Source organism: Melanotaenia boesemani, chromosome 9 (genome assembly GCF_017639745.1).
Source record: "Melanotaenia boesemani isolate fMelBoe1 chromosome 9, fMelBoe1.pri, whole genome shotgun sequence".
NCBI lineage: Eukaryota > Metazoa > Chordata > Actinopteri > Atheriniformes > Melanotaeniidae > Melanotaenia > Melanotaenia boesemani.
In genome coordinates, this window is record NC_055690.1 from 25139304 (window position 1) to 25427661 (window position 288358).

Genomic DNA, 288358 nt, shown 5'->3' on the forward strand with positions numbered 1-288358 from the left:
CAACAGAGCCAGTCTAGCTGCACTTATTTCTGTTGGCTTCTCTTAACCTGCAGCATGGAGACTTGGTTTGACTGGTACAGCAGTGAAGTTAGAGGACAGTCACTATCCGTCAGTACTTTCAGAATCCACCTGCTGTGGTCTTATTTCGTAGAAAAAGAAACAGCTTTTCTCTACACTTTGCGATAGTGAAGTGCTCACATGTACAGTAGTAATATCACCTCACAATCACCTTAAAATTTAATCCATATGTGCTGGAAATTAGCACACTTTTAGGTGCTAGGAAATATCACACATTTAAAATTTGAATAACAGCTTCACTGTAACGCTCATATAAGCAATGTAAAGTGTAATGTTACATGATACCAGAAAATGTCATCATACAGTGAGAATGCAACGTTGTCCTAGTGAGGATGCACCAAGGGAGGAAGATGAGAGGCATAGACTAAGAAACAAAGCAACAGCTTTTACCTCACTTCTCTTATTTCATTCTCAAGCTTGTTCCTAAAGTTTAGCCATCATGAGTACTTGGTTATGGTTAGGCAACAGCTTCTTGGTTAGGTTGAGGAAAGATCCATGTTTTGGACTGAATCATATCACAATAAGCTGAAGGTTGTTTTGATGATGTATCAACAGGAAGGTGGACATACACACACACAACTGCTAAAAGTTGCCTATTTGAACGAATGACTTATGATGCCGTCTTTTGTCATTTCACAGAACCTGAATAGAAACCACAAAGTTTCTGAAGGTTTATTTAGTATAATAAAAACTGTAATTCAAATCTGACAGGAAAATCCTCTTACAACTACCATTTTTGGGAAAAGTCTGTGCTAATCATTGTGTGTCTGTCGCTTATAGGACTGAGGGGGAAATAGTTTCAAGGGAAAAGTGCAGCAGAGCTTAGCTGTGCATAGTTAGCTCCTTGGAAAGTTTACTATGTATGGAAGGATAAACTATGTATGGAAGGATAAACACTTGTACAAGAGTCACAGCAGACCACATGAAGAAACATCTGGGGGTAATGTGTGCATACATGGTATATTTGTTTCTGTGCTTTTGGGTATGGGGACTCTATGAACTATGACCTCTTCATCATGAGTAGGTAATGCCCAGCCCTTTAATCCATCACACATACAAATATAAAACGTCATCAACTAAAGATAAAAATAAGAACGGTAAGGTTACAGAGGGGAGTTTTTAGATTTCAGACATGCTACCCAACACAAGTTAGTGCCACTGATAGTGAAATGGCAATTTGAGCTGAGTTTGATTTGCTGAGAGATGCCCTATAGTGCTTCCTAAATTAGCCTGTCTGTTAAAGTAAGAGAGTTTGCAGCGACCAGAAAACCATCTTTACATCTGGGAGCTAATAATGGAGATCTTTTCTTTCATAAAAACACAGAGTTTTGAGGTTATTTGGATTAAAACCATTTAGTTTTAGTTAACATTTCACTGTACTTCTTATTTAATGCTGCAGTGGAAGCATATACTATTGTCATAAGTTGTTCCTTTTTTAACACTGTATAAAGAAATACCTTGTTTTTGTCACACACAAAAAAAACCTACAAAATTGCAGATTTACAAAATGGAAATTTAAATAAAAGAGACAGAAACTCACAATATGGAACCAAAGTCCTAAACCCTGATAAAATACCCATAATCATATACCATACAAACAGCTTATAACATGTGATCATATTTCTATCATATTAAACTGCTAACAAAGCAGGCATAGATAGAGGCATCACACAGTTTCCCACTTCTTTCTCCTATTGTTTCTACCATTAAAAAATCTCATTGAAGCATTACTTTTTCATTTTAATGTCTTTGAAAACATCCAGGTTGGATTATTGGTAGTGCATCCCAGCAGGAACCAATAGTAGCTCAGGAAGGCAGATGTAGGTCAGGAGGCAGGGAGGCTGTGTTTGAATCCTAAATTAATTCAAATGAAACTATCATATCTGTTGTTTGTTCATACCTTTAGATACAATGCACTAAACAGATTGTCAGTTTCACATACTTCCAACTCAGTCTCCTGTATGCAAGCTGGACAATCTTCAGTCCTCTGGAGGAAGCTGACATCTCTATGATGATTGAAAATGGGCCCAAATACCCATTTTTATGATCTGGCATTTGATCAAGCATGAGACTTTTGCTTTCTTGTTTGTATTGTTTTATTGTTTTTAGTGTTTTATTGTTTTACCATTTTACTGCTATTGTTTCTGTTTTTACTTTGCTTTTTATTTTACTTTTAAATTTATTGCTTCTACGCTGAGTTCAGCACTTTGTTCAGCTGACACTGTGTTAAAGTGCTCTATAAATATAGTTGAGTTGAGAAAAAGGAAATAAAGTGCTTTGCTTTAGTTGTGTAAACTTTTGAACAGAAATGTGAATATACCTCTATACCTTCCACAGTCATGCCTGAGAGGTAATTTCACAGTTTGTTTGTAGTATGATGAGTTATCTTTTTTCAGCATTCTTCACATAAACGGACTTGATGCTTCAAGAGAAACCACAGATCCTCAAATTTTCTTTTTTATCCATCAGCAGCAACAGCACACCCCAGATGACCAAACACACACACCTAGTGATACTGACAGATTGCAAAAAGGGGGGGGGGGGGGGGGGGGGTACAGAGTCTAGGAACACACACTAAGCATAATTGGACTTGGCCTGAGGCCAGACTGCCCCTGCGCCAACTGTCAGTCATATTACACTGCTAACAAAGAATGCAATAAATGCCAGTTAATCAAATCAAACAGGATACACTCTTAGAAACTAATACCACCTCACAGCTTATATTTCTGTTTTTGTGTCACAGTCATCCAACACTGGGGAATGGATTGCTTGTGTACCTTTTCCTAAGTACCTCTTTCACACATAAGCATACACACACACACACACACACACACACACGCAAAAGCACTCAGAGCAGTTTAAAAAAACATAAATGCCAAAAACCTGTCCGGCCTGTGACCCCCGAGCCAGCATAGTGTTTAATGCAATTAAAGTACATTAACACATGCAGCACAACTGTTTTTTTGTGAAGATGAAGAGTTGTAAAGTGTTTCCTTCTTTACAGTATTCTGTATCATCATAACCCCCACCTCTTCGTTTGATGTGCTTATTCTCAGTCATCCTGCTGTGGTGGGGTGAGGAACATCAGAGAGCTTTATACTTTTCCCAACTCCAGTTTCAGGATGTTGTAACTTTTTGAACTTTAAGCTCTGTTCCTGGGACTTTCCTCTGATAGGGGACCACTTTATTCCTGGCGACAGGTGACCGGAGAAATGTTGACAGAGAGCGTTTACAGGAATGAGTGAACTATGAAAGTTAAGACGATGGATAACAGTTTAAAGAGTTTGGTGTGGTCCCAGCTAAAAGTAATAAGTAAAGAGTTGAAACAGCTTAAATGACTGTATAAACAGCTAAGAAAATGGGTTTAGGTTTATTTAAACTTTATTCTGTACAGTGGAATGAAAATAAAAGGCATGAAGATAAAGAAAAATAAAAAAATTGAAGTTTTAGCAAGTAGATTGCTGGAAAAAAAAAAGATTTTGGGCTCTTTTGGCCAACTTTATTTCTTATAAATTGACTTGTGAATCAGTATAATGTAATATTAACACTTGGACACCATTTTGCACAAGTCTCCTTTAAATGACCAGGGCCAAAGCGGAATAAAGGCATGTTTGAACTTTGGGTTTCATAGACCAAATCCAAATTTATATACAATCAGTTGATATGAAGCAAACTCGTGGCTTCTAGGACTTCAGGGTATCTCATGTACAGGAGAATGTGCCTGTTTTTCCATTTATGAAGGAAAATATGTCTTAAACTATTTGCATCAGTAACTTAGGCCTGAAAATCAAGTGACAATAATGTTTGTTAATAGAAAGTTTTGAGCTTATTTTTATTTCAACAAATACAAATCAGATTGTTTATTAACTCTTTGCCAACATTTAGTCTTTATCAGACTGAAAGGGTTTTATTTTCCCTCAAAAGACAATTCTTCTCTGTCTACTGTTAACTATTTTCTTTCCTATCCAAAATACTCATGAAGACAACCACACAAGTACACAGACAGCGGTCAAATTTTTCATGCTGATACTTTTAGAAACATGCAGACAAATAAGTATGAACTTAAAAATGCGGATACACACTTACAGCCAATGAAGTGGGAAGCATGAATATGAGTGGTGTGATACCATCCTAAGGATGCCAAGGCAGAACTGAAGTGTGCCACATGGCTTTGATGTGAATCCAGAGCAGGGGCATGTAACAAACGTAGATACCAAATTACACCCTGTCCTGCTTTGATCTCTAAAACCCCACGCCTGCCTCTACAGAGGTAACAAGATTGTCTGTGTGTGTGTCAGAGTGTGTATAAAAGAGCTCTGTAGCTTTGTATGTTTTTCTGCTTAAGCATGCACATATGCATATCTGCGTCCATGAGTGCAAATGTGTGACAATGCACGCAGCGTATGTTTGTGGCAGACTTGTTCAAGCTGCTGCATTGCAGCGTCTGGCTGTGGGGAACTAAACCCTAGCAGCAGCTTGTACACGCCTGGTAAAAACATGTTCCTGGAGACCTTCTGCTCAGTTTGTCTTGTCGTCACATCGTCTGCAGTGGACTCCCCTACCCAGCCATCACAGCCGATGATGATCGGATTGCGTCTTGGATTTCCATCTGAACCACGCTCTAATCTCATGACTGTCAAGCGTGAATGGAACCACTTCTCAGGCCTGTAAGGTCACCCCTTGCAGGAATTAGCACAACACATGTTAATGTGTCCACCATTACTTAAGTGTGTCTGAGTCTTTGGTATAATGAGTGATATAAGAAATTTGTAAATCAAACTGAGATGACATCATGTTGAAACTATTAACACAATGTGTTTATGGTTTAAAGACTCACTTCCTGCTTTTCAGGCTGGACCTCTTTTCATGTTAACCTGCAACTTTATATGTAAAAACTGAAACCCACTTCTAAGCAGAAATCATCTGTAGTGAAATTGATCCTTTTTTTATTTGAGTTAAGCTTTTGAGAGTTCAGCTTTAATGTCCACCACATTTTGTAACAGAATTCTTACATTTCATTCATTTTAAATGCAGAACTTGTACAATTAAAGAAAAAAGAAAAATACACATTCAAATAGAAAATCTTTAGAACATAGAATATGTCCTAAAATATAAGAATCCTATAAAAACTTAATTTTATAAATAGCAAAATATGATTTGGCACTGAATGAAACTTCAGAGATTAAATTAATCTTTATTTAAGAATAAAGTGAGTCACTGAGTCATCCTGAGACTAAGGTGAAAAAAATTGTATGTTTTGCAACATCCTTGGTTTACGTTTCCCTAGTTTTGCATGTTAAGTCTGTCATATCTCTTCTCATTTCGTCTTTATATATGTATAAAAACAAGCAAACAAACAAAAACAAGAATTAAGAAATAGAAAAAACTGTTTGAAATGACCAGTTTTAAAGCTGAAGCTATAAACAAACAATATGGGCAGACAAATGACATAACTGTTGGCTAATGATAACAGTTGTGGTTGGTATACTAAGCAGCAGTGTGAATATACAGGAGTATAAATTCACTAACTAAAATAAATTGTTTTAACCATAAAGCTAAAATCAAGCTCCGAAACAGAGATAACTTTACCAAATGCCTGAAAGATGGAAGTTATTCAGAATTTTAAGATCACAATTTTAAGATTTTTAAATCACAAACCTTCAGTAAGTGCTTGGTAACAGTTTGGATCATGTCATGGAAAAAGAGCAGATCGAAGTACCTCAAGTCCAAAAAGACATAATATCACTGCAGTGCTCACTTCATGTATTAAAACGTCTTATCTCATGTCGTAAGACTTCGTTCTTAAACTACAGAGAATACCAATATATGCATCTAAGGATTTTCCTATGCACATGTAAAAATTAAACCAGTGAGCATTAAATGAGGAGAAAATTATGAAATGACTGACTAAATTTATAGATAAATGTTTCAATTTGGTAAATGTAATAAAAAGCTGTGGAATTGGGTAGTAGTGATGGAAGTGGGGTAATGTGGTTTGACATATAAGATAATATTTAAACAATAAAAACATTTGATTAACTATAGTTGTTGAAATTGCAAACAATCCCTGGAACATGATCCAGACCTGTCCATGAGTCCATCCGTCAGGCCTGTGGGCTTTTAGTCGGATGATAGTTAGAACCTCTAATTTAGTTAAACAATACTTGTACTCAACATTATGTTATCCTGTGTTGCTGGGACATCCTCTAAGGACTGCTCTCCCTTTACATCTGCTGTTACTATTACCTGGTTACCTTTCTTCCTTTTCTTTCTTTTTTTTATTTTATTGGCTAAAAACAGTAAAAATCTGGAGGAGACAGAAAAAGACGGAGAATGGAAAATGAAAAGTGGGAATGGACCTGACCTAGACAAATTTAATAACAGTCTAAATGAAGTGACAGTGAGTTTTATAATACACTACAATGATAACAGGACTGTGTAATATTTGTAAAGCTTTTTAAACTTTCATTAGACAGACATGTTTACCATTTGGCTATGATGACTAGAGAAGGATGATTTTAGAATGTAACCTAGCCTTGAGGGTTTATAAAGGAAAAGGGTTATAAAGTAGATTAACATTAGCTTTTTACAGCTAATCCCTCCCCTGTTTTTTTAGTGGAAAAACAGTGTGGGAGACTATGTCTGTGCATACATTGGTAAAGGAACTGAATGCTTGTAAATACCTGAGCAACACTGTCAGGATAATAGAGACGGTGAGGTTGAATGCACTTCATGTGTATCTGGCGGCACTTAGTGGCAAATGTCTGCTACTGAAACGCTTTGCATCAGTGAGGCTTCATGAAACCTCTCACTTTTATGATTATAAGGCATTAATGTTATTTCTGACACTTCTGTCATCTTAAGAATTACAGTATATCATTGGAAATACTGATATAATAGTGTTGCTGGTCAGTGATGCTAAACCAGTATGCTAGCTGTTTACAAACACATATAAACAATTGCCTGCCAAAATAGCTGAATGATGTAATGGAAACTATGAAGAGACTGGGACCTGATGTCTAACTAGGAACACAGGGCAAAGTATGAAGGAGCAGCATAAGTTTGCTTAAATGTTGTGGTTTTGCTTCACTGGTGTGACTGTTGTTATGTGTGACAGCATAAAACTGTTAACTAATTTTGATGGGATCATTACCAGGATAATTAAGGCAGAAAAATACCAAGGTTAAAAAAAGGAAAGTGTAAACATAAGCCGCTTAATTTTACATTTTAACCAGGCACTTCAAACAACCTTTTTAAGTATTTAAAATTCCAGCTCTACATGCTGATCAGATGAGAGAATGTTTACAAAATTATGCACATCTTGGATTTCCACACGCTCTCAGAGAGAAGTTTGTTCATTTCAGAGTTGTTCAGTTCATCAAACACGCCGCTGCCAATTATTTCCTTCTGCCATTGGATTGAGACTGCACCTGTACTAAACTCTTTGAAGAATTTCTCATCCTTGGCATCAAGTTTGACATCCATGACCTCAGTGTTGTCCCGAAACTCATCAATGTCTTTGGCATAGACCACATTAGGGTTTGGCACCCAGGGAGGCTCCACCAGCCCTGCCTCCAGACGGTAATAATTTATATTCTTGAAAAACACATGGTTTCGTGGGTCATCACTTTTACTCCTGGCAAAGACAAAAAGAGGTTACATAAGTAAAAGAAAAAAATTTAATAAAAGACTAATGATTAGGTTTAAGTGATTCAATGTTCTATGTTGCTGATATGGGAACTTGTTGTTGGTTAGGTAGGCTAATTATTATTAATTAATTACATAAGTTTCACTAGAGAGTACTAGATGTAAAAATCAGTAAAGTGAATAGTTCTACATTTTTAATGGCACCTTCCTTGCTCAATGTTTAAAAAACAAACAAACAGACCAAGTTTCCAGAAAAGATGGGAAGATTTCTAAAAATGCAGCAAAACTTGTCAAATCAGCTGCAAACACATACTGTACAAAGGAAACTTTTTGTATGATCTCTGCTAACCAGAGATCATACAAAAAAAAAAGAAGAGAGAGAGAGAGAGAGAGACAGGGGCAAAAAACAAACAAACAAAAAAAAAGACAAAAAAGATAGCAATATGCAAGAAACACTAGTGAGGGTGTCATGGTTAGATATAAAAAGAAAATCCACCAAAGGCTTAGTCTTCCCATGCTAGGATGCATTGTGACTCAATACTTCTCAACCATTTTTGCTTAACTTGGTGTACTGCTGCATCCAGACATATAATCTCAAAATGAAATAAAATACATTTATCAGCTCTGCACAGAAACATACGACTATTGTAAAGCACTTCTTGTCTTGTACATGAAATGTGCTATACAAATAGATTTGCCTTGCCTTGCCTATGGTGTCTATTCAGAGACAACATAGTCATATGGTGCCAGCCATGGATGTGGACCTGTGGTGATGTAATATAAATGCCTCATTCTAAGACAGGGGTGGCCAACGTGGGTCCTCAAGAGCCACAATCCTGCAGGTTTTCCATGCATCCCCGCACCAACACAAATTTTACAACGCAGTGACGTGCGATGAAGTTTATGGCTGGTGAGGCACTGAAAAGAGCATCTTATTTCAATATTCATTCAACAGCATGCAATTGGTAATGCTTCAAATCCTATCAGCATTCCTCTTTCAATTACACTCACACACCCACTGTTGCGAACTCTTCAGTGAGAAAAGTAGCTACTGGCTGTCCTAAAAGTCACTAGAAATCGCTAAATGACATCATCTAATGTGTATAGTAGCCTGGTACATGGAGGCTGCTGTGGAGAGGAATGTCATGGAAAAGGCGAAAAATGGACAAAAAGACAAGCTAAAAATTTTTAAAATGGCAAAACTAATAAAAATAAAACTAATTCTTTGGTTAATATTTTCTTTTATTCTAGTTTAATTTTATTAAGTGTAGGTTTTCTAATTAGGAGGCTGCAACATTTCACAACACTTGTTTTCCTTTACACTCTTCATTAATAGACATTAATATCTGACGGTAAGCCAGCTGAGATCATCCTGCACCAGCTTTGAAAGTTTCATTTTCAGCCTGGTCATGAAACAGGTGATCATCTCCTGCTCTGAATGCAGCTACTGCTGTTGCCAGAAGCCTCTTCTGAATGCTTTTGGACAGGAGAGGGGCCTGCGCAGCAGCACCCACTCCTCATTGAGAAGAATAAACTACTTTCATATACGTCAGTCTACAAAAGTCTCCAATACTGAAAAAGTCGCCAGATTTGTCGCTAGTCGCTTAAAAAAAACAAACAAACAAAAAAAAGGTTGCTAAACTGGCAACATGCACACGCTGGTGTGTGAGTGCGCCCCCTTGAGGTGAGGCAGAGTACTGTTTGCCTCACCTGCTGACTTTTCTCTGCACTTTATTGTACGATAAATGGGAATATTTCTATCTACACAGACTGTAGATAGTCATCGTGTATAACAAATATTTCTGTAAAGTTCATATTGGCAATATGCTGAGGAACAGAAAACGGCACGTGTCATGCAACACAGTTTGTGTTGGATGGTACAGTCAGAGCTGAGGCACAACTCGCCCGTGCCTCCACCAGGGTTTCTGCACTGGATTTGATAGGGAAATACTCAAATTTGGCAATTTTTACTTAATAAACTGTCAAAAAAGTGTCAGAGTCATACTGAAAATGCATTTTTAACACAGATCAGTGGAAAATATTAATATTTATTGTATGTTTTTTCTTTATCATGACAGGTGAGGCACTGCTTCACCTGCCTCCTCTTACCGCACGTCACTGGACATTGGCCACCCCTGTTCTAAGAAAATGAAAAACATAACAATTATATTTTGTATAGCATTTGAATGCCAATAGAAACAAAGATTTTGATAATAAATTAAATTGTTTTGTCAGATCCCTTTGTTTTTATTATACCCGGCTCTTTTTAATCCTGTTAAGCATATAGAGGACCATGACGAGGATGCTCAAACCACAAAAACCAGCAGACAGTTGATCATCTAAAATCTTGTATACAGCAAAAACTGATACAAATTCCAACAGAACTGCAAAAAACAATAACAAAAAAGCTTCCTCAGTTTCCAAACAATTAATGTCTTTGTTTCCTAACAAATGTGGTCACTGACACAAACACTGCTTAAATAAACTTAAGTGACAGACAATTCTTACCGGCTTCCAAGGCGATGTATAACCTTCTTCTTGAGAAATTGCTTGATAATATCCTTTGTGGGAGCATCAAAGAGTTTGTTTTCAAACTTGCACTCATCCTCCAGCGTACGTCGAGTCACCTCAGAATTCTGCACCTTTTCCCTGAAGTCTTTAAAAGGCAAGCGAGCAGCCACCATCTCGTAAATACTGCAGCCCACAGCCCACCAGTCCACAGATGTACGATAATACTCCTGCTTCAGAACCTCAGGAGCCATGTAGCCGGTCGTGCCAGCCTACGACACACAGAAGACAGAGGGAAAGAAGAGTAAACGCAGACTGGTGTGGAAAAATTATCCACAGAATTGGTGAGTTAAATTTTTATCCAAACTGACCACAACTGCCAGTGTCATTATGACAAGTCCTAAGTGAAATACTATAGCAAGACAGAAGTTTCTAGCTTTGTTGTGTTATTTTTGTCAGTTGGAAGGAAAATTAATCTGATCAAGAAATCAAAAATATTTAAATGATATGGAAAGAACATAGCGAATGACAGGCACTACCCATCGTTTTGTTCATAGGGCCATATACAATATCTTCTTCTGGAAAGCTCGGGGTAGTTTATCGGAATTATATCTGATACCACAAGAGAAACCCATTAAGCCTCATAAACATTTGTACATTAGATTTAAACATAACATTTCAGAACACAGAATATATTTTTAAGTAAAATAACTGAGAAAGAGTTCATTGCAATAAGTCAGTAAAAACAGCTTTTGGTCTATTCGGAAACATTCCTTTTACATCTTAGTTTTGCTTTCTGGTTCAAGTGTTTTCCACCTGTAAACACTAACCTTGACCCTCATCTGTCCATTACTACAGCATGTTTTTATTTTATTGTATTTTATTTAAATTTAAGGAGTTTCAGTAACTGAGTTATAAGAAAACTCAGAAAACAACTATATGAAAAAACATATATTCACAGATTTGTTATGATTTCCACATCAAAATTTTGTGCTCTGGGATTTGATCAATATTTTTCAGCTTTTTAGTTTTTTTCCCTCCAAAAATAGGATTATTTATTATCCAGAAGTCTCTATGAGCTAAAACAAGAAAAAGACCTCAAAACTGCCAAAAAAAAACTATTAATTTTTTTTAAAAAAGAAAAGAAAAAGGTTCAAGTGTACATACATTTATGCATGTAGAGGCCTAGTATCATCAATTTAAGGTCCTCTGCATTAGTCTCCTAGTATGGCTGCTAGTCCAAGTTAATCAGTTTAACTGGTTAACTGATGATTAGAAAAACCTTTTGCAATTGTGTTGCACAGTTGAAAACCATACCAATAAGGAAGCATGGCATCCTTTATGTTTATTATCTGAAACATCATCAGTTGTTTGTTTGTTTACAGATTCAAAATGGTTTAGACACCTGCCAGTCTGTTGAGCTGCTTAGAAGGGAAGACTTATTCAATGCGAGAAATTGCAAGGAAACGTAAAATCTTTTACGATGCTGTTAATTAGTCCCTTCAGAGAGCAGCACAAACTGGCTCTAACCAGGACAGAAAAGGGAGTGGAAGGTCTCGATGCCCAGCTGTGCAAAAAGACATTTTAAGAGAAAGTGTGCAGTTTATGAAAAAGATGTATCACATGTCCATAACTGGCACCTGCACTAAAAAGTACCCATCAAACACCAGTGTCAGTATCAACAGCAAAGAGGCTAATTCAGGATGCTGGACTTTGTGGTAGAATTACAAAGAAAAAGCTAAATCTCAGACAGGCCAATAAAAAAAAAAAAAACAAACAAACAAAAAAAAACAAAACAAAACTGAGAAGGGTCAAAAAGAGCACAAACATTGGACACTGAACAAGTGGATGAAGGTGTTGTGGACAGATGAGTCCAGGTTTAAGGTGTTTGGATCAAACAGAAGAAGATTTCTGAGACACAGAACAAATGAAAAGATGCAAGAATACTGCTTAATACCACCAGTCAAACACGGTGGAGGCAGCATGATGGTCTGCGGGTGCTTTGGAAGTGGTAAAATATGACATGTGTACCAAGTACCTTGAATTTTTTTTTTAACTCAGACAATATTGGCATGTCCTGTTCATTTGTTATATTAAACATTCAGACTAATTTCTTGTGTTTCCTTGGAAAGTGAGAGAATTTCCAAGTGATCACAAGTGTTTGAGCAGTAGTGTATAACATTGGATGTTTCGTAGTGTGTTAAAGGATATTTAAAAAATATATATACATAAAGGAGATTTGGGGGTTTTTGGTTGTTAGTCCTGTAGATGAGGTTTGATTGAGCAGGGAATTCAGAAATTACCTTCATTTGGTTTGGTTTGCTTTCATAATACACTTAAGAGGACCAAACTGCCCCAACAATGACAAGCAGTTATAACATCTGTCCATTATGAGCAGCAGGAGAGGCAGTGAGATTTCAGACATGTTGCAGTATGTTGCATCATACATCACTTTCTCTCTTTTGTCTGCTGGATGGTCAGTTTGCTTTCCCACTGTCAGCGCACTAGACCAGAATTCACAAGCACACCGAAAGCCCCTGGTATTCAAGAGCACCAGAGTCCAAATACACGTTCCCACTGCTCCGAACGGTCTGGGCTATCCGTGGAAGTGGACCAGGTATTGGTTAAAGCAGACCAAGCAGGTACCAGAGCCAGTGTGACTGCGCCCGGTCAGTGGTCGTTTTGTGGAACACCTCCCCCTAGCAATTATTATTTTAACTGTTTGACATGGTTGAAGTGGCTGGTCGGCTTGAGAAAAATGAAGTGAAAGAAAACCTAACCAAAGGAAGATGCAAAAACCACTAGAATTCCCCGTTCAATAAAATCGAGTCCCTCTGACTATCCTGGTGTGAATGCGTGCTAACTTTTGAGCTGAAGTTGCAGTTAATCAGTTAAAGTCACTCTGCAGTTAAAGCCATATTAGGCATTAGTACAGCAAATGTGTCAGGTCATTTCAACAAGCCCTGGACACACTACCATACAAATTTCTCAGTCAGCATAGTGGCCAAGGAAGCATGAGGTCAAGCACTTTTTAATTGGATTTATTTGTGTTCCACCAGGTCAAGCTCTGCGCTGTTAGATGAGTCATTACATCTATTCTTGATAAGCTACTTGCGGCGTGTAGTGAACTGTGTAAAGGCATTAATGAGTGAAAGTAGTGTTTGTATCTACAAAATAAATCAAAAATAATTTTGCAATAATTACATGTCTGAGTAAAAGCCATGGAGAATAGTAGCAAGTTCTGTTCTAGTGCATACAAAATACCATGCACTTGCACAAACCACATGTAAATGTCTGACAGTGACACAGGTTTATCTGCAGGGACAGGTCACACTACTAACCCTCTGGCAGATCATTTTTCCTTTTGGCAGCTCCACAGCCAATCCGAGGTCTGACAGTCGACACTGGCCTTTACTATCCAAAAGCACGTTCTCTGGCTTCATATCACGGTACACGATGTCCATAGAGTGCAGGTGGAGGATGCCAGTGATTATCTGGGCTGTGTAATAAACAACTCGCTCCATACGGATACCCCTCTCCCCTAATTCGTAGATATGAAACTTGAGGTCTCCCCCCGACATCAAGTCCATGACCAGGCACAAGTGGGTTTTGTTTTCATAAGCATAAGCCAGGTTTACAATGAAGAGGCTGTTGACCTTTTCCAGGATCTGCTTCTCCAGAAGGGCCAGCCTCTCGCCGCCTTTCTTCTTCAGACGACTCTTGCTCAGCTTCTTGCAGGCGTACATGTGGCCTGTGTATTTCACCTGCACTGCACACACCTGTTGGACAGAGCAATAATATATAAAACTTATAGTAACTTACTGTTTTTTTTTTCTTCTATTATCTTTATAAAACTGTATATTATAAATATGTATATTTACGCAACAGCCCATGAGTTGGGAGTTAGGAGTCACTTGAACTAAAGATTCGTTTAATAGCTCATTCATTCAATGCTTCATTTGAGAATTTTCAGGCTTCTTCAAAGCTCAATAAGTTCAGCTTCATGTAATACTTGAATCCATTAAGCAGTTGATTTGTGCACTATTACATGGTTGCAAAGGGTTTTGGTACCTACCTCACCAAACCCACCCCTTCCCAAGGTCCTAAACTCATAGAAGTATTTGTCAGTGATCCTTTGCTTTTCCACCTCTTTCCACTGCAGGAATCTGTAAAAGAAGGGGCTTTTCTGGTACTCCAAGAAAGGTTTTCTCTTTAAGAAGTTTCTTGTGGCATCTCTTATTTGGTCCATCTTTTCCTCATCAAAGTTATTATCTGATAAAGCCCCGCACATCTTAGCATCTTTGCCTGTAAGGTAAGAGAGGAAAGTCTGAGACTCTGGTTGGCAGAACTTTGCAAGTATCCTCTGTTTGACCTTTTCTTTAGTTCCATCCTCAGCAAAGCTCCAGTCACTCAGCTCCTCCAGGAACTCAGCAGCAGCTACGCACTGCAGGTTAGAGGTCAGGAGAAACTGCTGAAACAATTTCCTCCCAATAGGTTGTTCCTCGCAAAGTGACTCATAGGTCTTCTCTGCTGCTTCCTGATGAGCTGAGGACTTCTTTGGCTCGGGCAGTGTCAGGGACACTCGCTGCAGTCTCAGCTCTTTCCAGTCACTCTGTTTATCCTTCTGGTAGGCCGTGTTGGCCACCAAGTTGCCCAGCCCTGCCAGATCAACCATTTTGGATGTATCCTGTGGCATACTGGTAGGTGGCAGATAAACTAAGAACACTTGTTCCTGGCATAACTGAGCACCTCAAGCTCCTGCATCCTGAACAATCTACCTCCTTCATTCCACGCCTGACTGAACCCTGAAGGATTTGCTGGTAACTAAGTGCCTTCGCCTGTATATGTGAGGACGGCAGATAGGCAAAGCAACTTATGTGGTTTGAACTTAAGAGGATTTAGGCTGGGCTATTCTTAGTAGATACTTGCCTGTGTGCAGTGAGTGAGCTGCCATTGTGACATGATAAGGTAAAAGGTCCTATCCCTACCTTATTTCAACTTTTATTTAAATGAACAGGTGACAGAGTACACAATAAACCACATCTTAACAGAAACCAGTTAATACCAGTTAGAAGTGCAGCCAGTAGTGATTTGATCTTAGACCATCAAGAGATCATTTTAATACCAGTTTCATGAGAAAATAAATGATGAAATATTTAGCATGCAATTGAATCAATATAAATGACTGTTATTAACAAAAACATAATAAACACCAGTGTGATTGATAAATATGGGCTTTAAAACAACACTGAAAGCACTTCTTGTTGACTTCCCCCACATGTAAAAAGGCTGATACCACCTTCAAGTCATTAGATTGATGTCTTAGTCAATTACCCACGAAATTCCACTTGCAATATCCTTTGGCAAGGAATCAAAGTTACATTTTGTGAGCTGGTTGAGACAAGACAGCAGAAAATCCTTATACACATGCTAAAGAAAAATCCAATTATTTAAGTAACTTTCATGAGATTATGTAAATTATCAACAAGGTAACATTTAGCTGCAGAATGCCAGACTTAGCACACATGTAATCAAGGTAGCAGGGCTGTCAACCACTTAGTTCAGTTTTCTAACTGAAGCAGATCAAGAAGTCCAAACCACAACTAGTCATCTTTTTCATCAATGGACCTCATTAACAGACCTCTGGCTTATGGACTAGATACAAAACATATCTGAAAAGACAAAAAATTAGTCTACAGATCATTATCTGAATGTAAAAAAGTGCAATCCATTAGAATTTAAAGGTATTTATTTAGGTATTTGCAGTTTTAGATTATTGTTATAGTTTGAAACCAAGTCGCCTCATGGGAGGTCAGTGTGCACTTCCCTACAAAATTAAATACAGTTGTTGTATAACTACACACAATATCACTCTCCACAGTGGCACTTGTTTATAGGAATTATATACCAAGGATATCTGGATTACAGCTATTCACAATTCTTTATTTTTTTTAAAAAGAAACTCACATATTCAAGATGTGCTAAACACTACAACAGACAATAATGTAAAGCCAACATGTGACCGAAACACTGCAATACGTTTCATTGGTCTCTTCATGACTTGTTCCTTTCAGCGACCAAGCTGTGCAGGTTTAACTTTGTCCATCGTCCTCCTATACCAGGACTACTGGAGACATGCAATCGTTACTAGGAGGACCACAAAGGACGCTGCCGGCATCACTGGCAAATCTGTCACCACTTGAGTGCAAACATGAAGTCCACCTGGATGTGATGCTCATTTTCCAATCCTCTGAACCACCCAGTCCTGTTGGCAGAGGGGGCAGCGATTGTTCTGCTTCACCCAAAGGGACATGCAGCAGTTATGGAAGGAGTGGTTGCACTCTCCCCACACAACTGAAAGACAGAGGCAATACATGAACAATGTGATACACTGCAAACAAAACTGTATGACATCAGTGTTTAAAATGTGGATTATTTTCTGGTCTTTGGCTAACTAACTTGAACCATGTAATAATCTTAATGTCAGTTTATCCATGTGCAATACTCTGCCTAACACAGTGAAATTAATACCTTGTGAGATCATTAATGGAGAAAAAAAAGATTATACAGTTATTATTATTAAGATTATACAATAGATTTGCTTTTATATTAATTTGATTCATGTATAGTACCTGGATAACTAAGAACAATAAGGATCCCTTTAAGTGCTATCACAAGGCTAGTTATTTACTCTGCAAGTCAACCCAGGTTTTACAAATCTGCATACATGTTCAAATAAAAAGAGAGGACTACTATGTAAAAAAAATAAGGAACTCTGCATGAAAAGTAAATTTGTGTTTGGTGAATTATTGCTGTATTGTACTAATGCATCTTTGCATTTCTCTTTATTTATTGCCCTTTTAAATATCACTGCATTTTTAAGGAAAACACATATGAGCAGCAAAGTTGAGTACCCATTAAAAAAACTTGCATATTTTCACAGGCTTTTCTTGCTGGGCTACTTCATTAATTTAATCTCAAACCTAACCTAATGAACACTGGCATGTGAGGAAATTTAAAAGCTATGAATAAACGTTTCAACATAACCTGATCCTTAATGTTTTATCATTGAATTGTTACTTTTTTTTTAGTGGAGATGAGAAAGATCAAGATCACAATAACTTCTTGGGAGTGCCTTAACCACTGTTTTCTCTTGCAATGCAGCATTTAGTCTTTCTCTAAAAGTACAAATATTGCGAAGCTATTGCTTGTGCTCAGGCCTTTCTCAATTGTTTATTTTTCAGTAAATTCTAAAAAATGTCTAGTCAGGTTCTGTTGTGGGTTAATATTAAGAGATAATGTCAACTGGCATCTGCTTGATGAGTCAGTCCTATTTTCTGGCAAGTCATTATTTTGAAGAAGTTGGCTGCATGTTCATAATTTAAAATAACTTATTACAGATAATAAATTAGTTTCTTGAGTAGCTACCAATATTAGCAATTTTACTCAAATAACAGTTTTCCATTTAACTTCTTCAGTGGAACAATTATTTTACTGTTGATTTGTACTGAAAATCATTTCAGTGCTATATAAGGTAATCAGTTTGATTTTTGCTTTAGCTCTCCCAAATATATGCTGGTTGTGCCTCTTATTCTAAATGATCATAAAATTATATTATGTATGAAGTATGCTATATAAGTGTACTTAGCTTTGATTTATTTAGAGTTGTGTCACATGGATAGTAATAGATAACACAAAGTGCCTCTTACATGTCCAACATTAACACTCCGAAGTAGGTCACGCATCCTCTGCAATTAGCTGGTTTAGTGGCTAATGTATGAGAGCTTCAACAAAGTAGCTAATGCTAGCTTGTTGGAATAATCTGCCCACTGTTCATGTTTTAGTGTCATATTCGTCTTACCAACACAGTCCTCTTGTTTATTTTCCGCCTGGCATCGGAGGCAGGCATCTGTTAAAACGTCAATTAAATTCGTTACAGTACCACAATACCTGGCATTCAGGCATAAATTTAAACAAACACGCTAGCTTCATTAGCGGAGCATCTGCTAGCTGTGTAAAAGTTCATCCGGCTTACCCATCACTTGTACCCGACAAATGGCACAAGTATCGCACTCCACGTCCCAGCTCCACATTGCTACTGCATTCCACTTCTTCAGGGAAAACATCTTGTCACCACCTGACTTTGACCCTGAAGAAGTATTATGTGAGAGGACTAAACCCGGCTCGTCACCGTCGTCCATCTCTGCTGGGGAACAAGCTAACGTTAGCTTAGAAAAGGTAAACAAGATGGACGGCACAGGCTAGCAATAGTAGTAGTGCTAATGCTAATTATGTTAGCAAGCGTGTTGTCTCTATTAAGACGGAGGAGGGAGCTGTTTTTCAGGATTTGGTGACGATAACATAAATACATCACACTTGTCGAAATACACAAAGCAGCACACACAAATGTCTTGGCGTTAAAAGTAATACCACCATCGAGCGAAATGCATTCTTTGTTGAATTGTTGCATTTCCATTATCACGTTTCAGCATGTAGCTAAATCAAGGATTGCTACAATATTTTTGTACCAGTTGACATTTTGAAGTACTATTTTAGAAAATTAATATTACTTTATCAAGAAACCACGAGATACTAGAATTCAACTCAATATTTTTACATTTTGTACCTCATATTTATCATATGTACCCTCAATTGTTTACATTCATTTGTTTTAATTAGCCTTTGGCAGCAGTGTGATAAAATAGGCAAATCTCAGCTGGAGGTGCAAAGAAACTCACAGTCACTGTTCCCATTTGGAAGAAAAACAAACTAATAAGATATTTGTTCAAGTGATGCTTCTAGAACATGATCATTAAAACAAGCAACTTGAGGATATTTTCTGCATGTCCCTTTTAATGATAACCTTCATGCCTTTTCCTAAACACATATTGAGAAACTCTCACTTGTGTAGCACAGTTGGAGTGCATCATCTCTGCTCTTATTATGTCTGTTCTGACTTGTTTAACTGAACTGAACATACAATACAGAACTATCGGGTTTTATGGAGCATTCCTTAAACCTGACTGCTGACTTAAACACCTAAGTTTATAGGTTAATTCAGATGGAAGTGCATTTATTGTAAAAAAAAATTTCTCTATACACTCTTCACTGAATATACCACCAATTTAAACTAAACATGCTGAAATCTGTTATATAGTTGAAATAGTAACATTATTAAATGGTAAATAGACTTGTACTTATATAGTGCTTTTCCAGTCAGCTTGACCACTCAAAGTACTTTACACTACATGTCACATTCACCGATTCTCACACACACACCCCAATAGGCACATGGCACCGTGGGGTTAAGTGTCTTTCCCAAGGACACTTCGACATGTAGTCAGGGAAAGCCTGGAATCGATCCACTGGACTTCTGGAAAACAACTGCTCTTCCTCCTGAGTCAGCCATCAATATCATCAAGATCTTTTATGCCCATTAGACTGAAGTCAACCTCCCTGTAGGAAAACCAAACAGAAAAGTAGTTTTAATGGTGGCTGAAGAGCCAAGAACTCTTCCAAACGGCTATAAACTGAGCTCATATGGCCTACAGGACCAGGGAGCTTGTTTAGTCATATTATCTGCAATATAATACATGTTATGCACCTTTGAAACCTGATCCATTTAAAACAATTTTGGAAACTTGCAGTTGGGAGACAGCACTAACCAACCAATAAAACACTGGAGACGTTAGGTTAACAGGAGCCAAGCCACTTCAGAAACATAGAAGTTGTACATTATCTACATGTAATTAATGATGCTATATACATTTTTAAATGTTAAACTATTTGAATCTGAGAGTGTAAATTATTATTGCCAAACACTGATATGAAGGATTGATGAAGTCTATACATTAGCAGAGAGCATCACTGCCATTAGCTGATATGTCTGCATGAACATGTATATTTGCTCTTGCTGATTGTTTAACCATTTTGTGTTTCTTTTCTTGTCATGCCAGTAACTGGGCCATCATGTGGTGGTTATGTGAAGGGTATGAACTGTTTCTTTGTAGCGATATTCCTGAAATTTATGACATTATATGCTTTTTTAATTTATTCATTTTATTGGGAATGGTCTATCTTAGTGAAAATGATCTTTTGATGTCAGTCTAGACAAGATATTTCTCCCACCTTGGCTGAGTTATATATTCTCAGACTGCTCTTGTTTGAAATTTGTTTGGTATTATGAGGCAGACAAATATATCATTCATGGATATGATAAAGGTGTACATATGCTACTTTAGAGAAATTCTATCTTAAGAAATATGTGTTAGAATACTTTTGAAGAATTTTTTAAATCTAGAATTTAACAATATTTATAATAAAATATGTTTTTTTTACAAGCTACAAATTAATCTCTGTTACTAAAGTAGAGTAATCCAGTCATTCTTGAAGTTAAACCCGCTCTGATGAACGTCTCCTGTGCAAGGAAGATGAGTTCAAGAACAGTATGGGGAATTTATACCTATTAGCTTGTCAACGTTCTCCTCCCCATTATCAGCTGGCCTTTACCAGCATATAAGATGCGGTTGGAATTACAGATACAGTATGCAAGTTTTTTTCAGTGAGGACTGTGATTATAGTCTCATTCACAGGACTTTAAACACAGCCAGTTCGGATCGTCTGGCAGTATTTCCTACTGTCCCTGAATGCAGCAGAGGCCGGAGCAGTACGCACAGCGCAACGTCCGTGGACCTTCAACATTTATAGTTACCCCTCTTACGTAGAGCTCAGGAGAACCAGCGGCTCAGGAGATAGAAGCTAAAACCTGTGGGTTATTTTAGGGAGTGACTTCATCATGACTGCAAGGATTCAGGGTGCAGCGGGGAAAGAACAGAAAGCAGCGCCAAGGAGGCGAACATCAGGTAATTTCACAGGAGCGCAGATAGAGGAGGTGCACTGATGAGACTGAGCTGCATGACAAGGATGTTAAAATGTCTTATTTCTCTTGTGTTATAAAGTGATTAAAAAAAACTTTATTGGTTCACATACTTCTGGATGTAGGCTTTAACATTACTGCATTAAATATTTAGGCGTATAGTCTACATATTATTTACTAAACTCTCATTTAACAGCTTTATTGTTATAGCATGTGGGAGTCAGTAATTATCTCACTAATAAGTGGCCAAATTATTTTTAAGTAGTTTTAACCAAAGTGATAAATTTCTGAAGGTTTAAAAATAATCAGTTAAAGAGGCAGGTAAAGTCTAATTTCCCTTACTTTATTCTAATAATAATAATAATAATAATAATAATAATTATTATTATTATTGTTATTATTATTGTTGTTGTTGTTTGTCTAAATCACAACTTCCCCTCCTTTTTAACACACTGTCTTTGTCCTGTGTTATCCAAATTTATTTATATTTATCTTATTGATGAGAGGCTATATTTTATTTGTTTTTGGAACAATCAAACAGTCCTTATAACAACTATAGCATCCACTGGCATTTTTGGACATCTCCTGTCCTGCATAGGTTGAATGGTTCTATTAAAGTACAGCAGCAGTTAAAAAGCATCATTAGCATCTTATGCTCATCACATAAGATTTAAAAATAAAAATTGCATAGGTATGAAGAGTCTGACTTAACTGCATGCTTGGCAGGAGCTACCCACTTGAATGGCATAATTATTTGTTCTAGCCCACAGCAATTTGTACCTAATTAAAGATTAAATGATTTCAGCTGCAGTACATTGCTTGTGCGTTTTCCAGTGATGACGTGAGCTAAACTAACCTATAAGTAGTGGTTTTTATTGTAAAGGAGGTGATTTCTTTCAGTTTCTTTTTCACAGTTTAGTGGCAAATCTCAAAGTAGCCAGAAAGCATTAAGTATAATACTATCAAACAATCACTGTATGTATTGCACTGCAATGTAATCAAAGCATTTCATGTCATAAAACAGTTAAGTTGCTTACATTTAATGCGTGAAGTCAGTATATGTTGGTGCATGTTGTGGAAAAAAATACCAACCAAGACATCTGAAGAGAATCAGGCTGGCATTGAGCAGTCTGGAGTGGTGGTTTCAACATGTACCATGTGCTGCACACTGAACTAAGTAGAACTTCATGGACAAATGCCAACTTGGACATTTTTATACTCTAAGCAGGTGTACCCAAGTCCAGTCCTCGAGAGCTATTATACTGCAACTTTTAGATGCATCCCTTCTACAACACACCTGAACCTGAATGAGGCTTGTTACCAGGCCTCTGCAGAGCTGAATGACATAAGCATGAGGGAATTCAACCATTTCATTCAAAAGTGTCGGAGAAAAGATGCATCCAAATGATGTAGTAGCTTTCAAGGACTGGACTTGGGCACCCCCGCTGTAAAGTCTAAAGCAAATCAAACTTTGTAAATGTTTTCACAGATAATCTGCAGTCATTCTGGGTTAAAGCTCAATAGAAAAAAATTAAGCTCGAGCTCTTTTGGATCTGGGAATCTGTGTGCAGGTAGTGAAATGCACAGAGGTAGAAAAAGAAAAGCCAATCTCCACTTCCATGATCAGGTCTTTTACCAGGCTTGAGACGATGTTTCCGATTTAGCTTTTTTTGCAGCAGCATTCATATTTGTGGTATTGCCTGCTGTCATGTTTTCAGCTTCTTGGCCAAATATTTTTATATTTAAGGCCTTTAATCAGATTAATTCAAAATGTAACATTTTCTTCTTTATAGAAATCACTAATGATCTATTTGGTTGTTTCATTAACATACAGGAGCAATGCCTTTCCTTATCTCAGCAAACTGAGTAAACATTTCATAGCATTTGAGCTAAACATGATGTACACGGGGGATTTGGATCACAATAAACATTAACATGCAAATAAATCAAATTAACTTTAGTTGACTTTAGAATTAAAGTATAGACGTTTGGTCTGTAGCTTGGAGTATTGTGTTTTATTCATCCTGCACTGTGCCTTGCAATATGTTCTCTTTTGTGGGTGGCAGAGGCAATGGTGAAGGTGAGGAGAGCTCTGTGGCTGGTACTGGGGATGCTCAGTTTATCCCTGCTGCTGGTGGTACTGGGAGCCTACACTACAACCCGCACAGACAGCCTGAATGTGACTGGCTACATCTCTGGAGTTATTGTAAGTAGTTTATTTAACCCTTAATATGTTATAGCCATAATTTTGGCAGAAAGATGAAAGGCTGATGAGTAATTCTGATATATTTAGTTTCAATCTCCCAGCAGGAAATTTTAAAATGCATCAGAACTTTCAGAACAACAAGCAATCCATATCCTTATTGCAACATCCAAACTCTGTTCTCATTGGGGTCCTGCTGGGATTTGATGGAGACACAGTTACACTGCAGGAAAGCCATGAAATCCTTGACTGACTGTTGAATTGCAGACGCCTGTCTTGCATTTAAGTTTTCTTCTGATTTTGGCTGTGAAAGAATGTGAAAGGTCTTTATTAAGTGTTTTCTGAAACTGAATCCTGTGAGATCAGTTACTAGATAAGTTTTTGACAGACTTGTAGCCACAGTCATGTTAAATTATAACCCTTTAACATCTAGTTAAGATCTTTAACATAAAAGAAAACTGTATGTTTTTAGATTTGGACCACTAAGGCAATTCTAATATTGCCTTTCCCTAATCATTATCTTGAGATCTTTCCTGGGATTAAAGCCAAATAAAAGTTATACAGTTTTTATGAAAATGAAGTATATTTCTTTATTATGTGCAATGCTTTCTTGTCTGTAATGTGTCCTCTGCAGCTGACCCTTGGCTCTTTCTTGGGACTTCTGGGACTCCTCCTGGAAGAGAACCGCAAGCAGCTGGTACTGTATATTCTTCTGCTGGACACGCTTGTTTTCAAACACTGACATCCTCTGTCAAGGTTTTCCCCACATGTTTTCTCTGTACACACTCTGTCCTCATAGGAACTGTGCTCTTGCCAGTAGAGATGCAGTGGGACACAGCACTGCTCAGACATCTTATAATGGTTTTGTCCCATTATGGGATTTCTGATGGAACTATTCAGGGAATAAAGTGGAGCTCGTAGAAATTGCAGAAATTAGCTAAATGTGTAAAGTATGTAAATATTAACACACAGTTAAATAGATTCAACAGTATTTGTTAATATAAAATTTTATTTATATTTGGACAATATTTCAAAGTTCCATCATTTGGGAAAAATACAATATAATATTCATAGCTATGTTTTCATTAGTGGAGAATCATCTTGCACATAAAATCAGGGTGGATTCATTACCTTATAACAAGCGATTTATATCCGAAGGTGTTGTGGTCTTCTTCCTCTCAGACCTTCAGCAAAGTGGACTGCTGTGCTCCTGTTGTAGCCTTGAAAAGACAGACAGAAACCTGCATAAAGAGCAGGCTTCTGATGCTTTTGTAATAATTTTAGTTTGTCTAACATACTCGGAAGAGGAGGATGAAACAAGGGTACCCATAAGGTTGCAGGTTGATATCACTGGACCTAGTGGGGAAAGAAGTATTTTATCATCTAATATCTGCAGTGGTAAAAATCTGTTAAATTAGCTGTATTTTAAATCGACAAACACAGAATTTACTTCTGTCATTCAGAAAGAGGACTTCAATCTTACTTTACAGTGTATAAAACAGTGCTTTGTGAGTGGTTGTGTTTAACCCTTTTACTGGCAGTAGACGTAGTTGTATCAACTGGTCATTATCAGAAAAATCAAAGTTTGAGAAGTTTGTTTCAAACAGTGTAAAGACAAAGGTGGACTGAGGTTAAGATGTGATGCTAAATGGCCGATAGTGGTGTGGAATCAGGTGTTGCAGCAAGTAGGAAAGGCAAATTGGTTGAAGAGGCAAGACATGTTCAGCGTTTTTATAGGTCTGTCCTGCTTGTACATGCTGCTCGTGGTAAATAATTATAGTAAAGGGAACAATAGACTTCAGTGTTAATCTACTGTTAAGTCATTCAATGCATATTTATTTTACTACATCTCTACATAAATCAGTCGCTCAGTGTAGTTTCAAGAGTTTCCACATTTGTGCAACGTTTTTTTCAGTCTCTCCTCAAAGCTGTTCATCCGTGACAGGACATGTTTTTGCAGTATCTTTATTAAAAACAGTGAAATCGCACTTTAATAAAACCAACTCACACAGGCCTGTGTTTAAAATATAGACAATACACCACTCATGATGTAGAGTCATGAACTTTTCTGTGGAGAATGAGACGCTCTATGTTAGAGTGCTGGTGGTCTTTTTGTTTTAGTCTTTGATGCAACTGCATTTAAAGCCACTTTTGCATCACAATATTAGATTTTCACTCCATGAGCAACCTTGGAAAAAAGAAAAACAGAAAAAAATCACACATATCATCAGAATATCAATAATAAAAACTTTAAAAATGTCCTTTTTTTTAAGCACTGAATTTTAAACAGAGAAGATTGGAGGGAAGATGTATTACTGTGTATGCCAGGTATTTCTAAAATGTCAAAAAGACTAAGTAGAGTGCAATGTGAGGTTAAGACATAAACTAAGAGAGACAAGCCCAGTTTTTGTCTCACCAACGTTGGAATTTGATTTTGTCTCAGCAAAAGCATAACAAATACAAAGTTCATTGCCAATATGGCCCTTAAATCAGAACATCAGATAGATTTAACACGGATCTAACATGAAAACCACCATATGAACCCTGTCAATGGAGGAGTACAAACCTGTACTCTCTGTTTCAGCTAGAGGATAAACACCTCCAGCCAATCAACTGTCTTTCTGCAGAGGTGATGAAGCTTCTTTAGACTCGGTCCTTTCTCATGTGAAGATGTCTTTCCCTCTAGCTTTGACAGCATGCAGTGAAGGATGACAGAAGGAGAAACAAATCAACTACAAAGAAATGTTTGTAATTTTTTTTAATTACTTGTTTAGAGACCACGCCAGAGTTACTGACTTGATGATTTGACTTTTTGTGTTTTTTTTTATGAGTTTCCTCGTTAAGAACAAGAATTATAAAGTTTAAATTGCTATCAGAATTAGCATCATGCCACACCTCGCTATGCTCGTCAGGTCCAGTTCAGTTGTAGGTGAAACACTGACATCCTCACAGCTTCTTTTTTTGACCAGTTAGATAGAAATAGTAGTATCTTTTATCCTGTATCATATCCATGCTTAGTAATTCCAGAAGTATGTGGTTGTATCTATGTATAATACTGGGTATTACACCTTACCTCTTCCTCAATCCTAGTCTGTTCTTCAAATTTCTCTATTTCAAACTAGTGATATTCTTAGAAAGAGTTAAGGCTTTGTGTATTATACTCCTGTATCACACGGGGTTCCGCTGGTTTGAACACACTCCCTATACTTCCCCTTAACTGGAGGTGTAGCTTGAGTTTTCCTTCCCCTTTCAGGTGGAACTAATCAGCTAGCACCCAGAATGTTGCATCTTATCAGAAAAGTCTTTAACTGTCACATAAAAATTATGTTTCCTAGTCTGGATATAAGGGTTATTTTCTATGGAGGAAAAGACCTGCCTAATGAGATTTTCCAGTCATTTAATGCATCACTCCCAGCTGGACTGCTTTATATGAGACTTTTCCACTGCCTTTGTTTGTCTGTGAAAATTTCTTTAAGTATTTGAACAGGTGAGTTTTCTTATCATTTCTTTTAGTAGTTTTTAGGAAAAGCAGGACCACCAAGCGTCTTGAAGGGCATTTATTTCAAAGCTCTTCTTTGGATGTTGTTTTTCTCCATTTTCTGCCTAAGATGACTGCAGTCCAGTTCTTGTGTCGTTAGGTATATCTCGGCTTTTTGTCCCTGCTTTCCTTCCTTGAGAAAGTAATTTTGACAGCCACTTTTCATGGAGACCATTTCTGATCAGATTCCAGTGAATAGCTGATGGATCAACTGAGAGTCCGGATGCATCCCTCTGGTCCCATATTAAGTCTGTGTCAAGTGTTTTTTCCCTACTTTTTAAAGATATCACTTTCAGATACTGTTCACCTGCTGTTAATAGCTTTATCTTTTAGGCCTAATACTTCTTTAGTCCTCTATTTGTCCAAAAAAATAGTCCAAAATCTTTACTCCAATTTTTAAGGACACATTGCACACCAAGCTGATATGGCAGGTTTTATGCCTGTCAAACTGTTATCTTAATCATTTTTCCCCCAAATGCAACAAAAGAAATAGAGCAAGTGACGTCTCCTTGCAACAGGGTGCTGGCACCAAAGTTCCTGAGGACACACAGAAAATGTGCTTCTTTGTTAAATGTTAGGTGATAAAACACTGGCTTATCCTTTGAGTTGGAGGCTTTATCATTGCTTGAATAATTCATATGTAACTGTTAAGTTGCCTAACAATAAAAAAAAAGGAGAAAAGTTTATACCCCTTAAAATGACCAAGTATTGTCCAAAAAAAAGAAGACTTTCAGAAATCTTGGACAATTATTGACAAGACCACTTTAAATGACTGAGTGGATTGACTGAAGACTGGATCAAGACAATTCTTTGGGTTTGTTTCACTTCAGTCACATTGGCAGGGCTAACAGATTAGACTGTGACCACTAAAATTTCGAAACACAAAAAAAACATCCTCTTCTGGGTTTTTCTCTCAGTCATTACCAGTCATGATGCTGATCCACATGTCCACATTCCCAGGTGGATTGTCATTTATAAAGGCTTTACTAGATTCCTAGATTACTACAGGTATGTTTTTATAAATCTGACGTTTTTTACACACGAATTCAGATCATCCCATCTCCCAACATCTTTTGTGAGCAAATCTTCATTAAAAGAGTTTTTGAGCAAAGCCTGTGATCATGTTTGGATTTTACATGATCAAGTTCAGGGCTGAGATATTTTTTTTTCCTTTATATAAGGCTTTAAAATGTGTGAGAAGATTAAGTGAAAAGTAATGTTTCATGGTAGAAATCCCATTTATTATATCCAGTTAATTCAAGCAACTTAGTTTCAGGATGTAGTTCAGGTTATTTTTACTGAAGAGCAGAATGAGGAAGAGACTCGGAGGTGGTTCTGATTTTCAGCTTTGTTTGCTCTGAAGCAGGCAGGAATAACAAGGACTTTGGAGAAACTCTTTTCAGGAGCACTCATACATTGCCATTGTGAGACTGAGGTGCAGTTTGAGTTTGTCCTTAAGTGTTTTTGCTTCATCTTGGCGAAATAATCCATTCTATTTAGTTTTATTATTTATTTTCCACATAAATTAATAATTTTAACATACACATTTACAAACACGTGTGCAGGGTTTTTAAATGGTAAAAATGGCTCTTTATAATATATTTTAAACACTCCCTATAGGTATGTTTTTTCAAAAAACATAATTAAAACTGCCTTCAGACCTCTGTGAACAGCCTGCTGTGAGAAGAAAAACAAATTTCCTGAGCCATAATCATCCGTTTTGGCAGGCTGTGCTGCCATCCAGATTTTTCTGCTTTGTAAAAACTTGTCTCATTTGTTTTTTCTTTTCAGCTGACGGCCGCCATTGTGTTCCTCAGCTTCGGGATCATCACCTCTTTTCTGTGCCTGGTGATTGATGGTGTCTATATCGTCTTAAACATGGTGGGTTACCGCCGCTCGCATGTGAATGCTATGACAATACAGATGGTTGTGTTTGTTGTTGAAACCATGCAGTAACAGTAGATCCTGAAGCAATAATAAATAAACCACAGCACTGGCTGGCTGTTGTCCAGCTGGACAGCCCGTTGCATGCAGTGTGTGCCAGCATCATGCTGTTGGCAATATTGACACTGTGAGCAATCTTGTCCATGAAAACAGACACCTCCGAATTAAAGTCCAGCCTTCACAAGATTTGCCAACTTTGATTTACCACCCTCTTGTGAAAGTTTGAGTTGAGAAGTTATGTTCTGTCCAAGTGTTCAGACATCACATGTTCTGAATGAGTGCTTCACTTCCTCAAACACAGAATCAAATCAAATCAAATCAAACTTTATTTATATAGCACCTTTCATACATAAAAATAGCAACTCAAGGTGCTTTACAGATAGTAAAATCTCCCAGAACCCCAACCCAATAGCAGCAAGCCCCATCAATACCATAAGATAAAAGCAAATCAGATAAATAAGGTGGGCTAAGACCATTAAGAGACTTAAAAACCAATAAGAGAATCTTAAAATCAATTCTGAAGCTGACGGGGAGCCAGTGTAGAGACTTTAAAATTGGTGTAATGTGGGCCCTCTTTCTGGTGTTTGTCAACAGACGTGCAGCTGCATTCTGTACAAGCTGCAGCTGGTTCAGGTACCTCTTTGGAAGACCAGAAAGAAGAGCATTGCAGTAATCTAATCTTGATGTGATAAAAGCATGAATAAGTGTCTCTGCACTGGCTCGAGAGAGAAACGGCCTGATGCGGGAGATGTTCTTCAGATGATAAAAAGCAGTCTTAGTTATGTTTTTAATATGTGGCTCAAAACTGAGATCTGCATCTAAAATCACTCCCAGGTTTTTTACTTGATTAAAATGGTTGAGTGCTACTGTTTTCAGTTTGGCCTCCAGTTTCTCTCTCTCAGCTTCAGGTCCAGTCATTAAAACTTCTGTTTTGTCCTGGTTGAGCTGCAACCTCTTCAAAGAGAAAATGTGCTTGAGAGAAGGTAAAAGGCCAGAGTAAATAAATAAATCTACCACAGTTTAAACAAAACACCTTAGTGTTTGTGCCTCCATGTTTTTGATGACAGCTTGGTTAGAAATGGAAATCGGATCCAGCGTGATAATGATAATCATACAGCACAAAATATAAATATTAACTTTACAATTTAAAAAAGTTGTAAAACTCTTACCTTCTATTAATAAAGTATTTAACATATTTAATTTAATTAATCTTATTATTGTGCTGTAGACTATCAGTTTATTATACATGTTGATTTAAAGCTTAAAGCAGAATAACTTATCTTTTATTGCCATCATAAAATAAACAAAGTAAGGAAATGTGTGTTGTTTTTTTTTTTTTTACATTATAAGGACTCTTATGAAATATAAACTCCATTCCCAGTATCTGGCTTGATGCTGCTGGGAGAAAGCGATATGATGGGGACCCGTCCACACCGGGAGCCATGATGGCCACAGAGGCTCCCTCACCAGAACCGCCCAGATCAGGGCCGACCGAGGTCCACACCCACTGTGCTGCAGTGCAGGGCCGCCAAACCACCCAGAACACAAAGAAATAATCCACCTAACAAAAATTTCCTCACTTTTAGTGCTAAGTCTGTTAGGGCAGGGGATTCTGTCAAGATAAACTTTGTCAGGTTTACAAAGAAGCACACAAACTTTATATGAATATCTATTTCCAACTTTATCTGTAAAAGGTTTCTCAAAGCTGACAGGACCCAGATGTAATCAGCAATGATCCAAAGAAAACACTGCATAACAGTTAATGATGGAAATCAGAACACTGCAATGTCAAGTTATTTTCATTAACCAAAATAAATCCAAAATCCCCTCTGATTTATCATGACACAAACCAGTGAAAAGCCTTTCACTGAAGCAAACTGGATTACACACTTGTTTTTTTAAGGTGTCACTTTGAATTTTGCTTCTTTTAGACTCTGTTTCCTTTAGTTAAATGTATTTTGGAAACTCAGGAGTAACCAGGAAAGTGATCCCACAGAAATCTGTGAAATGAAGGAGCCTCTTTTCACCACATCCGGAGGTGGAGGCGAGTACTGGTGTAAGTTTTACGTATTGACTACAAACAGTCAGCAGCTATCTAGTTTACTCAGCGTTCACATTAATAAAAAACCTTATAAAAAGTAATTAAACTAAAGTTGGAAGAGTTTAAAATGAACACATAATAATAAGACAACCTCGTCTATATATAATGGACCCCCATGAGACAAGAACATCAGTCTCCTGGGCTGCATCGTGCTATGTTCAGGGGTTATGTGGATTTCCGTGAGATCAGGTTCTGCTATAGGAATGTAGATTATCTTGTAGAATATTAGTTATTTTTATACTCCACATTTTTAATGTTGTTCTGGGTAAAACCTGCTAATGTTTACTCATATGAACTTTTACAGGACATGCGTCCCTTGAATGCGGGGAGGTGTCAGTATTACAGCAGCGGCAGCAGCTATATCTATGAAAATTTCTACACCACTGTGAGTAAATATGCACAAGGAGAATTTTTGTAAGATAGAATCCCATTTTCTGTAGTTCCATATTCATGTGCAGGTTTTGCATTGGACTGGTGAACTTTCCCTTTTCAGGTGACGTGTTGGAATTTGAAGGAGTCTTGTACCATGACAGTACGAAGCGGGACCTGTTACTGCTGCGACCTGTACGACTGCGCCAAGTAAGACAACACATCGCTCTCCTCTTGCATGAATATAGTTATTACTGCTGCTTTGTCATTAAACATCAACAAACTAATACTAATTTAATTGTTCTGCTCATTGCAGAACTGACATGGCTGAATTTCTGATGTGTCATTTTGATTAAACACAGCTTCTACTTTGCTCTACAGTGGAGACTACCTCAGCAACTACTACGAGTTTATTGGAATTCAAAGCTGCGAGGAAGTCTTCATGCTGTACGTTTTAATTTGGACCCTCGTCGGCCTGAACCTTGTGGCCTTCTTCACAGGGATACTGACCACTGCAGTGCTGGGCAGCATCAAGGAATTTGTAAGACATCCACAGCACCCTGCTGCACACTCATCTGGAAACATCTTCAAATGTGGACATTTGAGCTCAGTTCAAAACAGTCAACTGTGTGTACATCATGCATCCGTGACCCAGCTGTCAGTCAAAGGCCAAAAAAATCCTCACTCAAAGGCTCAGAGGAAGATTTATTAACTATAAAAGCCTTCACACATTTTTTTCTTATTAAAATATTTTGAATAGTAGATTTCAGAATTACTTTTTACTACATAAAACATCAAGTTTAAACAAGACTAGATCTGCATTTGTTTTCATATGTTTGCAATTTATTGGTTTGTGTATCCATTCATACTGCTTTTTAGTTCGACTTTACTCTAAATTCAACTCCGCACTGCGTTTGCAAGCGTCGGCTTCTGTCTTCAGCCACATATCGTGGTATGAATCTGGGCTCAGCAGTATTATGCTACTTCTCTTCCCTCTAAATGGGGTGTGTGGTCTCATGTTCCTTTGTCTGTGTCCTGGAACGTTACATTTTATGCAACTGTGAGGAAATGGTGTTAAGTATATGGCATTCAGACGGGTTTGCTGTGGAGTTTTAGGTGGTAAAAACTGAGTACAAAAACTGCAGTGTTTGTGTTTACATGTAATTTGCTGAGTATCATCCAAACATTCACCCCGAGGATCTCAGTAGCACCTTTGCTTTATTTGAAAGAAACCGATTATACTGAAATGAGGGTATGAGTATTTAGAGTTTCACCTACTGTGGTTACATGTTTGGAAAAAGAGTCACTGACAAAACAGGTTTCATGTTCACACATTCATTCAGGTCAGCATGTGTCCGGACGCTGTTATGTTGCAACAACACTCTGATTTACACCGGCGATTCTCCAGTCTCTCTTTACAGTCTCTTTTATATATACATATAAAAAATGGTCTCGTATAAAAATAAGAAATAGGGCTGTAATGTTCCAAAGCTTGCGTGTGATCCTTTTTGCCGTAAAAACACCAACAGGACAGGATGCAAAGTTGAGCGAGTGGGCTAATAAAGTAGATAAAAGGCTGGAAAGCACTCATGGTTAGATCAGCAGGGTTAGTGGGGGCCATCTGTGGTTGCTATGCTGCTGCACATCGGTGAGGTTTATCAGAAACATTCCTTCGCAGCTCCTCCCGCAGTTTCCACCTGTAAAACTATCTGTCACACAGAGTTAAAAGACACTTCTCACACAAAAAATCTACATAAAGTAATATAGGAGAAGAGTCATGTTGCTGGTTCATCTTATTGTGTTTTTTTTTTTTAGTTTGAGATTTTAGGATTTAGATGGTACATTCAGCCCTCCCACATTTACCATTATTGTGAGTTTGATGAGAGATTCCTCTAAATATAACAAAATGGAAATATATATATATATATATTTTTAACAATTTAATGATTATATAATATATAGTAGCAGTATGATCGTACCTGCCTGCAACTGGGATTTATCATTTGAGATGTTTTCTAAACAGAAATGCTAAAAATCATTTACATTTAGAGTTCATTACATATATATATTTTCAATTTAACAACACAGAAAATCTCTATTAATGATAAATAGTCAGAAAAAAAGTTGCAACTCTGTCCCTAATCTCTTTTAAAACTCCTTTCGCACATCCACTCTGTCTACTTAGAACCCTAAAGATCATTTGTTTTCAGATGTTCAATCCCTTATCTGCCAGTGATTGAACCGTAAACTGTGCAGGAGATAAAGTGTCAGCAGACCACACAACTTCTGTCATTCTTCATTTTGTGTTGCCAAAGCTGACATCTGTCTTCCTTATCACGCCTCTTTCTTCAGAGAATAAGATTATCTGCAGCAATTTATGGATTTTTCTCCCTGAACGATCATGGTTTCCTCATTTATCTCTGCACTTCAGGAATGCAATTCTTTTTTCCTCCTCATCTTCTTTGATTTGGTATAATTCAGCTCTCGAACTTTTGATCTCTGACATTCCACACATACTCTTGCGGTTTTTTTTGGTGTCTGAAGTGTTGTAAATAAATTTAAGTAAGCAAGAGAAGATGTCCAATAAATATTAGAGTAGTAAACTGTCATGTGGTGTTGCACGTCCTGCACTTACGACATACCAAAATTCATTCATGTATATTCCCCAGTTGATATTTTTTTCCTCCCTTGCTGCTGTACATTATCTAAAAAGGCAGTTTGTAAAATTTATTGGCTCAACAGCCTTTCAACAAAGACCACACAACATGAGCCCAAAACAACACTGAGGTCCAGACTGTGGATGTAGGAATTACTAACTCTGTTCAACAACACGCCAAGTGTAGTTAATAGAATATTTAAAAAATACAAAGCACTGATTTAATTAGTCTTAATGGAACAGCTGAACGCCAGAGCAACATGTAGAAAACAGGCAGAAGAAGCTCAGCATCCGTTCTGATATTCATTTGTGCTGTTTCATTTACTTGTTTTGGCTAAACTTCATCCGTAGCTGTGAGGGTGGCTTTAAGATTTTGGTATTTATTTTTCACTCGAAGGGCCACCCAAACACAGAATTCAGCCATAGTGGTATTATTTATGTTTATTTCGCATTTAGGTTTCTGTGTTTTGATGCATGAGGAGCACTCAGTGGTAAAGGGGGATTCTACATACTTTCTGTCCACCAGTTGAAATGTTGCAAAAAATGAGCAACTTTTGAACTGAAATATAATAGAAATACATAATGGTGCAAGGGGGTCATAAATCAAATCAGATTGCACCCACCCATTCCTGATAAAGCAGATTAAATCGCTGTTACATTGCTGCCTGGTCATATTGTTGTAACTTCTTTTAAAGTTTTTGTTATTTCAGTTGTGTTTGTTTCATTAACTAAACATTTGGTTCTGCTCTCTGTAGACCACCAGATCTGTTTGTGTCTGTGTCTTTGTACTTAAAATAATATGTGTGTGTGCTTTTCTTTCTGTGTCAGAGTACCAACCCTGTGACCGAACCCACTGAGGGTGCAGCATCTTCTCCTACAGCTCCCCTGCTGGTGGACTCCAGCCCACCCTCAGCATGCCAGCTCCACCCAGTCAGTTTGCAGCCACCACACACACACACACACGCACGCACACACACATCAGCACAAGACAGAATAACAAATATGACGTTTAGTTTCTCAGCCTTATCAGCAATGCAAACATAAACCTTTTCACCTCCACCCAGCATCCATCAATTCATGTAAGTTCTTTAGACAGTGGGCTCCACCTCACTTAGTCAAAACTCAGACAGGTTCCTTCCTCCCTGGACACACACTTCTTCTACATGGTTTAACCCCCCGATTCTGTGGGTGACGGAAACAGGAATAAGATTAATAGGATGAAATCCCTTTTTAGCCTCTACTGATGCTTATTTTGGCAAATTGGGAAAAAGTTGAGAACATAAAAGGCACAGAGAGGTGAAGTAAAAAACACTATTGAAATATTTTTGCTGTAGTTTATGTGAAAAACCATGAGTTTTAAATAAGCTACACTTACCTAACTTGTGTTTGAGGAGCCTCTCATGCACCTCTTGTGCTAGTTTATTTTTCTCACTCAAAAATAAAATATTTATTGTTGCCAAATTAGTTTTTTTTCACTATAAATTGAGCAAAAATTCAATTTAGCTTCAGAAAGTTCTTGGCAAGCTCAAATTCTTTAAATGTAAATTAAACCAAATATATTTTCATCGTACAGATCTGACAACTGATTAATTCTGCCTGGGGAGCAATTAGTCAAAACCTAGTCTAAAAATAAAGAAGAAATCAAACGAAAAGAAATAAATAAGTAGATTTGATCCATTCAGACTGAGCCAAAGGGAGCAGTTTGGGAAAGAGTCAGTCCTGCTGGGCTGCATGGTGGTGTGGTGGTTACCGCTTTTAGCTGGAGTTTGCATGGTCTTCCCACAGACAATAAACAAGCATGTGCAAAAATCTGCTATGTAAGTCTTACCAATTCACACATACTGCAAAAATTAACTATAAGGAAAAATCCTTTGGAAGATGCAGATTATAAGCAAGTGAAATGATCTGCCAGTGCAGTAACTTTCGCCTCATAGCAGCTGTTATGTGCTCCAGTCCCCCTTGCTACCCTGCATTGGATTAAGTGGTTGTAGGACATGGTTGGATGCTCAGCAGGTGTAAAACCAGCAGGTGTTGCAGAGGCAGGTGGTGCCAGTGTACTTAGACTCTCCTTCGATGTGGCTCCTCATGGAAGCAATCCACAGAGTTAGTGGTGGGGGATCAAGGTTGTCTTAAATACCAGCTCTGATGCGTCATTGACTCCGAAGTTCATGTCTACAAAGTTGTCAAAGATGTTTCAGCTTTTAGTGTCTTACACATTTAAAATGATTGAGAACAAATCAATGTATTTTCTCTACACAGACACTGACCAGCATTTGATGCTGTTCTCTGTATTGTACGGTGGCCGGGAAGTGCAAAACTACGGAAGCGTGGAGCTGTCACCCAAATAAAAAAAAAATCGGACCTTATCACGTTATAACGTGATACTTAATTGTAAAAACGTGATACGTATCACGTTATAACGTGAGAAGTTTATTATAAGAACATAGCCTGTACAGTATGCAGATGTTGTTACGACCTATATTGGAGCAAAATACATTTTATGGAAAATATACTCATCAAGCAGAAACTTTTCAGTTCTTTTTATAGGTAGATAGGTGTTTCACCAAAATCTGTGATCCATCAGAATCTGTGACCACAGGGGGGCGATAATGTACATTTCTCTGCCTGTACGTCTTAGAACACGAGCAAAGTCTTGAACACTTTTATTGAAAACGCATTTCTGATAGCTATCAGAATGTGTTACTTTACTGTACCTGCATTATAATGAACTCTGACTTCAATAAACGTGTTTTCAAGACTTTGCTCTTCTTCTAAGATGTATGTGCAGAGGGCTCCCTGCTGTCACAGTTCTGGCGGGTCACAGATTTTGGTGAAACACCTAACTTTGTAATTGTGTTTCAGTAAACTTGTAAAAGTGTTTTGCTGGATGTAATATTGTTTTGCACTTCCCAGCCACCGTAGCATAGCTAATGTGAAACATTACATTCATCTGTTGCCATCAATTTGTATGTTGATGTATGTTGGGTATTGCATCAGTGTGTGTTTCTAATGATAAAAGAATATCATAATCGCACTTAAGTTAAAACATTTAGTACAATTCATCACTGTCAAGAATGTCTTCTCTATTGTTGCATGTTGGTTTTAGGCTCTTTAATAGCAACACAGACAAAAGGCTTTAAGAAACAGAGGCAGCTGGTTCTGTCATGAACATGACCTGAAGTGAACCTCTCAGTACTTAATGTTCAATGAGGATCACATAAGGTCCCACTGTTTCCAGTTTCACACTCCAAGAAGAAACTTATTTTCCATGATAATTTAATTTACATGACTTGTGGTTTTGTTTCCTCTAAATCCGAAAGCAGCTCTTGTTTGTCTCTTGTCACCTTTGAAACAGAACAGTGCAGTGGTGTTTCAAAGCTTTGGTAAAGTTATCCTGTAGACCTTTTAAGCATTAATTGTGTTTTAGTGTAAAGTTTGAACAAGCAGGCTTCAGTGTTCTTAGTATCATGTCTGCATGAGTCTCAAGTTCTTATGATAACTCTTTAATGGGTAGTGGCTACAACGAGACAATAAGAAACCCCAAAGACACACACAAGTCTGATGATAGAGACAAAACGACCCCATGGAGACACAAAAGAACTAAAGAAGAAAAAACTGCAGCTTAAAAAAATGTAAAATTACAACAAAAGTAAAAGTTAAAGGGACATTGTGTAAGAATTACTTCCATTTAACGGTGTGGATTGCATTCTAACGTAAAATACATTCCAGCGTCTCACTTTTTCAAACATATTTTGCAACCATGGTTGCCACTGTGTCTCAAAAAGCCTTGATAACACAGAATAAAGCATGCCATTCGATAGTTCAAGGAGTGTTCACTCTGTGACACACAAAGAACTCACTTCTGAAGTTGACTTTATTCACCGCTGCCATATTCACAATAATGCAGCTAGCCTATTTCAGCTAACTTCACAATACCAGCAACCGGACTTCTGCCCCCTACAGAATGTTTACTGTTATACAATACAACCATGAAACAAATACAGTCAAGCCGACGTTTACTGTGACAATGAAAGTGACTGAAACCACGTAAACATGCTCTTCTGTACCAACGAGGCTGGTGTATTTTAGTTGAAACTGTAATGCTGCCATGGTAATGAGCAACACTGTCTAATAAAGCTGAATAAAAAAGTTAGCTCTAGGCTGATTTAGGCCGTACCATTGACTTACTTGTCGAAGAGAAAGTAAAATCTTTCTCCTTCTTGAGCTCCTTCCACCTGGGAAAGGTTCTCCTTTTTTGTACTGTCTGGTCACGCTGCCTTTTAAGTGCCCTTTTCCGCTTTCTAGGCGATGGTGAAAATGGATCCCGTGTGGCTGTTGCATATGCATGGTCCTGCATTTTTGTGAATAACAATTTAACAGATTTTTCCATTTGTAAGACTCTCGATTATCTTCTCCTCCCACATCTCATCACTGCGTGCTGGCCCACAGGGATTTCACGTTGGTGCTATTTGTCCCTTGCCAGCAGCTGTAGTTTCAAGATGGCAGACCGTCATGGCGCTGCCCTACCAGCTTACCCATCATGTATATGAACAAATCTAAAATTCTTCGCTTACAAGAATGTGTCAGATCATTAGTGGAGGTCATAATACACTAATGATAACACAAATATACATGCAGACATCGATTTTGGCCAGTAAACAACCAAAAATTATACACAATGTCCCTTTAAACAAGAGTTTAAAATGTATACAAAGAGAAAAAGGGATATAATATTAATTTAAAACCACAATAGGAACAAGATAAAGCTAAAGTGACTCCAGAAAGATGCTACCAACTTTATGCAAAAAATGACTACAGTGATGCAAAATAAACACAAAACATGGACCTTCCCAAGATAATGAAAATGTTCAATTAAAAATATTAAAATAAAAATGAGGTTCTCTTTGTATAACATTCAGTCAGTAACCGGTTGCCAAGCAACCTAATGAACAGCAACATCTTCTTCCAGCTTGTTTCTCCCTTCCCAGTTTTTTGAGAGATGTTGTTTCCATCAAATTCAAAATAAAATAATATTTTTCTGTGGAATTGTAAAACGTCTCACTTTCAAATATGTGATACGTTTTCTGTTTTTTTTGGGGGGGGGTTATTAGAGTTGCAAATCATTGCTGTCGGTTTTAGCTTCTATTTTACACGTTGTCCCAACAAAAATATTTCCCCAACATTTCTGATCATTTAACAACCGGAAAAAGGACTGAAAAGACATTAGTTATCCCTAAAGAAATGCTAAATAAAAATCAAGAAGGGTAAAAAAAAAAAAAACCCACAAAGAATCTAAATGGCTACAAAGAGACACAATTACAGAAATACTTTGACTCTTCAGAGATGTAAATTGGAAACAGAGACCTAAGTCAACTTCTGCCTTTCTATCAGTCTGGCCCCACATTTTACAAGATGCGGTTCCTTTGGGATCTAATAATATTTTTAATTTTCTGCCACCTTTTTCTCCAGATTTAACCCTCCGATCAGTCTGATGTTTCCAGCCGTTCCAGCTGCCATACAGTCCCCCCCCCTCTCTTTCTCTCTCATCATCAACTCTTAAAACAGATCGCCCCCCCAAGCACTATCACTTATATTATCGAAAATGTCTCAGGAATGGTAATGTGTAACTTTGTGGGGTAAATTGTGATGGATAGCTTACCCTATAGGTGATATGCAGACGTTTTCCAAAGTGCAGTGTTTATTCTGAGACTATATAGTAAATTCACAATGAGTGATGCATGTCAACGTGATTATATATCACAAACAGTCTATCATGATACAGCAGGCTGGAAACATTTAGGGGGCTCTCACTAAGGTTTAAATTCAGCTCTATTCCTTTACTATGGTCTCAAACTTGTTTGTTGCATCATTTTCACTTAACTGGGCATCCCTCTAATGCCCCCTAACCCTGTCTCTTGTGCACTCCTGAGCCATTCTCATTCCCCAAACTCCTTCAGAATATCTGCCATGGTAGATATTTTGTCCATGTCCATGAGCCTCACAAATCACATCCTTGAAGTGTCTAAGTTTCTCCAACTTTTATCTGCAATGTTAAAATCTTGTGTGAAATAAGCTTCGGCCTTATGCTTTATAAGGACAAGACAACTAGGTCCCATTGCAGGTTTTCAAAGTTAGTGTCATGATTCATGCTGAGAAAGAGATCCCAAAAGCCTAACAGACAAAGGTCCTAGGAAGAGAGAGAGGGGGGTGACATGCAGCTAAAGGCCTCAGGCCAGCTGCATCAAGAGGTATCGGTCTATGTCAGGGTACCCACTCAACCAGTTGAGTCAGTGGTGCCTCCAATGTTGAATAAGCATGATAATAAAACAACTAGAAACATCTGTGGCTAAAAGCACACAGGGCGCTACAACAGCAAACTTGGACAGTGTAAATGAGGACCTGGCACTAAATAAAGGAAACCATGGAGTATTTATACTTAGAGAGCCCTTGGCCAAGAAAATGTAGGTGGTGGTAATTTGCTAAATGCATTCAGGTGTACAAGGTGAGCAGAAAGCAAGCCTAAGTGAGAGGAAAACAGATGGAGGCAATAAAACAAATAAAAGCCAAGGAGCAGAAACTACAGAAAGAACAAGAACTGAACCAAACTAATGCAGAAAACCTGAAATCTCAATGACAGTTACACTAACAGACAAACTACAGACAATTACTGTTTACCTTAGAGAGTTTTATAAAATGAAACCAAATATTTGACTTATTTGTCATATTTGACAGTGTTTCATTATTTGAAAAGATTCCACTCTTAATAAATCAGACCCCAGTTGATCAGTGAAAAATGACAGCACTCATAAACCAAACAACATCAAATACCAGAAGGTCATTTGAATCACATGAAGTTAATTATTTATACTTTATAAGCGTGTCCTATGCTGTTTCCTTGTGCTGTGTTAAAACCCACATTGTTTTTCAAAATATTAGCCGAGGTTACATATTCAGTTTGAGGAAGTCTAAAAAACAATCCAATTTTCCTCACAAACAGAAATTATGGAAAAAGACTGTTGAGGTCTCCACACATGGCCACCCACATTAGTTCAGTTAATTGGCTTTAGCTTTTCAGTTTTGATCTGCACAATAAACATGTGTTTTTTATCATTAACAAAGGCTGTAAATTTGATTACAACAATAAAATGGTATTTATAATTCTTGACAAGGCTGTTGCGTTCTCTATTTTAAAACAGCAGTTTGACAGAAGCTGTGAGATGCAGGTGAGAGGTCCAGAAATACGTATTTTTGTGTTATTTAGCTTCTCAAATCACACTTTTGACATGAATTCAACAGTTCATTTTGTTTTTTGGTTATTGGCAAGACAATGATCCAGCTTTAACTTTGCTTCTCACAAAGACTCAACCTCACTAATCATTGTGAGATCCTGCTCTACATTTGTTTTGTATTATCACACATTGCTCAGAGAAGACATTAAGTCTGTGGTCAAAATCTTTGTTTTTTCTCTTTCTTTTCTCTCATCTGTTTGCTCTGTCCTATTAATCTAGGGTGCGTCAGTGTTTTTTCCATCAGCAGAAGAGACAGCTGGCTCGCAGAGTTTTCCTCCATCAGTGACTCCTCTCGCAGAGTCCATCCCGCCTCCCCTCACCCCTCTGACCAGCCTGCTGCCTTAATGAGTCCACATCCTCTCCCTGAGCTCCAATGACCCTCCTCAACCAGCAACTTTACACCAAAACACAACAAAAATAAAGAACAAAGGGGGACACAGACACATTATTCCTCCATCGGGGCAAAGCCAAGGAGGGGGATGTGATAGTCTGTTTAGGAAATGACATAAAAACTACCAGAACTGAATGCCATGAAACCTGGTGAAGAATTGGAGTGCAGGTAAAGTAAACACCAACTTCATTCAGAAACAGATCAGCCTCTTTCTTTGGCAAAATGCAGCTTTTGGGGAAGCACAGAACAGACAACACAAAGAAAACTTACTCATTGGGAACGAAGTGTTCTCTGCTTTGAGAATCAGATGTTTTTCTGACAGGCTAGCTACAGCCTAAAGATATCCAGAAAAGTTCATTTTTCACCCTCTAAAAGCTCAAATGCAAACTTTGATAGCAGTTCAGACAGTTAAACAGACTCAGTCTGCATAATACAGTCCACACTGCCACACAGGGCTGCAGACCGGACCATGCACGGTGTTGCTGCAGGATGTTCTGTAGGTGAGTTAGTGTAAACAAGTCTGGTGCAGAAGTGACATGGTGTAAATGTCTGCAGCATAGCTCTTATTGGAACCATTTGAATTGTTTTTTATTTTAATAGTTTAATTGTTCTTGTTAACTTTTAGTTTTGGGAATTATCAGAAAACCTTCCGATTGTCCAAACTATGAGTTCTCTGACCCTGACTACTCAGAAATTTAACACTGCTTAAAGATGAGAAATCAAATATCCCTTTGAGAATAAAATAATTGTATATTTTATAAATGTTCCTCCAGGTGTTTTAGAGGGCATATGGGCTGTAAATGACTTATGTGAAAATCAGTGATACCAAGCATAAGTGAAAACTTGTGTGTGGAAATAACTGAATCCCACAACCAAGTTTCAGTCTAAATGTTGGATCTTTGTGTGGTTTCACAGGTATTTTCATGTTTATGTAAATGTGTGTGTGTGTGTGTAAATACGGGTATTGCTCATGCGAACCTCTAAATATAGGCACTTGCCTTCCTATAGAGATTTTATTTCCCTATTAAGTAAATAATAAAGCGTTACGGTATTTAGGGTCAGATTAAAGTTAGACTTGCAAAGTAGTTAAATTTATAGTGACCATATTTGGAATATCTAATGTCCTCAGTAGTCATGAAAACCCAACTGCATGTGTGTGTTTAATTTATATCCTCTAGGCCACTCAGACATCTGATTTTCATACACACACTAGCCACCACATTAAAATCTTGTGCCTAATATTGTATGGCTCCCTCTTGACCCATAAAAACAGTTCTGACCTGTTGAGTTATGGACCCCACAAACCTCTGAGAGTGTGTTGCAGTATCAGGCAGCAGATCTGCAGAAGTCCTGTTAGTTGCGAGGTCAGGCCTCCGTAGATGGATCTTGTTTTTTTCTGCACATCCCACAAGACTAAGGTCTGGGGAATTTGGAAGCTAAAGCCAGCAGGGGTGTGCATTGGCCTATCCAAAGTAACATCCACAGGAATTCTGGGATTTGAGGTTTCCCCGCAGAAAATTGCACCGAGCATCAGTATCTTTGCTAGCTTGTCTTCTTTTCACACTGCATCCTGCTGCCATTTCTTTTTAGGTTAGATATGTCATGCGCTCTCAGCTGTCCTCATTTTCAAAAGAAAACATGACGCATCAGACCCAGACACCATGACCCTATCTCTGGTTGGTCTAGGTGTACTGGGGACGCTCTGACAAAGTTGTCTAGTCCTTACTCAGATCTCTACACTCACCTTTATATGATTGCAAGCCTGAAAAAGAAACAATATTTACACTCCACACATTCAGGTGTTTTACATCTTATCCCACATGCACACAGAATCTGTGCCTTATGTGCTTATTTAAAGTCTCTTTTAACGTTTGTAGCACATGCACCAACAGCTCTGGGGTTGGTGTAAATGTTGTTAACCTACTAACAGGGCCATATTTGGAGGTGGGCAGAATGAGGTGGCAAATGGGAGTAACACATGTGCTTTTATTTGACAGACCTCCCTTCAGCTCTAACAGGAAACTTCTCTTCTGTTTTATTACATTGGCTGACAGTGTTTCAGGCGATGGTTGAGTCTTTTACTGCTTTTAAAAAGGTTTTTTTTTGGTTTCAAATATACATCAGAGACACTTGGTTAAAGTTGGGGCATAAAATACCTGGTTAAAATACTCAAACTACTTTTCTTTTTTGCTCCCTTATGTGTTTCAATCATTTACTAGTCAATTTATAACAACCTTATAAGGGTAATGTCCCCTCAATTGTATGGACATTAATAGTGGGACTGACTGTTGTACATACAGCACGCGTAATCTTGGCTATAAAATATCCTATAAAATATAAATTACTTCATGCTGTACTCTTTTTTTATGTGTTGGTTTCACTGCATAATCAAAGAAAATTACTTTTATCATCAGAGACAGGTATTAAGCTTGTGTCTTGATGATTGATCTGATGTTTCAGCTGGCAGAAAGATAAAATGTTTTGGAGCTGAAATAAGGACGATGAATGAGATCTCACCAACACAGACATTTTTAATGCAATGAACAAATAAACAATTCATCCCAATGGATTTGTTTTGGTTCTTTAAATTGTTATACTTAGAGGATAAAGGTTATTTTGGCAAATGCGCTGTTTATTGCTAAAAATCATGTTCAGTGAAGTTAAAAAGTAAATGATTCTTCCTCCAGTAGGTGAAGGACATGTACATGACAGGTGCATGACTTCATGAACTTAAAATAATAATGCAGGGTAATTTGACAGCTTGGGAATTAAAAGGTGGATATAAAATAAGTTGTGATTGTGGTATTGAAGCAACAGGATCAACTTCAAGATATAGTTTTGATTGTAAAGAAATCTGAGCACATTTAGATGGAGGAGACTTAGAAAGGCCAGAGGTGGATGGCAGGAACAGGACAAAAATCAAGAGCTTTTGAAATTATAAAAACACGAAGCATATATTATAAAACCCTGGAGGAAAACAAAGAAAATAAAAGTTCATTTGCAAAAAGGTTCACTTCATGTTAATGTGGGAAATCATTTGAAACAAACAGCAGTCCATGGCAAAGCTGAAGGAGTGTGAGGTAGGTCTGGCAACAAGACCGACTCAGACTCTTTCGGGAAAGGTAGGGGAAAACAAATATGGGATTAACAAAGTGCCAGCTTTGTGGGGATCGCAGGATGAACACTCATGAGAACATTAGTCAAAGATGTTTAGGAATCTGGGAATTTAATGTGATTTAAAATAGTGATGTTTCTGCCTGAGTTCGATATGTGCATCCAAACAAAATTAGAACTTAAAATCTAATAGTGAAAAGTCATGAGGAACAGGCTGTGCATGTGTGTTTGGTAACAGAAGCTTTTATAGATTATGTAATGATTGATTCTCCATATGTTCATTTCATCTTTATATTTAAAAGACCAGAGTAACTGTCCAGAGTTCACAGTGTAACAGAGAAAAGAAGAAAAACATCTGGTCATCGCTCTGGGTTAGAGGTTCTGACATAAAACTATAAATCTATTTGTAAGCATATTTTCTCGTTCCTATTGCATTTTGAAACTCCTCAAATTCATCCATGTACTTTGCATCTTAACATCTAATCATTCAGTCCAGCAAATACTTAATTCATTATCGAGAGGCGTTATGTTGGATAATATTTCAATCATAAATTCATATAAACATTTGGCATATTTCTACAGTCAGCAAGATTCATCCTCTCTGAACCATGAACACCTGTACAAATATTGATGTTGTTGTTAAATATTCCACATCCACCGAGCTGCCATTTCCATTCATTAGTCGGCTTCCTGTCACCTTTTCACTGTTTCCCTTGTCTTCCTGTAGCTGTATCACCTGATCTGCCCACTGTACAAAGGCTTCAGCCGTTACACTTCATCATCCTATCCAGGTCTCTAAATGTTTCAACCATCTTCATACGAGTTTCAGTGTTCCAGCAACTTCTCCTGCTTGTTCCGACAGTTTGATCCTGACTGTCCGTTGGGACCTTTAATGCATCATCTAAAACTAAGACTGCATTTAAAAATCATAATCCCGTAATGACATGTTTGACATACTGAACATCTTTCAAAAGAAGTCTGGAGATCATCTAGAATCATCAAGAATCCGAGATGGCTACTTATTTGATTGGCTACTTAACTGCATTTTAAAGGATAAACAGCATAGCAATAACATTAATAGTACTGCACTAATAGTACTCTGAGCTTTCATTTTGTGCTGGTTAAATTCTGACTTACTTATTTTCACTCCATCACAAAGCAGATCTATGTTTACTTCATATTCTGCTTCTTTTTTTTTTCATGGCACAGGAAAACTAAAGGACCAATACAACCAAGAGCAGCCCAACAGGTTAAATGTTTGTACATATTTCTAACTACTGCACCCAGGTGGCAGCATAATGCTAAAACGCAAGGATGTGCAACAGTGGGAGGAAGCAATACACAGAGGTTTAACCAGACCTGCAAAGACTACAATGATAAAATAATCCAAACCCACTAAGATGTTTCTTCTGGAAAAAAAAACAACAACAAAAAAACCCACCTTAATAAGCAAAACAACATAAAAGCCTACAAATGCCAAGACCGACATTTCCAAAATGCAACTTTTTACATACTAAAAAATGGATTAGGTTTTGTTAACATGAAGTTTTCTCTACTTCATGTCTTCTTATGTTGTTGTCTTGTCTTTTAAAATCTTATTGTGCTCAGGAAATGCCTTTGTATGTAGCCTCTGATGGTCATATGGGAGAGAATTAGGATTTAAAGCCCAACAACTTGAACATAAACTGCTGATCCAGCAGTATATGTCAAAAAGTCGGACTTTGTTCATGTTTGGGAAGATGAGTGATACAGGCAGACAAACAGACAGACATAGTAATCGTGTGAAATGTAAAGAGTGCAGTATGACAGCTAAAATACATTTAGCTTTTTACAGTATATGTGAAAAGTGTTGACATTTCCAGACCACTGAAATGTATGACCCAGATCAGCAGCTGGGCAACACAGGACCTCTTTTGCTTGCAGTCCAAAGGCAACCAGAGAAAAAAGAAATAAAAAATGCAGATTTTAAACAAAGTTAAATCAAAAAAGGTATATTCACTCCTTTTTAAAGACCTGTTTTGGGGTGATGTTTTGACATCTAGTGATATATAGTGCAATGGTAAAAAAAAATCTTGCAGAACCTTGGGTAAGAAGGCTACCAGTAAAATGGGTGTAGAATTACTCTGCTTAAATCTAGAAGTGCAACTAACATCACTGACTCATTGTTCAAAGGATGTTTCAGAAAATTTCCCAAGAGTCTTTTAAACCCGAGAGCCCAGCGATGCTCTTGTAGACTTACAAATGTGGAGTTAGTAAGCAGAGGCGAATGGATGAGTAAACAGGCTGTAAGGACCTGCCGCAGACTTCAGGGATCACAAAGCAGCATGCGTTTGACTAATGTGTGTATCCTAGAGTCAAGTTTTCATAACCACCTGTGAATGTCTGTTTGACTTCTCTCATGAAGCTTTGCACTATTGTAACATGAAGAAATCTCATGCTGTGGTGTAAATTTGACCCTTTAAACACAAATATTTCCCTGTCATGAGATCTTTGAAACTGGATTCCCTCCTAATTCATGTGAAGGCAGTTTGTGTTACCTAATATAAAGTCAAGCCCTACCCAATTTTCAGCTGGATTTCCTTAGAAAAAAAGCCACTCTGATACTCTGATAGATGATATTCATGTCAAGCTTGAACGTTATGGACTGAAGAATCTGTAAATCCAGCGCTGTGACTGATGTAGTCCACATGTGCTATTTCAGCTTTACTGTTTGAATTCTTTATATTTGGGAATTTTGACCTTCTTTGACCCGCTTTACCAAAATCATACTAGATATTGCAGGAGTTAAAGGACTACTTTGAGCACATTTATACTTATCCCACACTCTTATAGTCAAGTAAACAGATATTTTCTCTATCTGAAATAACAAAATCCTCATCAGGACCTGTCAAGCTCACCTAATGATAAAAATGTACATAATTTGCCATCTGACTCTCCCTTCAGGTGTTTCCCCAAAATGCTGAAATGTTCCTTCAAACAGCGGACAGGAATGCCATGTGGGAAGAGAGGCTGTAATAACAGGGATTCCTCTTTGGTCCCTGTAGGAGTGTTTTGTTTCTGGGTGAAATTGTGGGGTCAGCAGCGGGACACGCAGCTGGTAAAGATCCTGTCTGCCGCTTTCTGACTTGGTGGGAACTCTTGGTGGGTCTCACTTGGAGCAGATCAGGTTCATTTGTAAGAAGAAAATTATCTAAAATGCAGGTTTTTGCAACTGTGCTGACAAGAGACAGAGAGGAGTAAAATAAAATGAAGCCACAATAAATGTGGTTCAAGCTAATCTTAATAATTTACAGCTGTACCGCATGCAGAGATCCTGCTGGGATCAGAGCGTGCCCTCTTATTGATTGTGCCACTGGGGAGACTGGCTTGGCAAACACCTTCTGAAGTGTAAAACTGATCTATTTTCTGTCCTCTTTTTTTATTGTGTCCAAGCATACAGTCCTTTGTTGTCATTTGAATGTGTTGTTCAATACAACGATGCCTGTAATAAGTCAAGCCCACTTTAGTGATGGCCATATTTCAAGGACTGGTGGAAACAGAATTACAAACGAGTCCATGCAGCCTGTCATGAGATCATATATTGTTTTAAGTTTGTGGCTCTCTGTGGAGGTGAAGCACAATGTACTTGTGAACTTTGGCTACACTAAGTGGAACAGTTTGAATTTAGGGTCATTAATCCATTTGCAACATGTATAAGTTGAGGAAAGTTTATTTATTTATTTATTTTTGGGACATTCAGTAAGTCCTAACAGTAAGCTTGGATCCAGCATCAGTACCCCCATATTCCAGGTTAAACACTTTGTCTAACAAACATCATCTAAAGAAAAACAAATCTAATCATTTTATTTTACTCAGTAGAAATAACAAATGAGCATCTTTCTAAATGAATCCTGAGCTGTAAACCTGCCATAATGCTTTACATCCCATTCACAGCTTTTTGTTCTTGAGTTTGAAAATGACCAGTTATTCTTTATTTTCGCTTGGAAAATTTAAGCAGAGTGAAACAACATAAGATTGAGTGTCCAGGGGTCTGCAAACTCTTTAGCATGACAGAACACACTCTTTGGTTTCTCTTGGGATACATTCCCATGACATTTCATTATTGTTTGGTAAAATACATACGTTTTTCTTGTACATACCATCTCACCAACATCACTGAACCAGCCAGTGGACTGAATTTACTGACACCAAATGACAACTGTTTCATATTTCATAGTTTAGTTCTTGTTGTGAGAAAAAAAAAAGCAATCTGCTTAGCAGAGATCTCTGGCTGGAAATGTACGTAACAGTGATCTCTAGGGGTAATATTCTGTTGAATGTGCTTTTAAACTAAATTTTCTGCTTGCTGTCATTGACAAGTTGTTGTTCTTTCCTCATGGAGGATGTTCCCATGTTTGCCAGAAACATTCACAAAGAGAACAAGGATCCACTGGGAGTGCACAGATTGTACTTCTTGAGTCATCTGGAAACAATTAAACTCTATGGACAGGGACGCAGGTAGCCACTAATTACTCTTATAGTTGTAACTATACAGGCAATGCTGCGTTAAATGTCATTACTAGAGAACTACCTTCTGTTACATGTTTATTATTCAAGGTATTTAGACATGTACTCTGAGCTGCATTATAAATGGAACTGGGGTTTTCTTTGTTAATATTAGAGGCTCAGTTTGTTCCATCTACAAAGAAAAAATGTAAAACTACTAACTTCTGTTTTGTTGTGTTTTGCAAGGTGTTAACTCAGATTTTATTGCCATGAAGGCAGCCCTCTGAACTTGTACATGAGATTAATTGTTCAATGTTCCAAGGAGATCTCTCAGCATTAATGACAAAAATCATATCTAAGTGTCATATGAACAGAGCAGAAATTATTCTAGTAAAACACAGTATGAACTGAGAATAAAATCAGCCTGAACAGCACTCAGTTGGGCCTTGCAGTTACTCCTGGTTTGCACCACTTTTCAATAGATTCTGCAGTATCTGATTAAGAATCAATTTTTATTTAAAGTGTAAAAATCAATGTAAAACACGTTCTCGATTCACTTCACAATTAAAAGCAAACAGAAAGAAACAGCTACATGTTGAGACCAGTAGAGTCCATCTCACATCAGTTTGTCTTAATTTAGTCTTATATCTGCACTATCAGCAATATTTCCATCCAGTATCTAGTATTTTTTAGTTTTTCATAATATGCACATTGTGTGAATTTACTTGTATTTATAAATTAGCATCTTTATCCCTTAAGGTTTTGTTTTTTAGAGGTTTATGTAACATGCATGAATTGCTGCAGCCACATTTCCTTTTCCTGAAGGTAAATTCTGTACCACAAGCTTTGTGCCTTTCAGAAAGTTTCTCGGGTTGCCATGCTGGGATACTTTGTTGTTATCTGGCTAGTCTGTCAGTCTTTTTTAAACTCAGTTCAAGTAAGGAAGTAGAGAAACTCCACAGACAGGAAATGCATCAGCAAGGTGTTTATTCGGAACAGACAGCATGGACCATAAATGCAAAATACAATGTTTCATCAAAATAAAAAAACAAAGCAACATAGTGAAGCTGAGACTGGGCTGGAGATGTGCAGATAATCTCTACCTACAGCTACTCACCGTTTGTAGGACAGACAGCAGCTTTTTTGTTTTTAAAATAATAAAATCTTGAAACCGTCTTTTACACTCACATTTTGCTTTATAACAGAACTGAAGGAAATGGCCTGTTTCACCATTGCAAGTATGCATTTTTATAACTCTCTTGATAAATTGCTGTTCAACAAAGTCACTCTGAAATCAATTTTTATGCTTGCATGAACCTTTTTCTCATTTCCATAATAATACAAAGAGGTGAGAAACTTGCATCACATGTGTGCTTTGGCCAACACCTCGACGGTTACTGACAGTTCAAAGCGAATATAAACATTTTCCTTTTAGTTTGGTAAAGTTATTATGTGAAACTGGCGCGTTATTACAGTGCTGCGAGTTTATAGTCAGAGTGCTGCATATGTTTCTACATGAATCTCACCCACATTCTGACGAGGATCTTTATTATTTTAGGACATTAGGCCAAAATGATGAAACAAATAAAGAAAATTCCCTTATGAAATACAGTTGAACAAGCAAAGTTCATGGGTAGGTGGGTGGAAATTAAAATACTCTCCTGTTTACCATCATCTACTGGCCTTATTAAAGCAGGAAATGGACTTAATGTGTAAATTAAACAAGTTCCAATACAAGTGATCAGTTAAAACCCAGATATTGTGGCTAAAATTTGGTCCAGATTATTTTCTTTTTCCAGCCTTGACCAAGTGAAAATTCTTATCCAGTGGTAAATAGTTTTACAGTTGTAACTCTGATTAGTCGGGTCATTCGTTTACTCCTCACGTGTTGTGAACACAGGCAGTTCCAGCTGCAGCTCAGCGGGACGCCACACATTCGCTTGGCTAACACATGTAAAGATTCAACAAGGGAAAACTTTTCAACTGAACACAAAAGTGATGGAAACAAAAGCAACCTTCAAGTAGCATTGCAGACCATGCACACGGGAGGTACCAGCATAGCAACACTTTAAATCAGTGTTTTAAAAAAAAAAAAAAAAAAAAAACAATCTAAATCTTCTTTTCAGGAAAAAGTTGAAAGTTCCTTGAAAATAAAACATGCATGTTAGAATTATATGATAGATCAAAGACAAAACAACTCATTTGCACACACAAAAATGTGGCTAACCCTGTTAATCAGCATCAGATGCCCAACATGTTAACACAAATTCAAGTTTTTTTTTTCCTTCATTGTTCAAATTCAATGCATAAAAGGGGGGAAAAAAAAGAAAGACTGAATCAAAGTGATTGTTCAATTTTCTCTAGTGAAAAATGATTGATCCATCTGGTCCAGTGATGGAAAAAATACTTAAAATTTGAGAAATTTGCTGGTTACAGCATCAAATTTGAGGATTTGGTTGCTTTTGAATAGAACAGTACAAGCAGAAAACCATCTGAAGCACTCAGGACAAAACTGACAGGTCACCACAAACGGCTCTCCAATAATTTGATTACAAATAATTTTTCTTAAAACCTATGAAGTCCAGTTCTATCTCTAAAATCTGAGCTGCAGAGAGCAAATTAAGAGCTAAAGCTGCAAAACAAACAAACTAACGAGCTGGAGAGTGCTGCTGGTGTGAAAGATGAAAGCACAACCAGGAGCACTTAACAGGTGCTGTGATTGTCTGGCTGACTTAGTGGTGACAGGGATGATTTGTCATTCAGATTAATTCTTCACTGCAAGTCCTCCATGATGACTGTTACAGACCACTGTAGTTATGTTTGAAGATAACACAGATCTGATGAACATCATACCAATACGATTCACAATCACAAGAAAATACGACTTCACCACAGTCGTGCGATCAGGTTTCAAAACTGAATGCATGCAAACTGCTTGCCGTAAGTCAATAAAAGGTAAAAGATATGTTAGCAAAACCGTACACACAAACTGAACATATATATATATATTTAATTTGTCTAAATTTTAAACCATTTGTATTCAAAATACATATACACATATGTCCAAGAGATTTCCTTTGGTCAAGAAAAATATTTTAAAATCTACAAGCTATAAATGTTATTGTACAGGAATGAATGAAAAAAAGAAAAAAAAAAGTATTTGAGATCATGTAACTGATCAAAATGAGGAAATCTGATACCAAGTATCTAATCATTTCCATTTGGAAAGCTCCAAATATTTAAAGTGCGTCTGCATTATTTCCTCAGCATTAAATGTTAAAGAAACATCCATCAACGTAAGGCAGATTGGTTTCATCTACATTAATGACCATATATATTTCTATTTATATGCACACACACATACACAAACACACATGCACGCTCATTTGTTCAAAAGAAGAAGGACACTACAAGAGTGGAGAAAGGTTTCAGGGACACAGAAAGAGGACGATCCTCCAGAATGATGATTGTTAATGACCTCTGGGGACAGTGTTAGAACAGAGGGGGAATCATCACAACTGATACAAAACTGAGTGAATTAAAAAAAAAAAAAAAAAAATAGCAGCCTATTCACACACTCAAAGGATGCCTCTGTCACACAGCTGTAGATACAAAAAGGGGGACATAAATTAAGACACAGAAGGAGTCTCTTTAAAAGGGACTCACAGTCCAAGAGCGATAAATGAGGCAACATATTGCTAAAACAAAACGAGTTCGTTCATAGTGGACTAACTATGTCTGGAGGTCATGGTGTATATCATTCTCCTGGTCACACAGTGGCCTTTGCTTTGCTGGACAGCTGCAGAGGGTCCTCTAGGACCACTCGGGTTCTCTGTGGTGAAATGACACTTCCTGGTATGGCTGTTTCAGGCCACACCTGCTTGCCCAGGTTAAGATGTTTTCCCAACTATGGGGTTGTCACTGAAACAGAGAGCATAACAGAGTGAGCACGGCAGGAAGAAAGTAATCATCCATGAAAACTCATCATAAATACATTAATCGCTAAAGTCACGTTAATGACTACATTTTTATCTATGAGGAATCTCTCTCATTAAACCGTATTTCATCCTGCAGCATGACCCCACACCAACAGAATCATAAAGAACCATCACAAAAAGAGTCCTGCAGCAGATGGCGTGACCCAGCAGAGCTCCGATTAACACTTCACTGAGTAATGTGCTTCTTTGAAATAGGAACAGTATGGTCACATCAGATAGTTTACTGCACTTTGTAAGAAATTAGAAGAGTAAACTATAAAAGCTGAGGCCAAGTCATACAAAAAGACACATGTAGGGAAAGTCCAGACTTACAGGCTGCCGTACTGTGCTGTGGTGTCGTTCCTGATGTTGTGCTGCCTCTGCAGCTCCTCCATGATGTTTCGAAGCTGTTTGAGTGTCTGAAAGGTCTCTTTGGGTTCCTGAATGGTGAACTTTGAGTATTCCTCCTGCTCCCGCTGAGGACCCTGGTACACAGCCATACTGGCACATGCATCTACGGGAAGGACAAACACTGTAGATTGCTGCTGGCAGTATTGAGCTGAACTAGTGAGCACCGTGTGCTGGCCTACAGCATTGGTAATTAAAATGCTTACTGGGATGTTTACAAAGTGATACACTCAGCTGTTCACATGGAATGATTTAAAGATCAAAAATGTTGATGACATCTTGCTTTTAGTTTGGTCTCTATTGATCCTGGGTGGAAGAGCTGCTTACATGTGGGAATCCAAACAAACAAAGCAAAAAACAAGCCGGTCGCCTTCGGTGAGGCGAACACCAGCTGAGCTGGATTGAAGTCAGATGACCTGACTTTGTCAGAGCTGGAATAATGAATGAAATGAAGAACAGGTGTCTCTTCTATTTTACGAGGTACACTCTAGTATGGTCACACATGTAATGTATTAATCATTATAACAGGTCACTGTGTCCAGCGGTGATGTCATGACCAAAGAACCCAACAGCCTGTTTTTATGACATATGCCAGCACATTCATCAAAACCTGCCTTGCTTGGACTTTATATTTTATGAAGAGGAACTGACCTTCCATGTTCTGGAGCTTGGTACTGTTTGAGGAGAGAAGGGAGAAAATTCTCTCCGTTTCCCGGTCACAGTCTATGTCTAGCTGGAGGTTATCCAGCATGGTGCTGAAACATAAGAGGACAAATGTGTAAGGACGTCTTCCCAGGAATAAAGAGAAGAAACAACTACTCTTATTTGTCAGAGTTAAAACACCAGTCTGGCTTGATTAAATATTTTGTATCAAACACAAAAAGAAAAGTGCAGCCCTGAACAGAACACAGCTTCAAATCTGTGCAAAGAATATTTTTGAGTAGTTTTAGATACTTAACCTTTCTTTTATTAGCCTTTTAGATCTCTCTTACAACAGCCTACTTAATTTATTTGGCAATTAAAGGTTGATATTTGCCATCTTAAGCACAAAATGATCCATTTGTTTGAAATCTGCTCCACACTTGACTATGCATCAACATAGGTGGCCAAATTTAAGACCAATGGCAGATTTTCAAAAACAGCAGTATGTTTCTTTTATTAGGTGTTTACAGGTGTCCTTACAACTGCAGCCAAGAATACTATAAAGATGAGCTCATCATGATGGTGATGATGTGGATGTGGTTGCAACACTCACGCTGTACACGGCTTGCAGCCTGGAGCGCTGCTACTCTGGCTTTTGCAGCACTGCCAGGCTCCACTGGTGTAATTTGATGGATGGAAAGTGGCCAGTCGTCCCTCGTTGCAGCGACTGACCTGGCCCAGGATCTCCAACCACTCGCTGGCTTCCACGCAGTTCCCCGCCTGAACGTACAGAGGCTTCTCCGAGTGGACCACTTGAAACATCTGACACCAAAAACAGCGATTTCAACATTCAGAGTGAATAAAAATGTCAAACTTTAAAAGTAATAGTTCTCAAAATTTCATTAACGAGTCCTCTTTCTCTCTCAAATTGTGAAATGATTTAAATTAATTTAAAAACAATGTTCTTGAATGCAATAATTCATCTTTTATTTATTTTAGCTTTGGGAGCCGACAACGGCACAAATATTTCCACATTACTGGAGGAAATCAGGCATCCGGACAGGCATCTGAGACAAACACACTTACATTTTTGCGGTTAAAGGCACTTTCATCCAATTTTTCCACTGCCTTAATATTTTTGACGTTGATGGTGCAGAGGGCCTCTTTTCCTGGCAAGCAGAGAGTATGGAACATGTTTATGCTAATAACAATAACAGAGACAGAAAGCCTGAAATCGCAACAGCATGTATTTTATTATTTCACACAATTTATATTAAAAAAATCTTTTAAAAAAGCCATAACCTAGGAGGGTGCAAGTAGATTATAGTGATGCAGTAGTAGTCATAGTAACCATGTTTGAAAGGCTGTTTCTCACTCCTGAAAACTACATGCAGAAACCAAAACGTGCTAACTGGAAACTATGAAGGATATTCATGCTGGAAATACGCAGCTCCAAGGATCAGGTTTGTTGATTTCTGGAAGAAAAACATTGGGTTGACACTGCGTTGGGTTTCAGAAACTGTCAGAACACATAGCTGCATTTGTGGAAGTCCATGACCACAGGAATGCAGCGATAACAAAACATTACAGATGGACCCTGTCCCGACGACAAAGAGAAGCAATTCATCTAATAATGCAGAAAAAACGTGTTCCATGTAGCTCGTGTTGCTTATCAGGCCTTAAACAAACACAGGATAAAGAAAAATTGCTGATCCTCGTATTAAACCATGAAATACAACTCAGCCTTGTTACCACACAGGGTGGGTCAAACTAATACACATCATTTAAATATCCATTTCTTATCGTGGCTTAAATGTAAATCTATTGATTCCTTATATTCTGTGTCCAATGAAAGCAATCAGCTGCTGACAAATATTCACACCCACACGTTGGCACCACAAGTAAAAGTCAGATAAAGACTATTACTCTAAATTATTATTAAATCTCTCTAATAAAACATCTTATCCATGTGTGATCAAAACTAAATATCATCATTCATGTAAAACCATACGCACATTTAACCAACATGTGATATGTTGGCTCTTTTTAGTAATACTTCTGGTAATTATTACATTTACTTACTACATAATATTGCTAACATCCTAACCAGATTACAAATAAATCCAATTAGGCACCTGCAATATAGCCTGAAACAGGAAACCCTTCACCTTGGAGGAGTATGCTGGGAGCTTTAAGAACAAAAACCAGAGCGTGCAGCTAGAACCTCTGAGTTTTGTCTGAATCTGTTTTCACACATGAAAAAGGGGAGAATTGGGTCTAAATTTTCTCACACGTGGCCTTCACAGCAGGAGATTCCCATGCTCTCACTACTAAAAATACTCTGATGTGACATCTAGAGTGCACAGGAGGCAGGACATGATGCCAAAGCAAACCATGGAAAGCACAAAGTTCCCATCACTGCATGTAGAGAAAAGCTTTTAACAGTGATGACGGCTGCTGATGAGCATATCTGCAATATTGATGTGATTCTTAGGGAATTTACAGGAAAGCAGAAGAGGGGGGGAAAGAAAAACAGACTGTTAGAAGAACACACACTCGCTCACTATGGAGGACATTTGCTTTGGAAACCCTGAAAGTTTTACACAGTCTGAAATATCATCATTTATTGTTTCTTTTAGGATTTGTTTAGTGTTTCGGCTGCGACTGTATTAAAAGAAATTCCACTTGAAGACCTAAGAGTGATTCCTGATGCAATATTTCACAAATGCATGGAGTTTCTGAAAAGGTTTTTCACCAATGTGGAAGATTACCTGCTGTATTCACATGTGATATTGTGGATAATTAAGCTCTTACATGCAGCCCCTCCTGTAAATATCAGGACTAAAGCATGTGTGTGAAAACAGCTCCTCTACTAAAACGATAGACACCCGTCTCACCTTTATGTTTGTGGTAGGAGAGCTCCCTGTTGGTCACTCGGAGCCACCTCTTTTGAAAGGTTTTCTTGACGAGAGGTTTTCTCTGAGTACGTTTCTGTACTTCCCTACAAGGACGCACACAAGACGGAGTTTGAGAAGCAAAATCTGTGCAAAGCCAGTACAATTTCTTTCTTTCCACTATTCACCATGTTTTGCTGATTTTAAACTTCCTGGTTGTACAAAATGATTACATAGTTTTAATTTGAGGTTAAATTAAGGCTAATTATATAACTAAGTCTGATATCCAAGTATTATTATTTAAATAAGTAAATTATTAAAAAAAAGTATTATTATTTAAATAAGTAAATTATTAAAAAAAGTATTATTTACCATCTTCAATGTTTAATTTCATGCCTAATCTTTACACGTTTAAACTTAAGAAGAGCTGAAAGGACATTCTCACTGGGATTTATTTTCTCTTGCATGGAAATGTAACAGGAATCATGGCTGTCGCTCTTTTGATGTTCACTGTGCTCGATTTCAAATGGCCGATGGAAGTGATCTTTTCTCTGTGGGTTGTAATTTATTTTCCCTTTTCTTTATTTTCAATACAACCACAACAGTGAAGTCTTACAGATGAAACTTTTAATTGAAGCATAAACCTTCAGTCACTTCTCAAACAGCTTCAGTTTTACACAATTAAAAGCTCATTCAGCCTGTAGTAGAGGCGTAGATCACAAGTTTGACCACAGTACGACATTATTTTGATTCAATCATCTCTAGTTAGAAAATAATCTTCTCGCACCTTTTCAACTTGCATTTTCAAAATTAAATGAAGAAGCCTCTATCTGACGCCGTCTTTATGCCAGATCTGACTGGATTCTGTTCAGGCACATTGTGGACACTCACCCCTCCTTGAGAACCACCGCGTCCTCCAGTCCACTGGACTCTTTGCTGACATTGGAGGAAATTTCATCAAGAAACTGGAAGCAGAAATGACAATGGCATCAACGATAAAACACAAATATACAAATACTATGAATTACATTGCATTGATTTGAGATAAACCATTATATTTTAGAATATAATAATAAAAAAAATACATACCTTTTTAACTTTTTCAATGCACTTGTCCTCTTGGAATGATTTGAAGAAGTCATACATGTAGGTTTCTTTGAAACTGGACTAAAGAGAGAAAAAGTTTAACATCAAGCTGTAAATAAAATTTCAGTCTGAAGTCATCATTGCCTTTAAAATATTGATCCATCTGATGACCTTTCCGGTCATTTTCCCTTCATTTTTAATCTTTACAGAATTATTTGTACTCCTACCAGTTTCTTTGATAAACTACCCCAGCTGCCCAAAGTCTGGATAGTTTTTGAAATAAGTGTGAGCGTGCGGGAAATCTCAGGATCCTGCAATTAAGAAGAAAAAAAGTAGAATGACAACAGTATACAGGCCAGTGGTGAGTACAATATCTGGTACATATGTTAGAGAGTCAATGCGGGGGCAAGAGGCGGACACTTACAGGGTGATGAGAACGGAGCTGGAAAGAGTGTGGAGACAAAACGGCCACGGCAAAAAAACGCAGGAACACAAAACTGCTCACAGCTGAGTACTGAACATGAGGGTCACCTACAGACAGAAGAGAACATGCCGTTCAAATAAATGCCGCTTAGCAAAGGAAAACACTGATGGCTACAATAACTGGAAATCTTCAGTTGAACTCAGTGATTTGGCGCCACCTTTTGGTGCATTTACCAAATAACATGATTGCTTTTTAGGAACTGGATCAAACTGTTTTTCCCTGTTTAATTTACCATAAGGTCCATAAATAAGCAAATGTATGGACTATGATGTCCATATATTTGCTTAGATAAAATGTTGAATTAAAAAAACAAAAACACACAAGTAGAAATAACAGTTTCCTGCTGTGTGACAAGGCATTGTCCTGGAATTTGATTCTACACCTGACAGGTTACCCGACACAAAACTTTTTTTCTGTAAAATGATGAGAAATTAGATGCATCTTTTACCTGGGAAGCGTTTGCAGGCCAAGTGTCTCAGAGACCTGAAGACATCACACATGAGTGGGGGACAGCTAGAACTGGACTGGGTGATGGAGGAGAAAACTTTCTGTACATAAACCTGAAGGTTTTCCTAAAATAAAAAAAAAAGGATTACTCCCACTGGACTTGACAGTAAAGTTCTTAAAGGCACTAAGTTACTTTTATACTGCTTGTAATATAAAACCAGAGAAGATGATTCAGTTTACCTTGTTTACCTCCACATTGTCGCCTTCCTTTAGTTTAACAGGGTCTATCTCACATGTTTTGCTGGATTCGCAAATCTATGAAAAAATAAATGAAGAAAAACAAAACAGCGAAATATTAAAACACAAGTCAAACTTAATGAACTCAGGAGAAAAATAACAGATTTTGTGTTGTGCGGAAATACAAATGTATTTATGTATTTACATTTTCTTTGAATTAGAAGTTTAACATCCAAGTACTAATTTATTTTGCTGAGATGCCTCAGTAGTTAAACTTCAGATCACAGGTATTAAAAAACAAGACTAACAAAGTATAAATACCTTTTCTACATACTTAGATGTCATTAATCATCTAGTGATCAAACTCACTTTTAATTCTATTAAAAGACTAAAAAGGTTTTAAAAAAGCTGATGGGGCACACTGCGAAAACTCCAGTCCAACCAATTACATCTGCTCGTTTGAAGCAAGAAGGCAGATGTTCAAGGGGATTTTTCCACACTGACCTCACCGATTTCTGCTTATTGCAGCATTAATAGTGTTTCATTTGTGTGTGTGTGTTTCCTCTTACTCATACCTCATCTATTACAGGCTTCAGGGTAACAGCTAAGTAACTCTTTCCCACAATCTTCATCATGTCATCAATGCAGCGTGTTGCTAGTGAGTTGCCACGAAATATAGTGTTAGCCTCCCTGCAAGGACAAGCAATTTACAATTTTTTAACACATTTCTGAGAAAAAAAAACAAAACAAAAACATTATTTCACTGTTTTATATTCTATTATTTATTAAACTATTTTCTGTGGTAGCTTTGAATTGATTCTGACCATCTTTATTAAAATACTCTTTAACTTTCATGTCCTGCTTTTAAAAAAGGAAAAAAAATGTACTTGTATAGTGTGTTCTTAAAACTTGTTTCGTCTTTCTTTAGTGACAACACCGAGTTTATCAAGTCTATCAAAGTGAAAATGAAGGAAATGTAAATAATCTAGATGTCAGATGTAATGCAAAGCTGCATCCTGTTCACCAATTTGGTGGTCACTTTATCACTGCTAGAAAATGATAGAAAAGGAAGTTAACTTCAACTCTTTCATTCATTTGTAGGGATAGTGTCAACAAATCATGTCCTTAATATACCTTTTTTGAGATCATAAAAGCATGTGAGTGACTCACTGAGTGTTTTCCAGCTCCAGCACAGCCACAGCAGAGACAAAAGGCACGAAGCGATTGTGGTAGAGCAGCAGACGAACCATGGGCAGCACAGCCTCATATCGCTCTCTGCAGATGTCCCCTAAGATGTGTGCTGCTGATGCCGAGATGGGCTGAGGGAGAAGGAAAAAAAAAGCCAATCAGAAGAGGGTAAATACAAGAGAAGAGGAGAAGTATTGTTTGCAAAAATGAAGGGTAAAAAGATGGAAATTGTGTTACCTTCACATCTGGGGATTTGAGCAGCAGGTTGCGGAGTGGTGTGTAGCAGGCAGAGGGCAGCACCGTGTCTTCAATGTAGGTCAGCTTCAAACGCAAGGATCCCAAATCATCAGACTTGGACTTGCTGCCGTTCCCTTTAGGCTGGAGGAGATACCTGAAAGGACACGGTCATATCAGTGTTATGTGAAGTGTGGAAAAACAATTTCAGTGCTGAAGTTGGCCAAAGTCATTTCAATGAGAAGTACATGATTTGATTGTAGGTTTTGTCTATGACACTGGGCCTGAACACCTCCACAAAAAACTAAGAACACATAATTATAAACAGGCCCAATTAAAAATAATGGGAAATCACAATGACTTTAATGGAGACTATATAGATAAAAACATAGAGAATAAAAATGAACAAACTGCATTGTTTTAACTTGCAGAAACTATTTATTTTACAGCCATAAGGATGAAAAAGTAAGTAAATAAGTTTATTGTTAAGGCAGACTTGTGGGCAAACTGCTGACACATCCTGCATTCAGACTGGATCGCTTACATCTTCATCTGGTGGTAACCAGGGAATGCCCCGGAAGTTTAGTGCTTATTCTGTGGTGCTCTTATTTATTTCTTGTTTAAAGCAAAACTGAGGGAAAATAGCCATCAAAATGATCAAGCATCAAATACACTTCATTTTAAAATGATGTTAAAGCCAAGAAATGTGCCAGCACCTTATAAAAGAGTGGATTAAAAACAATGAACTGCTAAATTAATATGAGAAATATTAATACAGGCTTCATGTAAACTGATAAAACTCACACAAACAAAACAAAAAAACGTTAAATACATAAATTATCATGTATTCTAAATGCGACATCAGTTTATTAAAAAAAAAACCTCAGCACAGCTAGAGGCCATTTACTGCACCAACAAGACAGCAGCTCAAGAGCTGGGTAAAGTGGCCTGTAAGTATTATCCAATAAATGTAACACCTTCCTGTCTGTTACATGCAGTAAATCATCTTTTAGCTGTATTTAAGAGGAATTTAAACAGCTTTTAGAGTGTATATCTTTTAAGACTGTTTGCTTTTTTCTTTCAAGCATGAAGGGAAATGAATGTATTTTGTACGAGCTAACTCAAAATGTTTTTAAATTTAAGTTTGTATCTGCATCAGACATAAAATAAAGTATAAGCTTACAATTTGGTCAACTTCTTCAGGTTTTAGTCTGCTCATGCTTCATTGAGACCCTGGGGCTTTAATGGGTAAAGAGAAAACTGGCTGTAATGTGCAGCATGCACATCTTCCTTCAAGTCAACAGGTGGTGCAAAACACCAAACCAGTACATGCGAAGTTGAACTGCAGAGTTTCAAAAGCTTGAAGTACTTATTCTATGTTTGTCCATAAGCTGCTTGATCTGTGATTATAGTAGACATTTACAGGGACTTTAAACAGGTCACCTGTAATGAATTTATAAAGTAAAACAGTATTTTCTGAATGCAATGTGGACTACTTCCAGCACTCACACAGGACATGAGGCCCTGCCACCATGCAAAGAGCCACCCACGCATTACACTCACAGCCCTCATGTACTAACAGATTGCTATCTGGCATAATCTCATATCACAGACTCTGATGCAAAGCTAGGACACAGCAGCACAGGAAAAACTGCTGAACACAGAAATCTGGGGAGGTTTCTCAAGTCACCTTGCAGCAGCTTAAACAACTTGGCTGTACATGTTGTCATATTAGACACACAAGATGGAAGCTCAGTGCAGTACCGATACTCAAGTAATAGGCTCAGTCTTATGAAAAGATCTGATCTAGCTTCGTACAAGGAAGGGGACAGCTTGGTTTTATTTATCAACAACAATCTAACCCATTTGGTTAAGACCAATAAACAGGAGGGACTTTTCTATCAAAGTCTGCCTTGTTTCCACATGTAAAAAATAATATATTTATTTATGTGTTTCCATTTATGCTGGACAGAAAAGCTGTAGGCAGCTGAATTTTCTGTGTGCTTTGCCTGAAAGTCAAAATCTGCTCCTATAAAATGAGACTCTAGCTTCTGGATGCTCTCTGCATTTGTACCTAGTCTTTGGAAAATAATACATTAGTGTATGTGGCCTACATTCACAGCAGAAAATTTAAATAACATAACGTATTACGAAGTAAGAGGATATTTTATATTTTTTTCAGTCTAGTCCTTACCAGGCTTTGTGGATGTGGTCATTTCGCAAGATCTTAACAGGGACTCGAGTTTCCCCCAGAAACACATCTTGAGCCAGGTTCTCGTTGTTCCACAGCTCCACTCTGCAAAGAGATATGATGCAAACTGACATGGTGCATTTTAAACACCAAAGTGCAAAATTAAACTTCATCATGTCAGACAAAACTGGAGCTGTTGTGTGCTCAACACAAAACATAAACCACTCAGTTGTAATGTGGCAAAAACGATTTAAAGGAGAGAAAAAAAAAAAGGTATAATTTCTGAGGGGTGCTTACCTGCTTGGTGCATAAGAACTAATACAAATCCGTGCAATGACACCACCTCAAATCCAAACTTCAAAACCATGCATGAGTGTTTACCTTTAAATCTGACTAGCCTTACCAAGTGAGCACGAGTCCAGTGTGACGGAAGCCCCACATATCCTTAACCAGAAACCAAAGCTCTCCATCGACGGTGAGAACACACCAGATCCAAACTTAATTTTGTCTTTTGTTTGGAGAAATAATTTTACTTCTGTTGCAGCTATATAGGGGAAATGAGACAGACTGTGTACTGTACAGATAAAATGAAACTTACTTGATCTCAAGCTTTTCAATGTCCTCCTCCTCCACTTGGAAATGAGACTTTTTTGAATAGCTGCTGGACCGTGTGATCTGAGGAAGATTATATGAAGGTTTACCAACAAGCTTCCTTAAACATACAGAATCTCTTCAATGTTTTCAGAGTAACTAAGCACTTCAAATCAAATGAGGTAGAATTTACCTCAAAGGAGAAGGTTTCTTCAAAAGACGGGTTGCTGGTTTTCTTCTTTATCTTAGTTTTCTTTTGGTCTGACCTGAGGACAAAAATATAGAAAGTGATACACTGTCAACGTCAGTTTCACTGATAATAATCGGATGAAGTAGAAGAAGTTGAGGTGAAAACGTTGATTCAAGAGAAAACCTCTGTTGGTAAATAATTACATGTAATTCCTCCAACAGAGATACTTTGCAGATGTAGTTTAATTAACTGCAACAAGAGTTCAAACAGTCATTTATTCTGAGGAGGATTCATCAGCCAGCTCTTTTATTCTGTTTAAAAAGATGCATTTAGACTTGGCCTGAAATACTGACATGTGCCTAAAGAGTAGGACATATATTCACAGGCACAAGATAAGCCGTGTGATTTATTAAATGCTTTTCAAATAAATATTAATATTATTAATATTCAATTATATAAAGGGAGGGGTAGCCAGTGGTTGTTATGACAATATCTTGACATTGTTATAGTTGAAAAGAATTAACAGTGAATAAGACAAAAATGACTCAACTGATATGTCATTTTACTAAACATTTTAGAAAAACAGATATGAAGATGTTAAAATACAGAGAATTGTCATTTTTATTTAAAAAAAAACACAATGAAGCAAAGGGACTGTGTGTATGAGGCAAGCAAAAGCTGACACACCTTACAAACGGACAGGAGGATCATTAACAGGCCTTTTTTTAAAAATGAAAACATAAACCTTGGACTAGCAACTAGCTAGCTAATTGTTCTGCCTTCATGTCAGAATTAGCAGAACTTGGGCTGTTTACGTAAATTGCACAGGAACAATGAGAACAAGAAAAACTGGATTATTGTGAAGCTGAAATCTAGCACCACTACAGACACCGGCTCAGAGAAGTTGATTTATGCTTGGTGGATAAAAAGGTTAACTTAGGTTAAATTGTACTGTACTATAATGGGACTGTATGTTCTTCCTGAAGCTCCACACTGTGGATTAATTTTGTGAAGAACCAGCAACTCACTGAGTAGGTTTGAGAGCTGCACACCCAACAGAGAGAACCAAAATTTCAGGAGGTGAAAATCACCATCAAAACTTGCCTAATTTTTCTCCTGGTAGTTTTACAAACTTTTACCAGCAAAACTTATGATTTAAGAGATTTTACTGGCTACATCCAACCAAGACTGCAGCTGCTGGACTGATTCTCCTGCTCCCCTCTTTGTCTGCTCATGCTGTGCCGATATTTCTGCCGAATCCTCAGCAGGAAAAAACTGCCATGAGCTAAGCTGCAATTTCACAATGCTGTCAACTTATACCAAAGCTGGAAGGTGACCGAAATATTTAATACATCTGCAGTTTGCATTTGTGGCTTTGCATCTAGGCAGCTTGATTCAGTTAAAAGGAGCTCTCTCTTTGTTTTCAATATTTTTTCCTCTCTCTAGTTTTCTATAGGAAAAAATGTTATTTTAAGTCTCTTTGATTGTTTTAATACATTAGTACATGTATTTAAAATTAATAAACAAAGTAAAAAAAAAAAAAAAAGAAGGAGCTCTGTCCGACCGTTTTATTTGTGCTGATGTGGAATCTATCCATCTGGGTATTGAGAGGACACGTCCTTGCTTGATTTCATTAGAATTTTTTAACCAAATTTGGTTCATCTTTCTCATTCATGCTTGGCTGAGCAGTTTAAAAACATTTGCCTGTTACGTGAAAAACTCAGGATATAGATTTTTGTCTGTTTTACTCAGGCTATAAGTAGATCAGTTTTCTATTGTCCAGGTGATGATTATTTCAATATAGCCAATAATTGAACTCACTCTACTTAAAAATAAACACGTACACATAAAGTACTACTTAAAAAAAAACATCTACATGCTCTCAAGAGAACCTTGTTTTATTTGTTGCATACAAGTGGAAATGAGTGAATTACCTGGCTGGTCCGTTGAGAGACACAGTAGCATAGGAGTCACAATTCTGGCCATTAATCGTCGGCAGTTCCTTGCACTCCATTATTCTACAGTTCACAAACAAGAGAAGCAATGAATAAAAAATACTGTAAAGAATTATATCTACACAGAATATTCACAAAACATTTAGCACAGTGCTGATTCCCCCTCAAGTTTTAAAAATAAATAAATTTAAAAAGCTATTAATTTAAATAGGTGCATGCCAGTCATTACAGTTTTCTGAATTCTGCAGAGAAGCTGATTATACAGGAAGACAACTGTAAAATTTTTTAAGTAATTACATTTAGACAGGCTTAAAGTTAACCCAGACCTTACCAAAGACGACTCACCGCTATGTCATAAGAGCATTTAAAAGGTAAATAAACTCCTGTTGGTTCAACAGATGCTCAGAGGAAATACCGTGACCAATAACCCGCAGCAACTGCACTACCAGTAAAAGACAACGCTGACAACAGGAAAAGTGCTAAACTTACTTCAAGCAATTTTAGAAATAAATGTTTTTGAAAAAAAAATAGATGTGTAAAAACACATTATCTTAAAGTATTTCAAAAGGAAAAAAATTATTTGACTTTTTACCCAAATAAATAAAGTTGCACCGGAATTCAACACAACACTGTGACCGTAATGATGCTAATGTCTGCTGTAATGTTTATGTATTCCTCTGTAGTTGATTCAGAGAACGCAAAAACACCTACTGTGTAACCTAGGGGTTGGAATTATGAAAACAATTTAACCATGACGAGAAAAAAAAGAGTCATGGGGAGTATATGAATATGAAATAGCATCAGACTTTCATGTGTGTTACAGATCCTGTTCCACAGTACTGCTCTGCCCTCATGTTTAGCCAGTCTCACACAGGGATCATTGCTTTTTTTTAACATGTGTTTCAGGTGACAACAAACACACAGCTGAAGGTACCCTAAACAGGATGTGGCTGCTAAGCAGAAGCCTCTAGAGGATAAGAATAAATTCAGCCCATCGCTAAATGAGGCCAGAGGGAGAAGTCAAGCAGCTAAATGTCAGGATGTTTGTCTATAATCTTCCTAGGTGTCATGACAATATTCCCTGTAGCCTTCTACGCTTTGGTCTTAACTCCATCTCACTCTTCTCTGACCATCTCTAGTGACTGATTACACTGCTTCAGAACGAGATGCCTGGAAGGGTGCACAAGATAAACTCAACACCTTTGATCTTAACTTTGCCATCATAGATTAAACTGATACAGGAAAACAGAAGTAAGCAGGCTTAGTGACGGTCTCCTCTGTGGTGAAAGCTGACGATGAGCAGGCTGACAGTTTAGGCAAACAATATGAGTGACATGCTGAATGACAGCAGAAGAAAACCACAGCGGTTGCAGTGTAAGAAGCAAACTTCCTGCTCAGATGCCATCACTTCCACTTCATTACAGTGCTCTTTAAGTATGAATGGGGGTGCAAAACAACATACGTAAACAACATGAGATCTGGCATCTGTGCATCTGCATGTGTGCTTTGCACGCTCAACTTTTATCTTTCAATGAGCAGCTCTCTTTGACTATCCCCTCAGGATGTTATACATTATATAAAAAGCAGCTGAGATAATTTCCTGATGTAAAATATGAAGCTCAGATGTAATGGTGGTAAATATTGTGGCACTTGTTAAATATGAAACGAGTTAGGTTAGCAAGCAATTTTAATAAGTATTTTAGACATTTCTTCTCACAAACCTCTGACGCATTAAACAGATGATTCACGTTTGCAAGCAACACAAAGAGGATATAATATTGTTATCCTGACATAATAATGATAATATTGTTTTCATCATGAGGTGTTTGAAAGTAAAGCCAATTACAAGAACCAAAACTGAAATAACTGGATGTGGCCACTGCAGCTCATAGGAAAAAACTGTTTCAAGATTTCTTTGTTTTTTTTTAGTGAGTCATTTAATGGGAAAAACTATACAAGTTCAATGCAGATTTTATTAATTTCCACAGCTTTGAGTCACAGTGAGTCATCTTTCCCTCTGAAACTGGACAAAAAAAACAAACAACAACAAAAAAAAAAAAAAAACTTTCTTATAGTCAACTTTAACTACTCCTGTTCATATGTCTAAAATTCTCTTTGATCATCTGCTTCTTTTCATGGCATTTTATTGTTTGTCATGCTTTCTGTGCATGTTGCACATGCATGTGAACATACAGCAGCATGCACCTAAGAGGCCTTGATGCTGTAAAAACTAGTACAAGATTATCTGATTCCTAAAAGACAAAGTTCAGGTTAGTATTTTTTGACTACATAAAAAATTTAAATCACTTTAATAATAATTAAATTGTCCAAAATGGCAAAAAAAGAAAAAAAAAAAGACTAAAGCAAATATTTGGGCACTTCTTCTTGCAAGTGACTGCTTGTGAAGTTCCTAAAAGTCTCTTAGTCTCTTAATTATTGTTTGTGGAACTTTCCTGCAGACGTATGGAGCCCCCCCAGGGGACACGTGAATATTTTTCCTTTTTTATTGCCACGCAATACTGTTGCATACCTCGCAAAAAAAAGGGATGATCTGAGAGCGTGCACAGCCTGTTAAAGCCGTTTTGCTCAGTTTCTTTAGGTAGTTCAGGTCTGAATTGAATTCCACGTTAGCAGAGGATGTCTGTTGTTCTAACGTAGTGCTTTAACAGACATGACATTAAGCGGCTATAGCTCAGGAGGAAGAGCAGTCGTCTTTCAACCGGAAGGTAGGGGGATCGATTCCAGGCTTCCACTGACTACATGCCGAAGTGTCCTTGGGCAAGACACTTAACCCCACGTTGCCTCCCGATGTGCCTATTGAGGTGTGAATGTGTGTGTGAATGTGATAAGCAGTGTAAAGCGCTTTGGTCAAACTGAGTGGAAAAGAGCTATACAAGTCCATTTCTTAAATATAGACCATCTTGAATAAATTATACCTTTTAAACCATAAGCCAGGATCATGTATTATTATGTCATTTTTGACACAAATCTTCTAACATCTTCCTCATTATAAGCTCCATAAGCACTGAGTAGTTAATAATTGAAAATGTGACTTTATTTAATAAATTACCAATAAATCATATCAATCTCACTTTACAGTATAAACACAAGCAGCCAAAACAGTAAAGCAGCAAGATGCTCGATACCGACGGTACTTGTAATTAATCCATTAAAGCAGTACGTTACAACATATTTCCTCTGATAACGTGGACATGCCATTGTCAGGTGTGTTATGTTGACTTAACGCTGTGAGGGACAGACGCAGATCTGAACCACTTAAAGAAACTGAGCAAAATGGCTTTAACAGGCTGTGCGCACTCTCGGATCCTCCATTTTTTGCAAGGTAAAGCAAAAAGTATTGTGTGGAAATGCAAAAGAAAGAGAGAGAGAGAAAAAAAAAAAGCAACCTTGCCCTGGGGGGCTCCGTACAAAAGGTCCAGGGAGCATTTGTTCTATGGTCAAGACCTCCCACTCAATCTTTGGCCTTTACTGAGAAGTTAATACTTCATTTATGCTCCCCCTTGCTACAGGTTGTAACACAAGTCCAAAACAAGACTGATCCACTTCTGTGCTTAAAACATATAGGGCTGGCTTCAAAGACAGGACTTTAGCCTAGTCTTAGACTACAATGCTGGTTTTAGCTGCCTTAACCCAAAGTTACTTTCAAATACTAAATAACTCAAAGTTTTAGCCTATTCTGGATAAAAATAAACCAGTTGTAAGATGAATGATTAAAGCTAATCTAAGACTAAGTTGATTCTTTATTCTTTCAAAAGGGGAAGGTTTAACTTCTGCTTAGATAATGTTTGCTGGGGACTGTGGAGTATTTGGATTATTTAAATGAAGACCAATATGCAGCCTAAGGGCCTGCAGCAGGACTGCTTGCATTCTGGAGGAATGTAATCATTTATTTTGATTAATTAACTTCTCAAGAATGCTTTCGTATGTACAAAGGAAATGCTTTAGAGCTAAAATCTACTTGGGCAATAATCAAGAAGGACTCGCACTTCGAAATGTTTAACTACTTACGTTTGGCAGGAGCATTCAGATATGTTTGTTTTTTTTATTGATTCCATTTGATTGTATTTTTTTATGTATTTAATTAAAACTGCATGACCGAAGAGGTATAGGGCTAATTTTAAATGTAGTTTGTAGTCACTGAAACACACTCATAAATATTTAAAAAGATATTTACTGTAAGACTGTGTAAAGATTAGTGTTTTTCTGCACAGCCCTCTGCTCCAAGTTAGTAATCCATTCAGCTTGCAGAATTTTTTTTTTATTTCATGTTCTTCATTCAGATATTAAAATGTTTGCTCAGGAAAACTTTTGGCTAATTTCTAATGGATGTTAATTTTTTGGGTCTCTGCCGAAAGGTGATGGTAATGTTGCAGGAGTGGAGGAAACACATTTAATATCTTATTTTTGGGGGTTACAATTAACCTGTGCTGAGTTCTCCGTCTGCACTGTGCAAATGTTTATCGTCAGGTAGACCATCAGGAGGTTCCTGGTTCTTTATTTTTCCAGACTGAAGCCAGTTCATCAGTGGTGGTTCATGTGGTCCACCACCACTTTTCTGATTTCTGCTTTTTCTTCTTTTTTAAAGAAAGTTTCCAGTTCTTCAAACAAGTCTATAAAAGGCCGATAATATAATGGAGGTGCATCATAACATAAATATGAGATGTGTGGAACATTGTTGTGGTTGCATTCTTATTTGTGTTATATTCATGACAATTTTCCAACAGTCTTACATGCAGTTTTATGGTTGTTGAATAATTGTGCAGTTTGGCACAACTTAACTATTACAGATTAAGGGCTAGTCCCAGTTTACTCTTAGCCCTGTCTTTGAAAACAGCCCTTAGAGATGGTATTCTTGATAAAGAAATTCTCATGGCAGTAAGCAGCCGCTTAGTGAAGCCCAGAGTAGCCAGTTGTTGGACAGGGTTCAAAGAGCTTTAATGATGATTTGAAACACACCAGGTTGCTAACTAGGCAATTAAGTTCTGAGAACTTGAGAAATGTTAGGAGAAATTGAGTCTCTTTGGGTGTCAAAACTCCTTTCCTTTCTTTAAATCTTACTAAATAAACAAATGGAAAAATGAATTAATCCCGTTTATAATGTTTAAATGCAAGTTTTATCTGTGATTTTAGGTCTGTTGAAGATCTAAAATCTTTTATTATATCAACTATATCAGATCAGCTACCAACAAAGGACTGTAGAAACTTACCGGACTAGTAACCGTTGAACCGAAGAGCCATTCTCTGTGATCATTTCACTCAACCGCATCTCCAAATGAACCTTACCCTGTTGACCACGAGGAAAGGAGAATTCATTTGGCAACTTACAAATCATGAGATGTTAATTTAAACTCAAGCACAAATCAAATGTTTTAACCTTAAACCAACATGTTACATATGTAAATGAAACAAAAATTAAGCTTTCAGCAGAACAGATATGGAAATAAACTTTCTTTGTACATTTTTTTGTGGCGAGTGACATATGTTTCACTGTTATATTGCTTCTTAGTCTTCTCAGTTGTTAATGAAAGACCTGTTTCCTGGCTACATGTTTGATTAATGGAGGTAAAAATGTATGACAAGAGCCACAACAGCTGTGAATTTTGTCATCACTCAGAAAGATCTTTACAGGGTCGGATGTGGTGAAGGTTACAGGTCTTGGCTTCGGAAGTGTCAGATGGAGAGAAAGAGAGCTTAGCATAACGCCCCCGCACTTGCACTTTGTCTCTGCATGTAGCTGACAGGGCAAGTACCTCTTTCTCATGCAACACGGGCCTTTAAGCCAAGATAATCATTTTTACAAGGGTCCAAATGAGTCAGGAAATTATCAGCAAATTATCACATGGCATCTACTAACCTGTATTACTGAGTAACACTTCTATCATTTTAAAACATTACAGTTTTTCTTATTAAAAAAAGGCAAGTTCACAGGGTGCATACACTGCCGCTGTTTGGCTACAAACCAAACCAGGGAGGCATTGCATCAACACCTCCATCTCTCACTGATGTAACTGTGCATTGAAAGAGTCTACTTGTGAGTGAATCAGTGCAGCAGCACGTACCCAGAATAGACCGGCGTGGGCTAATGGCAGCTAAAGTCAACATGTTAGCTTCAGTGCAGCAACACAGAAGAAGTGATATGCTGTAGTTTCACCCAACACACAAGGTAAAATTGATATGATCCACATATTAATATTCTTACAGCAACATATCTACATAACGCAAGGTTCAGTGTTACAGACACCACATCTATGATTTCTCAAAATAGATATTTTTTGCTCTCAAGCATTCTTGCTTGCATTCTGTTCATTGTTATTCTACTAAGAGAGCTTCAAAAAGGTCAGAGTCAGACAATTCAGCAAAAGCTTTTAAAGATCAGAAATAATCTAGACAGTCAAACACTGTTTCAAAGAAATTAAGAGGCAGAGAGGACTTTCCTAAGAGGTGAGACTTTTATCATTTAAAAGACAAACAGTTAAAATTGTACATAAACTAAAAATAAATTAATAATAATTCCACAAAGTATCAAGAGGTGCAGCTCTCACTTGATATTCTACACTACATTATGACAATCCCCTCAGGAGGAAAACTTCCCATGTCGAGGACATGTTTCTCTATGTATCTGCCTGTGTGACTGACACTTAATTGCTCAACTTAATGATGCACATCCAGCTGAAGTGTCTGTATCAACTGACAGCTTCTGATAGCAGGTGGTGTTTGTAGAGAAAAACCTCTTGTACAAGAACAAAAAACAAAAGAACTAAAAAAAAAAAATAAATTAAATGATCCTTTAATGTCTGAGGTTATAAAATTAACAAGAATTTAGAACTTAAATGCTAAACTTTAAAAAGACGTTTAATCTTTTTAAAAACACTGATATTTAAAAAAAAATAAATAAATAAAAATTACCTGAACTTCTGAGTTAGGATCAACTGGCTGAAGGCTAAACCAGTGCTCCTTTCCACTGTATTTACAAAGATCATCTTTCCGGATTGACACCTTGCCTGAAAAGACAGACACGCACATGGAAAATTAACTACAACAGATCAACTGAGATAAGTCAAGTATTCTTGTTTATGTCTTGAACGTGACTCACCAACAGGTAGGTCCCTTTGGAAAACGCCCTTGGCATAAACATAGAAGGATAAACACTGAAATGGGCGCGGGATCTCAAAGTAGAAGTCTTCTCCATAAAAAGGGCTGTGAACAAAGAAAGAAATTACTATGAACATCATTATCGCAGGATGACCTTTATATTCAAATTCAGGCCTTTATATTCACATAAATAAATCCTTCAGAATAAAGGAGCATTCAGAGAGAGTGTCTAATATTCTATATCTGTATCCAGCAGGTGTTCATATCATTCAGTTTATGGTACTAGTACAACTAGTACAGGTAATAATTACCAAGATACACAACTGTTGCATCCCTAGATTATGTAATAAATTCATATAAATAATCACAATGGCTTTGCGTATGAGCCTAAATGTAATGAGAATATCACATTACCATCATAAATACAGGATTTGTTCATGTTCTGAGCAATGAAGCGTCTGAGCAGAAGGTGGACATCACAGGGTGCCCTATGACTCATCGGGGTTGTGGGAAATGTTCTTGATATGTTGAGGTTTAAAATCTGTCACTATTGCCGTCTACTTTCCCAAAATCTCCCCATCATTTTCTTCATGTGCAAGACAACTGTATAAACAAGCAGCTGTGCCGTCTCACTTAAGCTGTATTCAGATACCTTCACTAAATGTTACTGAAATGAGGAATATTTATTACAAATTTCCTCACTCTGGACTTTCATAGTAATAATTTGTGATGATAAAACAAACAAACAAAAAAAAAACTATTTTAGAAATGATGGATTATATTAAGAAGAATATTGCTGAAATTTGTCACTGTCAAAGAATTTAGAAAAATCTTATATTACATTATAGTGATTTGTTGAATTAAACATTACAACACGCTTTTAGAAGCAGCTTCATATTTTTACAATGCTGCCAACTGTACAAATACATGAACATTTTCTAATCAATCACTGATCCATGACTGACATTACAAGAAGCCAGGTTCAATTCAGACAGTTTGGTATTCTAACTTGGAGCTACAACACATAGAGACCATTTACAGATAAAACAAACAAACAAAAAAACAAAAAAAAAAAAAATCATACAAAAAAGGAAACTAATATATAAACTCAATACATGCAAAGTGAGATATTTCAAGCATTTATTTGTTATAATTTTTATGATTATGGCTTACAGCTTATGAAAACCCAAAAACTGATATCTCAGTAAATTAGAATAGTGTGAAAAGGTTCAATTTTATAGCCTCTAGGTGCCACACTCTAATCAGCTAATTAATCCAAAACACATGCAAAGGACTCCTGAGCATTTAAATGGTCTCAGCCTATTTCAGTAAAATATAAAATCATGGGGAAGGTTGCTGACCTGACAGTTGTGCAGAAAACCATCACTGACATCCTCCACAAGGAGGGAAAGCCTCAAAAGGTGATTGCAAAAGAAGCTGCATTCTCCCAAATTGCTGCATCAAAGCACATCAATAAAAGGTTGAGTGGAAGGGAAAAGTGTGGAAGAAAAAGGTGGAATAACCAGCAGGGATGACTGCAGCCTGGAGAGGATGGTCAAGAAAAAGCCATTCAAAAATGTGAGGGAGCTTCACAAGGCGTGGACTGAGGCTGGAGTTAGTGCTTCCAGAGCCACCACACACAGACGGAGTCTGGACATGGACTTCAAGTGTCGTATTCCCCTTGTCAAGCCGCTCCTGAACTAAACACAACGTCAGAGGTATCTTACCTGGGCTAAAGAAAAAAATGAACTGGTCTGTTAAGCAGTGGTCCAAAGTGCTCTTTTCTGATTTTGCATCTCATTTGGAAATCAGGGTCCAGAGTCTGGAGGAAGAATGGAGACGCAACAATCCAAGACACCTAAAGTGCAGCGTGAAGTTTCCACAGTCTGTGTTGATTTACAAGCCATGTCATCTGCTGGTGTTGGTCCACTGTGCTTAAATTTAGAGTCAACGCAGCCGTCTACCAGGAGATTTTAGAGCACTTCATGCTTCATTCAGCAGAAAAGCTTGTTGGAGATGCTGACTTTATTTTCCAGCAGGACTTGGCACCTGCTCACACTGCCAAAAGAACCAAAACCTGATTTAATAACCAAGAGATTACTGTGCTTGATTGGCCAGTAAACTCTCCTGACCTGAACCCCATAGAAAATCTGTGAGACATTGCCAAGAGAAAGATGAGACACATGAGATCGAGCAATGCTGAGGTGTTGAAGGCCGCTATTGAAGCATCCTGGTCTACATTACACCCCAGCAGAGCCACAGGCTGATACCATCCATGCCACGCCACACTGAGGCAGCAATTCATGCAAAAGAGGCTCAAACCAAGTACAGAGTTCATATGCATGACTATACTCTTCAGATGGTCAACATTTCTGTTTTCAAAGCCCTTTTTTATTGATTTCATGTAATATTCAAATTTTCTGAGATTATGGTTTTTGGGTTTTCATAAGCTGTAAGTGAGTCATCAGAATTATGACAAATAAAAGCTTTAAATATCTTGCTATATAATGAGTCTATATTTTAGTTTCCCCTTTTAAATTAAGTTACCAAAATAAATTAAGTTTTGAGCGATCTAATTTTTTTTAGGTTAATCTGTATTTCATGTCAAATCCACCTCAACTTGCCTGTCTACACACTTTGGTAGTCAAATAGTTTCTTTGGTGAGTAAGATTCCTAATTGAGAAAAATCACCTAAAAGTGTCCAAGTGGATGCCAAGATAAGAAGTGATAAAATAAACTTTAATGCTTCCTTCATTATCTAATCTACAAAAGGAAATAGTGGACCTAGATATCACTGGGCCTTGCAACTACTTTAGGACACAACACACATATGATTATGTACAGTCCTACCAACTGGAATATATATAAACAAATGTAAGCTGCAGGAAAGTATGTATGCAGCATATATATATATACATACATACACACTTTTTACTTCAGCTACAGCTTCCCTCTGCAATGTGTACATCTTGGATGGTGAAATATCTTGCCTGACACTTCAACACTAGGCTTAGCCAACGCATCCAGTGTACACCTACACATCCTCCTCTACATCACAGAAATATGCGCTTGTAACCCCCACCCTGTAGACTCTTAAACATACACCTACTAAACTACCTTCTTTCTTCTGTCATCCTGTTTTCTTAACAGTGTGAGAATGACAGGTAGACACGCTTGACCCCAGCTGTTTGAACATGCCTAATTTATCCTTAGGATTAGCTGCACTAAGAGCTTCCATACAGCCTTTTTTACAATTAGAAAAGGAAGCAAATACAACAGATATGAGTCAAGGAAAATGTCAAGTAAATTGTGGTCCAAATTTGGTAGATTATGAAGATATGTTAAGTGTTGGCAAAGGTAGTTATGGATGACACATAATGACAGAAGAAGGTGTGGGTGTTCCTCAGATACTGTAAACACCTCCTGAATGGCACCTCAGGAGCAATAAAATGCAAAAAGAGTAGTTGTGAAATACCTTTAGAAGGCAGGCCCTTGTTTACAGTCAGATATGTAATGAGTTAGATGGAAACCTGAGAGGTTTCCCAATCTCCCAAACCTTTCTCTGAACTTCTTGTGAGCATGTGAGTTTTAGTTATTTCATTTCTTTCTAAATTGCTCAACGTTTATTAGCAGAAATGGCACCTACCTCATATATGCAACTGTGAGCCATCTACTGACAAGTTTTGATATATAATCAAAAAGCAGCATTTAAAACCTGACAGGTGTACAACAAAAACCACAGCTATAGAAATTAGCATTACTGTTGCCATATGGGTTTTATCAGCAGGATATTTTTTTATTTTTATTCTTTATTAACTTCAGTTGTTCAAACAAACTAATAACATGACCAGCAGCCAAATGTAAAAGTACACAACATTGTAGATCATTCCACGAGTATGCACCTCGTTAACTTACGTAATATTACACAACATCTAACACAAAACTCCAATAATGAAAATGGGACTACTGGTCAATATGTAGTAAAACCTAAAAGATCAACAGATTAAATAATGGCAAATGGCCCTTGAACTGAGAGTAATTTATCAATTTAAAATTATAAACTATATTTATGGAAGTCAAACAGATCCTCAGACTTTTATAGATATTTTAACTAGACTAAACAACGCATACACTACACATTTTAGGCCACATAAATTTGTCACAGCTGAAATCAGAGAATTACTTTGAGGAGGAAATGACACACTGAGGCTGAAACCTTTCCCTTCAAATAAACAAAATGATGCTTAGATTTCTGTATAACCAGCATTACTGACCATAAATGAGGTGTACGAAGAGCGAGAACATTTCAGATTTCATATTTCCTCTACCTTGCAATAGTTAGTGACACACTGTTGCTATGTACCTTTTATAGTTTTTCATTTTTGAAATGTGCATTTGCTAATCCTATCAAGTTTTAAATTAGTATAAAGTAGAAAACTCTCCGTGGTTAAATTTATTATCAACATTGTCTGAACATGCTAGAAAAGCTAGAAAGTCTGTGCTCAGCTTTAAAAGACGAGACTAAGGCCATGTCCACACCAACACTGATATTTTGCAAAGCAAATTTTATTGTTTTAGTGTTTGTACCTCTTATCTATATGTAAACTGTTTTATGAGTTAAAAAAATGAAGTTTTCAGAATTACTTTCCAAAGTGAAGATTTAAAATAATAAATAAAAGAAAAAACATTGTTTACAGTGCATCTGTGTGTTTCACTAAAAGAGAATCAGCTTATTGGCCGTGCTAATGACGTTCTTGTATTTTGACATATTAATGGAAATGTGATAATTACCTTCAAGAGCTGTCATAATTATCTCAGCATTAGTAGGAGTTTCTATGTTCTCATTTGAACAAAAATACAGAAAAACTAAGCTTTTGCTCATGTTAACTTTTTTTTTTAAAGAAACAGAGGTGAAAAAATGTAGTTGATGCCCAGATATGCTATATATGTTATATTTGGGCATCGTAGATTATGCTCACTAATATTTGTGAAAATCATTAAGTTTAGTGTTTCAAAGTTTACATTTTTCTGTAATGTTTTAAAGTTATAATATAGCAAAAACAAACAAAACAACAAAAAACAAACAAACAAAAAAAAAAAACCAAACAAAACAATGAATTTGTAGCTATAATCATCATAATGTTGTCCATACATGTTATGCAGCTTACCTGACACTTTTGTCAGACATCTTGGTGCGGAAAACTTCCTCCTGATCCAGACTTATGGTACAAAATGTACAAAGATCCCTTTGCCGATTTGGACCCGAAACTGGACCCAGATTCTTAGCTTCACCTGCAAAAAGACAACACGACTATTATCCTGACTATCTTTCCCTTATTAGAATTATTACAAAAACTTTAAATCAACTCATTTTAAACATTCATTTTACACAGTCTTCATTCATTCTAATAATAATAATAATGTCAAATATAATAATCAAGTTTTAGATCTAAGGTTAAAAAAAAGCGCAATGATAAATTAATAATACTGATTAGGATTTGATTGTTTAGAGATTTTTTTTGTATTTTTATATTATATATATATTTTTATATATATTTACATATATACAGAGAGAGAGAGAGAGAGAGAGAGAGGGAGTTAGAAAGAGAGGGAGCTGTTTGTTAAAATAAAAACTTCTAATACTACAAATCTGACTGTACAACCTAAATCCAATCTGTATTATTAATTCATTTACTGCATTACTCAGAACACTTGATATATATTTTGATGGTTTGACATCCCCCTGTTCATCGTGGGACAAAGCCTCCTGCCAGTTGTCAGGGCAAACTGAAGAGCGGATGTAGCTGAAGTAGACTTCAGGCTCATATGTGGTTAAAAACACGAAACATTGACTTCCTCAGCACAACCAATGGTGACAGAACAGCGCTGATTCACAAATGACAAACACCTTTGTAACATGAACCACTTCCATTGCAAAGCAGGCAGGGCCAGATAACAATCCATGGGTTTTGTGCAACACATTGAAGAAACACAGTAAAAATCAGTTCAAGATAAGCTGTCACTCCAACACAACACTATCTGTAACTTCAGACTAAATGAAATTTAGAATGCTGGATTAAGGTGGCAGTGATAGTCTAAATTAGCTGTCTAGCTTTGAATCGGTACCCTAAGCCCTGGTAAGGATCTCATTAAGAAAAGCCACCAGTGAGATCAGCTTTTTAACAGGCTATTAATAATGCAGTGTGGCTAATCTTAGGAACAGTCACTAGTTGTCATTAAGCTTGTACCAGGATGACCCGGTGAGTGAAGAGCACAGAGTACATAATACAAGTAACCACAAACACATCATTTATACTTTGGCCAACAAACCCTGCTGTCATCTCTTCTCTTCCATAAAATCCCTAAAGCAGACACAAGTCAAGCAGAGAAATCCATGACCTGAGGGTCAGAAAAAAAAAAATTAAAAATTAAATTATACGGGTCTTAGCTGGGGACTGCCTTGTTTCCTATTAACTGAAAACAAAGCACAAGCATATGAAAATGTTTGCTAAAAACTTTTAGAAATACATATATTGAAAAAATGCCATTTCCACTGATGTATGTAAAGGAAAAAGGCCAAATGTGAACGAGGAAGAATGGAGTTTCGCAAGACTGCAAAGTGAGTTACATGCCATGATAGTTCCTCAATTTTGTTCTGCTTACCGTTTTCTCATTAATTCATAGTAGTGAAACTGACATTTGCCTTCCTATTGTATGCCTATGCTTTACATAATACTTAACCTATATTCACTTTACAGTAAATACGTGATGTTAAGCCTCTTCTCATGACAGTCTATACCAACTCTGGAAACACGCAATTAGGCTTGCACCAGTAATAATGTCCTGTCAGACGTCATGCATAATTAACATAACATCAGCAACTATTATTTCTTTTTATAAATTTCATACGTTGTAGCACACTTTATATAAATTTTGATTTTTTTAACCCACTGACACTATAATAAATTACCTGAAACATAACACAAAGGTTGATGCAGCATAGTCTAATTGATAAGTGTTATCAAATCTGCAGCAACATATTCATTGCATTACCAAAACCAGTTCAGCTTGTATAACTTGAATCTGAACATGTCTGCAGTGACTCAAACTTTTCAAGAGAGCACCAAAAAACAAAATTCCAGATTTAAATAGGCACAGATTGACATGGTCTTGAAACAGCCCAGCCTGAAGGTACTGGCTGCTTAAGTATTTTCCCTTGAAGTCTATAGGTAAGATCTGAAATACAATTAATAATGTGATACTTGTGATAGTTTAATGACAACACCTAAATTGATTGTTTTATTTTTTTTGGGGGGGGGGGGGGGCAGTACCTAAAACCAATAACTTTCCCAGTGGAACTTTAATCTTTAATGTTGTGGCAAATGATAGGGCAATATAGTTTTCTTCCATAAAGAGCAGAGACCTGCTCAAAGAGTTTGTTGAGACTGGACTCAACCAACCTAATAAAGGTACTCCAGATGATATGTAGTAATTGTATGTAAAAGTAACACCAAATTCTGTCCACCATCAGATATTGTTCACTGATATTGCAAATGGTTGTTCGTGGAACTTTAAATTTTTTAGAATAGCCATTTTCAAACATGGTGGTGGCACAGCATATACACGACTCAATAGAAATATTGGTAATTACTAAAACATGGAAACACTAAAGTAAGATGAAAAACTGTGACATATTGTAAGGAGAATTCTTGTTATACATAGACCTATTAAAAAAAAGAATAATTTATCAAATTTTTTGCTAAGAATATGTGCCTATATTCAAAACACTATGGAGCAACAGTTTTTTAACCACCTATCACAGTACAGTAATGGAATATAAGAAAAAAAAATTAATACATATTCTTTTAAAAATTCGGCTATGGTAATAGAGCCTAATCGAAATCCCAAGTCTTCCGGACCCAAAATTGAATGGTATACAGAATTTGATGGCACACCTGCATAGAGTAACGTTAAGAAACTGAATGGGTTAGCTTGAAGACTCAAGTGGCTGATAGTAGCTAGCTTTACTGTCATCTACGTTAACTCAGCTTATGGAGCTTTTCTACCCTATAAAAAAGCCTAAAATTTCTTGTAACCATGTAACACTATGTGTGCTCGAAGATATATACAAACAGTTGTTAAGCTTTTAGATTAATGGAATCATTTACAACAAGCTACTAGCTTCTGCTAGCATGCTAAGTTAACTTAACGTTAGGCACCAGCAGCCAGCAGAGTGAGCAGATGAACTGCCTGTCTCTCCCCTCACACTGTCGGCTGTTGATAGCACGCCGCGCCCCTCCGGCTTCCTTTCTTGCCGCTTGGCTATTCTACCAACCCTTCTCCCCGTGGCAGACACATCGGGTCGCCAGTCAGACTTACATATTTTACTCCGCAGACTTTGTAAAATCCGAATACTAGCGTTGTCCTCTTCCGCCATGGTCAGAGCTGACTGTTGTTGCTGCTCCGATGCATTCAGCGCTGGTTTATCATATCCGTTTATGAATGCAGGCTGAGTGGAGGAAAGCCAACCCCACCACCGCGTCACGTCAGGTCTCGTACAAACTGGTGCCAAGCTTCGTCGGGAGTCGCTCTGGCTAGTACTGCAATGTGTAGGTGGAAGGAGTTTTCAAAGGGATTTAAGGTAGCTATGTGGTGTCGCTCATTATGCAATATCGCTTTCGTAGATCACTGACTTTGACTTGTTGAGCTAGCTTAGCTAGCTAATCCTAGTTACGAGTGCTTACAACCAACACTGTCGATTGAAGACATGCTTCTGTGGGCGTAAATTTGTCACCAGTTGTGAATGAGTTGACAACTGCTCGTGCAGAGTTTACTGAATGGAGTCTACCAGACACAGGTCATGTAGCCCCAAAAGTTACTTCTCTCTCCCAGATGTCAACCTGAAACTATAGGGCCAAGATTGGGACACAAAATTAGCAGAGACGCGCAAAACGACCCAAGTAGACACAAATTGATCAAATTGGGGCAGAATAAATAAATAAATAAAATGAACACAAAGAAACTGTTCAGGAGTCTTTAAAAGCTTGGATAATTAACAAAATGATGCATGATAAACCATAAAGAAATCCATAATAATGTAAAATATTATTTGCGGTTGATTTTGTGCTTTAAGTTGGTTTTGGGTCTCAGATTTGCTGACACGGATATCTGAAGGCTAGTTTAATTTAAGCATTTAAACTTTTATTTGTTATAATATCAAACTTTTTGGGGAAAAAAGTAACTCTCTTGTATAGTTAATTTTTTTAGGTGAGCTAATTAACTCTTTCCAAAGAGCTCGCATTTATATTACAAAGAGTCATATTAAAATTCATTGCAAATAATTGTATAGTACCACCCAACAACAAATAATGCTGTAATAGTTTAAAATGAACAGAAGTTTTCATATGGTTGGGTCTTACCTAACAGACCCAACCTTTGCAGTATGATTAATTGGAAAATAAAAAATAGTATGGTCACTCCTCCAAACACAGTTTGTGAAATATGTACTTATTCATACAGTATAAACATCCGTTTTAATGCTCTGTTGGTGGCATTTTGCTTAGATTCCCCAAATGCAGTGTCTATATTATAGTGTAACCCAACATTTAGAGAAAATACCATATTTATTTAATCACATCCCAATATATCCACTGGATGAACACACTAAGATTCTTTTTCCTCCCTCTCTTTCAAGGTGGTGCTTCTTTTGGCTGGGTCTAATCTTCTTTACTGATAGCAGCAGTGAACCTGAAAGAAAGTCAGGTATGCAATAAATAATGATGTGTTCTTCTTATAAAAGGTAATGCATCTTATTCTTTTTTCTTATAATGATTATCTCAAAGTTATCAAACTTTAACAGATAAGAACATGGAGTAGCTTTGCTTACATGTGACCTTGAAAAGCATCAATAACAAGACACAAACTATTGCTGTTTGTGTTAAAAAATATAATAGCCATTAAATGGCAGATTAGAATGGAATTAGGGGGGAAATGTTTCCTCTATGACACAATTGGTGAGTTGTGCAGTAACTTCTGGGTAAAATGTGTGATCCTTCTGATGCACTGCAAACGTAGTCTTAGGAAGAAGCAAAGAATTTAGAAACATCTGGAAATTGTGTGTTGAGGCTGAACGCAGATGCACTTTGTGTGGAAGGAGGGAATGAACTTTTCAGCTGGACTGCAGGTCCCTGAAGGCCCAGGAGGAGCAGGAACATGTTAGCTGTGGAACAGGTTCTGCACCAATATGAATGGTTAAGTCTTGTTATTAAGTGTTCTACTTAAAAATAGTCAGCATTTGTAATTGATGATGTTTCTACAGTTGGGTCTTTTTCAATGAGTCTCAAGAGTTTAAGCATCAGCTTGATTTGCTGGTCAGGATACTTTGAAATGATTGTTGTCTTTCAGTTGAGTGCTAAAGGGGGACAGGATTAAATTGCTCATAATATCAGCAATATTTATTTTACATGTTTTATGCATATTAAACACACAAAAGAAGTAACTTTAATTTCAGTGGTTCTGTGTATTCATTAGAAATTAACATAATATCAATGTTGCTTAGAATTTAAATTGAATGATCAAAGTATTAAAGAACAAATCAGTATAGTCTACTTATAAAGTGCAGCTCACCAAGCCCAGATTTAGAAATGTGACAACAGTAGAATCCATATTGTTTAGCTCAAACCTGTGGTAAGAAAGTGATCATGAAACCACGCTGGGCAGTTTTTCTGCTGTCTGACCCACAGCAAATGCTGATCTGATATTGCACAGCGTTTGAAGAAACTGACTCTGCTTTACATGCATAGACAAAGAACAAGTACAGTTTGTGTCAGGAGGTCCTATATTATCCAAAAAATATCCTCTATAAAGGTTAAAAACAAGAAAAGAACATCACTGAGTTGTTTGGTTCAGGAGGGAAAAAATTACACAGATGTTAAATTCTCATATTTAACGTCACTTTTCTGCAAAGATAACATTACAGATCTTGTGATTCCCCAACAAAAAAAGCAGTTTCTTGTCATTAACTTTCTTCTTTTCCCTCAGTTGGTCATAGTCTTCAGAGACCTTTAAAAAAAGGGCTCCTCTTTGCAAACCCATTTCTCGGGCTTGTGTATAGAAATGTGCATATCGTTGGGTTCAGAGTCATTTCTTCTGAAGAGTTTGCAGGATTTCTCCTGATCATTGCGACTGTTTAATCTTGGTCCTATTAAATTATTCTTGTTGCTATCAATCTCTCCATCACTGGTTTGCTTTTTTGAAATGAGATGCATAGTATGCTGTGGATTTATCCTCTTTTTAGCTACTTTCTGTTTCACCTTTGAGGATGCCAGGGGAAACATTGAGTCAGCATCGGGCAATAATGGACTTTTGATGTTAGAATATGGCATATCTTGGTAGGTGTCAATCGTATCCTCAATTTTTAGTGTGCTCCTGTTGGTGGGACAATGTTCTCCTTTCGTGCTTTCACGTTTTATGTCAGCAGCCCCTTGACTGTTACTGTCCTCTGTTTTATTGGTTTCATTTTTGTTGTCTTCACTTAGATGTGTTGGGTATTTAGAACATGGTGTGAAGGTGTCGTATTTAATACCCTCCTCATTTGTCTCCTGGTGTTTTTTCTCATGGCTTCTCTTGGTGGCAAGGTAGAGAAAACGCTGGGGACAGAAGGAGCAACGGTATTTCTTCTCTGGGTTGGGGCTCCGGGGGGTATCATCAAAGCAGGAGCCATTTTCCATGCAGCTGTTGCAGATGTAATCGCCACCAGTAGGTGCTTCACCTGGGGGACCTTGTTTACCACAGGTCCGGCAAAAATAGGGATGAGAACCAATAATATGAGCTCTCAGACCAGTCTCTGTGATAAAGGAGCTGTCACAGATGTCACAGTTATAGGCGGCCCTCGGGCTGCAGTTCCTGCTAAGACTGTGTTTTAGCCCTGCGCTGCCACCTGAGATGCTCTCTTCTGTCAGAAAACTAGATATATCAAGGTGGGCCTCACTGGCAGCAGATCTGTCTGCAAATAAATGAGGATACTGGCGAAACATAGCTTTTCTGTGTTTGTTTCTAAGCTTCTTTCTTTTCTTTTTGGCTTTATATGAATAGTAGGGACGCCAAAGCTGATCAGCCTTGTCACAGTCATTGTTGTCATTGCACGTCTCCGGTTGTTTGGAGGCAGATACTTCTGGTCGGAGGCGAAGCCTGGGACTCTCTGAGTTTGCCTTTGTTGGAGGACACTGACTTGAGCTCTGTTCCTCACCCAGTTCTCTGATCCTCTTTTTCTTCCTTGGGAAGAGCTTTGATCCTTTGAATTGGCGGCGGATGATGGCTTCATTGCCTATTTTCACTGTTATCTGACATAGCGGTATTGCATCATTGTCCACAGATGGACCCTGGCACGCAGGCTTGGCGATATACGTCTCTGTTTTCTCTCCTACTGCTTTATTGTGTACCAGGTTCTCAGTGCTCGATTGGAGTATCTTCTTGGTCATATCCTCGACTATTTTTGCAGAAGCTGACAGCTCTCCTAATTTCTTAACAGTGTTCATTGAGTTTAAGAATGGAAGGTTATGACTAATGTGCTCTGAGTTGATTTGCATTGATGGATCCTCTTTGTAACCTGCAGGAGACTCTGAGAAAATACTGTCACAGTTATCAGTGTGTGGAATTTCAGCCTCTTTTCCTTTGCTTCCACGAATTTCCAATTCACTGTTCAGACTTTGGTCTATGTTTGGCAGCTTGTCAATGCATATACGAGGCATGACAGGAGAAACCATCTTTGTCGTTGCCATGAATGTCAGGGGGAATGAAGTTGTGTCAGAATGGCTGATCAGAGCATTATGCTCAAATGGAGGGATAAGTGAATTGCTCTCCAGTGAAGATGGATCACCTCTTTCAACCCTATCTGAGTACGTATGACTGTATGTCTTGTATTGTCTCTTTCTGAACTTCATGGGGAGCAGCCTGTAAAGCTTGATTGGATAAACACTGGCTTTCACTCCTCCGTTGGCAGATTTCTTCTTAACAGCTAGACTAGGATCAATGCCGTGAAAAGACTTTTGGTGGTTCTTCAGGATATAATACGTCATGAATGTCTCCAGGCAGAAAATGCACTGATAACGGCGTTCACCTGTGTGCCAGATTTCGTGCTTAGTGCGATACTCTGCCAACGCAAACACTTTGTTACAATAATGACAGGGGTAGGCTCTCTGCCAGGAATGTACATTCTCGTGCCGTTTTAAGCTGGATAAGGTGACATAGACCCGTTTGCACATGCTGCAGTTGTATCTTCTCTGACTACCCCCTGGCCTGACTGTCTTCTCACTCTCTTGAGGCTCTGGTTGGTCCAAATGAATGGACTCTGGTGTGTAAGGACTGGAGAGGTCGGCTGAGGGAAGCTGTGTCACAGTGCTCGTGATGTCTGATCTGTCATCTGTACAGTGGTCCACCTCTTTGCCTGAAATATCCCTGGCATCTAGTTTAGGCGGGTCTCTTACAGCCTTTGGACACATCTGTTCGTGGTTCCGAAGCCGTTTGAGGTGAATGAATTTTCTGTGACAAAACTTGCAGAACAAGTGACTAACAAAGCGCTTTTTATGTAATTCTGAGTGAATGGTGAGAAGAGCTTTATTTGAAAATATCTCTGGACAGAGCTCACAGCTGTAGATTGAAATGCTGTCCTCTGGGTGAGGTGAAAGGGGCGGTGGACCTAACTCCATCTGAGAGCTGTCACTGGCTGTGGGTAACCCTGTATTCATTTTGTTCTCTGTTTCTGCCTCTGAAAAAAGTGGAGGTGGTGTCATCTTGGTTTCAGGTGCTGCAATGACATCATCGCTAATCGCAGACTTTACCATGTTTGGTTTATCTGTTTGTAGTTCTGCTGGCATAGGAAGTATACTTCTACCCAAAATGCCTCTCAGTTTATGTCGCTTTTTGAGTGGGCCTGTATTCCTGTAAATGAATTGCTTTGACTGTGACACAGCTGGCTTACAGACCTTCTTGTTATCCCCCTGACTGCTTTCTTTGCCTTCAGTGGATTTGCTTACTGCATATGAGTGTTCTGAAATGGCGTGGGTCGTCTCGTTGCTCCCTTTGAGACAGGACGTTGTGGGACAACTTGTTGGGAGTTGTCCCACATCTGGCGACTGTCTGTCCTTATCTGTTTGAACCAGAGGGGTGAAAGGATTGTTCCCAGGACATACTTCAGTGATAGAGAAGGCGTTAGTAATGCGAGGTCCTCTTGCAGTGTCTATCTCCTCAGGCCTTAAAGCTTCCCTCTTTGTTTTTTTACACACTAGGGCAGCACATGAGTCTGAAGATTTAATGCATTCATCTCGGTTCGCTTCTTCTGCAAGCCTTTCTAAAAAAGGAATTCCAAGTCTTTTGCCCGCTGCTACAAGGCCCCCTGTGTCCTCAGCACTGGGTGATGTCAGCTTTGAGCAGTATATAAAGTTGAGGATACTGGCAAAAACCTCTGACTTTAGGTCCATAAGCTCCAGTACTTGGCTGGAGCTCCATGTGTCAGAGGTAGTCAGAGCGCTCCTGAAGTACCTGCTGCAGGCTGCTAGGATGTTCTTGTGGGCCCGAAATTTTACATCCTCCACCACAATAGTAACATCACAGAAGAGGCCTTGTGAGCGCTGCTCATTGAGCTTGCTTAGTACAGTGTAAGGGTGTGTGTTATCCATCAGGTTCTAATGTACGGGAAGACCACAGTCATCTAAAAGAAAAGACAACAGATATTAGCATCAGATTATAAGGAAACAGAGAAAATCAGTTTCTTTTAGACTCCTAATTGTATGCATTTTCTCTGGAAAATAGCATTTCCCATGTTTTAACAGTAGATGGCAGTAATATCCTGACAGATCAGCTCCAAAGTCAACAGTCTGTTTATCAGCTCTGCCTCATAAACTCAAAATCATTTCATGTAAGAAGTTGCTTCATAAAGATCAGGTCACATACTGAGTTTAACTCAACCTATAAGACCATCCCAATGTAAATATGTTGTAAAGTGCTTGTGTTTTTTTTTAAAACTAGTTTAAAGTTGCGCCATTTATAACGGATGCCATTACTTAATGATCCTATTTCGCATGTAAAGGTTCATCAATCTCCTTACAAGATTAACTTAATGTATTTTTAAAAGCTCTCATCGTAATATTGTTGATATCTTGACCTGAAAACCATCTTTACCTCTACAATGTAGGGGAATGATCACTTTGAGGAAGGGATTTGTATTTGAGAGGATAATCTGTTAAATTCTAGCTATCAGTAAATATGCAGGAAGGCATGTTAGTGTCAACAATGAACTCTTGAATTCTGCATTAGAGTTGTTTAGACTGAGCACTACTATAAGAGTATGTTGCTGCTACAGAGATAATCAGGAAATGTGCTTTTTTTCTTGTGTCTGTCACAAACGGTTGTTGCTGACCTAGAATCATGTCTTGGATGTAGTGACCTAACGTATGGTGCTCAGCTTTAATGCTTTCAGTTTGTAGTTTCCTATCTGCTCCTCTGATGTCACTCTTTCCGTTGGAAATATCCTGTCATGAACAACTCAAGTTTTTTTTTCTTGCTTTAACAGATGCGCTGGCAATCTTGTAAATTATAGACTTTAATTTTCAAATTAAATAAATGATAATTTGTCCAGCTGTGCAGGAGGAGGCATACAGCTGTCAAAGCAAATCTCTTCTCAGTGCCTGGGTTTATGATGAAAATGCCAAGCTGATATTTATGTGAAGATGAGTCATCCTCTTCCTTCTTTAATTTTCTTCCAGTCTGGCAGTGAAAGCATCCTTACATTTGCAGCCCAGAAAGTTGCTGTTGACTATTAAAAACTTCAGTAATGACCGATGAGGAAAATAGTAGCCAGCAAGACCATTAATATGATGTAATATAGTAAACTATTGTGGCTTTGAAAAGCAGATACTCTCTCTGTTGACTTGTGTATCACTTTCTAGTTAATCTAAATTAAAAACATTTTGTAAATTCCCCCTGGGATGAATAAAGTATTTTTCATGTATTTACAGGGGAAAAAAAAAAAAAAAACTCCTGACAGACAAACCAGTCAGGGATTGACCAAACCAGCATTGGTAGATATGTTTGATTTTATGGTAAACTGGTGTGACCTTTAATCAGTAACTCTTAGAGGAAGTTGAGTTTCATTTATTTAAAAGAAGATGCATGATGTTTAAACTTATAACAGAGTCGTGCTATCTGAGTCTGCACTGAGTCATTTGCATCTTTGTACCGTGCTGACCGTATCTGTTATCTTACATTGGTAAGAGATGAATCATCACACCTATATCCCTGCTATTTTAAGGCTTGGCTTTAGCTACAAAGTCATGGCTTTTATGGTATTAGTAGTTCTTTTTATCTTTACAGCTTCAGTAAAAAGTCAGACAATTACTGCAGAAGATCTTTTAGCTAAATGTTGATATATTTAGTGTCTCAGCTGTAAAATAGTTCTCACTTGATGGTGAAGAGAGGAAGGATTAATTTTGTTTGGTCCAAAATCAGATTCAGGCTGTTTTGTCTAATATCATTTCATGTTTTTAGATATTTTCTTTCCTGAATGCACCACATTTACATAGTTGGCCTAAATAAACATATAATAACGTTATTGTAAAGAAATGGCTGGTAATTATCACTGATGCCATTTCATTTTCCTTCTAGTATTCAAATATTTCCTTTACTTGTTTCCATTCTGTGATCATGCAACAAATGCAATATGGCCGCCGTTCTTTAAAGCCTCAGACCACTGAAAACACAACCACCCTCCTGCCCTCTATCTCAGACGGGCCTCTGTTGTCATGGCAACATGCTATGGCGCAGCACTTATTGGGATTCAGCTGGATGGCAATTGACTGTTTTAGCAGTCCGTGTATTCGATTTCGTCTCTCTCACAAACATCCTGCCCTCTCCGGCAACCTGCAACATATAGCAGACTGCAGAGCAATCGAGGTTCGCTTTTGTCTCCAACTGAACGTGTGTGTGTGTGTGTTTGTCTGTGAGGCTTTGTCTGTAACACAAAATGGACTTTCTAATTTATCACAACATAGTCAGAGGTGCAAGAGATGTGTTGGGAACTTCTACTAATTTCTATGCTTTCGCTGTTTGCATGACACTTTTATCCTTTCTTCAAGGTTGCTATTTCACTTTACCACATTCATTTTTCACAGTTTCTATCAATTGTTGTGGTTCATTGCCGCCACATGCTGAGCGGAAATTCTGAATTTGTCATCAGCGCTCATGAATTTGCCACACCCCAACTTAGTTTACCTTCAAAGCAAATGTAAAAATATTTTCTTTTACATCTTTTACTCAAAAGTAAAAATCCCCAAATGCTAAACCACAAACCAGCAAATCATAGAGTCTACAGACAAAAAGCAAACTGTCAAAGCAAAAGCCACTTCATGTACCTCTGCAAAGTGTACTTCCGCAAGAAAAAAAAGGTTAGAAAATAAGGGTAAACATGCAAAACATACCTTAGTAAATCAGAGAAAGTGATGCATGGCGAACAGGAAACAATTTCACACAGTATCTCCTCCTCTACCGCACCGTGTATACCTAAATATACATGAATAGCGTGAGAGTTTTGTGTGAGCAAGGCGAAAGTAGCTTTTTTTTCCTATGATGGTCGCTGAACAGTAGTGTTGTCAGAAGCAGAGCTTTTTCTGACGTCTTTCTTCCTCTCCCTCCCTCTCAGTGTGCAGATGACTCCAGCTCCAGCGTCCTTTGCCTCTATCCATGCAGCCCAGGTCCTGGGCTAGAGCTGCCCTGCCCTCCTCTGACTGTCTGTTTCTTTGCTTCTACAACAGCAATTGGAGTAACTCACAATTTATGCAGCATGTCGCTAAATTCGGAGTATGGGTCTGCCTTGTACTAGCTGGGCAACTGAAGCTTTCGTTCTGGAGCCACTGAGAAGGAAACGGCAACTTTTATTAAACATGGCAGAGGACTGTAGGGAGAGCGGTGAGATGCAGGGTGCTACATCACACACCAGCTCTGTTCTTGATTCCACAGCCAGAGAAAATGCTCAGCTGCATTGCTATGAAGTGAGGGGGTCCTTTACCGTACAGCGGAAGGTGTATTAAATCTCTCCATCACAGCACAAGCTAGATCCCAGTGCAGCTCGGTGTTGACCGTGATGAGAATATGTCTTTTGCATAAAATAATATAATCACAAGCCCACTCAGAAAGAACATGCAGGTTGAATGCATAACAGCACACCATCTGTCTAAAGCTTGTGCACGCAAGTCTCTGCCTGTGCTGCAGCATATCACACCAAAGCCTTTCGTCCGTGCTTACGCAGTCACTGTGGTTAGGTAATGCAGAAGCAGAGAGGAGATGGCACTGACTGCTGTCGTATTGTGCAGCACAGGACAGATGTTCATCGGCGCTTTTTCAGGCTGAGACAAAGTCAGTCCTGCTCTCAGCGGGGACTCAGGGTATACCTATATAGAGGCTGCTGATTGATGCAAAAGCAGCAGATGCGTCAGCACTGCAGACGAGGGGGAGGGGAGAAAGCTAAACACGATATGGCTATGTAGCCTTTCACTAGCCTCTGAGGACGGATGCAACTGTTTTATTTACACAGGAGAGGAAAGTCATGACTGTGTTCTCCTCATCCTGACTAAAATCAAATTTAAAGTAATTTAATTTTATGATTGTTGACTTCAAAAGACAAAAGCAGGTACAGTATTATGCATGCACATACTTGTTGCCATGAAGAAAGAAAATGTGCTCTTTAATAAGCTTTTTTTCTGAAGTACATCACAGAAAATTGGTTTCAAGAGTACAATATTAAGTAACGTAGACTCTCTTCTATTTTTGGTGCTGGGAGAGAGATCTGTTCCAGACGCATAAAACACCAGAACTTTACCCTCTAAATGAGACACTTGAGGCTACATTTCAGCATAGCAGCATAGCAAGTATGTAGCAAAGATATCCTAAATAATTTTATTATAAATATATCACATACAGTCATGTAAAAAAGAAAGTACACCCTATATGGGTTCCAAGGTTTTATGTGTTGGGAAACAATAAGAATAATTAGCTCCTTACTGGGTCTTAAAATGAGCTAAATACAAATCTGAAGATCAAGAGGATATTATATAATACAGTGTCTTTATTTAACAAAACCTGAGACAAACTCAAGAAGCAATGTGTACAAAGTTAAGTTAAATTTTATATGTCAATAGCCTGAAGAATGACTTAAATCAGCAATAACAAGTAAGCTTTTTCTCTTTACATTTTCAGTCACTTTAATTGTGGAGTAATTTCGGCTTACTCTTCTGTACAGTGTTACCTCAGTACCTCAGTTCATTGTAGTTTTTGGTTAATTGTGTCCTAATTGTTTGGTTAATTGTGAAAGTATACAATAAAATGATTTCTTTCCCACATTATTATCAAGTATAATGTGAATATTAAGTTACTTTGGGATAAATTAAAAAATTAATTGGGACAGCTTAAATCTTTTAGGTTTACTTTCATGACTAAAAAACTATTGAACTGAATAAACTCATGTTGGATAAACTTAATCCAACCATTTGTTACCAATGGAACATTTCATTTAAGTATTTTATTTTTCACTGAACTGTGTACCTACCATGAAAACTATAATTATAACTCCACAGTACATAAGACACTTTCTGTGTCACTGTATTTTACTGATTTAAATCAATAAACACAACCTATAATTTTCATCAAAGGTCAAAATTAATTCAAACCGTCACCCTTTAAGGGATGCTGTAGTGAGTCATCATCTGTCTTAGCTGTGGAGTGGCGCTTCTTTACGTACTTAAGGAGCTTGGCCTTTGACTGAACATCTCTTTCCTCATCAGTGGCCCAGACTGATTCTGTTTCAGCATCCCAAATTTGGATTGTTGAAGTTTTGTGTTAAAATAACTCTGCAGAGAATCTCTTTTTCATGCATTTACTGCATTTTAATGATCCTACAGAGGCAGAGGCATGGAAAATAAATGAAACAAGAAAAAAACAAACAAACAAACAAAAAAAAACAAACAAACAAAAAAAAAAAACAGTTGCCTTTGTAAGAGCAAATAGATAAGAACTTCTAACAGGTCAGGATTAAATGATTCTGCGCACTTAGAATCAAACTTACCTGGAAGCTGGGTCTTTTAAGAGCAGCCAAAAGACACAACATTCATCAGAATAGAATCTAAAATACAAAAAAAAATAAATAAAAAATGTGAATACTATACATAGAAATAACATGAGCTGTAAATATATTCATACCACAGATGTTATTTTACTATCTGCAGACAGATGTTTTGTTGTGCAACTTATTTAGAAATAGCTCCTTCATAACAAATTGCAAAGGGCACAGACATGCGAGAGGCAGTACCCACTGAAAAACTTTTAAACTAGTTTGATTTTAATATTAAATAAACAAAAACATATTTTTATTAACCTGTCTACACAGCAACAGGGCTCTCCTTTGAGGCCATCCTTAGTTTCACTGAGCTAACATATCTTACCTTAAAGCAGAACTAAGTGTGTGCATGCCCACGGGTTTATTAGCGTATTTTACACCACAGCATATATCTGTGTGCAACTAACAACCTCAGCAAGAAACTATTTGCCACATTAGACAGAAAACCCCTCACTCTGATGTCCTTTCACTTTCAAGATATTTATTTTCTTCCTGGTATCTGCGTCCATTCATAGCCTCCACCTGTTGTTTTGGTTGGTGTGGGTGCTTGTATATTTGACAGTGTAGCTCTCAAACACACACACACTAAACACAAATTAATAAACTGATTTAAATTAATTTCAGTATACTTTATTAATGCCTGAAGAGAAATTATTTTTTTAAAAATTAACAATTATAAAATGATTAATTAATTGAGATAAAAGACCAAAAACCATTATTTCTAGTGCATGTGAAGTTTGAGACTGTTTACAATATATTTTCATTTTTTTCTAAACTTTTTCAGGACTTTTTTTTCTCAATAACGTATTATAATTAAAACTCTCTCAATGAATTTTTAATTACAAAGTAAAATAGTCATAGTTTACCTCTTTAACCACTGCAACATGTTTAATAATTGAGGCAACTTCAGTTGTTAAATGTCATTACACAGATAATGCCATTTATAAAAGCACATGCCAGAATCTAATCCAAGTAATATCTTGTAATATAGCTTTAGTATCACAGCAACAGTGTGTTCAAAGGACAAAGTATACAGGCCTCTCTGCCTCTTTTGCTCAGTGATCTCAGCTGTGGCCTGCAGGGACGCTCATCAGCAAGGAGGCAGACTGCAGTACAATGCTGAGTAGGCCTCATACTTAAAGTATTCTTAGCATACAAATACAATCAGCCCTGGGGGCACTTATCTTGTTGCCATAATAAGCTCTCAAACCTGGAGTTGCCTACCAAAATGTTTCCGTGTGGAAAGTCTTGTCAGGCCTGTCCCTGCCGCTGTGGAAGTCTCTGTGGTGTTTGTTTAGGAGGAGCAGTGGAAAGCGAATACCCGGCTCCTGTTCTTCCTTTGGCCTAGATCAGGCCTTTACCATCATCCCTCGTCACTGCTGTCTGTGGATTGTGGTCCTGGCAGATATCCCTTGATCCTGCTGTGTAAAGTTGCCTTCTGGAGGCTGCTGCCACTGCTGCGTCACTCCCGCTGCATCACTGACCCACAAAAAGGTGCTGGGAAGGAGGGGTGGTGTGGTGAATGTGTTGGAGTAAAGGGATAAGCAGAAAACAACAATCGCAGCTCTGCACTGCTCCAACAAACAAATGGATGAGGCATCCGCTAAGCTTCAGTATGAGGCCTAGTTGCTGCTTTGGCATTCAGGAAGTGAGTCTGGGAGACAGATCCTTTATTGTTACGTAATGAATATTTTTCCTCAGACCAGACTCAGCTGAGAAGGCGGCGTGAGGGACTAATAATAGGCTATGGTACCTACAAGTCAGGGCCGTAGGTGGTTATGTCAGATCGCTCCAGCACCCAGCAGGGCAATTGAATATTTCATATTCAGTGAGTCTAATTCTTACTGTTTATATGGCATACTTATTTTACAAGAATTAACAAGACAAATCTTTATAATTCAGTGTTTTTTTTATATTTGTTCTCTGTTATATAAAAGGTGTCTGCAGCACCACACACCACAAAAAAGGGGAAAAAATAGAAGAAGTAAAAAAAAAAAACAAACGGTGCATGCCTTTGTCTTGCTTTACTGTAACTTGCTAGTACAGGTTTCAGGTGAGGCAAGGTTGAAGTGACAGATGAATTACATGCAAGATTTCAATTCAGACTAAATATGTGGTACTAGTTAGGCCTGAAAATGCTTTAAACATGACTACAACACGTGTTTTGCACACGTTACCCAAGGTTCATATGTTTGATCCACCTCCCGTCATGTTTTTTTTTTTTTTTTTTTTTTTTTTTTTTTTTGCCATGTTGCTCCCTCTGCTGGCTGCTAAAAAGAACACACCATAGCAGTGATGCACAAATTCAGGGATGTAGGCTTAGAGCCTTCAGCAGAGGGCGCTACAACAGTTTACTGGGAAATGTAAACAGGAAGTATGTAAGCAGAGTTTGACCATTAACCCAATATGAAGCTGTAGAGGTCCAGGATTAAAAGGTTTTTGTATTTTTTTTTTATATATATATAAACAAAGCTTATCACTTTTAGTGAGTAGACATGTCATTATGTAGATTGGTCATTTAAATTACCTGTGATATCACAGAAAAGCCACATTATCAAGTTGCAAGTGATCTTTTGTTATTCTTGTTTTTTAAAGTATAATTAAAAGACAGAAGTAATTATTTGTTTTAAACAAGATTTGGCACATTTTGTGATATAACAAATTTGCAAACCCTTAAAGCACTAAATTTCTGAAAACACAGGCTGTTTGATAAATGTTGAGTTGTTATTGGCATTTGTATGCAATCATTTGAGACTAGTAATAAAACAGTTAATTTTTTTATTTATTTGTTTACTTTTTACTGCTCTTCTGTAATGACATTTTTGTGGAAAAATGTGAAAAATGTCCTTTTCCAGCCCATGGCATTGGCTATGCCTTCCATGTCATAGGTAAATCCAGTACAGCGATCCCTCACAGTCTGCTCCCAAAACTCCTCAGAGTTGCAGAGCTGGTATAATCCAATCAGCGCAAAGGAAAAGAGAGCATGTGGATGCAACGTTATCAGCATACATACATATAGTGTATAGGGATAAACATACATGATGGGGAGAGAGAAAATGAGAATTTAAATTAAAAATCAGCACGTACATCAAGTAATGTACTGTTATAAATCTGTCATTCAAAGAGGCCCTCACCCTTTGGAATCTGTGTGAAACCTGTGCCAGGATTGTTGTATCTTTCAGCTCAAGGTAGGACAAGATCCTGAGCAATATCTCCTCAGGTAAGCGCTCCAGATAATCAAACTTCCCTTGGCAAAGTGACCGTATGTAATTCAAGATCCTCTCCCCGAAAACAAAGCCAACCTCATCTGTGGAGGACAAGTGAGTGACAGAGCGTCACAGTCCTGCAAACTCATCTTATGTTAGTACTTTGTCAAATAATCCAAATCCCATAATGAACCCCTAGAGTTCTGTACTGCAATCAAGATTCTGACCATATTAAGTTCAAAAAAGGTTGGAAAGGCTATCTAGGAGAAAGTCAAGGAGAAAATGTTAGGCTGATGATTAATCGCTGTTCTGATAAAGAAATCATACATTGAAGCATTTTCTCATGAAGGAAATCTTGATGAGTTGTCTGTAGTTGTTTGGGTGGAGTGCCCCTACACTCTCGTCGCAAAGAAATATTCCATGTTGTCCATATAACCTGAAGTTACAGAAAGAGAAACAGAAAATATAAGAAATACACTTTAAATCCAGAAGATCCGTTTTGTGATTAAGGTACTAATGTGAGTCCTAGATACATAATATAAGATACATTTTACCAATGACTTGTCAGAGGATTCACTTGGCTATGATTGTGCATTTATACTCAACTCGATCTTTGGTAATCACAAGCTGGAAAAAATCTTTGGAAGGTGGTGGACCCTGGCCACTCACTTGAAACACTTGCTCCCCAAACAAGGACGCCATTTTGGACGCAAAACTGTAACCATGACAACTGAAAAAGGTCTAAAACGGCTGAGAAAATCGTGTATGTGGGCGGGTTGGGGGTGTCATAGTACACTGCCGAAAACTAATAGGAAAAGGCAATACAGGGCTTCACAATAATAACCAGACATAACTTTTATGTGTGTACTGGGGGGGGTCACGACCCAGCGGATTAATACCCATTTTTGTGACAAGTTATGTTTAAGTGATTGTCTCTTAACTCATTCAACCAGAGATCTATAATTTCATACTACGATCTTGTGGATATTCATAATATAATAATACGCTCAGTGTGCAAAGCAGCTTCGTTGACTCGCTACAAGAAGACGCCGAAAATCAGAGATAAGTAGTTCCTGGCGGATGAATCACGCGGATGTATATTGCAGTTGTAGGCCGCTCAGCTGATGTGAAGCTAGCAGTGGTAGAGAGAGAAAAGAGGAGCTGGTGCACTGTCTGTTACAACTACAACACAGGAACAAATAGGTAACAACATTATATCAAAGGTTGAAATTTTCATTGACATCTCGGCCAACAAACTGTAGGACTTTTGAGATTGTTTGGTATCGCTTTATATTGATAGAATTATGAGTCAGTGTTGCGAAAATATCTCGAATCCCGTTCCTGCTTTCCTGTTTTTTTTTTTTTTTGTCTAAAATGTATCAGAGGCCATTTCTTTTTGCTGTTCAGCGTTAACGTGCTAACTGTTAGCACGAAGATTTATTTTGTTAGAATTTGATGAAAAATACACCCAAACACAGAATTTGTGAGTTGTGACTTATAATATAAATTCCGTTACCATCATTTTTGAGCTGGCAAAGCGCTAGCCAGTGTCAATAAGGCTAGCTAATATTGATTAGCCTGCATGCCAAGGTTAGCTGCTATAACGCTCTTGTTTGATTTAACGTCGCTAAACGTAAGGTGCGTGACTGCCTTGCCTTAGCTAATTCGGTATTTTATGAGCTTTGTAGTTTGTCAGTCGGATAACAAACTTAATTGATAACAGCGAGTCACTTTCACAGCTAAGTGCCAAGTGTTTATTTTTCTTAGCATACTACTTGGGAGCGAACGGTCATTGAAGAGGCATTTGCTATATTACTTAGCTAAGCTAGTGTTAGCTTGCTAATTATTAACTTGGTTCGGTGTTTGTCCCAGTATGCTCAACATTAGTTGTACGAGATGGTTTCCTTAAATTGTGCATATTTACCTAGCTCTAAACAAAAAAATGTGTGCTTTGTTTACATGTTTGTCACACAACTTAATTTTGCCTGGCCAACATTAGCTTAAATCCTAAACTGGTGCAGCGAAAGGGAGCCATTGGCCTTAAATGAGCATAGAAAACATCAGTGTTCTTCACATTTTGCTACACGCTTGTTAGCAACACTTATGAACGCATTTAGATTGGCAGGGTTACGAAGAAAGTGGTATTATATCTGTACTGAAACTTCTCAACTTGGCAGTCGTGTATTTTTGGTTTTGATCTCCCCATCAAATGTAATAGAAGGTGAGCTACCTTGTGTGCGTTATGTCTTTTTGTTTTCTTAAAACATGTCAGCCATACAAGTGTCATGGTAGCCAGTATACCAATTTAGCTAACGTAGGTTTACTTGCAGCCGATAGCTTTATTGCATCAAACTGCTTTCGAAAGACTTTTCAGCCGATGCTGCCATTTTCGAAGTTAAAGCAAGTCTCAAGTAAACAAATCATTTGCCTCTTGGGGGGGGGGGGGGATGGCTTGTATTGTAGTAAAACAAATAAGATGATTCATACCTCAAAAAATGTACAAACGAGATAGTTGTCAAGTTGGCAGTTGGATAAGTGTCCAAATAGGCTGACACACCGGTACGCCAACTACGCAGTTCAATGTAAGCAGTGCTACATTAGCCAACGTAATTTTTAAACCGTCCTCAGGTATGAAAGTACTTGCGTTTATTGTGTTTTATCATCCAGATATTCAGTGTTTAGAGGCTACGGTGTTGGTTTTGTGGGATTCGGAATTTTGTTTTGTAAAAGACGTATAGATGCGACTACACTGCTGTCAAAATGTATGGGACTAGCTAGTATTTAAATGGCTAAATGCTAACGTTAGTCGGTGGTGGTAGACAACTACGTCAGAAACACAGGCCTCTGTAAAATCATAGGTACAAGAAACGGACACTGTCGTATATACATACATATATATATTACTCGTTTACTTGCGTTGTAATGGGAATCTTGAAGAAACCGTTTTAAACGCTTCGATCATTCAATATGCTTATCAAAACGCATCATGCGCTTATGGTGGACCAGTTGTCAGAATGGGCGAATAACAAAGACTAGGATGCACTGTCAGTGCAGGCCTAACGTGGCCCTTTGAGTTTGGCAAGTGTGGCGTATTTTTATGATAAATAACCATAATATCACGGTTTATATTCATACTTGCTGAGTCGTTGGTAGTGTTTTCTCTATCTAGCAGAATGTGTGTATTCATACCATATAAAACACTCATCAATACCCTAATATTATTGAGAGATGCATATAAATGAGATTCCCCTAACTGTTACCTAAGTTCCTTAAACATTTGTACTAAAATGGTCAGTGTACCTTCAGATGCAAAGAGTTTAACATTTTAAATTTGTGTGTGTGTGTGTGTGTGTGTATATATATATATATATATATATATATATAGTATACTGCTTCTTGTTGTTTTGGCCACAACCTTAATTATTAAAACTCGAAGGACTGTTGGGTGTGGTATAAATGTTAAGTGATGTGATATATAATAAGATTCTTATTATTGGATTTGATGAATAGCAGGACCTTTTCCTGTCACAGGTTAAAGGTAGGGATAGGTAAGTATACTTGAGGTAAGTAGGGTATCAGAGTTATAGTTTAGAAAATTAATTGTACATGTTGACAAACCAATATATACAATTTTATTAAATGTATAATAGTTTAATGGAATCATTTTGAGCAAAATCTAATGGCTATTTTGTGGTCTATTGTCAGATTCACTAAATAACCTGACTCTCGTTAGGACACTACCTGCAGACAGTGAGAGGTTTCTTGGAACAAACTGACCACTAGTGCCAGAGTTTTTATAAGTTGTTTCGGTCAATGCTTTGATCATAGTAATCTAGTTTACACACAGTCACTAAAATCCTTTTAAATCTTAACTCCAAGGTTTTGATTGTATTAACTCGGGTTCTGTGGTTACTGGCACAATGCCTGTCTATCAAGCTCATACAAATCTTAGTGTCAATAATAGGATTGTATGCATATTGATGGTTAAGCTTGTGAAGAAAGGGGCAGGTGTGGCCCTGATTATCTTATATGGACCATATCTGTGAAATGTTAAATGTTGCAGAAGCCAAATGAGTTTTGCATTTTTTTGTCTGTTGTGAAACAAATAAGACCTAATTTTAAATTTCATCAGCATTGTTTTGTGGTCTCTTTCTTTGATTTCAGTGAATGGTAGTGTCTAGAAAGGGTATGTCCCTTCAGGAGAGAGGTGCCAATGTCCAACCGGCCTAATTCCAATCCAGGGGGGTCACTGCGCCGTTCACAGAGGAACACTGCTGCGGCCCAGCCACAAGACCACACAGTAGCTGGAAGGTGAGTCTGCCTGCATATTTACCATATAGTTTTACTTTAGAAAGCTGCAGTACTAGTTACCTTTTTTTCTTTTTTAAGGGAGGAACCAATGTTTTTGTATACAGTACCATGTTTTTGTATTTTGTAATTGGGTGAGCTCTATTGGTAGATAATTAGAATTTAACTGTTGGCCCCATTACTCAAAAAAGCTGTTTCTTGCATTCTTTTCTTAGTCAAACACTATTAACTGTGTTTTTCATGCTACTCCAGAGGTGTTAATGATAAGAGGATTTGCAGTTGTAGTCAAATAAGTCATTTGGGGATTGATCTAGTTTCTTTGATGTAGCTTAATTACAGAAACCCACACTGTTCCTTGCTCTTTAATTTCCAACCTTACAGGTTGCAGTCAGAGCAGGTAAAACATAAAGCAAATTCCCCACCTGAAAGTAGAAGACCTAATTCTAAGGTTCCCAAAGCCACAGCCAGCTCAGCCACTGGCCAGTCCAGAGGGCACAGCTCAAGAAGGTATCCAAATTTTTTACTTGGTGCTTAGTATATGTATGTGTGTTTAGGGTCTGAACTATATCCACCACTGTCATGCATCTTGTACATATTTAAACTATGTTCTAAATCTGCATAAGTACAGTTAAAATGTCATGTAATTTCTTGCTTGTCCAATTTTCTAAGACTTTTTTTTTTCCTTTTTTCCCTAACAGAAGCGGTCTTACTCTTTCCGTGGCTTCGTTTGTGTTGCAAGACGACCCAGAGGCTGCAGGCACATCTGAACAAGAGCGACCAGGCCACCAGTCAAAGAACGAAGGCACCCGAGGGCTCAAACGAAGTGAAGCTCCTGACCAAATTAGTGTCCTTGGACCAACCCCTGCCAAGAAACCCAAGTCGCTGCCCCCACCCAGAGACAATACCTCAGAGACCAAGAAAGGCCCAGCTAAGTCCAAGAAAAGACCAGCTGCCTCAGAATCACCTGCGTCATCAGGTCGAGGTCAAAATAAGAAGAGTTTGGCCGCTGGGGCCTCCCCAGTCCAGAAACGGAAAAAATCGGACTCTTTCCCCGGTCTAAGTAGCACCGCTGGGTCCCTACCCAATTGTACCGAGGGCAGAACTGCAAAACCCACCAAGCTGGCGTCTAAATCGGCCGCCTCAGCCAAAGCTGGGTGTAGCAACGTGACAGACTCCTCCTCCTCTGCTTCCTCCTCGTCCTCTTCCTCCACCACAGGCACCAACAGTGCTGCTTCACAGGGTGCTCGAGTCAAACAGGGAAAAGATCAGAACAAGGCACGTCGCTCTCGCTCAGCATCTAGTCCCTCTCCACGCCGTAGTACACGTGACAAGGAGCAGGCAAAAAGTGCCAGCTCTTCAAAGTTTGAGTGGGCAGCACGTTTCAACCCCAAAGTCAACTTGCCAAAACCCAAACTTTCCTTGCCCGGATCCTCCAAAACTGAGACCTCCAAACCTGGGCCATCAGGATTACAAGCTAAACTAGCAAGTGAGTTTTATTGCCTGTTTATCGACTGACTGTCCATAGCCAATTGTGTTGCTGTCATATTTGAGTTAATGCTTATTTTCTTAAAGGAAAGGCTTGTGCATTGTGGATGGAAGTTTATATTGGTCTTAGTTATTCTTTGAAGTATTCAGATGTGTTATCAGGGTTATGATTGGGCTGTAGTGGATTAGCACATTTTTCTTGTGCTGGAATTTCTCTAGGATTTTTGTGACAGGACAAACCTACATCGCTTAAAATCCTCACTCTAACCTGCTGAAAACAAATAGGTTTCCCAGATGGAACACATTAAAGCACATGTACACCTAGGGCTGCAGCTTTTGATTATTTCAGTATTCGACTAATCTGCCACTGTAATCGATCAATTAATCTATTAATTAATTATTAATAATACTAAATAATTAATTAATTTTCCTTTCCTGTGACTGAAATGCAACAGGGCAAAAATTGATAAAAAGACACTAACAGTTGCATATTTATATATTGCAAAAAACTGTTGCGTTTATCTCCGTTTGCAGCCACTGATTTATGTTCTGAATTTAAAAAATGGCAACGAAAAATTTCACCAGTAATGATTTTACCCAGTAATAAAATTACTGAATAAAATATAACAAGCTACGTATTGCTTAATTAAAATACAGATAAGGAGCTAAAGAAATATAATAAACAAATAAAATTAAGGATTTTTTTCTACTTTTTATGATACCAAGCATAAAAAGATATTCGCCAAGCACCTCACGTCAGTCTCAAAACAAACACAAAGCTAACCGTCGCATATCACAGCTAGCCTTATCAGATAGCATGTTTATCACCAAATACAGCACCAAATCCCAAAGCTGTTCTCACAAACAGCAATATTTTTTATTTCCTTACCTGTTTGTGTTCATTTTCAGTCTATCCACACTGTTCTTCAACCAAAACTCACAGCGTAGTAATCCATAATCGTGAAACTGCCCTAACATGTCATATGCTCCCATTCACAGCCATTTTGTTGTCTTGTTGTGGGTCTTGGCAAGGTAAATAAAGTTTGGTCAAATTCTACACCTTACAAGCTTTCCGACGATATCTTACACTTGAATGACACTTTATCTGTCAGGTATAAATACTTGCGCGTAAACAAAGGAGCATCATTGCCATTTTGCTGCAGTTACGCACGTGGGTGGACCGGAAAGAGCGAATATCGAACAGCGTTCATTTCTTTGCTTCATTATAACTTTTTATTCGTTTAGAAGAAAGGATTAAAGCCATAAACATGTCCAAGAAATTACAACAAAACCAAATACACCGTGTTGGAAGTTCTGGAGGAAATACAGACACAGCACAATTTGGCACAGTTTGGGTATCCAAGTGGCCAAATGGAGAGTCCGCCTGGTACTATCCACACTAAAACCTGCATAAAAGCTATGAGCTTTGTTCTATTCTCATGAAACTTTGTACAGTTGTAGTCAAGGAGTTGCTGAATGCATGCAGTGGTATTTTTATGCACCGAATTATTTCTATCATGATGTTTTCATCTGTAAAAAAAAAAAAAAAAAATAGGTGAGGATAATTTTTTTATTTTTACCTATGGTTTATCACAATTTGCACAGGCATATTAACATTCACAATGTTTCTGACAGTGGATTTATATTCCATTATATATATATATATATATATATATATATATATATATATATATATATATATATATATATATATATAAATATTTATATATTTTAATTCTCTTTAAAGGTGTCATCACCTGGTCTTTTCATTTATCCACTGTCCTCTAAGTGTCTTTAAATATTTTTTTGAAAACGTATTAAGTAAAAAATCAATCATAGAGCTTGTTCTGACCCTTTGCTCATACCACACTAGCTTTTGACTAATGCTAATGAGGTGCGTGCTGATTGGCCGCAGGGAGGCCAGAGTCGGAAGTGGGGCTGGCCCAGTGCTCCGACTCCAAAACATCGACAGCTTAGTGATGGCGAGCGAACCTGACTGAGCAGCAGCTAACGGAATTCATCCATTTATGTTTGAACCAGACTCCAAACCTGAGAGTGAAGATACCGAGATGGTGGAAGAAGCGCGTTTACAACAAAATGTTTACAAATTTTTACATGGCAGAGAACTTCACCCTACCTATAAAAAAGAAAACATGGGGCTCACTTGTACATTGCAGGGGGTTAAACTTTTAGGCTCGTCCCTTAGCATTAGCGTTAATGTTAGCATAAGCATTAGCTAATCATTATATCATTCCAAGCATGACTTTAAACGTGGAAGAGGGCTGGCTTATTCGAATAGCCTCCTGTGATGACAAAATCAGAGGAGCAAATTAAAATCACATGTTTGCGAGAGTTTACCTTTGTTGGCGATTCTGCTGTGAACAAGAGTCCAGATATAAAAACTCGACCGTCTTCAAAAGAAAGACATTCAGGGAAGTTTACACTTTGGTCCAACACCAGTATACATGTTTTAACTTGAAAAGGGGCAATTTCCCGGTGATGACTTCTTTAAAATGGAGTCTCCGCATCATATGTTTAACTTCAAATAGTCATGCTCCAAAATGATCTGACTTCTGTTTTAAGACTGAAACTTTCAGCATGATCCTGCTGTCTGTTATGCAACACAACAACTTATCAATGTTTTCTTCATTTCATACTGCTCTCTCACATTTGTATTCATTGTGTAAGATACAAAATTCCCTCACAACAGTGATGTGCCACATATCATTGATAAACTGTATTTCTTAGCCTTCAGAATTCAGGGGAATCACGGCAATATGGTCGAAGAGTTGCGTCATTTCAAAGAATGTATTCTATTTTCTGCAGGTGGTGGCAGCATCCGGTTTTGAATGGTTAAATTCGCTTGTCCACATGTAAAATGATAAAGGCGTTCTAACGTTATGACGTCATAAAATTAGCGTTAGCTTTAACCCGCAACAGACCATGGAAGGGAAGAAAAAAACAACGCTGGTTTGCTGTTAACAGTAGCGTACCGTATGATGTTTAATTAACATGCCTCTTCTGTTTTATCATGTCAAATCTCAACTATGTACCTCAACTAGAGTCCTCTACCCGTGCCTGAAGTGCCTGGTGCTTTCTGCAGAGATGTTGCAACATGGAAGTTGTTTTATTGTGGAAAGGTAGCTCGGTGAATGCACTGTACAGTCTTTCTTTTTATTTGGTTTGAGTTCAAAATAATCCCACACTTGGCACTTTTAGACATTTTTTTTGGCTGACTTCCTATATTCCTTTGCTCTGTCGCTTTTCTCCTTGCTCTGGTGATTCTGTCGTCTACTGTTGCCATCAGCAAACAAGCGTGCTTCTCATTTGCCGGCAGGTAATACTGGAAATAGGTTTTACAGACTTATTTTCTTGTTGCGCCGTGTTGATTTCTAGTATCTTAAATTTAAATAATTTGATTATAAGTTTCAGCCCTAAAATTAAGTCACTGATAAAATGAAATATACACAGGAATGATCATAAATTTTATGCACACATTATGGTAACTAACACAAATTATACATAACTGTACTTAAGAAAGCATATGTGTGTCTTGGTTAGGATGTCTTCACATGTAGTGAGTGTGAACTTCACTGAGCTGGGGAAGTGGGTCAGATTTCAGACTTAAGTACCAGAGGTCTGAAACTGGAGAATAGCTAAATGCATAAATGCTGCTTGTGAGTTAATCATCAGTGTGATTATAGAAATGCAGTGTTCATGGTTGTATTTATATTGACTTGTGACTTGACACATTTTTTTCCCAAGGAAAAATATTTAGGAATACTGTGAATGCACACCTTTATAGCATAGAAGTTTAAATCATGCTAGTCAGCATCTTGATCTCATCATGATGACTAAGTTATTACTTTGACATTTAATTTTTTTTTATATTCGGTGTGAATTTGTTCAATTGTTATTTTTCATTATCTGTGGCTGTCTTACAGCATAGCTACCAGCTAAAGCCAGTTTAAATGTTGGTTTTTGAGATTTATGTTAAGTGAAAACCTGCAAATACAATACCAGTCAAAAGTTCAGACACACATACCCCCTAAAGCTAATGGGTATGTGTGTCCAAACCTTTGATTGGTACTGAATAGAAATGGTCGTCTGGCCATTCAGTACCTGACTGCATAGTTGGTGCAACCCATAACCTTCTTCTGGCATGTTGACAAAATTGGCACTGGCTTGTGAAGCCTAACCATGCCCAGGACTCTAGGACTGCCTCTCCAAACATTTCTTTATAACAACAAAGAGAGTCTTCCACAACTAGTCAGTGCCTGTCTCAACAATTATTTTGGGTAAGATAACGTCAAGAAGAAATGTCCTTTGACACAGGACTGCTAATAATATGCACAGTTCTTTTTATAGTTTGTCCACAGTATTAATAAAGAGAGTAAATGTCAGGTAATGGACTAGATACTTAAGTAAGTAATAGTAGAAACTGGTTAAGGTAAGGTGATCAGATGTTGCTAAGGTTAGTGTAAAGTGTGGCCGTTCTGGGTGGGTGAAAGGATAGTAACTCAAGTGAGCTCTGTGTCATGGGCTCCTACCCAAATGGAGAGACCCCTCCTAAGTTGACTTTCACGTGTTGGTCCACCAGCTGACTGACCTGGCTGACTGTATGTTTTGGGGTAGGGTAGGACTCACAGGCTGCTTCTTGCAGAGGGAAAGCACTTCATCACTTTAGGAGTATCTTCTTATAACTTTTACCTTTTAACACAGATTGTGATACTTTAATCTGTTATGGTGAGTAAGCTCATACAAAGTCCACAACAAATTCTTGTGATAATGTATCACTTTGTTGATTCTGTTATACATGTTTTGTTACTATTAATGCAGTAGGAAGAAAATGTCTTTGCATTGCTTCTTTATTGTATATCTTTGGGAAAATGTTGACTTGATCTAATTAAGTAAGAAATGGCATACATCTACAAGGTCAAGTGAAGCCAAAAAGTCCAAAAGTTCATCTTCTTTGTCTGATTCATTAGGTCTTAACTTGTTTAATGTTTCATTTGTGTAGTTCTGAATCATGAGTCACAGATCTAGCATGAAGGTTGTCCTGTCATAGGGCCATGGTCGTGTTACTATTAATATCCATTTGGCCAGTAGTACAGGGCTCTCAACGGGCAACACCAGTCCTTTGCTGTATTGAAAAATATTACTAAGCTATGCTCTGCATCAGTCTGTGCTCCAACAAATATTTGGTCAGATATTTATTTGTTTATTTATTTAGACCTACAAAACCCACTTATGAAATAATAATTTTTGTTCACAGCAGCCAAGACCTGCTTTCATGTTATGTTTGTATTCATTCCATTTAATGAATCTGGATTAGACCGCTTTTCTAGTTATGAAAGCCATATGAAAAGATGATTTATGTTGTTTCTGGACTTTTGGTATCATTCTGATTTAGATTTACATTGTATTAAAATGTATTTCTGTTTGAAGCATTTGGTATTTGTGGGGGCACAATATTTATTTTATTTTTCCAAATTAGGTTTGAGGAAATCCACCAAGAAGCGTAGCGAGTCTCCTCCAGCAGAGCTCCCCAGTTTTCGGCGGAGCACACGCCAGAAGACCACGGGCTCCTGTGCCAGCACCAGGTAAATATCACTGCGTGGATTTCGTTTAGTGTGGGCGTGTCTTTTTATACACTTACGGGACACCCTGTTTGTCTCACAGTTAACAGGAATTTCTCGAAGCTTCAGCCTCCACAGTCTGAATCACCAGAGCCTGGGTTGCTTGTCATTCAGCTTCTTTTCCCCCATGTTTTTTTTTTTATCTCTGCAAAACAAAACTTAACACAAACACAGTTAGAGGTTCAAAACTTGTACGTTACTCTTGATTTAAAAACAAGCTATTAACCTCTGACAGATGTTAAAAACAAATTATTTCTATGAACACAACATTGAAAGGGCAGTACTGTCTTATTCGATGAAGCTGTTCCTAAAGATAAAAGGTTGTTGAAGCCACATTTTGCCCGATATGCTTTCTCTGTTGGTTGAAGTTTGCACACCTGCAGTCATGTAGAGAGAGATGAGGTGCTGTGTTGTAAATAAGATAACATCAGAAAACAAAACTGTTTAAGAGGAAACTTCAGTGTTTTGGCCAAAGGTTGCATTTTGTAGTTAAGTGAAGCCATTCAAATCTCAACGTTGTGTCCTTGTTCAAATATAGAGCAGTTCATATTTAGATGTAGTGATAATCCTTCATCTCTTATAGAAAATATATTTTTGCATGAATACTGAACAGAAGCTGGAATTTAAAAGATTAAATCACTAACCCAATCACAATATTGGTCAGAAAAATCGCAGTTAGTTCTTTTTTCCATATCGTTCAGGCCTGTCGAGAAAGGAAAAGCTGACGGTTGTCAGTGGACTTAGAGCTTTGGGCATTTTGATGTTTGTCTTTCCTGACAGCTGCTTATTACAGCTTTGCAGACATGCAGGAAAGTACGATTAAGCACTGAAGTGTGTTTATGAATTTACTGAATAACCAGCTAACTGCATGTTGGTTTCCATGGCAGTACAATGTATAGGCTAAATTTAGCCCGTGCATTGCTTTGTTTTGTTAGGTTTCCTGATGGCAATGGATGCATGTTGTATTTCATCTGCTGAAAAGCACATAGAAAATATTGCCAGGAGGCGAACTGATGAAAAACTATTTAGTACAGATTCTTACAAAATTACAGACCAATAATATCAGCTGCATTTCATCGATGCAGGTACTTCTGATCAGAGTTTAACAAAATAAACTTCATCAAATGTTTGGCTACTTACACAAGATGTGAAATGGCAAGAAGAATGTGAAGAGGTTATAATGCACCTCAGTCATGGTTTTCAACTTGACATGGCAATAACAGAAATGGTGTAGCTTTTCTTGTTTATTTTACTGTCACTCATCTTTTCGATCTCTTTGTTCTCCTGTAACAGTCGGCGGGGCTCAGGCCTGGGCAAGCGCGGGGCAGCCGACGCTCGCCGACAGGAGAAAATGGCTGACTCCGATAACAACCAAGATGGGGCCAACTCATCAGCAGCTCGCACTGATGAGGCATCACAAGGCGCTTCAGGTACCTAAATTACATTATGTTGTCATATATCAGGCTGCTGGCCAGAAGTGAAACCTGCAGTTAAGATTATTGATGACCAATCACAAGCAAACTTGATTATGAGCGGTGAATGCTCGTGGAATGAGTATTGTACAGTTGGATGTGTGCAATAATTTTTTATTTTTCTTTTTTTTTTTTTTTTTTTTTTTTCACTGTTAATTAAGCTTTTATACTGTTTTTCTGTCCAGCTTCAAGTTCAGTTGCTGGAGCAGTGGGCATGACCACCTCTGGAGAAAGTGAGTCTGATGATTCTGAAATGGGAAGGCTTCAAGGTGTGTTTAAGTAACATGCTGTTGGATTTTCCAGTATTTAGCTTGTAAAATTAAATACTTAAGGTTGATTAAATATATTTGCCACCTAAGCCTTATAACTTGTTTTCCATAGCTCTACTGGAAGCCCGAGGTCTCCCACCACATCTCTTTGGGCCCCTTGGACCTCGTATGTCACAGCTGTTTCACAGAACCATAGGCAGTGGAGCTAGTGAGTTCAGTCTTCTTACGTTTACCCGCATTCTTGTTAAGCTGTAGATACCTTGCTGAATAAAAATCCAACCATATTTTTCAGGTTCCAAGGCTCAGCAGCTTCTGCAAGGCCTTCAGGCCACGGGGGATGAGTCTCAGCAGCTTCAAGCAGCAATTGAAATGTGCCAGCTGCTGGTTATGGGCAATGAGGAAACACTTGGTGGATTTCCTGTCAAGAGTGTGGTGCCAGCTTTGGTAAGTCTCATTTAGTTTGATCATTTTCCATTCCAGTAGTGTTAATTTCATTAACGAAAACTTAACAAAAATATTTTCTTCAACGCACATTTATCACAGGACAAAAACTAGACTAGACGAGACTAAAACCCCCATTATTAAACAATAACTGGGAATAAATCAGAATGCATGTTTGTGGACTAATAAAGACAAGACGAAAATGTAGTTCACTAAATAAAAATTGGGCTGAAATCTATGGACATTTTAGTTCACGAACAAAGACGAGACGAAAATTATATGATTATGCGATATGATTTAGTCAAATCCTGTCTCCTCCTCGGCTCTTCCGCCACACACAGTGACACACCCCCTCAGTGTTGCCAACTTAGCGACCTTGTCGCTATATTTAGCGAGTTTTCAGACCCCTCTAGCTTTTTTTGTTTTTTCCACAAAAGCGACTAGCGACAAATCTAGCAACTTTTTCTGGTAGTATTGGAGACTTTTGGAGACTGACGAGAATGAACATAGTTAACTCTTTTCAATGTGGAGTCAGTGCTGCACAAACCCCTCCCCCGTCCAAAAACACTCAGAAGAGGCTTGGTCCTACCAGCAGCACAAAGCTCTCAGCTGCAGCCCCTTGTTGATATTGGGTGTGGCTGGCTAACTTACATTAGCTTCTTAGCATGTAGTGACCATAGCCAGTTGTTGATAGAATTGTGTGTGAAGTTGAATTTATGCAAACTTAGATTTGGTGACATAAAATGCTGTTCTGTTTGTCTTCAGGTTACCATCACAAGGACATTTGATTTGATTTGATTGATCTGAATTAGCATCAATATTAATATAAATAAATGCATGCAAACATAAAAATGCCTGCAATTATTTCTGCATAAAATAGGATAGTTATGTTTTAAGTATGAGTTTTAAATGGATTGTTAAATGTAGTTTAACAATATTAACCTACATTTAATGATGTTCTACTAACTACTAACAATGTAATATACAACTAACAATGTTCAATATTATCCGCTGACAAACAAGTAAAAGGGTAAAATAATTGTCCTGACTAAAACTAGACTAAAATGTAGACAGTTTTTGTTGACTAAAACTAGACAAAATGATATTTTCTTGGACTAAAATAAAGACTAAAATGCTCGACTTATAGTCGACTAAAAATTGACTAAATAAAAACTGGAAGAGGTTGACTAAATGTGATAAACTAATAAGCGTGATTGAAACTGGACAAAAACTGAAACTAAATTTAAAAATGGCTGATAAAATTAACACTACTGTACAGATTGTAACCAAGGCCATTTTCAGTATATTTGCATGGGAATTGCACATTTATCCCAACATGTAATATTTTATTTATAACTCATTTTATTAATTTTGAATGCTCTCAACTTCATTTCACAGATTACACTGTTGCAAATGGAGCATAACTTTGAAATTGTGAGTATAATTCACTTTTATATATGTAAATAAAAATACCTTATTCTTTGTTTTGTATTGCGATTGGTTTCATTCATGTCTTTCTGTATGCACACAGATGAATCATGCCTCCCGTGCACTCACTTACATGATGGAGGCGCTCCCTCGATCTTCTGCTGTGGTGGTTGATGCTATTCCTGTCTTCCTGGAGAAGGTAAAACAGAATACTCTTATCTGTTCTTATGAACTCTTATCTGGTTTGCAATTGTTTCCTTTTGACACACTAATGGTTTGTTCCACCAGCTTCAGGTGATCCAGTTCATTGACGTAGCAGAGCAGGCCCTAACAGCCTTGGAGATGTTGTCAAGGCGACACAGCAAAGCCATTTTGCAGGCTGTAAGTACAGCACACTCTTTCATTGTGTCCTTGTCCTCTCATATCTAGTCCATGCTTAGACAAATTTATAAAGTGTCATTCCTCACAGGGTGGGCTTGCCGACTGCCTCCTCTACCTGGAGTTCTTTAGCATCAATGCTCAGAGGAATGCTTTGGCCATTGCAGCCAACTGCTGCCAGAGCATTACTCCAGATGAGTTCCACTTTGTTGCTGATTCTCTGCCACTGTTGACTCAGAGATTAACACACCAGGTACGTGCCCCCCATATGAGATATACATAGTTGTACTCATGTATTCTAGAAACTAAATTGATAATAAATACATAAAGAAAAATGTGGTACAACTTCTTATCATATCACCAGTGATGACCAAACAATGCTAACAACAGGATAATATGATCAGTCAACACCTGAAATGCTTTATATGTCATGTAGGAGAAAGAAAGAGCACTAGTTTTTAGATCCAGATGGGTAGAAAAAAAAATCCTGATTGTTGAACCCGATGATTTCAGATTGTTTTTAACAGATTGAAATAGTGAAACTGCATATTTTTAATCTAATGCATAGGTAATTGCACGTCAGGTTCATATCTTGGATGCCCTCTGTGTTATTGCACAGATAAATAAGGGTAATAAATGCTACCTTCTATCTACAAATATCATTCACTAATGGCCCAGCAGTGAAATCTGTTGGCATATTTTTGCTTCTTTTTTTTTTTTTCTTTTTGATGAAAATATGTTTAAAATTTTTCTTGACGCACATAAAATTACATTTTTTATAAGACAGTTAATAAATAAAAGCAGAGGTCTTTGCTTGGCTGGACGTGGAATTGGGCAATATTTACCAAATTGGCATGACTCACCTTTCAGATGATGGTCTGCTGCTGCAGACAACCGATGACTGAGGTCTGTAGGCCCCATACCAGTTGAGGGTCAAAGATGAGAGGGAAAAAAATGTTTTTCTTAGGCCTGTCGCGATAAGCAATAAGTCCCCCCAATGGAGTATTTCGACTGAACGCTCTGGTTTCTTGCGGAGTGGTCTCTCTAGTGTCATACTTGATAGCATGTTGCAGCACGAGACTGTGATGAAGCACCTGTGCGAGCTGGTATGTACATTTGTTTTGCAGGGCTGCCAACACGCATTGGCACTGAGACAAGCGCATTTAAGTGGCTTCTCACGCTTTCACGCTAAACCTCCGATTCTCATGCTGAAATATGTAAATAAATCGAATGGAGAAATAATAGCTGCAAGCACCTCTTCATTTATTGTTTTGCTGCTCCCCACAAGTAGACAGAACACACACGTAGCCTACGACGTCAGTACAAAGCCCCCACTTCCTGGTCTACCGTAATAACCCCTGTAATGCGCAGGCACATTACACAAATAGTCAGCCTATATACTACCAATGTATATGACAAAATACACATCAAGAGCAATGCCGGCTAATAGCGAGGTTCGGCAGGATTCCGAGTGGGCCGCATTACTTTTGGGCCGGTGTCCCGGCGTGCCGCAGCGTGGCATCATAGCAGCGCAGCTTTTCAGCTTTACAAACAATGCGCAGTGTGTGTATATATATATATATATATATATCTATATATATATATATATATATATATATATATATATGATAGATATATATATATGATAGATAGATATAGATATATATCTATATATGATAGATAGATATAGATATATATCATATTTTTTTATTTTTTAATACAATGCTACTAATTTTTGCCAGTTTACCCTGTCTGAGCCTCATGTTTAATATTTTCTTTGAAATATATTTTTTGAAAAGCATTTTTGTTTACAGAACAGACTTTATTATCCATCATACTTATTATGTTTGTTTTTCATTCATTGTTAATGAGACTGAAAGTCCATTCTATTTATTGTTTTTGTTTTTTTATTTAAAATGTCTTCCAGTTCCAGTGTTAAATGTTCTTTAGAAATGAAAGTTTATTGATCTTTGAAAGGGTCTACTTGCATTATTATGACATTGTCATTATATTAGTTGAAAATGGTCTCAAAATGACAACATTATCGCTTTGTGCAATATTATGGTTTATTGCAATAATTTCTGAGAAAATTTATCGCACAGCAAAATTTGTTATTGTAACAGGCCTAGTTTTTCTAGTTTGACAGTCAGCATTGTAGACATGGTTCTAAACCAAGTAAATTGACACCTTTTGATGGTTTGTATATGCCGTTCTTTGACAGGAATTACATTACATTACATCGGGTTTCAGCACATGCAGCTTGTCCTCCCATTACAAAAAAAAAAAAAAACTGCAATATTTTTTATTTTGGCTCAGTTTATAGCTGCTGAGTACTTAATGCCACATTAGCATTGCAACAATGACAGGAGCACTTCTGTAGAAAAACTCTACAGACTTGGTACTGTGTGCACTTTCACTGTATTAACTTTTATGCTATAACTCAAATCTCTCTGTTTGTCTCTGGCTCACTCTCTGTCTCTATCCGTGTCTTTCAGGACAAAAAGTCTGTTGAAAGCACTTGTCTTTGTTTTGCCAGACTGGTGGACAATTTCCAGCATGAAGAGGTTTGTGTCTGGATATATTTGAGATTCAGTACTTTTGTTTTAGGTGGTTTGTCATCTGTGTTATTTCTCTCATTTGTGCTCCTCTAACCTATGTCCGTCTGTATTTTAACCAACAGAATCTGCTGCAAGAGGTGGCATCACGGGACCTGTTGACCAATATCCAGCAGTTGCTAGTTGTGACCCCTCCTGTTCTCAGCTCGGGGATGTTCATCATGGTTGTACGCATGTTTTCACTGATGTGCTCTAACTGCCCATGCCTGGCAGTCCAGCTTATGAAACAGAGTGAGTAGTTTTAACTCTTATTAAATTACCATTTCATTAACTGGGTCATGCAAAAAACAACAGAAGACCAGCACAGAGGCATCAGATGGAACCTTTTTTTTTTACAACCTAAAAGAAAGATCTTGACTTTCTAGATGATTTAGCACTGATCTCATATACACGCCAGCACATGCAGGAGAAAACATCACACAGCAGCAACTTTGCAGGCCAGATGGGCCAGAAGAAAACGGAAGTTATAACACTCAACATCCCAAACCTTGCTCTAAGTCAGTGGTAAGGACCTACCAACAACAGAGGAATTCTCCAGACATGGAGGAGCAGACAGTGACATCAAGACCAGACTGAATAAAGCCAAAAATGCTTTCAAAATGTTAAAAAAAAATTCCAGATCAAGACACTTCAACACAAAGACCAAGCTAAGACTGTACCAGAGCTGCATTTTTTCCACTTTACTATATTGGTCTGAATGTTGGAGGATGACAAATTTTTTCAAGCTGTCTACATTTCATACCAAGAACCTAAGAAGAATTCTGTGTATGTTTTGGGCAGAAACTTATCTCCAATGAAAGGCTGCTTGAAAGATATAAACAGGAAAGTATGGAAACCATTATTCAGTAACACTGGAAGTGGATTGTGCACGTCATTAGAAAAGCCCCAGACTACATCACGCAAATTGACTGGACACCTGAAAGCAAACGCAAGAGGGGAAGGCCCACAAACACTTGGCGTTGAACGGTGGAGTATGAGATGAAGACCCTGAACCACCACTGGGGAACGGTGACAAAGTTGGCCAAGAATCGTCTGACATGGCGGTACTTCATTGCTGTCCTTCATGCAAACTAGGCATAACAAGGCAGAAAGAAAAAAAATGACTATGTTCAAGTTCAGTTTTTTCCCCTGCTAAATAATCAGTGACCGCAGCAATGGATCCATCATAAATGGGATGTGTTACTGTTATTTCACTTTGGGGAAATTTCAGACAATATACACTTACTATCAAAGCTGATAGTAAGTGAAAACAAACCCTATTGTTAAGCCATTGTATTGTGAACATGTGCCCACATGTCACAGCTTACCTCAGTTTCATCTTGAGTTGTAACAATTCTTGATGTTCACATCTCTTCATTCGCTTCTCTTTAATTGACTGCATCTTTAATTAACTTTTTATTTCGCCTAAACCAGATCATAATCAATGTGTGGCAGCTTATCGTATGTTCTATGCAACAGAGTAATTAAAACAGCAATGTCTTTTGTAATATCTTTTTTCAAAACAGATATAGCAGAAACTCTGCGTTTCCTCTTGTGTGGAGCATCAAACGGCAGCTGTCAGGAGCAGATTGAACTGGTTCCCCGGAGCCCCCAGGAGCTCTATGAACTTACCTCCCTCATATGGTAATGTCTATCTGTTGAGATTAAAGTGGTCAGTGTAGAAGAAAATGCATTGTTTTGATTTGGTGTTGCTGGCCATGTAAGTTATGAAGTCTAAAGAAACAATGCTGTATGCAGTACTCCTCAATTATTTAAATTTAATGGGTGTGTGTTAAAATTTTGACTAAAAATTAAGTTGGTTGTTTTTACAAAATACAAAGGTCTTTTTGCACAATTTACAGCAAACTGCAGGCTCTGTGTCAGTGCCCTTGCACTCTTCCACAAATTTTATTCCTCTCTTCTTTGATCTTCATCCTCAGACAATCGTTTGGCCTCAACAATCCCTTAACAATGATCATTCTTTTCCACCTGTCCCTAATTGGAGGCATTTCTTCTTAGTTGAGTTCTTGAAGGAAGGGGAAAAGCCTTACTTGATGGCATTGTAAATCCAAAGTAGATGAAGCTCAATTCTATAGCATTTTTAAAAGACCTTTTTTTTTTCTTTGCAGTGAGCTGATGCCCTGCCTCCCCAGAGAAGGCATCTTTGCAGTTGATGTTATGCTAAAGAAAGGCAGTGCTCAGACAACAGAGGGAGCAATCTGGCAGTGGAGGGATGACCGTGGTCTGTGGCATCCCTACAACCGCATTGACAGCCGCATTATAGAGGTAATAATGAAAATGTTATAAGCAGGCTGTGCAATTATAATCCTCTAAAAAATACTGTCATGTAATATCTTGTAAGTGCTGGGTATCAGTTATAATTTCTTAAACTGATTCGATTCAAAACAGCCTGATTCAGTTAGATTTGGAGTGATATTGATCATATACAAATATTTATGTAACACCAATTTTTCATGAATATTAGACATTCTCAGATAACGAGTATTATTTTTTTAAAAAAACACTGAGCCTGTTTGTATGACCGTCAAAGTCACATTCCTGTGAGTAATCAGGTAATTGTACTAATCAGAGCTGACGGGTCTACATGCACGTCTGAAATAAGATATTCAAAAGATTGTTGTCTACATATCAGTGTCAGTGTTTCCTCCAGGTTCTCAGTCAGAAATGGAAAAAAAAAAAAAAATCATTCAAAAAAACATGTCAAGCAGGAGAAATACTCCGGCTGCTCCTCACTAGAGCAAGAGTACTTCTATCTTCACCTCGCTGGGAGAATTGAGTAAATAACTCATGTTTTTGTCTGATTATCAGCTGGTTGACATGTTTTCCTACACATGCACTCTGTCTGTTCACCTATGAGGGCAGAACTCTGCTGTGGACACAGTGCAGCAATGACATGCTGTCATAACTAACATCAGACCATTTAGTTTTTTTTTTATTCTTTAGAGGAAATGAGACTTAAATTACCTCTGTTGTGACTTGGCACTGTAAAGAAAACTCCATCAAAATAAATTAAGTTGACCTTAACATAGTCGAGGGTCGGTGGTTCAAGTCATATTGGAAAGGTAAACGCTGCCGGTCCATTATTGGATTTTAATTCAGAAATTCATTACGGGTGAATGTAATCCAATGGTGAATGGAAAAAATTTTTTTTTTTCTTTTTTCAAAATTTTCTGATTTTGGACAGAAGCAACACAGGCAACCTTTTCAGTTATGTGTTATCTCACGCAAGGGTCACTTACTGGGGGGGGAGTAGAAAAAATAATCTTATCAGTATGTATTTTGGGGAGAACTCAAGACACACGTCTTTTGAAAAGAAACAATGGATGTTGATGTCACAAGAGTTAAGGCTTTTAGTGGTCTCTTGAACTGCTTTTTTACACAAAAAGAAAAGGGGAAAAAAATACACAGCATTAAGTTAAGTATGAGCTTATGAGTAATGTTACCCATTGATGAGTAATGAGACCTTTGCACCATATTCCTGCCCAGCCCCCACACTTTTGACATGTCTTTTGCTCCATGATGACAGCATATTAAACCACATGAACAGAACAGTCAGTTAGTGGGATGAATGATGGAATTTAACATTTTGCTAAACATTTAGACTATGTGGTCTGTCACCATTACTTAATGTTTGTGTACATGGCATCTGAGCATGATTGTGACAGTGGGTGTGTTTGGTGATTATCTGTTCCTGCAGACGGCCCACCAGAATGGGGAAGATGAGATCAGTTTGTCGACCCTGGGCCGTGTGTACACAATTGACTTTAACTCTATGCAGCAGATAAATGAAGACACAGGAACAGCTCGCGGTATCCAGAGGAAGCCTAATCCTCTTGCAAACCCCAATACAGGTAATACATTTCTTCACTAATTAGTTTGGTGTTAAGATGACAGTGTATCAGTTGATCTTGCAATAATGTATTGTTGAAGGTCCCAGAATCACTCAGTGGGTCCATTTGTAAACATCTATAAGGAAAGTGATTCATGATTCAAATTCACTGTTTTATGGTTATTTTATTATAAGTGAAATTACTATGTAATTATTAATGACAAGTCACCAAGTTTGTTAGTTTACAGTTGTTATAGCGGAGACTAGCTGCTGTTATTTAAGATAAAATGGTCTGATCCAAGCTGCTCTGGATTTGAAGTGTCCAAGTTTCCATATGTGTTCTTGAGTTTACCCAGTGAATGTTGGCATTGCATGAACTGGTATCTGGAATGTAACTTATCTAGTGTAATGAAAACAAACTGATCTATTGATGTTATATTTCAGGGAGTCACCAGGAGGTTCGTAGAGAAGACGCACGAGCCCAGTTGATGAAGGAGGACCCTGAGCTGGCAAAGTGCTTCATTAAAACACTGTTTGGGGTCTTGTATGAAGTGTACAGCTCATCGGCTGGTCCTGCTGTCAGACACAAGTGCCTTAGAGCCATCCTCAGGATCATCTACTTTGCTGACGCAGAGCTGCTGAAGGATGTGCTGAGGAACCATGCTGTGTCCAGGTATCAGTGTCTGGATTACTTTTGCCTTTCATGTTTAAAATAGCATCAGAATATTGTTCTAAAAAAATTTAAAATTTATTTTAAACACTTTCAGTAGATTTAATTTATTTTTGTAACTTTCTTTCTACAGTCACATTGCCTCCATGCTATCCAGCCAGGACCTGAAGATTGTAGTGGGTTCTTTGCAGATGGCCGAGATCCTCATGCAGAAGCTGCCTGATGTCTTCAGTGTATATTTCAGAAGAGAAGGTAGGTGATAATCCCATGGAATCTACTGCACCACCTTATGTGCTTATCAGAGCACATAACCTATGTGAAATGAAACAAAAATACTTTATTGATCCCAGAGGGAAATTGCAATTCTCTAGTAGATTTTCTTTTATATGCTTAAAAGGGTGGTGTTGATTGAAGCATCTTCCAACTTACGTGACAAAGATTCTTTTAAGATGAAGGATTATCCAGTTAAAACCAGAAAGCTAATGCTTGTTTTATTCCTCACTAATTTACATTATCCCAATTAGTAGGTGGATTCCTTCCTCCTGTTTAGGAATAATTTATTTTACCTGTTAAATGTATTTCTCCTTAGCATTTTCATTTGATTCCAAGTGCAGTTATTGGTTGCATTGGCTGTATTTTCCTTTTCAGATCCTAATTCAGATCCATGGGGCTTTAAATGTTTTTTTTCTTTTTTTGTTTCTAGATTTTGTTGTAATGTCATCATTCTTTTTTTCTCTCCCAGGTGTAATGCACCAGGTGAAGAATCTTGCAGAGTCTGAAAGCTTTCTCGTCACTAGTCCCCCAAAGGCTTGCCCAAGTGGTACTGCCAGTCTGTGTACTACAACAATCAGCACTGCATCCACCACATCCACTAATAATGCAACTCCTGACCTGGGCTCACCCAGCTTCCAGCACAGCATGGACGACTCACTGGACCTCAGTCCACAAGGGTGAGTTTGAAAGAATATGTTTTGGCTGTGTACAGATGTAATAAGTATGGAGAAAAAAAAAAAAAAAAAAAAAAACGTTTTCTGCCCTGAGAGCATTTCATGAATAATATTCTCCCCATCTGAAGGCGGTTAAGTGATGTCCTGAAGAGGAAACGACTTCCTAAAAGAGGACCCAGAAGGCCCAAATACTCTCCCCCAAGAGACGATGATAAAGTAGACAATCAGGGTAAGTATCATCATCCTAGTGTGTGTAATGTTGATCCCCACTAACACATTTTGACATTTTGTTTTTACCATGCTCTGCATAGCAAAATAATGAAAGATTTTGTTACACAAACGGATAGAACATTTTTTTCCTTGGAAAAGAATATGCTGATGTAAATCCACATACAGAACCCATCCCAAAGGACCAGCGTGAGAAAATCACTGCTGCCAAAAATACAAAAGGCGGCTACACAAACAGTTTTGTCTGTCTTCTGCATCGGTTTTGCGCACAATTTGGTCGTTTTTCACTGTGCTTAGCTATCCACGGCTTGACACAGAAGATGGAGCAATACCACATGCAATCAGCGAAAGAAACAAACCAGAGAAATAGAAGAGAATCAGGAAGGGGGAAAAAAAGCAGAAGAAAAATGAAGACGATTATTATGTGAGCTGTTGAAGAAAGACTGTGTGAGTGTTTAGGGCGTGTTGGGCGGTTTGAAAAACTATAGCCATGCATTTCCGCCGCCAACCAGTGTCTGAAACTGACATTGGATCACGGTAGTGAACTCAGCATTGCCCACTAGTGGAAGAATTGACTTAGCAACAATGGCAACATGAAAGACTCATTCAAGTATGAGGATGGCAACGTATGACAACGTTTGAAATGGACGTTGCTATTTATGTACATAAGGGAGCATAAATGGGGCTTTACTTGTTGGGCTCAGTAACTCGTAGAGGTTAAATGTTTAACTGAACTAATTTTTAGTTTTAGATAAATTGTTAATCTATAACTGTCTTAAATGTCTTTGCAGCCAAAAGTCCTACCAGTACTCAGTCCCCCAAATCATCCTTTTTGGCCAGCCTCAATCCCAAGACTTGGGGTAAGCTGGGGGCCCAGACCAATAATGCCAACTCGGAGCCCTCGCGTACAGCAGGCGTGAGTGGCCTGGCAAGGGTACCTCCCAAGGACTCTGTTTCAAATAACAGGTAGATTAATAACAGTTTTAGTGCAAAATCACTTGTCACTAGTGGATTTCTTTCCTGCTCTTTGTAATGCAAAGTGATTCTTTTTGCCCTTAATAGAGATAAAATTAAAGCCTGGATCAAAGAACAGGCGAGCAAGTTTGTGGAGCGTTATTTCAACTCTGAAAACGTGGATGGCAGCAACCCTGCGCTGAATGTACTCCAGAGACTTTGCACGGCCACTGAGCAACTTAACCTGCAGGTAAAACATTTACCCCAAGAGAAAACTTGTGATTACTGAACAGAAAACAAGCTGGTGAATTACAAACCAGCTAACATTAGGCCATGAGTCAGCATGATTTAAAATGGTCCAATAATTCTAGTAATTGTAGATGTTTAACTTGTGTGTTTTAGCAAGTGCATTGAAAGCTTATACACTCCAGGACTGAAATGTTATGATAATGTGTTTTCCAGGTTGATGGTGGTTTGGAGTGTTTGGTGGAGATCTCTAGCATCGTATCAGAATCGGATGTGTCGTCTTTTGAGATCCAGCACAGTGGGCTTGTGAAGCAGCTCCTGGTCTACCTTACCTCCCACACAGACAGAGACCTGCTGAGTCGTGACGTGCGGCTCAGGAGATTTCTTCATGTATTTGGTGGCTGTCCGGTGAGAAACAGAACTTGTCTATTACCATAAAAATATTCAGTCTGTTTAAAGTCTGAAAATTTCTGTCTGTGGTTTACAGTTATCTGTTTCCTACTGCTCTTAAATTTGAAGTTTATAGTCTTCCCAGAAAGTAGAGCCTGTGGGTTGGGACCCACATTTGTTTTTTCTCTTGTTCCTGTTGTTTTATTATGTACTGTTTGGTTTGTAGGTTCCAGGAATGGAGCCTGTAGGTCGTCTGGAACCTACAGAGAACGCACCTTACCTGGCTCTGGTGCACAAGATGAACAGCTGTCTGAGCCAAATGGAGCAGTTCCCTGTAAAGGTTCATGACTTTCCCAGTGGCAACGGCAATGGGAGCAGGTCTGTTACTTAAAAATATCCTACCTTAACCACATAGAGTAACGTTTTTTTTTTTTTTTTTTTAAATGAAGTGATTTTTTTCTTTTTTCAGGGGATCTCAGGCACTGAAATTCTTCAACACACATCAACTCAAGTGTCAATTACAGAGACACCCAGATTGCACTAATGTTAAACAATGGAAAGGTGGTCCTGTGAAGATTGACCCACTGGCCCTGGTGCAAGCTATTGAAAGATATCTTGTGGTCAGAGGTGAGGAACATCTCACATGGGTTTGAAGAGGTTGTAGACAACTACATGTTTTATTAATTGGACCCCTGGTAGCCTCATTTATATTTAAACAAGAACAGCTTAATCAGAAATGTTACTTTGAATGTTCACACTGATCTCTACGGTTTTCTATTCCTTGTAGGATACGGTCGAATCAGGGAAGAGGACGAAGACAGTGATGACGACGGTTCAGATGATGAAATAGACGAATCGCTGGTATTTGATTGGATTAATGTTAAATAAAGCTCTAATTTGTATATAAACAATCTGAATTTACATTTGATCTCAGTTTTACATTTGTTTCAATAAAACTTGGGTATTTCATTGATCTGTCAGGCAGCGCAGTTCCTGAATTCAGGCAGTGTTCGCCACAGACTACAGTTCTACATCGGCGATCACCTATTACCATACAACATGACAGTATACCAGGCTGTTCGGCAGTACAGTCTTCAAGCAGAAGAAGAAAGGGAGTCGACAGATGATGAGGCAAATCCACTTGGACGAGCTGGAATCTGGACCAAAACACATACAATATGGTAAAAGTCTTTGTCGTTAGATGTTCTGTTCGGCATCTGTAATTGAAACAAAGCAGAGTTTAAGGTCTGGTTGTCTCAGAAAACTATATTATTATCCATTTTACATGTGAGGACAATGCTGCCCTAGTTAACGTAAAATGTTAAAGCTGTGCTTAGACCATGCACATCTTTAGCACCAGCTTTTGAGTCCAAAATGATGATAGTCACTTTTTCACAGAGACTTGCATGAATTTAAATACTTGCTCTTTACTCACTCTTTAAAATGATTTTGTTTTGTTACATTTAAAAATGGGCACAGTGTGGCTCTAAAGGTGTTCATCTTGCTGTGTTCATCAGTGTATGTAGAGACAAAATGTTCCCCCTCCTCTCGTGACAGGTATAAGCCTGTCAGAGAAGACGAGGATGGTAGCAAAGACACTGTGGGCGGAAAGAGAGGCCGAGCCCAGACTGCTCCCACCAAAACCTCACCTCGCAACGCCAAGAAGCAGGATGAGCTGTGGCATGGTGAGAATCTTAAACGATCAAACTTAGGACTTAATAAAATGCTGCATCTGCTTCTGTCCTTGATGTCCATTTTGTCCCGAGTCTGTCGTATCTGATAAAGTAATTTTTTGTTTCCAGATGGTGTTTGTCCCAGTGTCATCAATCCCTTAGAGACATACCTCACTTCAGAGCCACCAGAGACCATAACCTTTGATGACCCTTCTTTAGAGGTCATCCTGCTGCTGAGGGTCCTACACTCCATCAGTAGATACTGGTTCTACTTATATGATGTAAGTCTACCTCATATGTCATGGGATGAGACATATTTATTTATTAGTTGTTTTCTCTTTCTGTCCATCTTGGATTTAAAAGTATGATTCCTTATTTTGTAGAATGCTGCATGTAAGGAAATAATTCCTACCAATGAGTTCATAAACAGTAAACTGACTGCCAAAGCCAACCGTCAGCTACAGGACCCGCTGGTCATCATGACGGGAAACATACCTACCTGGCTCATCGAGCTTGGAAAGACCTGGTAAGTGTTAAAGGGGGAAACTTTAAAACAATCCTGATATTGCATTGCTTGACCATGGCTTAACATTTTTCTCTTGCCTTCTACAGCCCCTACTTCTTCCCCTTTGACACCCGGCAGATGTTATTCTATGTAACTGCCTTTGATCGTGACAGAGCCATGCAACGCCTGCTGGACACAAACCCTGAGATCAATCAGTCAGACTCTCAGGACAGCAGAGTTGCTCCTCGTCTTGACAGGAAAAAGGTTCAGTCTGTTTAATGAGATGTGTTTTGCAGCATTCAGTCTATTTGAATGCTGTATTAAGAATTGATTGATTGTATTAATTACATGCTTTATGTCCTGCAGCCTGCTGAAAGTTTTCATCAGTTTTGTAATTTCCTCCTGTATCTCCTCCAGAGAACGATAAACCGTGACGAGCTCCTTAAACAGGCAGAGTCTGTAATGCAGGACCTTGGCAGCTCCAGGGCAATGCTGGAGATTCAGTATGAGAATGAGGTAACTTTTTCAGATTCTGCTTTCTGCACCAGCTAGTGAACCAGATGAACTGGAGACAAATCGAACTGTTTTATTTATTTATTTTTTTCTTCTTTTGTCCAGGTCGGCACAGGTCTTGGGCCCACCCAGGAGTTCTACGCTCTGGTATCTCAGGAGCTTCAAAGAGCTGATCTTGGCCTTTGGCGAGGAGAAGAGGTTACATTGGCCAATCCAAAAGGTGCTGACCACTGTCTGTAACTTTGAGCCATCACTTACAGAATATTAACATTTCCTGATAGTTATTTGGTATTAGATCCAGATGCAGTGAAATTCTCTTATGACAAAAAAAAAAAAAAAACGTGTATATGTCACAGTATTTCTATTTAATTTTTGCATAACCTGCCTTCACTTCTCTTCTTGCTCATCAGGAAACCAAGAGGGCACAAAGTACATGTTCAGCTCCAGAGGACTGTTTGCTGTTCCCTTCGGCAGGACCACCAAACCTGCACACATAGCCAAAATCAAAATGAAGTTCCGTTTCTTAGGAAAGTTGATGGCCAAAGCCATTATGGATTTTAGACTGGTAACTATTCTATCTTTTGCTTTTTGTCAACAAACCCATTTTCAGTAGCAATGGGCAACTACAAAAGTATACTATTTAATTTGACATCATTTAACATTTCATTTAGGTGTCCTGTGAAAAGTTTTCTGTCTAAACTTTCTGAACCTTTTTACTTCTCCTTTTCCTAGCTGGATCTGCCCTTGGGCCTACCATTTTATAAGTGGATGCTACGGCATGAGATGTCTATAAGCTCCCATGACTTGGTGAACATTGATCCTGGTGTGGCTAAGTCCATCCAGCACCTGGAGGATATTATCCGCCAGAAGAAGAGGCTGGAACAGGACCGATCACAGGTGGATCAGATTTGTTTCATAGATTAGTATGGCTAGTGTTGTATCTCTTAAGGTTAGCATGAAATACTGCACTCTGTAATGCTCACTCCATGTAATAATTCGAATTTTCTTCAGACCATAACAAATGTCCAACCTTGTTATTACGATCACATGCAAAGTAGTTTTTTAAAAGGTGTTTTTTCATTGTTGCTGTTTTTAAGATGTTAATATAGGGTGCATGCATTTTTTGTCTTTCCAGACTAGAGAGACCCTGCAGCAGGCACTCGAGAGCCTGAACATGAACGGCTGCTCAATAGAGGACCTGGGTTTGGACTTTACTCTTCCAGGATTCCCAAACATTGAGCTGAAAAAGGGCGGCAAAGACGTCCCGGTCACAATCTATAACCTGGAGGAGTACCTCAGGGTATGTGATGTTTCTCATCTAATAAAGTTTCCTTTAATAGCTTTTTTTTCACTGTTATTTCCATTTAATTAATACATTTTTGTCACATTGTTTTTGTCTCTCTGTAGTTGGTGGTGTACTGGACTTTAAATGAAGGAGTGTCGAGACAGTTTGAGTCATTCAGAGAAGGGTTTGAGTCAGTCTTCCCCCTGCATCACCTTCAGTATTTCTATCCCGAGGAGGTAAGGAACTTCGTTAATTCTCTGCTTTACAGATCTTTCTTTTTTATTTAAGGACAAGAAAAACAGCAGTCCACATTTCTGTATTAATTGATTGCATGTTGTTTCTAAAGTTATATGTAATTTATACACAGTGGTATCTCTCCATTTTGCTCATTATTAAATCACCCACTGTGTCAAATTTGCTGCAGCTTGACCAGTTGCTGTGTGGCAGTAAATCAGAGACGTGGGACGTCAAGACGCTGATGGAGTGTTGTCGACCGGACCACGGATACACACATGACAGGTAGGCCAGACTATGACCAAGCTAATGGCTTGTAACTCAATCCATTTTACCACTTCTGGCATTCATTTAACTGTTTCTGATTATTTGTAAATCTCATTGTTCCTCTGTGCGCTGACCATGTAATATTGTGCTTAAAGTGGAGAATTCATTGTTTAGCTCTCAGCAATTGACCATTGTCAGAAGTGTGTTTTTACTAGTTTATAATAAAGCAATTAAAAATATTGTTCGTCTTGTCTAATGTTTTTGTTTTTTTCCTTTTAATCCTCGTTAGCCGTGCTGTTCGGTTCCTGTTTGAGGTGTTGAGCAGCTTCGATGCAGAGCAGCAGAGACTCTTTCTGCAGTTTGTCACAGGGAGCCCCAGACTGCCTGTTGGAGGTGATGATTTAAGACTTTCAGTACATCGCTTTTAGCAAAATGACCTTTTGCACTGTAATGTTACAACACACTCACCCAGTTTTTTGCCATTGTTGGTCAGGTTTCCGGAGCCTGAATCCCCCTCTGACAATTGTGAGGAAGACGTTCGAGTCAACAGAGAACCCGGATGACTTCCTCCCCTCAGTCATGACCTGTGTCAACTACCTGAAGCTGCCTGACTACTCCAGCATAGAGATCATGCGAGAGAAACTGTTGATTGCAGCTCGGGAGGGCCAGCAGTCTTTCCACCTTTCCTGATCTCGCCACATCTCACATATAAATGCCTTCTTCAGCGACTGATTAAATCATTACTTCCTTAGTTTTTTTTGTAATCACATACATTAAGGCTTTGTGTACAGCCTTACTGTTAGAGAAAGCAGCTTGCAGAAAAATTAAGACTTCAAATATATATTTGCTGCCCCTGTCTCAAAAAAAATATAAAAAAAAGAGAAAAAAATGGAAAGGTGTTCCATGCCTCAGAACATAAAATATAAAGAGAGTAAAACTTATATCAGTAGTTGAGTAATGTTAAAAAGATGAAAACATCTGGGTGACATTTTAAATTGCATTGCTATGTGATATTTAAAAAAGAAAAAAAAAGGGATGTCTCTTCAGAGTGGTGGACAACTTACTGCGTGTTGGGGAGGAAGGGGAGGGTGAGGGGGGGAGGGGTCCACTGAGCAAGCTAGGTTTACTTTAGCTCCAAAGATCATTTGTACAGACAAATTTGCAGACTTTGCTCATTCTACACATTTGATAGAATAGCTCTTTGTTTTCATGTCTCCCCCCTCAGTTCGTCATTTGGCATTTTGTTCTGTATTATATTGGCCCCGGTTTGTGTGTTGCAGTTTGGTTCGGCTTCCTCCCCCCTCGTGTGTCTTTGCTTCCAGTTGTGAAAATGAGAGTTGCAGTTGGTTGAATGCGGGTAGTGATGCGCTCATTATTATCTTTTTCTTTTTTTGTTGTTTTGTTTTCTCCCATCCAAGTTCAGATTGTGTTCTGGCCTCCTTATTATAGCTTCAGCTCAAATGAAGAGTTGTTACCAATGTGTTGATCAGGTGAATTTTGTTTTCGATAGAGGTAGTGTTCTTCTGTTTGGCCCTACTGAATGTGTGGGGTTATCTTGGTAAACCAAGCTCTGAGCAGCCCTCAACACATAATGTAGCTGGGCACAAAATTTGGCTGGTCTCATTTTATTGTTTCATGGCCAGATAGCATTTCAAGTTCATTTATGGAATAAAATATATATGCAGTTTCACACCCAGTCAAGGTGGGAATGACTGCTTTACTTTTTCTTTCTTTCTTTTTTTTTTTTATTTTAATTTTCTATATTGTCTTTATTTCTTGCTGTAGTTGATTATTTTTTTCTTTGCACTGCTGGCTTGGAACAAACTGTGGTGTGTACCTGCAGTCTGTGGCCAGGGGAGGGCGCCACTGTATGCTTTCCTGGCCCAATCGTTCATGTGCTGGTTTCTAAGATCTGCAATAATTTACTGCATCAGGTTAATGTTTTTACCTGAACATAAATAAAGTAACTGTTTGACTCACTTTTGTTCAGTTGATTTTTATTTTTCCATCCGTCTGGTATTTGGTACATCACAGCAGGTTAATATGAATTGTGCCTTCATGGAGATGATTTATCTGCAACAAATATAATTCTCCTGTTTCTTTCAACTGTGGACAAGTTTAGGGCAGTTGCCATGGAGACCCCTGCCACCTAAAATACTGCTCTATATATCTATGCAGCATTTCGTATTCTGAAACTCTGGCGCAAACTGAAGTTAAGCCTTTGATATGTGATTACATAAGAAGTGTGGGTGTTGAAATAAGCAATGCTTGGTGCTAATAAGCCACTGTTCACCAGATCAGCTTATTCTTTGACTCAAATAGTTTTCACCACTAAGCCAGAATGGTTACTGGTTATGTAAACAATAGGAAATATTTTCAGTCATCTTGGTGTTCTTGATGGGCCATGTGCTAACCAGAAAAGGTCTCCATGACCTCTCTGTGAGCACCAATACTGAAGCTTAACGGGGGAGCAAGGTTATCTGGTAAATCTGAGGCAGAGTTCAGGCCCAGTATTTAATTGAAAATAAAATGGTAAAAGTTAAAAACCACGTTTTCTGTTTTCAACAATATTGTAGTTGAATTTGACTTCCTTGGTTTTCAGCTTAAATATATTTATATACTGTAAATTTAAGGGTCAGTTTATTAATCTTGTCGAGTGTTATGTAAGATAAATATCCTCACTTCAAGTCTTAGTTTTGATGAAGCTCCACAGATCCTACCTACCTACATGTAACAATTCTGTTCCTACGATCACCTGCTGACCATGCTTATCATCCCGGATAAGCCTCTTATCTGTTAAGTACGGTATTTGAAAACTGCACTACAAAAAGTTTACACAATACAGCTGTTTGAGTATTGCTGATGCATGCAGCCTTGTGAGGGATAAAGAAAGGTGCTTTGAATGTCCAGATGCAACCCAAAACATTTTTCTTTTAAAATTGGACAAGAACCTGACCTCAAAATAAAACAAAATAAATAAAAGGTGCAGCCATACTTTTGACCTCATCAATTTATTTCATGGGATAGCATCACTCAAAGTGGCTGTCTTCTAAACTGGGTGGACTACAACACCAGAAAGTCTTTGAAACTTTCAGTGTGTTTATAACGAACCACCAGCTAAGTAACTGGATCTGCTTGCCAAGTTGAGTAGCTGGTGTTAAAGAATCTTAGTTCAAGAGTTCATCAGCAAGCCACTAAAAACCCAGAGTTCCTTTGTGAGGATGAAAACCTTACAGAGGTACAGAACACCAGAAAATCCTGATGGCAGAGTGAAGCCATTTCTTGCTAAAAGGCACATGACAGTCCGCAAAAACCTCAGTAACGCTTGGACCATAAACAACAAATTCCTTTGATAATGTTTTTAATTGGCTACATTTCCTGAATTCCTGGTATTTGTGGAAAAACATAGCATCACCTCATTGATATAATTTCTATACTCATACATGGCTGGAGGATTGTAAAAAACTGCAACTCTCCCAGTTGAGAATCTGTGTACAGACCTAAAATGGTGCGTGTCCAGTCAGAATGAGCCTCAATGTCTCTGCCATAGAGAATCAAAAACACTTTGCATTGTGTATATATTGCAGAAAAAAGAACAAAATCCAAACATATGTCCAAAAAAAGACAAAATATATCTGAAAACTTTCCATCAGCAGTGCACACTTATGAGCCCCCTTCAGTCCTCAAGCCAGTCTGAATCAGCATGATTTATCTGTTTACAAATTCAGAGAGCATCATCCCCCAAGCAATAATACCCCCCTCCCTTTTATCAGTAGAAAACAGCCAATCTTATGGCACCAGCGCCATTGTCCTTCTGTATTTCCATCTCCTCCCTCTCTTTTTGAAGACCCAGCTTTAACAAGAGGTTATAGATGATGACACTCCAAATAGGGAGGGTGCAAAGCTCCCCACTTCAGATATTCTGCACAGCAAGTGTGTGCAAAAAGCTGAAAGAAAAAAGTGTGCATGAAGGGAGGGGGTATGTGTGTGTGTCGTCAGCAATCATCGTCATTGTGACTCGGAGACAGACAAGAGCCAATACCCCTCCCCTTCTCCTCCTGCATCCCTACCTTCTCTCTCTCAGCTTCCACTCCATCAGCCAGTCATTCTCCCTGCACACAGCTGAGGCTCAACATCCAAACGGATTGCCTCCTCCTCCTCTTCCTCCTCCTCCTCCTCATCGCTCTATTTCTCCCTCTCTCTCAAACACCTTTCAGTTGCTGCTAAGCCCAGCCAACACTAACAACTGCTCTGAGGAAGAGGACTATACACACAAAAAACATAAAAGGAAAAGAGCAGAAGAATCAGTCAGAAGATCAGGATGTGGATGAGTGTGTCCAGTGTGCTGGCGGTTTCCTCCTGCCATCACACACAGGTTGCACTGAGGCTCAGGTCCCCCCTGCTTTTCCTCCTCTTCCTGCTCCTGGGGAGCAGTATCAAGGCTGTCCCCTCTCCTTTCCAGCTGGCCCCGGACACCCCAGCCCCGGCTGAACCTACCCCAACTCAGGCCACACCTCGTCCGGATCCCTGCGAAGGCCGACCCTGCCTCAACGGGGGACTTTGCTTAGTCCTCCCCTCCACCGGGAGGCCAGATGACACCTGGGAGTATACATGCACATGTAGCCAAGGCTTCACTGGACGCAACTGTGAGGTAGGACCTCTCTGAGTTCTTAGTCTCATCTTTCTTATGACACAGCTGGTGGTAGTATGCATGATCTCATTGTTTGACTTGAGAGTGTCTCATACTGATTAAAGTAGAGGACAAGAAGTGTTCATTTGGTGAACACAGCTGCTTCATACAGAGAATAAAGAGCTCCACAGGCTTTAACTTCAATTTCAGTTAGGTCTTTTTTATTTATTTTCTTTTGAACATATTTTTGGGGATCCTCCAGTATCTCTATCTTCATATAAGGAATTTAAAAAAGCTACTCTGGTGTAATGGCCCGGGCTTCATCTTGAATGATGTTGCTGATGAACCTGCACTACATGTGTTTTTAATTTGTGTCATTCAGCAGATTAAAATAAACGTTCTACTATCTTCAAATGGCTTTTTAATGGGAGCATGTGCTGCCAGAGACATGGAGTCGAGTACTGCGTTGCTGTGGCAACAGAGAGGACGAGCAGCAGTATAGTGATGCAGAATATAACCTGGACGCGAGCTTGAGCGTATATGTGTCAAATTGTAAGCCTATATCTGTATAACCTTCCCCCATTTAGTGAAAGCTGTGGCAATGTTAAATTCATTTATTCTTAACATTAATGTGGATGGGTATTTGAATATGTTTGTGATTTTATTAACACCAGGGGGTGCAGGTGGTCAGTTTGTCACTAAAACTGCATTCATTAAGCACAGCTGGACATCTGGGTATAAGCCATAAGATTAATTTATGCTCTTTTTTTAAGGTTTCACAGCTAGTATTCTCTGCATAGCTGCAAACTTAAGCATTGCTATCCATCTCTTCGAAATTCCTGAAGTATCAGTTCTTATCTTTGTAATGTATTACGGTGGATATATTAGAAATGAGCTACAGCCCCTGAAGTTCCATTAATGTAGCTGAGAAATACATAAATATTAAAGTCGAGCTTTTGCCTCTAGATGTTCTTTTATTAGTTTCAAGGACATTGAGAGTTCTAATGCAGTTCTCTTTTATTCTAATTTAGCACTTTATCGATCTCCTCATAAACCTGCTTTACTGGTCCCGGTAGTGAGCTTCATTTTGAGGCTTAAAGTAAATTAAGTGTGGCTGGGCGTCAGAAGCACCGGGCCTCTGAGTCATACTGGGGTGAATGAGAGCATCCGCCCGCAGCACGGAGGATAAATGAGTCTGCTGCAGCATCAGGGAGGGAAATGCCAAGGTGACTGGGTGAATTTGAGCAGAATCACCAACAGGTGGCAGCCATATCTCCCCTCCCACTTTGTGTTTACGTATGCATGCATGTTTCCTCACCTTATGCACGTATCCAAGTGTTCCTGATGCAGGAAGGTGCACCAGGTGAGCCGGCTGCTTGTATGCGGGCAGTTTAGTGGAGCGTTTATTCTGGGGCCTAATCATCGTCCCCTTGGCTGTCCTGGTTTCATCTCTCAGAATAGAAAGCAGCTGCAGTTTGGTACCTCTGCAACCTGCGTTGTTGGCCTCCTACAAACAGCAGAGGACAGAGCTGTCACCCAGCCTGTGATGCTAGACTTCATGTGCACTCTGGGAATGTTTTCATTCTAGGCCAAGCAACCATCACTGCTTGTGCTGGGTGCCCAGAGTTACTTCTTCTGTAGAGACTTAGAACAAGCACTCCAGCTTTATCCCTATCATGTGCCACTGACATCCAGATTCGGCACAGGTCCCAAGCAGGGACTAAGTGGACTCATTGATTTTTGCCTCACACTCTTTTTGATTGTTGCATCTTCTCCGTGGAAACTAGAGCAACAGACAGCTGAGGTTTGATAAATGACCTGAATTCCTAAGCACAAGGCTGGTTTGCATCTCCTGTCCTCTCCGAATGTCACAACACATATTGTCCAAGAGGAGAGGACAAAGAAAGACTTAGGAGAGAGATAAGGGAGGAGTAAAAGGGGGTAGAGAAAGATGGTCATGGATTTCTTCTGATTAGGAATTAAGTCTCAGTGTTGGAGCTGGTAAACTACCATCTTTATGTCCAAACAAAATACAAAATATGAATAAAAATTCAACTATAAATACTGCAGCTGGTTCAAACCTTGTCAAGCCTGATGATTTTTAGGGTATTTGTGAACATATTTTGCTAACCCTGCCATGCGGTTTATCTCCCAGGCTGCTTTTTATACTGCTGGAATCAAAGCAGCCAAAGGCAAACCACAGCAGTGGGCGCCACGGGGGAAAAGCAACCCTGCGCTACTTCTTAAACTCACTGGGTTTTAATAACTCTGCACCTTTGCTGGACACGAGCCTGAAAGCTGTCCTGTTGGAATTCATGACCACTTGCCTTTCTGTGAGTTATTAGCTTCTCAGGCTTTCTCTTATTCATTATTGAAGGGCCTGTTGTGCGCCCTGATGAATTTGGTTGCTTTATTTTTTACACAGCAGGGCTGTGGCAGCACAAAACAGCCATTAATCATTTAGCAAGTTCAGTGGGTTTTTGCTAAGTTTGCGCAGCTAATCAGTAACGTCAAAGGGGTTGATCATGACAGAATTTACTAATTGAATGAAAGTCTGTGAACACAGATAGATTTTGTGTTACTGTACTTTGGAGAGGGATGTGAGACTAAAGGTAGTTAAGGTGAGTAATTTGGCTGTTTCTGCAGGAGGCTGGTCTGTGTGAGCATGTCAGCACTGAGATGAGCTGGAAGCTCTTGGATCCTTTTAATGATCCTGTTAGATCTCAGCTGAGAAGTTAGCTAATGATCATTCCCTCCCTTCCTTACCTTCATCTTGTGGCACTGTTTTACTTCGCAGTTCCTCAGTGTCTCAGTGTTTCATAATGCGATACTGTGATTTTTGGATGTCTCTCACTTTTTTACCTCTCTTGACCTTGTGTAACTACAAATTTAAGGGGCGATCTGAGATAATAGGAACAACTTTCTCTGTTGCTAAAAGCTACGGCCAGCAGATGGTTGGCAAAGCTTAGCCCTAAAAAATGTGAAATATGGGCAAACTGTTTGCCTGGCTCTGTCTGAAGGCAGCAAAAATCTGTCCACTAGATCTATATCCCATTTACTGAATTTACACAAAACCTGCAGTAGGAAAACTTTCAATTTTTATAGATTTTAATCTCAAAACAGGGTCAGACCAGCTGTTTCCAAAACAGTATTTAATACAGACTAAATTAAGCTAATCTCGTGCTTTGCAAGCTTTACATCTAACTAACAAGCGTGAGCATGTTTTATCTTGTGTGGTTCCACTGGATAAAAGTCAGGAGTGAAATTAATTTGCTTTTCTGTGAGTTTGTACTGCATCATGGTCCCATACTAAGCTCTACACTCATGGACTCACCAGAGATGCAATAACATGCTGCTAAACCCATCAGGGTTTAGTGTTTCCCACTGTGAAATCATCAAACGCAAAAGCACTCTGATGTGGACTTTTCAAAGCTATGCTCCCTTTCTGTGCACTCACCTATTTGCTCAAAGTCTAATACAAATTTTGAAGCAAATATACATTTTATATGTTTGACGTATTTCAAAACACCTGAGTTGACCAATGTGCGATGGCAGGGGACACCCTGGACAGGTCACCAGTCCATCGCAGGGTCAACACATAGGGGACAAACAACCATTCACACACCGCAGGAGTCTCTAGGGAGAATTTGGATTTATCAATCAACCTAACATGCATGTCTTTGGACGGTGGGAGGAAGCCGGACTACCTGGAGAGAACCCACGCATACACGGGAAGAACATGCAAACTCCACACAGAAAGGCCACTGCCCTCAAGGTTCGAACCTCCCCCCAGCAGAGATTAGAACCAGCGACCTTCTTGCTGTGAGGCTGCGTTGCTAACCACCTCACCAGAGGTGCATGTCAGCTAACCTACAACCCAGTCATCAGGGAAAGATGTTTCCATTTTAGATGTCTAGAAAGCAAAATGACCCTATCATGTCATACGTACATTCCTCAGGTTAAGGAGCTCAGTGCGTCTGTCACCACAGTCACAATGTTATGAGGAATGTGCAAGTTACAAAAATCATCTGTTCAATATCAAACCCTGTATCCCCAGCCTGAACAAAATATTGTATTTTCCAAATATTATAGATATGGTACATGCTGTATCTGTGGTTTACAGAAATAGTGGAAAACGGCAACACAATTTTCTGGCAGCTTGGTTGGTTAAAATAATATACTCCCTCTTGTTAATGTGTCAACATGTTGAAGTAAGATCTACAATCAATCTAATGTCAAATAATTAGATGCATTTTAGAAAGATTCTTGAAACAACATAATTTGCTTTGAAACAAGTTCAATGAGCTCAAATATGACAGCTTTTTTTTCACCAGTGTCAGATTCAGAGGTTTATTAGATGTGACTATTGGGATGCGATGAGAGACTTTTCCATCCATTCTTTGTCTTGCAGTCTAGCTAGTTTAAAAAAGTGACACTGATGGTAAAGACAGAATTTTTATTTCTACTGAAGCTGTGTGTAACAACCCCACAGGGCACAAGATGCACAAAACAAAGACTCCCTCCTGACAGGACTTGGAGAAAATAAACAAAGCTGAGTCCTTAAGCTCATCATAATTGTGAGAAATTGTATATGTGTGTGTGGGTGTCTGTGTGGCGGTCAGCTCTTGTCTCCCAGGACCATCCGCTCTGCTGCTACAGATACAGACTGAGCTACATCTAATTAAGCGGAGCTCAGAGCTCATCACCAGCCTTTGGTCTCTTTGATATGTCAGCTTGTTAGCCAGAGAAAAGTTAAAAGCCACCAGGAATAAAATTATATTTAAAATGCATCGGAGCATACAGTATGTGTCTATTAATAGTCTTGTGTATCTTCTTGTTTTCTGGCTTTATCAGTGGTCTAAATCAAACTGTGACTGGCTATCAGTTTTTGCCATAGTCTTTTCTAAATGGTTCCAAAACCAGGAAAAAAGCTGTAAAATGACACAGTGATGCAAAATGTCAACCCTGTGCATCACATGAAGTCTCTACAACATGTGGCCAGATGGAAGATGAGTCTAATTGCAAGTAAAAACCCATAAATGTTCAGAAATATCAACACATTTCAAGCTGGATATTCCAATTTTTTAAATTAAAGATGCAGATTTAGACCAGGCACTCACCTAGCAGAGGATAATCTTAAATTTTACTGTTGCTTACTGTTATTTTCAGTCCCTTTTTCTTTATTTGCTTGTCTTGTTGCACTTCAAAATTTTCACTGAACTGAAAGTTCTGAAAGTGAAGTAATTATTTAAGGTACTGAGCTGCTTCAAACCACTTCAGTGTTCAGTACATCTGATGTAAATTCACTAGACAAGATCTCAGCATCATTCAGCTGAACATGCTGTGTTTTTTGGAACAAGGTAAAACAAAAAGTTGTCAACTCATTAAACAAATGATAAACAGCAGCAAAGAGCCGCATCACTACTGCAGGTGGTTTTTATAAATATAACCCATAGCTTTGATTTTGCAGCTGACCCTCAGCTCTTGGGGCTTCTTTGAGCTATTAACACTGAGCTTTCATTGCTTCTCATATTGATGCCCTTGTAAATGTTCAGAGATGGACCTTCCTGCCTTTGAACAGAAGTGCTTTTGGCTAAACATGTCAGTCATTTCCATATCACACATCAGCTGGTCGTTTGATCTGTGAGGTGCGATGGGATAGAGAGGTCTGATGTCGGTCAAAACACAACTGTTCTACAATACTAACTGACAATCTAAGACAGGGGTGTCAAACTCATTTTAGTTCAGGGGCCACATACAGCACAATGTATACATATATATATATACGTAACTTATTTACTTTACTTACATAATTATATACTTTTCATTTATTTTAATAGCCACCTATTTATGTGGCTGTCTGTTTTTATTGTATTGTTTGACCCAAGTATGCTGTTTTTATGAACTCCTTTATTTATATTTTATACTTGTTGCTTTTATTTGGTCTTATTGTTTAACATCTTTAACTCTAGTATTTTCCTCTTGGGAATCCTTCATGCTGGGGGCTATGGCTGCTTGGTCTGCAGGGTTGTTGCCATGGTTACTGCCCTTGTCTGGGTGGCTGGGGATTGTGCTCTGCAGCCCTGTGGCTGTGGCGTAGGCCCCTGGTCTGGGTGGTTCCAATGGGCGGTACCGTCTGTGCCCGGGTGGGCTGGCTTCTGGGGTCAATAGGTCCCCACGATATTGTTTCATCATAGCAGCATCAAGTCAGATGTTTATTTCTACTATTTTTATACCTACATTCAGTGAAGAGACAGTAACTGGGATGGGAGTTCAAGTTTGTGAGGAATGGGGTGGGTGGGGGTGGGGGTGTGTATGTGCATTTTTTTTTGTGTGTGTGTGTGTACATGTGATTGTGTTTGAAAGAGACTACAATGAGGTGTGTCTTTTGAAATTGCTGTTATATACTCTTGTGTGTAAAGGCTCTCTAAATTTTGTTTTTAATATGCAGAACTTGCTTTTTTAATGTAAAGCACTTTGTGTTGCTTTGTGCATGAAAAACGCTTTATAAAGAAAATTTAATTTGATTTGATTTGATTACCAGTTACCTGTCCTTTTAGAAAACATATAATTAACAACCTGAAATATCTTGAAAAAATTCATATTTACACATTTATTGTAACTTATAAATCGCAATGGATTTACAAAATCACTAAATATTAAATCAGAGATATTTGAAACTGAAAAATATAGTATTTCACATTGTGATTAGAGTAACATTTCAAGAGCTAGAAGCTATTTACCTTCATATTTCCACATCTGTAGTAATCCTGACCACCTGAACAGACTCATCTCATGATACAAACTGAAGTCAGATCTATAAGAAAAATTAAAATTTTATAACAAGTTTTCCCTCTGGCTTGTAAATGTTTAATATTTAAACATAAAAAACACGCAACCTCACATTTATTTAAAAATTGCACTAAATGTGTTTAGAATTTACTAAATTCATCCTCAAGCAGATTGGACCTTGTAGCGGGCCGGATATAGCCTTGGGCCTTATGTTTGACATCACTGATCTATTTTGCATTTGCATTTAGTGGTGGGTTTGAAGTTTTGTTCCCCTTCCTTCTTTCTCCATCTCTTCCCTTCTCCACCAGGTTTAACGGTATGTAGCCAAACAATAACTAAATGGTAAAAATAAGTGTTAAACCTAAATGAATGGTGGAAAGACAACAACACCAAGCTTCATTAGAGATGTGTCCTGCAGGATATACCCAGACTGAACTGCTGCAGTCTGGGAAATTTCCCAAAAATATATTGAACATAAATCGTGCTACTTCACCTTTACAATGCAGCTCTAAATCTCTAAAATTGCCATGAGTATCATATATTTTATAGTAAAGGGAATTAAAGATTATAATTAAAAAGACAGATGGTAACAGAACAGTTTGCAAAACTTACAAACTGCTCCACCAGCAATAATTTACACATCATAAAATCTAGCTGACTGCAGTCATTTTTCATCTGTTTCTGTTAAAGAAAAAAGAAAAAGTCTAATCAGAAGCTGCTTTTGAGCATTTTTCATCCACATTCTGACCCCTCATATCTGCTGCCACTTTTCTTTATATCGCTGCCACTCATCATGAACAGAGGTCTTATCGCTGTTTCCATAGCAGTGAAACTTCAGCCTCGGTCCTGGTTAGCAAACAAGACTTTTTTTTTTTCTTGCCCTCATTTCTGTTCTTATCTTTAATGGAGCAGCACGTTGTGTCAGCATCCACTGTCTAATGCAAAAAAAGAGCAGGGTGCCCCTCTCTCAATTCATATTCACCCTGATGCCATCTGTTTAATGATTCGTCTTTATGTAGCAGGAATGTGTGAGGCAAGAAGGAGGTGTGGGAATGATCACACTGGTCTGATTATCCTCTATGAGGATACTTATTTGTACATTTTTAAGTGTGTTTGAGCTTTAGTTTGTGCTCATCATATACACTCAGAAACCATATAGAAACCAGCCATATAGAATCAACACGTACACAGAAACAGTGGCATGAGATCAGTGCAACTGTCTGGTTTACGCTTCATAAAAAAACAAAACACTGAGCTGACTGCTCCTGGCATCTGTCAGCTGAGTGTGGCGACAGCTTGATGGATATGTCACTCAGTTTTGAGTAGGTTAGGGCAAAACAAAAGAAAAATAGCATCATTTCCCAAAAGAATGCGACCGAGATGAACAGAGCAGCAGGAAGAATGAATGATGAGGTTATTCAGGAATATCTGACAACTTTTCTTCTCTTGCAAACTTCTTATATTACATCAAGTGCATGATCCAAGAAAGTGTGAAAAAAATTCAACATTTTTATTTAAAACTGCTCATCTTTCCGATGTAGGGTTACTGGTTTGAGCTTACAGAGATAACTTCTTGTCACGACTCAGGCTCTGATCCGTACAAATGTGTTGGAGGAGAGCCTGACAGCTGTGCAAATCATCCTCCGCTCTGTTGCCCGCTTTCCTTCTGAAAAGACAATGACTTAGTAACAGATGCAAAACCGACTCCTGCTGTCTCCTTCTCAGACACTCATAAGTTGGCAGTTAAGTTTATGTCACAATATGTTAGTTAATGAGGGCCAGCCGGAAAATGAGCCATCACGCTGTGCCTCATGTATACAAATGTGCACATCTTCTCTCAGCATCTTCTCTCAGCTGTAGGACATTAAATGCCAGCCTTATCCAAAGAAATCCCAAAGACATAGAGAGGCACAGTCAGCAGCTTCAGGCATTGGACACAGAGATTAGCTTGCATTAACAGCTGGGCCTGTCTTGAAGTTGATAGGAAAGGCATTAGGGGAATTTTGGTTGTCTGTTTCCGAGATTTTTTAATCAGAATGTACAAAAAAGAGCTTATAATTCTTGTAAAAGCAGATCTTAATAATCAGCATATTATTTAACTTTAAATGTTAAAGATAAATAATTTGCCCCCTTTTAATGACTTTAAATGCATACTTTTTACATGTTTTCATGCACTATGATTTTGTTTTGCAATAAAACTGCAGCCTTGGCAGAGGTCTATGATCACCTTGTCTCCTTTTAGTTTTAACCCCTATATTCAGTGTTGTGTAGCCAGTGAGCAGCATGTGTTTACCTTGAGTTTGAGTGGTGGAAGGGGGAATCGAGCTCTCTGTAGGGATGAATCAATCCTGCCTGGAGCTTTGTCTCCAGCTGACTCATCCACCTCCAGCTGCTCCACTCTGATCACATCAGACCTCATTGATTAGCAGTCAGGTGCTGTTTATCAGTGGGGTTTATCTGCCTTCATGAGATTAACCTCTGTTTGGTATATGACTGCAACAACAAATCTAATTATTGAAACTTTCACAAGTTGTGATCTAATGTTAGTCTACTCATGCATCCTGAAAACTACTCATCCTGAAAAATTTCAGATATCTGAATTGTTGGCTTGTGAACATGTAGAAGTCCACAATATTCAGGCTTAACTTTTTTAGCAAATCATTTAAGAACTTGGTTGAATCAGAGAATCTGAGTCCTCTAAAGCCTTTGCAGCAATCAAACCTCTGTCTAGATATTATTGGTATTGATACTAAAACAGCCATCAGGTGGCATTTTTGAGATTTTACGCTACGGTCCAGAAAATTTAACTCCTTGGTGAAAGTTTTGGTTGTAGTTTGGTTTTGAATGAATCCCACATACATGCCTGCTGCACTGTGTGCTTTTCATTTGAGAAACATTTACTAAAATTTAAAGTAAAAGTACTTACTGTATGTTTTTCTCTCATTGATTTTCAAGCTCTTAGGTCAATTCCCACGCTGAGGATGAAAATCACTGGTGTGCTAATTAATGGGCTTTAGGCTGTGTTTAGCAAGGTAGAAAAGTTCAAATAAACGAGACAAACTGACACAACTCTGATAATGAGTTTGGGAAACATTATGATAGTCTTTTTGTATAATTAATAAAAATCGCTTCCTTTATTTGGAACATGTCTGTCTCAGTTTAGACTGTCATCCTAACCCATCTCTATTCAGAAACAAAACCCACTGGATTACTTTTGGTAAAGTCAGTTTAGAGCTTCATTCCTGTCACCCTCTCCTCTACCTCTATCATTATTCAAGCATGTTTTGTAGGCGTGATCTGCAGATCGCTGTCAGATGCTCCAACAGAATGAGAGGTTATGTCTTCTCTGTTGTGCCTTCCCACAACATTTATTCCTCTTCAGGGACAAAGCAGTAGGAGGATAGTGATGATACATGTCCAGTGCCACCTCCTACGGTTAGGCCCAGTTTTCTGTGCCATGCCTGGGCCCTCTTCTCAGGTTTCTATGGCAACTGAACAATGATGATGGGAGCAAAATGATCAACAGGTGGGAACTACGTAACACCAAGCAGAAAATGTCACTTCCTGTTGATGTAACAATGAGGCCATATTAGACATGTGAACTACTGCATCGCTGTTGTTACCCTGATGTCCCAAAAATGACTGGTGATCACTCACATTTCAGTTGTAATTTCAATGGAAACAGTTTGTTCCACTTCCACCCTTCCAGTGATTAAATCCCCTTGATGGCAGGACCAGCTACAAATCAGTATGAGATTGACATGAGGCAGAGAGGGAAATAATTTATTTTAACATATACCTTTTTTAAAACAATGAGATGCAACCTGAACATTATGTACTTAGTTTAAAAAAAAGAAAAAAGCTTCAAGACATTGTCTTTGATTTAACTCCAAAAACTACTCAAGCCAGCACCAGTTTAGTCATGTTAGCGGTAAGTAATACCAGTATGCGAGTGGATATCTTGCTTTACAAGTAACTCTCTGTGTATGTAGGTCAGACTGTAAGACTGTAAGACATCACTGCATGGAGTGACATCCATTTCAGCCAGCTCTATTCTAAGAGAGACACCTAGTTTTTTACTGTGTTACGTTGTATTTCCATTACAATAATGTGAGAACCATACCTTATATACAAATGTGTAAAAGAAATTACTCCCTCTTTTAATTCTAAAGTTTTATGCATCAAAACATGACCCGTGGATCATGCGTTTGTTCATCCAGGCCAACCAAAATGATCTATTCCATTCAAAGAATGCCGCCTCTAGTTGTCAGAACAATGGTAAAAATGACATCCATGCAGAGAATAGTTGTGGCCACACTCTAAAAATGTGTATTTTAGTTGACAACTTTTACAACTTTGCCTCTGTTCATTTAGGTTTGCAGGTACTCATTGATTGACAGCTCTCTTTAAAATACACTACTTAACTCTGGCAGATTTGGCAGAACTCGGGCCTGCTTCTTCTTGGGGTCCTGGGCCCTTTGGTCTGGCTGCCCTGGATTGCTGGTGCCTGTGTCCCATGGCCATGGAGGGCTCTGATGGGGCCTTCCTCTGGTACCTTCTGGGTTGGTCCAGGATAGCCTTTGTGGTAGGGTGGCTTGGGTTTGTGCTCCAGGATTGTTGCTGATCGTCCGGGTTTCTGGGCCGCCCAAGTCTGTCTCTAGCCTCCATAGAGGCATGGTCACATTTGCACAATCACACTCATCTCTGATCACTCCTGATTCCTCAAACTCTGCATGCTGACACAGTCACTGAGTTGTCCAGTGGGTTTATGCACTAAGAAATACCTTTATTTAGGGTTGTTTTGTTTTTCTTTTGTGTGTGTGTGTGTGTGTGTTTCAGGTACTGGTTGTTGTTGAGATACATGTTGTTGCTGTCTTGGTTATTTTTTTTAGGATCTCTTGATGATTGTCAGTTTAGTTTACCTGTAAAAGCTGTAGGAAATTCTCTGTTGTGTTTCTGGGCAGGTGTAGCAGTTGGTTGTCTGGTGTTAGGTTGGATTGAAGGCTTGTTGCTTCTATCTACTGTTTCTTTGTGTCCTCTTCGTTTTTTCTACTATCCTTTTTACTTCTCTTCATTATTCTCCTTTTTTCTGTCCCTCACGTCCAGCAAGATTACATAAATTCCATAATTCAAAATAATTATATATATATATATATAAATCAGATTATCAAAAGGAGCCTTACACCCATAAAGCACCCCTTGGCAAAGCAAATTTGCTCAGCACAACACAGCAGCCAGACCATCAAGTGTTGTCATACAGAGAAACAACTGGGGGACTTCTGTATTATACAACAGAAAAAATGCAGGAAATGATGCCCTTCAAATTTAACAGGATAAGCAAACATATCCCCTGTCAGATAACAGCTGCCTGTAGATAAATCTTTGATTTCTTGTACTGACAAAACACTTCTGCGGTCAAATCGAGGCTAAGATCAAGATTCTAATGAACATACATCAATTTTGCATGGATGCTGTGTGTAAACACACAGCTTAAGCTGTTTAAGGTGCAAATGTGGGTTCATCCAAGAGGATTGATGGTATGAAAAGGAGATAGTGAATGCACAGGCCAGCATCCTCAGCCTGGAGGGCATCAGCATGTAAGCCAGAAATGGAAAATGGGAAAAAAAACAACACTAAATTTATACTGGGACACAGGAAGAGAGGCAGACCAGGTCAATACATACAAAATAGCTGTTTTGCTTTCTTTTATACTAACTTTTTGGTTAGGTTTAAGAAAAAAATCACTTTGTGTGGGTGAAGTGAGAGGAATCCGGCTTTGCTATTAAGTCAAATGTATGCATAATGTTTGGGTTGATAACTACATGTCTACAACCCTGCTTGAAGAGATTTTACATTTACTTTAACACATCTATGACCAGATTTTGGGTAATTTGCTACCAAGAGTTTTTATCAAACTACAAACAAGCAGTTATTAGGGGGGAAGATGGAGTACTTTTTACCTAAGAGACCCCAATTCAGCTCCTTCAGGGAATTTGTCTTCTTATTATCTTGGATACCACAGCATCGCTCTTACATTAGTATTGGTACTGGAGTTCTTTATTTTCTCTTCATCAATCACTCAGTTAGGACTTTGAAAAAATGTTAGCTTGGTAGATTTTTTTTATATGCTGTCTAGCAGCATATATAAAGTTACAGGGGGCAATAATCTAAACAGAGAAGAAATGTTTCACTCTTCATTACAGTGTCTACTTGTAAAAGTGTTGCAGTCTTTTTCTAGCAGTGACAGTGAAACTGGGGTAGTCTCAACACTGATGCAGAGCTGATATTAAAGTCTCAGCTAATCAAGAGTAGCTTTAGTGGGTTTAACTCTGTGAAGTAGACAGACTGTCACTGTAATGTGAAAAAGCTGTGCACATTAAATGCAATACCAAACAAAGACTTATCAGTCTGTCTGTGAATCTTTGGATAACTTAACAAAACCATGAAACCTCCTGATCCATTTCGGTCCTTGTCTGATAGAATAAAAGAAAGCTCAAGAAGAGATGGCCAAGCCCCCTGCAGCCCAAGCACCTCCTCTATTTTGCCTCTTTCATCTCACTTAGCATTCTCCTTACTCCCCTTACTCCTATTGGCATTCCTGGTCTCATTTTCTTGCATCAATCCTCATCTGGTGCGCTGTCTGATTTGGCATTCGGTAAAGTTGAGCGGTAATTGTCTTTTGAGGAATGTGTCAGGCAATCATGGTGGCTCATTTAATGTCATTTGCATGGGGAACCTGGTGGAGCAAAGTGAGTGTCATCCTGTTGCGAGCTTCCCTTTGAGTGACAGATATGCAGAAATAAAGATGTGGGGAGATGCAGCAGAGTTTGACAAAGTTTGATGGAGGATAGATGTGATGTAAAATATATGCTTAGGATGGAAATTCATAAAATTGAATAGCAGTTTCAGCTCATTAGCTCGTTGGCCTTCCATCTTTGCTTCGATGTTTGCATCTATTTATGCATCAGAGTAAGATTGGAATTTATCAAGGTGCTCAGCCAATGTTTGTGTAGACCTCATGGATCCAAATTTTAAAAGAGGAGCTGCTCTTTGAAGCCATGGGGCCAGGAAGTGATAGGTAAGTTTGTAAGAGAGGGAGGGATGGCTGTGCTTTGATGTGCAAAAATAGATCACATTAAAGGCCCTCTGACTAAAATACACTTCTTTGTTATTGGTGGCGCACTGACTTAAAGACAGTTACAGACGATCCCAGAATATCAGTGCAATGTGCATAGGACAATCTGAGAAGACAATTTTTATTACTGCTTTTATTAAGAAGTTATTCTTCCTTTTTTTGGGCTGAATCATATATAATAGACAAGATAGTGAATATGTGTTATATCCTTGCATGTTTTCTGTCATCGGAAGTGACACTTACGCCCCCATAATAAAACCCATTTCAGACTTGCAATACACACTAATGACTTTGTAGGTCTATTAAATTAGAATCTTTTTATTCAGGAATTGGAAATGCTTATGTTAATGCTCCTGACATCTTCATTTAGAAATACCAACAATGGAGACAGAGCCACAGGGTACAATGTTTGGCATTCACCCACTTTATGAGCCTAACAAGCCTGGGGACAATTAAGTTAAATCACTTTTAACGTCTGTATTTACATGTATAATGAGCAGTCCAAAATATGTTGATTTTTTAGCTACTTTGAGCATGTTTAACAGATGGTGTGATGAAAGACTGTCAGTGGTTTGCACACTTGTAGGTTTTACTGCACTCGCAGTAATGCATTGAAATGATTGTATCAATGACATTTTTTTTTTTTTTTTAGTTTTCTGTCTGCTCAGTGTGACAAATGCATAAATTTTCTAAGAATTCTTAGAAGTGTTTTTTGAGAATTGTTCACTTTAAATATTGTTAAATTTTAATGGTAAAATTACAGCATTTTTGATGTCACTGCTCCCACCAAGGTGAAAGTGACCACTGCCAAAAGAGAACGCCATGGAAAAATGCCCCGCTGGTAAGAGCTGAAAAACACGAATGTTGGAAAACATGACTTCCTGTTTGTCAAATATTATAATATTAATTAATATTTAAACTTAAAGATCAATTTCACAGACAAGTAGTCATTTTAGATCCATTCTTTATAAAAATAATTATTAGTAGTTTTATCTTTCCATGTCAGTTGTCAATTGTATCAATGAAGTCACCAGAGACTCTTCAATCATCTTAGAAAGAGCAGGACTGACAGCTGACACTCTTCATCTCACTTAAACTACAGATCCAAAACAGCTCACCAGATAAAACCTAATGAAATGCATGTTAAAACAAGCTGAAGCCTCTCTGACCTGCAAACAAATGAAGATGTATTATACAGAACATCCTTTCTGTTTACGTAAGAAGATCAATGCTTGCTGAGTATTTTTGGTTCATAGTGTTGTAACCAAATGGCTGGATTTTTACAGAAAGTATGGCTGATGCTGATGATCTGTTTCTATTAGTATGCAGTTCTACACCAGCTTTTATATACTCAACAACTTTTTTTCCTTTCATAGTGGATTATTTTATTCATATCTACCGGCTTTGCATTTAAAAAAATTTTTCTTTTTGGTTTTTTGGTCATGTATCTTAAACCAGTTCACATTCCCTGTAATCAATTGTTTTTCTCTTTCTTTTGAGCTTTTATATGAAAATTGTTAAATATATTCTAATGAGATATAGTCCCAACACAGCATCACAGTTATTTAATTTCACTTAAAAGCTCAAATGATTAAAATGTGGTTTTGTTTTCATTGTGAAAGATGGAGGGTGAGAGTCTCTGTGCTCTGGCTCCTTGGCTAAAAATAAAGTCTAAGGCTCAACGACAGTAAAAGAATCAAAGAAGCAAAAAAAATTAAAAAAGAAATGCAATTTTTCTTTAGGTAATCACAACTATTCAGTCTTGACAAGACAAGTAGGAGAAAGCCTCCGGCTGACTGCATTGCATTGTTTTTTTCTTTGTGCTTTCAATACAAAATGCAGAGCATACTTTTAAAATTTTAAAAACATCCAACCAGTGTTTTTGGATATAATATAAAACAAAGTGCCTTAAAAAGTTAGTACTTCACCCTGAAGGACAGAATACAGTATGACCTACTTACTGCTCATGAAAACACTCAACATGAAGATCCTCTGAATAACACTGAGGTTTTTGTACCTGTGGAAAATAGCACAGATCCTAAAATATTCACATTAGCTGTGAAGCACCAGGTCATTCACTTTTATTCAACATGATAGTTGCTTGTCTATCACTTGATTTAGAATAAGAATAAGATCAGAAATTACAGCTGCTTGCACAGATGTAGGTCTTGTTTTTCTTCCATGGCCTGTGAACATAATCACTTTCCAGCAAAGAAGGGAAGACTTGAATAAGAAGCCTAAAACTGAGCTTGTGGTTTGGACATGCTGATTCTCTAGGGGAAAGTCAGCTTTATGTTATTTTGTCTTGTGTGACAGCTTATTGCTTATTTGTAGCTTTCACAGGCTTGTATGCCTTGTTTTTTTTTAGAGGGAAAGTTTGAGTCCAGTTTGGTTCATGGAAACTTTATTCATTTTAAGTTTGTGCCTCTAAGGCTCTTGTGTCTTCATCTCCTATCTGAACTACTTCTCTGCTTTGCTGGGTCCTTTCTCTCCAGTTTATTTGTTTTTTTCATGCTTCATTTGGTCTGTTTCTGCTCATCAGCTGTATTCCCCCAGCCTCTCTGCTCATAAAACAGAGCTGTACTAAAGAAGACTGCAACACTTTTTCTGGAACTATGTGGTCAGCAAGATGCAAACAAACAAACAAAAAAGGCACATGCTGTACATTTGGCAATGAATTAGTTCATTTTTAAGGCTTCTGCATGTACAAACTCCTTATATATGGTGTTTGCACATACAAAGTAGTCATATTAAATACCAGGGCACAAACCTCAAGAGAGGAGAGGAGGCAGGAGAGAATATTGTTGGGGGAAAATTATTCCACTGAGGGATGATTTCTAAGTATTATTTTGTCACTATCATGAATTAAATATTTTGTTTTAGCTGAATTGTGGGTGCTAATTATACACTGCACATTTTAGATAAGAATTACTGCCGGCTATATGAAAGTTTAATTTGGTTCATCTAGCTAATTGCTATGTGATTGATGATATAATTACACAGTATTTGTTCCCTGGTTGTTATAGTCCCACAGTTTAGGTTGTTATTCTCAAACTGTGGCTATGGAGTTTGTTTAACAGCTGTTGTGCTGTGGTTGTGTTTTGTGTGGGTACAGTATGTGTGTGTTTTTGGAGCAGGGTGCATCTCCTCTGTTGCAGGGTTGTAGTTTCTCTTCAGCCTCCTGTTTCCTGATATTTGTTCTGCTCCTCTGAGATCACACAGCGCACAATGATGCTCCAGTTTTCTCTCTGAAGTTTAAAAGGAGCAAAAAAAGACAACTTAAAAAAAAGAAAGAATACTTGCCCGGTCTTAGAAAAGAGATGGATCTAGATCAAGCGCATCAATTTTTAACTACATCTCATTAGTAAAACATGAAATGTAAGATTCTTGCAGACACGTCACACAAAGCGTTCTTTTTTGAGATTTCCTTTAAGTCTGATTGCAATGACAATAAATTTACCACTGAGATCAAATCTGGATCTTCCACAATACTGTCTGTATCTATTATCCCTCCACAGAGGGGATTTGCTGTCACTCAGACTAAAGGAAGTAAAGCGGTGATAAACAGTCCTGATGAGGAAGTAAGTGGATTAAAAGATGGATTGTCTCTCTGCTGCATGATGAGATGCTTTAGGCAAATATTGAGACAGTGTGTGTGCAGGGAGCATGTTAAAAACACACACATACATGGTACTGTAAATGGTGTTATTTGCGCTAATTGCTTTCATGTTTCCAAGCTTTGGTAACTATGGAAACATGTCATGATTCTTTAGAAAGGAGCTGTAAAACAAGTTCAGGCAATTATGATTATGGGCAATACCATACATTTTTCCTCTCGATACGATACCTTTAGTTTATGGTACTTCTCGGCCCTCATCAGTACTTAAAAGAATGTTTTTTAAAAACAATAATTATATGGATAATTAAATTAAACCAAAATAAGATAAATAAATCTTTTTAAAATTACAATATAATTAAAATATAAATTAATATAAGATTTATTTTATATTTGATTTTATATACATTGTATATAAAATTTATTCAATGAAAAAAAATGAAAAGGGTGCATTAAACCAAGAAAATATCAAAACAAAACCTCATCATCACTAACAGTAGCAGCAGCAGCATCATTAAGACATCTATTAATGATGATGCTGCTTAATGATGTGACATAGAAGGAATACAATGTGGCTGTGCTTCACAAAACTCTTAAAAATCTAAATAAATGGCATATTATGTATCAGCAGTATGGTATCTTGAGACTCAAAAAGTATTGAATCCGATATTTTGACTGGCTGATATCAAAGTATCAACCAGTGTATCGATCTGCCCATCCCTACACCACACTGGAGCGTCTAGCCACAACAAAACCAGTTATTTTCCTCGTCTTTCAGTCTGGTCTTTCCTGAACTGTTACCATTAGGTAAATTGGCTACTTTCTGTAAACAGGTTGTTGAGATCTATTTGATTTAGTATGTATTTAATTTTATTCTGAGAAACAGAAGCTGACCAGGTTCTACACATAATTCTGCATCTGCTGCGTTGAAATTTATAACTTTCAGGATGCATTTAATCAGATATAAAATTACTGCCTTAAATACAGGGGAAGCCATCAAGATTTTTTGATATTTCTCCAGAATGTAAGATCTAAAATTTCACCTACACGATTTATCTCCTGTCATTACAGGATTAAATACTGGAACAAAGGTGATGTGTTGAGAAGACAGATCATATAAACACACTTGATTAAACATATAATTTCTTTCCAGGGGACACTAAAGTCATGGTCCTCCACAAACAAGTGCACATAATTTATGTAATTACATTGTTCTAATAGACACTGTCAGGAAGTAGCCTCCTTCAGGCTTTCTAGCCTGTTATATCTGAACATTGATAAATGAAGTAAAATTACATGCTCCTGAGCTGCGACTATGGTTTTATATACTTTATATATTGAAATTCTGACACTGGAAACAGCTGTGATTAAATTACTGGACATTATCTCTTTTAGCACATGCAGGATTTCAACTCTGTCCTGAGCTTTTTAAGCACTTTTCACATTTAATCATCATAACTCCAGCCCCCGATTATTGTTAAGCTTTACTTGAAGGATTACATTCTACTATATGGTTCGAAGACTAACAAGGATTTATTCACGAGATCTAAAAAGGTCAACCATTTTTAATCCAAGAGAAAAATGCAGCATCAGAGTCGTAAAAGAGTCATTACACTGCTATTTTTTCTTTTTTGTCTTCTTTTTATTTATTTTGTCTGTGGATCTTCCATTTAATAAAGCCCATTCTTTATTTCTAATATTAGCTAAATGTAATGCAACCTAGAAAATCAGAAAATGACCAAACAGCGTATTACAGAAAAATCCTCTGTCAGAGTTAAGACAACATCCTCATGTCTGATTTACTGTAACAATAAGTTATTTACCCCCTATTTTTTGTCATTTTCTGTATATAATAAACTTTATTAGGTTTTCCACATTAGTTGCCATTTAACCTCCAAACTTACACTTTTTCAAGCAGTTCGTGTGCAGAATTGTGTTTAGATAATGAGTCATCAACAATTATGTCACACAGTAAGCATATAAATTAAACAAAAACTCAACAAGACTTTCTTTTCAGCAACTGGAAAGAGTTCAGATCACGTACTGTGCGACAGAAGCATTACGCTTAGATTTACATCATACTAAAGTCATGATGTGAGCTGATGTCTTGCTCGCTTTCCTCTCTGTGTAAATGAGTCTCCCCACCATTTCTCCATGCGGGTGAATGCGTGACATCGCTACAGAACAGACTAATCCTTCCCCTCCATTACAGGATCAAGTGATGATACTGGTGCATAAGTATTGTTGTTGTTTCACTTATTGATCCTCCCTCCCTCAGGGGTAAACAGCTCAGATTATCAAGAACACTGCACCACTGTGTGAAGCAATTAATTTGAACTTGGAGGATCTTTTTGTTCTATTTGTTGGTGCATGTGGGGAGATAGATAAAGTGGTTGTTTTGAACTGCTTTGGAGAAATTGATTCACATGGTTTCAACAATTGAAACACCACACCAAACAGCTCAAAGCCAGGGGCAAATGAGCTGTTTGGTGTGGGACAACAGCAAAGCAGGAAAATGGATGCAGGAAGATACAGGCCTACATAATACAAGGAACGATGGCACTGCAAGTACTATGTGCACTGCAGCTCTGAGCTTATACACATTCACTGCCCTGAGAAAGGGTCTAAATGGGTGTGTCTGACTCAAATATGTTGTGTCAAAACTCCGTAAACTGATGCAAATGACCAGTAGCTGAGACAAGGATGCACAGATAAAAAAAAAACAAAACAGCATTTTTATTGCCCACAAAGATTTAACTAAAATAATAACAATTAAATTAAACAATTAGCAAGTATTAAAGGAATAGTCAAAGCTGACCAAGGACTGAGGATAGAAATACTTACCGGGGTAGAGCACTCACTGCTTCTGTCTACCCGCAAGTATGTGCACAAAAAGAAAAATAAGTGGGGTGGGAGGGTTGAAATTTGCAAAAACATGCAATTTGTAAGAAGAAGAAGAAGAAAAAAACATGCTACACTAACTGCATATGATAAAGCAGCTCCACCACCACCTTCCTCCACCAGCTTCACAAGGCAACCACAAAATATTCAAATAAAGTTTTCTAAATGCATATTTGTAACCAACACCAAGACAAAACACCAGTGGCTAAGCATCTTATAGTAGACCTATTTAGGAGCCACAAGTAAAAGATGCCGGCACAGTCTCCTCTTCATCATCTCTTAGTAGCTTAGCAGATAGATAGCAGGGGTTGTCTAGAAGAGGTCAGTCAAACACTTACAAAATGTTTCAGAGATCAGTCATGAGACGAATCGCTACAGGGTACAAGGACTGTTTGGTGAAAGCCAGTTGCTGCTACAACAAGCTCCAAAGACATGGTCTATCCTGCCCTGGGAGTCAGAGGAGATAAGACAAATCGATGCTCAGAGACTGAACGCTAGCCCTTAATAATAATATATATTTACTCACTTAAAAGCTTTAAATTATTACACACACACACACACACACACACACACACACACACACACACACACACACACACACACACACACACACACACACACACACACCTAACAAGGTTTATATATTAAAATCAACTGGACTTCTTTTTCTTCTGGGTTCTTGAGGACAGTTCACTTTGTAACAATGACCTAGATTTAAGTGTCCAGCAGCCTCTCTGATCACCACAGAGCATTCATCCACCAGCAATGCCACCACCAGAGGGTGAATTGTCTTACATCCACATGACAAGGATGAAGCAGGATTGGAACCACCAAACTTGCAGTTATTGGACAACCAGCTCTACCACCTGAGCCCCTGCCCCCCCCGTAAAACAATCCAATTCAAAAGGCTGTACTGGTCACAAGGTCCATTATGTGCATTGAAATCATATTTTTCAGTATTAGATAGTTAAAGGATTGTTTTCATTCGGATAAATTTGAAATAATATTTTCCAGCCCTTGCAGAACACATTTGGTGTTTGGAAAGAAATCAGGTCTTGTGTGATTCCTGCAACCTGAACAAGACAGTGTTACTGTTCTCTAAGTTGTTAAGTCCAATTCTTGGTTCCACGAGAGAAGATAAGAGCACCAGACTGTGTTAGGATTGGAAGTGGTCTTCTGGGACTGCTGGGACTGCTGAGTGTTAGAATACAGAAAGTTTGAGAGAGTATAAAACTTCAGAGAGAGATTAGCACTAATGAGCTGTGACTTGGCTGTAGAGAGAGTGGACTGTTAATGACTCTGTTCCTCTGGCTCTCACTGCTCCTCATTCATATGTGCATTTACATGCTAACATCTAGTATAAACACTGAGGGGATTCAGCATGAGCATTGTTATCATGACTCTGTTCAACCATGGTCTAGCTTGGATTTTAGTCTTTCTTCTGGCTTTATTAAAACTCATCACATTTAAGTCAAACAGCTGCAGATACCCAAGGTTGTTTTAGTAAATGTGCGAAAGAGCCAGCAAGATTGTAAACATTATTCAGCCTAAAACAGCCAAGCATAAGGTGACAGCATGTTTGACTGTATGCTTCATAAGCTTGTCTTTGTCCTCTGTCCCCTTCAACATCTAAACCAGAATGTTTTCTCCAAATATGATCAATTATTGATGGGGAACTCCAGTGTAAAAGAGGCTGCCAGAATGCATTTTGCTCAGTTCTGTATGGCATGAAAGGCTTTATTTGGAGAAAAAAATACCAGTGTTTATGTGTGTAAATCCTCATTTTGTGAGAAGCATGCAGTCAAAATTTAATAATACACAAGAACAGAGCAGAGTTTATAAACTGGGATACAAAAAGCAATAAAATAAAAGTGAAAAGTTGAGTAAGCAAGTGTCAGGGCAGTCTTGAAATGTGATCTATGAATTCATGTTATTAGACATGGCTGTCTTTTTGCTGTATACACGGAAGATATTTCTGCCCAGGTTTAAAGGTTTGAAAATGTGGTGGTAGAGTCATGTATACAATTGTCATCTGGAGCCATTTTTGCACACAAACACTGAAAATCTTCAGGAGAAAGTTTGAGTAATTTGCTCTTGTCTTTTTCCACCATTGCTTGTTCACATAAATACATCCCAGCTGCAGGTTTTCAGATAGAGGCTTCTTACTGGAAATTCAAAGGAGGGCTGAGAAGTGACAAATGCCTAGTATGCAGGAGGAAGCATGCCACGCAGAAATTAGACAACAGAAATATGTGTTTTCTTTATAATAATATAATTCTTAATGTGTTAAGTAGTGCATGTATGTGTATGTATCTACCTCACTGGAGAGTCCATGACACATGACAACACATACTTCAGAATATTTGCGCTGACAAATTTGTAAATTATGCCATCTACAAATAGATTAATCTACATTGACTGATTATCCCGATCTTCACTGAATGCCTGGGAGTAAATTTCTGCAGAAAGTCCAGAGCAAATATTTTGGTAACTTGCATTCTTCCAGGCCACTGCTCTGGAAATCCTGACTTTTGAGACCTGACCTTATCTCCTGTCTGACACAGCACATTTTACACAGGAAGTAATTTTTTTAAACTCCCTGTTAAATTAAATTCAGGCATATAAACCCACTAGTTAGGGTTAGACAATGAAAACTACATAGTTATTTAAAGAAACATTTTCAAATGTTACATTGACTGAAATTCCCTCAACTGGCTTACCAAGGTGTCACGTCCAAGCTCATCTGCGAGAGACACAAAACCTTAAAGGCAAGGCAAGGCAAGGCAGTTTATTTATATAGCACATTTCATGTACAGGACAATTCAAAGTGCTTTACATAAAACAAAGACATTACAGATATTTAGAATAGTAAAAGGCATCAACACATAATCAACACATAATCACAATAAAATAATAAATTACATTAAAATGATTAAAAGCAAGATAAGTTAAAAAGTTAACATGCAGATTTCATGCATAGGTGCATGAGAAAAGAAATGTTTTTAACCTGGATTTAAAAATGTCTACATTTGGGGAAAGTTTAATCTCCACTGGCAGCATAACAGCTAAATGCTGCTTCTCCATGTTTAGTCTGGACTCTGGTCTGGACTAGTTGACCAGGGATCATATCACAGATGTATTCTGGGCCTAAACCATTCTGGGATTTGTAAACAAACAGAAGGCTTTTAAAATCTATTCTGTGACTGACTGGAAGCCAGTGTAAAGATTTCAAAACTGGTGTGATGTGTTCAGATCTCTTAGTCCTGGTTAAAACTCTAGCAGCAGTGTTTTGGATGAGCTGCAGATGTTTAATTCTCTTTTTAGGAAGTCCTGTTAAAAGACCATTACAGTAATCCAGCCTACTGGAGATGAATGCATGGACGAGTTTCTCTTGGTCTTTCTGTGAAACTAAACTTTTAATTCTGTTGATGTTTCTGAGCTGGTAAAAAGCTGTCTTAGTGACAGCTTTGATGTGGCTGCTGAAAGTCAGATCTGAGTCTATCAACACTCCCAGGTTACGAACTTGGTTGGTGATTTTAAGTTGGTTAATGTTTTAAACTAAACATTGTTAGTCTGAAGGCTGTGCTAGGTATCAGATGTGAAAAAGACCATTTATGCAAATAAATAGTGGACATGATAGTGATGAATAATTTAAAGATGCATTCTGCAAGATAGTTGTGCAGCTTGTGGGCAATTAATTAAACACAGCAAATATTCCAGTTTAATAAGCTGAACTGAATCACGTCCTGAAGGAATCTTTTGATGAATTACTTCTTCATTTTAGATTTCAGTCAGTTGCAGGCAAATGTGCACTCACTGCAAAATAGTTTCTGGATGTAACTCAGTTGTTTTCTTTTGTTTATTTTCTTCATTTTTTCAGTTTTTCACAGATCCCTGTGCCAGCAGCCCCTGTCTCCATGGAAACTGCAGCCGGAGTGACAGTAGGGAGGAGGAGGAACCAACCTACACTTGTGAGTGCACTGAAGGCTACGAAGGAGAGAAGTGTGATCAGATCCTGCTGGACCTTCCACCTGCAGACTGGGACCCTGCTACCCCCTCTGCTCCTGAACTAGCCACCCCCGTTGCCTCCACAACTTTAGCCGCCACTCAGCCGCAACAGCCAACCACAGTCCCCTCCACCACAACACCAGCACCTCCCACCCTGCAACCATGGCAACCCAAACCTGGACAGAGGCTGCTGGTAGTGCCATGGGAGGCAGACAGAGTGAGAACTTCATTTCAGCTGCATTAGATTTATCTTTAAAATTAACTTAAAATAAATTATGCTGATTCTTGATGTGTGTGTGTTTCAGGTGACTGAGGGTCTGCACTGTGTGAGCCCTGAGCTGTGTGAGCTGACATCAGGAACTCTGACTCTGTCTTTGGAGGTGCCTGAAGAGACTGCTGTAAAGTAAGAGTACTATCATGTAGCTTTCCAGCTGAATTTAATGAAGGACTGGATTAACTGGAAAGTTAACCTTTGGGATGTTCGTGTAGATACAAGTGTCTAAGGAGCACGTAACAAGATGTTTTCCAGCAACAGAAGAAGGAGAGTTGCTTGGTTCTAATGTTACGGCTGATCGGAAATTTAACTTAATTAGCTAAAGAATTCAGTTTATCAAAGCACTCAAAGTAAGCACCAGTGTTAAAAGTAAACTTTATGGTTTTGTGTTTATGTGGTGTGTGATAGCGGGCAAATTACCTCCCACTAAATTCTGAGCACTGACAGAAGCTGAAGACAAAGGAGTTTTCTGCTCTGCTTGCTTCATTGGCAGTAGTATGGAGCTTCGTCTCAACTGGGGGTGGACTTGGGGCAAAAAAAATTTTGGCCCTGGCATTTTGGCCCAGACCGGCCCATTTACGACCATGCATACCACAGATCTTTGTTCTCCCTTAAATGTGAATATCAACCGTGCAACTCCTTAAAACCACTAAAGCCATGCAGTGAGTTGCAGGAATCAGTTAGAGTGGACATGTTAAATGCGTCCAAAAAGAGTAATAATTAAATTAAATAAAAATCTGTACTCCAGGATATTGATAAATATTGGAGTAGTATTCATCCTACTGTGATCCTTAGAAAGAGAAAATAGGAAGAACAGACATGAAAACTGTTCAGAAACAGTATCTCTGTGTCTGCAGCCTGCTCTCCTTTTCTGGAGATGTTACTGTTACAGGTGTGCACTGTGTTTTAAAAACATATTTGCTTTAAAACAGTATTACAATTGGTCAGTAAATAAGGGTCAATGAATTATGCAGAAGAAATGATCAAGGTGAGTGTTGAATGTCCTTGAAACTGCATCTCATTTAAGATGGGAAGCACGACTCAGGGTTCTGGTCACGACTGCAGACAAAAAGATACGAGCTGTGAGTTAATCAGCCTCTGCTGCTTTGTTTTCATACTGTATAATTACACACAATACCTGAACACACACTCACATGCAGGCAGTGAAGAAGACTCATTCAAACTCAAGCTCACATGCAGCAGAGTTTGAAAATGAAGCAACATCAATTTAAAAATGCTGATGGCTGTATAATGAATCTTTGGAGCTCAGAGTGGCTGGAGAGTGTGAGTCACAGAGAGAGAAGCTGTCATATAGATATACTTTCAGTGTGTGTGTGTACACAAATGCCATGGTTATCCCTGATAGAAATATTCAGCCTTTTAAGGTAATAGTTTTTAAGTAAGTAATTTACCTGGTTAAATTAGAAAAAAGAAAACAGTTTTCCACTTTCTTAACACACATAAAAATGCAGGCGGTTTGCAGAGTTATCCCTCTGTACTATGCTCTAAATATCACATGGTCCATTTAAACTTCAAGTCTTAGTTCCTCAGATCTCTCCACTCCTTATGTTTTCCCTCTGGCTGAGCCCAGATACCCAGCAAAGGAAAACTTATTTCAGCTGCAAGCAGCCCGTCCACCATCTTATTATTTCAGTCACATAGCTTCACCTCCAGGCTCCTCTCCATCGTTACAGCAGGACTTTTGGACAGCTATTGCACTGATCCACCTGTGACGCTCCAACTTGCCCTCTTTCTGCAATTCAACCTCAAAATATATACTAATATATTCTTGACTGCCCCTAGAAGGCTTAGCAGCAGTCACCGTTTTATCTCCCTGTCATTCTTCTAATAGGAAATCAAGCAGCTTTTTGCCAACATGTGTGCGTGTTACTATCTGATGTCGGTTATCTGATATCCTCAATTGCAATAAGCCAGTTTTTAGCCATCACACATCTTTTATTCTTAATCCTCATTTTTCTCTGTCGAGCACTCTCAGCTGCTTCGCTTTAAGGCACTGTAGAGGTAATAATAATCATCAGTGCTCTTGTAACTTGTAAGCGCTCATTAAACCAAATGCATGACAGCAATGGTTGAGAGGATAATCACAGATTGTTTTATATGTTTGGTTAATATGGGAATGATTAATTCAGGTGTGGGAGTGAGGTTAGAGGCATTTAACCATGAGCAGCTTCGCTGAGGCTGTTGAGCTTTTCTCCTACAACCTTTGCTGACAGATTTAATTTTGCACTGCTGTCTGTCTCTCATGGGGATTCTCTGTGTGGTGATCCAGCTTAGTTCAGCTTGGCTTTGGTCTTTACTGCCTCTTTAACAAGCAGCTGCTAAAGGTTGCTCTGTGGTTTGATCCCTGGATTTTTCAGCTCTTCTATCAAAGCGTACTTGTGAAAATGCTGAACCCTAATAGCCTCTGATGCATCGCCAGCCATGGACTGTTTGATAAATTTTGTCTATGATGAAAGTTTTAAAAAGAATCAGCTTGGGAGTCAGGAAATAATCTGGTCAAAATGAAATAGTAGTAGGCTGATTTTGTTGCCATTTAATCATATTCTTTTGAGTCTTGCATGATTATCAAGTGAGTATATCAACAATGCGTCCAACATTTTTTGCATCCAGCGCATTTCTTTGGCAAAATCCATAATTTATACCTTAGAGACTGTAAACCTGTAGCACAAGCTGAAAAAGTAACTGGGAAGAGTCCAGATCAAAGTGGATGATAGCAGTAAGGTCAAACTTAAGTATTGGGCCAAATTGTTTGAATAGCCCACAATAATTTAAAGTCCCTGATGCTTCTACCCTTCCCATACATTGTCTCTCTCCTCCAACCAGAGTGGTGGTGAATGCCAGTGGAGCTCCGGTACTGTGGCGTGTGAGTGAAGACGGTTTCCTCCGCTCCTCCATTCTGAATGGCACTACCCTGGACTTTCTGCAGGCCTCTGATGGACTGGTGGTGCCAGACAACATGCTGCCCCTGGGACAAAACTACTTCCTCAGTAAGCGTCTCCTCTCCTGAAGAAATAAAGAGCAAAATGTGAGACCTCAGAAAGCAGGGCTAAAGATGTAATAACCATGGCATGTCTCTACCAAGAGGCAGCCAACAAATGAGCTAAAATTTTAACATAAACCTTAAAGAAAGCTGTAATGTATTTCTGACCTTCATAACTGACCAAATAAGGAGTGTAATTAAACAAATACAAGACCTATATAAATAACAAAACCTTTCCTGTAACTGTTTTTATTATTTAATGTGTATGCCACAGTGGCCAACTCACATTTTGAACAGAGCCAGCTTATTAATGAATGTAAATAAACTGTAACAGCAGCATTTATTCTCTGCATGTCAGTGGGGAGATTAGCAAACATTTGTACCCATGAGTCAGAATATTAAATTAGCACACTGAAGTGACCGTGATGCTGATATTTCCTCTATATTAATACTAAGTAGTCACACAAATGGCAGTGTAAGCCCCAATGGGTTTTGGAGAGGGTAAAACTGAGGATGACTGACTTTGTGTGCCCTACATACCTGACGCTGCCTTCACATCCTTCCTGTCTGCTGACCTTCACTTGTCTACTAACTCTGTGGCAGCCGCAGCTTCTGCTTCACAAAGAAGATGACATTGGGGAGTTAAATCAGAGGGGAGAGAGGATAATGGAGGGTGGGAGAAAGGGGGGAAGTCAGATAAGGAGGAGGAAGGATAGAAAGGCAGAGATGTCATAGCAAAAAAGGGATTAGAGGGAAAGAATGAAAGAAGAATAAAGGTCAAATTGTCAGACCCAAGTACGGGATGTTTCAGCTGTCAGACGTCAGGCTTAATCGTGTGTTGCTAATGTTCACAGCAAAAGCAAACTCACGTTCATACCCAATCTCTGGTGCTTCATGTGGCCCTGAGTGTGCCTTGTGTACCTGTATGCATGCTGGGAAAGACTGTACAAAGCTTCAGCAAGGAAGGAAGAGTGACATAAAGCCATCTACACTTGATGGGGTTGCTTCTTTTGTTTTAGCCATGGGCATTCATTGTTTGAAAGAGCAGTGACTGTGCAGGTCCAACATTGGGCTGATTATCATTTCAGCTGGTCAGGGATGACAGAGGAACACACGCAGCTTTATCACAGCTCCCATTGGCCACGACACTTACATCATCTCTCTTGTCACCCAGTGGGCTTGCAGTTCATTGGCTCAGGTCAGGCTAAAAAAATGAAAACTGATATTCACTATGTGGCTATTTTTATCTGACTACCAGAGAAGCTGCCAGCTTTGATTGAACACCCAAAAAGAAGACACAAATTTATAAATCTAGAAAGGGGTGATACAGAGAATCAAACACTATTTTGGCCACTATAAGACCTGCCAGCAGCAGTTATTCTTTTAACTCTCATGTTTATTGTTTTTCCAGCCATGGCAGCAGCATCTGGAGGCTGCACGGTAACAAGAACGCTCACATATACTGTTGATGACAGTTTTAATAATGTTAGCTTAACTTTGTTACCTGCAGCTGAGGCAAAGTTTGAAGAGAAACCAATAAAACTCAAGGCATTACCAATATCAGTATTACTATTCCTCTGAGTGCTATAAATTTCTTTCTGTAGATTCTAGTAGGTTCGGATATATTTAGAAATGTAAGCCCCATTTCTAGCATGGCTTTAGGTCTGTAAGAGAGGATTTTAGCACACTGTTATTCTTTATAAACCCTCTACTATTGAGTCAGATTATCCTGCTAAAGATTTTTTGCATTTAGTGTCAGTCATAATAATGTCCATGTTTTAAATACAAATGCTACATGCATAGTTTATAAGCCCCTTGCTTATTTTGTTAGGTGTAATGCGTGTGGGGGCTCTCACGGCCCCAGAGGTCACTCTGCGTCTCAACCTGACGGTGAAAGCCAGCAGCTGTGTGGAGCCTGGCAGCAGCTTCAGTGACCCTCAGTGCTCTGGGAAAGGCAAATGCATCACACAACCCTCCGAGGTGAGAATTCCAAGAAAACTACAAAACTTTGAAACACTTTGCTTTGACCTTGATAAAGTTGAGATGTCAGGCAAAGCGAACCAGACTATACTTTCATTAGGTTGCTGTGTGACTCAGTACTGCATTGTTCCAATAATAAAAATATCAGATGCACGTTTCATTATTTAACCCTTATGTTCTCATTGTGTTGTTTTATTCAGGCTTTATAAACACCTGCAGGCCAAAAACACACAAACGTGGAATGTATTATCTTAAGAATGGTTACTCATATTTAACTACATGAATCTCAATTCAATTGACCATGTCCACACTTAAATTTTTCCATTCTTTAAATGATAATGATAATGAATGAAGGCTAAAGCATCATTTTAAGCTCTAACATTTTTTTTAAATGAAACGAAATATACAACAGTCACATTTAATCTTTTAGTTGATGCATTTTTCTTCAGTCATTCAGGGATCATTCATTGTTAACATATAAATAGCTGTAATAAAAAAAAAAAAAAAAGAAAAGAGGCAAATTTTATAAAAAGACATATTAGATAAACAGCATGTTTGTCGAATACAATATAAATTAATTTATGTTATTCATCATATATCAATGTATGAATATATATATTAGCTTATGATGTATTTGTTTTTTTCTTTTAAATATGTTACTGAGTTTTATATTTAAAAGTTATAGTTTTTAATGTGAAGTTTTCTGTTTTGTTGTATTTTTTTTTATTGAATTCTTTTGTGCTTTATTAGCAATTTAGCTTAAATGTTTGGAAGTCTTAATTATCATTTGTTTCTGATATTTCAAAATGGCTCTTTTGGTGAAAACAAGCTCTTGAGATTCTCACTCTTAAGACAAGAATAAAATTGCTGTAGCTGAAGAAAAAAAATCCTCACAATTCCATCTACACCTCCACCTCCAAACAGATGTAGATAGACTCGCATTTCATATGTGGCTTCTTATTAAAACAATCCTCCTTATGAGGAAATCTAGCTTTGCTGATGGTGCTAACTGTAATATTCTTTCACCAAATTATTTACATTAGCAAGACTCATTACTTCAGTTTCACAAGTTTTTCCACATTTTCGCTCTTTTCCATTTTAACTTGAGTATGTGTGATTTTTGCATGCAGAGCACTTTCTTCTGCGAGTGTGAGGACGGTTACACTGGAATTTTTTGTGAGGAGTTTGACGCCTGCCACAACCGACCTTGTCGTAACAACGGCACCTGCACTGACGTCAGACAAGGCGGTGAAGGACACAACTTCACATGCACCTGCCAAACAGGTGTGTTTGTGTACATTTACCGTTGTTCACGTTCTTCAGCCCCAAGTGTGTTTATTTTTGGCTTCTGTGAAAAACTTTGAATCTCTGATGGTTTGATTAGAGCTGGAGAATGCAATTTTCTTTCTTTGCTTTAAAAAATGACTGAAAGGGAGGACAAGATCAGAGAGCATATTGGACCTTTGATCTTTACAGATTTATTTTGGGACAGGGACTTCAAAACAAGCTTCACAAGTAGGATGGGAAACGTCAGAACACTCCATTGATATCTGGTCATATCAAATTGTGCTAACAAGCATAAACGGCTGATGAGAATAAAACTAGACTGGGTGTTTTACACCAGGGCTATTTGTAGACAGTAAAGACATATTTGTATATACTTGTGTTTCATGTATGAAGGTCTAAAATCAACTTCTTTTACTGACAACTTTTTAATTAAATAACAACTTGTACTATAATCTTTTATGATAAATTATGTTTTCAAGAAACAAAGCAGAAGACGCTAAGAGAGCAGAGCGTCTGGTTGTTAGATAAAAGAAGAATTGGCTCAGTTTGTAGCATAAACTAATCAAGTGGTCTGATGATAAACTGTGTTTGCCAGGTTATGAAGGGGAACGCTGCCAGTTGCTGGTTGACCATTGCCTTTCCCAGCCTTGCAAGAATGGAGCCACCTGTTTCAGCAGCCTGGCCGGACCCAGGTGCTACTGTCCCGAAGGTAGGAAGCCAATTACCAATTGTTGGTGTTTGTTTGTTGTAAGTGGCACGAGTAAAGCTGCCAATAATATGTGGCCAATAGCAATTCTACCCAGAAACTCCTGTGGACGCTTGTGATATTTGTGTAAAAACAAAAACTGAGACAAACTTGGAAAAAAAACTAAAAATAAATGTGAGCAGTTGAAAATAAGATGTATATTTTCTCAGGCTTCAGCGTAATCTGCTGCTTGTTTAACAGTATCTGTGCCACGGAGATGCTTAATTTAAACCGTCCTCCTCCATTCTAATTAGCCTCCATAGCCTAAGCGTCCTGCCTCAGCCCCTCTGGGGAAATCTGTGACCGCAAAACTTCAGCTTTTCTATAAAAGAGCAGACTGGTTTGCAGTTAATTTAAGCCATGTGCACAGACTATGAATGTACAACCAAAATACAGGAGAAAAAAATCAGGCAACAAAGCATAGGGACGCATAAAAAAACAACAGAAATGGGAAACAAGGAAAGGTAGCCAGATTGGTGTGTTGTTCCAGTTTAACTCCCAACAGGTAGTTCATTGTTGAGCTGGACGATGGTAGAACATCTGCTTCTTTTATTAAACTACAGCTGCCATAAAACAAAGTCTCCAATGAAGAAATCAATTCTTAATCAACTACTTATGTATTCACATAAAATGAGGACAACACTGGTGGAGGGGAGTGGAAAAACTCAACACAGTTATTCCAAGGAGATTTGAATTATGTCAACACAGTGCTTTAAAATAGTTAATTTTATCATTTGTTAATATTTTGTCTTAAAGAATCTTAGCCACACTGTCTATGTGCTAATTCACAAGTAGTAGATTATTTAAAAAAGTGAATAACATTCAAGAGAACATAATAAGCTTTGCAATATTATAACCCATTTTACATGTTAATGAAATATTTCAATGGAACAAACAAGCACCTGTTCAATGAGGTGGGTGACTTCAGTTCAGAGCTCCTCTGATACTGAAAATGGCAAATCCATTAGAAAAGGATGTGTAATTACAGGACTTGTTGTGTAACGAGTTATTAATCGATGGCTCAGTAATCGGACAGGATGCTGAACTACACTCACACACTTCAACAGGAAATCCATTCTTGTCATTACATGTTGGATTCAGGCTGAACAGCTTAAAAACTGCTAGATAACTTTGTTTTGTCTTTTTGTCTGTTTCATCAGAAATAATATCTGTATTTTTATGGCCAATGTTAGCAAAAGACTACATATAAATTAAAACGACATTCTAGGTGGCATAAGCAGGTTACAGCCCCCATCCTGCTTCTGATGACATTGCACACATTTACATTCATAATGTGATGACATGGAAAGTTGCCATCGTTAACTATGATATTAAAGATGTTTTTGCTGCAGCTAGCATTTTACCACACTTTCCATCTGCACCTATCAATAAGGATGTAACAAAAACAAAAACAAAAAACAAAAACAAAACAAAACAAAACAAACAAACAAAAAAAAAAAACAAAAAATAAAAACGACTGGCTAATTTCACCTGCTTGATTGCTTTTTAACACAAAAAGCTATTCAGCCAACCACATAACAGCAACTCAATGCATTTAGACACGAAGACATGGTAGAAATGACTTGCTTAAGTTCAAAGTGAGCATCAGAAAGGGGAATAGAGAGTCTTTAAGGGACTTTGAATGTGGCATGGTTGTTATTGCCAGATGGGCTTGTCTGGGTATTTCAGAAACTGCTAATCTACTGGAATTTTCAGGCACACAATCATCTCCAGGGTTTGCAGAGAATGGTCTGAAAGAGAGAAAATATCCAGGTAACAACAGTTGCCTAGATGATAAAGTCTTGTTGTTGTCAGAGGAGAATGGACAGACTAGTTGAAGATGATAGAAAAACAAAAGTAACTCAAAAAACCACTGGTTACAATGAAGATATGCAGATTACCATCTCTGAACACGTCCAACCTTGAAGCAGATCGGATACAGCAGCAGAAGACCACACCGGTTGCCACTCCAGTCCACCAAGACAGAACAATGATACAATTTACACAAACTCACCAAAATTGGACAACAGAAGATTAAAATTAATGAAAACTGATTACTCTCCATTACAGCAGCATTATTATTGGTTGGGTCAGAATTTGGTGGAAGCAACATAAATGCATGGATCCATCCTGCATTGTATCAACACTTCAGGCTGATAGTGGTGGTGTAATGGTGTAGGGATATTTCCTTGGCACTCTTTGGGAACCTTTGTACTAATTGAGCATCATTTTTGAACACCATAGCCTCCAACTGGTTTCTTGAACATGACCACAAGTTTCCTGTACTCTAATGGCCTCCACAGCCACCAGATCTCAATCCAGTAGAGTAGCTTTAGAAGGTGGTGGAACAGGGAGTTCCCATTATGGATGTGCAGCTTACAAATCTGCAGCAACTGTGTGATGCCATTATGTCAACATGAACCATAATCTCTGAGGAATTTTGTTGAATCTATGCCACAAAGAATTAAAGAAGTTCTTAAAACAAAAGGGGGCTCAAACTGGTACCAGCAATGTGTACCTAATACAGAATCTGATTAGTGGATATAAAGTTAATGTCACCCACCACCCCGACCATCCTGTTGCCTTACTGTTCGTAACATTATAACATTACAATTTTTAACATTAATGAGATTACTGGGCTACATTTGGATTTTCATAGAAAATATGATAATATGATGTTATAAGTTGATAATAAATGGTGTGAAGGAATAGTACACTTTCTCCTCTGTTTTTTAATGGTTTGTCAACAAATTCAATAATTTAATTTAATTTAATTTAATTTAATTTAATTTAATTTAATTTAATTTAATTACAGTTTGTTTGCTGATTATTATTATTTATTTACTGGCGGATGACCTTGTCACTGTTTATCTTTATTCCCGTTGTGTGGAGCAGGATGGAAAGCTTTAAGGTTTTGCCAACAGTTTTGGATAAAATGAATATTAGAGGTTCAGTTGTTGGGTCTTGTTATTACCTTATTCATAATTTGTTGTTAAAATCCGCTCACAGAAATGAAGGGTGCCAAGCCACGTGTCATTATGGAAGAAGAAAAGAAAAGCAAATTACAGAATTAGCAGATACATGGTTTCTCTGACAGTGACCGTGATATATATGTAGGTACATATGGTTGACTTGTATAGAAACACAATTTCAAGATGAAACTGACAGAAGGGTGGGACTGAGCCAAAAAGGTATAAATACAAATCTGTCTGCTAGTTCAGCACCACGGACAGCACCACGTAGTCATCATTACACAAGCGTTGACCTGACGTCTCGGAGCTGAGCTGAAGATTCTGCAAGTCTTAGTTAGACAGAGGATATCAGGCAGAACATATTGAGCTGATACAACCTGTCTACTCTGCAGCCTGTACTGCACTATAATGGAAAGAAAGGTGCATTATTTACATGTTGCCAATAAGAAGAATGACTCCTTTGACCTCTTTTCCAGTTTACCTATTGATCCAGCTTGAACTGTTGTGTGTAGTTTTATCATTGAGGCCTTTTAATGCAATAACATATTACGCTTACATCACCATATTACTTTTATTTGGTTGTCAGGGAAAATATTCAGAATACTCTTATCTATAATTTCTGTCTTTTCAACTATAAACACACACACACACACACACACATGCACACACACAATCTATGCTCTATGTTCAGTGTCTTAAAGGACAGATGCAGTTAAAAAAAAAAGTTTATGTGGAGGACGGCGAAAAAAAAAAAAAAAAAAAAAAAAAAAGCTTGATTTAATAGACAGCGATATCACTCATTCTAATATACTTCAGGCACAGAGTCAAAGCAGGTTTTGACCAAATGATTTGTGTCACAAAACCGCAAATGACACTAGTACAAGGAAGTCATCTGACCTTTGTGTCACTAGTTTGACAGCCTGTGATGGTGAGAGAGTCCTGTGGTAAGACGGTGACAAAAGTAGCTTCAAGCAACCCAAGATGACCTTAAGTTTGGGGTGAATTCTGTGAAGCAGTTTACCACACACACCTCCTTACAGAAGTCCATTTGTTGCTCTTTCTTCTCTTAGCCTTAGCTAGAAATAATCAGCTTTATCTCAAATCGTTGGTGTGTTACGAAACATATACTGTATATGAACAATAATACATCTTTTTCTCACATATATTTGAACACATTTATTTAAAAAAATAAAAACAATAAAATCATATAGGTGTGTATTTTTCTCCTCAAAGCCAGAGTTTAAGCTAATGTGTTGTATGTATGACTGTTATCAATATGAACTCCATGGATCTGCACAGGTTCCTTTCCAAGGTCTCAAAAGAGATTATCACACTCATATAAACATTTCCTTTTATGCACTCTGACAAAAGAGTGTGTGATGTGTGACTCCAGCTGCCTCCAGTCTGAAGTTGGAAGGCGGTGGAAGAGAGTGGGCTGGCTAAATTTAAAATGTTAACTCCTTGGAGGGTTGAATGCTAGCAGCAGGAATAACTAGGCTCCTTTCTATTAGATGGGACTCATATTACTGTGTGTGTGTGTGTGTGTGTGTGCCTCTGTAGATATAATAGATGTGTAGATGTGAGAAAATACAAAGAAAGAGTGACTGAGCTTAACTTTTATGACAGAACAGAGAAACAAGAAAGGAAAGCAGGGGAATACACCGTAGCAGAACAAATAAAAGTCATAAATAAAATTTACACGTCATGAATAAATCTGGTTTATGCATGTGTTTAGCATCTCTGTGTGCACAAACAAAGGAGGGAAAAGGAGTGAAGCAAAATGTGACAGTGAAGGGAAAAAAGAGAGAAGAAAGAGGAGTGGTGAGTTTCTTCAGACTGCTGCACATTGCTTCTGTCCCTTGGCTAAATGATAAATGGTCTCCTCACACAGTGAAATACAGTCTTGCAGATCAATGGATGCTAGTGAGAGATCTCTTCATTAGTTCAATGGAGTATGCTCTCTTGTGCAGTCAGCACCAGGATTTACTGCTGTGTTACTGTAAATCAGAGGACCTGAATGCACTATATCACAGACAGGTATGTGCATGCGAGGAGCAGTCTTTTTCCTCTCTGCAGTACAATGGCGACTTACATAGGAAGTGAAGACAGAGGAGGAGAAGGGATGAAGGAAAGAGGCTATTTTTAGAAGCAGGTGACAGAGGCAGAGACTTGCAAGATAATAAGAAGAGGTGAAGAAGAAAGTGGGGGCGTCATCACACCAGCCCTAATCGGAAATGAAAGAATAGGTGTACACCCATATGCACACACACACGCCCCACACACACAAGTGTAATAAATTGCTTTAAACAAAGGAAGGGATGGAAAAGGGAAGGAAGAACATTTTATATGGATCATAATTTTGGATGATTTGACAATGAGTCATGGCTTTCGAGGATGTTGGATCTCCTCAGCAGGCCTTCAGATGTTAACCAATCAGAATAAAAGAAGAGTTTTTCAGGAGAGGGGTGATAGAGAGAATCAAAAGCTAATCTCACTTGTTGTCAGACAGGACTGAGCACAACATGTCTTCTTTATGAGGAACATCATCACGTTCTTTTAGCTATCCATTTCAGTCCCTTGTTGTTATGACAAAATATGTAATCAGTGTGTTAATTTGAGATGATTGTGCAGGAATTTTGAGATGCACACACCGTTTCCTGAGGCAGAGAATGAAAATTAAATTTTTTATCCATGTTAACAAAAAAAAAAAAAAAAAAAAGCAAAGCTCACCATCACTTTGGGTGTAGAGGTCTTTGTAGAGCTCTGACAACTTAACCCACAAACATATGAGCTCATTTGCATGAATAGGTGGTTTCAGTGGGAGAGGAGTGAGTGTGCAGTTTTATGCTATGAATGGATGTCACATCACATTGCACCGCCTGATTTGCATAAACACAACCCCTACTGTGCCACTCTGTCCATCATATTGAAAGGAGGCTTGTCTGAACCTTTAAAAATGACCAGATTTGCACAGCTAGCAAGCTTCTGTATTTGTATCTCAGTTTTGTCCTTCAAATGTTGTTTGATGTTTTGTTGTAGATAAAAAAAATGCATTTAAAAATTAATGGCACCTTGTTCTTTTAATTAAAGAAAATAAATTACATTTTTGTTGGTTTAACATTTCCCTTTTCTTTGCCCCTTTGTCCCTCCAAAACATACTGTCATACTGACAGGTTACCAAGGTGCTAAATGTGAACAGAAGGTGGACCCGTGTGCCTCCAGCCCCTGTCATAATAATGGCACATGCTTCGCCCAGGGCCCCGGTCCCCTGGGGTTTGGCTGTAGTTGCACATCAGGCTTTACAGGTCCCACATGTGCCCAGCTGGTGGACTTCTGTGCTCTGAACCCTTGTGCCCATGGGGTCTGCCGCAGCGTGGGCAATAGCTACAGGTGTCTCTGTGTCCCAGGTGAGCTTCCCAAAACTCAATGATTTACAGGTTCAGTGAAAGCGTTGGGCTGCCGATGAGCACTGGTGTCATGAACACACGTGTACATCTTTGTTAGTACATCTTGAGTGCAAACAAATGGTTTAAAAATATTTCATACAACCGGTTTTTGCATATTTATGAACTAGTATTTTCAGCATTAGAAGGAGTAGGGGCAGAATTAAATCTTAATCAATTTTAATGACAATTAAAATAGAAAAACAAGATTCAAATTAGTATTCTTAATCAGGATGTTCTCATTAAGAACTGAAGCTGAATTCAGTTCTTCTTAGTAAAGAGAAGCCGTCAAAGTCTTTCTCATAAGTATATTTTCTCTAATGATGCAGAACTCTTCTGTGCAAGTGTCATACAGATTTTTTTGGAATTTAATATAAGATAGATATTAGATCAGGAACAGCCAGGTAAGTAGACCTAATGCATATCTTTTTAATTCCTACAAGACATTCCTACTACTGCATATTTCCTATAAATAAATCGAGTGTCTTCTATAATAAAGAAGACACTCTTGCCTTTAAGCCCCCTTGAGCATTTGGGTTTTGTGAATCTCGGCTTCCCTCCGAAATCCATCCATACCTATAAGATATCTTTTGAATCCTGGGCCAGCAGCTTATAAAGCTTTGTCATAAGTGAAATGATGGCAGCTTGTAGCAGTAAATATGGCCTGGCTTGGTGGTAAGTTATTTTTAGATGAAAGATTGTGCTGCTTGTGCTGATGCCTCTGTGATCAAATCAATTGGGCGGAATGATGACTTATCATTATCTACTGTCTTGCAATTACCTCTCTGGGACCGTGAGGTGGATGACTTTCCCAGTGGCCTGTCAGAATAATTTGACATTTTGCCCCCACTGCTCTCTGTTTATACAAGCTGTCAGAAGACGGTGTATGGTGATCACTAGCTCTATCTCATATTTGTTGCTGTCATTTTTCTTCCACTATTATGTATATTTACTCTTTGTCTCTGTCCCTCTCTCTTTTTTTTTACAAAAATATGTTGATGAAGAATTTTTTAAGTATGCTGAAGAAATTAAAACCATATTTATTACAGTATTAACAGAGGAAGTGCTGCATGGACTTTTCTGTCACAAATTGGGAAACATTATGACTTTTTATACTTTACGTTAAAACTTTCCCCTAATAAGGAGACAATGTAAGAGTGTATGTTATAACTTAAGTTACTTGTCTGTTTTTAATTCAACTTGGTGCGTTTTGATGCAAAGCATCCACTGCTTTCCATTTATTCAGAGTTGTCACATTGTCCTCACCACACCATCTCTTATTTATTTTTGCATCTATTTCACATTTTTTCTTCTTTATCTTAGTTTTCCTGTTTAATTTGACAATTTTCCCTCTCATCCTCAGTTATTTGGTTGCCATGGTGAAGCAGTTGGCTTACATTCATGCCTGTGTATTGTGTTTGAGATGGTGCATGTGAACACTGGTTGCCATCCAATCAGATGTCTCTGCTCAGGAGTCCTTCTCTAATGGGATTGGTGAAAATGATGATTTGCAACTAGCATACCACACATTACAATAACCACACACACACACACACACACACACACATAACAAGAGGTAAAGTTGATTCTCCATCTCATCAGTCAGTTGATACCATAAGCATGATATGAATGTGAGTGTGTGTGTTTATAAGTGCATGAACAACAGAAGTTTGTGTGTTTGTCTCCTTGTGTAAGTGTACAGATGTGTGGGTGGGTAATGCCTGTTGGCTGTTTGAAGGAAAGCTGCAGGGGAGCTGATATGTAGAAGGAGCCGCCTTCCAGAGTCCTGTAATCCAGCTCGCATGAGAAGCTGCCATCCCACCAGTCAGCCCACAGATAGCAGACAGAGTCCTGGAAAGGCACTTGACATTTCACTGGCATTTTACAGAGGAGACTCCTGAGACTCTAACTGGGCTGCTCCTCATTAAATTCTTGCCTTTCCCCCCTAAAACACACGTTATCTGTGGCCCAGGGAAGAGTTTGTTGAACCTTCAGTCAGCAATGGTGCCCAGCTGAGAAATGATGAAATGAAAACAGATTGCTATCATATTTGTGTAAAAACTCCAGAGAGATTGCTCCTCTTTTGTTGTGACTTTGGCAAACAGATAATAGAATGCTTTAATAAAACACAGTGACTCAAGAGGATGAATCTGCAGATACTTAAGTGCATGATTTAAACTCATTTAAATTAGAAGTATTGTTTCCGACAGACACATAGATGCACTGTATGCAATCGTCTCTACACCACACTATTGTGTACTGTATATAATACTTGATCTCTTTGTTTTTAGTTAATGGAAATGGTTATAGAGAAGCAGTATGAGCACTGATTGTTATTCATGCAGTGACAGTTTGTAGCTGCTGTATGCTCATTCTGGATCAGTCCACAGCTGCCATCCTATGGAAAAGACAGAACACTGCACGTCAGTTGACTGCATGATATTTATTCCCAATCCTATTAAAACATTGGCGAAATACTTTACCTGCTGATATTATGTTTTTGTACACTATAAAGGTTTCTTAAAGTCATAAATTGGATTGTGTTGTAGAGAATAGAATAAGAGAAACAAAGTGGAGGGTTTCTGTTTCTAATAATCTTTCAGTGATTGAATTAATAATACGGATGAATGTGGAAGGTTTTTATTGCATTGCTACATGATCTGTTTCTTAGTGGAGTTTTTGCAGTGTAATAAAAGCTAATACAGTACATTTTAATTTATAAGCAACTTCACTGAGCCAATATTTCCAGCTTCTGCAGTATTGTTAGTGTTTGCTAATAATATCCTACATGAAAAAACATGCACATAATCCCATTGATTCCTACACACATATGAAACCTCTTCTCTGAGGAGAGTGTCATCAAAACAGCAGCATTACATTTTTTAATTAAGATATTAATATATAACGTTGTTCCCCATCCAGGCTACCATGGTTTGTACTGTGAGGAAGAGTACAATGAATGTCTATCTGCACCCTGCCAGAACTACGCCACCTGCAGGGATCTAATCAATGCCTATGAGTGTGTCTGCACACCACAGTTTGAAGGTATGAGCGCTTGTATGTGAAACAGTGTGTGAGCTTCAGTTTGCATCTAAGTTATGGAATCATATTAGAAAACATGCAGCACAATGAATAATTAAAGACTTTCTCTGTGTGTGTCTCTGCAGGCAGACACTGTGAAATCTACAAGGATCCATGTCTGAAGATGCGCTGCCAAAATGGAGGACGCTGTGAGAGCTCTGGACTTAATGCTTCCTGTGCCTGCCCACCTGGATACAAGGGTGAGACGTGATGACATTGGACAGATTACCGAATAGTCTACAGGACATAGGCTCAGAGGTCCAATGAGTCAGAGAGCCCACTGGTGTAATTTCTCAGAAACAGTCAGAATGAGAATGAGATGGAAACCACCTTAAAGAAATGGAAAAGATTACTACAAATGCTTAGATAAACTACATTTGCATAAAACAACCACAAGGAACTGCTGTGTAATTATACACAAAATGATCACTGAAAAATTAAAAATGATAAAAAAAAAGTTGAAGAATGCCTGTGAAAAGATTTTAACTGGCAAAAATAACAAAAACTAATGGAAATGGGATGTAAAACAATGGCAAAGTCATGTAAAATATCCACAGTGAGACATAAAATTAACAAGATGACATGCAATCTGGTCATAATAGGGAAAATATATATAAAGAGAATATGAGCTGCCACAGTGTGACAAAAATGATGCAAAACATCTGCAATATGCATGGGTAGAAACACACAACAGCCATAAAAAGTGTCTGCAAGTGTCCTTGTCTATTTTTGTCATACCTGAATGCAACCTTACCCGTGTTCTTAGGGGAGAAGTGCGAGATTGACATCAATGAGTGTGAAAGCAGCCCTTGTCACCATGGAGGCACCTGCATCAACCAGTCAAATGGTTTCACCTGCCACTGTCCACCTGGCTGGGTGGGCCCCAGCTGTGAGATCCGTAAGTCAGCCTGCCAGAAAATATCTCTGTAAATGTCGATATGAGACCCAGCATGCAGAAGGCTGAGTGTCTGCATGAATGTGTGTGTCAGATTTACAGTGGAAACCAGCGCACACCGAGGACAGCATGACCAACATGCCCCGTCACTCCCTTTACATCATCATTGGAGCTCTGTGTGTGGCGTTTGTCCTCATGCTCATCATCCTCATTGTGGGGATCTGCCGCATCAGCCGCATCGAGTATCAGGGCTCGTCACGCCATGCCTACCAGGAGTTCTACAACTGCCGCAGCATTGACAGCGAGTTCAGCAATGCTATAGCTTCCATCCGCCATGCCAGGTTAGTATCAGGACTTACTTATACGGACTTTTTCACAGGAAGAATGTTTTGAAAGTGCTGACCTAAAGGTCATGCACAATTCATCAGCCAAAATATTTCCAGTCAGGGAGTGAACAAAAATTCAAAACAAGGCAGAGAATCAAACCATAAGACCAACCAAAGTAGATAAGGGTTGAAACATGTACAAAATGCTGCAGTTAAGGCACTGAAAATAAAACAGGAAAATCATAAGGTCTCCATGACCAATGTCTGAAAATGTTTTGTTAATTACTGAAACATGGCAGTTAGGGAATTATTTAAATTGGAATTCTTTCATCAATTGTTGTTGCCAAGTCTGAACATGATGAAGCTACTCTGCAGAGTAGCGTATCATCAGGATTTTACTTTAACAAACAGAATGGATGCTGAGAGTAAAAGAAAGAAAACAAGTCTGTGGGTAACATTGTAAAAGTTTTCAGCCCTTTTTTTCTGCTTTTTAGATCATTCCCTAAAAAGACAGTTCATACTGATAATGCAAAAACTTTTTTTTGTTATTCTTGATCCAATAAAAACTTTAAGTTTTATTGGATCCCACTGATGCCTCTTTGCTACCATATTTTTAATCAAAACGACTGTTTCGCTTTCTTCTTAGATTTGGGAAGAAGTCCCGGCCTGCTATGTATGACGCTACTCCTATCGCCTATGAGGACTACAGTCCTGATGACAAGCCTTTGGTTACCCTCATTAAGACAAAAGATTTGTAAAACACAGCCATCTCAAACCATTACAACCACACAACTGTACATGTGTATACACAGACACGCATACATCAAGTCAGTGCAGAAAGTATTTCCTATAAGAAAAAAATAAACAATATTAGCAAAATAAAACTGAATGTTAAGTTAAAAAAACATACGATGTAGTTTAAAAGGAACCAATGTGGAATTTGATACATCTATTTTCCTGTCGAAGTCAATGATAAGGCTTTATTGTAGCATAAGAGCATACTTTGCATTATTTAGGTTATAGAAGAGGGGCAACACTAACAGTAACTTCTGCTATACAATAGACTAGTCTGACTTTAGTCTTTTCCACACTATTTATCTGTCTGCAGGTGAGGTCAGAAGCCTAAAGCAAACTCAGCAGATAGCACTGACAACAGTCTGTAAAGGTGTTGTAGAAATAGAGGCATCACACGGTGCATTCACTGTATCTTTTTCTATTTTAAAAAATCAACATCTGCAGTAGGTTGCCTTACTTTGTGCATGTTTCGATTTGATGTTCTCTCTGCAATATTTTAAAATCCTTTGTACTTAGTTGTTGGCTGTTTTTTTTTTTCTTTTCATTACAGTTGTATTCTTCTCTGTTGTCAAGATTGTGCCAAATGTTTTCTTTGGGTATTTTGTGGTTAGTAGATAAAATACATACATGTATAAAATACTAGTCACAAAGTTTTTCCTTTTTAGACTACACGCAGTATTGTCCTGTTCTATACATGCAAGTCTCTCAGTGGTGTATGAATAGTAAAGAAAGTGGGTGTGCTGGAGTTATGTACCCCTACCAACCTACTGTATGTATTTCAGTGATATTTAGGATAATAAGTAGGTGTGTTTCTCATTGCACAGAAAAATAGTTGATCTAACTCAGTGTACCAGTGTACAAACTCACCTCTAGTACCAAAAGTGTTGAATAGTTTTCTGGATGCAAGTTTCTTGGAGAGAGTGGTTGGCTTTAGGGTGAAGAAGAAGGAGGAGGATGAGGAAGATGACTCTGAAATATACTCTACATGCTTCTGTGTCCTGCCAGTGGAAAACTTTCTGTCTGTGCAGCTGTGTCGTTCCCCACAAGGTCAAGCGATGTTTTACCAATAGGCTCAGCTAATCCTACTATTTCTTTTTCTCATTTTAAACACAGCAACATGATTACCTATTATCTATGTTGAATTATGTAAACAATAAAGATTCAAGTGAACATAATGTACTCTCATGGTGTCGTGTGAAGTCTGGCTAAAACTTTAGAATGGTTCCTTGTTGCCTTCCATTGGCAAAAAGGATCTTTTGTGAATGACTAAAACTTTTTTTTATGTTTGCTCAATCTCATCTGTGCAGAACAATTAGAGACCAGTCACATTTACAAACTTCATTGAATTGCACAGGTTAAAACAGTTTAAATGAAAATGCAAAATCATTACACACTGAAAAAATAAAAAACATGTTCCATGGTTTACAGTTTCTTCTGTCCGAAGGTCATACCCACCAGGCTGAACCATCAGCCGTGGGAAAGGCCTTTTATGGTGTGTTAGTGATGTGAACACCCTCAATGACCTCAGGCTCCATCCAGATGTTCCCACCATGTAAACACTGCTAAATACAGACTGTGATTGTTGTGTCGCTGAACACACCTACGTCTGTTGTGTGCATACACACACATTGCAGGAGCAACAGATGTCCTTGCTGGGGATCACCTAAGCAATATAGTCTGTTTCAGAGACCTTGTGCTTAACTTTTGCCCTGTGAACATGCTGGAGGGTCAGAGTGCTCGCTGTTTGGCTTGACAAAAGTCCCTTTAGTGGGTTTTTGCATATACAGTTAGCGCAAATTTGAAAATGGTGGGGAAAAAAAGAAATAAATAATTGTTAAGTTGTCAGAAATAGGGATCATTTTAAAGTGCATCAACTTAGTCACACCCACAAGCATACCTTTCATTGAAGCCTATAGATACCTTCATATGGAGAGGTGTTTAAAAACCAGAGATCAAGATGAGAGTTAATGATAGCGTACAGAACTTCCAATTTTCTGAGCACAAGAATTTCCACATGGATGTCTTTTCACAATATCCATTTTAACGTCCAAACGATACGGATCAGTCAGGGGCAATTCACCTCCAGCATCGGAAAAGCAAAATCAATGTCAAAGTTCCAAAAATTCAGATTCTTTAATTAGCACTAGAGGCAAAAAAGGTTTAACTAAATAAAAATGAATATAAGGCAGTCTGCAAAGATCCTATTCTCATTCCCAAGTTTTGAAATACTGCTGTTCTTTTCAACAGCCACAGCTGATTCAGTGATACCCAATGTGTGCACTGATTCTGGTTTCCTGACACAGCAGCCAAAATGATTTTAGATGTTAAGCAAAAACAGCAAACTTCATTCCAGAGAGTCCACAGAAAGTGGCTGAAACAAGAGTCTTCACAGGTACACACAGATCTCAACATCCAACACATGACTACCTTTTGTGTACTTCAACAGGTAATAAAAGCAAAACACAGAGAAGATTAGAAGTCACAATTTAAATCATCTATGTGGGCTTGAGTTAAAAAGATCAAACTAGGATCTGAAAGAAGAAGAAGAAGACAGTGGATTTATTTTAGTTTTGATTAACTAAACAGCTAATTCTGAAAGAGTTGGGCTTCTCTTCATCAATGTGGCCAGCAAGACATGAATAACAGAAAACTTGGATGTATTTTAACAATTTTGTAGGACAGGAGGAAGGACTGGATGTGTTCTGAATAGTACATTTGGGTCTTTCCCAGTTTCTGGACCAGTACAGACCTCTAAACTGGACTTATAAACATGAGACTTGAGGTTGTACCAACTTGGAACAGCTTATTTTATCTCTTCCTTCTTTCCAATTATTCATCACTTACTTACATTTTCTCATTTAGTGAGAAATTAGATTCAAGTAACATTAATACTTGGAAAGGTCTTGGCAATAAAAGCTTTTGGTTAGGCTTGCTGGGTTTAAAATACACAGTTTCTTAGAATTAACTGAAAGCATTCACATTGTACCATTGTACTGGAGGCTACCTCATACATTGTTCCATGACAACAGAGGCCTTGAGAAAATGGCAGAACATGAGCCTGTTCTCACTCAAAGGGAGAAAGCTATTTCAGTAAGTTCAGGCTTGGCAACTTTAACATAAGATCCTAAAGCTGAAAACATGTTTGCAGCCCAAATGCTTATTATGTGTGGTTTGCATTTATATTCATTAGCATTTTTTTCCCCCTGAATTTACATGAATAATTCAGGCTCCATTGAGTGACTGGTAAGTTACTCAGGATCTTTTTGCATCTCTTCCATATTTTTTCTAATGGGTGTTAAGAATGTTTGTTATGAATACGACAGAGCAGTAGGCATGACTGAACTTTTCCACAGAAACAATATCATTGGGTAAATAAATAGTCCTGGATTCCAAAAATCGCATGATTATCTCATGACTTCAGGGAGGCAGAGTATAGGAAAAAACAACTATGAAAAAACTGATCCTAATCATTCAATTATCAGTAGGAAACTATTTCAGTATAATATACTAAGTATTTATACCTCGATTTCCTACAGCACCTGAAAGCAGCATGAAGTCGATCTGACACAGGTGGAGAAAGCAATTACCTCCACCTGCTGGCGAGAGCGCGAACTACATCCAGGCGGAGCAACACATCCTTCATTGGCGAGCAGTTCAGAGTAAAGGGGGGAGAGAGGCAAGCTGTAAGAGCGAACAGATGTGAACAGGACTACGAAAAGAGAACAAGCCGTGGTAAAGACGAAGAGCCAGTGACTCTGCTAATATGTGGCAACCCGCGTCGGAGCGACTGCAGGTAGGACCCGGATGTTTGTGAGCCGCTTCTTGTCGACGGCGCAGCGGTAAATAAACGGCTGAGCCGCGGTAACAGCCATGGAGACCCACCGCGCTGTGCGTGGCTCCAGCCTGGAGGGACTTCCTAAGGTTACTGCCCTGCTATAGATGTTCGTGAGCGCGTTCCTAAAGTCTGAACGTCAGTAATTAAATACATTTTTAAACATGGCTTATTAGTCCATTTTCATGCCTTATGTGATTCTTTTTGGCTTCACGTTGTAACGCACCTATACACGTTACGCAAGCAGGGGGCATCAAATTGTCTTCTGCGTTGCTGCATTCCTGTGCTAATCCACTACTGGAGATTTCTTTCTCTTCTCCCAACCTCAAAGATGATGCATTTTGAGTTATATTTAAAATGTATTCTTTGTTCGACTGGTCTATTTAATGTAGCTGCACTGAGTGCAGGCCTTTTCTTGCTGTTCCCTTTATACTGCCACATCAGGATGCTTAACTTATACTTCCGTTCTCGTCTTGATTTATGTGTCACATCGCTAAAAGCATCCTTTGACCTGCATAAAAATCCCGTTGATGACACGTAGTTTGATATCTAGCGGTAAGCCGAGCACCGACCCTAGCTTCACGTCTCCTGTAGACGTAATGCTCTCCAGATGTCGGCCTGCGGACTGCCTGCCAAGTGAACTTGCACAATCCCGTCTCCTGCCCAGGCGTCAAGAGGATGGAATAAAGAATGATTAAAAGCACGAGTTCCGGTGTTTGTCCTCCAGTCAGATTTGGAGTTGGGGGCTGCTGTAAACTGTCCCGTTAAACACATCTGGGCTTCAGGTAAATTAAACTTCCACGCTGGAACTGGTTGGAACCGCCATGATAAGTTAGTTTGTCGCCTAGCAACCGCGTTCCAGCGCGAATACAGCTCCAAAACTTAAGGCTGCCATTGATTTACTTTTATAGACAGAGCGTAGTATTGATTAATTTATTGATTTTTTTTATTTATTTTTTTATTCATAAAATTGGTGTCATGTTCAACAAGTGTCATAGAGCCAGTCTCATATTTTCCATGGCTGCTTTTGTCCAAGAAGCTTTGGAAGAGCATGTGAGCAACTGAATCATTCTGCACTTTGCCAGCTAGGCCTGCACTAAAAGAAAATAACCACAGAACCAGTCATGTAATACAATTTAAACCCAGAATAGTATTTTCCCCTATTTGTCACAACACTGATAGCTTTATCTAAGTGTAATTTGTTATTTAAATCTCAAAATGAAATGCTGACATGCAATCTCTATGATGTCTGTTGACGAACACTAAGCAGAACCCTGCATTAAAAATCTCTGACACTGACACTTGGGGCAGAACAGCATTTGTCTTTCCAAGTTGGGGGAAATCTCTGGAGCAGTAATTATTTCTTGACAACTTTGGTCCACCATTTCTTTTCTGCAAATCCAACAAATGGGCTTATTAAATTTTATCGGACTCTACTTTGTGTAACAAAAATATGACCACTGCAGTGCAGTTGTGTTTGGGTTAGCTTCTAAATCTGTAATAATTCTGTCAATGAAAGGCACTTGGCAAAATTAAACCATCACAGGACGTTTACCATGAGATAACATTCAAAGAAAGCCAGTGAAACTTAAGACTTCAGGAAACTATGAAGGTAGCGTTGAAAATATTAAATTTATCTTTGGAGACATGTGAGTGGAAAGTGTACTTAGCAAGTATAAAAAATTATTGTGATCAGCTCATATAATCCCGATTATATAATAATTGACATTACCTATTTTGCTGTGTGTCTGTAAATTCATACTTGATTTTTTTCCTACCATCTCTGTCCCATTTCCATCTTTGCACAGCAGGAAAGGAGAAATATAACCCTGAAGATGTGACTCGATCTGATATATAAATCTCCAGCAGAAACTCTGCTCCACCAACTGGGATCATTCACTGTATGCCACAATCATGCCAATGTTGGAGTCACAAGCATTTTTTTGATACTTATAGTAAAAACACAGTAGCGTTGTTTAAAATAATAGTCGACATTGAAAGACAATACGGAGCAATAGAGTATGTCCTGGTTGTCTCTAAAAAGCTTTCTTGAACTATGAGCATATCTTTGATTAATTAATAACAGCTACAGTTGTAAAGAAAATAACAGTATAAAAGACAATCCTTGCACAGAAAAGTGATTATAGAATCACAATAATACCTGGAAGTTGCCTAGATTGTAACCATGGCAACATAATCTTTTAGACCAGCGTCCTTTTCCCTTTTTGAGGTGGGAACTGTTGGGTTTATAGAGCTGAATCTCCCAGTTAACTGATATGGATTTGGCATATTATGTTTTTTTTGTGTGTTTTTCTACACTACAGCATCCATTTAAGCTCCTCTGAATTGTGCCATCCTTTGTTGCCATAGCAACACCTGGTGTCATGCTGCATTTTTGTCTCACACTCAAGCAGGAAGAAGAGGGCAAAAAGAGATAGAGAGCATGAGTTGGGGGTGAGGAGATGCAGGTTGAGGCATAAGTTATGCAGGGCCAGTGGTAAACCGTTGTCTTAGAGCCAGAGTTTGTCTTTGCGCTGGTGCTGCATCACACCTCCGAGTTTCTCTCTCTCTATCTCTCTTTCTTGTCTTTGTCCATTTCCCTCTCTCACTACATCCCTCAGTCAGTTTCGGGGCCCCTTCCTCCCCAGGCAAAGGCTATGTTAGTTCACCAGCACACTGCACATGGACTCATAGCGAAAGTTATGTTTGTGTCTACACACAACAACATGCTTCCTTTTTCAGCCTGCAGATATATTCCCTTCCTCTTTCATAAACTCTTTCTTTAGCTTTGGCTTTAGTGTTTGACCCTTTAATGTGACCAACTGGACAGAACAGATGAAAAGATGTGTACAGACAGTGCATAAATAGTTGAACACGGTCAGAAGCAGCATTTGTCTGAGCATCTTGTCTTGTTACCGCGGCCATCTCTATTTGCCTTTGTTTGTCTGTCTGTGGCTGCTTTGTAGGCACAGCTATGTTGAGAGGGGTCCTGGCAAAACAAATTCACAAGCAGACTGGCATAGTTCCCTCAACTTCTTTTTCAGCCAGCACACATTTCCTTCCTGTTACCAAATGGCTTTTGGCTCATTGGTTTGGCTCTCCCTTTTGATGAATAGGCACAATCTTCTGATTGTGAAAATGTGACTTTTTTCATTTTAGATCTCCAGAGAGTTTGGTTTTTCTCATTGGTCATGGAGGGTTCTTTTTGTTCTTCTGCTTCTACCTCTATAAACTTTTGTCTCTGCTGTTGTTTTCCTTCCCTTGTAAAGCACAGCCTCAAGAATAACTTACCACAAAGACATTGACCAACATACTGCCAGGACAGGTTCCAGTTTTGAAGAAGTGTACTTTCTATATTTAAAATGTTCCATTAGAGCCAATTAAAGTACATAAAATCTAATTTGATTATAAAAATTTTGATTAATGTGCAAAACACGTAATCTTTCTGCTTCTCAAATGAAGTGAAGAGAAATTGATGGTGTTTTTTATCATTCGTCTAAGTGAGCTGTTGTTCATACAAAGCGTGAATTTGCAGATGTCCTCAAAACACTTTGCAATCAGCTGTGCACACAACACTTGCACCTAGTGAGCCAGAGGATCAGAGCTAATTCAGAGCGAGGCGGTTGCTAAATAATCAAGACAAATGCTAGCTTAGTATTGGTTACTTGTTATTACATAACCCCTGGGAACCAAGTCACACATGTAATAGCTGGTCTAATTATTACCGTGCCCACATTTACTGGAGCGTTTTCACAGAGTGAACATAAAGTTGTAGTGGCTCAGCTGGAATTTACTGATGTTCTCTAAACACCTCACATGCTGGCTGTTCCTTGGGTCCAAAGCAAGACATCTGCAAAGTGTGCATTAAATCAGATGAATGCCTGTAAATACAAGGAAAGAACAAAAACAACAACACATTCTGAGTTGACTGGTGAGATTTGGTGGCCAGGTAAAACCACTAATTGTATTATATTAACTGAGTATGATATCAGTAGATTAGTTTAGAATAAAAATTAAATTTTTTAGTCTGATAAAGTTATCTAAACAGTATCTGAGCTAACACATCCAGTTTAGCATTAATGTGCAGAAGATGAAGCATCGAGAGGTAATTTAGACTTCCTATACGGCTAGAAAAAGCCGGCTAATGCTGGCTGAGAGATCCTGTGATGACTAAATGACTGAACAGACAACAGAAACTGCACACTGGATTTTTTTGTCTGGCAGTAAGTGAATAATGCAGCATGAGCATTTAAGCTGTCCATGCTCTTGTCATTATCAGGCCCCGGCTCTGTACAGGCTGTTTAAGATGTTGTGGTGGGCTCATTGTTTACGTCAAAGACTTGTTGATGTTTTCACTGCCAGCCGGAGATTGCCACCCTAAAGCTCTGTGGCTTGGCTTTTTTAAATACCTACGTCCTTCCTACAGAGAAACCCCACCAATCACCATGTCCAATGACTGACCTTCTCCCTCCTACATGCTGTGGCGCTCCAGTAATTGTGGAGAAAACAGTGTAGTAACCTCCCAGTTTAGGGTTGAGCTCACTCAGACACATTTCCCCTCATAAACTGTCCCAGGATCGGAGGGGGAGGTTGTAAACATATACAAGGACAGTTTCCATACTTACACTGCCCAGTCTTCACTATGCAGTCAACTGGGGAGGGCGCATCCTTCTTTTGGTTTCAGGAAGTAACTGCCACCACATGCTCTACCTGTGAACCGCAGCTTGCTCCTACAGTAAGTTTACAGGAGGGAGCATGTGTTGGTGTGTATAAATGGCATCTGAGGTACAAACAAGGGCAGGATTGAGCTGCTTGCCAGTCCACAGTAATGCAAAGTTTGGGACTCAAAATAAAGTCATTGTTTAGAAAGAGGAGGTTTGTCGGTTCGGACTGACCCCATGTTGGTCAAATTCATGAACAATCCTTTTGATGTGTAACTTTAGCTCACGTCTTGTTTACTCATAGTGAAAAGGCACAGTTGAAGGAAATAACATTTCATCCTCTTCATATTGTGAGGACTGCACAGTTTTTGTTCAGTTGAACCACAACTGGGGAATGTTTTTACCGTGTCTTATATAATACGCCTAACCGGATACACATTCTTACCAGTGGTTTTCTACCATTCCACAGTTGGTGGTAACAGGACGAGACGTAAAACCAGTTTAACAAAAATTAAATTAAGCAAGCAGTCATGGATGTAAACATTGCAGGCTCGAAAGTATTCCCTTTTTTTTTTAACTTGTCCTGTCCAGCATCATAGCAAGCAAAATGATAATCTGGTTGCTGTATCGTGCTGAACAAATTTGTTCTGCCAAGGGGAGGCCTATGGGTAAGGCTCCTCTTGATAATGTGATTAATTTATTTATTTATTTACTTTGAATCACGGAATCTATGTAATCTTGCTGGACCTGACCGGAGGGGACAGAAAAAGATGGAAAATAGCAAAAAGATGCAAAAGGGAAAGAAGAAAGGAGACAAAACGATCACAGACAGAAGGCAACGACCCTTCAATCCACACCATCACCAGACAACACCTGTACATGAACACACCAGAAAATTTCCTACAACTTTTACAAAAACAGAAACACACACCCAGAAAAAACAGAGCTGCTAGTCATTAAGAGTTTTTAAATAATAACCAAATCAAAAAGACATAACAGCGACCAGATACTAACTTACAGGAAAAATACACAAAAAAATCTCTTAGTATAAAAACCCACTGGACAACTCAGTGACTGTGTCAGCATGCAGAGCATGAGGAATAAGGAGTGATTAGTGATGAAGAGTGGTGAGTGAGATCATGCAAATGCGACCACGCCTCCACGGAGGCCAGAGGCAGACCAGGGCAGCCCAGAGGCCCGGGCCCTCAGCAGCAGCCCCGGAGCACCAAAGTATTCCAAAAATGGGAATTTGCTAATATTTTCTGATAAAGAAAATGCGTACAACAGCTTTGTTCCCCAGCATACTCATAATGTCTTTAGCGGATGTTTTTCTTTTAGTAATATATTACTATTGTGTTGCTCTCTGTCAGTCTTGGAGATTGTTAACACTTGAATGTTGGTTCAAAGAAAAGATGATCTGTCAAAAAAAACATCAATGTCCCTCTGTCTTGTTCCTATAGCAACACACCATGGTTTTAGCAGCTGGTACTTTACTCTGTGTTCTTCATCTTTAGGTTGTTTGTCTGCATTTCTTCATTGTGTGTGTTCAGCCCAATGTTGCTAACTGTTATAGTTTAAAGACTGCATAAAATGACTGACCACTCTTTTAAGTTTTTGGGACGAACCAGTTGCCATTTGTGTATTCAAAGGGGTGCATTTTTTCCGATTATCATGCTTTTGGACACAGACATCTGTCCACTTTGCTTCTGCTGGCTTCTTAACATAATGTCCAGCTGTTTTCTACACTTTTTTTTACCTCCGCCAAGACGAAGGTTATGTTCTCGGCGACGTTGGTTTGTTTGTCTTAGCAACATAACTCAAAAAGTTGTGGATGGATTTAGATGAAATCTTAATGGAATTAGGAACAAGTTATTAGATTTTGGAAGTGATCCAAATCACCACCTGGATTTTTAAAGGGATTCTTTACAATGGGAAGATAAGGATGATTTTGCCATTAGAGCTTCTAATTAAAAAATACTGGCAAAAACAAAATAGAATGACTTGGCGGAGGACTGTGCTTTCTGAGTGCTTCTAGTTTTTTCATTTTTCTTTTTTCCATGATCCCATTTCTATACCCCTAGGTTACTCTTTCTCAGTAGGTATGTCCAAATGCCTGTGTTTACCATCTTATTGAGCATCTTAACATGATATTGACCTGAGATCCTTTTTCCTGTAAGAATTCACCCTCAGGGGGGCGTAAGTTTAACTTACCATCTGTGACCTGTTAAGCTCATCACTGCTGGAGGTAAACTGCATAAAATGCTCTTTGAAGGTTGTGTGAAGTTTTGATTTCTCTTGGATGTGATTGTTCCAGTGATATTTTTTCTTTCATATTTTCAAGTGGACAATTACTCAAAATTAGGCACATAAAAATTGGCACTTGTCTTGATGACACATGACGTTCAGCTGTAATCAAAGACATACAGGGGAGAGCAATCATTCAAGCTGTCTGGATGCACTTCTAACCTCGGTTCTCTACCATGATTTCAGCAGTCGTCACATTTTACAGTGTCCTCAGAGAAAGAAAGAAAAAAAAAAGAAAAAAAAAATCAAATCTATATGAAATATTGTGATGTTATAAGTGATGAACTCACTTTAGGTAAACCAATATAATTTGGGCATGTAGAGGCATGGAATATGTAAATATAATGAGTTGTAGATCCGCATGTAAGCAGTTCAGCAGTATTTGTTCTTTCTTACTTTAGCTTCTTCACTCTATAAATATTCATTAGTCACATGGTTACAGGCAGCATTGACAAATGGAGCATTACAGTCATACTGCTGGATATTCAAAACTTTGTTGTGGAATTGTTCTAAATTTCTCAATAATATTGGAAATGTCATCCAGTGTTTGCTCCATGCTTTCTCCCGTGCACGCCAATATCTTAACATTTTTTTTGCTTTTCAATAACAGTCTTATATTCTTTCTAAAATGTAGTAATCTTACTTTCTTGATGTTTGTGTCTCGGAGCTATGATGTGTGGCTGCAGCCTGATTTGCAACTCCCCAGATGAAAATATAACCAGTAATTTGCATATGTAGCTAATTGCAGTTGATATTACTTTGCTTGTCTGCATATAAACTCAGTCAGTTTAATTATCATGCACGTTCCCTCTGATGGTTTCCATCTTGCCATAATTTCACTAATGCCATTTTTACACTAAACGTAGTGTGTTTCGACAGCTTACCTATTGCATATACAGTAATAGTTGGTTTATGATCAGCGCCTTGAAGACTAAAATTTACTGGTCCACTATACCTCTACCACCAAGAGGACATATATGTCTATGATTAAATAGTGCTACACTGCCATACAAACTGTAAATAAGACTAGTTTTACTACAGAAACTGGCCTCACACACCTTTAATGGCAAGTTTTAAAAAGAAAGAGGAAAGAAAGATAAAAAAATTCATCACTCTTAATGTCAATTTAGAACCTTCACCTTTACTTTGTGGTTGGTCTTATGAGTTCTTTTTGTTGTCCTGACCAAAGCATGTTAAATGTAAATTAGTGTACACCCAGGTGTTGTGTTGCCACTGAAACTAAGCCAACCTGGAACCTAAAACACATTTACGCTGTAGTCATTTGACCCAGGGATTAAATGCTTTCCCGTTGCATGTGCAGAGCCACAGGTGTTAGCAGGTGTTAACAGTTTTCTCACTAGTGTTAAAAGGGCTTAGTACAGTATTTATTAGCGCCAATGTGAGCTACAGACTTACTCCGAATAGTGTAGAAACTTCTAAACATGTCTGGTTTTAGTTATGATTGTTTGAAATACTGAAAGAAAATCAAGATTGCGACATTAACAAAAATGATCTAAATATTATTTCATATTGTCCGATTAGGATTTTTATCACGAGTATTTTTTTTATTCTGCTAGTTTTAAAGTAGTTTTGAAGAAACTAGAGATTAGTTAAACATTTTTTCTAACATACAAAGTAAATAAAGCAAATTAAATAAATTACTATCAGAATCCTGATAAATAAGAAGAACAAAGTGTTTTTGCTGGCTTCTGTTCACCGCTGTGATAAGCAGATGCATCTCCAAATTAAATTTTTTTTGCAGAGAACAGCTCAAACTCGGAAATTTCAATAAGCACCAGTAGTAGCGTAACTTTCTTTTCTGAACACCCGATGATGAATATTCTAAATGTAAGGCTTAAAACTATTAGAATCTCCGTAAATAAGGAGAATAAAGTGTTTTTTGTGGATTCGGTTCACCACTGTGAGAAGGCACCTACATGCCCAAAATCAGCTTCTCTCACAGAGATAATAACAAATTAGTATTGTTGTTGTCTATGTGAGATTTTTCTGCTTCTACTTTTCTGTTTCTACGCCGTACAGTAGTAGCTGCATATAGTAGTAGCAGAATGTTTTTGACAGTAACCATATTTTTGGTATTATTGGTATTTCTTTAAATGATTAAAGACATTTGTTGTGCTTCTGTTTTTTGAGGGCACCAATCATTGACATACCTTGCAAAGCAGCTTAATTTGCTCCACGTCTCTTTGGAGACATCCAAACCACCACCAAACACCTGATGTTGTGACCTCATCTTCGCAGGATAACTCTGATGTCATGTCTGGCATCTATTTTGCTGCACTCTGCTCAACATTTGGTCGATCATAGGATCATAGGATCATAGGATCGCCCAGCCCTACTTCAAACTTGTTTTGGAAATCTAAATGCGGAGAGGCATAGACACGCCATTGCACAGATAAATACTCACAGTGGTGTATGTACTGTGCTGATCTAAAATGGGAGCATAAACCAGTCTTAAATGTAAGGTTCCTCTCAGAAAGTTTTTATGTCTTATCAATAAAATTAAACCAGCAATCTTGATGGAACTTGAAGAGAAGGCCCAAAGTTTGCAGATAATGGATGCTGGGTTTCACTTTTCAAACCCTAGCACATTTTAACAGGATGCTGTTAAAATTTTAAATCATTATCTTTCGATTTCTGATCTGCATTCACTTCAGTATTTCTCAGTTGTTACTTTCAGTTCCTGCAGAACTACAACACATCTACACTTATTAGTAGTGTTATAAATTTTACTTCAGCATGCAGAGGTGTTCACTAAAACCAAACATTTACATAGTATGTGTGGAGGTCGGGCTCCTGAGTGATAGCTCAGGTGTCACCTTTAATGGAATGTCATTTTTCATATCTCTGAAAGAGGACCATTGTTTGGAGATTTGATGTGGTCTTGTGAAAGCATACTAGACAGGACCGTACTAGACAGGACCCTCACCTTGTGCCGGCTCAGAGCCAACCAGCCCACACTGATCTGATGGTGGAAACAAAAAAACTTGTGTAGTTAAAGTTAGAAATTGGATCAATTACACAGCATGACAGGACTGTTGGGACATGAGAAATAATATATATATATATATATATATATATATATATATAATTTAAATGTAGTGAAAATATTTTGAATAGAATTCTAGTGTTGCTCCATGAGCAGCCCACCACGCAGTCCCTTTGCTCCCGGTAAAAGGGAGGAGGACACCCCCACCATAGCAGCCCACCTCCTCCCCCCTGTCACTCCATACTGGGGCCAACCACAGGAATGCGAGCCACTGTCAGGAAGCTGTAAAGTACTGATGCCGAGGTCAGCGAGCGTTAACACACATGTGGCTTTACTTTCACAAGTCCATCTTGCTTTACCTCATTTTTTCCAGAATTTTTCCTCATGTCATTTCCCTGATTGTCCCCCAATTATGTTACCCTTGTTGTCTTAAGATAAGGGCCGTCTAATGGTAAGTATGCAGGTTGGAAATTGCAGCATCACTTAAATCTGGACTTCTAAAGGCTCACGTGTATGCAACACAACAGTTTGATCCATAGATACAATCAGATATGATTGTGGTTTCATGTGAAACTCTCAAGGTGAGGACAGAAAAAAACTATACAGTGTAAATAGTATTTGTAGTCAAACTCATGTTCATAGATAGTGATATGCACTGCTGTTAAATTTAGTAAGTGGACACCAAACATGTTTCTGTAACTTAATTAAAGATGCTCTATTTGACTTTATAAAGTAACAGTGAAGTCTGTGGAAAGCCTGTTTTGGCAGGATTACATAAAAAAGAGGCTTCATTCAGCCCAACACTGAGAACAGCTTCAACATTCCAGAAAGTACTGAGAAAATGTTAGAGAGGACTTTCTTTCTTCACTGCTTAAGATCTGCTGCATTAATTATTTCTTTAAATTTTTGTTATCTCCTTTACTTTAGCGCCTGTATTAGTAACCACTAACAGTGTCAGTATATCGTGATATTGCAGCAGATTTCTTGAAAATAATACAAATTGTGTGGAGGAAAAAAAGCTCAAAACTAGCACGTTTTTTATTGTAGTTGTTGGAGCGATAATATACAACCTCAGGAAATAAATTTTAGCAGCATAAACTGAGGCTAAAACAAACATGGCCACAACCTAAAGGCAAGTTCATAAATCTGTCACCAGCCAAACAACTTGAACATCGTATACCTCTTTTTGTAGGAGTCAAGTGTGTGTTTGTGCTTGTGTTTCTGTCCTGGGTAGTGCAAACTAAGTAGCAACTATAAGGCATAAAGAAGGAAAGCAACTGCATACTTTGCTGAGAACATAAATACGTAGTTTTATCTGTACATACATGGATGTTTGCTGGTGATTTAAGGTTTAATATATTGGATATTTGAACTTCAAACGAAGCTCAGTGGTTCCTTACCGAGCTGTTAAGAAGTAGACACATCTCTGATCTGTAAAACGCAGTGTGTTTGCTAACAGCAAATGCTTATGAATGACTAACAATAGGGAGGTTGGAGGGGTAGTGGTGGATGAAGTTGCAGATTTTTGAGTTGCAGAGATGAGGCATGTAAAAAGAAAGACAGAAAGAACTGGTGGCTCCAGTTTAAAGCTAAGTGTTCCAGACAAAATTGAGATATGCGACACACTGGACCTGAAACTAGACTTGTAGTTTAGGAAAATGTATTGATGGTCGTGAAAGGAAATCTCCTAAAACTGTTACAGTAATCTGTATCAAGACGATTTAATTCAATCCAGCAAATGCCATAGACCTAGACCTACATTTTGTTTGTCTTTGTTGGTTCAAAATAGAATTGTTAAGTGTATGCAGTGTGTGCTACTGGTTTTGGATAGTGTTATAGCAACCATTAGGATTAAAGGAACCATCCTAGTCTCCTTTGATTTACTCTTGTTACACAGAATTTCTCCAATTCCAACTTTATTGTAGATGTGTGCCAACAAGTTGCAAATCCTGTCATATTGTTTTTATTTGCATTTCAGCCAGTTTTAAACAAACCTATTAAACACAATGTTATGTGATATTGAGATACTGTGCGTGTCCACAGATGGCCCCAAAAAATTGAAGTGTAGTGAAAACAATGTTTGTTCACTGACACTGAACAATCCCACCAAAACCTTGCTACTGCATACTGTGTTTAAACAACTCTGAGCACATCTTTTTTAAATCTAACACGTGTTGGTTATAAGTGATCGGCTAATAAATATCGATGAGTGTCGTCACATTAATTTTAAGCAAGTTGAACACTGATCACAGGAGCTGTAAGAAGCTGCTCCAGCTGCCATCTTCAGCAGCTGTGGGCAATCACACCACAATTTCTCCTCAGGAACTGCAGTATTGTTACCGTGTGGGTTAGTCACGAGTCTGCTCTTGTGAAACTTCTGTTATCGCAAGCTCCTCAGTAATGTTTTGACTGCTTGGAGGAAGCCCAGAAATTCCATGGGGGTGCATAGGAGAGATCCACAACGGCTGTGTGGTTCTGTTCAGCCTGAGGAAGCACAGGCCGTGGAGCGTAGTGTGAAAGCGGGCAGCCTTGCTTGTTTGGATGGAGACAAAGAGAGCAGAGCTCCCTTCATCTGTGCCTCACATTTCATGTGGAATATAATAAACCTCTCACACCATCTCCCTTGCAGTCCCCATGTTTAGATTTCATCACTAAGAAGCGTGTTCTGTGTGCTTCAAAGCTTTGCACCCTTGGCAGTTTTATGGAGCATCTGTTCAAGTCTTAAATTATTACTGGACTTGATAGTGGTGACACACAAAATGATAAAACAAACAAACAAAAGAAAAACTAATGCTAATATTTGTGAGGCATGCAGTGCACAAACTCAAATACTAAAACCAGAACTATGTTTACATTGTAGTTGTCCTAAAACATGGTCTGTGTATCTTTTTGTCTCCATCAGCACTTTCAGACAATGCTGAAAACCAAGCTAAATGTGCTGACGTTGAGGAAGGAGCCTTTGCCCACAGTGATCTTTCATGAACCCGAGGCCATCGAGCTCTGCTCTACCACACCGCTTGCAAAGAGCAGGACCAATGCTGGATACAAGGTAGGATCACATGAGCCTGATAATCCTCAAATGCAACCTTGTTCCTGAGCACTAAATCCATAATAGCATTAAAAGAGGTGTAATCCAAATGTTTTTGCTTTTCCTTTTGTTGACAACAGTTCAAATTTCCACTGTAAGTTCTTCATGTGTCTGAATCACAGCCTTCATTGATTACATCAAATGTTTTATGTGGCTGTACACTTACGTGTCTTCTGGCATGAGGTTGTTTGTTTTCCTTCCCTTCTCGGTTCTGCAAAGTGTCAGATGTAAAGTTTGATTTAGCTTATTCTCTTTTCTCTGGCCTCAAAACAGAAATAAACAAAGCTTCAGATTAAAATAGCTGCCACATGTTATTGTTACACACAACACTTCTAAACAAGTAACCAAGGTTTGTTTTTGTGTATTTGCCTCCCATTAGTACATGTTTGGACATAAGAATTTTATTTTTTTGTGTTAAAATGCATCATTAATAATCATGGTGGAAAAGTAGGCACTTTCAACTTTGCCAAACTAAAATAAACTCATATCTGGCAGCTTCAATACAAGGAAAAAAACAAGAATTCCTTCTTGAAATTATTGCCAGAAGACACAAATTTGAAACAGACAGTCACCGTGCTGGTTGATGTTTGTGTTTGCTGGATCGCTGTACAGAAGAAGTAAAGTGAACACACACAGTGACAAACTATCATGCCCACACAGTCGTAGGCCACAAAAGAAGAAAAACGCTTCTCAAGGTAGTCATGAGGCCAGAAGTGTCAGGACATTTCTGGCTCTTCACAGAAGGTGAAAGTCAGTGAGAGGGCCTTTACTGGCAAAGCAGGATTGGTCAGACTTACAGAGACACACAAGGCATACTGGCTAACCTCAAAGGTTTTTACAGGCTCGAAGATCAAGTGTAGGTGGCAAGAATTACCTTGTGGCTTCTTTTGTTTCACGCTGTTGGCAGTTGTTTAATTTGAAAGCATTAAGAACAGATTCATTACAGATGCATGAATATTCCTCTAAAAGCCTGGGTGCATTGTGATACACTAAAACTGCATTTTCACTACTGGAACCTATTCCAAGAAATATGGTTTTTCAGGGGCTCCTTTCCTCAACCATGTCCATGTTAACCACAGGAACCAGGGGCTTAAAAAGTGTTAGAGGGAAATGGATCTCAGTCCCTAAAAGAGCTCTCGGTAAGAGGTAGTAATTTGAGTTGTATCACTCTGTAAATACAAATTAAAACTCAGACATTTCTTTTACTGAAGAAGAAGACAGTGAAATCAGATAAATAAAATTGTAATCTAAGATCTTTTTACAGTAGACACAATTCAGTGGATGTAATTAGTTTAATCCACCCTGAACCTCAGACCTTCATGAAAATATAAGAGATTCAGGGCTGAAATAATCTTTTATTCCCAGGAAAAAAGCCTTTCATTTCCAGATGACAAAGGTCGAAACACACCTTGAAATACTTAAGTGGACGGTGAATGTAAAATGTATTTCTTTTTTCATTTTTTAAAAAGTGATCTCAGCCTCCTTAAAGTTTTTTATTTGTATTTTTTTTCAACCAGTGAGGGAAAGCCAAAAATTGCAAGACCAGGCTGTGCTGGCTGAGTGAACTGTAACGTGATTGCAGAGAAAGAGTGGCCATACAGACCAGTTAAGAAAAGCCATATAATTTTCTGATTGTCTCATTGACACAAATGGGAAAGAATAAATGACATTACTACACTTTTGGCGAATTGGCGGTTTAATGTAAAACAAATAGTAATAAAACTGGTCTGTTTGCAGCTGAAACATATTTTTAAGTTTTCTTCAGAGTTTGATTTCATTCTAAGTACTTCCTAGATGCACTCATCGATAGAAAGAAGAGACAGTATTTTCATATGTAAGGATGATTATTTTGGTTTAAATGGTTTTGGACTGCAGTGGAAACAAAAACATGCCTTCCTTGTCCTGGTATACAAGCAAACAACGTGAATCTATCTGGTTACAGAAGTATGTTATAGATGGAGATATTACTGGTTCTTTATTCTTTTTATTTTGAAATCAGTTGCTTAAGTTGGCCTCTTCCAACCTAAGCTAACCTTCAGCCATCCAGCATTTGACCAAAGCTTAGACCAAAAGTGTTCTCACAGAAATATATTTATAACATGATGAAGATCATTTTTTTATATTTTAACACAGGGGTGCCCAAGTCTGGTCCTCAAGAGCTGCTATCCTGCAACTTTTAGATGCATCCTTTCTCCAACACACCTGAATCTAATGACGCGTTCATTACCAGGCTTGACTGGAATGACATGATGCGGCTGAGGGAGTTCAGCCAATGATCTCGAGGACCGAATTTAGGCACCCCTGTCCTAACATGACGCAAAGTTGAGACATGACCAGCTATACTTACCAACTGCAAGATGCAACCTGTGGCCAAAACACAGAAGCATGAAGGTCACATTTCCTCTAGAACAGGTTTATCTTAGTGATCTGATATTATTTCTCTTATTTACACCACAGCACGTAATTTCTCTCTCTACATGCCCTCTGTACTGCACACAGCAGAGTTACACCCAGACGTAACTCCCATGCATTTGAGTGGACTTTAACCAGCAGATAGAGAATGCAGGTTGGAAAATATGTCGCTTCAGCCACCTGAAATCAGAGTTCACTCCGTCAGGACATTTTAGAAGTTGGACTGCTTTTCTGTTTTCTGGAGTTTTTTGTTTTGTTTGTTCTTTTTTTCTTTGCAGCGTTTCAGTCATTTTTAGAAAATTAGTTTCTGATGAGGTTGGAAAAAGTGACGTGACTTTCCAGCTGAGATTAGTTGTCACGTGATTTTTTTAAATGAATGAGGAATTACGACTGAAGAAGTGGATTTGTAAAACTGTGGATGCTGCAGGTATGAAACCTGGATTAGATCTTGTGTGACGTGAAAATGAATCATGCACCTTTATGATGGTGCTGCAATGTTTTAAATTGTGATTTCAGTTTAAAACGACTAATGGTTCAGTTCTAGCCCCGGTTGAGATTTGTTTTTTCTCAGTATTGATCCGAGTCATTTAAGACTGAATATCAGTTATTTCAGAGGCTTTGACTGACACTTGTATTTTCCTGTTGCAGGTGCAAACTACACTCCACAGGTACATTGAATGAACTAAGACGCTGATTGATGTGTTCTCGATGGAACCGATGTGAATAGTAAACAAACAAAACTAAACTATAAAAAGGGTCTTGATCAGAAGTGTGATCCAATACTCAAGATCAGGGCATTCTTATTACTAACTGATGCAGCAGTCTCCCATTTTTCAGCCATTGGTGTCACTTAATCTTCTTGTTGTATCTTTGGTTATGCTGTGTTGAGCTCTGGCATCTTCCATAAATTTCTTGTCTGTAAATTTTCCTATTGCTGCCTCTTAGAAAGAAAGCAGTGGCTCTGAGCTGGGTGAGGATCTACGGTTAGGTGGTGAAACACAAGCTAGAACCACATCATGAGACTATACCTTTGCTTTTCATAAATACTCACAGAAGATGATTTTCTTTTTTTTTTCAGCCAGTTATACGTGCAGTGATAATTGTCACAAGTTACTGACTCATCAGCATCCGATGTTAAGTGAGTCACTGTGTTCAGTTATCAGTTATGCTTAGACCGTGCTTTGCAAACAGCATCCCTGAGCGGTCTGCTAAGACCTAACCAACTGTTCATCCAAGGTTAGCAGCCTCATGATGCAGTTTTTCAGGTGTAGTCAGTCTAGCAGCACAACAGAGCAACTTCTTGCTTTGTTCTTTTGCCAATTGCTGCTATGATAGAAAATAAATATTGATGTATCGTCTAGGTGAATGTTCCACCCAGCTAGACACGGTATCCCTCTCTGTCTAGTGTGAATGCCAGCATCCACTCGTCACTCTCTTCTCCACTGTGCTCACTACTCTGTCTAGTAATTCTGAGAATGCCAAAGCCATGTTGCTGTGGATACCACTATGTCTTTTCAGCTGAATTCCAGACACACACACACAAAATCTTCTCTCTCATCTGTCTGTAACCTCACATGCAAGTCTGTCTGCGTCTGTGTCTGCATTGGATGCCTTGTGTAATTTCCTGTCTGAGTTACTACCTGCCTGTCTGCATACCTGTCTACCCACCTGCTCCAGCACCTCTGCTTTCACCGTTACTCCTCAAAGAGACATTATTGTCTTTTACAATGGAAAAATGAGGAACTGACTACTTGCCATCCACCCTGCTTGGCTTTTATGTGCTTTACAGTATGATATAGTAACATTTATTATTCTCATCAAGTGTTACATATTCCTTGTCATTCATTTCATCATTTCTTTCAGCCTTCAGTTGTGCTCCCAGTAAACAGAAAAGCAGGACTGCTGGCAGAGGGCTGCTGTCACCCTGCCAAAGCTAACAGCTAGCAAGGATGAAAGGGCACTTCTCATTGCCCTGCCATTCCTGCTGCTGTCGAAGCTGTCCTCTTCACATCCATTGATAAAATGAGTTAAAAGCACTACAGCTATTTTGTCTCTGTAGTCATTCACTACTGCAGGAGTGAAATAACCCTTGAATCTGATAAAACATAAATAAATAAAAAAGATTTCTGTTTCATGCATATGATTTTGTTGCATTTGAATTTAAACAAAACAATGTAAAAAAAGGGAAACAAGCCCTCAACCTTCTATTAAGTTAGGCTTTTTCACATTCACACTTACATGCAGTTCATTTAGAGTTGGTCTTTACCTTTAACTTTTTGCTTTTGTTTGCTCTCAGTCAGATTTTTAAGATTTTTAAAATGGGAGCCTCAAATGAACTTTTATAGATGTGGGTTATTGCATCTGGCCCCATAGCTGTATATGTCAGCTCACAAGCAGAAGATTCAGGCTCACTTTTTATTTTAGAAGTTGCTGAAAGTAAAACTGACACAATAAATCAATAGTTAAAATGTTGTGATTATCACATTGATCATTCCAAATATGCCCTTATTGCAGTTTTAAAATGTTTTGCTTAACCCTTTTTTGTCCTCTGATGACCTGAAAAGGTAGTCAGTCAAAGCGACTTATAAGGGTTAATATGTTTTTGGATACCATTTGGACTTTAGCGCAGTACCAGTCTAAATAAAGATCTCTGCAGACAGGATGTTGGCTTCTTTTGGTTAATGGGTAATCTTTAACCATGAAATGTGACTGACTAAATAGCGTGTGCTTCTGACATGCTGCAGACGTAATAGATTTGTGGACTCTTTTTTCTTTTTTTTTTTAATAAAAAGTATTTTATTAGAGGAGAGCAGAGTCCTCTCAATGCTTTCAAAGGGGCTGTGGGGGAACACATAGGCCCGGATTTACTGAAGGTTTCTGTGTGCAAAAACGTGTGTAAACTTGATAGCACACACAAAAACATGTTGCTGTTGATTTACTAACTGGGCACACTGAAGATTGCCAAAATAAGGCGTGCAATCCATTTAACGCATTTGCCCTTGATAAATATGCAATATAGGCGTCTCTGCCAGAAATCGCAAAATATTGGGAGGAGCAGACGCAAATACATCAAGGTAACACACGCAATGTGATTTACCAAACATGAAACTGATTGCACTGGCTAATTTTGCATCCATATGCATGTCTGAAAGACAGGTACAAACTGCCACAACTTTACGCAGAAGTGGCTGCAATTATTGTTGCAAGGAGGAGATTAGACACCTCGAAGGTGATGGAGAGACCGCATCCTTTCGAATTGTGTAAATGCTTTTGGAATGCCAGAGGCAAATATTGAAACGTGTTGCTGTGTTGAATGCTGTTAACGCAGGATGGGCTGTTGCTGCTGCACTCTGGGTCTGCTGTCATTGAGAGCCCTCACCACCACCTGTGCCTCATCTTTGGTCCCTCTCTTAAGGCATTAATGACCATCATCAGCCCAGACACAGTACTGACCAGCTCCGTAGTGTGTGTTGCAATGCCCCCCCATTAGCGCACACAACATGCACTTCGTGCGTAATGAAAGATGCCACAGGAGGCACAGTCATTTGATCAATATGTGTTGGGCTAAAAGTTTTAATTTGTCAATTAAAACTATTGTTTTATCACAGACTTTAGTGCAGTACCACTCTGTGTTGTGCTGTGCTGCTCTGCAGTCAGCTCTAGTTTGTCATACCTGGTATTCCAGTCATCTGCTCCTCACAGTAGGTGAGCTGAATCAGATGCTAAATATTGGTCAGAGGCATCTCCTGTGCCGCCCCCACCTGTCTTATTTGCTGAGGTTTTATTATAAGCTACTTTTTTGGAACTTTGTCTTATATCTTGTCACCTCCTCTTAACCTCATCTGGTGTTTATGTGGTATATATTTATATTTATGTATATTTACTGTTTAGCAATTTTTGTGCTTTTTATCAGGAATCTTAGTAAATACGGCCCATAATCTCAGCGGACTGCTATTCAGTCACGATTTCCAAATTATTTTTCTTATTTATTTGTAATGTGGCATTTTTACTTGAATATAGTTAAGTAGACGTAAACACAGTATATATTATACACAGTAAATATAGGATTTGTGAACAGAGAGAAGCAAAGACATGGAAATATCTGCAATACATATTCTTTCTGATGATGACATGAGTATGTTAATCAGCAAATAACATAATCTCTCAAAATTTAGCTGATTTTCTTGAAGACCTTTGCTACATTTCTCCATTGGAAATAGTTTGTAGTACAGCTTACAGCTAGCATCAGTGGCTTGCTTCCTTAGCTCAATCTTTATCTGGCAAGAGGTTTACAGCTGAAATTTGTTCCGAATTTTTACAAGTCAGGCTTTGACCACCACAAAAAAAAAAAAAAGAAAAGAAAAAAAAAAAGGAGAAAAATCAGAGTAACTTAATTGTTTATATAGGATTACAAAAACTCCCAATAAAAAAAAAAAAAACTCCTTTTCACAATCTTTTCCTAAAAGAACCAGTTCTCGTGCAGTGAACTTAAAGCAAACAAAGATTGATTCTAGCTAATCGAATCTTGGGGTGAAGAACACTCACTGATGTAAAAATGCCTGTTTTGACTTACAAACCTCAACTTCCATTCTGCAGAGACTTTTTACTCCATCACCCTCGTAGTGCAAGGGGAGTGTAATATGGTAGGAGCCAGATAGCTCAGCACAGAGAGGAGAATGAACATTTCTTTTAAATTGTAGGGGCCCATCTAGCATTTTAATGTCCTTGTACTGTACAGGCTGACTGAACTATGGCATTACCATTTTTTAGCAGCACCTGTGCTTTCCAAGTATTACAGGCCAAAATGCCTATTGTACATGAAGACCCAATTTCCTTAACTTCTTCTCATCATAATTTCACCTATAGTTAGACCAGTGCTTTTAGTACTCTGTGGAGTGTGTGTATATCCTTGTTTTTTGTTTCAGGAAGCATTTGTTGGCTTTACATATAAGAACAGGGGGAATTACTAGTTTTAGCTTTCTGGATTACTTCTGTCCTCAAAAAGTCAGACTTTTTCGTTTACCCACCTGACTAACTAACTAACACGCCAGCAGAAAATAAGATCATCACAATCTTTTCTGGGTTGAAATATGTTTTACTTTTCACCACGGTTGTAATTTTAGATACTCAAGTTAATTTTTGTTGATGATTTTGTTTTTGCTGTTTGTGTCAGCGTTTACGGAGATATGTAGCTCAGACTCAAAGAACACCTACGAAACACAAAGAATGTACCCTTACTGTTTGCTATTTTAAGTAAGCCTTGCTTGAAGGATTAAAAAGCATGTTTGTATAAAACTGGAGTGTTAAGGAGAAAAGAAACAGCCTGGGTTGTGTTTCAGACTAACTCAAATATTTTTCTGTGCTGCGTTGCCACTTGCCAGTGGAGAGCCAGACTAGGCTGCATTTCATGGTTTCCCCCCAGATCCTAAAACTGATGACTCTGATGACTCTTGACTCCTCCAAAAAAAAGCTAAGTATTTTTAGGATTACTACCCCAAATGTTTTACTTGCTTGGCATCTGGAATAGTGCGAGATTCACAAGATCCCAAATACCTGAAAATTCATCTTGCCAGGTTACAGGCTAAGTGGTCAACATCCTATTCTGGCAACAACAGACGGGTTTTTATGGGTTTTAGGACTTTTAAATGTTGACAAAACATTATTTACATTAGAACAGTAGAGTATTTCTAAAATGTATAATAGTAAAAAAATATATATATAAATAAATAAATAAAAATGTTTTCATGCTCATCCTGAACAACTTAAGCAAATGTTTGTCTTCAACTTTGAAGTTTGCTCATGGTTGACGTTATGAGAACATGGTTCCTCTAAAAACCTCCAAAGTAATGGAAGGGTCTTTCCTTTAAATTTTATAAAATGACACCAAAAGTGCCGCTATAACAGTTGTGGGAAGGGAAAGGAGGCTGTGAACAGTAAAATATAGTGGCTTATGTCACCTGCACCCTTCACAACCTCTGGGTTTGTTTAAAGCAGTGATTCTCAACGGGTTGGTCCCGACCCAAAAGTGGGTCACAGTCATTGGCCTTTACTTGGGAAAAATGTTGTCTAGAGCCAAAAAGCATCCAGTTATAGCAGCCTTTTGTTTAAAATTTGATCAAGTGACTGAAGAGTACAGTGTTATATATATGTTTTTTAACTATTTCTCAGTTGTTGCACTTTTTAATTTGATTTCATGTTTGTGCATGTTAGCACTGTTAATTCTACAATCAGAGGTTTATATGGAACCATCTTTTCATGAAACATATTTCAGAAATGGAAAATTTTCCTTTATTTGGGTTGTGGCTTGTCAATAAGGGGTGGTTGTGGGTCTCCAAGCCAGACCAACTGGTTTAAAATGTGTTAAAACCTGTTCAATGAAACCAAAATACTGTTTATTCTGGTATAAATATCAAGTTAACCTTAGGTAGAGAGTGTCTTTGCTATCAAAATTCACGTGTTGGTCAGTTACAATATTTTACCAAGATTTTACACATTAATGTCACACAGTGAAAAGTTAATACATAGCTCAGCTTAAACAAATTTTATTCCAATCTTTGCAAAAATGTTAAGAGGCTTTAAGGAGCTTGGTGAGAACGTGAAAGCTCCTTTCATAAACACTGAGGTGCTTCTGTCTGGATGCATCAACACTCAGACTCTGGTTTATGTAGTTACACACAGCACCTTCATCTCAGCACAAACAACCAAATGCACACTGTGCTTTTTTTAAAAATGAGGGGGGGACCTCATTCATCTTTACATGTCATGACAAGCAGAGCCAGCTGCACTTTGCTGATTCAGTAGGTTTAGAAGAATGTTAACAACCTCCTCAGGAATGCCACATTTCCAAGCAGTAGGTTTCCAGTCATGTTAGGGCAGTGTTTCTCAATCCTGGCCTCGGGGACCACTGCCCTGATTATTTTAGAGGTATCCTTCTTTAACACACCTGTCTCAAATGAATGGCTCATTAGCAGGCTTGCAAAGAACTTAACAAACAGTTCAATTAATCTGAATCAGGTGTGCTGGAGTTGGACAGAACTAAAACATGCAGGGCAGTGGTCCCTGAGGACCAGGATTGAGAAACACAGTGTTAGGGGATCCAGACACAGAGGCCTAAGGAGGGAGAAATCTAGGGTAAACTCTGTCTCTGAGAGTACACATGATGCAGTGTAATTGCGTCACTTGGTTGGTGTCTTTATTCCAGTGGAAGCACCGAGGAATTATAATTTACTGTGAATATTTGGAACCTGTAAAGTGTCAATTTTAATATTCCGGGGGTTAAAACAAAGCAATATTAATAAGTAGGTGTTTTATAATTATTTATTCATTTTTTTATCTCCTTCTTTGTACAGTCAGAAGGCTTGTCTGGGCCCTGAACCAGTGATTGTTGAGTCAGTGAGCAATCATCCAGTCACCACTGCTGTAAAAGTGTGACTAATACTCTCATCAGGTGTGTTGTTTACACTTTCTCGGCAGCATTATGTCCTACAAAAACAGTCTGCTGTACATTAGAATGCTGTGCAGTTTCATATTTCCACCATATGGCAATATGAACTGTGTTAACACGGACTTGGTCCACGTAACTGTCTGTTACAGAAGTGATGTCATGTAACTATTCGCAGTATAGCTCTTGTTTGAACCACGATGAAAGCTTTTAGATTTAGAAATATCTGCTTTTCTAGTGACCCCTTTGTGAATAACTTTTAGCTTTAGCTTACCTGTTGGGAAACTTCCTGATTCTTCAAACAAATTCCAATCTACCCATTGTATACAGGTAAGGGCTGGTACACACATGAGGATTTTCTAAATCTGAAAAGATTTTTTATCTTTTCGAGACCCCTCACATTAAGATAAAAGTTTTGATCATACTGCTCATCACAGAACAGCACACACATAATGATGCTGTCCAGCAGCTGATCTAGAATCTAGTCCTCCGAGCCAGAAATCTTGCGTGATTAAACGTGATCTAACAAAAATGAAGAAGAAGAAACATAGCAACAACCGGAAAAACGAAAACACCCAGCGTGGTAGAGAACATACATCGGGGTGTCCAAGTCCGGTCCTCGAGATCTACCATTCTGCAACTTTTAGATGCAGCCCTTCTCCAACACACCTGAATCAAATGCCTGGCTCGTTACCAGGCCTCTGCAGCGCTGAATAACATGCAGATGACATTTGATTCAGGTGTGTTGGAGAAGGGTTGCATTTAAAAGTTGCAGAATGGTAGATCTCGAGGACCGGACTTGGACACCACTGACATACATAATGAAGGAATGATGGTGGTCTTGCGACTATTATTAACAGAAAAATCCAGAACTGAACAAATAACAGACTGGAGTCAGCGTGAACACAGACTTTATATCCTTCCTTCCTCCCCGTCAGCTCGCTCTCTGATTGGCTACATTCTGTTCCACATCACAATCTACAGAGTCACGACTCCAGAGTCGTCGGCTTTCCACACACATGAAGATATTTGGTTGTAAATATTGAAGATGTTTAATATTTGTGATTGTCAGCCACGACCTGTTTCAGATGCGATTGTCAGGACAAATTCACTTCTGACCACAGGATAACCTTATAGGATAATCTTATAAGACTTACGGTAATCAGCCGTTTGCTGTCCTTGGCTGGGAAAGGGGGAAATCAGGACAAAAACAGCCAGAAAATCTTTATGCCCAGCTTAAGACACTAACTACTCAAAAGTACTACACACAACCACATTTAAGAAAAACAAAACATTTCTCTTTTAATGTTCTTTTTTGAAGAACCTGGTTGAGTGAAAATTACTGCAGATCTTTTAAGTTTTCAAATAGAAAACTATTTGAGTATGAAGAAACTGGGGTGTGTGAAGGCAGGCACAGACTGTGTGTTTTGTCTGCACCAGCTGTTTGCCCTTGAACCATTTATGGGAAAAAGCCTAAAGATAAAACGACATGTTCCTGAGGTGCTGATTTCTGGATTGTACCATCACATCATGGTCTGTTCCCAGACCAGATCTAACAGGACTAACAGTCTGCCTCAGCCCTCTTCTACCTTCTTTAAGTATCCAAAGTCTCTCCGTAGGGATAGGTATCTTCTCACTGAGTCCTTTAAGTCCTTCTTCGTCCTCCATTTTTTTCTCATCTGTTTGCTTCCTGTCTCTGCTGATAGCTGAACCATCTGTTGCTCTAGCAGCAACAGCAGATGCCTGAGCACTACACCTCTCATACATATATAGACATGCACATGTGCTTACACACAAAATCCTCCCGACACAGACCAACACACAGACAGTGCGTGTTGTGCGTGAGTGGACCAGGACATTCCTGTCTCTTCCCATCGGCTCACTTGCTGAGCTGCGGATGTTTTTTCTGTCTCCCTCTGTGTGTTTATCCTTTCACTTTCTTGTGTCCTTCTTTGCAATTTTTCAACTTTTTCCCCCATCTGTTTCTATTAGGTCTGTCTCTGTCTGGCTCCACTAGTAAATTTTCTTTTTTTTTTGTGGTTCTTTTTTAGCCATTTCAAAGTTATTGGTTTCTCATAATTTTTTAATATATGTACAGTGATTCATTAAAAATGTTTGTTTCGTTTATTAATTATGACAGAATACATTGAGTTGAGTATTGCATGTAGATATCCGGCCACAAATCTACAATTTACAATGTTTTAGTGGGTAATAGATGCGGTGTTATCCATTAGCCATCAAATGTTGTGTATAGATGGACAGCATTCCTGCTGATGACTATGAATAACTTCAACATGATGTCATAGAACAGGGTCTCTATTTTTTTGCTACCCTCTTGAATTGGACAGTATCTACTTGCTCATTTGGACAGACGTTTTGACCATTAATGAAATCGTCCTCACTCATTTCATCTATGTACATTCAAAATTGAGACGAAGGTGCATCAGCCCCAGCTTGAAAATGCATAACACTGAGCCCAACAGTGATCGTGAATCTTAACAGATTGAATGATCAGGGTGCTTTTGCCAGACTACTGTGGGCACTCCTGTAATTACCTGGTTTTGTCTGTGTTTCTAGGGTTTTTTTTAATAACAAAAAAACCTTTTATATATATATATATATATATATATATATATATATATATATATAAAATTATTTTAATGCCTTTATTCGGTAAATGGTACCTATTTAGGTTGTCAATATCCATTCCTTGGGTATTATCTTTCTGTTTATCCAGGGTAAGGTCTTGAGGGCTGCTGCCTAAGCAGGAAAGGTCCGATTTGAAATGAACAAAATTGATTTTATTTTAAGTCGATTCTAAGGGCTCGAGAAGAAAAATCTCTTGGTAAATGTGACTGTTTTTAAACCTTCTTGTATTATTCAACCCATGCTGCATTTCATTTACCTAATGTTGGCTGTTACCTTTGTTTTATGTGTTTTGCTTTACTTGTTGTGTTTTGAATGTTGATTTCTGTTTGTTATGTGATAAATTGTGTACTTGTGGTTGTGCTGCCTTTTTTGGCCAGGTCACTCTTAAAAAGAGATTTCTAATCTCAGTGAGTTTTTTTTATCTGGTTAAATAAAGGATAAATAAATAACTTAAATGTCACTTATAAATTAACCCTGGATCACAAATCTGCCCCCACTTTTTTAATGGGAGGGGGGCTCATAATTGGAAGCACAGATGCAGGCTGTTGTCCCAGTGTTACCCAGTTTTTAATGCACATATTCAGTAAATGGTACCAATTTAGGTTCTCAAAACCCCTTCCTTTGGGTATTTTTTTATTGCTTATTTGGGGTCAGGTCGTGGGGTCAGCTGCCTAAGCAGGGAAGGTCAAACTTACCTGTCCCCGGTCACTTCTCCCAGCTCATCCAGGGGTATCCTGAGGTGTTCCCAGGCCAGCCAGGAGATGTATTCCCTCCAGCACATCCTGGGTCTTCTCCTTGGTCCATGCCTGGAACACCTCTCCATGTAGGCGTCCAGGAGGCATCCTAACCAGATGCTCAAGCCACCTCATCTGACTCCTCTTAATGCGGTTGAGCAATGGCTCTTCTCTGCAGAGGAAACTTATTTCATCTGTTGGTATTCACAATCTTGTTCTTTTGTTCACTATCAACAGCTTGTGACCATAGGTGAGGGTAGAAACATTGACTGGTAAATTAGGAATTTTGCCTTTCGGCTCAGCTCCTTCTTCACCACAATAGACTGATACAGAGTTCACTTGTGATCAAGACCCTAAGATGCTTAAATTCCCCCACCTAAGGCAGGACCCCCTTCCTGACCCAGAGAGAACACCTCACCCTTTCAAAGCTGAGGACCTGGTTTGGGATTGAGAGGTACTGATTCTCATCCCACCCGCTTCACACTCAGCTGTGAATCGCTTTGGCAAGAGCTGGTGATCACGGCCTATGTAAGCCAACAGAACCACATCATTTGCAAAAAGCTGAGACCCAGTCCTGAGCCCACCAAACCAGATCCCCTCAACACCTCGGCTGTACCTGGAACCTATGTCCATAAAAGTTTTGAACAGAATCAGTGACAAAGGGCAGCCTTGGTGGAGTCAAAGCATCACAATTTAACTTATTGCTGGCAATGCAGACCAAGCACTGGCACTGCAGTAGTACAGGGAGGGGACAGTTTGTACAAGGGGGTCTGGTACTCCATACTCCCGGAGCACCTTCAACAGGAGTCCCTAGAGGACATGGTCTAACGCCCTCTCCAGGTCCACAAAGCACACATAAACTGGTTGGGCAAACTCCCATGCCCCCTCTAAGACCCTGAAGAGGGTGTTAAGCTTGTCCACTGTTCCATGACTGGGATGAAAACCACACTTCTCCTCAATCCAAGATTCGAATGTCCAATAGGCCCTCCTCTCCAGGACCCCTGAATAGATTTTACCAGGGAGGCTGAGGAGTGTGATCCCATGTAGTTGGAGCACACCCTTCGGTCCCCCTTCTTGAGGAGGGGGACCACCACCCCTGTCTGCCAGTCCAGAGGCGCTAACCCCGATGTCCATGCGATGCTCTAGAGATATGTCAACCAAGGCAGCCCCACAAGATCCAAACTTTTATGAAACTTCGGGCAGACCTCATCCACCCCTGGGGCCCTGTCACTAAGGAGCGACTTCATCTTCAGAGATATTAGACCTTCCCCCCAGTTTTTGAGACATGTTGGTTGGACTGAGAAGGTCTTCAAACAATTCCTTCCACTGACCAACAATGTCTTGAATAGAGGTCAGCAGCACCCCATCCACACAGTACACAGTGTTGCTGGTGCACTGCTTCCACCTCCTGACCCCAGGATGGTCAACCCAAATCTCCCAGTAGCCGTTTGGAAGTCATTCTCCACGGCCTTCCCAAATTACTCCCATGCCTGAGTTTTTGCCTCAGCAACCGCCAAAGCTGCGTTCTGCTTAGCCTGTCAGCTGCCTCCAGAGTCCCACAGGCCAAAAAGCCTGATAGTACTCCTTCTTCAGCTGAAGGCATCCCTCACTGCTGGTGTCCACCAAAGAGTTTGTCGATTATCGGCATGACAGTCACCGGCGACTTTACCTCTACAGCTTCGGCTGGCCGTCTCAACAATCGAGGTGTGACGCACAGCCCAATCGGACTCAATGTTCCATGCCTCACTCAGGACATAGTTGAGGCTTTGCCGGAGACGGCAGTTTAAACCCCCCCCCCCCCAAAAAAAAAAAAAAAAAAAAAGGAGGGAGGCTAACCTCTTGTCTCCCTGGGTAAACCCCAACATGCAGGCACCAAGTCCGGGGGCAATGAGTTTTCCCACACCTGCAGCACCTCTCACCGGGAGCAACTCCAAAATGGAAGTGGTCCAATCCAGTCCAGACTTCGTGTTCCACTAAACTTGCCAACTAATGGTTGTAACTTCATGCTTAAAACGAGACCTGAGATCACAATTAAAATGTGAGCAACCAAAAACCAGCTTTGGGAATCCTGCTTTTGATCATATGGTTTTTGCTTATGAGGGTGCCATGGAGTGTCTCTCTTCATAAAAAAAAAATATGGGGGGGGGGTTCATTAGACGGGAGTCAGTAATAGTGGCCAGATGTCTCTGCACACATGCAAATGTTTAACCATGCTCCTTCTCTGTCTTCGTCATACCAAAATTCTCAACGCTTTCTGTGTTCGTGTGTCTCAATGTGTATTTTTTTTTTTTTCTTGTCTGAACCAGTTTTCCAGTGGATAGTTTAAAATTCACCCATATTGTTTGTTTGTTATTTTTTTTTCTCCTTTCCCCCTTAGCCTGGCTGTTTTTCTGTCAACACTTCATTTTTTTATGGCATTCCTTCTTCACAGCCCCCAAGGACTCCTCTGCTGTAACAGATATTTATTTGTGTCTCCGTACTGAATGCATCAATATGTTCTGTCTGATGGCTATGAAATTTTAGCCTTAGAGAGAACTGCAGTTCAGTAGGGGGGACATGAGGATAGAATGGAGGTGAAAGGGGGAGAAAAACAGATGATGGGAGTTCAGGGCAGTAATGGGTGAAAGAGAAAGGAGAGACTGGAGTGGAGGAGAAACACATGGAAAGTTGAAACAAAGGGAGGGCTCTGTAGTTTTCTGGAATGATTTAAGCTGCACGGATGACTTGCCAGCACTAAGACGACTGGTGAGCAGACTGTTAGAGTCAAGACTGCAGATGTGTTCTGGCTGCTGATGGATGTAATGATGTATCAGTTTTATCCAGAGGCTGATGAGTAACTAGCCAGAACTAAAGTGGCTTGCTTCACGAACTCCACATTCCTCAGCCCAGCTTCTAGACTTTGGATTTGAGATCTTGAAATCAGTTTAATTCTGCTCTTTCCAAACAGAATTATGTCTCATTTTCTGTCAGCAGATTTTATAGTCTTTTAGTCAGTGTTCCTCATCATCATTTGTACTGTTATCCACAATTTGTATCTTTGAAAACTGCTTAAGTCAGTGGGTGTCCAATGTCAGATACAATATTCCATCCATAATCTTTTTTTTTAATTAAAATTCAGATTTTTTTTTTTAAGAAAATAAATCATTTTAAGTAGTATCAGAAATTTTTTTGAGGGGGTTGTGTTATCGCTACTAGCAAACCTGCATTGGAGCAAGCGAGTATAGACAATGGATTTACGTTGTTGCTGTTATTTCCCAGATGATTTGCCATATTAGTCTATTCAAATAAGTTTGCCAGTGTTTTAGTTTATTTTGCAGCTTGTCAATTAAAGTCAATAACAAGTATCCTCTCTGCATCTTTTGGATTGTGTTCCACTAAATTTAATGGGAAAGTGTATTCAAACTTTAAACAAGACTTGTCATAGACAGGAATGTCATTTTTAGCTCATGCTGACAGATGCTGACATGATCTTGTGCTGTATGTTTCGTTTCCTTTCCAGAACTAAAAATGTATTGTTCTGAGGGGTATCTAAGGTTTTTGTCTCAGGCAATATGATGTCTTGTGTGACTGGGCATCACGATTAATTTCCTCAATCAGCTATATTCACAACAGCCCAATTAGATTTGATTAAATTTGATTTGATATTGATTACAGATATTTATGTAACACCATTTTTTTTTATATATTAAAGACATTCTCACATAATTATTTATAAGAAACACTGAGTCTGTTTACATGATCATGAAAATCAGAAATCTGGGAGTCATCAGATAATTGTAATAATCTGATTTGACGTGTCTCCATGCACTTCGGAAATACAATATTTGAAAGATCATTGTCTACATTTATCAGTCCATGACTGGATTTATTTCGGAACATATGCCACTGTCTGTTATTTTCAAGGTGTCAAACTGTGAACTTAACTCACCAAAAAACATCCATCCTCCTTATTTATGAAGTTTCTGAAATGTCTGATAGTTTTCTAACCATACATTTAAAAAAATATATAGTTGAGTGTCTGGGAACTAAGTTATTAGGACTGCTATTGTAAAAATTTGAATCTGGCATCATGTTGGTAATAAAAGCTGATTTTGGACAGATGCAACACAGCCAACCTTCAAGATGTTAGTTTGGTTAAAATGAGTGATTCATGTACTGCAAACGAGAACATCATGTGCTTCCAGAGTTTTTAATAAACACATCCTTACTGCGCAGTTTTATTTCTCTATTTCTGTCCATCATGATTCTGATTGAGCAATGTAAGGATTTCCTTTTCAGCTTCATTTTTCAAAACTGGTTAAAACAGTAAAAGTCACCTGACCTCCATAATTTACAGACTTGACGCCTTTCTTTCTGTCCATCTTGTACACACAAAGAGCTCAACTTGTAGCACTTTTTCTTTTATTATGGAAATTCTTTCAAAATTTTGTTTAATAATCTGCCTTTTTTATATTTTCTGTAACTCTTGTCAACTACATCATATGCATTAGTCACTAAACCTCAATTGTTGAAAAGAATGAATCAGTAAATTAATTAGATTATTAAGCTGCTGCAGCTATTCAACAGGCACCTTTTTCTTGTTATGGCAGTCAGGGAGATTAAGTTGATCACTTTTGTATAACACAACAGCAGAGAGCATCAAGTAAAGCTCACCCACTGTGAGTACATTGAGAACAAACATTAACTTCCTTCTGTGTTGTGGTCTACTTTATGCAAAGTGACATTACTTTATTTCACTAGGAAGCCAGCAATCAGCCCAAACAATCTAATTTTAAACAAGCAACTTAAAATCAAAATAGGAGGCAGAGAGAAAAAAAAGCTTCGCGATAATTATTCATTATTGTTTAACATACAAACAGCACAGTTTATTTGGTTGATGTATCTTGGCACAGCTTGTGTATTTGTTGGCTGGCTGAGTGACTGTTTTTTGGCTGGGAGAATGTGTCAGTGCGGTCGCCTATCAAGCCAGCCTGCCTCCTAGCTGCTCCTACGGCTGGTGCTGCTCGCATCAGAGATGGATCTGTTGTGAATGCTATATATCCCACCCTGTGGTCACCATCAGTAATAAAAACCAGGCACAAGCAGGCAGCTGCTTCTACTGTCTGGATCTCTTTCTGTTGTGTGAAACTGGGAATCAGTCATGTGTCACGTTGCAGTCTGGGTATCTCAGGGGCTTGTCTGCCTTATTGACTTGTGAGGCTGGTGTGTTCTTATATGTGGAGAAGAAACAGATGCTACTTTTAAGCAGCATTATTAAACACACATTCCCATTAGATTTAATTTACATATATTTATATAGCTTTATAAATTGGGTTTACAGTGTTAGTTAAGGTTGTGGTGAACTGTTTGATGGACTTTGTCTCATCTGTGTCGTCAATCAATGCTGGAAGGAAAAGATGCGGTACAATGTGAATTATGCTCCCCAATCATGTAACCACATCCAATTTATAGAGGCCCTTGTGGTGGAAGCATAAAAAGGGAAACTAGCTAAGCATTACATAACACTAGCAATCTCTCTTGGTACAAAAAATCTTAATAAGCTCTTCTTACAAGCTAGGTTGCTGGCAAATGCCCATCTGATCCATTGTGAAGACCTTGTTTTCTCTACCTGATCCATGTAGGTTTGACGCTTCTTGTATGCTGAATTAATAATTTTTTACTACAATTCAGTTTTATCCAGGTACAATCTTTCTGGTATACCCATAATGAAATGAATATATATCTACAATCACATGGTTTATTTAAATACTTGTGGAGTCATAGTAAAAGAAACGCTAGAGAGATTTGTTAAGATGTACAAAAATTAGTATACATTAGACTGGTATAGAAGAAATAAAGATGGCACAAATAAAAAATGTTTCAGGCTTGCCTAAATGTAACCAAAAAAGAAAAGAAGAAGATATGTGCTTTAAAAACTTTAAAAATCACCCACCTCATTTGTTCCAGCTCCAAGTTTCTTACACAAACAGGACAGTAAAAACAATATTATGCAGTATTTCACAACTATAGTATTCACCTACCAAGCTGTTATTACTAAGCCACTCAGTTTATAAAAATAGAAGTGCTGTATGATTGTGTGTGTGAATGGATTAATGTGACATGTAGTGTAAAGCGCTTTGAGCAGTCAAGATGACTAGAAAAGCGCTATATAAGTACAGTCCATTTAAATACGATCAGTCACGCTATTTTGCCCAACTCATCCACATCTTTACAAGAGATATATGTGCCTGCTTCAAGTTTTACAATTTTGAATTCTGATGGTGAATTTTACATCAGACTTTTACACCTTATTGCATACCTTACAGTTAGGCTGAGTGGCTGCCTGCTTGATCTTTATGCGTGCACTGAAAGGTCCTATTCCGTCAAAATCATTACAGAGAACGAGGGCATGTAGACTAAACCAAACTTGTGGAAGAAGAGAGGCAGTCAGATCATGTGATGAATGACCTTCTGTTTGTTTGTGGACTCATTGTTACCAGAAAACTACAATGTTACCAAAATACCAAAATAAGACTTACATATAATAGTTTACATAATGTCATTGTGGGGATAGTGTCCAGTCATCAATATCAGTCTGACTTTATGTTCAGCAGATGTGCATCAGCCGTGCATGCCTGCCACATGCTCTACTAACGTTGATAAGGATTGATGCACATCTCTCTTTTGCAAGACACGTTGCAGTCAGGCTATCTGCAACCATGTGTCAAATGTGTGCTGCATGGAAGCCAGCTTTAATGAACTCGAAAGAGTTCATGAGTATTCCCCTGCCCCTGAATAAACACAGACAGGAGTAGAAACTCTTTGAGTATTTGAGGCTCCTCTGTGTATTTTTATAAAACCATAAAGAACAGCATGCTGAGAAGTGCACAAGTCAGCCATTATTCATCGTCAGCTTTTCAAACTGGCCACACTCCCAAAGAAAACTCTACCTTTGTTCACTTTTTTAACTTTCTGCCCCTTATCCTTCTCCATCTTCTCAGTCTGTTGCTCTCCTGGTATGTGGTGTCATTACTATGGTATTCTGTGTTCCTTGTTGCAGCCACAGATCATTGCAGTGTTCTTTTTTCTTATTATTGTGCGTATTTTATAGTAGAATGTACACAGAGCCTGCAGCATGTCAACTCAGTTGCATATTTAAAAAGTCTCATAAAAAAGTCTCATAACTGCAGTTAGTTGTCACATTTCTCTACATGGAAAGATTTAAATAACCTTGGATTTTAAGCTTAATTAACTTCAAAATACAGCAGTGAATGTGGAGTTAACATTTCACATTCAGTTTAACATAAAACACCACTTGCTCCCCTATGTTTAGCCTACTGTATTCTAGTAAAGTCTAGTAAAAGCTCAAGCTGATTTTTGTCTGTTTATGGTGTACCTCAGAGGTCTATTCATAGCCCACTGTTGTTTTCAGTTTATATTCTTTGCATCAATGAGTAAAAAACAAACTATGTTAGAATGTGCCCTTGAAGGCAAGGTGGGTATATTTGGGTCTATATTTATGTATAAAAAGATCTAAAGTTTTTAGTTATTGTATCTGTTTCTTATTTGCTGCAGGTGACCTACCTGGGCAAGGTGACAATCTCTGGGACCCAGTTCTTGTCTGGGTGCACAGAGTCGGCAGTGGTGGGTCTGGTAGAGCGGCGTGCTCTATCTCAGCAGCAAGGTACCTGCCCCACAAGCCACTCTCTGCTGGAGATCCGGCCCTTCCAGGTGCGTCTCCACCACTTGGATGAGCGTGGCGAAGCCTCAGTAACCATGGACACCTACCAGGTGGCGCGAATCGCCTACTGCACAGCTGACCACAGCATCAGATCCAATGTATTTGCCTGGATCTACCGGGAGATCAATGACGACCTATCCTTCCAGATGGACTGCCATGCTGTGGAGTGCGAGAGCAAGCTGGAGGCCAAGAAGCTGGCACACTCGATGATGGAGGCTTTCCGCAAGACTTTCCACAGCATGCGTAGCGATGGCCGCATCCACAAGAGTGGCTCAACAGATGACTTTGCTGAGGACTCATCCACGCCTGATGATTCTACCCCAGACGATGGCTGAACTGAAACTCACTTCCCCATCTTAACAAATCGACGGGTGACTGGAAGGACTGATTACCAGATTACCTGCTCTCTTTCATTCTCCTCTACTTTCTCTTTCTGTTATCAGTTTGGTACCTAATCAACTGACTCTATGAACTAATAGATGCCCAGGATAATGAAGTAGCTTAACAATAGTGTAAAGTGAAGGTAGACGACACAATTTTCAAGATCAACATTTATATACGGGGTGGAAAAGTGTTACCACTTTGAGTAAATGTCCCTCACAGACCCTCCTGGGGATTCAAGCTCCTCTGTAATTGCCCTCAAGAGATTCACCCATCATTTTCATTCCAACCACTGTTACTCCTTCACCTATCAGAAACTCTGATTATGGTTCCTAAGCTTTTTCATCAAGGAAACTAATCCCTGTTCATTTAACCCCAGCTGATATTAAATGATTGCTCCTCTTGCCATGTATAAACCCAGCAGAAATATGCCTATGACCTTTTTCAGGTCCAAACCCAGAGTTTATGAGACTGTTAAAGCACATAAATTCTTTGTTTCATTATGTGGATCTCTTTTACAATGCCTTTAGCCTTGATTGAAGCACTACTCTTCACTATGGTACCTTATTTAAGCCCAAGAATGATTCACCGAGTTTGGATGATAGAGCTCCAACCTCTATCTCCATTTTGTAGGTACAGAAAGATTCAGAGTATGTGTAAGGCACCTGTGAGAATATAGGCGCTAAATAGGCCACATTTTAGAAGTTCTCACCAGACTGGAAGCCTGGGCCTGTCTGAGACACCCTCATCATCCACATCTGGCTTCTTTTTTAAGTATACCAAAATCCAGGCTTAGTTTTTTGCCTGTTAGTTTATGTGCCTCACTTTCCTCTTGCATCTCAGCGTTTCCACGTTGACATGTGTGCTTTTATGTTTTTCTCTGTGTGGAAGTGTTATTGCTTTCTCCTGTACTATGTGTATATGGATATACATCTGAATGCTAGCAGATCGGTGTGGTAAGGAGAAAAGGAGGAGCAAAATCAGGAGAAATAATGTGTGATTAGCTGGAAGTTAATGCTAACGCTTAAGGTGACATCATGGAATCAGACATGGTACAGTACTGTGACCATTTGTCATGTTTTTTTTTTATTTTTATTTTTATCTCATATGAAATTAAAAAAGTATTACTCAGAATGTGCCAGCCGCTGATGTGGTGGAACCATAAATCACAGCCACTACAGTAAACAACTCACACCTCCTGGCCCGTGCTGAATGTATGAGTCCGACGTACTGTGAGCGCCTAACGTCACGTCTGGTCATAATCTCCTCATGCTATCACAGGCAGCCGAAGGGAGCGACTCTGCCCCCCGAAGCAGTGAGATGTTATTTTCTGCTGCCAATTAATCGCTGCAACTGAGGAACCGAGGCACACTCCTGTCTGACCAGACTGGACGCCAGCAGTGGAAGCTGCCTTTGGTTAGACGCAATGATCACGTGCTCTGATCAGCAAGCACGCACGCACGCATATACAAACATACATACAACTACTATACATACTGTACGTACACAAATTGTATTTGAATCATGTTTAATAAGCTTATGTAAATACAAATGTATCACTTTCCAAATATTACAGCATAAATGTTGATAGATATTTTAAATAATAAAATGTTGAGAACCATCCTATGATACCGAAACAGTATAATGAAGCCTACTGTGAACTACGAAGGGAGAGCCTGATAGCGGTGGCTGCGTATGTGAGTGTATGTGAGTGTGGGAGTGTTTGGCGAGGAGGAATGTTTGTAAAAGTGTAGATTACTGTGCCATGTCTTTCTGACAGCTCAGACACGCTTTAAATGTTCAGAAAAACATTGTTACCATAAGTGTTTTCTATACAGTGTTTGCAAAGATCAAAACACTGTTGCATATAAAGTATTTACAAAGACCAAGATGGTGTGGTCTGTTTTGTCTCAAACCCACATCACAGCTCTCCTCCTTCATGTATTTCCCCACATTCAACCAGTTCAGGGCTAAAAGAGGTTTTTATTCTGCTGGATTTTAACTGAATGGATTCCCGCTGCGGCCTCGTGTGGGAGGATAAACACCGGGCATGTTCAGTTTCACAGCAAACAGGATGGTTCAGACACATGATGTTCTGACAAGGTGCCAGCACAGATGTAAAACATAACCTCACTGTCTGCTCATCCATCCATACATGGCACACACTGGAATGTGAGATTCCCAAAATTCCCAAGTTATAAAATCTGTTTTTGGGCATCATGTAGCTCCACCTCCAACAGCAACCTTTTCATTCTAAGACAAACTGACTCATAATCAGGTTTGACCATCTCACCCTTCTGGTACGATCAGTCACATGTGGTCACAGAACCAGGAAAAAAAAAACCCCAAAACCTCATAAACACAATTTTATGGTATTTCCAAACATGTTTCAGGTTTAAGTGTGACACAGCCAGTTTTCCTCTCCCATTCCTCACGTTCCTCCGGCTTCCTCAGATCTTTCTTTTATTGTTTTGTTGTTCTTCTCGTGTGCAAGAATCCGGCAGCCTTGTTCTTTTTTAAGTACCCACATCAGTGACACGATAACTGGTTGCTCCCTGCTTGTATATCTGGCCATCATTTTGCTGCTCAAGAGCTGCAAAGAATTAGATGCAAAATGGATGCTGAGAAGGATGTTAATGTGTGTTGAAAGAGAACATTGCCTCCCTCTGGCAAGCAGAACAACTGCTTCTGCCCTTTTTTTTTTCAAAATGATCCTTTTAATGTTATCATTAACAATCAAGCTCCTCAAAGTGATAATAATTACTCTGTATATGGCCAAAAAGAGGGAGATGTGAATTCTGAAAGGACATGGATGCGTCCATCGAGCAACAACTGCTTGACATTGTCTAACAGTGTAAGCAAAGCTTTCTACCCTTGTATCTTCCAGATCGTTGTACACAAGCTTCACTGTTAATGCCTCTTTGTTTTCCATCTCTGCCGAATGTACATCCTCCGATTGCACTCGACTGTGCCCTTGTGTCTGCCTGACCCACTTCCAAGAGTGCATCAGCACAGAGAGGTCCTGTGTGGGCCCAGAAAGAGGCCACCCGACTGCTTGCGTCTCCGCTCCACTGAGGCATCAGTCAGTCAGTCAGCTCACAATACCACTCTGTTACCGCTCCAGCTGGCTGCTTTTCCCTCAGTGAGTCCCATAACCACCTGTCTATCCACCCGCCAACAGCCCACATGCTTGACGTACAGCTTGGAAAGAGGAAATGCAAATATGGTTTCTAATCAGACTCCTTTTATCCTCTCACTTTCTCTGTCTTATTCTCTTTTTCTCTCTGGGCCACTGCTATCTGAGTAACAGGCCTGGGCCTCAGAGTGAACGTGTGGTGGAGTACTGTAAACATATGTGTGGAGCATGTGTGTGAAATAGACCAGGACCTGTCCACATTCTTTCTGTCTATGGCTTGACTAAAACAGCATGATTTTCATTGCATGAGATGCAGAGCTGTGTGGTGAAACACGGAGAAAGAACTTTTAACCTCTCAGACATTACAAAAATTAACTGTGGACAGAGTGAGTAATAATAGTTTTCTGTAGTTGATGGGTACATGCAGAAGAGGCCAAAAATGAATGAAAAGACAGAAACTTACACCTTATGCATTGGCACACATGGTTTTCACATTTTCAATCAAATGTTAATAATTAAAAGCTTCATATGTTCACATTCCACATGTAGTGAGGTGTGCACAATTTTATTTGATTACTGTAAAACATTCAACAGCAGCTGTTTTTTTACTTGTTGTTCATATTTCAACCCAGCTTACCTTAATGTATCATATTTGATACATGCCATTTTTGAGACCTATTGCATCATTTTATGTTTAAAACTTGTCTTCTGCTAATTCTGACATATATAATAATAAATCATACGTCACATTCAGGGACACCTCGACATGAGCTGTCCATGCCGGGATCGATCTGGCAACCCTTAATCACTCTACCCACTGAACCACGCTGCCCCAATAAACAATTATTATTATATATTTTATTTTTTTACCTTTGTTAAACGACCAAATGAAGACTTCAGTTAAATAAAAAAAGAAATTCCTTCCCATTATCTTGAGTCAGGCTGTAAATGGTAAAAGCAATCTAAGGAACAACTCATGACATTGTGTTATTATTTATTCAACAAAAACTAAGTCAATTTCAAGAAGCAGTTTGCAAGAAAAATTAGGTCCATCCTAATTGGTTCCTTTGGAATTAGTTGTGGAGTAGCAGCCAAGCGCTATTAATCGAACACACCTGATTAACAAATTATTTATATTCAGTAGTTTGTAGAACCCCCTTTAGTAATAATATTTTGATGTGATTGTTTTTGCATTATATTATAAGTTTCCATAAATGTTGTAGCCCTCATTTATCCTTTATTCTATCTTTATTTATGTCTTTATTCAACCTGTTACAATATCAGATTTCATTTGCACAGTTATTATGGCATCATCATGATATCAAAATGAATAAATAAACGACTAATTCATCATGTTTTTCCTTCATTTTTCTATAATTTTTTAATTACCCTCATAATATATTTTAAAGAACTTTAATATTGTACAAAAGCCAATTTGCAATCAATGCTTTGATTTTACTAGTTGAGATGAATCAGTTAATTACAATGTTCCCATACATGTATTGTTAACACAGTGTTGATAATTCACCTCTATAAAATCACAATTTGTGATTGATTGATTGCTTGAAAGTTTTATTTGAACATGACAAATATAAAAACTAAAATAAAATACATGACATGGCTTATATAATCCCACCCCAGTAAATTACAACAATCTTCAGATTTTATAATATTAACACAACCACTACCAGCCACTAGACAGTCCCACAGAAACAGTAGTGCTATGTAACAATATTCAGTCCATACAATCAATAGATCCCTATAGAATATGTTTTTATCATGAAACTATGTAATAACAATAATCACTGTGCTAACAACAATACAGTAATAATAATAATAGTGAATCAGTAAAATTATCCTTATATTGTTATATAAAACATAATCTATAAGCTTAAATATTCAATTATAATGATGGAGTTATTTAGTAATAATAAAAAATTATAATAATAAAATAATAATAACAATAACAACAGCAATGACAATGACAATAGCAATAATTATAACAATAATTAGAAGAGAAATACTCCTTCAACTTAATTTCAGATCATTTCTGTACCATTTAAATACCCAGTTAATGTCGGTACCGGTATGTTGGAACATTTCTAGTCATGATATATAAAACCTTGTGATATTTTTTCACATGAATGTATCAAATTGTTCACCTTACTGTAGTGAAATTACAGAGACAAAAGGGACAAACAAATTAGTGTTTGTCTCATTTTTAAATTTTTTTTTCCTGTAGGTTTCTTTAGAAACTTCAGGAGAAACTATTGGAACATGAAAATGAACGTCTATGAAAACAGATCATTTCAGTGTATGATCAGAAAACTAGTTTAAGATCTAAAGTAGAGAGTAATATATCCACCAGACCTGAGGATGGATGATCTCCTTCAGACATATAAAGCATTTCCTCTGATCATGTCCAGATCCCCTCTCATCCCTCCTGGTGAACGGGTCCCTCAGGCCTTCGTAGGATTCAAGATTCTTGCTGTAATGAAATGTGTACTGGAAGGAAGAGGGGGTGCCTACGCCTGCACCCAAGACTCCAAACTCTGTTTACCGAAGCCTGGAGCATTTTGTAAAACACAAAAAGTCACAGAGGGAAGCAATGCTACCCTAAATCCCTGGAGAGGGCCGGAAATATCTGGACTGAGATCCAAGGGGGAGCTGGTTTGAACCAGACATGAAGGTCTGAGAAAAGAATAAACCAAAACAAATTCTGAGGTATGTAGGTGGCTGACATTACAGAGGTAGAACATGAGCAGATTTCACTACAAACATTAAACCAGGGTCCTTCAACAGACCACTGCCCTGCAGGTTTTAGTTGTTTCCTTGCTTTAACACACCAGATTCAAATGAAGCAGATGTTGAGAACACCTTGTTCTCAGGTTCTTTTCAGGTCTGTTAAAGAGCCATTCATTTTGGCTTGATGAGTACAAGCAGGAAAACAGAGTTCATTTTTAATTTAAGAAAGAAATAGTTCTTTGGTGAAAAGGGCTTATAGTGATTTCTTGTCTGTAGACTGAATATGAAGCTAAAAGCTGCATCATCAAGCATAATGTAGCCTGGCTTAAACAGAGGCTGCTGTTTAAAAATGGACCAACAGCAAAACTTTCCTATATATGGCTGGCTTCTTCTGGACATATATACTGATAATACCAAAAAAATGGTTTTATAAATTTAATGTTAGCTGCAGAGAAGAGGCAATGAAGAATGGAACAGAAGAAAATTGCAAAGAATTATCTGCTATGTTGCACCCAGATGTTGAGGAAAGAGTTGGACAATCTGGCTGTGTCACATGGCGTCTTGGACCAACAGCTCAGAACAGACCACCGTGTCAGTGAATGAGGTCACAGGCAAATAATGTAGATATTTCACCAAAAACAATCAACATCTTTTACTTTGCAGCCTTGTGAACTGAGATTAAAGATATCTATATCAACCTGATTTACCTTCTTTGTCCACTTGATGTCATCATTGCTCAAGCAGAATCTGTCCAGCTGATGCAGAGATTAACCGAGTAAAGCTGCAAAAACAATTAACAAAAGCTTTTTATAGATATACACATATGTTTGCTCTTGATGGTTATATAATGTCTTTTTGCACTGTAAAACAGCGGATTAAAAATGAGACACATTCTTTCTTTTTTTTTCTTCTAAATTATAACATGACCAGAATTTTAAAATCCCACTTAAGAAACATCCTGTTGAAGCTGGACTTCCTGCTGGAATTAATCTAAATAGTGTCAATAGGATATCTTAGATAACTCTGCCTCTTCTCAGTCACTGCTGGGTTTCTTTATAGTAAATGTCATGATTTCCTTTCAACGGATGCCCCCTCATATTTGCTCCCCTCTCCATGTGTCAGAGCCTTTGAAAGGAGCATCATGATAAGATCACTGAACACTGAAGGCATATTATGGTGGCAGCCCAGGCTGCCGTACATGATCCTGCTCTAATCCAGAGTTCAGCCAGCAGCCACGTACAGACAGACCAGAAAGTATATTTTTGTCTTTCAGTCATGTTGTCAAGTTGAAAAGCTCCTTTCTTTTCAAGTCAATTCAGTTATGAATATTTATACTTCTTTAACTTTAAAGGCATATATTTATCATAAGGAATCAACATTGGGTCTGTAGCTTTGCTGGAAGGAGCATCGCAGCCTTGACATTTTACTCTGCTTTCTGAAGGAGAGGGCTCAGCTGGTCTGACCCTAAATCCTGTGTGCTCTGCAGCCTGTTTGGGAAGGAGGAAGATTAAACTTTTTGCTCATCTTCAGAACACAAGACAGATTTCTCAGCACCCTGTTATCATTTTATCCGATGCTGTGTGTGTGTTTGTTGTGTCACAGGAACTCATATCCAAAATCCAAGATGGGAAATGTTTGTTGTCAACGATAGGATCAACATATTTATTACATACCGCATAAAGCTCTGCATGGTGCTCTTATTTCAAAGAAAAAGAGGCTTACAGCAGAGCTGGCTGTATTGACAAGAAGATCATGTACCCTTATGTTTCTTTCTGTATGGTGTATAGTGACATAAAATTACTTACCAGAATTTATTTTTAGAGCATTTTTAGGGCAAACAGAGATGGAGATGCTGGCTTTGTTTACAGACATTCAGTCAAGGTAATGTAAAGACAAATAATCCCCCAGAAATTAAATTACTCCTCTTTTAGAATATCTGTATCATATTGCTTCGAGTTAAACAACTTTTAAAATAAACCAAATAACTAAGGTCTGTGTGAGAAATTTAGGGTACGGTCTCATGTGAAGTGAGACTACAACTTAAGTAACAACTGGATAAAAATTAAACAGGCTCAGAGATCTTTATCAAATGTATAATTAAAAAACATCCCCAACTCTTAAAAATGTAATAAAAATAAGCAAAAACATGTCAGAAGTATCAATGGCCAACCACTTCTGATTGCTGCTAATATGAGATCTTACTTTACAAAACAATCTTTATTGTTAGAAAATGCGTGAGCTCAACAAATTCTTTAATCTGAAATAGATGAATAGAATAGTTCAGAAAGAACTCCAAGAATGTTGGTCATGGGCAGCAGAAATATTTCAGCCTAAAGATATTCAAGACAGGCCAGAATTGACCCAGGTATAACAGTCTGGATCTAAAATTAGTCTAAATGTGCCAAAATGTGGATTTTTAGAACAAACCAGCATCTACCAAAGCGACTGTGCCACCTGGGAAAGCTAAATATTGAAGTAGATACTGATCTTTATGTGAATGAGTCAAACAGTACTCTGCTTTAGAGTAACAGTAAAAAAAAAATATGTATGGGTTAAATACCTCGAAATTGACAAGTAAAGTTAGTGAAGCAGAAGCTAATTTTCTAGCTAACTTTCTGTCTACAAGAATCTTCATAAAAATGCTGTAAAAAAATCACTTTATCATACCCAAAAATGCCTTTAAAAAAAAACTGTGGAAGGATCCCCAGGATGTTTTTCATGTTACCTCTGAATTATTATGACCTGGGTGACACAATCTGTCATTTTCTGTTAAGATTGTGTCTCAAAGGTCTCTGGAGCAACACGGTGACAAGATGCTGTGCAAATTCTGACTGTTCAAACGCCACTGACGTAAGCCAAGAAGTGAGCAGAACAGTCCAACCCGTCACTTTTCACTGCTCTCTTTGACTGCAGGTATTTTGAATACAATTTGAGTTGGTACATTGACGTCACAAACAGTTTATCCTGCATAAGAAAACCCAGAGTGGCACATGTTTCTGTGGGGCTCAAAGGCAACGTGGGGTCTGATGAAGCAGCTTCATCAGGTCACAGCAAGAATCAAAGTATACCTTTATAATCAAGAGTCCCCTATCTGCTTTCCCATGTGGCAGAGCATTGCAGCACTGTCAGAGGCAATAATGTTGCTCATCATCTGTCTGCTCTCTTTATAGAGGATAATCACTCGATCTCCTCTTTTTACTGCATGAGCACCGAAAAGGTTCGGGTCACTCTGTCAATAAGGGAGATGACTCAGATTGTATACACCCTTAGAATCTGATGAGAATCTGTTTTTGTGAAGCAAGCATTGTGTTAATTTTGCATATTAACAATGACATAATAAGGTATAAATCTCACAAAGGGTTCTACTTGTTTTTCTTCATGCTAATTAGGAGTTTCAACCAGCCTCTTTGCATCTCATCAACTGAAATTTTCTTTTCTTTCGTACTCATAGCCAATGCACTTGTGTCTGATTTCAATGTTTAGTCAGTTTGTTCATGAGAAATTACACCAATGAGGTGTTTTAGAAAGGATTTTCATATTTCCCTTTCTGCCATTGTTATTTAATTCAGTATCATGTAAATAAGAAAATTAAGCTGCCTGGTGTCTGCAGAGATTTCTCTAAAGGAAAATATATTACTGAACAGAACAATTCTGCACGCCAAAATAACATCTTCTTTTTATTTCCACCAGATCCTCTGGTGACTGGCATTCGTTGCAGGTGATCTTGTTAAAACCCTTTCATGTTGTCAATATTTGTATTTTTTAGTGACATATCTCAGCAATATGCAGCCTGCAAAAGGCTTTAAAGAAACAAAAAATCCAGTAAAGGTAAATACATCCCTCTGCTCTGTGTCCTGAAGAGGGTAAGAATACTCAGACTGCTCATGAGATTAAACCTTCACCAATAGTCAACCCTTTCAAATCCAAGTTAAAAACATTTTTCTAATGCTCATTAAATCTGTATGGTAACTTTTAATTTATCTTGCTTTCAATCATTTTAATTTAATTTATGATTTGATTATGATTAAATTGTGATTTTTACTATCTCTTGTTGTCTTTTACTACTTTTTAATGCTTTGCACCATATGTAATGCTTTTAATCTTTTATGTAGAGAACTTTGAATTGTCTTGTCCATGAAATATACTATACAATTCAACTTGCCTTGCCTTGCAGCTCCACATTATATAGCACCACATAAGTTTCAGACCTTAAGACTCTTCTGATTTGTTTTGATGACACACAGACTTTCATTATGCACATTCCTGGAGTTTATTGTCCTGCTGCTTGGGGCTGAGACACCTTTTCAGAGCTTTTTTTTCCCTCGCAAGCATTGTGTCACAGTTACATTTTACTTCATGGCATCTTGTCACTCACCAGCAACTGAATATCACCACACTGGACATTTTGGATGTGCATCATGGCTGAATCAGCAAAGAAGCCAAAGAAGACATTATCAGATGATGAGAGGAAAAACAAGAGGGAAAGTGACAGAACAAGAGTCAACATGGGACTGGTTTTTACTTGGTTGAAAGAGCTCGGAGAAGAGACAGGATACAAGACAGATGCTGAATGAGCCTTCATTAAAGGGTGCAAAAGTAGGAAAAGTTAATTTGTTCTACTTTAATAGATTGTGAAACTACTCTGTTAGTAATGCATCATCTAAAATATGATGATTATTATAGACTTGGAAACAGACAGGAGCTATGACTGTCAGTTCTGGCAGATTGTGTTGATTGATGTCATCTCTGTAGAAGCAAACAGACAAAGGACACACTGCATGTACACTTTATGCTGGTAAAACTATTTTAGATTAAAGTTGTGAAGATAAATTGTCAGTGTAACCCTGCAATTACTATGCCGCTTATTATTTGGGACAGTTTCTACCTTAGAAATGCATCGAAAGTTCATTTTCTGTTATTATGGCTGAGTTGATCACAGCTGCTGGGATTATTTTGAGAAACAAGACATGGGTAATCTCCAGACAAAACACAGGCTTGCTTGACTGAAGGACAATATAAGAACAAGGGACAATCCCTCTTTCACTTTCTGGACTTTCATAAACAGTGAGAATGGCATTGGTTTTTACATGACAGTCACCCTAACAAGATGGAATTTCTCTCTCCCATTTATATATTTTCTTTTTATATACATCAGAGTCCTTTTATTTTTTGTAATTTCATGTCTTATGCGGCCCATTCTTAAACCATGACGGAATGACAATTCAACCTTAATTTCCTTCTGTTTTATGTGGTCTAATAAAATATTTAAAAACAAAATCAAACACCCGTTCCTTGAAATTAAATAGGAAGTACTTTTCTAAATGAATCATAGTGCTGCAGGGTGAAAGGGAGAGTAGACGGACTGGGGAAGCAGAACCAGGTGAGGCTCTTGTGCTGTTTTTGATTTATTTTGTTTTGTCCACAGTAGAGCAGCTTGTTCACACACATCTTGCCTCTGCTTTCTGTAAAAACAAAAACCCTTAAAGTTTAATGGTATTTCTTTTTTGAAGCTTAATCCCTAAGGGATTAAGACACACATCTTTATTTACAGCTTTTCAGTTCATTCTGCCTACTCTCTCATTTTCAGCATGTCTGCATAAATACTTCAAAAAATGTCTTTAACCCTGCAAGTACTCAAACAGATCCACTTGCCTCTGGCCAAAGAGCTTCAGATCACTTAATCGTCTTCATTGGTTGGTGAGTTTCACAAGCCGGCCAACTCTACATTGACCTCAATCTTTGCAGTGTGCTTAGCAGCCAGTTTTTGCCTTTCAGATGATTTTCTTCCCCCAAAGCTGCAGAACTACACAATATTTATGGCAAAATCTTTGTAACTCTAAGAAATAATTTGTTATGGATCGATTAGAAGGAAAAAAAAAAGGATTTATCTTTTGAGTGTTAGTTGCTATGGAGGTCAGAAGTAACTATTTCCATTTACTGTCAGCAGAAATTATGCTCTGTTCTCTGTAACCAGACACCTTGTCTGATGTCTTTAACAGTTATTCAAGGACATCTGTGAAAGAGTGTGTGTCCGTGTTAGTGTATTTCTGTTGCATGTGTCTAGTTCCTGAATTGACCTCTGCTGGGTCACTTAGACTTGACTGTCAGCATGTCACATTGCACCACAGAGCTGTTCCGGAAGAAGCAAGGCTGCAGCCTTTTACAAGGTTTCCAAAGGTTTGTGTGTGTATAAATGTGCATGCATATGTGTGTTATATTGGAATTTCAAACTTGCCCTTGCTCTAAATTATTTACTTCAGTTAGGAATGTTGCAAATCAAAGTTCAGCTCTGCAGATGAACTGATTTGCTGTGCCTGTATTGCATCAGAAATACTGAAAATGGTGGTTAAATGTACACTAGATACTGTCTTCTGATACTCTGTGAAACAATCAGTCCTCAAGTCAAGTCAGGACACTGTTTAGTTTCCAAATATAAACACTGCTCCTCCTCCTCTGGTACAGTTCATCTTTTAAATGTATTAGTGTGTTAGGCCTACGTCCTACAACCACACTTCTTTGAGGAGTTGCAATTACATATGACTCTAACGAGACCATGTCCTTGGACTTTACTCCATGTGTCACAGCTTGCTCAACACCTGAATAAGTTAGATGTAGAAGTGACTTTAGGGGACTAGGCAATAACAGGAAAATATAGAGGTAGCACTTGATCCAAATGGACTTTTCTCATGAATAATAATACTTCTTTGTGAATAATTTAAATGACACAGGCAAAGACAAATTTCCCATTAAAAAGCACCTTTCCTCACCAGTGAGGGTAATGAGAGGCTTTAACAGCTTCAAGGGAAGCTAATCACACAACTCCAAATCGAAAAACATCTTTGCAACAGTTTTGTTAGAGCAAAAAAATTCTGCTTTAAAATGCTACTGCTACATGCTACTCCTCTGCTGATATAAAGTAGACATTTATGCTAAACATTTTAAAAAGCCAAAGGCATTTATTTGACATCGACTGTGCCGTATGGAAAAAATATACAACGTTTTCCAAAAAATATTTGCATACTAACGTTTTTATTCATCTGGATGTGTTATGCTATCTTTATTGATTTATTAAGAAAAAGTAAAATATTAATAAAATATTAGAGGCATAATAATCACTGTTGAAATGAAACTTTATTAGGTTGAAATCAGATGACTTCCCATTGTTTGCTATCATAAGACACCACAGTGCCACTGGAAGTCATGCATGCCATCACACTGTGTGTTGTATGGTTGCTGTTGTATTATATGCATTTAGATCATAAGATAATCCATAATTTTTCTTAAACAAATTAATCAAAGTTTATGAAAAATGAAACAGTGTGCAAGCAAATCGGAGCATGATTTAATCTCAAATAGAAGTGATAAATAAAAAACTGTTGCCTATGAGAAAAGAGCGATATGCTGCTTTCAGATGTGTGGTTTCACAGCTTAAAACGCAGGATGCAAAAGCTGTTGGATAAACTTTATCTGGAACATCTGTGATTCCCTCCTTTGTTTTGCTTTGGTTGATTGTGATCTCCATCCTCTAATCACACTATGCTTATTCAATAATGTTGGTTTCCTTGATTCCCTCCTCCTGCCCTTTCTTTGTGATTACATCACAGTTCTCCATCAGTGCTCTGATATTACTTCTGTGTTCATTACAGGCTGTGTGGGACCAAACAACAAGGCCAGGGAGTTCAGAGGCCATAGCACATGGCTGGCATGTGTTTGAGTGGTGGCACCCCTGTGAAGGAAGAAGGTATGTCCACTGCTGAAGTGGTTCAGTCAAGACTAAGGGGTAATGAGATTGCTCTTGTTCAGCTATTTACACATAATGACATATGGATGAAAAATGACGAGCATTGGTGATGGATAAAAAAATAAAAAAGAACATGTTAGTTTCATCTATGTTATTTTTATTTCTGATTTGTGGCCTCTCTGGAACAATTCAATGTCTGCAGCAGTCACAGCCATGGCTGAGATTTTCCGTTATTCTGATGCATAAAAATGCAAACGTGGTGTAAAATTTATCCTTTCCAATGTTCAAAGCTCCATTATAAGCAGACTGCGGTAACCCAATCACGTAGTATAGTGTCAGTCTAACAAGCAATGACAGACCAATCCCCTTCATTATCAGAGTTCAGTATCTTCCAGCCATGGTAAATAATGCTTTAATTTACTGCACCGTTCAGGTGGATATACTAACAATTTCAATTTGAATATCATTTTCACTTTTAATTCAAAGACATTATGCAAATGTGCTAGGACAGCTCCGATCTTCACTGGAATCATTTAATTCGTTGCCAGACACTGAGTTACTGTGACTGATGGATATAAGGCTGTAATCTAAATTGATGTAAAGAGGGGGGTCTAATTATTTGCAAGAAAGGTCTCTTTAGAACTTGACATCTCTGTCACAGTCATTTGGAATTAGATGCATGAATATCTGTCTATTATTACACCTCTGTAGACACCTTAATGAAGGATGTGCTGTGATTCTTTTTTTTCAACCATTAATGTAAACCATCAGGCATAAAGCAGCTAAACATCCAAATAACTCCCTGCATGTATCATCTGAGTGACGTCATCAATTTGAGATATAAAGCATTTAATGTATTTGAATGCCCTCTTGACCAAAAGTCCCACAAAGAGATTTTGCATCTAAATATGATCTTCCTTGCTTAATATAGGAAGATCATATTGTCATAATAATATGGCTTAATGAACGTTTGAAAAAATAAATAAATAATAATACAAAGCCTGCTTGCAAATTTATCACAACTATGTTTAACACCAAAAACAGCATACACATTTAAACTTCTAACCTGCTGATGATTTGACTCAAATGTGCAGCTGAAATTGTACTGAGGATGAGCAACAAAGCTGTCATTGCTCTTACGTGGAATGAATGGTAAAGAAACGCCCCTCTTTTTTATCTCTTAGACTTGGTCTGTTTGCTCTGTTTTGTTACCAAAGCAAACAGCGCCAGAGGCCAAGCTTTTTACTTAATGCCCTACATTGTGTTGATAACACTAAGAAATGGGAGAGCTGATGGGATGTGAGAAATGTCTGGAGAGGAAAAAACAAAACATAAGCTTGCAAATCATTCACCTATCCTATCCTATCCTATCCTATCCTATCCTTGTGTTAGTCTCCTTCTCTTTACACAATTTCAAATTGCACCACTGTGGGTGACCAAATTTACCTCCAGTTTTCAGTGTCTTGGGTTTTTGGGGTCACGCACTCATTTCACATCTGGATAATGTTTTAATATGAAGAGGTTGGAGGGTCTGTAGTTATAAATAAGAGAGGGCATGAAGCTATTTTCTGTGATAGCATTTATAAAACATGAATGCAGGGATGGTTGCTTGATTTATTATACATCATATGTACAGAAGAAGAACTAGACAGAAAAACAGGATACTTAATAATCATCTTTATAAACTCCCTTTTCTCATTAAGTCAATGTGTACATGCTGTATACGATGATTTTATCAAAGCAATTGATAAGTAAGACCAATCTTCATACTGTGAGAAACAAGATTTAGCCTGTTATGGATGTGAAGTGTAATGAATACATCACATGCAAAGCCTTTCATTTTCCAGCTGAGTGGTGTGGTTAGCCTTCTGACAGGCAAGACATCCACATGGTTAGAAAGAGGGGGTGAACACTGCAGATTCACAGTGAGGTGAAGAGCTAGAGGGAAGAAAGACCAAAAAGCAAGAGAGCTAACGGCTCTATACAGTCCAGCAAGACCTTAGGGCAGATTATTCACCTCTTAATGAGCTTGCTCCATCACCAGACTCCTCTTCTGTTGGCTCTCACTACCACCAATCACAAATGATTACTGTTTTTAAGTCTGCAGCCCTAGGTGTCCAGTCCTTCTGCATTTTGTCAAGCTCCACATTCATATGAAAAGTCTGCTAAGTTTAGCAAGTGGTTAGATTTGAGAAAAAACATAAAAAGTAAAAACACTTAAATAGAAATTTTGTTTCAGAATGCAGAGTATAAGGATACAACTCCTGCAGGTAAAACAGAGCTTTGAGTCAACTTCTGAGAAAGGCTAAGAAATTTACCATTAATGTGAGACACATAAGTTGTGAATCTATACTAATTTATTTATTTACTTCTTCTTCTTCTTCTTCTTCTTATTATTATTATTATTATTATTATTATTACATCTAAACATTCTATATGTGCAACCACATAATTGCCATTGATGGAGGGTGATGATGATGTTCACTTTATTTTTACATTAATGGTGACTGCATTTTAAATGTTTATATTAAGAAGCAGCATGTCACAACATTAATTCAATGAAAGAAAAACTTAATACATAATTAAATACTGTGTTTCTATGGTATGTTATTACTTTACTTTTAGACTCTTAATGAATGAGCTATTTATATCTGCATGCTGTGTTTCCACATACATGGGTCCATATTTGTTTTGATATGGTGTCTCTGAATGAGTCTCTTGAGTTTTAAAACTGCAGTACTAGCTTTGTTTGACGGGTGCTAGTGCACCGTTGGGGATAAGTAACACCTTATAAGACACAAAGAAGAAGACAGTAGTTACCTGTAGTGCAGTCATCACTGCACCTGAGACCACTGGATCCACTCACATGGGTATGTCTGGAAGAATTTTATCCACTTACAACTACCGTCCATTCACAGCTGTACTTGCCATTTTGCTACGCCCTTGTTTTCCACTATATAATTAATTCTAACACACTGTAGCTTTAATAATGACATTGAAAGTATAGCCAGTATGTTTCACTATTTTGTGTGATAAAAATTTATTAGCTTGTGGGATTTTATTAATCAGCTCAGTATATTGTGTGATACACTTCGGCCTAATTACATGGTGGAATGTGTCTCATATAACAAAGTAGATATACAGGCTTAGGACACCCACACACATGAAACTATATTAAAAACTGCAGAATTTGGTGTACAAACTTTCTGTGAGTCTCCAGTCACATACACAGGTCCAGATAGAAGACCAGTGACTGATAAGAAGAAACTCTGCCCAACAACAGAGGCAAGCCAACCTGGATTCAGACGTTGGGTGCTGTGAGCCCGCCCCCTGGCCTTGGACCTGAATAAAACCACTGGGGCTCTAGTTAAGTTTCATCCTTCTCCTCGTGAGCGAAGACACACTTTTTGTCTTCTTGCTAGTGAGAAGGACCAGAGCTCTGCACCAGCACATTCAATTTCTGATGTAACCTGAATTGTAATAATAAATAGTTTTGAATTAAATTTACTGTTTTCTCTCCTGATTATTCCCAAATCAATGAACATGTGAATCCTTGACCAGGTAAAGCCTAGGATTCAACAAAAGTAAGACAATGCATGTGCATTTACTCCATTTGTTTAGCAGGCTTAAGTTTAGACCTTACTTCCAGAAGTCACAGAGTTAGTTCAGTTAAATCCACGTGTTCATCTAAATGTCACATGATCTCAGTAAATACACACATGTTGTAAGAGGGTCCAGATTACTGACACCATCAGTCAAGAAGCTCAATGAAGAGCAATGTGATATATTAACAGTAGTGATGGCCAGATGAAGCATTGAAGCTTTCCAACAAATTGGTTAAAAATTTGTCGAGGCTTTGTTTATTATTGTTTATTTATTTATTTGGATCCCCATTAGCACAGCAAAGCTGTAGCTATTCTTCCTGGGGTCCAGAAAAAGAGTTACACATTTAAAATGACTTGATCAAAATAATTATACATTACATACATTTAACTGCCATGCAGAAATAATGTAAAAAGATACTCAGAAATATTAAAACCATATTCTTACAATAATAAACCTCATATAATTTTTAAATCCCAATTTTCACATTCATTATTAAAAATATTTATAATAATAATAATAAAAAAAATGTTCAATCATATGTCGGTCTGGACAATCGTGCTAATGATTCCCTTGAATTTTGTAGAATTAACTTTTTTAATTGAATCTTGAAATTCAGTCTGTTTTCTATTTGTGTTATTTGTTTAGGGAGTAAGTTCCATTCCTGCATTCCTCTATAACTGAATGTTTTCTTTCTATAATTTGTTACTACTTTGGGTAAAATAAATTTATTTATGGAGGCAGGTCTAGTATCATATTTATGTATGTCTACACTAAACAGTAGATTTTGGTAGAGGATCTGAGGAGTTTTAGTGACCGAAATATTCCTAACAAATGTCAACAATGAATACAAAAGTCTGTCATTAACCCACAGCCAGTTTAATTTCTCATGCATGAGTTTTACACTGGTGTAATAGTCACAACGAAGAACCATTCTTGCTGCTTTGTTCTGTATTATTTGTAATTTTCTTATCTTTTCAGCTGTTGCATTTGACCATACAGTTGGACAATAGTCGAGATTTGACAATATTAATGCTTGTGAAATTACTTTGATTGTTTTAAATGTTAAGAACTTTGCATATCTTTTAATTATTGTAACTGCCCTGCCCATTTTGGCACACATACTATCTATATGTTTTGACCAAGATAACCTATCATCTACTATGATTCCTAAAAGCTTAGTCTCGTAGACTTGTTCAATTTGGGTTTCTTGGACTTTTATGTTTAGGGATGGATTTCGATTTATTGTATAATTAGAACCAAATACCAAACTGCAAATATGCATTGTGTTTTTGATAAATTTAAAATTAAATGGTTCTTATTAATCCAATCCACCACAGCATTTAACTCTGTTTGTAGGCCAGCATTTAGCTCATGCATGGTCGTTGCTAATGCATAGATTGTTGAGTCATCAGCGTATACCACTGTTTTTGCCTTTCTCAAAACAAGTGGTAAATCGTTGGTGTAAATATTATAAAGTAAAGAACCAAGGCTGCTTCCTTGGGGAACTCCACAAGTCACAGTCTTAATACTGGAATAACAACCATTGAAGTAAACAGTTTGTGTTCTGTCAGTTAAGTAGCTCTTAAACCACGTTATAGCAGATTCATCAAATCCATATGCCACTAGTTTATCAATTAATGATGTATGGTTAATCATATCAAATGCTGAAGAAAAATCTAACATGACACTGGCCACTATTTTCTTTTCTTCAATGTCTGTTAGCCAGTCATCAGTCATCATTGTTACAGCAGTAGCTGTTGAATGGCCTTTTTTATAAGCATGTTGATGTGGAGTAAATAATCCTTGATCTAGGAAGTAGTTGTTGACCTGTTTGTATACAACATTCTCCATGTGCTTGCCTATAGATGTTAAAAGGCTTATAGGTCGACTATTTTTACCAGAGAAAGGCTGCTTTTTATCTTTTACTAATGGTATAATCTTTGCTTTTTTCCATTCTTGTGGACATATACCTGTGGTTAGACTTAGGTTTATTATGTGACAAATGGCAGGAGCAACTAAATCTGCTGCCATCTTCAGGAGGTTTCCATCCACGTCATCAACACCTGGTGTGCACATGAAACCATCTGCAGGCCAAAATGTATAAAACAGACAGCTCTGATATCTGTGATACACCACTTTATGTCGGTAATGATTGTCTGACAAAAAACAGAGGACCACAGAATTAGTTTAATTCTTGGTGAATATATTATAATTATACTATATCAAATACATGAAATTATATTAAATCAATCCTTAACTCATCTCAAGGGGGGAAATGACAAAACTATAAAGCCCATAACAAGAATTGAACCAGCAAATGCCACATTATTATCACAACATTCTGATCCATTGAGTTATGCACTATCCAAGTAAGCACCTATATATATATTACAATTTGGACTGTTTGTTTTAAGACTTTGTTAAGTGTGTAAACCAATCATTTGACCAAGATTGTGTCAATAATGCCATTAATATACTAATGGCCTGAGGGATAATATTTGTATACTGTCATCTCTGGAAAACAGCATTGGTTTAAACAGAGGACAGTGAATGTGCTCCAGTAAACAGCACAATGTTCAGATTTTATGCATTTTTATTGAGAAACAAAACAAATCTCTTTATTTTCTTAAAAAAAGAAGAAGAAGAAGAAAAAAAAAAAACTCCTCCAGCTTTCAAACTTCCAAAGTAGTGTGTAAATATTTTTATTTTTATTTCTTATGTTGTATTTTATTTTTTGTTGCATAATCTATTCAATAAAAAATGTTTTTCCACCTCCTTGGCCCATGTTGAGCTTCTGCCCGCAATGCATTGTGGAATATATTGACCCGTCTAGCCCTACGTTTTTCTCTTTGGACATTCAGACACCCCTACAAAATGGTGTGACCCCTATATAGAGCACTATGTAGGGAGTAGGATGCACATTCTGACACTCCGTCTTTGAAAACACTTCCTGGATTACTTTACACATGCTCTGAAGCTTCAGAACACTATGTCCCATCCATATCTAGCAACCCAGAAACATATTATAGTTCTGGAGAACTTTGGCTTAAGATAAGGTTTAAACAAATACAACGAAAACTTCATCACCATTAAAAAAAATAAATAAATAAAAATAATAATCAGCATAAAGTAAAGACATCCTGAAAAAGTCCTTTTGAGCTTGTTTCCCCTCTTCTATTCCCACTCTACATGAACAGTTTTTGGATCCAAATATAGGCACATTTCTCATATTCCAGATTGACATGACATTGCAATAGCTCACTGTGTTCTGACAACATTCCCCTCAGGTGTGCTGAAACCATGTCTAGTTTCACTGGGGTGTAAAACCACAGTCAGCTGCTGGAATTATTTATTACTTCTCTGCAGCAAAGACGTTTGAAAAAAAAAAATTCTGTGCAGGAAACTTAGAAGGTGCCATCAGTTGGCAAATAGTGAAAGAACAATCCAATATGAGGCCAACCTTGTCCTTCCTTTGCCTGGAGAAGGACACATCCCTGTGGCTACCTGTGACTCAGCAGGTAATCGAGTGACATGACTTTTATCACTATCCACAAGGGTGAGACACATGGAACCATTTATAATTCAGGACATATGTGGCAGCACTAAACTAACTAACTAACTAACTAACTAACTAACTAACTAACTAAATAAATAAATAAATGACCTAACAAACGAACGAACGAATGTTCTTCAATTCCCCACACGATAGCTGTCACTCAAACTAATTCCCTCAGCCAAAATAACTACTCCAACCAGAGACTAGTAATTAATAAAGGTCAGGGGAGCAGCTCATAGGTTAATTTTAAGAAAGTATCTGCGTCTTATGATTAAACAGACCTGTTAGCATCATGTTGTTTAGCAGCTATATGTTAACCAGGCTATGCGCTGGCTAATTCCTCCATTTCTAGATCTACTATTTTTTTCATTTGCCAAGTAATGCTTTTCTAGTGCTAATTTAAGTTAGTGAAATATGAGGTGTCATTTTATTGAGGTGATGAATTTTAGTGTCCTCTGTGAAGACAGAATCATTGTTGGTAATATAACGGCAAACATGAGCAAATTATTTTGCACTCAGTGCATTTAATTAAATCTAATAACATCAGTTTAACTTACTGTGGCAGGAAAAACTCAGGGGTGCTTTCTACCTTTAACAGACTGCTCATAAATCAAGAAGGAACATGCACACATGTAGTTTGGCAACGTAGAATATTGATTACAACTTTTATTGGTAAGATGTACATAAACTAGATTATAGAAGTGTTGCTTAATATCAACTGAAAGTGTTCAGATTTCTTAAAATGAACACTTAAAAGCTGTAGCTTTTACTAACAAATATGGACACAGCTTCATTACAGTTCCCTAAATATTCTTAAAAATGCATGTAAAGTAATAGTTGGTCAAATCAAATTACAGAAATAAAAATGGCTTAAACCTTTCTTCTGGGACTTTGTAATGCAAGTGAAAAACTCACTTTAAGTATGGTGTTTCAGTTTTAGAACTTAAAGGAATTAAGATTATTATCCATGCGTCATTAAAATAAGAAACAACATGAATGAAGCTTCCAACTGCAAAAGTAATAACTTGAAACTTACATGCAATATATCATACAGTATTCAACTTTTTATCTTGGAGAAATCAAACTTCTACCCAAACATGCAGAGATAAAATGTCAACATGGATCATTTTGTGAGTTAAGTTTTATCGGCATATAAAAATATTTGGAAAAATCCCTTATTTTAAAGGTATAATCATCACCTTGTTTATCTTCAAAAAATGCAATCTGATCTAATTATAGTTTTTCTATAAAGTGATTACATGCTGCAGACAATAGATAGAAAAATGATCCATATCCCTGCATTAGTCTTTTGCATCTTCTTATGGCAACAGATAACTTTTCATATGCATAAACATGTTGAGTTGTAAGGAAAATGTAACTGAAACCACGATTTTCCATAAAATATTCTACAAGCCAGTATCTGCAGTGTGAGTGCAATACAACCATAGATTTCTTTTTATCAGCCACATCACTGATGGCAAAATGTTTCCAGTGATAAAAGATCTATTACTCACCTGGGAATGAACACATGATAGCAGGCGCTTGTCCTTACATAGGGGGCTTACACATGATGTCTGGCATTGCATTCTGTATCTGATGTGATTTTTCAGGGGGAGAAGTTAATTACTGCTGTTTCCAAATGCCTGCTAAGCTGAGCCGACAGGGTCAGAGCTAGATGCTAAATCTCTGCACAAATTCTTGCATTCATTTAATAAATTTTGTCTCTTTGAGTGGGTTTGCTGAAATGCACTGAAAATAACACAACAACTGTCATATTAGTTGGGTGTGTTGTACTGATACATTTTTTATGGTGGGGCAAAAAATGTCAGCAAAAAAACTAACTGCTTTGGGTTAAATCACTGCCAGAGGTCACGCATATGATATGGATCACTATTTGCTTTAAGTGCTGAGAAAATAAGTGAGATTTAACAAGTGGTACATGTTGCTAGGAGTCATGCTACTACTTGTTCATGGATAGTAAAAGGGACATTTACAATTTCACTGTACATGCAGCTATATTTTACAGGTCCTTGTACAAGCTTGTCATTACTTTTGGCATTGCTAGTTGAGGCTAAATTGTCTTTTCAAGCAATATAACTCAAAACTTAAGTACACAGTCTTGTAAAATGATTTTCCTATTCTAAAAATGCTTGCTGACATTTTTTTGTTTAATTTCAGGAAATGGTGCAAACAAGATTTTACAGACCAAAATTTCAAGCTGTGTTCATGTTAAGATATCTACCTTGGTGTGGGTTTAAAAGGCACTGATCTGTTTTGTTTTTTTTTTCTTTACAGCAGGATATTTTAGTTTAAATTGTGTTGCGTGTATACAAGCTACATCTTTTTATTATCTCACTGCAATAAAAATATCTTCTTGATATTAAATATTTTCCCTCAGAAATAAATTTGTTTTAAAAGCCTAGATGGGGTTGGAATTTCATTAAAATTTATATTCTATTTTATGAAAACTTCTACCATATATTTGATCCAGTATATCTAAGGTATACATATTTAGTAAAAGAACACTCAATTTTAATTTAGTATTTTCAAACTATGTCTAAATAACTCAACTGCCCCAAATTTTTGTGCTACCAAAATTTTAATTTGTATTCAGAATAAAAGTCTTATTTTTATTTTTGCATTTTTTGTTTAATCTTCCCCTGTACAAACTATTTTTCTAAAATTTACTTATAAGGTTTTTACAGCCAAATAAATTTGAGTCAATATTTAAAAAAAAATTAATTAATATTTTAGGATTTAATAAAATCTGCATATCTTCTTTCTTTGTAAAATTTCAAAATTTGATTATATTGTGTTCAAAATTTTTTATAGATGAAATTAGACATACACTTAAACAATCAGAATCATGAAATGTTTGTTGGTATTAAAATATATTTTATTTTTTACAAAATTACCAAAATTATGGTAGTGACCAAAATTATTTGATTGAAAGATTATATTATTTTAACTTATTTTGTTGTTGCTGTAAATTTTAGCCAATAACATAATTCACGTTAGAAATTAAATTAAAAAATATCCCATGCTTGTATTCGCCATTAAAAGTTGGAATAGTATGGAGACAGGTAATGGAGACACAAGTCCCCTTGTTATTGTTAATGGACTAAGCGGTAGAGAATGAATGAATGAATGAATGAATGAATGAATGAATGATGTCAACCTTAACTTCAACTTCTGACACCTTTTTCGATTCTTTTCCTCCCTCTTCTTTAATTTATTGATCATCATCTTGCTCTTTCAGAGCCTTAACCTTGGTGTAGGTCCTGGTGTTTGCTCTGATGTTGTCTCAGACATCAGCCTGTTGTTTGATCACTCTCACTGGAGGTGCTATGTGGTGTGGAAGCCAGTAGAAATGGGCTTTATGGCTCTTTGAAAGGAGCCGGATCTTGAGGAGCCGCTCCTTTCAAAGAGCCATTCAAAAGACTGGTTCATTCTTACAATATCTTACAAAACTTCACAATATGTAAGAATGACAAACAATCAAAATATGTACCTATATAAAATCTACTATACAAGATTAAAAAAAATTGTAGGAAAAATAAAGATAAAAAAGGATAAACCTGAGCAGTCAGTGCAAATTCTAGTAAAGGTTTTGGATAGAACTCACAGTATTTGTTTCCGAACACCTTTCTGCCCATAGTTGCTTCACATGAACGGAGCAAGTAGGACATCAGACTTCTATGGTGTCACAAATGTGATGAAGGCAGTGGGAAAATTTGTATATAAAAAGAATGGCTCACAAAAGAACGGCTCAAAGCTGTGACTCGGTTCCCATTGTTCATTAAAAAGAGCCGTTCAAAAGAATCAATTCGTTCATGAATGTCACATCTCTAGAAGCCAGGCAAATTTTCACAAATCTCCAGTGATCCTGTAGTCTTTTCCTCCGTTGTGCCCTGTCCTTCTTTTCTCTCTATCTGATAAGTCATTGATGGGTTTCAGCTTTCCTTCTTTAATTTCTGGTTTCTTTCTCTTTATTTTTTTAAATATTCTTGGTATTTCATTGGGTCATTTCTTACTCGTTCTCTGTATGCTCTCAATCTCTCTGCCCCACTTTTCCTTTTTTGGTAGGGATATTCACGTTTCATTTCCCCCTTGGAAAATACTAGATAAAACAGAAATAAAAATGTTCTATGTTTGAAAACTGAAAAGTATTCTTTGGTTAAAAATAACTGACAATAATTAATTTTGTCATTACCGAAACAATCTGGTCACAGCTGTAACTTCACTATATTGTTACGGTAGGGACTGTTTTGGTAGTGACAATTTCACCTAATTCTTAACAAAACTCAGCAATGCTAGGCTAAAACGGCTAGCAATCACAGATTTGAAAAGATGCTCATAAACAAAAACTGTAACATTTATTAATAAATGCAAAAAAAGTTATTTAGTAGCAGAAATGACATGTTTGGTAGTGACAGTCTTAACAAAAAACACTTCAATTTTCAGACTTTGAAACACAACAACTTAAAAATAGTATTACTGGTGTGCTCACCATGTGGCCATCAAAGAGAGGAAGTATGACTTTATTGTTGGTGAAAATTTGGCGTGTAGAAGAACAAAAGCTCCCCCTATGGGCCATATCTCATTATGTTTCGGTAGTGATGTGAAAACATGGGATAATATTTTTTATATGTAATTCTTGAATGCACTGAAAAGAAACAACAATCTATTTCATTATATCAAGTTCCCTTTAAAATAAAACAAGAAGATGCATAAAAAATGCATTTTTGACAAAAATTTAAATAAAATTTTCATAGTTGGAAATTTAGGTGTTAGAGGTTGGGACAGCCACTTCCCAATATAAAGTCACATAAAGAGAAAGATATTTTACATATTTTATGGAATGCTATCTGAAATCATGCTTTTGAATGAAATAAATCATAATATGACATTATTAAACATCAATGGTCTGAATACATAATTGTTTTTTAATATGTATTATTTAATATGGGACTGCAATTTTAACTAATTCGGTAGAATGGCTCAGATATTCCTTAAGACATTCATGTGTTAGATACCCCTCAGCCTTCTGAGACTGCTGCTGTGTATGTACCACCTTGTAAGTTCATGTTCAGACCCTTCACTTTATCAGACGTCTGTGCTTTTTGAACTGTCAAAACTGATTGAATTTTGTTGTTCTCTTCAGATGCTGCAAACCCCCTAGAGCCATGGCCTTGTTTGATTCAGAGTAGCTTTCGCTCCATTCCACGAAAACTTTAAGAGAGAAAAAGAAAGCAATAAAACTGTCTTTGACTATGTTGCTGTGGTACCAAAATTTTAGTTTTTGTCCAAATTGTTTACTTTGGAAGGATTCTTTTTAATACCACCTTACCAATCCCCCTCTATTTTCTTCTCTAAAATGTCCCTTTTACTTAGAACCGGCTACATCAGTTCATGAAATATTTGTTGTCCAAGTGTCATTAAAACTGCTAAACTGATGATCAAGTTAAACACAGAGGGTTGAAACAAATAGCATTTTTATAATAGTGTATTTTGATTATTTAGAACTGAAAATATAAATGAAAATCTATGATTCAAGAAATGATGTTTCTTATATTTTGGTTTTGGGACAGATGTAAATCCTGGTTGATATACAGTGTATAGAGTATATACAGTATATATGCAAAAGACTTTGGGTGTAAACATAGTACGCATCTTAATATATTGTGCTGCACAGAGGAATCCACAAAAGTAATTTGTGTCTGTGTCCTACAGTGTTTGTTGTTTTCTGTGAATGATGTATTGCTGTTATAAATACGCAATGAGTAACTTCTGGTTAAACTAAATCTGACAGACTAGTAAAAATGCCTTTTATACCCAGATGGGGTCAGAAAGAAATAAAAATATGGGGCCATTAATCATCTTGCTTTCAAAGAAAGTTGAAAAGGAAATGCTCTGCTTTTTTGTAATTATTTAAAATAAATAACAGATTACCTTTGGCTACACAAAGAAGCAAAATGACAAAAGAGCATAAAAAGGAAATATATTTGTTTTTCTTCAGGAAATTAATACCACTTACTGTTGTTTTTCCCAGAGCCTCTTCTATTCTATGCTTGTTTTCCAGTTTTGTTCCTCCGTCCCCCTTTTCTGTATTTAAGGATGTGGACCAGGGATAGGGAACTTCAGTCCTTGAGGATCGCTGTCCTGCAGGCTCTAGATGTTTCCCTGCTTCAACACACCTGGTTCAAATTAAACGGATCCAACAGCTATACATACACTATAATATAATTTGATGTTAGTTTCTTAGTTCTTCCAAATGTCTGCTGCTATTTCCTTTACATCTTCTCTCTGTTCTTCCGTTGACTGCATTTGAATTGTAATTTCCAATTTTTCATTTGCATATTTTTTATATCTGTTTTCTAAGAGCAGGGTGATAAAGTGGCTAAATGAAGTCTTTTAAGACTATATTGTATTGGGCAAAGTCACCAGTTTGCGATAGCATTGCTCAGTAAGATCATACACATAAAATAACTCATTAAAACAAATTGACATAAGACTGGAAGGTACTTCGGATCTCTGAAATATCTCTGCAGTGATTTTTGGCTAATTTAAATGTAAAATGATCATTAGAGAGTGAGCTTGATTATGTCAGATGCATTGTCATCAGTTGGATATTCTGGTGGTACTTGCTGAGCAGTGTAAATAAAAAGAGATGTGCTTGGAGTGGAAAAGTTGTTTACCTTGTGTAGCTATATTGGTGACTTTCTTCTAGAGAAATACAGTCATTTGTCCAATAAATCTCTAAGTTGGTTGATGGGTACAACAAATCCGGACTGGTAACAGACACAGTAGGAGTCTGGCACAGTTTCAGTGAGTGCTGTTTACAAAGGAGGCAGGGCTATGGAGCTAAATCAGGGCCATATTGTTTGTTCATTTAAAAGAAATATTTGAAAGTGGAAAAAATGTAAGCTGAAAATAAAAATAGAATAAAATTTAAAATAAAACAAAATGACATGTTGATATCGATTGAAATGCAAGGGTGTCACTCAAATAGTGACACCGTTGCTCTAAAATTAGTGAGCCAAAATAAAGGAATAGGAACAAGTTGAGGGCCGGGCTGGTTCAATGTTTAATAAAAACTTATTAAAATTGCCTTATTACACATATTGAACCTGGAACTAACAGAGCCTATAAGCTATTGCCTATAAAGCAACATTAACCATTAAAAAAAATTTAAAATAATTTTTAAAACTTCTGTTCAAATCTGTTTTATTTATTTCTTTGGCTGTATTTGCATTTTTTTCTGAGAAATTTAAAGTGAAAAAACTTTCTACAGAACACCAAAATCTGTGACCACAGGGTACGACAGTGTACATTTCTTTGCAGGTACGTCTGAAAAGACGAGAAAAGTGACAGGAGTGTGTAAATGTGTGTTTGCCTTGGGACATTGGATTTCAGATTTACATGGTTGAAAAGTTTACCAATGTGTGACGCGTACACCATAACAACTTTAGACATGTGGTGTTGGTTTTGACTATCGAAAATAGTAATAATAATACTTCAAACTTCACACATACAAGTCCTTTCACAGCGATACATCGTTTCATCAACTGAGTGCTAAATTTGGGTTTCTTAAAGATTTCTGCCCCTTTCAAATTGTATTTGCTCTCTATTTTCAAATCTCTTTTGGATATTTGATGATAATATGTTGTTATGTGCTTTAAACATGTGTAATAACTGATTTATACATACCACATAATTGATAGTGTCTCATGTTTGTGGTTCTTAGGTAGAAAACTAAAATTGGACAAAATATGCATTTTCAGGTTTCACTTTTAAATGATGTAAAGTTGGCCAATAAAATCAAATTCGGTGTATGTGTGTTTCAGATTATGGTGTGTTTTCTGTCATATCATATGGTAACAGTACACATACTAAAATGCAAACTGTGAGAATGGATTGCAGTTTTTGAAGCTTTATGATGCAGTGAAATGGGCAGAAGCCGTCTTCTGGCTGGACTGTCTCCAGAAAGTCTTATCAACAGCCACTCAGAGCCTGTGGCTCCATGAAAGGATGGATGGCACATAACACCTCTAAAACTGTCTTGTGATGAATGGCACCAATTATGACCATGACCTTTCCCTCACTGTTATTCACAACTTTCCTCCAGTTCCTGCCATAGACGTTCTGTCTGTCTGATTGTCTTTTCATTTCTTGGTCAGCCCCTACTCTGCTCTATCACTATTCTTTGTATTGTTTATCTCTGTACAATCATTTTAACAATTATGAGATATACACAATTTTCTTACAATCGACAATAATTTTGCACCTTTTGGCAATCTGTTGACATTATGGGAAATTAAGCAAGTAGTTTGACTAGGTCCTCAAGAACAATGCAGCATTGATTGTGCTGGTGTTGAGAAATGTGCACATAAGGAATAGAATCAAGAACACTTCACATCACATACACGTAAGGCTGTTTGTGGTTTTGGTGGTGGTTTAGATGCAAAATCTGAATGTTCTAGAAACAAACAAACAAACAAAGAAAAAAAGATTTGACTACTGTGTTCTCTTTGAGAGTATGACAAGATGGAGGCAATTACAGAGTAAAGAATGACCACTTGAAATGGCAAATAGAATATTTAACAATAATGAATTAATTTCATTAAGGGGTACAAAATTCATGTTGTTTATAGATTCAATACATATTACAAATAAAACATAAGGAATAAAAAATATTGAGTCAGGGGTAAAATGAAAAGAGATGTAATTTTTATCCTTATTTTCTGACACACACTTCTTTTAATTTGGTCCAATGTCAGTTTTCCTTCAAGAATTATTATTTACAATGTACAACTTTAAAGTCAGCAGGACAGAAGACAAAAGGAAAGGGAAACAAAATAAAAAAAAAAACAATTAAAATAATTAAACATTTTGGCCATTTAATAAAATTTAAAAGTGCATCAGGTTACAGCCTTTTATGATCTTACTCAGACAAATTTCTTTGTGCCTTGTGTCGAACAAACATGGCCACCCATCAGCGGCCTCTCACTCAGTCAAATTCAGTTATCTCTCATCCAGTTTACTTGTATGATTTGTAGAATATTCCACTACATCAAATCTGACCATTTAGACTTTGTAGAGGTTCCTCTGCTCACAGTCAGCTGCACACAATTTGGCGATATGTCCATCAGAGAGGAAGACTTATTTTGATGAAATGTTTGCTCTGGCGTAATAAACTGTGAGATTATTGTGATGTAAAATGTTCCTGTTGAGAACTGCAGCAATCTGCTGCAGCAAATGACTCAAAACATCTGTTGAGCATTACAATAATTGGGAGGATTTGGGTGGCAGTAGGACACGAGACAGCCAGAACTGACTTTTTTTTTTTTTTTTTTTACCTCAACCTCAATTTGTTGTCTTCAGCCATGTTAACGAGGTTAACTGATTACATGTTTATCATCAATTTTATATATCCTTCATACTGTATCGTTTAATAGAATTCAATAAATGGGGAATTAACAGCATAGAAAACTTAGAAATCACCCCCGGGTCTACAGCCATCTCCTCTGACATACTGACAATATAATCATCTAGATGATCACAATGAAGTCTGTAAATAAAGCAAGCAACCACTCTTGATTTTATAATTACACTCCGTATGCGCTGTATGATTCCTGATGTGGACCAACAAAACTTCAAAAATCACATTTATCTTGCAGGGCAATATTTTCATACCATTCCATAGTGGAGGATACCAGATGTTGTTTCACTCATTTTGACAAAGTGTGAAGCGGTTTGCTTGTTGTAAACACATAAATACTGCAGCAATGCTCGCGTGTGATGCTGCACTACATAATGGATATAGTGACAACTTTAGGGCTCTGCCTGGGAGAAAATATTGGGAAGAAGTGTTTCTTTACAACAACAGGTCTTCTTTGAAAATTTCTTTTTGCTTGTACCCTCACTCGCAATAAAAACATGCTAATTTCTGCCCATAACAGGCAACATGCTTTACATTTTAACATTAGAACAATATTATATACCATATTATAAATGATCATATTTTGTAAATGTGCATGTAAAATGTATGTATAAGTAACATGTAAATAATAAAAGAATTTATTACTGTATTTAATTAAAGTACATATTAAATACTGATTAATTTGATCTGCAGGCGTGCTTTAGCACCTAAATCCACTGCAATATCAGATTTTGACTTCTTTAACTTGTGCTCAGCTGTTTTGGTAGTGCTCCCCTCTTCTTTCCCTTTTGCCTCGCCCTCCATCCAGACTGTCTACTCTTCGGCTTTCCTCCATCACTCCTTTAGGTTTTTTTTCTGTCTGCATGCTGTCCCTCTGGGCAGATGAAGACAGATGTCTGATCTTTTCTTTACAGAAAAGACTGGACGATGGCTGCTGCAGATGAGGTGGATTATGTGGTAGGGCAGTGTTTTTTCTCCTTTTAACGTCTACTTAAATTGATATTTGCGTTAGAGCAAAGAAAGAAGATTGAGAGCCTTTCTCGGACGCTGAGTCTCTGCTTTTGATCAAATAGATATCTAAACTATCTTAATGGATCTGCCTGGTTAGATGAAGGTTGCAATAAACTGAAATGGCTGATCATATCCTTTTTTTTTTGCACATATGCCTATTTAGATTGTGAGATAAGCTTGCCCAAAGCTGTATCCTTCTTTATGAATAGACCTCTAATTTTAAATGACATTTTTGGACGTCTACTGTTCTAATTCATTACAGTTAATCAAGATGATTTACAATATATTAATAGCAGTTTGAGTGAATTATACAACTTTTTTATGCTGCATCATTTTTAATCAGTTGTTTTTCATCAATATTTTTGTTCTTTCTCCATTCCTGCAGACACAGTGGCACCACGCTGCTGTATCCTACTGCTACTGTACACTTCAAGCGTGATTACATCTACTGAAATGCATGCAAAGTCAGTAGCAGTCAAAAGTCTGGACACACATTCCTATTAAATCTAATGGGAATGTGTGTCCAAACTTTTGACTAGTACTGTACCCAATGTATCAAAGTGAGAGAGGGACACTCGTTACCTAATCTGGATCTGTTTCAAAGGATGCACGGCATATATATATGTATGTGTGCGTGTGTGTGTGTGTGTGTGTTTAGACCTTATAAAGCTTTAATATGTTGCTGATTGCTATATTTCTTACCTCTGCTAAATCAGCAGAGAAATAATTAATCTTACTCCAAGTGCTTTGTTATATCTGGTGATGTGAATAAATATATTAGTTTGAAGCATAAATGTTTGCTTAGTTGAATGATAGTATGAAATATGCTTGATGTAACTTGACACTGACCGAGTACTTGATATTGAGAAAGAAGCTACTATATGCTGTTTTATTCATTAGTAAAATCTTGTAAATTTAGAGAAGCTGTTAGACAGCAGATGCATTTCTCTTATTCACTGGATACCCAGTTGCTCATAGGTCAGACATATGTGGCAGTGGTTTGGAGCCCCAGGGTATTTTTGTGTTTACATCACATCACTCACTGCAACTGTTCTTGCAGTCTGTTGCTGCTGATGCAGATTTGTCATTAGACCCCAGGCCTGAAGTCTGCACTCTGAAGCAACTGACCCACATTGTCGGTTATCTGGCCAAACACAACCTAACAGTCAGGATCACTGATGTCAGAGATGTCATAAACCCAGCATTTATAGTTAATTAGCCTGATCTCACAGAAATACTTACTAAAAAAACCACAATGGTGTCTGTATGTAATTACAAATGCACAAGCAACTGCTAAAAATGTTTGTCCCATTTAACAGCTCTATGCTATTACCTTCTGTAAATAGTTTTTTTTTATATTCAAATTTCCCTTCAATTAAATTGTCATTTCATGTTTCCACATTATTTCTCAATGCTTATTGAAATGGTAGCCTTTGCATGTGCATATATTTAATAATCTGTGAAAAAACCCTGGATCTGACCTTTACTGTGTGCTTACATTAAATCCAGGATTTCATGCTTTCTATCAAGTGTACATGAATGTCCTAGATTGTGAGTATTATAACCTTAAAGGTAAATAATTTTGGAATATACTAAAAAAAAAGAAAAACTCTCTGAACCTAAGCCTCTGAAGGTATCTGTCAATAAAATGAGAAAAAAATAAAAACTTTGGTTTTTACTAAACCTAGAACATCACTGGAAAGGTCTTCATCTGGAGAACAACATGTAAGTATGAACACTCTACATGACTGGGTGCAACATCTGGTTAAGATGCTTCCTAAAGCTGGAAGAAGTGCCTGGGGAAAGGAAAAGCATGAGCTTCCCTGTTTTTGCAGCTGACCCCGGATAACACATCCCCACACATAAGCTCAACAAAAGCTAGCTTTCAGTCTTTAACCAGCTCTAAGATAAGCTGTAGCCTTATCTTTGGATCAGCTGTCACACATGAATGCTGTCAGGAATACCAGGTGCAGATTTACTCCCTTTTGCTTATTCTTAGACCTACTGAGGAGATCATTGATGTAAGAAAAGTTCTCTTAAAAATCCAATTGGATGATACAGCTTCACCTTTCAGCAGGTCATCACAAGAGGCTATTCCTGCTGCCAATTGTATTCCATATGTACCTTAAAATCATGGTAACCAAAACTATTTCACAGGATAGTATTACATTTGTTATGAATTCCAAGGCTTTTCCTCATTTACCCTCAGAGAAAATAGCAGCACTTCCTAGTTCCTAGAAGCTTTATTGTCATTGTACAAAAATACAACAGAATTCCGTTTGGTATCCTCTCTGTTATAGCAGCTACAGTGTTAAAAATGAAAAAAATGTGGCATAAATGCGTGTTTTTTTTTTTAAACAGATTCTTCAAGTGAACAGATATCTGTATAACATAACGTCTGAACTAAGTGTGAACAAGCACTGCCTCAAATAATACACTAATACTACATTGTATTTCCAGAATGAGTGTGTTAGGAGAGACAGATGCTGTGGTGGTCAAACAAATGGATGCAGGTATAAAGTTCAGCTGGGACTGGTCTTGGCTCAAATTAAAAAGCAAAGTCATAGTGAAAGGACAAGAGCTTTCATTTAATCTGTTAGACGTCTTAGACACTTTATTATACGTTCATGCTGGCCTGTAACTCTATTTGAATTTTTTCCAAAGTGCAACAGATTGATGCTTTTAAATATAAAATGCCCAAAAATACCAGTAAAAGTTAATTGTACTGGTATTTTTACCAGTTTACTTACTGTTTGAAAACCTTGGCCTAGGCATTTTTGTTAGCAACAACAGACCTCTCAGAGAAAACACAGGAATAATCAGAGTAACATCCATCACCAAAACGTTGGAAATATTCAGAATTTTAGAGATCCAGACAGTGTCTTCTGTTCTACATTTTTTTTCTTTCACATGCTGACTTAGAACAAAACTATCAAGAACACAAGACAATTCTTTTGCCCTTTTCAACATGAATGTTAAAATAATTAAAAATAACTACACAGTCAAAGTCAACACAGATTATTGGCAGCAGTTCAGCAAAGTCATCTAAAAAGGTTGCACAGTATTTAGGTGGCCTGCATATGTCAAGGAACAACAAAGGGGGAGGTCATCTAGAGAGTCACATATTCAAAAGACACACAGCTCTTATAAGACATCTGCTTGCACTGGAGGGAGTCATTAAACAAAACAACCATTCTTCCACCTTTATGTGATCTAGCTTCACTCAGATAGTGAAGTGTGGAGGGGTTTGGTTTGATAAGAACCGTCTTACCAGGTTTCTGTTAAAAACAAGAATGTCAGACCCAGGCTTAACACAAAGAGAGCCTGGACCCAGCAGGACTTGCTGTATTGTGATGTGCTGTTCTGTTATCAGGCTGTGGAGACAGATGATGAATTGGGTGTTTCGGGGTGGAAAATGGGACTGGGGAATCTGCGACTTATAAGTTAGTGCCCTTAACATGTGTAGAGTCAACTTTGTAGCAAAAATGGCACTTATCACTCTGCTGTTTGTGGTACACAACAAAGTCCTGATCATGCAGTTAAAGTCTCAACAATGTTTAATCTTCAGTAAGTGGATTAATGTGTGGTTTGAACTAGCACAAAAGATGTTCTGGATGCATTACATTGATGTACACTTTGTCTATTCAGTCCGCAGCTAGAAAAGGTTTTGTTCTACTCAGAGTTTACACAGTGTTAACCTATGAATCATAGCAAGATATCTTTTGATTCCTTGAACATGAACTACTGTTGCTTCTGTTTTGATGTGGACACCCTCCCATTCCCAGCAGATGGGAACAAACTAATGCCACTAGAGAGATGAAAAAAAACATAATTTTTTGCTTCCTGATTAATAATTATCAGCATGTGCTATGTAAGATCCTTTGCACTTCAGTAATAATATTTTAGTTTACGGGCAATTAAGGGCTAAAGAAACAAGCAATGCTTTATGATTTTTAGAAGCAAATATTGTCAATTGTAATAACTGCAAAATGCTTGAGTGGTCTGAAAAGTATCAAAATTTACAACAAGGACCCCTGATAAGACAGTAAGACAGAAAGCCCTTGCCACATAATAAATCCCAGTTTAACCCATGTTTTGTGCATCTAACTCTCCAGTGAACATTTGCTGCCTAGCACCCACTCTGCTCAGCAGGGATTAGACACACAAAGCACACACAGGCACACAGACCAAATACCCTCTATCCTGAGCTTCAGTGAGAGGTTGTAGGAATAGATGCAGCAGGACAGCAGGTACTGGTTTTGAACGGTACAGTTTACAAAGAGAAGGCAGTCTAACCTCCCCAGAAAGGCAATCAGATCGAAGTTCGTGAGTGTGGTAAGTGCTTTTGGCTGTGTTGTAATAACACCTGCTGCTTTCTGATATACTTTCTTTCAGGGTGGTATAAATGGAGTAGTTGCATTTGCCTTTTATAATTTTGTGTATGTATTTTGTATTTTGCATGTATCGCTGGGCCTCTTTATCAAAGGCCTTTGTAAACAATGCTGCAGATGCTTACAGAAGTGGCTCCCTGTTTCCCAATAGTTTATTTTGAAGTATTCATGCAAACACACTTGTGTTTAATTTGATTCTGCCAATGTCACTATTGTATGTCTGGGAATTTTGTTGGCTCGCTGTATACTAAAACTCAAGCTTGCACACGATTGCATGGATTGTCCTTTGTGAGGCTCATATAACATGCATCAAAACACCCCAGGATTAACATCTGAGGTTTTCACCTGACACATTGTCCCCTAATGGTTGTTAATGTGTTTGTAATTTTATGGAAATTACATTTTGGGCTGCTTGCAGTATTGACTTCCGGGTAGTTTTCAGGGTATTTGTTACCCTGTAGGTAAATGCTCAGTGATATACTTTATTTATTATATTAATTTCATTTTCAGTTATTTTATATTTACTATGATTCTGCAGGGTGTCATGCGATCTAAAATATTTGTTGTATGAATAAGTGTCCCCAATATATTGTTGTCTCTATGTAAATGAACAGCATTACTTTTCAGTACCTTCAGTGAGGAAATAAAATCAGGGAGAAGATTTATCATAATGACATTAATTTATACTAAAACTCTTCTTATTTATAAGAAGCACAAATAACAATGCAATATGACTCTTACACACTGGACTAAGTATTTCAGTGAAGGTGACTCAGTCATGCGTTTAGTGAAAATAGATTAGACCTCTGAAATTAATTAATCAAAAGCAGCCTATTCCTTCTATTGAAACCCTTCCAGGTGGTGATGCCTCTGCTGGCCGCCCTTGTCAACAGTGCCAAAACACTACCCCGTGTTAACAGTACAGTGGAGGCTGAACATAGCAGAGTGCCAAGTCTGCTGATTCTTAGGCTTGTCAGACAGGTGAGCAGTAGTCGGTGACGATGACAACTCTCTTCTCGCCTCCTGTCTCTCTGATGAATGTGGACATGTGGCAGCTTGTGAGGTGGCAATCAAAGATGGATCGGTGCTGCTTCTCACAGCACAAAATCTGTCTGATCACACATTTACTATAATACCAGTGACACATGATTCATTAAAAGGCTGGCGGTTATTTTCTTCACAACCATACCACCTGGACATGAATTTGAATAGATTTTGCTTTTTTTTTTTTTTTTAAAGAAATGTCTATGTTTTTGAAGAGGACATTGTAATAACAGCAGATTGTTCATAGTAACTGTTTTATTGATTGTTAGACTTTCCTCTGTGTTAGAGTATAGATAAGAGACTGCATCTCTGAGTGATCTGTTCTCTATTCCTGCTGTACAAGATGTGCATCAACAAATCAACTAAAGACCCAGAAGGAGGCAAAGTGCTGACATGACCATCATTTACTATATGACCATTTAACTTTTTCCACATTTACTTTTGTCACTTAAAATTCTGTTAATGGTGTCTTGTAGCTCTCTTCAGGTTATGAGAATGACAATATTCATTGCACACACATTTGTAAATTACCTCCATGAATCTAGTATTAAAAGCCATTAGTGATTTTGTGTTTTGTTAATGCTGGAAATGGGTCTCAAAATATGAATTAGACCGTGCCATTACAAAAATGATTAAACTTCTCAGGGCTGTGAGACAGCAAGGCAGTGATCTTTGAGAACAAAGTCATGTCCCTGAGCAGCAGAAGCTCTGTTGTTCCGCAGATGGTTTACAGAAGTTGTGCTGAGTTACAGGTTATTTGCATTTTGAGGGCACACAGAGCCGGATACGCAGGCTCTGCTTTAAATGCAGCAGAATAAACTTGGCATAGAACAAAAGATGCATGTACAGGAAAGGTACAGTAAACGGCAGCCTGTGAGAGCTGGGTTGACAGACATAGAAGTGTGTCAGACATGTGAGACAGGGGGCGGCTGTGATTGTAATATAGTTGAGCTTGTTGTTGAAACCACAAAATTATCACTATAGTTTTTCCCCAAATGATGTACGTATGTATGGAGGATTGAAAAAGTGATGAATGTGTGTTTTAAAGTGCGCATTTCTTGTTTACTAGCTTCAAATGCAGTACACAGTATATAGTTCTGGACAGTTTTACTGGATACAGTTTTATTGTCAGATAAAACTGAAACAAAGCACGTGCTTTGCTGCAGGGACCTTAGCTGCTGCGTAGCTGTATGACCGATACAGAAGCTTGATGGGGATTCTGTTGTTAGTGTTTAGCACAAAGAGGAATTATGGCAGAGCTAACTGGATTAGTAAAAGGCGGTTTAGCTGGCTTCCAGCTTCAGAGGAGGAATTGCTGATACTGTCTTCTCTGCATGCTTTTTCACTTCAGGACTATTTTAGGAATTAGAGTCAAGGTAAAATATAATGCAGGTCAATTTATTAAAAAAAAATCCACTGTTGCATCTCTAAAATCAATTAATGGGGCTTTAAAAAGGATTTAAGAGAGCATATAAAAACAAATTAAGGTTATTATGTGTGCATTGTTTTTTTTTTTTGTTTTTTTTTTGCATTTTGATACTGCGAGGGAAGAAATAGGCACCCAGTGTGTGGGAGGGAAAAAAAGAATAAATAGAAGAATTTTCTGAACAGCAATGAATTAACTGTGATTGCCCTTTGCTCACTGAACTCTGCAGCCCACAACACATCAGAAACATGGGGAAATAAATAAAGGAAAGAGTACTTTTAATTGAAGCTTCTAAAGGTCACAGGTTTAGCTTTTTCACTTCAGATTGTCAATATTCTTTCTGTGATCTATATCCAACCAGGGATTGCTCCACTTGATGCCCCGCTGCTGCTTTGACCAAACATCAGGGCACACCGAAGGGTGAATTTATTTGAAATGTGACAGCACAGAAAAAAATAAAAGCCCAGACACTGAAATGCTCACCATTATTCAACTATCCAGTGAAGATGTCCACTTCTACTTTTCTGTAAGAGTTTTCCTGTGATCATGTGTGGATTTTCACTTCAGTGTCACAGAGAGGAACAACATCCACCCTTGGCACAAAATCATTATACACAGGAGAAGCAACACCTCTGACCTTTTTAATAAAGCCTATTTCCATTTTTAAGTCAACTTGTAAAAGTCCAGAATACAATGAAACCACCCAGAAACTTATATTTCAACTTTAAACCTGTCACGGTTTTGCATACAAACAAAAATAAGATTACGACTTCATCTGTAGTAGAAAGATAAAGAACATAGCTGCAAATATGTAATAAGTTTCTTTTTTTTACTCTGAAAACACACGTTTAATCAGATCAAGCTCCCAGTATCGTAAACAAAACACTGACCATTCCAGCAAACCAAATTACTTTAAAGTTAGTGAGTTATGACACTTTGTTTTCTTGTTTGTACCAGACTCCTAGGGAGAATTTAGAGGGATCAGTCAAACTAACATGCATGTCTTTGGACTTTGGGAGGAAGCCGGAAAGAACACAAGCACATACGTGGAGAACATGCAAACTCTGCGGCTCAAACCAGAGACAATCCTTCTGTGAGGTAGCAGTGAGGCAGCTGTGTTAACCACGACACCACCTTTCAGCCCAGAACTGCACTGCCAGCAAAATCCAAATAATTCCTTTGAATTAGACACATAATTCACAACTGTTTCAGCTGTATCAGTCAAACTTTTAATACCTATCAGAGTGATGTGCGTGGGCTTTAAAACATGAGCTTGTTTATGCCATAAATAGGAGCTTCCCTTGAGGGACTTGTGATACTGCAGCTGTTGAGAAACTAAATGCGTCAGTCATTGAAGATATCACTGTCATTGTGTAGCGTCAGTTGTTGTTTGAGCTGTCACAACTCATGCTGCTTGTCGTCATGTGAAGCAATCAAAAAGCCAAGGAAACTGAGGCAAAATGTCTGTATTCTGGTTAAAGGGCAAAACCAAAACTTAAAGTTACAGTTTATAAGTATCTGTATGCTTTGTAAGTATAAGCTTTACAGTAATTGCTCCAACTGCTAAATATTTTCTTCGTTGAATAATCTGATTATTTTCTCAGATAAATGTCAAAGTCCTACTTTTGATAAACCAACAATAGCTGAATGAAATTACTTGTAAGAAAAGCACTGGATACAGTAGGTAGGCATTTCAAGGTGGAAACATGATGTAAAACTTTGGATTTTACCCTACCTTGTCACAGAAAAAAGTTTAAAAAGAGAATTTCCGATCCATATCTGTAGATCACACTGAAAAAATAACCTGTAAGTGGGGCCTCTTTGGGAAATTATTTTAAATATACCTACAGCCTCCTTGGTGAAAGTAATTCATATTTTATTTTTTGAAGTTGCTTAGTGGTTGGATGGAGAAATAGAGGAGATGTTGCTCCCTGCTATGATTCTGTATTATGCTAAGTGACTAAGTTTGATTATTTCTCTGGCAAACAGCCTTCCCCATCAGAGCGTGTTGGTATTGCTTTCACAGCAGTTTCCAAAGAGAACCTACTTTAGTTTGTATTGTCTATTAAGCAAAGCAGAGTGTGTGTTGGCTTTGCTCCTTGTCCTCCTACTATGCCTGGACCGCAGTAAGTAAGTCTTAAATGTGTAACTCTGGGTTAAATTTGTCATTCTCAGACTAAAGACTCAATTGGGTCTCATCCAAAACCAACAAGACTCAGTTGTCTTGCAATGTTCTGCTGTTTTTGTCATGGACTGAGCTGCATGTAGTTCATGCTGATGCCTCAATTATTCAATGTAACTGGTGATCAATGTGCAAATGAAAAAAGGCTAGTGTCAGCACAATTTTGCTGGCATCTCCTGTTACCATGCCAAAACGAAATGGCCAATTTGATTTGTTTTCTAGGGCCAAAAGTTGCATTTGCATGTGGGCAATAGGTGCAAAGTTGTAGAAACATCTTTGCTTGTTAAAGTAATCAACTTTGTGTAGGCAAAATCTTAAACAGGTGTAGCATCACCCAAATGCATACGGTCTCCACACTAAGACTTTGTTTACACTAAACAATAGACAAAATAATATCTTATCATAATTTTGCTGAGTGCACAACTTCAAAATTGATACAAACACACTAACAAGTATAGCACCTACTGTACATTTACTTCTGTAAACAGTGTGCTGTGTGTGACGTCATGTCTTCTTCTGCATGCAGGTCACTTCAGGGCCGTCGACTGTTCACAATGGAGTCTGATGGTGATTGCATTATAATGTGAACAACCGTACAAAAAAATAAGAGCTCATCAAAAGCTGACCTGAGCCTTACAATCTGCAGTGTGAAAGTAGCCAAAGTGATTTATTAACATCTTCTGCAGGTTAGTGTTTAAGTAGCCTGACCAAAATGCTATCAGCTATGTATTCCTTCATTTCTCTTTTCTTGTGAACAAGTTGTTGTTGTTCTGATTTTCACAGGAAGCAGTAATGTAAAAATAGTTTAATTACACAAAGCTGCTAAACATGATAACATAATGTCCCCCAACTATTGTAATAAGTGATCAGCAAACTATACAAGTCCACCTTCTCTGGGCATTTCTTTCTCTCTGCTGGAGCATTCTCTTACTGTTCTCAACAATGGCGGATAACAATAGAACAAAACAGAAGGCTCTTTTCATCTCTGTCCCACTTTGCCTCACTGTGTTTGTCACTGTATCTCACTGAGGCTTTAATGTGATTTCTCTCCAGGTTACTGGTATCAATCCTTTTCTATCCCTCACAAATGCATACATGACTGGACAGACGGGGGGATGTGGGCTTTTAAATTATTCAAGCTCCTAACAGAAAGTGTCACAATCAATGAGCACAAATGAGCCTCCATTCACAAGTATTTATTTATACACTTTAGGGGACCACTGCAAACCCCATGACTTGGATCATTTCTGATCCATTTTCACACAGCAAGGAAATTGTATTGTATTTGTGTGCATGTGCCTACATTTTATTGAAATTCTCAATACTACTATGTAAACATGTGTGTGTATACAAGGACTTAGCGTGGGCTATAAAAGTACACAAGGCAAATTTGGATTTTCCTTTGTTTAGATATTCTTAAAAATGCTTTTAAACTTCAGTTTGCAGCTCGCTGTATGGATAATACATTAGCTAAAACTCGTAAGCTGAATCCCCCTGAATGGACAGTCAGTTAGACCTTCTTTCTGTAGGATTCAACCCTGTGATGACACTAACTTCAGACTGAATTAGAGCTTGTCTGTGCAACATGATTTTGTGGACATGTTTGGGAAAACCTTGCTGTTTCCTGTTCCTTATTACTACCACCATCCACTGCAGCTGGTAGTTTATGAAGACTCTTTGAATTGCAGTACAGATAAAATTGTTTTACATGCTAAGAAGCAAATTAAATGCTATTTGATCAAAAATAAATAAAATAAAATCCTGATTTCCTTTTCATTTCTGTTCAAAAGAAAGAATTGTTATAGAAGTACAGAACTACGTGTGCTCTCTGATGGATATGTTAATTTATCATGATCTGCCAAGATTTGGCTTTAGGCTACTTTTACTGTGTTATAGGGAAAAATGAGCTGCGCTATCATTAAGTACATGCAAGGTTGTCCTCTGTCAGTTTATTCAGTGACAACAATAATTAAGTTAGAAGCCACAGAATGAAACTTGTAATCTTGTAAAGACAACCAAGGAAACCTCTGCACATGCACTAAGTCACACAATTCTAATTAATTACAAACTTACAAATAATTTTGAAGAACTCTCCTCAATCATAAAATCATGGAAGAAGTTACCAATTCTTTTATTATGGCATACTTTTGTAGGTGGTGAAAACGTCACAGTGTAAGCTCATTTTATTTAATTGCCATATTATATCTGAGAGTTAACAGTGTCTCTGAAATGCTGGAATAAAATTAAATGATTAAATCAGAGGAGAAATGGTCCTTCATGGGCCAACCATCAAATGCTCAGCTACAAATAGGCAGACATAACATGTGACCTTTGCATGTGTGTTTTTGCTGTCTTCATTTGAATGCTTGCTTGTGGTCACCAACCTTTTCAGAGGGGATCGGGATTGTGTAGGATGCTATTAGGGCAGGGATGAGGATCAACAAGTGTGGGCAGTATTTTGACAGCTGACAGTCTCCAGAGCAGAGCTGACTGGAAAGGCAGGAATAAACAGGATACCAGCCCAGGCATGCTAATGAGGTCCTAATTTTGTTTGGATCGACTATGAGCAGTGTTTAATGCCTGTGTGACTCCAAAATGGTATCTAATCCTGTGAGTGAGTCCAATAACCAAAAATAGCATGTTTCTGCCCTCTATTTTCACAAGGACTGAGCCTAATAAACATTTTTAAGACACATGACACCATAAGGAAACTACAAGTGCAAATGAGCAATATCCCTAATATGTAGTAACATGTTTATATATATATATATATATATATATATATATATTATTACATTTTATTATTCTTGCAGCAGCTTTATTCCTTAATGGCCCATAAATTTAAAACATTTATGTTACTAATGTCAGGAATAATCACATGTTTGTAAGGATTGATATAACACACATTTTTTTCTCTCACATAATTCTACAAACATCTGTCACAACTTAAGAGTCTGAGCAAATCATAGTAGGAACCCTCCAGGATGTACCCCGCTTCATGCCTGACAGCAGCCACGATAAAATCCACTATATTATTTTGGCCATTCAAAAACAAATATTATTACATTTGTCTTGTGACCTACATTATTCTGAAATGTTGAATTATTAAGGTTAGATATTGTCTATATTGTTAAAATTACTGACAGCAGATATTTTTGAGAGACCTTCCTGTCATATGCAGTACATCATTCGAGCATTCAAGACTGTCTTTACTGTTTACTCTTGCACATTTTGGTTCTGTAAGCGAAGATGATTAATCCTGGGTCATCCTTCCCATCCCTATGTCTGCCTCTGACTTCATATCAACTCTCAGTAGGTGACAGAGTGTGCTGACAAGTTCAAAAACATGTCATAGTGAGAAAAGGAGGCACAGAGAGAGGAAGAAATAGAGGGAGATGAAAAGGGGGAAAAGAAAGAAAGTGTCAGGCAGAAAGGTTGATAAGAGATAAAGAAAAAGAGACTGAAAGTGTCTAAGGAGGGAGGACAGAGACTTTGTTCATGATCGGTTTACATACATTGCAGTACAATTCCATAGATCCCTATCATCAAATTAACCGATGATAGGAGACGGATCGCTGGGAAAAACTCTGTAATGCTTCCTTAAAGGAGGAAATAAAGAACTAAACAAACAGTATCAGCTATTTGCCAAAATTTTATTTTCAGAATTATCAGTCCACCAAGATAAAGTGCATCAGTATTGTGCATCAGGTTTTGCATGATTATTTTTCAAAGCAAAAGATTAATCAGCATTGTCTATTGCCTCTCCTAAAGTTCCAGCTGCAGCTTATAAACCTGAATGTCTTCACCAGCAGGTGAGAACTAAAGAAGCCTTTTGGATGAGAAGTAAAATGTCTTCATGGACCAGCAAAAGAAGTTCAGTTGTCTTTAGTCAAGGTCTCAGAATGCTGTAAAATTACACACACACACACATATATATATATATATATATGTATCAGATTATCAAGAGGAGCCTTATACCCATAAAGCTTTTCTTGGCCAAGGAAATTTGTTCGGTACAACACAGCAGCTAGACCATCATTCTGCTTGCTATGCTGCTGAACAGGACAGGTTTAAAAAAATGTCTGATTTCTGATTTCTTTCTCGTTCTCTTTCTCAGCCTGCTGAAGGGTGTAAATGTTAAGTCTTTGTGAAAGGAATGTTTTGGTAATTTAGTAAGTTGGCAGTGGCACACAGTGTAAAAAAAAAACAAGTATTTTCAGATGGCAACCAATACATGAGCCTGAACTCTGGCAATGGGTGTTGTGGGATGAATGCAGCCTTATCAAAGCTAGCCAAGGATTCCCTGGATCCCCTGGCTCATCACCCAGTAGCTGATTACATTCCCTCAGAATCTCTTCTTTGTATTACACTGAGGTGCTGATAAAAGTAATGGAAATTTAACGCCCATTTAAAAAAAGAAAAATATCCATGTTCTCTGAATATATTGCAAAGTTGGACAATGCCACAGAGCTAAGCATTGATTAACAGACATTGGTCTGTTATACCAGATCCAAATAAAAACATAAATCTATTTGGGTTACAGAAAAATTAAAGATATATCTCCTTTTTGGTAACATGAGCTCAGAAAATGGACCTCAACTCTGAATTAAGTTCTTTTCCATGACGCGTTGAGTAGAGGTAGAGCCATTAATCATGATAATTATTGGCCAGTTTAAGACATTTTAAGACAACCATCTATAGTGGCACATTAATTCTTTAGGTAAATTTAAAAAATCATTTGCAGCTACATGAGAGTAGCTGGAGTGGAACAATGTTTGTAATTACTGGTAAATCTTAATTTAATTGAGAGTTTGGAGGAGTGGATTATTTACCATACACAGACTGTATTAACCTTTGCAATCATGGGCAAAATGGTTGATATGTTTGGTCATTTTCTACAAAAAAATTCTACCAGCGTTATATAACAGTCAACTGCTATATAACATCTAAATAATCAACACTAATAGTAATAGTGCTTTTTTCTCATTGTTTTAAAAAGACTTGGTTCTTTCTCTAAACCCATTTAAATGTTTTATGTTTTTACAGTGTGTCCTGAGCTGCCTGTTCCACTCTTTTCTCAGTGATTAGCTCAGTTTGTCATAAGATAGTGAGAGAGGGAGATTGGAATGAGGTTCTCACAAGTGTCCTAGATTAATGGATTAAAGATGAATGACCTTCCCCGCCTCACTTCGTGATAAATGAAACACTTTATTCTTTTTTTACCATTCAGTCTCTGTTTTACACCTTTACACACACGTGCACACACACTGTCTTGCTCCAGTCTTTTTCAACTGTGTGGAATTGGATTTTTAATCTTCTATTGAATGTGGCCTATCTACTCATGGCTGGCTGCTTCCAAACATGTTGCCTTAGAAAAGGTCACAACCTCAACTTGACACCAAATTGTAATTTGCTGAAGTGCCTCATGCCTCTCCACTCTTGGTCACTGCTGGATTCTCAAAAGTGCTGAAGGTGTGACCTGGTCTCTGTTTGAACTTTCCCTTCCTGTACCTCAGAGACACCTGTCGGTCAGACAGAAACCATGGGATGTCTGTGTTGCCACTTTCTTTTCTTTTTTTTTCCTTCGATCATGTTTATTTTATCTAAACAAAACTGGAACTGCAGAAATGAGCTTGAATATTATGGAAGGGTATTATTAAGTATAATTAAATTACCTTACATATTATCAATTGAGTATATTATTATTTAGTCCTTAGATGCAAAAGATTAAAAACATTACTGGCTCCTAAATATACTAGATTTATTTAATAGTTAAAATTCCAAAGACATGTGTAACTTGTAGGGGGATACTGAAGAAAAAAAAAGGCTACTCGTGCCCCTGAGGAACATTTTTGGTGCCAAGTTCATCAGTTCTTGGGTCGAGTTCTTTTAGAGTTAACCTGACCTGATGCAATCCATTTTCAATATACTTTAAAAACATCCACTAATTCCTATAAAACTGGCCAGATGTTTGGATCTTTTCACAGATAAAAGTAGCAGTGATGGGCATAACGGCATTAAAATAAATGGCATTACTTTATTTTATCAACAGATAATCTAATTACTCTTTCCCTTGATAAAACTTGTTATTGTAAGATGACATTAATTTTTATTTTTGGTAAACAGAAGTTTCAAATTTGTTGGGACTATATTGCGCTACTGCTATAGTGGAGAGGAGGCAGAGTGATATGGGTGAATACACTCAATGCTCGAGTAGAAGAAGAGTTACCGTCTTCTGATGAGAATGAATCAGCATCATATGTTCAAGCCAGAAGTTGTCCCTGAAGTACTTCTCTTACTCTAGACCTGAATTTTGTTAATAGTTAACGCTGAAGACGCATATAGTATTACACTATGATCCTGCAAAGCTGTCTTCATCATATCCAAATTGATAAAGACTGACTTATGAAGAGTAAAATGTCATTGCAGACTTGGGTAAGTGAGTGTGTGCAGTTGAACACACAAACACCCAGGAGACGCACGGTAAAACCAGAGAAAACAGAGGAGTTTTAAACTGAAATCACAGACATCAGTTTTCCCTCAGAGATAAAAGACAAGAACTTTTTGAGAAACGTTCATAATGACCTGAAACAGAGTTTCCCTAATGGAGGCAGTAAGCAGTCAGAATCACATGAAGCTCCTGAGAAGGAAACATGACATCCAGCAGCCTGAAATTAGTGCCGATGATTTTTCAGTTAGTAATTTATTCCGTTCGGTTTCCTTTTAATTCATTAGTCAGATCTAATATTCAGTTTTATTATGAATAAATAAACATGCAGATGAATTTGAAATTCCGTTAAAGGGAACATGTTTGAAATCTTTTTAAAAAGTAACAGAATAATTACTTTTTCGACTAGTTAGTTACTCATTATAATGTTGTAACTCTGTTACTAACGCAGTTACTTTTTGTGAGAAGTAACTAGTAACTATAATTAATTTGTTTTTTAAAGTAATGCGCTCAACACTAAAAAAGTAGTAACCTTAAAGTAATTGTCTTGGTGAAGTGGAAGTGCAAAAAACTGCAGTTCCCCCCTCATCCACTAGGGGCTGGCTCCAAAACAGAGCAAATCCCCATTGACTTCAATGTTAAAAAGGCCAGCTTCAAAGCAGAAGAAACAAGTTTAAAGCCTGATAAAAAAAAAAAAAACATTTTAGGATTAATACATTAAGTTTACCTTCATGATAACTGTGAGGGGTTTTTTTCTAACTCATTCGTTTGGATGTTATTTAATCTTAAAATTTGGCATAATTAGGGGTGTGTCCTTTTGATTGACATGTATCCAATATCCGTGGAAAGACGGAAGAGTCTAGCACAAACACGGTTTTTAGCCGGCTTTTTTTTTTTTTTTTTGCTCTTCGGAAACCTATAGTAATGTCATGGAGGCTCCGTCCATCTTTTAGTCTATTGTGCAGACCCTGAATTGGGACACAGCTACCGTTTCAATCTTGCCATCACTACTGTGTGCTGAAGTTGGTACCTCCTGCAAAGGCTTAAGGAACATTTGAATGAAGTGTATAGTAATGTAAATAAACAAACAAATAAATAAAAATAAACTGTTTCTATACATGCATCCTGCAGAGAGGGACTCACCTCTCACTCAAGATATGTTAAAGAACAAGCAGTATTTCTTCAATTTTTCTAAATCACTAGTTAATTGTGTTTCTATTTAATATTCATCATATTATACAGAAATAAATAAAAAATATTTAGTCCTCATGACATATTCACTGTATCTACACAGTTCTGACAAGTTCAGAGATGATGGCTGCCTTCTGCCCTGGTAAGTCATGCTGTTTAGAAGCTACAGAGATAATTATCTTTGACTATTTGTGAGCTCATTGCAGGTTGTTAAGTGTTCCAATCAGATAGTTTGCCTTTAACTTCTTGCAGATTACGCCTGTGCTGACAAATTGCTTTAGCTACTGGGGTGCTCAGTCATAACATGGTGATACATGAGCTGTAAGTCACTGCTGTCACTTGTGTTGATTATTGCTGAGAAGTGGACTGATTTCACTCGTATCCCTGCAGTGTGTGCCACCTTCTTTATTTGCAGTTTGAATTACAACCTGCTGCCACTGATATTTGATACCATGATTAATAATTGTTTTCAATTCATTTTTGTATCTGCTGGGTATCTTGCCACTGATTTTGTGGTTGCATTCAATTTGAGGAACAAATATCTTATCCTTTTCTTTTGAGAGAGAGAGAGAAAGAGAGAGAGAGAGAGACGCACAACATTGAGCTATTTTTAAAAGTGAAAAAAAAAAAACACAAACAGTAATTGTCCCCCTGGTACACTAACAAAATGAAAAAGACTGCTTTTGTTGGGTCTTTGCCATGAAAGAATTAGTGCTAATAAGAGAACAAGTAGGGAAGAGACAAAGAACAATAACAGACAATGACGGTAAAGGTGTTGAGAAGCTGATTAGACTTCTCAGCACTGATTCTTTCAGTTCAGTGGTTCATCATTTGCCAGTGATCATTAATATGCATTGTAGAGCTACGTGACAAAAGGCCATAGTCAAGGCAATTTCATTTCCTAAGCAGGGCCTCAGAGGAGTTCATTTCCAATGCCCTCCAACCACAGCTGAGTTGAAATTGCATTTGAGTGGAGAAAGCCATGTGACTGGAGGAGCGTTTCCAACTTGCCACCACTTTAAAGGCAGAAATGACATGGCAACAGGAAAATCTAAAAATTCATAAATACTTGATTGCCCCTGCAGTGTGTATTCAATCTCTGTGAACCACAGCTCAAACTCCTTCGATGGCATCGATGTGGTAAGTGTCTTGTTTGCTTCTGTGCTATTCACTAATCAGCTTTGCAGGTCATATGTTGTAGTAAATGATGCCAAGACCAGAAATTGATGGAATAAAAATGTGTTTGAGACAGACTGTCTCTGTTACAGTATTTAGAAGACTGTCTTTGAGATTAGAAAAATATAGTTGTATACTTTTTCCAAGTTTTTGTATTAGGTATATGGCCTATTTAACCAAACTTGAAGTCAACACTTGTGACAGAAGAAAACAGCTAGCCTCTCCAAGATGCATTTTTTACATCTCCAAATCTCTAGCATTTACATTTAAATGGTAAATGGTCTTTAAAAAACTTTTTAAATATTCCCAATAGCCTAGTGACGTTTCTCAATTTTATGGCAGAAGGACACACTCTACCACAATACACAAATGCACATCACTTTGTATGCTAAAATATAACAGGCTGTCAAGTTTATACAGCTTGCAGTTGGTAAATTTGCATTGAAATGACAATATGGTCCAAATACTCACTTGTCTAAATGTGCACGGTGTAAAAAAAAAAAAAAAAAAAAAAAATTGTTAAAAAAATGGAATGATAATACTGTTGTGATTTAGTATCATTAAACATTAAATTGTTTAGATAAAAATATTAATTTTAATAAATAATATAAAATATAAATTATTATCATTACTATTGATTATTAAAATTGGGAATCACTGGTGTTGTTTTCGTCAACGATGACGAGTTTATTTCATTGACTAACCTTTTTTCATGATGATAACGAGACAGTGACGAGCTAAAAATGGCTCTCTGATGATGAAAACCTGACGAGACGTTTGTGAGATTTTGTTGAAGGGATGAGACAAAAATTCAAGGGCTGATTGTCCGACAGTTAAAATGCACAACATTTCTGCCTATTTTGAGTACAATCTGTCAGTCAGCAATGCTGCTGCACCTTGGCCCCTCCCACCACCAGATGTGCAGCACACACAGACAAGCAGTTTAATCATTCATAGATAGTTATCTGATATTCTGATATATTAGATATTAGAAAGTATTTGCTGCTGTGTGACTAAAATTAATAAGCATTTTCCCCCTGAAGACTAAAACTGAGATGCCTGCCGAAAACAACACTGGGTACCACCACACTACTAACTGTAATACTTATCTAATGGCAGTGTGGACACCATTAGAGTACTAAATTAATAAATTCAATAAATTAATTAATTTAAGCTAGTCAATCAATCAATCAGTCTTCGGACGCTAATGCGTGAATTCTAATTTGAAGGGACCATAAGGTGATTGAAAGGATATACTCACAATAACCACGACTAATTAGGATAAATACAAAATATTTATTAACTAGTTAAAAGGTTCACTAAAAAAACGTAAATCCAACTTTGAGAAATGCAGTTACGATGGTCAAACCAGAATCTTATTTTAAGGTAATCGTAAAATGTGGAGGAAACGCGAAGTGTGTGCAAGTAATGGAAACAGAAGTTAATTAATCTCTCGTTAGTTAAACTAATGTTTGAGAAGACTGGAAAGGATTTCTGAATTTTATATCCTACTTCACTAAAATCACTCTGTAAGACAACCAACCATTTTCTTGCACAGACAGCAGAGAATTGATCCGGGCAGGACTCATCCAGTGCTGTTCAGATCGAGCTGACTTACGACCATGTAGTCACTCTCCTGGGACACATTCGGAAGCTGGGACGGGTGGTTTGTTTTCTGGCGGACTCCCAGACAGGCCAGAAGATTTGTCACGTGATGATCCCAAGGTTTGGATCAGGAAATTCTGCTGATGCTGTCTCTCGGATCAAAAGAGGCCAGCTTGTCCAAAAATGTGACAAAGCCATCTTGTCCATAGACTGTATAAAAGCTGGACGAAGCCTCCATGTCATCACAATAGGTTTCTGAAGAGCAAAGTGAAGCTCGTTGGGCGGTTCCTACCATCGCCACCTTGGCAGCGTCACTCCTGCTGTCGCTTCCGGAAAATACAAAAATGGGCAAAGTGGCGGAGCTGAGAGGGGGCTGTGAGCATGGGGGTGGGTGATTAACGTCTATCAAACTCTGAGCTGCCTGTAACTAAGAGCTAACTGAGCCAAAACAGATCTAACATGAGCTAACTGGCTAATGAAGGTAGGTGGGCTAAAGCTAAGGCGGACTGTTAGCAGGCCAAAAACCTCGGCTGTGCTGCACTCTCCCTTCGTGCCACAGATATTGGAAACATGTCAGAGGAACATTTATTATTTTGGTATTTATGCTACTGTGATAAATATGACTATCCTAAATGAATATGTAGAATTTGCCCGTGGGGGACACCCCAGGTGGACCAGAGGACAGCGAGCCCCAAGCAGCCTGCCCCCCCCCGCCCCCCGACCCAGCACCCACAGAGCCAGCAGTCCACCAGCGCAGCCACCCCGGGACCCGACCCTGGGGCAACCACCTCCCCCCGCTCTCCCCCGGCCACACCCAGGGGGAACAGGGGTGTGAGAGGTCCCCAATACCTTCTCCCTCTCCGCTCCTGACTGTTTATGTAGTGTGTGTTGTTTGCAATTAAAATTGAGGGGCAGTGACCGCAATGAGCCGGGCTACCTAAGTGGCCCTGCCTGACATGCACCATGTGACATGCCCCCCAGGTGTTGTTTGTGTGTTGTGTTTCTTGTGTTTTGGTGTCTAGGTGCAATTAAAACTGAGAGGCGATTTGCCATGGGGTGTTTCCAAGGAGACCACTGAATGGCCCCCGAAATAAGAGGGGTCCGGGATGCTTTTAAGCTGCGCTTCATCTGGTCCATCCCCTAGACACCTGTTTTTATTATTATTATTATTGTAATTTTATTTTTTGTATTTAGGCTATTCAAATGTCCCACCAATAACAACATTTTACAAGACTACAGTTGAACACATTATAAGATGTTTAGTTTAACAGCATTTCTTCCTCCAGTTTTTAGTCCTCACCAGACCCGCGCCATTAATCCCTTATCAAGCGGGGTCATTTTGGCAAAAACACCTGTAATATGACCTCTCCAAATTAGAATTACTGCTGTTATTGAACCCTCTAGATTGTAAGTACAGGCTTGGGCTCTTTGTAAAGGTAACACTGTCTAGTTTCACCCACAGCAATCAGAATCACTGTAAGTATTACTGATAAAAAGTTATACACTTTAGAACACACAGAAAAAAATATTTTTTGTCCTTGCCTAACCTGTATGGACAGAATGAGACCAATCTTGATGGGAAATATTGATGTTTGACCTATAGAGAGCCCTTAAAGATAAGGAAAGTCAACATTTAAACTTTCTGCTTTTCTGTAAAAAAGGCTTTAGTGTTTAGCGCTGTGGTTGTTGCGTGTCAAAAAGGTTTATATCATCGGAAAGACGAGACTTTGAGCTGTCATTTGATGTGTATATTGTGGGCACTGCTGCGAGGACATTGGTCCACATATGTGAACACAGTGGATTGATGAGCTCTCACGAGGGTGATTTTCTGCTTGCAAATACTGTTATTCCCTCGCAATGCAGAAATGCCTCCTCGCGACGTGTGTTTTAACTCGTGTGTACTAATTTACTCGTGCATATCACGTACTCGCACGCAAAGACCGCCTTGGGCGTGCTTTGTTTTCATGTGCGCGGCGCCGCTTTTGGAACTGAAAAAACGCCATACATTTGGGGTTTAGGTTTCTTAATTAACACAAGAAAATTAGCTGGATTGGAACAGAACTTGGGTGCCTAAAACAGCAGAAAAGAATAATAAAATCAGCAGAAGCAGTTTGAGAAATCATATTATGTCAAAGTTATCTACTGAATAAATAAAGGCCAAATATAGACATTATTTATTAGATTGGAACATTTTCTAAGTTCATCGGAAAACCAACTGATGTGTTTTTTCCGTGGTTAAAAAGTCCATTCTCATCAATCAAGCCATCTGATCTGAACGGGTTACCCGGCTGATTGCCTGGTTTAAATTAGACCCAGTCACAGCACAACACAACTCTTCTACTGAGTGTATTCTCCAGTTTCAGCCGTATCACTCTGCCTCCTCTCCACTGTAACAGCAACACAATATAGTCCGAACAAATGTGAAACCCAAAACAAAAAATTATCTTACAAAAGTAATGTGCTGTCAGTAACATTTAATCCTCAGTAACGGTAATAGTGTTGTAGTGATGGAAAGATTATAGATTTTACTGAAAAAAGTAATGCTGTTTATTTTATTGCCATTACTCCCATCACTGGTTATTAGACTGAATCAGTTTGCAATAGGCTGTTAACACAGAGGGATACAATTACTTTCTTTATGTGATCATAACAAATGAGCATTGCACAAAGTACAGTCAGAACAGAAGAATATATTATAGATCTGTAAGTCAGTACTCATGATTTATAAATCTTGTCACTGTATATCAAACCTTGATATACACTGCTTTAAACATTTGCCACTATACTGCAGGAATGAGCCTTATGAGACTTAATACTGTTTCCCTTTTGAGATAATGTCCTGGCTTTTGGATCATATTCTGCAGAAATAATGGTCATTATCTCACCATAGTTTACAATATTTCAGGATCACCCTGCTCCAAGCTGGATCCACTTCAAGGCAGGCTACTAATCTAAAGATCTGCAGCAGATAAATGGCTTAGGGACAGCATTTCTGATGGTGAGAAATCTATATTGTGAGCTGAGCTTGATGCAACTTGAAGATAACTTACCTGGCTGTGCCTGCAGCCAAACACAAAGGAAAACCAAAGATTGTGAGACTCTGCAATCAGTGACATTTAATTAAAGTGATGAGGTGAGCAAACAATGCATTAGATAACTGGAGTTACTTCTCCTACTGCAGATAGACCAGGTTGAGTACAACACAGGTCAAGAGCAGAGTCACTAATGTAGCTTTAATTAAACACAGATGACACTCAAATGTCGAATTTGTACAGGTTTTGAGCATGTTATGCTAAATGAGCTTAACACAGGGATTTTCAGGTGCATATATGCAGCCAGGGAAGTAAAGAATGGCATGCTTAAAAAGAAAGAATTATGGTAATTACATCCTCTCATATCTCTTCACACTATGGTTGACACATAAATGGCACCCTGTGATGGAACATTGTTAAGTCACAAATGACAGACTTAATTTAAGTTCCTTTTAAAATTATCATTTGTCTGTTCCCTTGTAACTTATACTTTCCATATTTTATTACTGGTAATTTTATATTTCAAGTATATTTGTCAAACCACCAACCTTCAGCATTTGTCACACCAGAGACTTTAAAATGAGAAAAAAAAAAAAGAAAAAGGAAGAAGAAAGACAAGACTGGACTTGAAGAAGTGAGAATTTGGTTCTGTCTTGTGTGTGTGATTCTACCAGAAGAAAAGGAAAGAGCAAAGGAAGAGGAATGTTGTTTAAGTAAAAGGTCAGAATGGAATTTTTCTTTTTTTTTTCTTTTATTTTCTTTTTTTTTGCTCCCAGTGGATTCTGCATCTCACTCAGGAATGAAAACAACAACAAACACCCATCCTACTGTGACTCACTAGGCTTTTAAAAGAGATTAAATTCCTGTTTTTCCTCCTTTCTCCCTTTAGTTCCCAGTAGACAAAGAATGGTGCCATTTCCCTCCAAATAAGGGGGTACTGTCCAGAATATAAGAGGAGCTGTAGATAGAGTATGTTGGTTTTACTGAAACAATCCTTTCATTATTCACTGAAATGCTAAAGATACAAAGCTTTGTTCCAGGAATAGAAGCAGAAGATATATATATATATATATATATATATTTATATCTTTTCTTTTGTTTTTTTTTTTGTTTTTTTTTACCTCATTACTTTATAGGGGGGCCCATATGTTGAGGTTAAGTTAGGGTGGTTGAATGACTGGAAACCATATAGCAAAGCCAATACACACACAATGAGTTATAATCTCAGCCAGTTCTGGCTTTTGGTCAAAAACAGATGACCTCAGCCTCAAGGGGGAGCATCTTTGGAAGCCTGAAGCCTCTTAAAATCAACTGCAAATTGCTTATTTCATGGCTCATGTGTATGATTTCACTGAGACTCTCAGGAAGAGAGCATTTAATGATGACTGCACCTGGCTCCTCCATGCATGGCTTATACTGCCCACTTTGTCTCTGCCATCTTTCTTAACAAAAGTCAGAAACACACACTATTAATACATCACACTTTTAAATTTTAATGATGCCAGAATCAAGTGTATAAGATTAATGTTATATGTAGAACCATCAAGTACATGTGCAGAAAAGTTGGTTTGAGTCTCATTGAGATGAAAGAAATAGTTTAGTGTGCAGAAATTATATCAATTCACACTCTGCAACAACACTTTGATGCAGGGTGCTTAAAAAAATGTGTTTTTTTCCAGCCTTTAGAAATAAGCTATAAGGGCATTGAGGCTACACTGCATACAGTCCAGTCTGTTGCCAGAAGAAAATAAAATTGGGGTATGTGCAATTTCAATATTATTTCAACAACATAATTTCAAAATCTCTCCAAAACACCTTTGGAAAAATTTCAACAACCCTTCCAAGAGAAAGTGGAGAACTGAATGCAAAGCAGCACAATTTGATACAGTGATCACTTCCAGCATGTTTGTCCAGACCTTTAGACACCAGTGCATTTCTGCAGCATCAGTAAGACATAGTGACGTTCTTGTTTTGTCTCTAAACCTGCTGGCCTCATCTGCATTTGACTACTCATCTTGCTCTTACACACAGCAGGTGGAGCTGTTTAATACTTGGGAGGTCTTAAGGAAATGTGTTGAGCTGAAGAAGGCATTAATACAAAGTCTCATATCAGTTGTATCAACTCAAATTAATACTGTAGAAGCCAGCATGTCTGTTCTTAATGTTTCAAACACTCAATGTTAAACAGGAGGACTCGCAGAGCAATCCCGTTTTTAAGAATATTTTGAAGTTAGCATAACGATATCTGGGATGTTGAATACTAAAGTAAATTAAAAACAGACATGCAGTTTGTTCATCCTGTTTCTGTGTTCAACAATATGATTCTCACTCTTCCTTGAAAAACTGTGTTTTGTGTAATGGGTATTTTAAAAAAAACAAAAAAAAAAACAAAAAGGGGGGAGGGGGGGTGTTATGTGCCACATTTTAAAACAATAGCACTATAATTTTTTTCTTTTCTTGTCCATTTGCAGCATGCATCATTTGCAGCTGTTAAGCTCCGTGTTTTCTGGGTGCTTCTGTTAAATAGCTTCTATCACTGAAAATCTGCCAAATAGGAGCCTGTACCCTACATTTTTTAAATAATGCCCTCTTCCTCTACTGTACTCACTCAGCTGTTTTACAAGTATCTTGCTCCTTTTGTGTGCAGTTCTATTGTGATGTATGTTGTATTAGCAGCTAGCTCCTCTTCCTCTATTTACCTATAAATGGGTTTCTGTTCAATGCCAATCCAGATTGGCCCCCAAAGTTCCTGGTTAAAGCCTCTGTCTTTCTGAGTTTGCATGTTCTCCTTGTGCATGCGTGAGCTCTATGTGGGAATTTCAGCTTACAAAAATATACATATTAGGTTAATTGGAGATTCAAAATTTATAATAGGAGTGAGTGGTTGCTTGACTGAGTCGCTGTCAATAGAAAGTAGAGAGATTTTTATTAACTTTAATAAATAAAATTAAAGAAAAAAACTTTGTAGATGGATTTCAGTGTAACAGCCTTGTTTTATAGCTTCATGTGTGTAGTTTAGTATGTGTATAGAGGATGTTTGCATTTGGGAATGTTTTTGGAAAAAGTTCAACGGGTTACAAAAGAAATCACAAGTAATGATGATTAAAATTTCTCTGACAGTTCTCAGTTGCAATTTTGTTTCCTTTTAACTTTTTCATGTCTACTAAACTATGAGCATCCACACATTTGATTGTTCAGATTCCAGTCATTGATTTTTACATCAGAACCTCACAAAAATGACATGTTACTGCTGTTAAATTACAGAAATACAGAAACATGGTAGCTGCTAAATTTGACTTCTTTCCACATAAAGTACAGGTTTTCTTTATCGGAATATAAAAGGAAAATAGCAAGCTACCATATAACCCATAATGGCAAGTGTTTTCGCTGTACTTAGTGGGATGTAGTTATGCAAATTTATCGTCACCACATCCAAGTTTTATGTAAAAAAAGGCTTACATGGAAATCAAGTTCTCAATAATACAAGACATTGTAAAGATAATGGCTCTGGTTAGACCAAATCTGTTATTCAATATAAGATATAACATGAAGTTCTTCTGTCACAGAAAGACTGATCATTTCATATACATTTTTCCCAATTTCTGCCTTCCTCAGTTGTTCCGGAAAAACTATAAAAGGCAAAATATATATATATACATGCATTGCTTCCACCATCAGTCATAAAGTCCAGGTACAGCTTACATGAGAGGTTCAACTCCATAGAGAGTGACAACATTTTGATTTTTCCATTAGAGTCACCTTTCCCACATCATCTCGCCTTTATTGATGGAATCATATAACATCAGAAGGAGACATGGGCCCTCCAGCGACTCATGCCCATTTTCTAATGTGCCTGTGTTAAACCTTGAAAGTACATGGATCATATGCACACATTTAGTGTATTTACATAGATTTACATTTATTTGCTGGGCAGTAATATCACGATAGAGTAATAAGCAGGTGCTGTTGTTGTTAAAATGTCTCTGTTCTGTGTTTTCCTCCTTTTTCCTCCCACATTACTCATCTTCCCTTTCATCTAACTACCTGTCATCTGTCCCATCCCTAATTACAGCAGTTAATTACACAGTATTTCCTGAGACCAAATGGATTTGATCTGCGCTAACCTTGCATTATTTGTGTTAGAAGACACGGGGGGAAAATCAAAAGCCTTTTTCTGCCCTTTTCTGTTAGAAAAATGTATTTCTGAATGTGACATTGCAGTCTGCTCTGAATGTTTAGCATATACACAATGGAGTCTGAGAAAAACATCCCTATTACTCTTCACTATATTCACTTGCAGTCAGGCGTAATACAGGTTGCCATGATGTACTGCTATTCACTAGGAAAGAGAATCAGGTGGAATCATGCAGGGCTACAACATCAATACAGATACAATCAGCCAACAGACAAAGAAGCTCCTGTGTGACATGTCAGAGTACAGAATATTTATCTCTGTGAAGAACACCCAGTAGACTAACACTCACTTGGATGACAAGAGATTCAAATACACAGCACACATTTTTTCTGTGTGTTTGTGTGTAATTTTCTTCAGTAGACAACAGTCGTTTGTTTCTAGGACAGTCTTCTATCACTATTATCTGCACTCCACTCATCAGGGGACAGAGGCTTATTGATTTGTGGGCAATGTGAATGAATGGCTTTAACTGGTTTCCTTCTGGCTTGTGACACACACAGACATATACACATGCATGCTCTCATGATTATATATATGATTATATATAACTGCTACAACAGATGTCAGATAGTATATGATTGATGTGTCGTGTTTCTCAACAATATACAACATAATGCCACAACAGATTAACAGTGATACCGATTTCATTCGGTTTCATTATCAGCAACACTGGAATTTATTATCTTGATTCAGCTTAATTTGTATAGCACCAATTCACAAATTAAGTTAACAGTCCAGTTCAATTATAACCCAATTCAGTCAAATTCACTCATTCATTTAGATTTAAATGAAACCAAAGTGGTTAAATAATCTGTCCAATTCATAATATTTGTATTTATGGGACCAATTCATGAAATACTTGGGTGATTAAGGAAACCATTTGATTCTGTCAAGTCTTCCCTTTGATTCAGTTATCTGTCCTGAGCATGTGGTGGACAACTGCATAGAAAAACATCTCTTTTCACTAGGGGAAAAACTTCAAGCAGAATCTCTTCTCAACAGTCAAGACAAACAGCAGCTGAATAAATGATCATACACCATGCACACCCACACAATACAATATGTTATTATTTGTATGTTTTAATGCCTGAATGATTCATAGGTCAGTGTTAAGTTGTGCGAAAAGATCACGTAACTCTGAAATAGTCAGGTACAAAGATTGAACTGAAAATGTTTTAAAAACTGATAAACCCTGGAAGTTCTGGCTCACTGTAAGTGAAATATTAAACAACATTACAACTTTTGCAGCCAAATGTGTTGCCTCCAAGCCTTTTAAAATTTATTTGGATTATTTCAGTAAGACTCAGGTGGGTTTGCAGCTGATAGCGTATTTAAATGGCTCTGCTTGTATTCAGCACAGGCTTTTGAGATGATGAGAGTGAAAAAGACTTACAATAAAATACAACTTCCTATACTTTATTTAAGAGGATGTAGCTCCAGGAGTAATATGGAAGCAAGGGAGAGGGTGTGTGTGTGTGTGTGTGTGTGTGTGGGGGCGGGACACATGATAAAAAAAATAAACAAAACAAACAAAAAATCTTGGCTGAGTTTACAAAAGAAAAACACAAAGCATTTTTAAATATAAATCTTGGAAGCTCACCAGTTTATTTTAGACCCGTGAAACTGTCAGCTGTCTTCTGCTATTTTTACTCAGTAATTTGAGGTGCACCACTTTAGCTTTACTGTTCACATGTGATACCTGCGCTCTCTAATATGCAATCTGTTATGACAGCCTGACTGCCAAAAACTCATCTCAGGAAGCTTGTCTAAATTGATATACTGTAAGGATTGTTTCCTTGGTGCTGACATAGTCATGCACCCAAAGATTTTTTATTTATTTATTTATTTATTTTATGGCAAAGATGCATTTAATGAGAATTTATGGCTTGCCTTTAACAATAAAGACCCTTTCTGCAACAGGGCAGACTCAGTCATTTGATTCATGCACAATGAGACTGAAGGTAGAAGGGGAGAGCTCACTGCTTACGGTCTACTCAGGTTTAAGCTTTTGAAAAGGAAGATAAGGAAGAAGTTCAACATTTGGACATGCTGGTAAAATCAGCACTTGGGTTGAGAACTGCAGTGATGATGAAAATACACCAATTAACTAACTTCTAAAGAGAAGAGTTGACACTTCTTTCCACTTAAGTTCTCTCGCCTTGCTGGTAAGAACACTTAATGGTTCAGTAGAACTTAATCAGTCATTAAATTACTCCATCATTTGTCTCCTCTGGTGAACAGGGCTATTAAAATCTGTTTAAAACTTTAACAATCTCTGTCATTAAGGTACCTCAGAAGATAAATTGTCATTATATTCCCTCCTCATCTCATGAAAAAGTTCAGTTTAAAAAAAGTTTCTTAGGAATGCTTTTAACTGCTTTTACAAACCATTTGTTGTCACTCTTTTCAAAGGTATCCTCAAACAACTTGAACAGACATAATATTTTTAATAGCATTTCCCTTAAATGAAATTTGTGTTGATCCAGCATGCATACTTTTAAAAACAAAACACAGGCAAAATGAAATTAAGCATAAAGCAGAAGTCATTACCAGCATGAAAACTTCCTGAATTTCTTCATTTAATAACATATTGGCTGATTTTACTTTTGTTTTCATTTGTCTGTCTTTTGTTTGTTTTAGTCTGTTGTTTGTTATCTGCTTTTTATCTGTTAACAACATTATCGCACAGCTGGCAGGTAATAGAAACATAGGTACCTAAACGCAGAAATGGTGAGCTAGTATGATTGAAGCATTTTCTCCAATTAGGCAAACATGCTGCTCATATTTTTATATGCTAATTTTTTTGCTGATTCACTTTAAAAACTTTCTAATCAAATTTAAGAAGATTTATAATATGTGTCTCGTTCTGTTTCATAAATTTTAGCCACTGTAGAACAGTGCACACATCTGCTAACTCTTCTTCCACTCAATTTCAGTCATCATTAGCTAATTAATAGCACTCCTTGAGCAGCTTTTGTCTCTATCTGAATTTTCAAACATTTCAGTATAAGTCTCTCTCCTCTTATTAAATCTTGACCTGATCACATTACCCTCATCTACATAAAAAAAATATAGCATCCCTCTGAAATATGCCTGAGGTATGACCATTCTCGCTCACATTATTTCTTTCCCTATGAAGCATCTGTGAGAAAGGAGCGCACACATTTTTTTGCTTGGATATGCATAATTTATGCATCTGGGATCAAGGATTTAAACATGCATCATTCACCCCAAGAATCTGGGGCTATTTACTTAGAAAGAAAGCTGCACACAAAGAAAACAGAAAAACAACCTGAACTACATGTGCTCTTGTAAGTCCAGCCTTTATGCTTCACATGTACACATGTTTAAGGGATGAAAAAAAAAGAAAAAAAAATGTAACACACAGGGACACGGTGTCCTTAGACAAGAACCCTGAGATGTATCCGGTGTCAGGCTAACCTCTTGCCCCAACACCATTAGTGTGAATAAGAAACACCTTGCAAAGCATATTGCACCTCCCATGCACTTGCAGCTTGAAAGCAACATTATACACAAGTGCATGCCTTTTACAGTTCATATATATTACAACACCATATGATGACATCTAGTTTGTTGCATTTGCTCCAGTAGAAAAACCTCAGCACAGATATATCACAGAGACAGACAATTTAGTTTAAGACTAAAGGTATATTATTGAACATGTGCATTGAAATCCCAAATCTGCATTAAAAACTAGGTTAGAAAACAAAGGTAATTTTTTGTTCTGCACTTTTTTTTAACACCATTAAAGAGGAGAGTTGTAGTGCAGCCAGGTAAGCAGTAAAAGGTTGAACTCCTTTCTGTGCTCTACCCAGCGTTTATCTGCACTTTATACTGGTCAAGCCATCTCTTTCCCGTCCATGTTTACACTGGCATGTGATCTGTGTTCGGTGATCCTGTATGTCCTTCTCTGTTTCCTGACACCCATGTAACAGACTCTGACTGGCTAATGGGTTTTGACAGAGCAGAAAATTGATAAAGTGGCAGATCAAAAGCTCAGTGCTTGAAAGCTGTTGAGTGACAATTTTAGATGATTGTGTGTGTGCAATATCAAATTAAAGCTGTAGTGTCAAGGCTAAGGTATGGTGTGGTGCACACCATCCAGAGCACATTACCAGACTAATGTCCAAAATATAATCATGTGCAGCAGGCCTGTGCAGAGAGCTGGGAAAACCTGGTATTAGGAGGCAGTCTTGTGACGCTGACCATATGCCTTCTTGGTTTGTCAGTAAACGAATAACTCCAAACATTCCCATGGTAGTGGTGATATAAACATTAAATATAGTACTGCACAAGATGCATTACCTGAATCATATCTTCAAAGAAGTGGAGATATTTGGAAATAGGAAGCATTATATCCCCAGTAGATATGAAATCCTTGGCTTGGTTTTACCATTCTCTCCTCTTTACAAACCACATGATATTTGCATTTTTTAAGGAGTTGTGTGCATTGCTTGTTGAACCCATAGACTGTATATAAAATATGGATGGAACCTCCGTGACGTAGGTTTCTGAAGAGCTGAATTGAAGCTCATTGGGCGGTTCCCACCGTCGCCATTTTAGGAGCGTCACACATGTCGTCATTCCCAGAAAATCCAAAAATGGGCAAAGAAGTCAAGCTGAGAGGGGGACTGTGAAAGGGGGGGTGGATGATTGACACACATCAAACTCCGAGCTGCCTGTAGCTAACCAAGCTAAAAGTAGCTACCCAGCTAATGGAGATAGGCAGGCTAAAGCTAAGGTGGGCTGTTAGCCGGCTAAAAACCATGGTTGTGCTGCACGTTCCCCTCTTGCCGCTGATATTGGATACCTGTTAATCAAAAGGACACGCCCCTAATTATGCAGAATTTCAAGATTAAATTACATCCAAACAGATGAGTTAGAAAAAAATTCACACCCTCACAGTTGTCATGAAGGTAAACTTGACCTATTAATCCTAAAATATATTTTTGTACCAGGCCTTAAACATGCATAACTACACAACCTACTTTTTCCATAACTCCACCCACTGCCGAATTTAAAAAAATGCTTGAAACTGCAAGGGTTGGGCTAGGTGTGGGGTGATCAGGGGTCGGAGAGTGGGTAGGACAGGATACACAAGCAGAAATGATTGACAGACAGCAGCTCAGCTCACTGGGAAGATGCAAAGTGAGTTTCACAAAGTAGCTACGGAGCGGTCTTTGAGGTGGAAGACTTTCCTCCTCCTGAGTCTCCTCAGCTACACGTGAACAAGGTGGTGCTGAACCGTATCAGTCTGAGCAATTAGCGCTGTTGCACTGTCAGCAACTCCAGCAGATTCTGGAAAGCTGTGGAGACTCACAGCAGATTGTTGCAGCTGCAGAAAGTGCAGCTGTATGTTGCTGCTGCTACGATGTGAACTGCTGTATGTCACCAGATGAGAATCAGCAGGTAAAGAATAAAGTCCGGTGTTACTTTTACACCCTCTGTCCCATTGCAAGAATATTTAATCAGAAGCTCTGTGAAAGAACAGAAGTCCAAAACTAGCTAATCTACACCATATAAATTCACATCCCTTCATATGCGTTGGTGGGTGTAGTTTTCTAAGCCTGCTAGGCAGGACCTATCTGTTTGCATCTGGAGGGAGGGGCTGTGTGTTTTTTTAAAAATTTCTCACGAAGTAGATGTCACAAAAAACATAACCTGGTTTTATCCTGTAGAGGGCATTATGAGCCATTTTTTTAACCCACAAAATCCAGTTTTAAAATAAATTTTAAAAAATACAAATTTTAACAGTATATGTGGTATTCATCACAATTAAGTAATACTGTGTTGTTTACAGTTAAAAAAAAAAAACACATTTTTGAGTGCACTACCCCTTTAATTGGCTTACTATGCTGATTAGAAGTTTGATTTTATGCCTCTTTTGTAATATCACCCTGTTAATAGTCTGAAAAATGTGGAAAATACCCCAAATTGTGTTGTTTACTTCAAAACTTAATTACATTTAGACAAGTAAATAATTGGAGTTGATTGCCCAAGCCTTTGTTTTGTCCATGAACTGCTTTTGTGGTTTATAAATATTGATCTGTTATTGCACACAAGCTAAATTAAAGTCTGCCTATTTGGATTAAAGCCAGTTTTGAATCTTTATTTGTTAGAGCTATAACCGAGGGGATATAAAACATTTTTCAACCTCAAGCCTCAAAACCAGAACTAATTGCATTCTTTGTTGATTTAAATCATGTTGAAGAACCTTCACATAGATTATATTTTTATTTTGTTGCTTTACAGCATAACTTTGACATCTACTGATCTATGGCTTGCTGCATATGGGTCTGCATTACCTTAGAGTGCACATGCTGACCTTTGTCTACCACTGACAGCATCCACAGTAGGTACACAAACTTTAAAAAATATGTAAGAAAACGGTTAGTTCTGATCATTTTTTAAATTTTATTATTATTATTATTTTACTTTTTTTACATATTGTATGTGAACAACAGGGTACAAGTGTTTAGTTTGGCTAGGGAGATGATTTAACTTAACTAATGAGGGAGAGATGAAACACAGAGACAGCATTTAATATGATACCTGCTGAAGTCAATGAGGCAGCACGTCACTACAGGGACTGGACAAATGGTGTAGTGAAGCAGTTAAGTCAGACCTTGACAAACCCTAACACGTTCTCGGCTGGGCAACCCCTGCTGCAGCGCTTGTTAAACCTCACATGCGCACAAGTAGTTGGCTAATGAGCCAAATATACAGTTTGAAATCAATTAATCTCTTTGATGAGGGTTGAGAAAAAGGAAGATGAGGCTTTTGAAATGAGTTGGGAGAGGGGAATTGATAGTGAGGTCTTGGATGATTATTGTCTTTCATCGGCTTTTCATTGGAACATATGCTGATGTTTTTGTTTTCAATTTTGTGTGTGTCTGGCAGCCATGTAGAGCTCCAAAACATGTTTGCCTCCTGAACACAAAGTGTCAAAACATAATGAAGATGGTAAATCATATTTAGTAATGTGCCACTTTTATCATATCAGTTATCAGTGTGTCAGACCTTGCAAATCACTGACAGCTTTACATGTATGGTCTCTTACATGTCATTTAGTAGCTTAATGTTGACATTTCTACTTTCATCGTTCACTTGCATTAGAACAGGAATTAATTACTGTACAGTAATGAATAGATAGAGATGAGTGTTCGCCTATATGCTTGTAAAATTGGCCTTTTACTCTCCAGTTGTTTTCTTTCCTCCACAATTCTCCGTCACCTTCTTTTCCACTTTCATCACCAGGCTTTTCAGCAAGAACACCACACAAGCATATGTTAGTATGGAGAAAGCTGTTTTTAACTGCACATGTAATGAATAAAGTCTGTCATTTCTTGTCTCTGTGACTCTCTCAGCTTGGCTGTAATGCAGTTAATTTTAGATACTTCTAACATTGCTCTGAAACTTCCTCCCGCTATAAGAGCTTGATGTGACCATCTCTTTCTAGTGACAAACAGAATTCCAGCCCTCTGGGGCTCGGTGACTTCGCGGGACTCAACTCTGACTCTGGGGAAGAGTGTATCGGACTCAGTTCAGAAGAGGACAAGGGAGATATCTAACCCTTCTTTGTTCCACCGGTTGCAAAGCTGATGCCTTCGGGTGGCACATGCAGCAACCCTCCAAACCCAATTGCAACGGTGGACCTGCATGATGTTTGTAGAAGACCAGCCGGAGACCACCATGTCCCACTACAAGGGAAAGAGGCTCCTGAGAGCTAAATTTTCAACCAAACAGCTGCTGCCGGTCTTTCCAGAATGCCTGGAGGAAGCAACCCAGTCATGGAGTAATCCTCTTTCCGCCAAGAACCCCATCCAGGGAGGGTCGGAGCTTGACTGGGCTGACATGGAACAAAGAGGTTTTTCCTGCCTGCCTCCGGTCAAACCTCTCCTAGAGTCCCACCTCCGTCCCACTCAAAAGTCCACTATGACTACGGCATCACTACTCCTTGCCTACCAGGCAGAATTACAGGAGGAGATGTCGACCACACTGACCTCAAACCTGTGGGAAGAACTGTGCGAGGTGACAGACCTCTGTCTGCGTCTCCACAGGTGTGCTGTCCAGACCTCTGGAAGAGCCATGGCCCTGATGGTCGCTCAGGAGAGAGCCTGATGGCTGAATTTGTCTGCCTCAAAAGGAAAAGAATGCCCGTCGATCCGAAAGGGCTTTTTGGCCCAGCCATGGCCACGATGCAAAAACTCTGTGAGATGAAGAAGCGAGAAGGTTAAGCACTACAGCTGTTCCTCCCCAGAAAAGTGCCACCTACTCCAACCCCTGCACCCCACCAGACGTTCGCTCGGCCAGCTTACCGCATAGCAAATGTTAGTCTCAGCGTCAGTCTGAGCGACTGCGGTCACGGGAAACCGCCGGACCTCAAGGGCACTTGAGCAAAGAAGCCTTTTGCCCCCAGTGCGACTCCACAGGCACCAGCAGCTCACTCTGGGCGCCAAGAAGAAGAGATGGCCTACCTAGAGCACAGCCACCGGGGAGGGTAAACGGGCTCAGCAAGACGCCTGCCCCCTCCCATCCAGGACATGTTCTGTCCTGGCCAGCGCAAATAAGGGCATGTTCAGGAATGTTCATAAGACGTGCAGAGACTGTGCCGGAGCACCCTGCACACAGCCACGCCAAGAGGAGGAGTACTGGGCCTGCCGAGAGCTCAGGGGAGCCAGAGCTGAGTCCTGGTGCAACACACTTATGGTGCACTACCTCTTTAATAATACTTTTCTCCAGATACGATTAGATCATGGAGACTAGATTATTACTTTAAATTCTGTAATGAAGCTTAAGCATATTTAAATCCTGTTTTTGTTTTAATTTTAACAACTAAAAATAATTCACTGCTGACAGTACCTTGCATGTCATTAATGCTTGCATTTGAACTTAAAGCTGTTGTATTAAATTTAATAAAAGTAATTAAATGGCTGAATATGATAAAACAAGTAACACGTTTCACATCAGCAAAACAAATACACAAGATTAAATACCTGCTGTATCGTTAAACAGAAGTTGTGAGCTTTGCTAGTATGTATGTCATTGCATGATTTGCATCAGATGAATCCAAGATACAGTATGTGTATACACCATCTTTTTAAAAATAGACCACTTCAGCTAAAGCATGTCACAGCTCATAACAGTTCTGTTAACCAACTTCACTGACACAGATATGGTTGTGACGAGATTAATCCGTTTTACATCTTGTTAAGAAATTTACAAAACCTATTTGCTTTCTATTTCCTTCTCAGTGTCGGTGCATTGTGTTGCATCTGTGTGTGGCTTTGAAGGCTGAATTGAATAGCAGGAGAAAAGCTTTTCATTAGTTTAATGAGGATGTGAAGTTTGGAAATGTGTATATGTGTGATAGCACAAAATGTTAGCAGGTTAGAAAAAGGTGAATGGGGCAATAGTGCTGGTGACAAAGGGGCAGAACAGGATTAGATGAATGAGAACATTCACTATGCCAGGCTCCGATAGTGCTGGCATCCAGTTCTTTGCTTATCTCACAGGGTTGTACTGCTTCACTAATGGACACATTGAGGATTGATCTCTACAGCATTACTGGAAAGCATGGTATCAGGCTACCAGATGCATAGATATAAGGATACACTATTTTCACACTGTACAAAGAAGCACGATGTAGGTACATGCACATTAATTTACTCCACACTCTGCTTATTTATGTACTAGCCAAACATTTGTCCAGAGACAGCATAAAAAAAAAAAAAAAAAAAAAGAAAACATGTCATGCTGTCAGAATGTACTCTCTGAAATTGAACACGCATTAAAAAAAATCAGTAAAGCTATCAAACGCTTCCTGTTTGCCTCCAGGTCTCATTTAGACACTGTATGTACATAATTCAAAGTGTCTGAAAATAGCCCTGAGATTTAAATTATGCAGCAAGGCCATTAGAGGAGACTAAAACAAACTCGTAGAGAATGGAGAGGAGAGACAGGATGGATTGATGACAGCTGTTGATAAATAAACACATATTGGAGGAGCTGTTAGTTTGAGAAGTTTGTGTTTGAGTGTGACGTCCAACTGAAGACAGAAAGATATAATCTAAATATGTTTTTGAGGAAATTGTTTAATTGTGACATTCTGGGCTTGACCAGCACCATTTGTTTTTCTAATTTATTTTCTCTGCGAATGCACTGGGGAGGAAAAAAAAAAACTGGCTGATGAATTTCTTTTTTTGTGCTGGTCGGTTGATGTTATTCCATTTGCCAATAGGCTTTTAACAAGATAAATGTCAACTGAGACTGGTGTCAATATATCTCTCTTTTCATAGTTTAAGATAGAAAAATGTATCTTTCTGTAGCTTTCATAATTTTTTCATTTTCATCAAGTCTTTGGAAGTATTGTGTTTAGAAAATATTACCCTCTTGGTATCTCTCCTCAGTGTTCCCTCAGGAATCCTTTAAGATCAACGTTAATAAGCAGACGGACATGCTGCTTCGGCCTTCTGCTCATGCTCTGCATTCATTTTATGTGTATTTTTGTATGTTTTTAGTAGAGCTGTTCATCTTCACTGGTCTTACGATTCGATTTGATTACAATTGTCATTTCAACGATTCGATTAAACGATGCATTGTGATGCATCACTGTATTGCATCCTCAGTTTTTTATTGCTGCACATCAGGCTTGGACTGGCCCACTGGAGAAGCCGGACAGTTCCTGGTGGCCTGGACACTGAAATCCGAACATACTATGATGAACACTAGTTTAGATTCTCCATGACCCTTTTTATGTGGCCGTAATAATGACCCTGCTACTACTTTGTTGTCTAAACCTAATTTTATTATTAATGTTGCTGTGGTTTATTGTTGTACTGTTATATCAGCCCAAACATAAAAGCTACTGTTTTTAACGGCCTTCGATATACAGGGGGTCCTAATATGATTTCTTAGTATCATAGAAAAAATATTAGTTAATTTTACGTATGGTGTAAAAGTGACATATGGATGTTTCAATATTGAGGCTGCTCAGCTAAACTTGTCTGTACCCATCTGTCTTTTTCCATGTTAGAAACAGGCCAATAAGCAACATGTTATTTGTCTATGTTAAAAGCTGATGAGGAAGATTTGACTTAATCAGTTTGTAGTAAATTTAGATCTGCAGTTGGTGAGTTTTCATTAAGCCATGTTTCAGATAAAAAGAAAGTCTAAGTTTGAGTCACTTAGAAGATGCTGAAATTCAGCACTTTTAGGTTTAAGACGTATATTCAAGTGCCCACCTAATATACCCTTTGGTTTAGCTCTTGAGTCCCAAACTAGTTGAGAATGATAGAGAGTTTGATATATCTTTCATTTCCGACTTTTTAAAATGGCCTGATTAACCAATCTAGGCCTGGTGGTACTCATAGCTGGGCTGCCACAACTCGGGCCAAGGTCTGGCCTAGTAACAGCTAAACTGCTACTTCCAGAGCCTAGACCTTGCTTGATAGTAACTGGGCTTCTAGAGCTGGTGGTAGTTGGATTGCTACAGCCTGGTCCTGGATTGGTGATAGCTGGGATGCCACAGCTGGGGCCTGGGCCTGAGTTGTTGGTAGCTGGGCTGCTACGACTTAGGCTCAGGCCCAGTTTGGTGGTATCTGGGTTGCAACAGTCTAGGCCTGAGCTGATGGTAGCTGGGCTGCTACAGCCTGGGTCTGGGTTGATGGTGATGATGACTGTTATGATGATGATGACTGTTACAGCTGGAGCTTGGCTTAAAGGTAATAGAGTTTATAGCAACTGGCCTGGTTGTAGCAGAGCTGCCACCACCAGTTCCCTGACCTAGCCAGTCGCAAGCTGCCCCAATAGTGGCAGGGCTGATGGAAAGCAGTGATTCAATTTTGATTATTTCTACAATGTCCCATTTTATCATTTGATCAAGGGCTGAATTCTTTATTAGACCCAAGTTGAGTTGTATATCTCCACTTAGCCGCAGTAAAAGCAGTAGTGTATTACAAGCATGCCATTGGTCTTGGTATGTTATTTGGAGGATTAAAAGATCTAAAAGTAGATGTTTGATTACCTGCCAAACAAAGGCCTTGAGCAGGTGGCGTAATCAGAAGCCACAGACTAAGCAGCAATGTCCCAACATAACCATTTCCTCTGGATCTGTTGATAAAATCTTGACTTGAAGCCGAGCACTGTTTTGCATCAAAGCATTTCTGTAGAAGAACACTGGCTAAAATACACAAAAAAAAATTAGGAAAAATATTAAAAATATTATTAGTTATACAGTTTTCCTAAGTGAAGGTTTCAAAACTGGGCGGCAGTGGCTCAGGCAATAGAGCGGGTCGTCCAATGCCTGGAAGGTTGGCGGCTTGATTTCCACTCTCCCATCATCTGCTGTTGTGTCCTTGGGCAAGACACTTAACCCTCCTTGCCTCCAGTGTTGAGGTGAATGAATGTTCGGTGATGGTCGGAGAGGCCGTAGGCGTGGATTGGCAGCCACGTTTCTGTCAGCCTGCCCCAGGGCAGGTGTGGCTTCACACGAAGCTTACCATCACCAGGTATGAGTGAGGAATGGATGAATAATGAATACAATTTAAAGCTATATAAATCTAATCCATTATTATAACTGATTCAGCCTTGGATCTGCCGAGCTTTTGCAGCAGACTATATCACACCACACATACGCAAGTGGCAGCAGAATATTTACATTACATTACTTATAATCAATTATGTTCTGTTACTGCATCGATGCAGAATCGTCTACATCTGCATCGTGATGCCTCATAGAAGTTATTAAATTCAACACTCCTAGTTTTCAGTGAGCTTGTAGATGCATACAGTCAGTGGAGAGTAGTGTAGCTCACATTTGACCACTAAGGAACAAAAACAAAAGACATCAGAAATGGATTAACTTTTTTAAGAAAGGCTGTCTGGATGTGTACTTAACTGCAAACACACCTATGATGTTATTTTGCCTGGGCATAGAAACAGAGAACTATCCTGGTCTTTGGTATTGTTTGAAATTAACCTCTGAACTCTGCACTCCCCACTAGTGGGTGTATTACCTAACAACCATGCAAACATAAATAAAGCATGTGGAATATGTGGCCAGTGATGTTTGACGTTTGCAACAGACGCATATATTGAAGTTCATAAAAAGTTCATAAAATGAGTATAAATGAGCCCTAATGAGCTTATGTTGTGTTTAAGCAAAGTGATTTAATAATTTTGCCAAGTGACATTTGGTAAAGTATTATAGATATTAAATATCTATAACTCCAAGGATAACTATATGTTTAACCTAAGCCTAAGAGTCTCACAGTGTGAGATGTAATAGTCTGAAGTGTGTGCTGCTCTTAGTTTTGTTGTTGCTGTTCAAGCTCCTCTCACAAATGGGTCAAATGATTTCTTACGAAAAATAGCGCACAGATATTCATACATGTCCTATGAAATCCTGAGCCTATCAGGGCAATGATAAATCAATGGCTCTGTCGGATGGTCTGCAGGACTTTTCTGGGTCAAAAACAACAACAAAAAGGCCAAAATGCAGAAATAAGTGTTTAATGTCATTATTATAATTTCACTGATTTAACTCTGATACCCTAAAACTTTTGCCCTTGAATAATGTACTTTTTTGTGTGTAGGTGGTTTTTTTTTTATTTTTTATTTTGTTTAATTTTTTATTTTTTCGTCATCATATCTTTTGGAATAAAACCTCACCACTAACTATTGGATAGTTTCATTTATGTTATTGAAAAGATTATTTTATTTTCCAGTTATCAGTTTTCCATTAATATTGCTGAAGAACCAGTATTGGACAGTGGGTCATTATCATTTCTCCATGTTGCTGATCAGCAGCACGGATACTCCCAATCCCATCAGATGAGAATCCTTCTTCCAGCAGACTAAATCTTCAGCATTATGGTGCATTTTCAGGAAAAACCATGTAAGATTTGGACATTTAAACTGAAAAGGCTGTTTCTGATTCCTAATGGACATTAAACAAATTAGATCACTGAAAATAAAAAGTTGTATTTTTTTAAATTACAAAGATTATCTCAGGTCTGCTAAGTGTATGGCATATTTCAATCCTATTTTGGGCTCTCTGTTAACAATGTTGGCTGTGTTTCATTTCAAATTGCCCATGGCCAACGGTGTTATGAGTTTTATAGGCTATGTCTACTTTCATATATATTTCAGGAATATACAGGAGGTTTTTCTTTCTTTTTCTTTTTTTTTTTTTTCTTTTTTTTACAGTTTGCAATGACATCAAATAAAGCAATCCAATATTTTGGCCTGGATTTTATGACACGATGGAAACTTGAAAATTACACTTACCTACAGGGATAGTTGAAAAACCATGTGTGACGATCTTGCACCATTACTATAAATACATTGTCAATATGGGGTTACACAAGTTTATATAGACCTTATCTCTCATTAAACACTGCTTTACTTTAATTTATTGAGTCAGACTGGTGTATTGCATTAAAACCTCAGTGATGCATTACTTAATTATTTATGCACTGAAGTACTGAAAGGTTTAAGTCAAGTTTAAAAACTCTATGTTATTGCCTTCGGTAAAAAGTTTTTACATTCCAGTTTCACTTCAATATAACATTGTCATTTAAATTTTTTTCCATGTTATTTCTCAACGGTTAAAGACATGGTGGCCTCTGCATGTGAATATATTTGATTTTCTGTGATCTAACATTGACTCTGACCTACAGACTTTACTAACCCTGCATTTAGATTTTCATGCCTTCTTTCAAGCTTATATGAATTACATTGTGAAAAACATTACAACTCTGAAGGTGACTCATTTTGGAATATACTTCCAAAAAAAAGAAGAAAAAACAAAAAGCTTAATTTTTTATCCTAGGTCTAGCAAGTGCTCTCTGAAACTGAAGGCCCATTTATGCTCCCTTACGTACATAAATAGAGACATCCATTTCAAATATTGTCATACACCGCCCTCCTCATACTTTCTTTTGTCTTATTTGTCTTTTGCGTTGCCATGGTTGTTAAGTCAATACCTCCCCTAGTAGGCAATGCTAGGTCAGAGTTCACTCCAGCAAGCCACTTGCTTATAGTCTTTCTTGAACAGCTTAGTCAATTTCTATAGTTGTTGTCCTTGTCTTCATTCTTCTTCTACTTTTTTGTTCCCTTCCTGATCCTTTTCTTCTTCTCTGGTTTGTTTCTTTACCTGGTTGCATATCAGCTATTCTGCTCAGCACTGCCCCCACAATTTCCAGTGGTATTGCTCCATCTTCTGCGTCAAGCAACAGATGGTTAAGCTCCCTGAAAACGAACCAAATTACGCACGTAACTGACGCAGGAGATGGATGAAACCAGTGGCGTCGTCAGCCGATTTTTCCGGGGCTTTAGCCCCGGGTCTTTTGAGTCTAGCCCCGGCAGCAAAGACCAATATATCACTTTATATAGATGCTCCGCTCCGTTATTTCTCAACAGCCGCAGATTACACACACGTACACTCACTCACGCTCACATTCAGAGCAACGCTGGGAAGAGCAGGGCTGGACTATGGGTTGGAGGTGTAACGCAGGTGCTTCTGACCAACCAGTAAGAGGTGGACAAAAATGTGCAAAGTCCGAACCAAGTCAAAAGATAAGTTTATTACAAAAAAGGGTTTAGGGAACACTAAAAAAAAGGGATAAAGTCTTTAAGTGCAGGTGTGCTGCTAGCCCTGTTAGGAGGGGGAGAAAGAGTCAGCGGAGGAAACTGGGTCTGTTACTCCTGGTCATCAAGTGTGTAGCAACTAGCTACAGTCGGCCAAGCGATGCTTGTGCTTTGGCTGTATTTGGGGTCAGACAGCCCAAACCACCGACTCAGGCCCATACAGTTCCTCCTTCTTAGGCAAAACCAGAATCCCCCTCGGAGCACACCTGGACACAGAGTTCACCACGCCACAAAGAGAGAAGAAAAGCATAACCATGAAATGTCTCAATATAACCCCATTATATAAATACAAGAATAAAATAAGTACCGGTACAATGTGTGTTATGCCAATCTGCAGTTACCTGGACACAGAGTTCACCACGCCACAAAGAGGAAGAACATTGTGTGTCTGCTGCTTAAATAAAGTAGTGCTCCCCTGAGCAGATTGAAAACACCTGGTTCACCACACCCACAAACACTCCCACAGCAAACCACACAAAAGAACATAGGCTGGATACAGCTCTACCAGGTTACATCCCTCCCTGCTTGAATGGTCGTTGTCCCAGCGACTACTTGGCCCACAACGCTAGGCATCACCGTAACGTGGGGGTGGTACTCCTCTGGTCACCCTGGTGGACCGCCGTGGGTCTGCCACATCTGGATGAGCGACAATATCATCTGTAGGCCCAGTACTCCCTCTGGTGTCTGGACCTGTAGGAGCCCAAAACCCAACCCATGGAGGACCTGTATCAGGCTGAGGACCTCCCTGCTTAAACCTAGGCACAGGATTCTGATGGCCTAGTTGACTAGGTTCCAGTCTTTGTTCTGGCAACGGGATTAACAAGTTCCCATGCACCACTTTCTCCAGATCCCCTCCATCACGCCTAATCACATAAACAGGTAAGTCAGAGTCCGGTTGTCGCACAACTGAATATGGTGTTTCCTCCCACTTATCAGCAAGTTTACCCCGTGCCTTGGCCCTCATGTCCTGTAAAAGTACCTTTTGACCTGGTTGCAGTGAAGGTGGGGCAGACCTCCGGTCAAAATGAGCCTTCTGACGAGCCATTTCAGAGTCTTTACATTTCCTTGCTTTTTCTATTGCAAACTGGAGACGCTTTTGATGACAGGTCACCCAGTTTTCCACAGAAGTGCAGCCAATGCTTTCAGGGAGACCTAAAAGACGATCCTGTGGAAGAAATCCATGCCTTCCAAACATTAAATAATGTGGGGTATATCCTGTGGTGCTGTGAACAGCGTTATTATATACCTGCATCATCTCGGGTAAATGTTCATGCCAGTTTCTCCTCTCCTCCCCCAGGGTGCCCAACAACCCCAGGAGCGTACGATTAAGTCTCTCACAGGCTCCATTCCCTGAAGGGTGATACGGTGTTGTATGGCTCTTCGACATGCCATACAAATGACACAGTTCTCTCATTAAGTTAGACTCAAAATTTGGGCCCTGGTCTGACAACAAACGTTTAGGCGCTCCAAACTGTTGGATGATCTTACTCGAAAGTACCTTGGCTGTGGTAGTAGCCGTCTGATCCTTAGTGGGGGCAGCCCAGGCAAACTTAGTGAAATGGTCCACCATCACAAGCACATTATGATAGGCATCCTCAGGGTGTCCTATTGAAAGAAAATCCACAGAAATAATTTCCATGGGGGCATTTGATTGTATTGGGATTAAGGGAGCTCGAGTTTGGTTCGGTGCTTTACGCAGAAGACATTGTTGACAATCAGCACCCCACTTCGTAACATCTTTAAACATATTTGGCCAAAAGAACCTGTGACGCAGCAATGCTAGCGTCTTCTCGGGACCCCAATGTCCAGCCTGTGTATGGTACATTTGCCAAACATGATAGCGCTCACCTTCTGGGAGTAGGATTTGGAAGACTGGGTCCAGTTCTTTTGGGTCATGCAGCCTCCGGTGTAACACACCATTGATCAGGGTGAGGCGGTCCCAGTGACTTAGAACTTTCAAAGTCATTTTACTTTCAGTCTGTCTTTCTGGTCTGTTTGGAGGATAACCCCTCTGCACATACATTGTTACTCGTGCCAGCACAGGGTCATTATTCTGAAGATTTTGCCATTGTACCTGGGTCCGTTCTGGTAGTGCAGGTATACCAACTGGGTCAAACTCCGTTGGACTCAGTCCTCCAACACCAATGCACATTGCCCTGGCTACAGCTGCTCCAGTGGGTGTAAAGGATGGAATCTCCAGTCCCTCTCTCGCCTCCTCTGAATCCATCATGGGCACCTCTGGGGGAAAACGAGACAAAGCATCTGCACTTTGATTAGTGCGCCCTGGTTTGTACTTAATCTCAAACTGGAAACTGGCCAAACGCGCAGCCCATCTTTGCTCCAAACTACCAAGTTTTGCTGAAGTCAAGTGCACTAATGGGTTGTTGTCCGTGTACACCACAAAAGGAGCACAGTATAAATATTCCGCAAACTTCTTTGTCACCGCCCAAGTTAAAGCTAGAAACTCCAACTTAAAGGAGCTGTAATTTTTATCATTTCTCTCTGAGGGGCTAAGTGTTCTGCTTGCAAATGCAATTACTCTTTCCTTTTCATCCTGTATTTGACACAGAACTGCACCCAAACCCTGCCTGCTGGCATCTGTATACAAGACAAAAGGCACATTAAAGTCAGCATAGGCCAGAATTGGGGCAGATGTGAGAGCATTTTTCA

The 288358-nt window shown here is 38.2% G+C and overlaps 9 protein-coding genes and 1 long non-coding RNA gene across 16 annotated transcripts; 4 read left to right on the forward strand and 6 right to left on the reverse strand.

Moving 5' to 3' along the window:
* Window positions 1-7380: 7380 nt before the first annotated feature.
* On the reverse strand, window positions 7381-14908 carry grk7b (G protein-coupled receptor kinase 7b). Its single transcript, XM_041994016.1, has 4 exons — window positions 14309-14908; window positions 13575-14012; window positions 10234-10505; window positions 7381-7714 (listed from the first exon to the last, which is right to left on the reverse strand). Exons 1-4 carry the CDS (start codon window positions 14906-14908, stop codon window positions 7381-7383), a joined length of 1644 nt encoding a protein of 547 aa, XP_041849950.1.
* Window positions 14909-15638: 730 nt separating this feature from the next.
* rnf7 (ring finger protein 7) lies at window positions 15639-18515 on the reverse strand. The gene is made up of 3 exons (XM_041995603.1): window positions 18269-18515; window positions 18095-18142; window positions 15639-16587 (listed from the first exon to the last, which is right to left on the reverse strand). Exons 1-3 carry the CDS (start codon window positions 18432-18434, stop codon window positions 16469-16471), a joined length of 333 nt encoding a protein of 110 aa, XP_041851537.1. The 5' UTR covers window positions 18435-18515; the 3' UTR covers window positions 15639-16468.
* A 2424-nt stretch (window positions 18516-20939) lies between these two features.
* On the forward strand, window positions 20940-42269 carry LOC121646547 (transmembrane protein 255B). The gene is made up of 9 exons (XM_041995597.1): window positions 20940-21095; window positions 23176-23315; window positions 23947-24009; window positions 28642-28731; window positions 31200-31280; window positions 31389-31474; window positions 31646-31805; window positions 34749-34850; window positions 41429-42269. Exons 1-9 carry the CDS (start codon window positions 21029-21031, stop codon window positions 41552-41554), a joined length of 915 nt encoding a protein of 304 aa, XP_041851531.1. The 5' UTR covers window positions 20940-21028; the 3' UTR covers window positions 41555-42269.
* A 7900-nt stretch (window positions 42270-50169) lies between these two features.
* On the reverse strand, window positions 50170-81334 carry rasa2 (RAS p21 protein activator 2). The gene is made up of 24 exons (XM_041995578.1): window positions 81216-81334; window positions 78005-78128; window positions 72838-72941; window positions 72651-72745; window positions 70952-71028; window positions 65703-65786; window positions 63772-63844; window positions 63586-63662; window positions 62991-63092; window positions 60800-60953; window positions 60545-60693; window positions 59950-60064; window positions 59378-59452; window positions 59139-59262; window positions 58631-58737; window positions 58434-58517; window positions 58210-58287; window positions 58012-58085; window positions 57124-57227; window positions 55313-55395; window positions 54840-55048; window positions 54236-54339; window positions 53510-53690; window positions 50170-53120 (listed from the first exon to the last, which is right to left on the reverse strand). The coding sequence occupies exons 1-24, from the start codon at window positions 81271-81273 to the stop codon at window positions 53090-53092; spliced, it is 2466 nt and encodes an 821-aa protein (XP_041851512.1). The 5' UTR covers window positions 81274-81334; the 3' UTR covers window positions 50170-53089.
* Window positions 81335-81398: 64 nt separating this feature from the next.
* Window positions 81399-127958, forward strand: trip12 (thyroid hormone receptor interactor 12). 5 transcript variants are annotated; one of them, XM_041995561.1, is made up of 43 exons: window positions 81399-81477; window positions 82531-82598; window positions 100368-100514; window positions 100893-101018; window positions 101210-101997; window positions 107494-107599; window positions 108929-109065; window positions 109293-109376; window positions 109489-109584; window positions 109669-109820; window positions 111216-111251; window positions 111349-111444; window positions 111534-111626; window positions 111715-111876; window positions 114119-114187; window positions 114304-114469; window positions 115744-115861; window positions 116347-116503; window positions 117936-118089; window positions 118512-118740; window positions 118871-118989; window positions 119480-119687; window positions 119813-119913; window positions 120704-120878; window positions 120975-121116; window positions 121329-121520; window positions 121729-121880; window positions 121972-122129; window positions 122290-122363; window positions 122484-122683; window positions 123060-123187; window positions 123305-123456; window positions 123559-123701; window positions 123788-123944; window positions 124098-124196; window positions 124299-124413; window positions 124604-124758; window positions 124926-125090; window positions 125329-125493; window positions 125601-125714; window positions 125903-125997; window positions 126269-126372; window positions 126473-127958. In XM_041995561.1, exons 3-43 carry the CDS (start codon window positions 100417-100419, stop codon window positions 126667-126669), a joined length of 6177 nt encoding a protein of 2058 aa, XP_041851495.1. In that variant the 5' UTR covers window positions 81399-81477; window positions 82531-82598; window positions 100368-100416; the 3' UTR covers window positions 126670-127958. The 5 variants fall into 5 exon arrangements, with proteins under 5 accessions (XP_041851495.1, XP_041851493.1, XP_041851497.1 ...); XM_041995559.1 differs by lacking the exons at window positions 81399-81477; window positions 82531-82598 and adding an exon at window positions 97301-97406; XM_041995563.1 differs by lacking the exons at window positions 81399-81477; window positions 82531-82598 and adding an exon at window positions 97301-97406 and having other exon boundaries at window positions 118017-118089.
* zbtb38 (zinc finger and BTB domain containing 38) lies at window positions 82447-94580 on the reverse strand. 2 transcript variants are annotated; one of them, XM_041995569.1, is made up of 4 exons: window positions 94222-94580; window positions 92947-93003; window positions 90308-90389; window positions 82447-87543 (listed from the first exon to the last, which is right to left on the reverse strand). In XM_041995569.1, the coding sequence occupies exon 4, from the start codon at window positions 87509-87511 to the stop codon at window positions 83900-83902; it is 3612 nt and encodes a 1203-aa protein (XP_041851503.1). In that variant the 5' UTR covers window positions 87512-87543; window positions 90308-90389; window positions 92947-93003; window positions 94222-94580; the 3' UTR covers window positions 82447-83899. The 2 variants fall into 2 exon arrangements, with proteins under 2 accessions (XP_041851503.1, XP_041851505.1); XM_041995571.1 differs by lacking the exon at window positions 90308-90389.
* Window positions 95581-97264, reverse strand: fbxo36a (F-box protein 36a). Of its 2 annotated transcripts, none has more exons than XM_041995601.1 (4): window positions 96873-97264; window positions 96531-96639; window positions 96132-96304; window positions 95581-95944 (listed from the first exon to the last, which is right to left on the reverse strand). In XM_041995601.1, exons 1-4 carry the CDS (start codon window positions 96903-96905, stop codon window positions 95795-95797), a joined length of 465 nt encoding a protein of 154 aa, XP_041851535.1. In that variant the 5' UTR covers window positions 96906-97264; the 3' UTR covers window positions 95581-95794. The 2 variants fall into 2 exon arrangements, with proteins under 2 accessions (XP_041851535.1, XP_041851534.1); XM_041995600.1 differs by having other exon boundaries at window positions 96810-97264.
* Window positions 127959-130069: 2111 nt separating the features above from the next.
* dner (delta/notch-like EGF repeat containing) lies at window positions 130070-175035 on the forward strand. Its single transcript, XM_041995579.1, has 13 exons — window positions 130070-130630; window positions 154934-155278; window positions 155367-155464; window positions 158180-158343; window positions 160168-160316; window positions 161447-161600; window positions 162199-162312; window positions 168494-168727; window positions 171686-171808; window positions 171931-172044; window positions 172611-172742; window positions 172834-173080; window positions 173712-175035. The coding sequence occupies exons 1-13, from the start codon at window positions 130301-130303 to the stop codon at window positions 173821-173823; spliced, it is 2316 nt and encodes a 771-aa protein (XP_041851513.1). The 5' UTR covers window positions 130070-130300; the 3' UTR covers window positions 173824-175035.
* Window positions 175036-177491: 2456 nt separating this feature from the next.
* On the forward strand, window positions 177492-214467 carry pid1 (phosphotyrosine interaction domain containing 1). Its single transcript, XM_041995598.1, has 3 exons — window positions 177492-177653; window positions 190567-190713; window positions 211543-214467. Exons 1-3 carry the CDS (start codon window positions 177624-177626, stop codon window positions 212041-212043), a joined length of 678 nt encoding a protein of 225 aa, XP_041851532.1. The 5' UTR covers window positions 177492-177623; the 3' UTR covers window positions 212044-214467.
* A 63520-nt stretch (window positions 214468-277987) lies between these two features.
* Window positions 277988-278470, reverse strand: LOC121646554. Its single transcript, XR_006011655.1, has 3 exons — window positions 278356-278470; window positions 278078-278246; window positions 277988-278047 (listed from the first exon to the last, which is right to left on the reverse strand). It is a non-coding gene; the product is annotated as an uncharacterized LOC121646554 (long non-coding RNA).
* Between the last annotated feature and the right edge of the window lie 9888 nt (window positions 278471-288358).

Excerpts from the sequence above, each read along its gene's own strand:
- grk7b (XM_041994016.1), bottom strand. The coding sequence starts at position 14,908 with ATGGTTGATCTGGCAGGGCTGGGCAACTTGGTGGCCAACACGGCCTAC. Across the intron at positions 10,506-13,574 it reads GAAAAATGATCTGCCAGAGG|GCTGGCACGACCGGCTACAT; the intron begins GTTAGTAGTGTG and ends TGTGTGTCGTAG. Across the intron at positions 7,715-10,233 it reads ATACATCGCCTTGGAAGCCG|GAGTAAAAGTGATGACCCAC; the intron begins GTAAGAATTGTC and ends TGTCTTTGCCAG.
- rnf7 (XM_041995603.1), bottom strand. The coding sequence starts at position 18,434 with ATGGACGACGGTGACGAGCCGGGTTTAGTCCTCTCACATAATACTTCT. Across the intron at positions 18,143-18,268 it reads TTGTCGGGTACAAGTGATGG|ATGCCTGCCTCCGATGCCAG; the intron begins GTAAGCCGGATG and ends ACGTTTTAACAG. Across the intron at positions 16,588-18,094 it reads TAAACAAGAGGACTGTGTTG|TTGTGTGGGGAGAGTGCAAC; the intron begins GTAAGACGAATA and ends TCTGTCTTTCAG.
- LOC121646547 (XM_041995597.1), top strand. The coding sequence starts at position 21,029 with ATGACTGCAAGGATTCAGGGTGCAGCGGGGAAAGAACAGAAAGCAGCG. Across the intron at positions 23,316-23,946 it reads GCTACATCTCTGGAGTTATT|CTGACCCTTGGCTCTTTCTT; the intron begins GTAAGTAGTTTA and ends TGTCCTCTGCAG. Across the intron at positions 34,851-41,428 it reads CAGCATGCCAGCTCCACCCA|GGTGCGTCAGTGTTTTTTCC; the intron begins GTCAGTTTGCAG and ends CTATTAATCTAG.
- rasa2 (XM_041995578.1), bottom strand. The coding sequence starts at position 81,273 with ATGGCGGAAGAGGACAACGCTAGTATTCGGATTTTACAAAGTCTGCGG. Across the intron at positions 78,129-81,215 it reads AAGTCTGCGGAGTAAAATAT|GTGAAGCTAAGAATCTGGGT; the intron begins GTAAGTCTGACT and ends GTCTTTTTGCAG. Across the intron at positions 63,093-63,585 it reads ATTGAAAAGCTTGAGATCAA|AGTGGAGCTGTGGAACAACG; the intron begins GTAAGTTTCATT and ends ATCTCTTTGCAG.
- zbtb38 (XM_041995571.1), bottom strand. The coding sequence starts at position 87,511 with ATGGATAACACACACCCTTACACTGTACTAAGCAAGCTCAATGAGCAG.
- fbxo36a (XM_041995600.1), bottom strand. The coding sequence starts at position 96,905 with ATGGCGTCCTTGTTTGGGGAGCAAGTGTTTCAAGTGAGTGGCCAGGGT. Across the intron at positions 96,640-96,809 it reads TTGTGATTACCAAAGATCGA|GTTATATGGACAACATGGAA; the intron begins GTTGAGTATAAA and ends CTGTAACTTCAG. Across the intron at positions 95,945-96,131 it reads TTTCACACAGATTCCAAAGG|CTCTGCAACTCTGAGGAGTT; the intron begins GTGAGGGCCTCT and ends GGATTATACCAG.
- trip12 (XM_041995561.1), top strand. The coding sequence starts at position 100,417 with ATGTCCAACCGGCCTAATTCCAATCCAGGGGGGTCACTGCGCCGTTCA. Across the intron at positions 111,252-111,348 it reads TGGAGCATAACTTTGAAATT|ATGAATCATGCCTCCCGTGC; the intron begins GTGAGTATAATT and ends GTATGCACACAG. Across the intron at positions 125,998-126,268 it reads CACGGATACACACATGACAG|CCGTGCTGTTCGGTTCCTGT; the intron begins GTAGGCCAGACT and ends AATCCTCGTTAG.
- dner (XM_041995579.1), top strand. The coding sequence starts at position 130,301 with ATGTGGATGAGTGTGTCCAGTGTGCTGGCGGTTTCCTCCTGCCATCAC. Across the intron at positions 161,601-162,198 it reads CACATGCACCTGCCAAACAG|GTTATGAAGGGGAACGCTGC; the intron begins GTGTGTTTGTGT and ends TGTGTTTGCCAG. Across the intron at positions 172,743-172,833 it reads GGGCCCCAGCTGTGAGATCC|ATTTACAGTGGAAACCAGCG; the intron begins GTAAGTCAGCCT and ends TGTGTGTGTCAG.
- pid1 (XM_041995598.1), top strand. The coding sequence starts at position 177,624 with ATGTGGCAACCCGCGTCGGAGCGACTGCAG. Across the intron at positions 177,654-190,566 it reads CCGCGTCGGAGCGACTGCAG|CACTTTCAGACAATGCTGAA; the intron begins GTAGGACCCGGA and ends TGTCTCCATCAG. Across the intron at positions 190,714-211,542 it reads GGACCAATGCTGGATACAAG|GTGACCTACCTGGGCAAGGT; the intron begins GTAGGATCACAT and ends TATTTGCTGCAG.